The sequence below is a fragment of the Macaca mulatta genome, chromosome 8, assembly GCF_049350105.2.
Source record: "Macaca mulatta isolate MMU2019108-1 chromosome 8, T2T-MMU8v2.0, whole genome shotgun sequence".
Classification (NCBI taxonomy): domain Eukaryota; kingdom Metazoa; phylum Chordata; class Mammalia; order Primates; family Cercopithecidae; genus Macaca; species Macaca mulatta.
In genome coordinates, this window is record NC_133413.1 from 32,533,063 (window position 1) to 32,784,855 (window position 251,793).

The window sequence follows — 251,793 nt, forward strand, 5'->3', positions numbered from 1 at the left end:
GATAAGGAAGGTGCTACTGCCCACATCCATCCTCTACGGCCACAAGGTCAGGGGAGCCAGGCTGCCTCCTCACAGCATCAGCGTTTTCTTCGGCTTCACTTCCCTCTGGAAAGCGCTTTCTCACCGACGCTGCAGAGACCTTAGGGGCAGCCCCTGCCCTCCTACCCTCCAAGGAGCCACCACTCTAGAGCCCACGCTCCTCTGGATATCATGTGACTTGGGGGACTACTTGCCTTTCTTTTGAAACACGGCTACAGACTATGAGTTAAAAACACTGGGCTTAGCGCCCCCTCAATAACAACGCAGCTATAGGACGGTACCCTCTCCCAGCCTGCCCGCCGCAGGGAGAGTTCCACTTCCTTCCCAGAAAACGAGGCCGGAAGGGGCGGGCTTTCAGCCTGGACCAGGCGCTTCCGCCACCATGGCTGCACGTGGGGTTGTTGGTATTTTTTTCCTCTCTGCTGTCCCCCTTGTGTGTCTGGAGCTCCGGCGTGGGATCCCGGATATAGGTAAGTGTTGACTTTTTCCCTTCGACAGTTACAGCTGGGTAATTTTCACAGGAATGTTGCATAGAATGACCGCTTCTTCGGCTGCGTCGCTTCGGAGCGGCTTTGACTACAACTCCCAGACTGCATCGTGCTTGCCTCCCACTTCCGGAGCCGACTTCACTTCGGGGAATTTTTCCCTCCAGGGGTGATGGTTTTGCGTGTAAGAGAGTAGCGGCAAAGAGCACAGGGGCAATCATAGACAGTGCTTTCGTATCCTGGTGAACATTCAAAAGGAAATCAACAGGTTGATAAGATGAAGGCCTTCTGAGAATTTAGGCTGAGAGGTTTTTTGTTTTGTTTTGTTTTGTTTTTAAATTAGAGACAGGGTCTCACTATGTTGCCCAGGCTGGTCTCGAACTCCTGGGTTCAAGAGATCCTCCTGCCTCGGCCTCTCAAAGTGCTGGGATTACAGGCCTGCGCCACTGCGCCTGGCCCTGAGATTTAAATAAGGGGCCACACCCGTGAAAAGCCAGTGGGGGCAGGGAAGGGGTTGGGGAGGGGAGGAGTATTCTAGGCAAAAAGATTGTGACATGTTGGAGGAAAAGGTGAAGGCCATTGTGGCTGAATCAAGGAGAGCTGGGAAGAGGAGGAGGAATTGGCTCAGGATAATGACTTTTGTTGAACACCTATTATAAGCCAAATACCAGGTGCTAGTTATTATCTCATTTAATCTGCACTGCAGTCAGAGGAGGGTAGCACTATTATAATCCCCATTTTACAGCTGAGGGAACTGAAATTTAGGGAGATTAAGTGACTTCCCTAAGGCTTTAAAAAGGTCACTCGATTCTGTATGGAGAGTGCTTTGGACGGAAGCTATGGTGGAAGCAGTGAGGCACGTCAGGCTTTGGAAGTTGACAAGTGGTGATGATGGGCTGGACTAGGACAGTAAAAGAGGAGATGAAATGTAGACAGATTTGGGATATTGACGAAGCAGGATCAACCAACAGGCTTGTTTATGGGTTGATGTTAGGGGCAAGGGAAAGGAAGGATTCAAGGACGACTGCCTCATGGGGGATTGAACAAACCTAGGTATTTGGTAGTGCTACTGGTAAAGGGAAAATGGAAAGAAAAACAGTGGAGATGCTGAGAATCATGAGTTGATTTTTGGACATTTCAGTGATCAGTTTACATGTCTGTCTCCCTTTTTAAGGTCAATTCTAAAGTTAGGGACCATAATGAAACTTGGCTTTGTGTACCCCCTCTCTTACTCCACCTTTTCTCCTTGCTCACAAGGAGTCAGATGCCTAGAAATGTTGCCTGCAATAAGAAAATGAAAATAAAATGCTTTAAAAAAAAATGTACAAAGACTTTCCTAATGCTTCCCACTCACTCAAGCTGTGTTGGAATGTAACAAGACTTTTATCCAAAGGATCAGAAATGTTGATTTCACACTCACCATTTCCAAAATTCACCTGTTCCCTTGTCTTTTCAACATCCACCCCTACTCTGCTCATTTATTATTTATTTGAGACAAGGTCTTGCTTGGTCACCCAGGCTGCAGTGCAGTGGCACGGTCATGGCTTACTGCAGAGCCTGGACCTCCCGGCTCAAGTGATCCTCACACCTCAGCCTACTGAGTAGCTAGGACTACAGGTGCCACACCACCATGCCCAGCTAATTTTTTGTATTTTTTGCAGAGAAGTGGTTTTGCCATGTTGCCCAGACTGGTTTGGAACTCCTAGGCTCAAGCAATCTGCCCACCTCGGCCACCCAGAATGCTGGGATTATAGGTGTGAGCCACCATGCCCAGCCAGAAATATGTTTCTTGAAAGCAGAGACCAAATGGAATTTGTTTTTGTATTCCCAGCACTTACCAGTCTCTAGTTTAATAGAACTAGGGACAAGGGTTCTAGAAATTGCACCTGGGCTCCTGGCAGCATCTTTGTCTAGTTCTTGAAATTTTCATGGAATTAGCTTCTTTCTCAGAATTCTGAATGAATGATTGTTTCCTTTGGATTGTTTTCCCTTTTTAAGTTTTTTTTGTTAATATATTTTTTTTCCTTTTTTTTTGTTTTTGCTACCTTTGGATTCTTGATAGTGAGCTTCCAATAATTATTTGTTAACAGTATTTAAGTCTGTTTTACATATCATACTTTATACCAGCAACAGGGCTGGTTATGCCTATACTAATATTCAGACATATATTGAAAAACTAGCCTTGTCTTTTTTTTTTTTTGAGACGGAGTCTCGCTCTGTCACCCAGGCTGGAGTGCAGTGACACGATCTTGGCTCACTGCAAGCTCCGCCTCATGGGTTCATGCCATTCTCCTGCCTCAGCCTCCCAAGTAGCTGGGACTACAGACGCCCGCCACGATGCCCAGCTAATTTTTTGTATTTTTAGTAGAGACAGGGTTTCACTGTGTTAGCCAGGATAGTCTCGATCTCCTGACTTGGTGATCCACCCGCCTCGGCCTCCCAAAGTGCTGGGATTACAGGCGTGAGCCTCTGTGCCCGGCCTGCGTTGTCTTTTTCTACTGTGTAAAAAAACTTTTGTTGTCAATACATTTTACTTGTACTTAAGCTAAATTTTTTTTTTTTTTTTTTTTTTTTAAGATGGAGTCTTACCCTGTCACCCAGGCTGGAGTGCAGTGGTGCAATCTCGGCTCACTGCAACTTCCACCTTCAGGGTTCGAGCAATTCTCCTGCCTCAGCCTCCTGAGTAGCTGGGACTACAGGCATGTGCCACCATGACCGGCTAATTTTTTTTGTAGTTTTAGTAGAGACAAGGTTTCACTATGTTGTGCCAGGTTGGTCTCCAACTCCTGACCTTGTGATCCACCTGCCTCGACCTCCCAAAGTGCTGGGATTACAGGCGTGAGCCACCATGCCTGGCCTAAGCTAAATATTTTAAGGCCAGTTCCTCATGTTTGTTATCCATTGAAGTACACTGCTTATGGGGTCTGTAGTTTAAGTACACAGAAAAAATCCAGCACTCTGGGAGGCTGAAGTGGGCGAGTCATGAGGTCAAGAGATTGAGACCATGCTGGCCAACATGGTGGAACCCTGTCTCTACTAAAAATACAAAAATTAGCGGAGCATGGTAGCGCATGCCTGTAGTCCCAGCTACTCGGAAGGCTGAGGCAGGAGAATCGCTTGAATCTGGGAGGTGGAGGTTGCAGTGAGCTGAGATTGCAGCACCATGCTCCAGCCTGGCAACAGAGCGAGACTCTGTCTCAAAAAAAAAGCGAAAAAAAAAAAAAAACCTTAAAAATTTTTTTTTCTCAAAAGATATACACACAAGTAGAGTTCTTTCGTATTCCCATGTGGTGTTTGCAGATTGCTTGTTAGAACAAACAGCAGTAGTATGAAACATAAATCCCACGTCTCAATGGTTTTTCTTTTGAGACAGAGTCTTACTCTGTTGCCCAGGCAGGAGTGCAGTGGTGCAATCTCAGCTCACTGCAATCTCTGCCTCCCAGGTTCAAGCCATTCTCATGTCTCAGCCTCCCAAGTAGCTAGGATAACCAGTGTTCACCACTATGCCTGGCTAATGTTTGTATTTTTAGTAGAGATGGGGTTTCACCATGTTGCCCAGGCTGGCTACGAACTCCTGAGTTCAAGTGATCCACCCACCTCAGCCTCTCAAAGTGCTGGGATTATAGGTGTGAGCCACTGCGCCTTGCCTCAGTGGTTTCTTTTCTTTTTTTTCTTTTTTTTTTTTTTTTTTTTGAGACGGAGTCTCGCTCTATCGCCCAGGCTGGAGTGCAGTGGCCGGATCTCAGCTCACTGAAAGCTCCTCCGCCTCCCGGGTTCACGCCATTCTCCTGCCTCAGTCTCCCGAGTAGCTGGGACTACAGGGGCCCACCACCTTGCCGAGCTAGTTTTTTGTATTTTTTAGTAGAGAGGGGGTTTCACCATGTTAGCCAGGATGGTCTCGATTTCCTGACCTCGAGATCCACCCGTCTCGGCCTCCCAAAGTGCTGGGATTACAGGCTTGAGCCACCGCGCCCGGCCACTTTTCTTTTTTTTTTTTTTCTGAGACGGAGTCTAACTTTGTCGCCCAGGCTGGAGTACAGTGGCGAGATCTCGGCTCACTGCAAGCTCCGCCTCCCAGGTTCACGCTATTCTCCTGCCTCAGCCTCCGAGTAGCGAGGTCTACAGGCGCCCGCCACAATGCCCAGCTAATTTTTTGTATTTTTTAGTAGAGATGGGGTTCACCATGTTAGGCAGGATGGTCTCTATCTCCTGACCTCGTGATTCTCCTGCCTCGGCCTCCCAAAATGCTGGGATTACAGGTGTGAGCCACCGCGCCCGGCCTCAGTGGTTTGTTTACATACCAATACTCTAGACATTAAACTACTTTTGTATTGGCCAGAGATAAAATAAATTAAATTATATGTCATATTGAATAACACCTGAATCAATAGTTAATACTGTCAAGTTGGAAGAGCTGTGATTTTTTTTTTTTAAGTCATACTTCTTCTCTAAACAACTTTAAATTGGTAGGGTTTTAAAAAGAATAATATTAGGCCAAGCATGGTGGCTCATGCCTGTAATCCCAGCACTTTGGGAGGCCAAGAAGCGGGCATCATTTGGAAATATATATACATATATATATAATCTGATAGCCCACATCTGTGGTGCCAGCTACTTGGGAGGCTGACATGGGACCATTGCTTGAGCCCTGGAGGTCGTGGCTGCAGTGAGCTGTGATCAGCTGCTGCACTCCAGCCTGGGCAAGAGAGTGAGATTCCATCTAAAAAAAAAAAAAAAAAAAAAGGTAAGAAAAAGGTAAGAATATACATCTGTTTTCAGTTTAAAATAAAACATTTACGTCTGTAAACTCTGTCGCCCAGGCTGGAGTGCAATGGCCTGATCTCTGCTCACTGTATTCTCCACCTCCCGGGTTCAAGCCATTCTTCTGCCTCAGCCTCCCAAGTGGCTGGGATTACAGGTACCCACCATCATGCCTGGCTAATTTTTATATTTTGGTAGAGGTGGAGATTTCACCATGTTGGCCAGGTTGATCTTGAAGTCCTGACCTCAGGTGATATGCCTGCCTTGGCCTCCCAAAGTGCTGGGATTACAGGCATGAGCCATCTCTCCCAGCCTATATATATGTTTTTCTAATTCCTTCTTTAAGTTTTAGTTAATTGACTACCAGCCTTGATCACATTGGATTCCTCTGTATCTCTGCCATTTATCTTTTGAGAATTAAAAACACAAGAGTAAAAATTCCGAAAGGATGGAAATCATTTTTAACTCGGCTTTGTCTCCTGTCCTTCAACATTTGCCAAATTGTATTATGCAAAGTAGGTAGTAGATTTTTGCTCAAATAATTTTCACTTTGATTCTTAATATAAGACCAAATACTGGGCCGGGCGCGGTGGCTCACGCCTGTAATCCCAGCACTTTGGGAGGCCGAGGCGGGCGGATCACAAGGTCAGGAGATTGAGACCACGGTGAAACCCCGTCTCTACTAAAAATACAAAAAATTAGCCGGGCGCGGTGGCGGGCGCCTGTAGTCCCAGCTACTCAGGAGGCTGAGGCAGGAGAATGGCGTAAACCCAGGAGGCGGAGCTTGCAATGAGCCGAGATCGCGCCACTGCACTCCAGCCTGGGCGACAGAGCGAGACTCCGTCTCAAAAAACAAAAAACAAAAACAAACAAACAAAAAAAAAGACCAAATACTGGCTGGGTGCGGTGGCTTATGCTTGCAGTCCCAGCACTTTGGGAGGATGAGGTAGGCAGATCACCACCCGCTCCTGGTCAGGAGTTCGAGACCAGCCTGTCCAATGTAGTGAAACCTTGTCTCTACTGAAAATACAAAATTAGCGAGGCATGGTGGTGCATGCCTGTAGTCCGAGCTACCCAGGAGGCTGAGATAAGAGAATAGCTGGAACCCGGGAGGCAGAGGTTGCAGTAAGCCAAGATTGCACCACTGCACTCCAGCCTGGGCAACAGAGTGAGCCTCCATCTCAATAAATAAATAAATAAATAAATAAATAAATAAATAAAAAGACCAAATACTAAATTTTTACTTTTTCCTCGGCAAGCATGTAAATTGTAATTTTACTTACAAGTGACTAAATGTCAAGAAATACAGAAGCACACAGTTACACAATTGTGAGAAATAAGGATTTGGTGTTTCAGTGAGAATGTTTATCATAGAACTAGAATTTGAATTTGACAGGATGATTTCTTTTTTTCTTTTCTTTTTTTTTTTTTTGAGACGGAGTCTCTCTCTGTCGCCCAGGCTGGAGTGCAGTGGTGCGATCTCTGCTCACTGCAAGCTCCGCCTCCTGGGTTCATGCCATTTTCCTGCCTCAGCCTCCCAAGTAGCTGGGACTACAGGTACCCGCCACCACTCCCGGCTAATCTTTTGTATTTTTAGTCGAGACAGGGTTTCACCGTGTTAGCCAGGATGGTCTTGATCTCTTGACCTCGTGATCTGCCCACCTCAGCTTCCCAAAGTGCTGGGATTACAGGCGTGAGCCACCACACCCGACCAACACGATATTTTCACAATTTTATTTCTAGTTATGTAATTTTCTCTATATGGGAAACTACAACTTATACATTACTGATATTCATATTTTTAGTGTAGCTGATTGCTCTAATTATAACTGTATTCCCAAGATAGTGTTTATTCTAGAATTATGCTCTGTACATTTGTTCTGGAAATGACAACCATTATGAGTTTTTTAATGCCCAAAGGAGAACACAGTAAGCCCTCTGTATCCGTGAGTTCCACATCCGAGGATTTAAGCACCTGTGGATTGAGACTATTCAGAAAGGGCTGGGTGTGGTGTCTCACTCCTACAATCCCAGGACCTTGGGAGGCTGAGGCGAGCAGATTGCCTGAGTTCAGGAGTTCAAGACCAGACTGTACCACATGGCGAGACCCTACAAAAAATACAGAAATTAGCCGGGTGTGGTGGTGCGTGCCTGTAGTCCCAGCTACTTGGCGGGGCTAAGGCAGGAGGATCATTTGAGCCCCAGGAGGTTGAGGCTGCAGTGAGCCGTGTTCTCACCACTACACTCCAGCAGCCTGGGTGGCAGAGCAAGACCAAGAAGAGCAACACACTGTCTCTTAAAGAAGGAAAGAAAAGAAAATATTCAGAAAAAAAATGGGGTAAATGAATGTTTGTCTGTCTGTCCCGACCATGTACAGACTTTTTTCCCTGTCCATAAACAGTAAAGTATAGCAACTATTTATAGAGCCTTTACGCTGTATTGGGTAGTATATGAGTAATCTATAGATGATTTAAAGTATGTAGGAGCATAGACTATATGCGAACACTATGCCATTTTATATCAGGTACTTGAACATCCGTGGATTTTGGTATACTCAGGAGTCCTGGAACCAATACCCCATGCATACTAAGGGATGACTATATATGAACAAAATCATAAGACAGTTATATAACTTTACTTTCCCAGTACAGATAATCTTCTAATGTGTTATAATTTATTAGGAGTATCAAGAAAACTGTTTTGGGTTGGGCATGTTGGCTCACGCCTATTATCCTAGCTAGCACTTTGGGAGGCCAAGGCAGGAGGATCACTTGAGCTCAGGAGTTTGAGACCAGCCTAGTCAACATAGTGAGACCTCGTCTCTTAAAACAAAAAGTTTTGAATTTTAATTTTTTTTTTTCCTTCGTCAGGAATCAAGGATTTTCTTTTGCTTTGTGGCCGGATTTTCTTACTGCTTGCTCTTCTTACTTTAATTATTTCTGTGACTACCTCATGGCTTAACTCATTTAAATCTTCCCAAGTTTATCTGAAGGGTAAGTTTATTATTTATGCTACCCTTTTATGCCATTCTACTCAAATTTCTTTCCTTTATTTATTCTAGAACTTTGCACAGTAAGAACCATTTTACTATTAATTTGTGATGTGTAGTTTCAGGGAGAGTAATCATCACAACTTTAGTCATGATTTTGTGTGTGGTTTTTAAAAATTAGTGATGATGGCTTTGCATGGACTATATCCCAACATTTTTATGAGAAATTGTACATTTTTCTCATATATATGTGTTTTTAAGCTATATCATTTCTAAGTTGTTATATGGTAAATTCCCTAATTTTAAATTGTGTGTTTGTGTTGCTTAACTGCCGTTTGATACCTACAGTTTATGAGCTGTTCTACCGAGTGAAAGTATCTATCATTAACCTTTTTTTTTTTTTTGGAGATGGAGTCTCGCTCTGTCACCAGCTGGAGTGCAGTGGCGCAATCTTGGCTCACTGCAACCTCCGCCTCCTGGGTTCAAGCGATTCTCCTGTCTCAGCCTCCCGAGTAGCTGGGACTACAGGCATGCACCACCATGCCTAGCTAAATGTTGTATTTTTAGTAGAGATGGGGCTTCACCATGTTTGCCAGGATGGTCTTGATCTCTTGACCTCGTGATCCGCCCGCCTCAGCCTCCCGAAGTTGGGATCACAGGCATGAGACAGCACGCCCTGCCGATCTACCATTAATCTTGAAAGGCTTTTCATCCTAATTTTTTGTTCCATTCTAGCAGTTTTTACTTAGACACCTTTGTCTTTTATATGTAAATGTTTTTAATTTTAGGAAATCATGCTTGCTTTTGGTTTTTAAATTTGAGACAGAGTCTCGCTCTGTCACCCAGGCTGGAATGCAGTGGCATGATCTTGGCTCACTGCAGCCTCCTCCTCCCAGGCTCAAGTGATCCTCTTGCCTCAGCTTCCCAAGTAGTTGGGACTACAGGTGTGTACCACTGCATCTGGCTAATTTTTGTAGTTTTTGTAGAGGTGGGATTTCGCCATGTAGCCCAGGCTGGTCTCTAGCTCCTGAGCTCAAGTGATCCACCTGCCTCAGTCACCCAAAATGCTGAGATTGCAGGCTTGACCACTTCGCCTAGCCTGTTTCATTTTTGATAAGCAAAAGTTTGTGAGTCCTAGAAGCCTTTTAAAATAATATTGTACTTAGCCTCAGAATCTTAAAACCAAAAACTACATATTTTCTATGCTACTAGGAAGAAGCTTGTCATTAGTGAATTTGGTACATTGTGTTTTCACTGTTTATTTAAATGTAAGTAAATAAAAGGAAAGTGACCAGTGTTGAATGTATAGCCCTTTCAAATTAACTATGAATAAAACCATAATCCTAAAAGGTTATATTATTCAACCCAAACATAAATGACAGTGTGATATTTTAGGGTCTCCCAACCATAGACTTCAGATTTTTTTTCTTTCTTTTGATAAATTATTTGATTGGTTATACTTCAAATGAGATATTTGGGAAGTAAAAAGCACTTTCATGTTTTGATGTCTTAGAAGAAGAAGAAAAGAATGAGAAAAGACAAAAACTTGTGAGAAAAAAACAACAAGAGGCACAAGGAGAGAAGGTAAGCCAGAATTTTTAGAGACTTTATGCATAGAGAAATACAAAAATCTCTGAGGCAATTAAAAATAAGGTCTGTTGCTTCTGTGTTTGTGCTAAGATTTAAAAAATATATATTGAGGTCAAATTCATGTGACATAAACTTGACCATTTTATGTTACTTGTTTTTGAAATGGAGTCTCACTCTGTCACCTAGGCTGGAAAGCAGTGGTGAGATCTTGGCTCACTGCAATCTCCACCTCCCAGGTTCAAGCGATTCTCCCGCCGCAGCCTCCCAAGTAGCTAGGATTACAGGCATGCACCACCACACCCAGCTAATTTTTGTATTTTTAGTAGAGACGTGGTTTCGCCATATTGGCCAGGCTGGTCTTAAACTCCTGACCTCAGGTGATCCGCCTGCCTTGGCCTTCCAAAATGCTGGGATTACAGACATGAGTCACTGTGCCCAGCCACAATTGACCAGGCTGTTCAGTGACATTTAGTACATTCACAAGGTTGTACAACTACCACCTCTGTTCCATCTCCCATGAAGAAAACCGTATACTCTTTAAACAGTCACTCCCCACTTTCCCCTCCTCCCATCCTCTGGCAACTACCAGTCTGCTTTCTGTTGGTATGAATTTACCTATTGTGGATGAATAATATTGCATTGAATAGATATACTTTTTTTTTTTTTTTTTTTGAGACTGGGCCTCTCTCTGTTGCCCAGGCTGGGGTGGAGTGGTACAACCATAGCTCACTGTCACCTCAAATTCCTGGGTTCATGGGATCCTCCTGCCTCAGCTTCCTGGGTAGCTGGAACTATAGACACAAACACACCACCACGTTCAGCTAATTTTTTTAAAATTTTGGGTCAGGCATAGTGGTACATGCCTGTAATTCCAGCACTTTGGGAGGCTGAGACGGGTGGATCACGAGGTCAAGAGATCAGGACCATCCTGGCCAACATGGTGAAATCCCATCTCTGCTAAAAATATAAAAATTAGCTGGGTGTGGTGGCATGTGCCTGTAGTCCCAGCTACTAGGGATGCTGAGCCAGGAGAATGACTTGAACCCAGGAGGCAGGGGTTGCAGTGAGCCAAGATTGTGACAGTGCACTCCAGCCTGGCGACAGAGTGAGACGCCATTTAAAAAACAAAAAATTTGACCAGGCTTGGTGTTTTCCACCTGTAATCCCAGCACTTTGGCAGGCAGAGGCAGGTGGATCACTTGAGGTGAGGAGTTTGAGACCAGCCTGGCCAACATGATGAAACCCCATCTCTACTAAAAATACAATAATTAGCTGGGCATGGCGATGGGCACCTGTAGTCCCAGCTACTTGGGAGACTGAGGCTGGAGAATCACTTGACCCCAGGAGCCGGAGGTTGCAGTGAGTGGAGTCTGCACCACTGCACTCCATCCTGGGCGACAGAGTGAGACTCCGTCTCAAAACAAAAACAAAACAAAAATGAAGGATGTTGGCTTCCCTTTCCAGATTTAAGACCTGAAATTCTGAAGATGACACTTGGTTTCCCATTTGTGACAAATCCTTGGAGTTACCATTACTGGCATTCCATTTGAATCAGGATATGGGATTGTTCCCAGCATGAAAACCACAACCTGGTTGATAGTTTTATAATCAGGCAGGTAAAAAACCAATGTCTGTCCAGCTTGCTGTCTACCTGTTGGCACGAGCCTCCCCGCAGCCAAGCAGCCAAACAGGGTGGCAGTGGCTCTGTTCAGCCAGCAGGGCTCTTACTTGGTTCTTATTTACAACTTTATAGATAGCGTACATTTTAAGGAACATTAATGTATAGTAACAACGCCTAATTTGTTGTTTTGAACAGGCCAGCAGATACATAGAGAACATTTTAAAACCTCACCGGGAAATGAAATTGAGAAAACTGGAGGAGCGCTTTTATCAAATGACGGGTGAAGCCTGGAAATTAAGCAGTGGTCACAAACTTGGGGTTGGAAAATATTCTCATTTTATATTTTGAATCCTCTTACTGTGTTTCCTATTACATGATTGATTTGTAATTGAAACTGATGTTAGTCTGTTTTTAGGAGTTTTTATTGATAATGATTGTATATCAGTTTTTGTTCAGCATACTTGTTTATCGCATGGTTAAGGGGTTGGTCTTTGTTTTTAAAAGACAGGGTCTCTCTCTGTTGCCCAGGCTGGGGTGCAGTGGCACGATCGTAGCTCACTGCAGCCTCAAACTCCAGGGCTCAAAGGATCTTCCTACCTCAGCTTCTTAAGTTGCTAGGACTACAGGTGCACCCTACCATGGACTGCACCTGGCTGGTGAAGTGTTTTTTGGTGCCTAAAGAGCATATAACTTGGTTCCTTAAAAAGCTGTTGTGGTGGCTTATGCCTGTAATCCCAGCAATTTGGGAGGACGAGGCAGGCAGATTGCTTGAGACCAGGAGTTTGAGACCAGCCTGGGCAACATAGGAAGACCTTGTCTCTAAAAAAAAAAAAAAAAAAAAAAAAATTAAAAATTAGCCAGACGTGATAGTGTGTGGCTGTAGTTTCAGCTACTTGGGAGGTTGAGGCAGGAGGATCACTTGAGCCCAGGAGGTCAAAAGGCTGCAGTGAGCTGTGACCACCACTGCACTCCAGCCTGGGAGACAGAGCAAGACCCTTTCTCCAAAAAACAAACAAACAAAAACTGTGGCATAAGATAGTCTTTAAAACTGTTGAATAAATTGCTGTTGTCTTATACGAGGGCAAGAACATTCTGATCTTTCCTCAAGTCAAGATCTCCAAGGTATTAAGCTCATGTTATGTATGTTATTATATATTCTGATTTTTAAGTCAAATTAAACTTTGGTTATGTTTTCCTTCAGCATTGTATATGAATTTTATCAGTTTCTACAGAAGTTTACAATTTTAAGTTTTCTTTTTTTTTTTTTTTTTGAGGCGGAGTCTCGCTCTGTTGCCCAAGATGGAGTGCAGTGGCGCCATCTCAGCTGACTGCAACCTCTGCCTCTCAGGTTCAAGGGATTCTTCTGCCTCAGCTAATTTTTGTTTTTGAGACAGAGTCTCAACTCCATCACCCAGGCTAGAGTGCAGTGGCGTGATGTCGGCTCCCTGCAACCTCCGCCTCCTAGGCTCAAGCGATTTTCCTGCCTCAGTCTCCCGAGTAGCTGGGATTACAGGTGCCTGCCACCATGCCTGGCTAATTTTTGTATTTTTTTTAGTAGAGGTGGGGTTTCACCATGTTGACCAGGCTGGTCTCCAACTCCTGACCTCCAGTGATCTGCCCACCTCGGCGTCCTGAAATTCTGGGATTACAGGTATGAGCCACTGCACCCAGCCAATTTCTGTATTCTTTTAGTAGAGACAGCGTTTCACTGTGTTAGCCAGGCTGGTCTTGGACTCCTGACTTCAGGTGATCTGCCTTCCTCAGTCTCTTAAAGTGCTGGGATTACAGGTGTGAGCCACAGCACCCTGCTAAAGCCTCGTGTTTTCTTGTTGACGGAGATAATGCTTTAATTTTTTGGGTCTCATAATGGCTTGCTAATATTTTTCTGCTGACATGCCATCAGGGTAAAAAAAAAGAAAAAGGAAAAACAATTGTGAATATACTAAAGTTGATAGAAAACATCTCTTTAGAAACCGTCTGTTGTGTTTGACCAGGGTGATGAAGGTACAAGTCAGACATCTTTTGAAACATCAAATAGAGAAGCAGCAAAGAGCCAGAACTTGCCTAAACCTTTAACTGAATTTCCATCTCCTGCTGTACAGCCCACATGCAAGGAGGTAAAGTACTTCATGCCTGTCATTGAATTGTGTTTGTGTGCAGTAGGAGGATCAAACTCTGGGTGAGGTGGTGTACTGGGTGAAGATCAGGACTGGCCTTTTATCCAGATGGTGTCTTCCCACTACCTTACAAAGTGATCACCTTTATTAAGAATAGGCTGGGCGCCGTGGCTGATACCTGTAATCCCAACACTTTGGGAGGGTTGAGGCCAGGAGTTTAAGCCCAGCCTGGCCAACATGGTGAAACCCCATCTCTATTTAAAAAAAAAAAAAAAAGATTTTTCCTTGTTCAATATTAATATTAATGCTCTGAATCCAACTTGGAAGCAATAAAGACAAATGCTAATAGGTTTAGAAAATACTCAATTATTGACTGGACATGGTGGCTTTACGCCTGTAATCCCAGCACTTTGGGATGCCAAGGCAGGCAGATCAGCTGAGGTCAGGAGTTCAAGATCAGCCTGGCCAACATGGTAAAACCCCATCTCTACTAAAAATACAAAAATATTAGCTGGGCGTGGTAGCAGGCGCCTGTAATCCCAGCTACTGAGGAGGCCGAGACAGGAGAATTGCTTGAACCCAGGAGGTGGAGGTTGCAGTGAGCCAAGATTGCACCATTGCACTCCAGCCTGGATGACAATAGTGAAACTCTGTCTCAAAAAAAAAAAAAGGGCTGGGCGTGGTGGCTCATGCCTGTAATCCCAGCAGTTTGGGAGGCCGATGTGGGTGGATCACAAGGTCACGAGTTCAAGACCAGCCTGGCCAAGATGGTAAAACCCCGTCTCTACTAAAAATACAAAAATTAGTGGCAGGCACCTGTAATCCCAGCTACTTGGGAGGCTGAAGCAGGAGACTCTCTTGAACCCGGGGGAGGGGAGGTTGCAGTGAGCCTAGATCACACCACTGCACTCCAGCCTGGGCGATAGAGTGAGACTGTGTCTCAGAAAAAAAAAAATACTCAATTTTTTTTTTTTTTTTTTTTTTGAGACGGAGTCTCGTTCTGTCGCCCAGACTGGAGTGCAGTGGCGAGATCTCAGCTCACTGCAAGCTCCGCCTCCTGGGTTCACACCATTCTCCTGCCTCAGCCTCCTGAGTAGCTGGGACTACAGGCACCTGCCACTGCACCAGGCTAATTTTTTTGTATTTTTAGTAGAGACGGGGTTTCACCGTGTTAGCCAGGATGGTCTCCATCTCCTGACCTCATGATCCTCCCGCCTTGGCCTCCCAAAGTGCTGGGATTACAGGTGTGAGCCACTGTGCCCGGCCAAAAATACTCAATTCTTTTTAAGGAATTTGATTATGTAAAAATGAAAAATATAATGCTTACAAAGGGAAGCGTTCCTGTTGACTTAAGACATTATCAAGCCCTGTCTTGTGAGTGGCTAATAGCTGTCATTAACATGAGTGTATAATTTTCCTTATCGGCCCTTCTAGGGAATAGATTAGCAATCAGTCACTTTGGGTTAGTGCCCAGGTTTATTATACATGTTTTTCATTCAAATCTTCAATCCCTAACGTAATTCCGATTGGAGCTGGGAAAGATTGGAAATAAGAAATCTGTTTTTACCGGCCCTTAGGGAAAGCTGGGAGGCTGTCTATTCCCTGAAAATAGTTTCTAAGATACTGTTTCTCAATCTGAGATTTCCTGGTCCCATAGTGGAGATTAAGCAGAGGAATCAGATTATTGAACTATCACTGACATTTGAAAAAGGTCAATATGAACTAAACGGACTGACTAAAAACTCATGTTTGTGTTTTGTTAATAACACTATCTTATTGCTGATGGCAGATTTTACTTGGCAGTCACATATGCTTTTGATACCAAAGGAAAACAAATGAGTTATTTAGTAAATGCAAGTAAGGTTAGATTACATGTTATAAAATATATTCTGTGGTATTAATCAATAAAGAGAGTTCCTGGAGATGAAGTCATTGGTAACAAATGTTTTAATGAAAGAAAATGGTCTAAATATCTGGATTGTTTTATTTTTATTTTTTTGAGACAGGGCCTCACTCTGTCACCCAGGCTGGAGTGCAGTGGCGCAGTCATGGCTCACTGCAGTCTCTGCCTCCTGGGTTCAAGAGATTCTCGTGCCTCAACTTCCTAAGTAGCTAGGATTACAGGCATGCGCCAGCACTCCTGGCTAATTTTTGTATTTTTAGTAGAGATGGGTGTATCATCATGTTGACCAGGCTGGTCTTGAACTCCCGACCTCAGGTGATCTGCCTGCCTCAGCCCCCGAAAGTGCTGGGATTACAGGCGTGAGCCACCACACCCAACCCAATATCCGGATTCTTAATAGATTAATGGAAATAGGGAAACATGAGTAAATGACAGAAGCAACCAAAGTAAATGGTTTCTGTCAGTCACCTGGGAGTGTGAGTGACAATAAGTGCATATTCATGTTAAAATTTGTATATGGGCCAGGCGTGGTGGCTCACACCTGTAATCCCAGCACTTTGGGAGGCTGAGGCGGGTGGATCACAAAGTTAGGAGATCAAGACCATCCTGGCTAACTCGGTGAAACCCCGTCTCTACTAAAAAATACAAAGAATAAGCCTGGCATGGTGTGGGGCGCCTGTAGTCCCAGCTACTTGGGAGGCTGAGACAGGAGAATGGTGTGAACCCGGGAGGTGAAGCTTGCAGTGAGCTGAGTTTGCGCCACTGCACTCCAGCCTGGGCGACAGGGCGAGACTCCGTCTCAGAAAAAAAATAAGTAAATAAAATAAAATAAAATAAAATGTGTATATGTTTGAAGCAAAATAATTTTGGGGTCTAATTTTGTTTTTTTTTTTTTTAAAGACGGAGGCTTGCTCTGTCACCCAGGCTGGAATGCAGTGACACAACCTCAGCTCATTGCAACCTCTGCTTCCTGGGTTCCAAGTGATTTTCCTGCCTCAGCCTCCTGAGTAGCTGGGCACCTGCCATCATGCCTGGATAATTTCTGTATTTTTGTAGAGATGGGGTTTCACCATGTTCGCTACACTGATCATGAACTCTTGACCTCAAGTGATCCATCCGCCTTGGCCTCCCAATGTGTTGGGATCACAGGCGTGAGCCATTGTGCCTGGCTGATTCATGTTAATATTTATCCTGTTTTTATGTAAATGTATGTGTATATGCATACACATCATGTTTTTTGTTTTTTGTTTTTTTTAAGTGACAGTCTTGCTTTGTTGCAATGGTTAGCCTTGAACTTCTGAGCTCAAGTGATCCTCCTGCCTCAGCCTCCTGAGTTGCTGGGATTCCAGACATGAGCCACTGTATCTGGCTGTTTTTAAAAAAAATAGTACATTTTTATATATTAGTAATATTTTGGAACATAATAGAAGCAAAATCCTTTAAATATGTATAGCTTGGGAGCTATTATCTCAAATCCTATTTTTATGATTAATTTTAGCACACTTGCCCAAAAATGTTTATTAATTGAGCTATTTGCACTATAAACTTTTTATAGATGTATAAAGATTTAAGTAAGCTTAGATGTGTGTCTAAACCCTGTATTGAGAGGAACTCTTCTCGCTGACACTTTTGTTTGCTTCTTGAAAATGTTTACATTCCTCTTACCAATCCTTTTCTTTAGATTCCTGATTTACCTGAAGAACCTTCTCAAACAGCAGAAGAAGTAAGTCTGTTATTCTCCTTGAAAAGTAAACTTATTTTCTATTTTCTTTGCTTAACATCCATTAAATATGTCTTATCTAAGCTTGGGTTTAGAAAGATATGATAGCGTAAGTGTTCACGTGATTATACCGTAACTAGGTCTTTTTTAGAACATAGAGACAGGGTCTCACTATGTTGCCTAGGCTGGCCTTGAACTCCTGGGCTCAAGTGATCCACCTGCCTCTGCCTCCTAGTTAGTCAGTCTTATTTGGAATGCAGTGTAGTATCAAATTCCTCAGCGTGAGTCCTATTTTGCAAGCCTGCTGTGTGCTGAGTTTTTTTTTGAGATGAAGTCTCGCTCTTGTCACTCAGGCTGGAGTGCAATGACATGATCTCAATTCACTGCAACCTCCGCTTCCCGAGTTCAAGCGATTCCCCTGCCTCAGCCTCCCAAGTAACTGCCACCACACCGGGCTAGTTTTTGTATTTTTAGTAGAGACAGGGTTTTACCAATTTGGCCAGGCTGGCCTGGAACTCCTGACCTCAGGTGATCTGCCTGTCTTGACCTCCCAAAGTGGTGGGATTACACCCACCCACTGCCTCAGGCATAGGATACACGTGGGCTTTTCCAGAAGTTTAGGTCAGATAATGCATGGCTTACTAAAACAGAATCAAAATAGGCATATGTCCCAGCACTTTGGGAGGCCAAGAGGGGAGGATTACTTCAGCTTAGGAATTCAAGACCAGCCTGGGCAACATAGTGAGACCCTGTCACTACAAAAAGGAAAAAAACTAGGCAAATGACTTCAAATTGCAGTTCTCCTTTTCAAAGGAGAAAATGAAGAGGGCAACTACGTTGTAAGCTGTTTTAATTTAGGAGTGGTTTGCCGTTGGGGGCTGGGCTAGGACTGATCCCCAGCTGTGTCAAGCTGCCTTCTTCCCAGTTGCTGAGTCATAGTCCGTGGTGCCCTCCTGTCACTGGCCACCCTACTTATAGACACTTCCTCATGTATGGGGAGCACACACCTGTCTTGAAAGCCATTAAGTCATTTGGGCAGTAAATCCAGGAGAAGCCACTTCTTGGGGCTCGGCAACAGCTATACTCCTTGGAAACTTTTTTTTTTTTTTTTTTTTTTTTTGAGACAGGCTTTTGCTCTGTCTCATAGGCTGGAGTGCAGTGGCATGATCATAGCTCACTGCATTTTCAACCTCTCAGGCTCAAGTAATCCTCCTACCTTAGCGTCCCAAGTAACTAGGACTGCAGGCACATGCCACCAGGCCTGGCTAATTTTTAAATTAAAAAAATTTTTTTTGGGCCGGGCGCGGTGGCTCAAGCCTGTAATCCCAGCACTTTGGGAGGCCGAGACGGGCGGATCACGAGGTCAGGAGATCGAGACCATCCTGGCTAACCCGGTGAAACCCCGTCTCTACTAAAAAATACAAAAAACTAGCCGGGCGAGGTGGCGGGCGCCTGTAGTCCCAGCTACTCGGGAGGCTGAGGCAGGAGAATGGCGTAAACCCGGGAGGCGGAGCTTGCAGTGAGCCGAGATCCGGCCACTTGCACTCCAGCCTGGGTGTCAGAGCGAGACTCCGTCTCAAAAAAAAAAAAAAAAGAAAAAAGTTTTTTTTGGTAAAGATTGGGTCTCACTGTGTTGCTCAGGCTGGTCCAACTCCTGGTCTCACGTGATCCTCTCACCTTGGCCTCCCCAGGTGGTGGGATTATAGGTGTGAGTCACTGTGCCTGATGGGAAAGCTTTTTTTTTTTTTTGAGACCAAGTCTCACTGTGTTGCTCAAGCTGGAGTGCAATGGCACGATCTTGGCTCACTGAAACCTCTGCTTCTCGGGTTCAAGCCATTCTCCTGCCTCAGCCTCCTGAGTAGCTAGGACCACAGGTGTGTGCCACAATGCCTGGCTAATATTTGTATTTTTAGGAGAGATGGGGTTTCACCATGTTGGCCAGGCTGGTCTCGAACTCCTGACCTCAAGTGATCTGCCCACCTCGGCCTCCCAGAGTGCTGGGATTACAGCCTGAGCCACTGCACCTGGCCTGTTGGAAATATTTTCTAACATAGGTTTCCTGAGAGGGAGGGATGCTGCTCTAAAACCACCACTTATACATAATATGATACCCACATAACTCCCAGCACAGTTAATGATCATGTTAGTCATAAAGGGTTTCTTGACAGTTGAAAAATAAACACTAATTTGTCATCTTCTCATTTTATAATGTCTTTTTTTTTTTTTTTTAAAAAAAAAAACAGTCTTGCTCTGTCATCCAGGCTGGGGTGTAGTGGCATGATCACAGCTAACTGCTGTCTCAGATTCCCTGGGCTCAGGCAATTCTCCCACTTCAACCTCCCAAGTAGCTGGGACTAGAGGAGTGCACCACCACGTCTAGCTAATTTTTCTATTTTTTGTGGCAGGGGGGTGTCTCAAACTCCGGGCCTCAAGTGGTCTGCCTGTCTCAGCCTCCCAAAGTCCTGGGATTATAGGCGTGAGCCACCACCATGCCCTACCTATGTCTTTTAATAATTAGCAAAGCAGCATCTAAGTCCTTTTTAGCTGCTTAGCTGTTTTATAGAATGAAAGGGATTGCAAAGAGCAATGGATCGGAGTTCTTATGTGAGTCTTTCTTCCTCAGGTAGTTACTGTTGCTCTCCGATGTCCCAGTGGGAATGTCCTGAGGAGAAGGTTTTTGAAGTCCTGCAGCTCACAGGTAAGTGAAGGAATTCGCATTTTGAGAAATATCTTTGTTGAATTTGGCAGTAGTTTATTCACATGCCTTTGGGAAGGTGTGATCACATTGTCATCCTGCACCTCCCATCAGGTATGGATAAAGGACATTTCCAGGTACTCCACAATGCAGAAATTTGGCTAACTAGGCATGCATGCCGGATGTCTCTGAATTGTGATCTCTGCATTCACATTTTACTTATTCTTTCCCTTTGGTGTATTTTTCCTTTGTTGTTTGCTTTCATTACATTTTCATAATTTGATGGGCAAGATGCTTTTAAATCCTTAGGAAGTAGCCACTATTAACTTTAGACTTTTTTTTGTTTTAAAAACAGTACTGTGGGCTGGGTGCAGTGGCTCACGTCTATAATCCCAACACTTTGGGGAGGCCAAGGTGGGCAGATCACTTGAGGTCAGGAGTTCGAGACCAGCCTGGCCAACATGGTGAAACCCCATCTCTACTAAAAATATGAAAATTAACCGAGCATGGTGGCGGACTCCTGTAATCCCCACTACTTGGGAGGCTGAGGCAGGAGAATCACTCGAACCTGGGAGGCAGAGGTTTTAATGAGCCGAGATCGTGCCACCGCACTCCAGCCTGGGTGACAGAGCAAAATTCTGTCTCAAAAATAATAAATAATAAAAAAGAATACTGTGGTTGTTAGTGATAATTTGGAAAATATGGAAAAGTAGAGTGAAAAAAATTTGATCTGTAGTCTCATGCCAAAACCAGTTACTAACATTTTGGTATATTTCCATCTCTAATTACATTTAAACATAAAATTATGTGTGCATTAAAAATATATGTAAATAATTTTCTGTCCTGTTTGTTGTATTTAACCTTCAGTGACAAGAATGCTATAAACCGTAATGGAAAATACTGGATTTGACTACATAAAAAATCCAGCCAGGTGCGGTGGCTCACGCCTGTAATCCCAGCACTTTGGGAGGCCAAGGCGGGCGGATCATGAGGTCAGGAGATGAAGATCATCCTAACATGGTGAAACCTCGTCTCTACTAAAAATACAAAAAAATTAGCCAGGCGAGGTGGCGGGCACCTGTAGTCCCAGCTACTCGGGAGGCTGAGGCAGGAGAATGGCGTGAACCCAGGAGGCGGAGCTTGCAGTGAGCTGAGATCGCTCAAAAAAAAAAATTAAAAATTCCGTAAAGAAACTATTCATATAGTTTTTTTTTTTTTTTTTTTTTTTTTTTTTTTTTTTTTTTTTTGAGACAGAATCTTGCCCTGTCACCCAGGCTGGAATGGAGTGGTGCGATCACGGCTCACTGCAACCTCCATCTCCCGGCCTCAAGCAATTCTTGTGCCTCAGCCTCCTAAGTAGCTGGGACCAGAGGCACATACCACTGTTCCTGGCTAATTTTTGTATTTTTAGTAGAGACGGGGTTTTGCCATGTTGACCAGGCTGGTCTTAAACTCCTGGGCTCAAGTGATCCGCCCACCTTGGCCTCCCCAAGTGTTGGGATTATAGGCGTGAGCCACGACAACCAGCCTATTTTACTATTTATGTGTGACAGTCATTTTTTATAAGGAGCTTAAATCAAAGAAAAGATAAACACCTCAGTAGACTGACAGGGAAAGAAACATATGAATATCATGTTTCCTAAAGAAGACTCAGTGACAGATAAATATATGAAAAAAATGTTTGGCCTCACACAGAATCAATGAAGTACAAATAAAATGAAACTGTATTTTCTACCTAACTGGACTGTCAAAGATTAAAAAGAAATAGTACCCAGATTGGAAAACAGGGATTCTTAAAACTTTAATAGTTTTTTGGCTGGGTACTGTGGTTCACACCTGTAATCCCAACACTTTGGGAGGCTTAGGCAAGCAGATCACGAGGTCAAGAGATTGAGACCATCCTTGCCAACATGGTGAAACCTTGTTTCTACTAAAAATACAAAAATTAGCCAGGCATGGTGGTGGGCGCCTATAGTCCCAGCTACTCAGGAGGCTGAGGCAGGAAAATTGCTTGAACCCGGGAGGCGGAGGTTGTAGTGACCCGAGATTGTACCACTGCACTCCAGTCTGGGAGACAGAGCAAGACTGTCTCAAAAAACAACAAAACAGAAAACCTTTAATATTTTTTATATTTTAAAAATAGAACAGGGTCTCACTATGCTGACCAGGTCAATCTTGAACTCCTGGGCTCGAATGATTCTCCTGCCTCGTCCTTCCAAAGTGCTGGGATTACAGGTGTGAGCCACTGTGTCTGGCCATCATAACTTGTTAATGTGAATGTAAATAGGATCAGTGTTCCTGACAGATAATTTACAATTGTTTTTATTTATTTTTGTGAGATTGGTTCTCACTCTGTCACCAAAGCTGAAGCACAGTGGTACAATCACAGCTCACTGAAACCTTGACCTTCCCGGGCTCAGGTGGTCCTTGCACCTCAGCCTCCTGAGTAGCTGGGATTATAGGCACGCACCACCGGACCTGGCTAATTTTTGTATTTTTTGTAGAGACTGGGTTTCGCCATGTTACCCAGGCTGGTCTCAAACTTCTGTGCCATTATATGTTTGGAAAAAAATGTATACATACGTGTGTGTGTGTGTGTGTGTGTGTGTGTGTGTGTGTGTGTGTGTGTATATAGTTTTGAGACAGAGTCTTGCTCTGTCACCCAGGCTGGAGTGCAGTGGCGGGATCTCAGCTCACTGCAACCTTCGCCTCCTGAGTTCAAATTATTCTCCCTCCCCAGCCTCCTGAGGGCCTGGGATTACAGGTGCCCGCCACCACGCCTGGCTAATTTTTGGCTGGGCACAGTGGCTTATGGCCGTAATCTCAGCACTTCAGGAGGCGCAGGCAGGCAGATCACTTGAGGTCAGGAGTTCAAGACCAGCCTGGCCAACATGGTGGAACCCCATCTCTACCAAAAATACAAAAATTAGCCGGGCATGGTACCAGGCGCCTGTATAATCCAAGCTACTCTGGAGGCTGAGGCAGGAGAATCGCTTAAACCCAGGAGGTGGAGGTTTCAGTGAGCCGAGATTGTGCCATTGCACTCCAGCCTGGGTGACAGAGCAAGACTCCCATGTCAAAAAAAAAAAAAAAAGAATATTCCTATCTCAAAACTCATGGCAAGCTATTTTCCTTTAAGCTCTAGAAAGTTTCTTTGAAAGGTATGAAAATTCTGTCTCATGACTCCTAGGGATGTGATTTTACACTGACAAAATTATAAAATGTTATGGTGGTCTAAAGGGACACGGTGTGTAAAGTATTTGATAATGACTAAGCCAAGCTTTTTATCTTCTAGGTCTTACTTGACTGGATGATGAGAATTGGGTACCACACATCTCTATACAGCCTTTCTACTTCCTTTCCCAGACGGCCTCTGGCAGTGGAGGGGGGCCAGTCGCTGGAGGACGTAGGAATAACTGTGGACACTGTGCTCATCCTGGAAGAGAAGGAGCAGACCAACTAGGAAAGAAGTTTGAGACCAGCCTGGGTAACATGGCGAAACCCAGTCTCTACATGCTCCCTGTTCTGCTTGAAGTCAGCTATGCCATCACCTCCTGGCACAATAAAGGCTTCACATTAAAACCACACCATACCTTGATTGAGCTCATGGCAGTAAACATTGAACATTGATATCCATGGGAATAGGATTAGAAAAGGATTGCTTTCTGCATATAATAATCTGTGGACTGTGCCATTTTACAGTGTACCAAATGAGAACGAGGTAAAAATGTATGCAGTAAGGCACTCCGTAATTGCTATTTTTTCCCAGCTGACATGATTTCTCAGTGTTAGAAAACAAACCCATAGAACTTTGCTTTCTGCCTCTTCAATCCATCTTACCACACAGTATTTCATGATTCAGTCAAATTCTTCAAAGTCTTATAAGCAGGAGTGTTTATTCTGCTGTATTTCTGTGAAATTGAAAACTTGGAAGAAGCTTCAAAGCTCTTGGAGGCTTTAAAGTTCTTTCTGATGGGTATGCATTACAGTTAACTGATGTTTGCGATTTATATAATTTTGACTTGTATTAAATGTTATATTTACAAAGTTCCAAGTGAATCAGTATTTTTAAAAATAAAACTATGAAAGCATTAAAATATAGGTGAATTTTAAAAAATGTATCTGATCATTTCCCTCTCCTGCTTCTAAGGTTATAATGATAAAGTCATGCACTGTTCAGACTCCAAGTGTGGTTATAAAAGGCTTTTAACTTTGTTCTACTCACTCCTTTTTTCTTGTCTCATGCTCTGTTTTAAAAGTCTGCTCAGGCCTGGTGTGGTGGCTCATGCCTATAATCCCAGTACTTTGAGAGGCTGAGGCGGGCGGATCATGAAGTCAAGAGATCGAGACCAGGCTAGGCACAGTGGCTCACGCCCATTCTCCCAGCACTTTGGGAGGCCAAGGCAGGTGCATCATGAGGTCAGGAGTTCAACACCAGCCTGGCCAAGATGGTGAAACCCCATCTCTACTAAAAATACAAAATTTAGCCAGGTGCAGTGGCAGGTGCCTGTAATTCCCAGGTACTCGGGAGGCTGAGGCAGGAGAATTGCTTGAATCTGGCCAGCAGATGTTTCACTGAGCTTAGATCATGGCACTGCACTCCAGACTGGGTGACAGAGTGAGACTGTCTCAAAAAAAAAAAAAAAGAGTTGAAGACTAGCCTGACCAACATGGTAAAACCCCATCTCTACTAAAAGTACAAAAATTGGCCGGGCGCGGTGGCTCACGCCTGTAATCCCAGCACTTTGGGAGGCCGAGGCGGGCGGATCATGAGGTCAGGAGCTGGAGAGCATCCTGGCTGACACGGTGAAACCCCGTCTCTACTAAAAATACAAAAAATTAGCTGAGTGTGGTGGCGGGCGCCTGTAGTCCCAGCTACTCGGGAGGCTGAGGCAGGAGAATAGCATGAACCTGGGAGGTGGAGCTTGCAGTGAGCTGAGATCATGCCACTGTACTCCAGCCTGGGTGACAGAGCAAGACTCCGTCTCAAAAAAAAAAAAAAAAAAAATTAGCTGAGAGTGGTGTTGTGCACCTGTAATCCCAGCTACTCAGGACGCTGAGGCAGGAGAACAGCTTAAACCCAGGAGGCGGAGGTTGCATCGAGCCTAGATCGCACCACTATACTCCAGCGTGGCGACAAATCGAGACTCCATCTGAAAAAAAAAAAAAAAATCTGCTTATCTGGCTCTCTTGGGCATTCCCTTTATCCCCTTCTGTAGAATTTGTCACACTGTATTATAGCTGTGTTTTGTTTTCTCAAATAGGCACTTTCTCAAAGGCAAGGACTGTGTTTTTTTGCCCTCAGAAGTACCTACTGTATGTTAGATACTTAATACTTCTTTGAAAATAAATAGTAAGTTGTCTCAACCTTAAATTTGGGGTGGGAGGGCAGGTTGGTTCTAGAATACCTCACACTGAAAAAAATGAGGCCAGGCGCAGTGGCTCATGCCTATAATCCCAGCACTTTGGGAGGGCAAGATGGGCAGATTGCTTGAGCCCAGGAGTTCAAGACCAGCCTGGGCAACATGGTGAAGCCCTGTCTCTACAAAGAATACAAAATACAAAAATTAGCCAGGCATGGTGGCACGTGCCTGTAGTCCCACCTACTAGGGAGGCTGAGGTGGGAGGATCACTTGAGTCTCAAAAAAAGAAAAACTGGTAGCACATCACTTCTGAGATTAGATTATAATAGACCATGGCTGTCCTGGTGGTCTCTCTTGGGTCCCTCGCTCGGGGGGGAGGGGAAGAAGTCCTGTTGTGAGTGACCCCATGGAGAGGCCCACACAGCAAGGAACTGAAGCTTCCTGCCCACAGCAATGAGAGAAAGCTTAGAGGTGGCCCTCAGGTCCCAGCCAAGTCTTCAGAGCTGGTCACTCTGGCCAACAGCTTGAGTACAACTGCATGCAAGCCTCAAGCCGGAACCACCGGACTAGGATGCTCCCAGATTCTGAGATCTCAGGATTTGTGAGGCAGCTAAGTTTTGAGTTCATTTGTAATGTATGGAGCAATATATAACACAGATTTGTGTATCTGTTAGCAAGGTGCTACCATAACAAAACCCTTCAATGCAGGAGTGCCTTTGGAATCAGGCAGTGGACTTTGAGGAGAGTGCTGCTGAAAGCCCACAGTGCTTTGAAACTGGATAAATGCCTCACAGTTGGAGGCAGGCATGGTGGTGCATACCTGTAGTCCCCACTACTCAGGAGGGCTAACACAGGAGGATTGCTTGGGTCCAGGAATTTGAGGACAGACTGGGCAACATAGCAACACCCCTATCTCTAAAAAATATTTTTTTTGTTTAGGCATGGTGACTCATGCCTGTAATCCCAGCACTTTGGGAGGCCAAGGCAGACAAATCACCTGAGGCCAGGAGTTTGAGACCAGTCTGGCCAACATGGCAAAACCCCATCTCTACTAAAAATACAAAAATTAGCTGGGTGTGGTGGCAGTTTCCTGTAGTCCCAGCTACTTGGGAAGCTGAGGCAAGAGAATTGCTTGAACCTGGGAGTATTCCTGGGCACTGGAGAAAGGGAAATCCTGGTTAGAGGCAGTAAGTTCAGCAACGCTATCACCTGCAGTTGTGTGGAAAGTGGAAAATACAGCTAAGGAGTGAGTGATCTAGCCAAGTCTGTTTCCAACTAGAGTGAAAATGCCATTGGTTTCTTCCTGCCACTTGTCATAAAATAAGACAGGAATGAAATAAGCTAAAGAAAGAACTGTTGAAAAAGAAACCAGTGCTCACTGGTTTAGAAGATTCACAGCTTCTCCAGGTGGCAAATGATTACACTAATATTTAAAAGTGGCTTCAGAGCAAAGATTAAATTCAGAACACTCAAGAAAATATGGTTTAAAGATTAAAGTGAGGGTATAACTATAAAATCCTTTGTTAAAACCGGAGAAAAGACGAAGGTGGGCCAGGCACAGTGGCTCACGCCTGTAATCCTGACACTTTGTGAGGCCGAAGTGGGAGGATCGCTTGAGTGCAGGAGTTCGAGACCAGCATGGGCAGGATGGTAAGACCCCATTTCTGCAGAAAATTATTAGCCTGGCACAATGGCATGTGCCTGTAGTCCCAGCTGCTCGGGAAGCTAAGGTGGGAGTTTTGCTGGAGCTCAGAGATTGAGGCTGCAGTAAGCGAAGACCATGCCACCGCACTCCAGCCTGGGCAACAGAACCAGACCTTGTCTGTAAAATAAAAAAGAAAAATCAAAAGGTGATGCCTCAATATGATTCACAGGAGACAAAGTTTAAAAAAATAATTACATCAGCAGTAACTTGGTCAACTTGAACTGAAAGAGACAAAGTAAAAAAAAAACAAAAAAACAAAACAAAACAAAAAAACACCGGCCGTGAGATTTCCAAGATTCTACAGGCAGGAAACAAGGTGAGAAAAATGCTTTGCTGTAAATCCACACCCCCTTTCATGTAAAAGCCTGACTCCTAAGATGAAATTAAGTCTCCCAGGGCAGAGTCAACAGTCTGGAAAGTCATTTCCTGGCAGGAGTAGCACTGGGTTTCAGTGCTCGCCCAGCTGGATTTCAGAACTGCCTATGGACCAGCAGTGTGTGTGTCTTTCATTTGCAGCCTTTCTGAACAGGAGCGTCTGGGCATCATGTAACTGTCCCGCCACTGCATGCTGGGTGTTGGGAGTGTGATAACATATCTAGTTCTCAGCCTTGCAGATCAGGAAGAACTGTCTTAGAGCTGTACCTGAGAACAGCCTAGGGTCATCATCTGCCCCTGCACCTAACACAGATAAGATCAACTCTGAGCTGATGTTGTGAGCTGATGGGACTGTCTTGTTCCTTGGAAGGGGTGAATGTACTTACATATGGGAGGACTGTGGATTTACAGGGGCTAGAGAGCAGAGTGGGAGCCAGCCTCCAAGACAGACCCCAGCAATCTCTCTCTCCTGATATTCAGACCTTATGCCGTCATCCCTTCCCGCAGTGTGCCAAGATAAATATTTGAGATAAATCTTTAAGACCAATAGAATTGGCTAGGCACGGTGGCTCACGCCTGTAATTCCAGCACTTTGGGAGGCCAAGGTGAGTGGATCAAGAGGTCAAGAGATCAAGACGATTCTGGCCAACATGGTGAAACCCCATCTCTACTAAAAATACAAAAGTTAGCTAGGCATGGCGGCGCACGCCTGTAGTCTCAGCTACTTGGGAGGCTGAGGCAGGAGAACCAAGGAGTCAGAGGTTGCAGTGAGCCAAGATCGCACCGCTGCACTCCAGCCTGGTGACAGAGCAAGGCTCTGTCACAAAAACAAACAACAACAGAATTAACCAGAAGTCATGGTATGTCTCTTCCTAGGTGAGATGATCAAGGACTGCACTTCTTTTGGTTCTCTATTCCTGTCTTTGGTCTAATCACTTGCTCTGGCTGAAACCATGTTAGTGCACTGGGGAGGACCACATGCCAAGGAACTGGAGCCTCATTGCCAGTAGCTCCACGAGCTAGCTGGGAGTGAACCCTGCAGCCCCAGTTGTATCTTTAGAGACTGCAACCTCATGGCAGACCTTGAACCAGAACCATTCAGCTGAGCTGCTCCTGGAGCCCAGACTCACAGAAACTACAGGAGATAATGAACGATGTTTCGTAATTGCCCAATGGCTTTCTCCCACCCTCTGCACAAACAAAAATCAAATCACTGAGGCCACGGCATTGCAGCAAAGAGAGTGTAACTGATATGAGGCCAACCACGCAAAAGAGGGAGTTAGTACTCGAGTTAGTCTCCCTGAAGGCTCGTAGGTTAGAGTTTTTCAAGGATAGTTTGGTGGGCAGAGGGCTAGGAAACAGGGAATGTTGATTGGTTGGGGATGGAATCATAGGGGTGTGGAAAACGGTCCTGGGGGCTGAGTCCCCCTCTGGGTAGGGCCACAGGACCTGTTGAGTCACAAGTTGCAAGCCCAGATGTGGTCAGTCAGTTGCCCGAATGCAAAAGTCTGCAAAAACGTCCCAGAAGACCAATCTTAGGTTCTACAATAGTGATGTTACTTACAGGGGCAACTGTGGAGGTTGCAAATCTTGTGACCTCAGAATAATGGCTGGTTATCATTTAATAACTCCATATTATCAGAATTCAGGCCGCTTTCATAATCCTAACCTTGTGGCCTGTTCATTAGTTTTACGAAGGCTGTTTAGTTTTGGGAAGGGCTAGCATCATCCTTGCTTAAATAAACTAAACTCCTCCCAAGATTAACTTGGCCTATGCCAGGAATGACCAAGGACAGCTTGGAGGTTACAAGCAAGATGAAGTCAACTATGTCAGATTTCTCTTACTGTCTTAATTTTGCAAAGGCAGTTTCTCTTTAAGCTGTTATGTTTTGGGAAAATGTGTTATGTGGCAATAGATAACTATTATAGGAAGTATTCAGGGCATTTTCCCCAACAATATGAAAAGGCCCTTAGGAATGGAATGACATTTACTTGAGATGGAGTCTCACTCTGTCACCAGGCTAGAGTGCAGTGGCAGGATCTCAGCTCACTGCAACCTCCGCTTCCTGGGTTCAAGCAATTCTCCTGTCTTAGCCTCCCAAGTAGCTGGGATTACAGGCACTGGCCACCACACCCAGCTAATTTTTGTATTTTTAGTAGAGATGGGGTTTCACCATATTGGTCAGGCTGGTCTTGAACTCCTCACCTCAGGTGATCCACTTGCCTTAGCCTCCTAAAGCGCTGGAATTACAGCCACCATGCCCGGCCAAGTTCTTTAGTGGTGGTTTCTGAGATTTTGGTGTACCTACCACCTGAGCAGTGTACACTGTACCCAATGTGTAGTCTTTTGTGTCTCACCCCCCTGCCACCCTTTCCCTGGAGACCCCAAAATCCATTGTATCATTCGTACGATGGGCTCTATTTTCCATTGTCCCTCTATATCCATTTTCAAGGATTTTGAGTACAGAAAATGATTATCACTAAAAAATTGGTCTTTTATACAGCAAAAATTTCAGTAAATAATTCATGACTTTTGTGGAATAATGGTTCTCCTCTGCCCCTCCTCCCCAGTTCCTAACATAAAAATCATTAAAGCCATTTCTTGACATGGTAATGCAGATACTTTTCTTCAACAGAAAGGACAAACATCAGTTGCATGTATAACTAAAGGGCTAAAAATAGAGATGCTTGTTTCCTTAGTTAGAAAAGAAGCATTCTTCCTCTGCATTTAGGGAAAGGAACTACTGATCTTTAGGTTCTTGGTTAATTATACTTTTTTTTTGTACTGTAGCCCTCTTGCAATGAGATGGAAAAATTAGAAACATATGATTAAAACCAGGCAAGATGGCTCACACCTGTGATCCCAACACTTTGGGAGGCTGAGGCAGTAGGATCGCTTGAGCCCAGAAGATTGGGACCAGTCTGGGCTACTGTATTAGTCCATTTTCACACTGCTATAAAGATACTACCCAAGGCTGGGTAATTTACAAAAAGGTTTCATTGACTCACAGTTCCGCAGGGCTGGGGAGGCCTCAGGAAACTTACAATCATGGCGGAAGGGGCAGCAAACATGTCCTTCTTCACAGGTGGCAGGAGAGAGAAAAGTGAGGAGGGAAGGGGAAAGAGCCTCTTATAGAGCCATCAGATCTTGTAAGAATTCACTATCATGAGAACAGCATCGGGAAACTGCCCCCATAATCCAATCACCTACCTTCCTCCACATGTGGGGATTACAGTCCCTCCCTCCACACACAGGGATTACAATTCAAGATGAGATTTGGGTGGGGACACAGAGCCAAACAATATCAGCAACATAGTGAGACCCCATCTCTACAATTTTTTTTTTTTTTTTTAAATTAGCCAGGCGTAGTTGCCTGCACCTGTGGTCCCAGCTACTCTGGAGACTGAGGTAGGAGGATCACTGGAGTCCAACAAGTTGAGGTTGTAGTGAGCCGTGATCTCACCTCTCTGCTCCAGCCTGGGTGACAGAGTGAGATCCTGTCTCAGTAATAATCATCACCGTCTGGGGCAGCACGTGCAGATACAGATGAGTAAATATTAACGCTAAGGGATTGCCTGGGCATGGTAGCTAACATCTGTAGTCCCAACACTTTGGGAGGCCCAGGTGGGTGGATCACCTGAGGTCAGGAGTTCGAGACCAGCCTGGCCAACATGGTGAAACCACATCTCTACTAAAAATACAAAAATTAGCAGGGCATGGTGGCGGGCACCTGTAATCCCAGGTACTTGGGAGGCTGAGGCAGGAGAATCGGTTGAAATTGGGAGGTGGAGGTTGCAGTGAGACGAGATCGTGCCATTGCATTCCAGCCTGGGAGACAAAAGTTAAGACTCCATCTCAAAAAATCGAAGGGACAGGTACATGAGTATATTTTATACTTTTCTCTCTACTTCTGTGTAATATTTAATGATTAAATGTTGAAAAGTATCAGCAGGCTGAAGATTAGAAGGAGGCTGACTTGTAAATTTGTCGAGTGCTCTATGAGAAAGCTCTGACTTTAAAAAACTTTAGTTTTTGTTATTTTTTTGAGACAGTGCCTGTCACCTGGGCTGAAGTGCAGTGGCACAATCACAGCTCACTGCAGCTTCAACCTCCCCAGGCTCAAGCCATCCTCCCACCTCAGCCTCCTGAGTAGCTGAGACTTTTACCTGATGGGAGTTGTCAAGGTTCTCGGCGTCTGAACAAAGAATTGAACAAAACGCACAAAGTAACGAAAGAACGAAGCAAGGGAAGGCAAAGCAATAGAAGAACAGACTAGGGAACACAGACCTTTTGAAGACAATTCAGAGTGAGAGTGAACTCGAACAAGCGGCTCAAGAGCCTCCTTAATTAAGATTTTTATCAAGCCTGAGGAACCCGGCAACACCCCTCGGTGCCCTAGAGAGGCCTCCGATTGGCAGCACCCCATGAAGGATTGGCCTGCAACCCAGCAGACACTGAACTGGAGACAGCCACAGTCAATCAGAGGCTGAAACGGCTTGTTATCATGGGAGGGAGGATGTGGCCTATATGCTGCACCTGCCGCTCTCCTGTTTCTAGGAGCTGGCTGCACCTGCTGTTCATTTGCTTATCAGAACTGGCTGCACCTGCCAAACCGCCGTTATCCTAATTCTCTATTCTCCTGCCACAGGACCACAGGTGTGTGCCATCATGCCTGGCTATTTATTTATTTATTTTTATTTTTATTTTTTGGAGTCTCACCCTGTTGCCCAGGCTGGAGTGCAATGGCACGATCTCGGCTCACTGCACCCTCTGCCTCCCGGGTTCAAGTGATTCTCCTGCCTCAGCCTCCACAACATAAGTTGATTTCTCTCATGTAAAAGCTTACAGGAGCTGGGTGGTGACTCACGCCTGTAATCCCCACACTTTGGGAGGCCGAGGCGGGCAGATCACCTGAGGTCGGGAGTTTGAGACCAGGCTGGTTAACATGGGGAAACCCCATCTCTACTAAAAAAAAACACAAACACAAACAGTCAGGCATGGTGGCTGGCACCTGTAATCCCAGCTACTTGGGAGGCTGAGACACCGGAATCGCTTGAATTCGGGAGGTGGAGGTTGCAGTGAGCTGACGTTGCACCACTGCACTCCAGCCTGGGTGACAGAGTGAGACTCCATCTCAAAACAAAAAACCTAACAAAAAGTTTATAGGGACATTATCTCAGTTCATGGCTTTCATCTTCACTGTCACCTGGTATTCAAAACTGGATGCTAGGATTCCAGCTATCCTGTCCACACTCCAAGAATCAGAGAAGAGGAGGCCTCTTTAGAGAGCTTGGGGAGCTTCCACTCACATCTTATTGCCAAGCTTAGTCCTGTGGCCAGCGGTCATCTTTGAAGGGGGCATATTGCTGTTCCTTGCAAAACAGGCCTTGTACCTTGATCTTAGTTTGTACCTTGATCTTAGTTAACTGGCCTCAGTTCAGACCTTGTTTCCAACACGACAAAACCCAACGGCCCAGGAGAGGTGGAGGAGGCTGAGACCAGGAGGGGAAGGGCCTTGGGACTGTGCTCCCGATGATGTTACCAGCAACCCCAGCGCCCCCACGAGGTGTGGCCCTCGGGAGCAACCCCACAATGGTGCAGGCTGCACCACCCAGGACCCTCCACTGCTGCTGATCTGCCTCCCATGCCTGGCTAATTTTTATTTTACTTATTTTTCATTTTTTATCTTTAGCTTTTTTTTAAATTACAAAACCTCAGAGTACCAATGCCCAACTATTTTAAAATATTTTTGTAGAGATAGGGTCTCATTGTGTTGCCCAGGCTCACTGGAGCCTCGACCTCCTGGGCTAAATTGATCCTCCTGCTTCAGCCTCCTGAGTATCTGAGGACTGACCACAGGTGCGTGCTACCATGCCCAGCTAATTATTTTTTATTTTTGTAGAGATCGGGTCTCACTATGTTGCCCAGGCTGGTCTCTAACTCCTGTACTCAGGTGATCCTCCTGCCTCGGCCTCCCAAAGTGCCGAGATAACAGGCGTGGGCCACCACCCTACATGGTCTTAGAGAATTTCCCCTCATTTTATTACTCTTCATCTCTGTATTTCACTTTGTAAACTCTCTTCCTCACCATCATGGATTGATATGGGAGCTCTGCTCATTTGAGCTTAATTATACAGTAGCTATTATCACAAGACAATAATAAAGTCATTCTAGGTTGTTCTATTGTGACAGTGACACTAAGGGGTGTTTTGTTGTGGGGATAAAAGAAAATAAAGTGACCTTTTTCTGAAGGAAAGATTTAAATTAAAACATGTGAAATCTCCCTTTAAAGGGAGGGAACAGGCTTTAGTCAGGTAATTGCTCTGCTAGCTGAAATTGACATTCTAAAAATAACAAGCTCTAAATCACAGGGCTTATTTAGACTTCCACTTAGGACACAGATAATCTGTAAAGAATGCTGCTCTCACCCTAGCAACAAGAAACAGCTGGATCTAGCTGGGTGCATGGTGCATGCCTGTGGTCCCAGCTACTTGGGAGGTTGAGGTCGGGGGATCACTTGAGCCTAGGAGTTCAAGACTAGCCTCAGCAATATACTGAGACCTTGTCTCAAGAAAAAAAGGAGAAGAAAAAGAAACAGCTGGATGATACACAAAATCATAACATTTTTGAGCCCACAGTGAGCTGAGGCTGCAAAGCAATTATGTAAACTGAATTCCAAAAAGAGATAACCCTCTCCAAGGAGAGACGGGACACAGAAACTGTCTTCCCTTTGGCAAAACATGGGAGAAAAGGCAGCTGCTATACAAGCTAAGATTTTGATGTTTGTAAAGGTCACGCGTGGGCTACTGCATCAGTTTGGAACCAGACGGGCTATTTAATTTGTGGGCCTTAGTGCAAAATGAAAATGTGGGAACCCTTACTCAAAAGTGAAGAAGTTCAAGATGGCAACAGCAATGTAGTAAACCTAAACCTGAAGTCTTCTAAGTGCGGGGCCCTGCACAGGTCCCATGCCATGAAGCCAGTCCTGGCTGGGGGCTTCAGACACAAACGGAGTGCCCATTCTCTAGAAAGTTCTTCCTCATCACCCTTCAGTAGGTATTCAGGAGGAGTGAGACAGGGCAGGAGACCAGAGAAAGCCAATCTTAGAGCAAACAAGGAGGTGACTGGCGGCTGTAGGGGAACAAGCACAAAACTCCACTGGCTTCCGCAGACCCTTCTCTCCTACCAAGCCAAGGTCTTAACCTGCTGGGGAAAGTACAGCAAGTACTATGGCCTGCCAGGCACTGGCAGATCTATTGTCTCTGGAAAAGGAACAGAGGCAGACAAAACAAAACAAAACCAAAACAAAACGCATCTGCTTCTCCCAGGACTCAGGCAAAGATTATTGCTGCCGGCAGAAAGTCGAGGCAAAAATTCTCTACCTTGGAGGGAAGAGTGGATACAGATATCAAACAGAAGTCTACTCTTGTTAGGAATGGGGCCGAAAACTCCCAGCCTACACCAACCACGACACAAGGAGAAGTCTGGCGGCCACAGGTAGAAGGAGCAAGAGTGCTCAGAAAACCTCACCTTGAAAACCAAAGACACAGGCTGGGTGCGGTGGCTCATGCCTGTAATCCCAGCACTTCCGGGAGGTTGAGGCAGGCGGATCACCTAAGTTCAGGAGTTCGTGACCAGCCTGGCCAACATGGTGAAACCCTGTCTCTACTAAAAACACAAAAATTATCTAGGCATGGTGGTGTGTGCCTGTCATCCCAGCTACTCAGGAGGCTGAGGCAGGAGAATCCCTTGAACCCAGGAGGCAGAGGTTGCAGCAAGCCAAGATTGCGCCACTGCACTGCAGACTGGGCGACAGAGCAAGACTCCGTCTCAAAAGATTAAAAAACCCAAAAAACCAAAGAAACCAAAGCACAAACAGCCAGCTCAAGATTGAGGCTGAATTGGGACAACAGAGAACCTCACCTGCTCCTGCCATGAACCCAGCACTGAGTGATACACAGCAGCAGTCTCCAGCTGGGGAGGGGGTGAGAGCATGGAGACGGACCTCCCTCGGATGCAGGCATGCAAGGATTGCTGAATGGGGAGCAGGAGCGCCCGAGAAAAACCCAGCACCTAAGCACAAGGTGACAGCAGTCAAACTTAAATTAGTGGAATTGCAGACTAAGGGGCTGTGATTCCATGGGTAATGATAGAATTCGATACCTAGTAAAATAATCTTTAAAAACATTTCTTTTTTTTTTTTTTGAGACAAGAGTTTCCCAGGCTGGGGTGCGGTGGTGTGATCTCAGTCCACTGCAACCTCCACCTCCTGGGTTCAACTGATTCTTGTGCCTCAGCCTCCCAGTAGCTGGGATTACAGGCGCAGGCCAACATGCCCAGCTAATTTTTATATTTTTAGTAGAGACAGGTTTTCACCATGTTGGCCTGGCTGGTCTTGAACTCCTGGCCTCAAGTGATCTGCCTGCCTCTGCCTCCCAAGATGTTTGGATTACAGGTATGAGCCACTGTGCTCAGCCTATACCTAGTAAAATGATCTTTCCCAAATGAACATGAAAGAAATACTTTTAAAGACATACAAAAGCTGAAAAAACTCATCACTATCAAACTTGCACTACAAAAAATGTTAAAGTCTTAAGGCAGAAGAAAAATTATACCAGATGGAAATACAAAACACTACAAAGCAATGAAGAACACTAGAAATAACACAGATTTATAAGAGTAAATAAACATTTTTCTTATTACTAAATCCCTTTAAGTGATATTTTAGTGATGATAATGTAATAGAAATATTGCATGGGGCTTATAAAACCAAAATTTATGACAATAGCACAAAGTTAGGAATGTATATTACAAGGTTCTGATACTTTATGTGAAGTGGTGTAATGCCACTTGATGGTAGACGGAATGAAGTTAAAGATGTATACCACAAATCCTAAAGCAGCCACTATAGGAACAAAACAAAAAGGTACAGCTAATAAGCCACACAAAAGAGATACATAGAATAAAAAATATTCAGTTAATACAAAAGATTCAGAAAAAGAGGAAATAAATGGGACAAATAGAAAATGAATAGCAAGATGACAGACTTAAACCTAACAATATCAATAATTGTATTAAATATAAATAGTCTAAATATCCCCAAATGAAAAGTAGAAAGTATTAGCCGGATGTGGTGGCTCACGCCTGTAATCCCAGCACTTTGGGAGGCGGGCAGATCACTTGAGGTCAGGTGTTCAAGACCAGCCTGGCCAACATGGCAAAATCCCGTCTCTACAAAAAACAAAACAAAACAGAAAAACAAAAATAGCTGGGCTTGGTGGTGCACAACTGTAATCCCAGCTATGTGGGAGGCTGAGGCATGAGAGTCACTTGAGCCTGGGAAGCGGAGGTTGGTTGCAGTGAGCCGAGATCGCCCCCACTGCACTCCAGCCTGGGTGGCAGAGCAAGACTGTCTCAAAAACAAAAACAACAACAAAAAAGTAGAGAATATTAGATTAGAATTAAAACAACAACAACAAAAACTGCTGCCTATAAGAAACAGTGGTAAGGAATAAGTACCTCCAAAAACCCCTACCACTAACATGAAATACTAGTTGTCCTAATCAAAGCAATATGAAACATACAAAAAGTCATAGAGATTAGAAAAGAAGAAAAAAGCTTTGTATTCACAGACTATGTGACTTTGTAATTTTAAAAAATCCAAAGTAATTTTGCTGATAAATACAGGTTGAGTATCCCTAATCCAAAACTCTGAAATCCAAAACCTTTTGAGCAGGTACACTTGATGCTCAAAGGAAATGCGCATCGGAGCGTTTCAGATTTGTGGAATAGGGATGTTCAATCAGGTATCTATCTGCAAATATTCCAAAATCAGAACAAATTCTAAACCTGAAACACTTCTGGTCCCATGCATTTTGAATAAGGGATACTCAACTTATATAAGAACTAAGTGCATTTAGGATAGCTACTGGATAGAAAAAATATTTTGGCCAGGTGCGGTGGCTCAGGCCTGTAATCCCAGCACTTTGGGAGGTGGAGGTGGGTGGATAACCTTAGGTCAGGAATTAGAGACCAGCTTGACCAAGATGGTGAAACCCCATCTCTACTAAAAATACAAAAAACTAGCTGGGCGTGTGGTGGGTGCCTGTAATCCTGGCTATTCCAGAGGAGAATCGCTTGAACCTGGGAAGTGGAGGTTGCAGTGAGCAGAGATTGTGCCACTGCACTCCAGCATGGGCTACAGTGAGACTCTGTCTCAAAAAAAAAAAAAAAAAAAGGAGGTTGCAGTGAGCAGAGATCGCGCCATTGCACTCCAGCCTGGGTGACAGAGTGAGGCTCCATCTCAAAACAAACAAACAAAGTATTTTAAAAGATCACTTTTATTTCAATTTATCATAATTAAACAATCAGAAAATAGAAAGGTATTACCCATGACAGCATTTTAAAATCAAATGTTATGGTTAGATGGAAAGACATTTATACCAAATATTATAATACATCGTTGAAATTGAGCATTTGATCAAAGAGGTATTTTATACCATCTCCATGGACTAGAAGGCTCAATAATGTAAAATAACCTGTTCTTCCTAAACTGATAGAGGTTCAATACAATATAATACCCAAATCCCAGCAGAATTTCTTTTATCCGTGTGTGTAAATATAACAAGCCGATTCTAAATTGTGTGTTTTTTTTTTTTTTGGAGACAGACTCTCGTTCTGTCGCCCAGGCTGGAGTGCAATGGCATGATCTTGGCTCACTGCAACCTCTGCCTCCCACATTCAAGCTATTCTCCTGCCTCAGTCTCCCAAGTAGCTGGGATTACAGACGTGCACCACTACGTCCAGCTAATTTTTGTATTTTTGGTAGAGACGGGGTTTCACCATGTTGGCCGGGCTGGTCTCCAACTCCTGTCTTCAGGTGATCCACCTGCCTCGGAGTACAGTGGCGTGATCTCCGCTCATTGCAACCTCTGCCTCCTGGGTTCAAGCGTTTCTCCTGCCTCAGCCTCCTCAGTAGCTGGGATTACAGGCATGTTCCACCACACCTGGCTAATTTTTGTCTTTTTAGTATAGATGGGGTTTCGCCATGTTGACCAGGCTGGTCTCGAACTCCTGAACTCAAGTGATTCACCCATCGGTCTCCCAAAGTGCTGGAATTACAAGCATGAGCCACCGCATTTGTTTATCCATTAATCTGTTGATGGAATTTGGCTCGTTCCCACCTTTTTTGGCTATGGAATGCTGCTATAAACTTTGGTACCTAGTGTATTCTTTGTAAGATGTAAATGTGTGATTCAACTTATTTCATCTTAATAGTGACAGATTTAGACTATATTTGAGTCAGTTTGATAAATATTCTAGTAAATTACTTCTGTAACTTCTTGTTTTCAAACGTACTGGCAAATGCTATTCATAGTATCCTCAGTTTGTTTGTTTTTGAGACAGGGTCTCACTCTCACCTCGGCTGGAGTGCAGTGGCAAGATCATGACTCTCCACAGCAGCCTTGCCCTCCACAGGTTTAGGTGATTCTCCCCTTAACCTCCCGAGTAGCTGGGACTACAAGTGTGTGCCACCACGCCTGGCTAATTTTTTGGTATTTTTTGAGATGAGGTTTTGCCATGTTGCCCCAGGTTGGCCTTGAACTTTGGGGCTCAAGTCATCCTCTTGCCTCAGCCTCCCAAAGCGCTGGGATTACAGACATGACCCACTGTGCCCAGCCTGTCCTCAATTTTTGATTTTTGTTACATTTTATTTTGCAAAATCATGCTTTTATTTGTGCCTTCTGTATGTTTGGTTTTTTTTTGCAATTTTTGTTTTGTCTTTTCAAGGAACAGTTTGTGGTTTTGTCCTTTCGATTTTTGCTCTTAATGTGTTAACTTTCTACATAACAAACACCTAGCTCATTACTTTTCAGCTTTTGTTCTGTTACAAGCATTTAGTTATAAATTTCCCTCTAAAGACTGCTCTGGTGGTATTGCACACGTCTTTTTTTGAGCATCTTGCTCTGTTGCCCAGGCTGGAGTGCAGTGGCATGATCATAGCTCACCGTAGCCTCAAATCCCTAGTGCTGGGACCACAGGCATGTGCCACCACACCCAACTAACTTTATAATTATTTTTGAAATGGGGTCTCACTATGCGCCCATGCTGGCCTCAAACTCCTGGGGTCAAGTGATCCTCTTGCCTTGGCCTCCCGAAGCGCTGGCATTACGGGCATGAGCCAGCATGCCCAACCCGTCTCTTTTATTTTTTTGCGACGGTGTCTCTCTGTCGCCCAGGCTGGAGTGCAGTGGCACGATCTCAGCTCACTGCAAGCTCCACCTCCTGGGTTCATGCCATTCTCCTGCCTCAGCCTCCCGAGTAGGTGGGACTATAGGCGCCCACCACCACGCCCGGCTAATTATTTGTACTTTTAGTAGAGACAGGGTTTCACCGCGTTAGCCATGATGGTCTCAATCTCCTGACCTCGTGATCTGCCCGCCTCGGCCTCCCAAAGTGTTGGGATTACAGGCGTGAGCCACCGCGCCCGGCCAAGCCTGTCTCTTTCTTTTTAAAGACAGCTTCACTGAGATATATTTTACAAATCATAAAATTTTCCCATTTCAAGGGCACAATTTAAAGATTCTCGGTAAATTTACCAAATTGAGCAACCATGACAATACTTTAATAACTAAAAATTGGAAAGAGCCTAAATGTTTCAAATGGACACATTAGCTGATGAATGCATAGACAGAAATGTGTTATATTCACACCATGGCAAGCTGCTTAGGAATGAAAGAATGAACCGTTAAATACGACATGGAGGAACTTCAGGACATGCTAGTGAAAAACCTGCACAAAAACTATTTATGTGATTCCACTGATATGAGCTGGCCAGAAGTAAATCTGTAGACAGAAGCAGGTTAGTGGTTGCCTGGGGCTGGTTGGTGGCAACGGAAATTAACACAGGTCAAGAGAGAGACTGAAATCATGAAAATATTCTAAAACTGATTTATTGTCAAGGCTGCAGTGAGTTGTGATTGGGCCACTGCACTCCAGCCTGGGCAACCCAAAGTGAGACCCTGTCTCAAAAAAAAAAAAAAAAAAAATGTGTGTGTGTGTGTATATATATATACCCCATATATTTTAGTTTTTGAAAGTTTCTTCCCAGTTATATTCTAGTTTTAGTATATAATCCATAATTGTACTTAAAAATGTGACATTAATATAAATTACTTAATAAATTTTTTAGAATGGCTTTTTTTATGGTCTAAAAGTTATCAGCTATTTGAATTTCTTCCAAACAAAGAATATTACAATCCTGTACAAAGAATATTACAATCAAATTTCCTCAACACAACTGTTTATTTCAAGTTGAGAGATTTATTAAAAAAATATAGAGATGGAGTCTATGTTGCCCAGTATAAGGATCACTCAATCTCCCAAGCTCAAGCAATCCTCTTATCTCAGCCTTCCAAAGCAATGGGGTTACAGGCATAAGCCACCATGCCCAGCCTATTTTTTATTTTTTAGAGATCTTGCTATGTTGCCCAGGCTGCCCTCAAACTCCTGGGTTCAAGCTATCCTCCCACCTCAGCCTCCTGAGTAGCTGGGACTATAGCCACGTCCCACTGCCCTGCTTTGAAAGATTTTATGTTGTTTCAAGATAGCGGGCCAGGTGTGATGGCACATGTCTGTAATCTCAACACTCTGGGAGGGCCACTTGAGGCCAGGAGTTCAAGACCAAACTGGGTAACATTGCAAGACCCCATCTCTACAAAATATTTTAAAAATTAGCTGGGTGTGGTGGTATGTTGACTGTAGTCCCAGCTACTCAGGAGGCTGAGGGAGGAGGATGGGTTAGGCTCAGGAGTTCAAGGTTGAAGTGAGCTATGACTGTGCCAGTGCATTCCAGCCTGGATGACAGAGAAAGACCTGGTCTTAAAAAAAAAAAAAGTTTTCATTTAATGCACAACACAATAAAAGAATGTTTTTGTTTAAAATGAAAAGTTTATTTGCTGAGTACACCAAATAGGATGCAAGCACTGCCATGACAAATATACAGAAATATGCAGATCAACATAAAACAGTAATTTAGTTTAAATGAAAGGAAATCTCTTTAAATGTTATGACAACATACTCCCAAGAACCTTTTCTTCAGTTAAGTTAATTATACATTTCAATAAAATAAAGGGTAATGGATTAGTGGATGTTAGCTTGTGAATTTTTCTTAAAAATAAAACTCCAACTCTATTAATCCATGCCAGTTAAACACTATAACTAAAATTTCCAAGTAAGCGCAAAAGGAGATGAAGCAGTTAGTTACCTTTTTTGCTTGAACAGTCCAGAGGAAAATGGTTACTATAAATACAGCAGGCAAACTGTTAGACTGACCTATCTAGAACATAGTGTACTAAATTTCAGTCTCAAATTGTGCTAAATGCTCATCATTAGTATGGCACATTTGGTCCATGATGTGGTTTAATGCCAAGACAGATCCCAATTTGTTACAGAAACACATAGATTACTGTTGCTTTTTGTTTTTAAATACATATATTTTAAAAAGCCAGGTATACTTCCACATACAAAGGCAGGTTTCCCAGGAGAAATTTATAGGAAGTAGTCTGGGGTGCGCCGTGTAACATGAGGCTCGCCACGACGAGGCGCTGGGTCAAACTGAAGGCTGTAAACGGCAAAAAAGGAAGCAAATAAAGGATTTGACTTTGCAAAGCAAACAAATGAATAAAGAACAAGACACTGTAGTAGAAAGAGCAGTCCTGCTTTCCCACCATGACCACATCACTTATGGCTGGAATGGCCATGGGCAAATCACTGCAGATGCTCCCATTCCAACTAACTGCTTCATAGGGCTATGGTGAAAATTTTGAGAAGACAGAATGTCTGGTCTGGTGCCTGGCATAACAACTTCTAAATATTATTATTATTTAAAAGTTTAACCAATTAAAGATTAAGTAATATTAAGTTTAAACAATTGTTTAATATTATTTAATAATAATATTTTTTTTTGAGGAGTCTTACTCTGTCGCCCAGGTTGGAGTGCAGTGGCGCGATCTCAGTTCACTGCAAGCTCCGCCTCCCTGGTTCACGCCATTCTCCTGCCTCAGCCTCCCAAATAGCCGGGACTATAGGTGCCTGCTACCATGCCTGGCTAATTTTGTTTTTGTATTTATTTTAGTAGAGACGGGGTTTCACCGTGTAAGCCAGGATGGTCTCGATCTTCTGATCTCATGATCCACCTGCCTCAGCCTCCCAAAGTGCTGGGATTACAGGCATGAGCCTCTGCACCTGGCCTAACATCACTATTTTCTTGAGTGTTTCTGGTATGAAACGCTGGTGGGTTTTTCCAATTATTTTCGTGCCTCTATTGAGATGATCAGGTTTTTAAGCCCTTAATATTAATATGGTTTATTATATTGATTTTCATGTTTTGAACCAACCTAGCATTGCTGGGATAAATCCCACTTGCTCATGATGTATAATCTTTTTATATATTGCTAGATCCAGGTTGCTGGTATGTATGTTGAAAAATTTTATATCTGTATTCGTAACAATGCTGGTCTGTGTTTTATTTGCCTTTGTCTACTTTTGGTATCAAGGATAATAATGCAGGTATGACAGAATGAATGGAGTAGTCCTCCTCTTCTGTTTTTTGGAAGTGTTTGTGAAGGATTGGCATTAACTCCTTTTTATTTTTGAGACAGGGTCTCACTCTGTTGCCCAGGCTGGAGTACAGTGGTGTGATCATGGCTCACTGCAGCCTTAGCCTCCCTGGGCTCAGGTGATCCTCCCACCTCAGCTTCCTGAGTAGCTGAGACTATAGGCTGAGCCACCACACCAAGTTAATTTTTGTATTCTTTATAGATACAGGGTTTTACCCAGGCTGATCTTGAATCCTGGGCTCAATCTGCCTGCCTTGGCTTCCCAAAGTGCTGGGATTACTGGTTAGAGCCACCACATCTGGCCAATTCCTTTTTTAAACATTTGGTGGACTTCATCAGTGAAGCCAATTGGGCCTGGCCTTTTATTTGTAGGGAGCTTTAATTTTTTCACTCATTTATTTATATTCTTTTAAATTAAATAGGGACAAGGTCCTGCTATGTTGTCCAGGCTGTTCTCAAACTCCTTGTTTCAAGCAATCCTCTCAGCTTGGCCTCCCACAGCTGAGATTTACAGGTGTGAGTCACCATGCTGGCTCAATATTTTCACATTTGAAAGGTCATTCAGATTTCATATTCTTTGAGTCAGTTTCAGTAGTTTCTTTCTAGGAATCTGTCCATTTTATCGAAGTAACTGAATTTGCTGGCATATAGTTATTTATTATATTCCTTTATAATCCTTTTTATTTAAGTAAGGTCTCTAGTGATTTGGTAATTGAGTCTTTACTCCTTTTTTTCTTGCCAGTCTAGTTAAGGCCTTTCAAAGAATCAACTTTGGGTTTTGTTGATTTTTTCTCTAATGATTTTCTACTGTTTATTTCCACTCTAAACCTCGTTTCATAAGTTTAGATCAGGTTTAGTTTACTTTGCTTTTTCTAGGTCCTCAAGTATAAACACAGGTTACTGATTTTAAACCACCTTTTTCTCTTTCTGAGACAGGGGTCTTGCTCTGTTGCCCAGGCTGTAGTGCAGTGCCGTGATCACAGCTCACTGCAGCCTTGATCAACTGGGCTCAAGTGATCCTCCACCTCAGCCTCCCACACAGCTGAGACTACAGGTGCTTGGCACCATACCTGGCTAATTTTTAAATTTTTTTGTAGAGACGGGGTCTCCCTATGTTGCCCAGGCTGGCCTCAAGTGATTCTCCTACTTTGGCCTCCCAAAGTGTTGGGATTACTGGCGTGAGCCACAACATCGAGCCATGTTAATGATGTCTAATTTCATTTCCTTGTGTTTAGAGAATATACTTTGTAAGAATCCAATCTTCTTAAATTGCCTGAGGCATGTTTTATAGTCTAGCATATGACTATGTTTCATGTTTACTTGAGAAGAATGTATTCTGCTGTTGTTGGGTGTTGTTTTATAGACATGAGGTATACAGTCAGTTTACAGTGTTGCTCAAGTCTTCTACTGCCTTCATCTCCTGCCTACTTGTTCTATCCAAGAGAAACAGTTTCTGTTGCTTAGCTTTTTCTTGTGTAGAGGTCACACTCTCTTGTTCTTTCCATGTCTTATAATCTGTGGTTGAAAAATTGGACATTATAGATAATATATTGCAGTAACTCTGGAATTCATGTCCCTGGGGACTGATCTTGTGTTTTTGGTGGTTTATTATTTTTCTTTAGTGACTTAGCTGAACTAACTGTAAAGTCTACTTCCCCCATAGTGTGCAGCCCCTGTGGCTCTGCTCAGATGTTTTTACTTTTTTTTTTTTTGAGACGGAGTTTTGCTCTTGTTGCCCAGGCTGGAGTGCAGTGGCGTGATCTCAGCTCACCACAACCTCCAACCACCACCTCCCAGGTTCAGGCGATTCTCCTACCTCAGCCTCCCAAGTAGCTGGGATTACAGGCATGCGCCCCCATGCCCAGCTAATTTTTAGTAGAGACTGGGTTTCTCCATGTTGGTCAGGCTGGTCTCAAACTCCCAACCTCAGGTGATCTGCCCACCTCGGCCTCCCAAAGTGCTGGATACAGGCATGAGTCACCATGCCTGGCTGTTTTTACTTCTTTTAATCTTTCACAGCCTGGCTACTGAGAGGCTGTCTCTGGGTAGGCATAAGCCACTTACTGATCAAAGATTGGACTTAAGCCCCCTTGGCCAGTTAAGATCTTAAAGCCCACCCTAATGACCACCGGAAATGTTATGTGACTTGCAGATTGCTATCAAAGCTGAAGGAGTTTACATTTTAGCTTCCCATTCAGTCAGGGACTAATAGTTGGATCTTCATTCTCCACTTAGTCCAGAGAGGGCATGCACATATTCTGCCAGACTGTCAGGGATGAGTGTGATTTTATTTTAAAGCCTGACTTCCTAGGAGGTGCTCCTGGGTCAGAGTAACTGAATGTTCAGTCAATGATTAGAGGTTGTGTTTAAGCCTCATATACCAGTGACGGTTACACCATTTGTTGATCAATCCACTTATCCGTTTCCTGGGGCTGCCGTAACAAATTACCAAACTGTACAGCTTATACAACAGGGATTTATCCTCTCAGAGTTCTGGAGGTTCTGGAGGCTACACGTCTGAAACCAAGGTGCTGGCAGGACCACACTCTCTCTGAAGACTCTAGAAAAAATCCTTCCTAGCCTCTCCCTAGCTTCTGATGGCTCTGGCAATCCTTGGCTGGTAGATGAATCACTCAAATCTCTGGCTTCACACAGCATTCTCCCGTGTGTGTGTTTCTTTTCCTCTTACTAAAATCCCGTTTGAATTGGATTTAGGCCCACCCTAATCCAATACAATTTCATCTGTAATAATTATATCTGCAAAGATCCTATTTCCAAATAACATCACATTTTGAGGTTCTGGGTGGACATGCATTATTTGCGGGGGCGGGGGGGACACTATTCAACTCAGTACAATCTATGTGTGGCCTGAAAATATTATCTGAATACCCCACATCCTACTCTGACTGCTCCTGAGTGGGTATGGCTGGTGCATGTGCACAGCCTTGTCCCCCAGGGCTGACTGTGATCCCAGAAGGGCTCTTCTTGGCTTTTTCCCTGGTGCTATTTGTTGAACAACCTATTGCTCTGCTCTTTTGTATGTTGCTCCTAGTATCATGGGAGCTATTACAGCCCTCTTAATTGGTCTCCATCATGACATCCACTGTTTTCCACAAAGCACTCAGATTTGGAAATCTCCATCACCTAAGTAAGGTAAGTCCACTGAGGAAGAACTGAGGAATTTCTGTGACCTGCCTTTCCTCCTGCAGAACTTCTGTGCCAGTGCGGGCTCAGTGATACCACCTGGTTTACAAGCAGGTGCTGGGGTAAGAGCATTGGGAAACCCAGCATTCTCATCTGCTATGCATGCTTGGAGCAGAGCTTCTGCCCCAGGAGCTGGGACAGGGAAGGGGGCCTCAGCCTGCTTGACTGCGTCCACCAAGAGTAGAGCTTCTGTAACTCCAGACTAGGAGAGGTGAGATATGCTGGCATCTGACCTCTGCGAGTGAAACCACAGTCCCAACCCTGGGAGCTGGTAAAAAGGGGGAATCCCTTGGCCTCCTGACTGTACCAACCCAGACTACAGCGCCTGTAGTCGTTTCTGTGAGAGGGATCTGGAAGGAGTTGGAGGGAGCAAGTCATAGCTCAAATGCCACAGACAACGGCTATTATTGAGATTTAGTAGGTTTTCTTGAATTAACTGTTTATCCATCTGCTGTATGCCCTTAGGAGAATTTCCAAAAGCTTTGAAAAATTATTTTTTAAAAGTAATGTTCTCCAGCTAATGGTGGTTTTTGCTGGTTGGGGGCTTTGCTATACTCCTCATCCCACTATTTCAGAAACACAAATCTTCTATTTTTAACATTTAAAATTTTCCTTCTGAAAGTAAGTATATACAATTAAAATTTACAGTTACTCACAAGGAATATTTTAAAGTGTCATCTAATTCCATGATAGCAGCCTGGTTCCCACAACGGTAACAGTAATTGGGTGCACTGAAAATAGTAACCACATTCCGATCATGACACCAATTGTATCCCTGCAGGATAAAAACAAATTCAATATTTCATTATAATAATATGATTTTGACACAGATACATTAAAAAAAAACTAAACTCAAAAACTACAGGCACTCTCTGTGGAAATGTAGTCGTCTATATTACTTTATAAGGTTGCCATCTTTGATAGTTTGTGTACCTGTACAGAACCCTGTGCAATTCGTGGGCCTAGGATTCTGTTAAATGCAGCTCGCTAATTGTTGTTTTGCCTTAACTATGCTTGAAATCTTGGCAAGGATGTGTACTGAATTTCTCCCACAATCCTAATAAATCTCTCAATTTTCCCTCATGAATTATGCCAATTATTCTTTATATATTTTGAAGCTATTACTACGTAAATACAAATTTAGAATACTTTCTTCCTAGAGAACTGGGACAGATTTCATCAATAACCTCTTTATTTCTAACAACACCTTTTATTTGAGCCTATCTCATTCATATTATTGGCTATAATTAGTATTAGATATAGTGTGTATATATATACATGCTAATTAGTGTTACGTGTGTGTATACATATACATGTATGTGTATATGTATACACATACACACACACACACGTGTTGCTCAGGCTGGAGTGCAGTAACATGATCTAGGCTCACTGCAACCTCCGCCTCCTGGGTTCAAGCAATTCTCCTGCCTCAGCCCCCTGAGTAGCTGGGACAACAGGTGCACGCCACCACACCAGTCTATTTTTTTGTATTTTAGTAGAGACGGGATCTCACTATGTTGCCCAGGCTGGTCTTGAACTCCTGAGCTCCAGCAATCCGCCTGCCTCAGCCTCCCAAAGTGCTGGGAATACAGGCACGAGCCACCGCGCCAGCCTATTAGCTATATTTTTGATATTTTTATTACTTGATATACCAATATACCATTTCCCAACTCTTACCTCTAGTTTGTAGTGTCTTTTTTTTTTTTTTCCCCCCTCTTTTTTTTGAGAGAAGGTCTCACTCTTTTGCCCAGGCTGGAGTGCAGTGGTATGATCACAGCTCACTGCAGCCTCAACCTCCTGGCTTCAAGTTATCCTCTCACCTCAGCCTCCCGAGTAGCTGGGACAATAGACATATGCCACCATGCCCAGCTAATTTTTTGACTTTTTTTTTTTTTTATAGAGATGAGGTCTCACTATGTTGCCCAAGGTGGTCTGAAACTCCAGGACTCAAGAGATCCTCCCACCTCAGCCTCCCAAAGTGCTGGGATTACAGGCATGAGCCACTTTGTCCAGCCAGTCATTTATGTTTTAGGTACATCCCAAATAACAGCTACATTTTGACTATTTATCCAATCTAAGAGTCTCAGGCTAAAATTTTAGTCTGTTTCTTATAATCACTGATATAATTAAATTTATTTTTTCTATATAAATTTGTGTTTTTTTATCATGCTCCCTTGTCTCTACTGGGCTGGTGAAGTTTTCTCTAACATCTTGAAGCCACTCCCTACTGGTCTGGAGGGATTATGTTGTTTATATTCCCTTAGTAGTTGTAAAACAGTTAACATTATAGTGGAGAAATCTGGCAGACATCATCTTAACTAAGTGATTAAAGTTGCCACCACCAGCATTGAGACAAGCAGATTTTAGGACCACTTGATAAAATGCACGGAGGAGGACACACCATCTTTCTACGGCATGACTGCCAAAAATGCATACAGTGAATCCCTAACTGCAAGGAAAACATCAAACCCCAACTGAGGGATATTTCTGTAAGATAAAATGCTCCTACTCTTCCAAAATGTCAAGAATGTGGAAAACAAAGAAAATCGGAGGATTTCCACATCAAAGAAGAATGAACACAACCTAATCTTTGGATTAGATTATACACATACAGTATGCACAAAATTAAATTTTGCTATAAAAGACATTAGTGAGACAATTAGTAAAATTTGAATAAAGTGTTCATATTAAATAATAGTACTATATGAACACAAATTTCGCAACTGTGGTAACTATACGGTGGTTATGTGATAGCGTGTCCTTAATTTTACAAAATACACATAGAAAGTTGGTAGTAAAGGAGTATTTGTCTGCAATAGATTTCAAATGGTTCAGAAGAAAGTGTGGGGGGTGAAGAGGAAGGGAGACACAAAATGATAAAGCAAATATAGTAAAACATTTACAGTCAGGAATTTGAATGACTCATACAGGGAATTCTGGGGTATTATTTTTGTAACTTTTTTCTAAGTCTCAATTTCAAAAATGAGTTATAATTCTGCTCCGGTCTACTAGTGCTTTCCCTACTTGCTAAAACCAGCAAGTTTTTCCTCTTTTCACCTAGGTAATAAATGGTGAGGAGTGTTTCTTAGTTAAGTCAAAATGCCTTATTACAGAAGTATATGCTAATCTGAAATAAAGATCATTCTGTAAGGAAAGTACATACCTCCATTACAAGCTGGTGGGCACGAGAAACCAGTGTGAGACCATTGGCGTGGTTAAAGGTTTCAGAAATGTCTTGTCCAAATGTGTAGCCAGCACCACGTGGTGAAATACCCCATCCACCACGATCATCTGGATCTGACCATAACAGATCACACATTGGGCCCTGACCAAGAAAAATAAGTACATGTTACAAATTATTATCAGTCATACTTTATCGTCCTCAAAATGTGGTTATATTTTCTTTTCCTTTCTTCTTCTTTTTTAAACTAAGGTTACCTCATGTGGAACTTCCTGTAAGCGATCCAGGGCTCTTATATGATCCAGTGTGTCTATGGATGGAGAGAGGCCACCATGGAGGCAGAATATCTGTTTATGAATTAACAAAAGAGAATGTATTTGTTTTACTAACTGCTAACAGTTAACAAAGAGTAAATAATGGTTAAAAGTGTCAGTCCAAATAATGCCAACATTTAAACACATTTTGTTCATCTTTTTTTCTTTTTTACCCCTTCTCTGGTCAATGGTATCCCCAACCTTGGGGACCCACCATTAAATTTCTTTTTTTTTTTTTCCCTCCCTCCCACCGTTCCTCCCTTCCTTTTCTCTGGCCAATGGTATCTCCATCCTTGGGACCTACCATTAAATTTCTTTTTTTTTTTTCTCCCTTCCTCCTTCCCTCCTTTCTTCTCTTTCTGTAGAGATGGAGTCTTGCTGTGTTGCTGAGGATGGAGTGCGGTGGCTATTCACAGGCATGATCACTATGCAATGCAGCCATGAACTCCTGGGCCCAAGCAATCCTCCCGCCTCAACCTCCTGAGAAGCTGCGATTACAGGTGCATGCCACTGTACCCAGTTGTCATTACAGCTTCTGTTGGTTATTGCTGATATACACAATTTTTTGTTCCTCTTACAACAAATTCCTGTTACTGGCTACAATAAATTTTCAGTTCTTTCATATTTTCTAAGTACATGATCAAGTCATCTGCAAAAATATTTTTGGTTTTTCTTCTCAATGTTTACACCTTTTAATTCTTTTTATTGCTTAGTGCATTGGCCAGGACTTCTAAAATAAAATGGAGTAATACAAATGTTTCTGTTTTGTTTTTTGTAAACTACCTAGTTTCAAATCCATGCTCTAGGTATTCTGAATCAGAGAGAATAATATAAGTTTTAACAAGCATTTTCTTTCTGATTTTGATTTTTTTTTTTGAGACGGAGTTTTGCTCTTGTTGCCCAGTGCAATGGCATGATCTCGGCTCACTGCAACCTCCACCTTCTGGGTTCAAGTGATTCTCCTGCCTGACCCTCCCGAGTAGCTGGGTTTACAGGCATGTGCCACCATGCCTGGCTTTGTATTTTTAGTAGAGACGGAATTTCTCCATGTTGGTCAGGCTGGTCTTGAACTCCCGACCTCAGGTGATCCATCCGCCCTGGCGTCCCAAAGTGCTGGGATTACAGGCGTGAGCTACCTCACCTGGCCTGATGAGAAGGTTTCTAATGTTTAGCTGATAGTACAACCAGTATTTCTTTATCCACTTAATATTATTATTTTATAAAATAACTGAGTTTTGAATCACAAATATAGGAATTTTTTTTCCAAATGATTTTGGTCTATTTTTCTGTGCATGCCACGTCTGGTTTGGCACTGAGGTTATACTAGGCATATGGTGTCAGTTTTGAACTCTCCATCTTTTCCCAAGTTCTAGAACACAGAAATTATACGTTCCTTAAAGGTGTGGTAGAATTAGCCTATAAAACTATTTATACCTGGTTGCTATTGGTAGTTTACTTATATTGGACGAACTTCTGCAAGCCAATTTTAATAACTGGTATTTTAATATAGTAAGCTTCATTCAACTTTTTAAATTTAGTGCACTAAAGCTGCACCTGTTCTTGTGATACACAAGCTCCTGCACAGTTATAATTACGCCTTATTTCATTCCTAGTGTTTTATGTGCCTTCCCTCTTTTCTTCTAGATCAGTATTGTCCACTATTATTTCTTTTCTAGTAACTTTTCAGAAAGAGAGGAAGGAGGAAGGAAAAAAAAAATAAAAGCTCTACTAACGCACCCATTTAAAAAACCAGATACTTCATTAAAACTGATAAGACTGTCTTTTAAAAATCATTCTGTCCAGCAATTTTATTATTGAGGACTGTGTGCTTCAAAACAATTAAAAACAACTTTAATTAAAATTTAACATCTTTTAAATTCACATTTTCTTTTAACAAGTCCAGGCAAAGTATTGTCCTTTCAAATTAATCATGGCAGTGTCCAAAATCACAGCTGAGAAAAAAAGACTGTCAGGATTACACAGAGAAAGTTATAACCAAATTATATTCCCACAAGCAGTCTAAGAGAGAATTCATCACATTCTTGACAACTCTGGGCTTTTATAATTTAAGAATTATGGAGTTTTATTATATGTTTTATATTTATATTTATTTTATTTTTTGAGATGGAGTCTCACTTTGTCACCCAAGCTGGAGTGCTGTGATACGATCTCGGTTCACTGCCACCTCTGTCTTTCTCAGGTTCAAGTGATTCTCCTGCCTCAGCCTCTCAAGTAGCTGGGACTACAGGCATGCACTACCATCCCTGGCTAATTTTTGTATTTTTAGTAGAGACGGGTTTCACCATTTGGCCAGGCTGGTCTTGAACTCCCAACCTCAGGTGATCTACCCACCTCGGCCTCCCAAAGTGCTGGGATTATAGGTATGAGCCACCTTGCCCAGCCTTTGTTTTATATTTAAATTTAAATCAGTTCATGCTTTCAGTGATTATCTCTAGAAATTGAAATAGGAAATTTGCATAATTTCTTCTTATACTTTTGAATGTTTCATGATCTGTCTGCACTGCAGAAATAGCATTTGCTTCTATTTTCTTTTTTTGTTCTTTGAGATGGAGTTTTGCTGCTGCCCAGGCTGGAGCACAGTACTGTGATCACGGCTCACTGCAGCCTTAACTTCCTGGGCTCAAGAGATCCTCTCACCTCTAGCTTCTTGAGTAGCTAGAACCACAAGCATGCGCCACTATGCCTAGCTAATTTTAAATTTTTTTTTGTAGAGACAGGGTCTCACTACATTGCCCAGGCTGGTCTTGAACCCCTGAACTCAAGCGATCCTCTTGCCTTGGCATCCCAAAGTACTAGCCACTGTGCCCAGCCAAGCATTCACTTCTCAGGGAAGAAGGTGTAATACACAATATAACATTTGCAATTACCATGAAAATAGAAATGCGAAGTTATTCATGGTAACCAGCAAAAACTGTGTGTATACGCAGAGATAGTTTTAAATAACATCTTGCTTTACTAGTACTACACATCAGTGTCTTAAGCATTTATTTATAATGTTTATCGATATCTTAAAAAGCACAGCATATTCTTTGGTCAAAAGATTTACATACATATCTGAGAACAGGAAAATTTGCTGGTCCAAATGTACGTGAAACTTATCCACTTCCCTGCTTTGAAATTTTAAGTATAAGGGAAGGGGCCGGGCGCGGTGGCTCACGCCTGTAATCCCAGCACTTTGGGAGGCCAAGGCGGGCGGATCACAAGGTCAGGAGATCGAGACCACGGTGAAACCCCGTCTCTACTAAAAAAAAAAAAAACAAAAAATTAGCCGGGCGCGGTTGTGGGCGCCTGTAGTCCCAGCTACTCGGGAGGCTGAGGCAGGAGAATGGCGTGAACCCGGGAGGCGGAGCTTGCAGTGAGCCGAGATCGCGCCACTGCACTCCAGCCTGGGCGACAGAGCGAGACTCCGTCTCAAAAAAAAAAAAAAAAAAAAGTATAAGGGAAGGAGGAAAAGGCCAAGGAGATGCAGAAACACAGGTCATATGAATCTAGACCCTAGCTTACCAATAGTCAATCTTTGCCTTCATTTACCTCCCCTCCTCCCAAGATGTGAGCACACACATACATACCTGTCCATCTACTAAAGCTGTAAGTGGAAGATAATCAAAAAGATCTGTAAAATATTTCCAAACGTTGGCATTCCCATACTTTCGCAGACATTCATCATAAAAGCCATATACTTGGGTAATTTGTCGGCTTTCGTGATTTCCTCTCAATATTGTAATGCGTTCTGGATAACGCACCTGGAAGAAATGGAGTAAAACCCATAGTAAAATCCCATTTTTACTAGTGTCATGTGAAGTACATTAGTCTCCGACCCATTGTTAAACACGGCGCTTTTGGCCACCAGTATATTAAATGTTAATTTCATTTTCGAAATAAAAAATCTTGCTTATTCATAACCAGGTATTACTGGTTAACATTTGACATGTTTATTATAATCATCCTTTTTCATCATGTTTTGACCACCCTCATCAGAACCTTTGACTAATACTTATATTACTATAATAGACTTGTATCTGATACTTTGTTTCTATTATCTTTTTCATCATCAAATTATTATTACTTTCCTAAATCTTTCTAGAACACTATGACTTCTTACTGTGAGTAGTGCAAATCACAGGTTTGAAGCTGAGATCAACTACTCTACAGATTAACTTCTTCCCTTTTCCATTTTTATTTCCCACAGGAAGATCGGATTTGCCAATAATAACACAAAAACAGGCCCTTGACAAAACTGGGCAAGAATTCAAATGTATTAATAGTTTCCTTTCTATTACAAAACAAAAACATAAGCGACTATTTAGTTAGCAATGTGTCTGATAAGAAATATGAAAAAGCATTGGATTCTGCAAATTACGCAAAAAGCTGCAAGAATCTACTTCAGTTCATACAGATTTTACTAAGCATCCGTTATGTGTCTAACGTAAGTTTGGTGCTAGAAAGCCAGATGCCAGGTCTACACAAGTACAGTCATGTGCTGGGCAACGTTTTTGTTAACAACAGATTACATGTATGATGTTGGCTGGAGCAAGAGACTATACCACATAGCCTTTGTGTGCAGTAGGCTATACCACCTAGGTTTGTGTAAGTTCCAAAGATGACAAAATCACCTAATGGCACATTTCTCAGAATGTATGCCTGTAGTTAAGTGACCCATGACTGTGTAATATATGGCTTCTGCTGCTGAGGGACTAACCTCAGTAAGGAGATATGTAAAGTAAGTAATACAAGGCAGTAAGCCACTTTTGCAGCATAAATAAGGGCTGGGAGAATAAGTTTCCTCATAGTAATTTAGAGTAGAAGGAATAAGGCTAAAATGGTTGAAGGTTACATGAAAGAAGTGAGACCTGAGCTGAGTCTTGGCAGAAAGGTAAGAAATCAGGGACAGAGTAACCTCGTGGGGGAAATCGAATATGGAAATACACAGAGTCCAGAGCACTGATGAAGAAGAAACTTTGATTTGAGCCAGAGTTCATGCTACCAACTGCCGGCAGGCAAAAATTCAGACTAGACTATAAAAGGCCAGGCAAGGAGTTTGAGTTTGTTTCAATAGGCAACAGGCAATCAACAGGAAGTAACAATAAAAAATTGTTAAATAAAAGAGATTTCATCGGCCAGCATATGCCAGGTGGATTTGGGGGGGGATCAGATCTTGGAGGCAGAAATATTAGTTACCAAGCTATTGCAACAATCGAATTGTGAAGTGATAAACGGTGTGGTAAAAATAGAAAGAGACAGGAACAGACTTTTCAAAGCAAGGATTTAAAAAGACTTGTTTATTGAGTCAATATGACGGATAAGTGATAAAGTCAAATATGATTCCAAGACTTCAGCTATTCAAGAGAATGATACATTTACAAGGAATATACAGAAGTTATCCTTTTCATCTCTCCTTTAAAAAGATGTAAAACCAATTATTATTTTAAGGGGCTATAAACTGAAAGACCATAAAACAGATGATATGCAATACTGTCATTCTGAGCTTTTTGCCTGGTTTAAGTCTTGAAAAAAAAAATTGAATTTCAGTAATCATACCTTTAATGCTACAAGAAGAGTCACAGTCTCCACTGAATAATATCCTCTGTCTACATAGTCACCCATGAATAAGTAGTTTGTATCTGGTGATTTTCCACCAATTCTAAAGAGTTCCATAAGATCATGAAATTGACCATGCACATCTCCACAGACAGTAACAGGGCAACGAACCTCTTGCACATTTGATTCTTTTGTTAAAATTTCCTTTGCCTGTTAGAAAAGTGAAATCAACAATTACAAAGTTAAAAGTATCATTTCTTATCTATTAAAAGAAAATTTGGGGGAAAAAACACTTGAAATGTGCCTTATCAAAGCATATGTGAAAACCAAACCATGAGATAACACTTCACGAGAAAGGCTATAATAAAAAAGACAGTTAGTAAGTGTTGCAAACATGGGGATAAACTGGAACCCTCATACACCGCTGGTGGAAATGCAAAATGGTGCCGCTGCTACGGAAAACTGTACGGCAGTTTCTCCAAAGTTAAACCTAAAATTACCATATAATCCAGCAGTTCCACTCCTAGGTATATACTCAAGAGAAATGAAATCCAGTTATACATGCTCATGGCAGCATTATTAATAACAGCCAAAAGGTAGAAACTACCAGATACTGATCAACCAATGATGAATGCACATAATACATTCATATAATGGAACAGTTATTCAACCATGAAGAAATGAAGTACTGATACATGCTACAACTTTGAAGACATTATGGTAAGTGCAAGAAGTCAGTCACAAATGATCACATAATGTACAATTCCATTTAAATGAAATGTTCAGAACAGGCAAATCTCCAAGGCAGAAGGTCTGTGTTTTAAAAAGAATAATCTTATTATTCACAAGTTTAAAAAGGTCAACAAAAGAAAAAAGTCAAAATTATGCAAATTCTTGAGTAAACAAACATTCTTACACCAATTCATAGGCCAACCTTTGATTTCTTTATTCCAATTATTCTATATTTACAGAATTAAGTTAGAACATACCATTAGGTGGTCCTGAAGTACAGAATTTATGCTTAACCACTGGCAAATGAAATGTTCTGACTAAATCAAAGTGCACTAATGGCTCGTCTATCTGGCCTCTCTGCCTAATAGCAAAAGACCCCAGAATCAGGAAGAAACATTTAAAAGCCTCTGAAGTAACAAAACAGACATCATAAAAATGATGTACCTCCCCACTAACCCACCAAAAGAGTCTCTCACGCCTTATTCTGGGCCTACTGTTATCTACAAAATTCCAACAAGCTATTTACCGAGTTTCCAGGTCCACAACAAAATTAGAAATAGAAAACCAAGAAAGGTAAGAGATGAGCACTGGGACTAATACAGAACGCAAACCGAGAGGAAGAAACAACCGGATGGCTAGCAGAGCTAAAACACAGGGGAGCCGGGCGTGGTGGCTCATGCCTGTAATCCCAGCACTTTGGGAGGCCGAGGGGGGAGGATAGCATGAATCCAGGAGTTTGAGACCAGGCTGGGCAACACAGTGAGACCTCTGGTCTCTATAAAACCTTTAAAAAATAGCTAGGCGTGGTGGTGTGTGCCTATAGTCCCAGCTACTTAGGAGGGTGGGGTGGGGTGGGAAGACAGCTTGAGTTGGGGAGTTCAAGGCTGCAGTGAGCCATGGTCGCACCACTTTGCAGTTAACCCTGGGTGAGAGTGAGACAAAAGAAAAAGAAGGCAACAACACAGCACAATAAAAGTCAAACAGGGCTGGGTGCAGTGGCTCACACCTGTAATCCCAGCACTTTGGGATGCCGAGGTGGGTGGATCATGAGGTCAGGAGATCGAGACCATCATGGCTAATACAGTGAAACCCCATCTCTACTAAAATTACAAAAAATTAGCCGGGCATGGTGGTGGGCGCCTGTAGTCCCAGCTACTTGGGAGGCTGAGGCAGGAGAATGGCATGAGCCCGGGAGGCGGAGCTTGCAGTGAGCCGAGATTGCGCCACTGTACTCCAGCCTGGGTGACAGAGCGAAACTGTCACACACACACATACACACACACAAGTCAAACAGGATGAAGTTTAGAGTCCAGTAAGCAGATGACAGCTCAGACTGGTGGGAGAGAGCACAATTTTAGGGACAGACAATTCTCTGATAATCTGAAGAGTATTTAAAAACATGAATTTTGAGTTTCATTTTATGTTCCTGCTACTCTACATTTTTGTCAACAGACTTTAACACTGAGTTGAGGGATACTCAACCTGTAGCGATTTTCAACACACACAATAGTTTGTATACACACTGTAGGAAACATAAAGTTATTCTAGGCCCAGATTACTTATGCCAAATAGATGCACCCAGCCTAGACTCTTAATGTGAAGCAACTCTAAACAGCAGAGACAATGGGAAGTTCTATTCCAACAGAAGTGTTCTCTCCAGTGTTCTAAAACATTTCTAAGGTATGATTCTGACTGCACCTCCAACCTCCCTTAATTTCTGCAAAATGCTCATGCTTGGTTATCCAGCTCTTCTTTTGATTCTAGGCTACCACGTATTCTTCTACAAATGCCTCTTCTGCTTACAGCCTGGTAGGATTCCCAAAAGTTATGGACAATACAGCCCATACTTTCTTCTCCTTGCCTGTAATTAATCAGAATGAGATTATATGCACTGAAGTCTTCCAGAAAACATGGGTTCTCTTCACAGTTTTAAACTAATTGTGTAATCTTAAGGCCTTTATACCCTTCAGTTTCTTTTCCTGAGATCACAAATTAAACAATAATTTAACAGAAGCCAAGTTTTTTCCACAAGACAGCTCCCAATACACCACAAACATTCTGCACTCCACATGTTTTTTGCATATGAAGAACATGGCCAAGGAGATTATAAACAGAAACATAATGGTTGTCTGGGAGGTAGGAGGGCAGTGGATAGGGATGGTGGGTAGAGTGCATTTGCTTTTCTTCCTACCTTTCTGAGGTGCTTGCACCTTGCAAAAGAATTTTTTTGAGACAGGGTCTCACTCTGTTGCCCAGGCTGGAGTGCAGTGGTGTGAACATGGCTCACTGCAGCCTCAAACTCCGGGCTCAACCAGTCCTTCCACCTCAGCCTCCCGAAGTGCTGAGATTACAGGTCTGAGCCACCGTGACTGGGCAATGCTCGAAATTTAAAAAAACAAATTCTATATTACTTTTTCAAATGGAAAAAACCTGGCTTCTTAAACTTCAAAACAAATTCCAGATGGTAGTAATTATAAAAACCACTACAGTGTTATAGCCACACAATGGAATTTTATTCAGCAATAAAAAGGAACAAAGTCCAGATACATGCTACAATATGGAGGTATCTTGGAAATATTATGCTAAAAGAAAGAAGCCAAACACAAAAGACATAACCCTGGAAATGAAATTCAAATCAAAAGTACACAGAAGAACCGACTGTGGGAATGCTGACAATGCTGCTGTTGGAGGGACTCCAAATACGCAGCCAGGAACTTAGCAACATGCAGAAACTTAGTGACACAAAGAAGTGAAAATGCAAACTTATTGCATACATGAGGAAAATGGTTTTGATGAGAGGAGGAAGATATACCAGAAGAAGTGATGCTAGCAAAAATCTCCTTCTGTATTTGTCAGGAAAGATTCCTTCTACTTCAGCTCCTAAATAAACCAAACCGTTCCTAGGACTTTATAGGTATATTTAAGATTATCTCTTGTATCTTACTAGACTAGCTTTTTTTTTTCTTTTTAAAGACACGGTCTTAATCTTCTTGACAAATACAGGTATTTCATGACACTGAAAGAACAAAGGAGGCCGGGGGCAGTGGCTCACACCTGTAATCCCAGCACTTTGGGAGGCAAAGGCAGGAGGATCACTTGAGCTCACGAGTTCAAGATCACCTTGGACAACATGAGGAGACCCTCTCTCTACAAAAAAATGAAAGAAAAAAAAAAAAGCCAGGTGTGGTGGTGTATTCCTGTAGTTTCAGCTACTCAGGAGACTGAGGCGTGAAGATAGCTTGAGTCCGGGAGTACAAGGCTGCAGTGAGCTATGACCATGTTACTGTACTCCAGCCTAGGCGACAGGAAGATTCTGCCTTTAAAAAAAAAAAAAGCAGCTTCCTGGACCTGCCCAAGACATAGTCAACCAGTCTCTGGAATGGAGTCAAGGAACCTGAATTTCTTATTTCTTTCCCAAGTGATTCTTATGTACACTTAAAGTTTAAGGAAAAGATGGACAATCAGACTATATAAAAATGCTAAAACTTGCACAGTAAAAATTACACACACATATCACATACAACGTAGAAAATAATAAACATTTTTAAATGGCTAACTTTTAATTTCAAAGAATTTATACAACCAAGAAAAGACAAAATACAATTTCTTTTTTTTTTTTTTTTTGAGACGGAGTCTTGCTCTGTCACCCAGGTTGGAGTGCAGTGGTGTGATCTCCATCTCGGCTCACTGCAACCTCCGCCTCCTGGGTTCAAGTGATTCTCCTGCCTTAGCCTCCTGAGTAGCTGGGATTACAGGCGCGTGCCACCACGCCCGGCTAATTTCTGTATTTTTAGTAGAGATGGGGTTTCACCACGTTGGCCAGACTGGTCTCAAACCTCTGACCCCATGATCCACCTGCCTCAGCCTCCTAAAGTGCTGAGATTACAGGCATGAGCCACCGCGCCCAGCTGACAAAATATAAAATTAAAACAAAAAAAGAATATGCCAACTCAACTGGAAAAATTCCTCACATTGCACACAATCCTGATAAATCTAGCCTTGTTTTCTTCATGTATTTTGGTATTGCCATTTATTTTTATTGAGGTTCTCGTCCCTTAGAATTTGCTATGGAATAAAAGTCTGTGTAGTGAAGAATTAACCTCATCCAAGGAGAGGTCTGGCCTTTGTCCCTGGAATTTCCTGCTTGGTAAAGAGTATCTCTCTGCCGGGGGGGCTCTGACCTGCGGACTGTTAATAATGTGACTTATGATGCGGGCTTTGGGTGATGCCATTATCAGTTTGGTCTCTGAAGGACTGGAGACTACAGATGTCAGCCCCCCTTGTACTCTGCCCTTATGAGTCTTTTCCCTTGGCTTACTTTAAATTGTATTCATTCCCTGTAATAAACTGTAATCATGAGTATAACAGCTTTAAGTGAGTTCTGTGAGTCATTCCTGTGAATCACTGAACCCAAGAGTGGTTTGCGGAACCCACTGAACTTGTAATTGGTGCCAGAAGTGAGGCAGTTCTGGGGAGTGTTCCCTGTAATTTATAGTTCACTAAACTTTATTTTTTATTTGTCTGCTGTTCTGAAGGTATATCATGACTAAACTTTTGAAGATGGTGTCAGAGGTGAGAACAGTGTTAGGGACTGTGCCTTCTAACTCTTGCAAAATCCTTTTTTATTACAAAAGTAAACCACATTATAAATAGTTTGGAAGGTTTTCTACGACCACCCTATTAAAAAAAAGAGTCTTTTGAATTCAAGCCCATCACTGTCCCCATCTGCTTTTTCTTGCCAGCAAGAATCACTGTCTGGTGTTCATTAATCGTGTTCCCTCTTCACAGCTGAATCTCTAGCACGTTGAACAGTCTGGTACATAGAGGTTCAACTAAAATCTGTTGAATGTATGGGATAAATACACAGTGGCAGTATTCTGTCAACCAGTCTTCTCCTTTCTTCTTCACTGCCTAAAGGAACAAGCGCCTCTTTTGCTAATCAAGCCGAGAATACACTGAACCAATTGTGAGTCCTCATCATCCAGAACATAAATATCATGTGGAACTCTTTTAAAGGAAGATGAAACTTAATTATTTCCCTCTCTATAAAATGGGATTTTGAGCTGGGCGTGGTGGCTCATGCCTGCAATCCCAGCACTTTGGGAAGCCGAGGCGGGCGGGTCACGAGGTCAGGAGATCGAGACCATCCTGGCTCACACAGTGAAACCCTGTCTCTACTGAAAATACAAAAAATTAGTCGGGCGTGGTGGCGGGCACCTATAGTCCCAGCTACTCAGGAGGCTGGGGCAGGAGAATGGCGTGAACCTGGGAGGCGGAGCTTGCAGTGAGCCGAGACTGCTCTCCAGCCTGGGCAACAGAGAGAGAAAGACTGCATCTCAAAAAACAAAAACAAAAACAAACAAACAAACAAAAAAGGGATTTTGAGCAGAATTAAACTACAGCCTACACACTGTATCTTACACGTCAAAAAAAATCCAATTACGCTAAAAAGTTAATTCAAATAAGCTTTTTTTCTAAGATTGAATAGGTGAGAACACTTAAATTCACCACTGTATCCCAGTCTCAAAATAAAAACGATTGTCTTTGCATAAAATATTCACTTAATAGACCTCCAATGGAGTTTCGCACATTTTTGTTGTAACATGATGCTATTATAATGCAAGTCAGGAATCTTAGGTTGCACCTCAGGATTGTTTTAATTAATTTGATCGCAAAAGTATCTCGGTCAAAAAACAATTTACAAGGAATGATGATAAATATTTCTAAATTACAAAGGACACAACAGCAAACCAGTTCTAGGCTTGGGCGCTTGAGCTCTCCCATTCTCCAGAAAGGAAATGGAATCTGTAATACACAGAACTCCTTCCCAGGGTTAATATGATTTTTTTTTTTTTTTTTTTTTTTTGAAACGGAGTCTCCCTCTGTCGCCCAGGCTGGGATGCAGTGGCGTGATCTCGGCTCACTGCAAGCTCAGCCTCCCGGGTTCACGCCATCCTCCTGCCTCAGCCTCCTGAGTAGCTGGGACTACAGGCGCCCGCCACCGTACCATGCCCTGCTAATTTTTTTTTTTTTTGTATTTTTAGTGGAGACAGGGTTTCACCGTGTTAGCAGGATGGTCTGGATCTCCTGACCTCGTGATCCGCTTGCCTCGGCCTCCCAAAGTGCTGGGATTACAGGCGTGAACCACCGTGCCCAGCCGTTAATATGATTATTAATGAAATTTAGAGTTGAAAAGTAACATACAGGAACTATTAGATCATATTTGGTCATTAAGGAAGAAAAGATGTCTTCATACAAGTTTCTTTAAACAATCTGGATTAGGTTTACATTTCATTACATTTACTTGAAGGAAATCAGTTCAAAACAATAAAAAATTTCTATAACACAGACTCAGATTTCTCAAACAGATTATGTCTGTAATTTTAATATCATTCTTCTAGAAAAAACTACATTCAGAAAACAATCTAGGAAAATAAATTAAGCATTAATTCCATCTTCAATTTCTGGCATTTTTGTTTCCTTTTACCAAGGAAGGGCTTCATTCACCAAGTCTTTTATAACATTTGTACTGAAGAAAAAAGACTGTGAAGAAAAAATTTCTACAAGATCTTCAAATAATAAAAGGCACACACAGCAATTAAAGGTAGGCAATGAAAAGAAATTTTACATTGTAAATATCTTCACTTTATCTACTTAGATATACAATTTGACACGTCATATATAAAGCAGAGAAATGTAACAAAGTCCACTTTCCTGCCATTAGCAATAGTTCATGCTAGTCTAGTTTGGTTTAATTTCTTTACCTGTCCACTAAGAGGCTGGCTTAGCAAGGAAAACAATGATTTGTTCAGTCACTAGAATTGGGTCTTGACCCAACTCTATTTCACTGTAATCATGCCACTCTTCGTTATAGTAAGAAAGGAACTATTTTATCACTGCATTTTAGATTTTATCAATGGACCACCAAAGCTGGCACTAATTTTTGCTCAAGGGAAATTAAAAATGGAAGTACCAGTTAGGCATTTTGCCTGTCAAGACCACTATTTTTATTTTTTAAGCTGTAATCAGTCACAGAAAGTAATCTAAAAAATTTTTCTCAATTCACAAAAATCATTCATTTTTACCAGGATCTAATCTTCATTAAGATGGTTTTGGGCATTCAGGAACAAGCATATTATTTCACATTAGGAATGAAGTCATATCCTAAAGATATTTCTGCTTATTTCGAGGCTAACGCCAGGACTCAGAAACACTGCCATCAGTTCAATATAAAATCTACATATTTATACTTCTACACAAGCCTCAACATTTTTCTTAATAGGTACTTTATAATCATCAGAATAAAGATCTGCCAGCACACAAACTGGCTGAATTCCCCCCCTCCCCCTCCCACCTAAAGAATCATCACCAAGGTTCTTCAGTTATAAAATTTATCAGATCAAAGAGCTTAAAATTTTTACTCTTTCTGAGACAAGAGTTAAATATAATTCTAGTCACAGAGTGTCCTGAGCAGTGCCAGCCTGGCTCTCTAGGCACACAATCTTCTAAAATAACTGCATACTGCTGATGCAGGAATGAATCACAGAAGCAATTTCTCTGCACACACAAGAGGAGTCAAATTCACAATTAGCTTCAAAAGCTGGATTGCTAATTTAAGTTAGTGTTAAGAGCTAGTCTTCTCAGAAGACAGGCCTTACTATTTTATGCAAACAATTTTTCACTAGGCAGAAATTAACCTTGGAAGCCAGACACACCATACCATTCATACTCTTATTTTTTGTAGTCATTCACCCACTGGCACTAGGATAGATTTTATTTTTGCTACTACCTCAAAATAGGCCTTTACTAGTACTACTCTGGTCTTGATTTCAGTGGACTCCAGTCTTTTTTTTTTTGGAGATGGAGTCTCGCTCTGTCGCCCAGGCTGGAGTACAGTGGCGATCTCAGCTCACTGCAACTTCCACCTCCTGGGTTCAAGTGATTCTCCTGCCTCAGCCTCCCAAGTAGCTGGGACTATAGGCACACGCTGCCACGCCTGGCTAATTTTTTTGTATTTTAGTAGAGATAGGGTTTTACCATGTTGCCCAGGCTGTTCTCAAACTCCTGAGCTCAGGCAATCCACCCACCTCAGCCTCCCAAAGTGCTAGGATTACAGGGGTGAGCCACCGTGCCCAGTCGACTCCTTCAGTTTTTAGGCAATCTGAATTAGAATACAAATTTAAGGAAAAACCACCACCATACGATGTAACTTTCTATAGAATAGTATTTCCAATAGAATAAAAAAAATCATGGTATTTAAAAAAACCCAAAAATTGAATCACAAAGAATTAAATAAAGATAATTTATATAATTAGGTTTGACTTTTATTTTTCTCATATATTCTTTCTACATGCCTGCTACTCTTGCCCTGGAAAGGAAGCGCAAGTATTAAGCAGACCAAGTCAGGAGTAAAGATACTTCATACAACTGCTATTAATCCCAGTACTGTGTGGTTCACATAACAGGGACCACTCCTTTTCAGGGTTCTATAGCCACTATATTAAAAAAAATCTCCTTTGAAGTACATTTACCACAGAAAAGCCATATCGGCACAATCTATTTATTTTTCATTTCTTACAAAAGAAAATGGGGTGACATTTAAGATTAAAACTTTCAGCCTTCCTTTATTTAACATTCACTGAGTGCTTACTTCTCATTAGGACTTTACATGGACAATATATTTTTTTTTTTTTTGAGAAAACTGTACTCTGTCACCCAGACTGGAGTGCAGTGGTATGATCACTGCTCACTGTAACCTCTGTCTCCTAGGGATTCTTGTGTCTCAACCTCCCGAGTAGCTGGGAGTGCAACACTACGCCCAGCTAATTTTTGTTTGTTTTAGTAGAAGCAGGATTTTGCCATGTTGGCCAGGCTGGTCTTGAACTCCTGGCCTCAAGTTGATCTACCTGCATCAGCCTCCCAAAATGCTGGGATTACAGGCGTGAGCCACTGTGCCCGGCCAATGGATAGTATCTCAGCACTCACAACCAACCCAGGAGGATTGGGACATATCATCTCTGCCATAAGGAATCAGAGGCGCAGAAAGACTGACAGCTAGCAAGCTGTGAAGGAGGACTGGAACTCAGACAGGATGAACGCTACACTTGTTATGTATCAACAAGGAGGATAGGGGTAGAGATATAAAGCGGAACTAGAAACTAAGGTCAGAAAACATATATATGTATATATACACATGCACACACAAACCACAAAACTAGGTCATAGCTGCCAGAAGAGGGTTGCAAAACTAAGCACGGCTCAAAAGAGTAGAGATATGAGTATTATCACACTTCTCCATCCCACTGGCAACTCCATCAATGGGGGAAGAGAACAAAGATGAATGAATTTCACTAACAAATTCATGTTTTGTGGGTGAGTACAAATATTCAAAGAAAAAAAAAAAGGGCTGGGAGTGATGGCTCACTCCTGCAATCCCTGTACTTTGGAAGGCCAAGGCGGGAGGATCGCTTGAGCCTGGGAGTTCAAGGCCAGTTTGGGCAACATGGTGAGACCCCATACAAAAAAATATTATCCCGGTGTGGTGACACATGCCTGTGGTCCCAGCTACTTGAGAGGCTGAAGTGGGAAGGTCCCTTGGGCCCCAGAGGTCGAGGCTGCAGTGAGCAGTGACTGCCCCATTGCACTCCAGCCTGACTGATACACCAAGACTGCATCTTAAAAAGAAAAAAAAAAAGCTAGTAAGATACAAGAGATAATCTTAAATATACCTGTGAAGTCCTAGGAACTGTTAGTTTGATTTATTTAGGAGCCGAAGTAAAAATAATCTCTCTCGACAAATACAGAAAGCTTCCTCAAGTGATCGTTGACACTCCGGTGTGATTATTTCAAAGTACAGCAGTGGTACGATATTCTTCTCTAGGAGTTCACCTTAAAATTATTAGAAAGTCAATGGGGACTGTGCACGAGGCTCGTGCCTGTAATCCCAGCACTTTGGGAGGCTGAGGGATCACTTGAGGTCAGGAGTTCTAGACCAGCCTGGCCAACAAAGCGAAACCCCATCTCTACTAAAAATACAAAAATTAGCAGTGCATGGCAGCGTGTACCTGTAATCCCAGTTACTCGGGAAGCTGAGGCAGGAGGATCCCTTGAACCCAGGAGGTGGAGGTTGCAGTGAGCAGAGATGGCACTACTGCACTCCAGTCTGGGCTACAGAGTGAGACTCTGTCTCAAAACAAAAATAAAACAAAAAAAAGAGTCAATGGAAAAAACTGATTCAACTAACACTTTGCCCTTAACTTCAAGTCTGTATTCTGATGCTCATAGTCAGGTTAACTGACTCAGCTCATTTCAAACCTGTACATTTCACTTGGCATTAGAGCTTGAGAGAGATGTTTAAAGCATACATTTTAAGCCTCATGAAATTACAGGTTATCACAATAAAAATGAACGTCGACTGAAGTCACAAGTAAGCAGTTTGTTTCAGAAAGAGAAAAGTACCACCTGCTTGGCACTTCTATATACAAAAATAAATCCTCCTGTGTTAACAGTTACTTAATACACAAAGGCCCCAGCCAACATTACACCCGTTAAAAATACTATTTTAACTTAACACCATCTATTAGTGCTCCTTTCCTAAGTAAATTTCATGATTTTAAGAGTGTCCTAAAATTAGACTAACAAAATCTTTTCTTCACCTACTTCTGCGACGTCATGACTTCCAAACATTATGGTTAAGAAAATTGTATACATCTTAAAATAACATCGTTACTTCTTCATGGACTTCAAGTGAGAATTTTTAACATAAAAATACATGAAAATTATTTAGTCCACCTTGTAAAGGATGAATTTGGAAAACTCTAGACTTTAAAGATGGAGAGATCGAAATAATTCCAGGAGTTAAGAAAACAATGGATACAGAATTCAGAAAGTGAAGATCACACACGATGTACAAGAACGAAATTGATCACCTGCATGTTTTATTATTCTTTGGAAAAGAAAAAAACTTTATATATTAAAAACAAAAACTTTCTGCAAAGTGTTATCGTGCATGAAAACACACATCCCATTTATTTCCAGCAAACACTGTTCCCAAACTTAAGACCAGCTCTCGTTTCTGAATCAACGCTTTACTTCCAAGAGCCACTCAACGCAAAGACCAGTCACCATCTGTTTCCACCAAAGTCAACCTCTATTTTAAAAATCACAGTTGGCCATCACGCCTACCTCTCCACAAACAAACGCTTGACACATTCAAGAGTCAGTGATTTTTTTTTTTTTTTTTTTTTTTTTTTGAGACAAGGTCTCGCTCTGTCGCCCAGGCTGGAGTGCAGTGACGCGATCTCGGCTCACTGCAGCCAGCCTCCACCTCCTGGGCTCAAGCGATCCTCCCACCTCAGCCTCCTGAATAGTTGAGATTACAGGCACCCGCCCTCACGCCCTGCTAATTTAAAAAAAAAAAATTTTGTGGAGACGGGGCCTCACTGGTCTCTAACTTCTGCGCTCCAGGCTGGTCTTTAACTCCTGGGCTCAAGCAATCCTCCCGCTTCGGCCTCCCGAGTAGCTGTGACCACAGGCGTGAGCCACCGCGCCCGGCTTGAGTTAGTGATTTCTGAGGTGCCCCGTTCACCTGACAAAAATTCTACATTTATTAACAAGTTCATTAATAGGCACGACATTCTGGTTAATTTTAGGTGCATTTTCAGAAACTGGTCTGAAAATGGTCCTTTTCGGATGTCGCTTTCGTTATTCCACTCGGGAAATGCCAGAGTGGCAGGAACTCCAGTGGAGCGCAGGCGACCCCGACCAACCTCCGGCTTGGCTCCAGGGGCTATGGTTCCCCGCCCGCCCGCCCGCACTCGAGCCTCCCACCACCAGGATCTGGGCCGGGGGCGTGGGGCGTGTACCACGCGGAGGCAGAGGGGCCGGGCGAGGGCAGCCCAACGCCCCGGGGCCGGAACGGCTGGGCCGGCCGCCCGGGTAGACGCCGGAGCCGGACCCACAGCCCCGCGGGCCCCCGGTGGGCCGCGCCGGGCCAGGGGCCAGCGTGCGGACGGGCCGGGGCGGGCAGGAAAGCTGCGGCCCGTCCCAGTTCCGCGCTCCCGCACTCGCCCCCGCGGCGCCCTCACCTTCTCGCACAGCGTCCGCACTTGGTTCTCGTTCAGCTGCTTACACTCGTTCAGCTGCTCGACCCACTGGTCCAGCTCCTTGGTAAACGCCTTGTCGTCCATGGCGGCCCGATCCCGATGCGGATCCCGACCCCCGGCCCGGCCGCTGCCCTCCCCCCTCCCCACCCGCCCCCGGCCCCGGCCCGGGCGCCGCTCCCCTCTCCCTCAGCCGCCGTCGCCAGATCCCACAAGGGGAGGACCGAGCCGGGGAGGGCGGCCGCGGTCCCCGCGCCCCGCCCAAGCCCAGCAGGCGGCTCCGAGCGCGAGGCCTGTAGGAGACCCCCGCCCGCCCTTCCCCGCCCGGCCGCGCGCCGCAGGAGTCGGTGAAGGACGCGGGGAGGTGCTGGGAGGGCGGCGCGGGCCCTCGGACTAGCTCTCGCCGGACGAAGGCCGCCAGCTACCGCTTCAGGCCCGCCTCACGCCTGCCGGCCTCTCCCGGGTATCTTTCCCCTTCTCTCGCTCTTTCTCTTCCCTCCCTCCGGGTTTCCGTCATCGCTCGGGCATTTCCGCCGGGAAAAGGCGAGCAGGCGGCGGCGCCGCCGGGACACGGCGCGCTAGGGGCAGAACGGCGCCCTCGCGTGGCTTGGCGGAGAAACGGTCGGAGGAGGCCAGGATCCCTCCTGTCCCAACCCTGCCCCAGACCAAGCTCTGCTGGTTCTCCCTTTAGATATCCTGATCTCCGGGAACTTTGTCCTCACTTTAGCTTCCTGCAGTGCTTTTTCAGCGCTCGGAACAGGGAATTGGAAAACTTGGGCTTCCCTTAACATTGTCTCCCCAGAGTCTAGCACTCAATAGTAGGCATTCAATAATGGTGGAGTAAATTAATTATTTCCAGGCTTGCCTGTAGCCCTAACATCTTGAATCCTCCCTTTCAACATTAGAAAAGTGAAATGATTGCTCTGTAGGATAATCTGTGGCCCTTCTAGCTCCAGCGCTCTTGGCTGTGTTTTCTGCAATGTGTACTGAGTTGTAATGATTTGTTCATTCAACAAATATTTATTGAGTGAGACACAGCAGGGACCCCTCTTAGGGGCCTTCTAGGCACTCCCACCCCCACCCTCCCCAAGCATGGAAATAAAGGAAAACCTTGAGTTCCCCGAAGGGACATTCCAGGCACCTAACTTCCTCAATAAGTCAATGAGCAACCTGATAAGCAAGAAGGTAATAATAGCTTAAGACAGTAGCCAAGGACGTTAGATTCACAAAATGTTTGCTTCCCTATATAAACTGGAGACAACATATGTCCCTGAGTTGTTTTTCAGAAACCTGGACCTCACCAAATGGAAAATGGTGTCCACTATCATGGAGATCTCAAACTACCTATCTTTGTTCTAAATTTCTTCCTGAGGAGCCTGGAAGAATTCACAAAGCTTTGCCTCCTTAGCCAATTACAAATCAGAAAATCTTTGAATCCACTTATGACCTGTGGGTCCCTACTTCAGATATCCTGGCTTTTTAGATCAAACCCACGTATAGCCTCCATGTATTGATTTATGACTTTGCCTGTAACATCTGCCTCCCTGCCTTTAAAAACCCTTACCTGTGCTGGGTGCAAGGGCTCATGCCTGTAATCCCAGCACTTTGGGAGACCGAGGCCAGGAGTTGGAGACCAGCCTGCCAACATTGTGAAACCCCTTCTCTACTAAAAATACAAAAACTTCCTGGGCATGGTGGCAGGCGCCTGTACTCAGGAGGCTGAGGCAGATGAATTACTTGAAATCAGGAGATGGAGGTTGCAGTGAGCTGAGATCTCGCCATTGCACTCCAGCCTGCGTGACAAGAGCGAAACTCCATTTCAAAAAAAAAAAAAAAAAAGCACACAAAAAACCTCTTACCTGTAAACCATCAGGGAGTTGGGGTCTTAAGCATGAGCTGCCTGATTCTTCTTGGTTGGTGTGATGCAATAAATGCCTCCCTTTCACTGCAAACCCCAATGTCAGTGTTTGGCTTTGCTATGCTGGAGGACCTAAATTCAGTTACGTAACATGAGCAACTGCTAGCTACCAGATACCTTGAATAGCAAGTGCTAAATGATCATACTGTGTCTATTAAAGGTACATATTACTGCAGCTGACCCAAGCGGAAGGTAACATCCTGTATCAGAAAGCAAGGGTTCTTGTGTTTGCTAACCCCCTAGCTATGTCCTTGGGCAATCATCAAACCTCCTTAAGCCTCAAATTCTTCATCTGATAAAATCAGTAAAAGGCCTACCTTTGTGAAGATTAAGTTTTAAAAGTTCCTGCCCAATAGTACCATATGGGAGCGATATGTTAGTTACCTTATCCCTCCTAGGGAACAATTACAGAAAGCTTTAGAAAGGCGGTGTTTGAACTGAATTTTCAACTTTCTCCCAAGGCAAAACCTTGAAGTTGCCTGGAGAAGAGGAAAGAAGGTCTAAGGAATTTTTTTGTGTGTGCGCCAGAAGACAAACGAGTGAAAGACCATTCATTGTCTGTTTGGAAAGCTATAAATTCTCCTAGCAACAGAAATAGATCATATTGTTGGAAATAAGGCTGGAAGAGCTCCTGCTCTCAACAACTTGTAAATAGTAGCAAACCAGTTGAACAAAACACAAAAGGTGATGAAACAATACTGGTGAGATATCATTGCAATAGATATTACATTCTCTGAGGAGGTTAGGCTATAAGGCTTTAAAGGAGGCTGGGCCAGGTGCAGTGGTTCACACCTGTAATCCCAGCCCTTGGGAGGCTGAAGTGGGAGGATCACTTGAGCCCAGGAGTTCGAGACAAGCCTGGGCAATATGGCGAAACCCTGTCTCTACAAAAAATTAGCCGGGCAAGGCCAGGCGTGGTGGCTCATGTCTGTAATCCCAGCACTTTGGGAGGCTGAGGTGGGCGGACCACTAGGTCAGGAGATCAAGACCATCCTGGTTAACATGGTGAAACCCTGTCTCTACTAAAAATACAAAAAATTAGCCAGGCATGGTGGTGGGCACCTGCAGTCCCAGCTACTTGGGAGGCTGAGGCAGGACAATGGTGTGAACCCGGGAGGTGGAGGTTGCAGTGAGCCGAGATCATGCCACTGCACTCCAGCCTGGGCGACAGAGGGAGACTCCATCTCAAAAAAAAAAAAAAAAAAAATTAGCCAGGCATGGTGGCGCATGCCTGTAGTCCCAGCTACTCAGGAGGCTGAGGTGGGAGGATCATTTGAGCCCAGGAAGCAGAAGTTGCAGTGAGCCAAGATTGCACCACTGCACTCCAGACTGGGCAACAAGTGAGACCTTGTCTCAATACATACATACATACATAAAAAAGGAAGCTGATTTTTGGCTAAGCTTGGAAAGCTCAGAACAAAAGTGAGAATGAGAATATGTTCAGGGTTCCGAGAGAAGATGAACTGAAAACAAAATATACCCTGAGGGCAAGTGGGAACTGTGGATGGTAGTTAGGGTGGGACGACCTGGAAATAGAAGCAAATGTGTTTGAAATGAGTGTGAGCGAATGTTCTTAGAGTTAGAGGTGAGCAGGTGTTTGTGAAAATAGTACTTCTAAGAAGTTTAGTCAAGTAGTGATGCAGAACAAAGAAGAATACTTTCTTTGAGTGGTTCCTATATATTAATGTTTTTACATGTAGCTTCTCATTTAATGCTCCAGTAACCTCATGAGGCTGGCGTTATTATACTTTCCATTTTACAGATGAAAAAAAGACATGTAGAGGTTTAAATACACTTTCAACTCACACAGATAGTACTGGTGGAGTACAGGTTAACACCCACATATGAGTTCTACTCCATGCTTTATGTTCTATGGTCCCTGCAATGTGGATGGGAACATGGAAAGCCCAAGAATGGTAGATTGGCCAAGGGGCTTGGTGACAATAATATCAGTTTGTGCTATTTTGGTTGTGACGGTCTTTTAATTATAAATAAGAACAATAATTTCTTTTTTTTTTTTTTGAGATAGGGTCTCACTCTATCACCCAGATTGGAGTGCAGTGGCACGATCTTGGCTCACTGCAACCTCCGCCTCCCAGGCTCAAGCAATTCTCCTGCCTCAGCCTCCCAAGTAGCTGTGATTACAAGCACATGTCACTACCACCCGGCTAATTTTTGTATTTTTAGTAAAGACAGGGTTTCACCTTGTGGGACAGGCTGGAAGAACAATAATTCTTAAACTTATTTCTTTTTTGCTTTTTGCTTCTGTCAGATGTACGTGTGTGTGTGTGTGTGTGTGTGTGTATTCTCCTGGAGAACATAACCATCAACCTCCAATCCTTGCTAAATTACTTGTCATGCCAAACTGCATTTCATCTTAGGTTTATAGGCCAGATCTAATTTTCTTTGTTGACCCAGAAGTTTTCTTATTTTTGTTCTGTTTACCTCTCTCCTTTTGGTCAAATTATTAAAAAAAAAACTTCCACAGATCATTTGCCTTAAAAGTACCTGTGAGATTTTCTTTCTACCCAATTGACTAGGCTCTTTTAAAATATATAAACATTTATATTTTTCCTAATGTACTATATACCATTTAAAATATGAAATATGAATCATTTATATCTTGTAATGTATCCAGATAATTATATGCTACAATTATACGTTGTATGGGTCTAAAAATGATTCTTCTACATCACTGTAATCCTCAAATGATTAAAGAAATATTTTCACTTCCAGTTCAAATACCTTCTGATACTTAGAATGTGAATATGATATTATCAAAATTGTCACAGAGAATTCTGCATAAGAATATCTATTGATAATTATTACAAAAATTAAAATTAAAATAGAAAAAATCAAATTGGAAATGCTTTCTTTGCATTTAAAAGCAACAAATCACGATCAATAAAAAGATCATAGTTCTCATCCTCTCTTCTCACCCTTCTGCCCAAAAACGTAGTTCTGAAAAATACTTTGAGATTTATCAGACAAGAGATGGAATTATTCAAAGGCAAAGGAATTAGAGCAGATGCCATGTTGAACATTTTGTCATTTGTTGATCTCAGTAAAAGGGTTGGTTCAAATTTCTTACTACAACACTACAAAAGTGGATTCCTTTATATCTTTAAACACTTTTATACCCAGCTATTCTGTGTTATGTATCTGACAATTTTTAAGTGACTGAAGATGTTTTTCTTGTTTCCACTGACTCTTACTCATAGTGGTTTTCCTTCTAGTATGTGTGAGTTGACAGCTTGAACAGGTTTTGTGGGAGTCCTGTGGGCCTACCTTGGGAAGGTTTTCCTCTAGAAACTTTGCATCTCTCTCTCTGGCAGTTAAGACATAGTCTTATTCCAGTATACTTCAGCCAGTTTTGGCTCACACTGAGAGTGTCAGATGCCCTAACTCACTGAGTTTCAAGGCTCAGTGTCCCTACAGTAATGTTGCTTTAGGAATCCAATCTCAGAGCAATCTCACACCTTCTGGCAGCCAGATTGTTTAGGCAGGCTCTCTGTTGATTTAGCTCCCTCCTACTTTGCCTCCTGACCGTAGTTTCCAGTGATTCTGTCCCAAGCTTCCAGTTTCTTCTCAAATCTTCAGATGGCTTAAGCTCCAGATCCTTTCCATTTCAGTTCCAGTGTCTGCCTGGTCTGGGCTAAATTCATGTTTCTTTGTGTGTGTGTGTGTGTGTGTGTGTGTGTGTGTGTGTGTGTGTGTCTAATCTGTGGAGAGCTATCCTACCCTTGTGAGACCAATGAAACCTCAGAAAATGTGTCCTATCCCAGGTCTAGTTTTGAAGTAGGCAGCTCCCTCAGGGCTCCTGAACATTCATAACACTGGAAGTGAGACTCCTATGTTGGAAATATTTAAAAATTCAGCTGAGCATGGTGGCTCACGCCTGTAATTGCAGCACTTTGGGAGGCTGAGGCAGGTGGATCACCTGAGGTCAGGAGTTCGAGACCAGCCTGGCCAACATAGTGAAACCTCGTCTCTACTAAAAATACAAAAAAATTAGCTGGGCATGGTGGCACAGGCCTGTAATCCTAGCTACTCAGGAGGCTGAGGCAAGAGAATCACTTGAGCCCGGGAGGCGGAGGTTGCAGTGAGCCGAGATCACACCTCTGCACTTTAGTTTGGGTGACAGAGCAAGACTCCATCTCAAAAAATAAATTAAAATAAATAATAAAAATTTGATTTGTACATTCATGTTGATACTTTTTCTTCCACATAATATAATTTTTCATAATCTCCCACTATGGGCTATTAGAAAAATTTTTTTTAGGGGTCAGTTTTTTTTTTCTATTTTATTTTCTCTCTGTCTCTCTGTCTCTCTGTCTGTCTCTCTGTCTCTCTCTCTCTTTCTGTTTTTCTTTGAGATGGAGTTTTGCTCTTTTTGCCCAGGCTGGAGTGCAATGGCGTGATCTTGGCTCACTGCAACCTCCACCTCCCAGGTTCAAACGATTCTCCCACCTCAGCCTCCCAAGTAGCTGGTATTACAAGCATGCATCACCACACCCGGCTAAGTTTTTGTATTTTTAGTAGAGATGGGCTTTCACCATGTTGGTCAGCTCATCTCAAACTCCAGAACTCAGGTGATCCACCCACGTTGGCCTCCCAAAGTGCTGGGATTACAGGCATGAGCCACTGTACCTGGCCTATTTATTTTTAAAAATTTCAACTTTTCTTTTAGATTCCAGGGTAAGGTACACGTGCAGGTTTGTTACATAGTATATTATGTGATGCTGAGGTTTGGGATATGATTGAAAACTGTCACCTAGGAAGTGAGTTTGGTACCCAACAGTTTTTCAACCATTTCCCTCCTTTTTCCTTCCCACGTCTAGGAGCCCCTAGTGTCTATTATTGCCATCTTTATGTCCATAAGTACCCAATGGTTAGCTCCTATTTATAAGTGAGAACATGCAATATTTGGTTTTCTGTTCCTGTGTTAATTTGCTTAGGATGATGGCCTCCAGTGGCATCCATGTTGCTACAAAGGACATGATTTCATTCTTTTTTATGGCTGCATAGTAATCCATGGTGTACACATAACAAATTTTCTTTATCCAATCACTGTTGATGGACACCTAGGTTGATTCCATGTCTTAACTATTGTGAATAGTGCTGCAGTGAACATAAAAGTACATGTGTCTTTTTGGTAGAACAAATCATTTTCTTTGGGATATATACCCAGTAATGGAATTGCTGGGATGAATGGTAGTTCTGTTTTAGGTTCTTTGAGAATCTCCAAACATCTGCAGTGGTGGAACTAATTTATATTCCTGCGAACAGTGTATAAGTGCTCCCTTTTCTCTGCAGCCTTGCCAGCATCTGTTGCTTTTTTGACATTTTAATAATCACCATTCTGACTGGTATGAGATGGTGTATTTGTCCATTTTCACACTGCTGATAAAGACATACCCAAGACTGGGCAATTTACAAAAGAAAGAGGTTTATTGGACTTACAGTTCCACATGACTGGGGAGGCTTCACAATCATGGTGGAAGGCAAGGAGGAGCAAGTCACATCTTACATGGATGGCAGCAGGCAAAGAGAGAGAGCTTGTGCAGGAAAACTCTTTTTAAAACCACCAGATCTTGTGAGACTTATTCGCTATCAGGAGAACAGCACGGGAAAGACCTGCCCCCATGATTCAATTACTTCCCCACAACACATGGGAATTCAAGATGAGATTTGGGTGGGGACACAGCCAAATCATATCAGATGGTATCTTATTGTGGTTCTGATTTGCATCTCTCTGATGATTAGTGATGATGAGCATTTTTTCATGTTTGTTGGCTTCTTGTATGTCCCCTTTTTAGAAGTGTCTGTTCATGTCTTGTCCTTTGCCCACTTTGTTGTTGTTGATTTTATTTTTACTTATTTATTTATTTTTACTTGAGACAGGGTCTCATTCTGTCACCCAGGCTTGACTGCAGTGGTGCAATCTCAGCTCACTGCAACCTCTGACTTCTGGGCTCAAGTGATCCTCCCACCTCAGCCTCCTGAGTAGCTGGGTCTCTAGGCATGTGACACCATGGCCAGCTAATTTTTAGTTTTTTTATAGAGACAAGGTCTCCCTACATTGTCCTGGCTGGTCTCAAACTCCTGACCTCAAGCAATCCTCCCTCCTCAGCCTCCCAAAGTGCTGGGATTATAAGCATGAGCCATAGGCTGGGTGCAGTGGCTCACTCCTGTAATTCCAGCACTTTGGGAGGCCAAGGCAGGTGGAGCACCTAAGATCAGGAGTTCAAGACCAGCCTGGCCAACATGGTGAAACCCTGTCTCTATGAAAAATGCAAAAATTAGCTGGGTGTGGTGGTGGGTGCCTGTAATCCCCGCTACTTGGGAAGCTGAGGCAGGAGAATCACTTGAATCTGAGAGGCAGAGGTTGTAGTGAGCTGAGATCATGCCACTGCACTCCAGCCTGGATGATGGAGTGAGATTCTGACTCAAATAATAGTAATAATAATAATAATAATAAACAAGCATGAGCCATTATGCCTGGACTTTTACCCACTTTTTAATGGGGTTGTTTTTTGCTTGTTGATTAAGTTCCTTATAAATTCTGGATGTTAGACCTTTGTCAGATGCATAGTTTGTGAATATTTTCTCATTCTGTAAGTTGTCTATTTACTCTGTTGACAGTTTTTTGTTTTGTTTCGTTCTGCAGATGCCTTTAATTAGGTTCCACTTGTCAATTTTTTATTTTTATTGCAGTTGCTTTTGAGGACTTAATCATAACTTTTTTCCTAAGGCCAATGTCCACAATGGTGTTTCCTATGTTTTCTTCCAGTATTCTTAAAGTTTAAAATTTTACATTTAAATTTTTAATCTACCTTGAGTTAATTTTTGTATGTGGTGAAAGCTGGGGGTCCAGTCTCATTTTTGTGCATATGGCTAGCCAGTTATCCCAGCAAGATTTACTGAGCAAGGAGTCCTTTCCCCATTGCTTATTTTTGTTTACTTTGTTGAAAATCAGATGGCTGTTGGTATGCAGTTTTATTTCTGAGTTCTCTATTCTGTTCCATTTGTCTGTGTGTCTGTTTTTTGTACCAGTACCATGCTGTTTTGGTTACTATAGCCTTATAGTATAGTTTGAAGTTGTGTAGTGTAATGGCTCCAGCTTAATTCTTTTTGCTTAGGATTGCTTTGGCTATTTAGGTTCTTTTATGGTTCATATGAATTTTAGATAGTTTTTTTCTAATTCTGTGAAAAATGACATTGGTGATTTGATAGTAGTGTTAAATCTATAGATTGATTTGGGCAGTATGGCTATTTTAATGATATTGATTCTTCCGATCCATGAGCATGGAATGTTTTTCCATTTGTGTCATCTGTGATTTCTTTCACTAGTGTTTTGTAGTTCTTCTTACAGAGATTTTTCACCTCCTTGGTTATCTGTATTCCTAGGTATTTTACTTTTTTGGTGGCTATTGTAAATGGGATTGTGTTCTTGATTTGGTTCTCAGCTGGAATGTTATTGGTGTATGGAAATGGCACTGATTTTTGTACATTGATTTTGTGTCCTGAAACTTGACTGAAGTCGTTTATCAGTTCCAGGAGCCACTACAGGCCTTCAAAAAGCTGAGGCCATGGTTTTCTAAAGACTGACACACAGCTCAGGTACTGATTTCTCAGTCACAGCAAAGGCTCCAGTTTCTCCACCACAGAAGAAGCTTTAGTCACTTCACTCCTGATAGCCACTTTATTGCCGCATCACAATAACTTTTGGGAAATGCTTTAATCTATTTTATTCAATCAGTTACTATTTTCTCACTTGCCCCCCACTTTCTTGGCACCATCCTTTAATTCATGCTTTACTTCCATATGAAATGCTTCTCTTTCTCTTCTATATATATATGTATATAAATAAACCTGTCCAATTTTTTTTTTTTTTTTTTTTTTTTTAAATAAACAGGGTCTTGAGGCCAGGCGTGATGGCTCACGCCTGTAATCCCAGCACTTTGGGAGGCCGAGGTGGGTGGATCACAAGGTCAGGAGATAGTGACCATCCTGGCCAACACGGTGAAACCCCATCTTTACTAAAAATACAAAAATCAGCCGGGCATGCTGGTGGGCGCCTGTAGTCCCGGCTACTTGGGAGGCTGAGGCACGAGAATCACTTGAACTCAGCACACAGAGGTTGCAGTGAGCCTTGGTAGCGCTGCTGCACTCTAGTCTGGCAACAGAGCAAGACTTCATCTCAAAAACAGAAACAAAAAACAAAAAACAAAAAAACAAAAAAACAAGGTCTCAGTCTGTCACCTAGGCTGGGGAGCAGCAGCCTGATGAGAGCTCACTATACCCCCAAATTCCCAGGCTCAAGTTATCCTCCCTTCTTAGCCTCCAGAGTAGCTGGGACTACAGATATGCATCACCATGCTGGGTTTTTAATTTATTGTAGAGCTGGGGTCTGACTATCTTGCCCAGGCTGATCTTGAACTAGCCTCAAGCAATCTGCCCACCTCAGCCTCCTGAAGTGATGGGATTACAGATGTAAGCCACCATGTAGGGATATCTTTCCCAATCTTGAAGGACAAGTGTCAGGACTATTTTTTTTTTTTTCCAAGAAGCCCTTTATCCTTGCTTTTATACCAGAAGAAACTCATCTCTGCACACTTTAAAATTTCATACCTTTGGATCAGTCCCTTTTTTCTACCACATACTATCTCATGTTAGTTATTTGCATGCATTTCTCCTCTTTCCTATTAGACTATAAATCTCTTGACCACAAGATACATACGTATATTAGATTTGTAATATCAAAACACATCTATAGAGAGTAGGTGCTCAGTAAATATTTAAGTAAATTTGAGGAAAGTAGCAGGGGTCATAAGAATAAATGGTAACTAGCAGTATGACTGAAATGATTGTTTTCAGCGCTTAGGATTGGCCCCCCATTAAGGCAGGCCTCAATATTTGCTTCATCTACTCTTTCTTTTAAAAGGTATATTTATATTTTCATTATGATTTGGATACCATATATAGCTTTTTGGATACCATATTTTTCATTTGAGATAGTACTGGTATAGCACAGATTAGTAGTAGTTTAGCCAATATCCACTGCACATTTCTTCTTTATTAACAATTGTTTGTAGTGAAAAAATGCCTTGCTTGAAAAATTACCTAAGAGTGGCCAGGGGGTCCCATTCTGGCAAATAGATGGAGTGCAGTGGTGCGATCTTGGCTCACTGCAATTTCCGCCTCCCAGGGTCAAGCGATTCTCCTGCCTCAGCCTCCCAAGTAGCTGGGATTACAGGCATGCACCACCAAGCCTGGTTAATTTTGTATTTTTGGTAGAGACGGGGTTTCTCCATGTTGGTCACCCTGGGCTCAAACTCCTGATCTCAGGTGATCCACCTGCCTCAGCCTCCCAAAGTGCTGGGATTACAGGTATAAAACCACCACGCCTGGCCTATTTGCCTCTATGTTCTTGATATATGAAGTATATTTATAATTGCTGATTTTATATCCTCGTTTGGTAATTTCATCATTTCTATCATTTCACTGTTTATTTTCCTGGTAATGGGTCGTATTTTTGTGTCATTTGTCTGCCTAGTGATGTTTGATTAGATGACAGATACTATGAATTTTACACTGTTGATTGCTGAATTTTGTCGTGGTTATTTAAGTAGTGTTGAGCTTTGTTCTCGTGTGTGATTACTTGGAATTAGTTTGTTTTTTTCAAGGCAAGGCTTGCTTTTGAGCTTTTTAAAGGAGGAGGGTTCAGAACAGCTTTTAGTCAAGGGCTAATGTGGCCCCATACTAAGATGATATCCTTCTGAAGACCCTACTGTATGTTTTCTATATTACAAGGCCTTTCTACCCTTTGCACACTATTCCCAGCCCTAGATGAGCCCTGGGGATTGTTTCACCAAAGCTTCCTGATGGTTCTTTCCCCACACGGTCTGGGTAATTATCTTAATGCATAGATTAGTACTTAGTGAAATACTCAAGGGGGATTAATTTATACTGATATCTTTTTTTTTTTTTTTTTCTTGAGATGGAGTCTCACTTTGTTGCCCAGGCTGGAGTGCAGTGGCATGATCTTGGTTCACTGCAACCTCCACCTCCTGGGTTCAAGCGATTCTCATGCCTTAGCTCCCAAGTAGCTGGGATTACAGGCATGCACCACCATGCCCACTAATTTTTGCATTTTCAGTAGAGACGGGGTTTCACCATGTTGGCCAGGCTGGTCTCGAACTCCTGACCTCAAGTCATCCACCTGCCTCGGCCTCCCAAAGTGCTGGGGGATTACAGACATGATTCACTGTGCCCAGCACTGATATCTTACTTTTGAAATCTCCATCCCTTTGAAGATTCTTCCTTATCCTTCCTTCTTCCACAATGAGACCTCTGACTCCCCAAAACATCAAATGACATTTACTCCTTTGTTCAGTTCTATCATACACATAAAATGGTTTCAGAATTGCTATGCCTATTTATCACTGTGAAAAATAAACCTACTAAAAAGGTTCCAATATTTGTCATTCTTTTTTATTCCTCTTATAATAGAATAAAAGTTTTTAGCCCCTGCTCCCAGCTTTAATAAATCTTTTGACAGCTGAATTTATGACATTTACAGTCCTGGTTAGCACTACAGTTGAGTTTTATATAACACTTTTTAAAACAGTTGAATTTTGGCCAGGTATGGTGGCTTATACTTGTATTCCAAACATTTTGGGAGACCAAGGCAGGAGGATAACTTGAGGCCAGGAGTTCAAGACCAGCCTGGGCAACATGGTAAGACCCTGTCTCTAGAAAAAAATTTAAAAATTAACTGGATGCGGTAGCATGAGCCTGAAGTCCTAGCTACTTGGGAGTCTGAGGTGGGAGGATTGCTTGAGCCCTGGAGTTCAATGCTGCAGTGAGCCATGACTGCACCACTGCACTCCAGCCTGGGCAACAGATCCAGACCCTGTCTCAGGGTAAATAAATAACTAAATAAATACAACTGAATTTTAAGTTGCCATATTACATGATAATTTTTTAATGCATGCAATTTATATGCTTTCATAATTTGCTAAGGAAATTAACTCCTTACTTTCCTTTTTAAATTTTTTTGTTTTTACAATTTTTATTATCCTTCTAATATACAGAACAAAGTATATAAATTCAAACTATCAAGTTCTGGTGAAGAATAAGTTACGTTTTTAAAAATTATTCTTTCTTCATACACTAAAAACATAAACTATGGTGCCCTTTTGGGGTCATTTGGGCCGCTTTCCTCTCTGTTATGACTTATATTCAATCAGTCACAAAATCCTGCCAACTCTTTCCTTCTCAAATGCCTCTAGAATCCAATCCTCCACTCCTATGGCCACCCTCTAGGCAGGGCCCTTATCACACCAGGCTTGGTTTGGCACAACAGACTTGTACATACAGCATTTACTATCGTTTGCCAGGTGTTTCAAAAAGACTACTAATCAATCTTATGCAAGAACTCTCTTTCCATCTTTGTATCACTGCAAATCTGAACAATGTTTTTTTGTGGCCAACATCTACTTAAAATTTAATTTTAGGTTCGGGGGTACATGTGAGTTTGTTACATAGATGAACTTGTGTCATAGGGGTATGTTGTACAGATTATTTCATCACCCAGGTATTAAGCCCAGTACCCAATAGTTACCTTTTCTTCTCCTCTCCCTTTTCCCACCCTCAACCCCTAAGTAGACTCCAGTGTCTGTTGTTCCCGCCTTTGTGTTCATGAGTTCTCATTATGTAGCTCCCATTTATATGTGAGAACATGTGGTATCTGGTTTTCTGTTCCTGCCTTAATTTGCTAAGGATAATAGCCTCCAGCTCCATCCATGTTCCCACATAAGACATGATCTTGTTCTTTATGGCTCCATAGTATTCCATGCCATATATGTACCACATTTTCCTTATCCAGTCTGTCATTAATAGGCATTTAGGTTGATTCCATGTCTTTACTATTGTGAATTGTGCTGCAATAAACATTCACATGTGTCTTTAGGGTAGAATGATTTATATTTTCCTGGGTACATACCCAGTAATGGGATTGCTAGGTCAAATGGGAGTTCTGCCTTTAGCTCTTTGAGGAATCAGCATACTGTTTTCCACAATGGTTGAACTAATTTATCCTTCCACTGACAGTGTAGTAAGTGTTCCCTTTTCTCCACAACCTCGCCATTATGTGTTAATTTTTTTTTCACTTTTTAATTTAATAATAGCCATTCTGACTGGTGTGAGATGGTATCTCATTGCGGTTTTGATTTGTATTTCTCTAATGGTCAGTGACATTGAGCTTTTTTTCGTATGATTCTTGGCTGCATATATATATTTTTTTGAGATGGAGTTTTGCTCTTGTTGCCCAGGCTGGAGTGTACTGGCGTGATCTCAGCTCACCACAACCTCCGCCTCCTGGGTTCAAGCAATTCTCCTGCTTCAGCCTCCCGTGTAGCAGGGATTACATGCACGTGCCACCACACCCGGCTAACTTTTTATTTTTAGTAGAGACAGGGTTTTGCCATGTTGGCCAGGCTTATCTCAAACTCCTGACCTCAGGTGATCTGCCCGCCTTGGCCTCCCAAAGTGTTGGGATTACAGGTGTGAGCCACCGCGCCTAGCTGTAATCTTTAATTAAACAAATATATTCAGTTGGCTAGACCATCTTCTCAATTCGGACTCTCATTCACATTTGAAAAAAGAAACCTGTCAACGCCCTAAATTGTTACTTAATAAAGGTAAATAGTCTTTAAAAAAAATTATTGGCCAGGCAGAGTGACTCACATGTGTAATCCCAGCACTTTGGGAGGCTGAGATTGCAGTGGGCTGAGATCGCACCACTGCACTGTAGCCTGGGTCACAGAGAAAGACTGTCTCGAACATACAAAGTTACGAATCCGAAGATAAATGGTGTTTTCCATGACAATAAATTAGAATGTAGTTTTTTTCTTTTTTTTTTGGTAGAGACGGGGGTCTCGCCATGTTTCCCAGGCTGGTCTTGAACTCCTGGGCTCAAGCAATCCTCATGCCTTGGCCTCTCAAAGCATTGGGATTACAGCAGTGAGCCACAAAGTCTGGCCAGAATGCAGTATTTTGAGGTTAATGGCTCTACAGGATATCTTAAAGAAGTCTTCTGGCTGGGTTCAGTGGCTCACACCTGTAATCCCAATACTTTGGGAGGCTGAGGCAAGAGGATTGCTTGAAACAGGAGTTTGAAACCAGCCTGGGAAACAAAGTAAAACTCTATCTCTACAAAAAATTTAAAAATTATCCAGGCATGTTGGCAAGTGCCTGTAGTCCCAGCCACTTGGGAGGTTGAGGTGGGATTGCTTGAGCCCAGGAGGTTGTGGCTGTAGTGAGTTATGACTGCACAACTGCACTTCAGTCTGGGTGACAGAGTAAGACCCTGTCTCTAAAAAAAAATAAAATAAAAAAAAAACCCAAAGGAGATTTCTTATAAATAATTCTTGAAAGTAATAATAAAGCAGACAGCAGGGCTTACAGAACAAGAAAGGAGTAGGATTTATATTCTTACAAAATTTTACTGTCCACATTGCATCAGTAATCAATAACCCCTTAATTCCCCAGTTTTATTAGCAATTGCTAGGTAGGAATCTGTAGCTGCTGCTCTTAGAATCTTATTAATCAAAACTAATTTTAAAACGCTGATCTTAAAGGAATCAACAACTTACCTTTCTCCGCAATACTATTTTAAAGACTGCATGGATAATTGTGAGTTTACCATGTTATTCAAGCAATATAAATATTATATGAATTGAAAGCAAACTATGCCTGCAAAAACATTTAATAGCAGCCGGGCGCAGTGGCTCACGCCCGTAATCCCAGCACTTTGGGAGGCTGAGGTGGGCAGACCACCTGAGGTCAGTAGTTTGAGACCAGCCTGGCTAACATGGTGAAACCCAATCTCTACTAAAAATACAAAAATTAGCTGGACTTGGTGGCACACACCTATGATCCCAGCTACTCAGGGGGCTAAGCCAGGAGAATCACTTGAACCCGTGAGGTGGAGGTTGCAGTAAGCCAAGATCGCACCACTGCACTCCAGCCTGGGTGACAGAGTGAGACTCCTCAAAAACAGCATCAACAACAACAAATAGTTTAAAAATACCATATATGCCTGAATATAAGTTATATTCCCCTCTAAAACTACCCCATTGAAAAGGGTATGGAATCTTAATCTTATTTTGAAGCCTTAAGCCACCATTATTCTAGGTAATGTCTTTGGGGAAGATACTAGTTTGAAATGACCTCAATTAATAGCAGTTTTGCATATATCTACACACAGATTTTTAAAATACATTTTTAAAAAAGCACATTATTTCAAACTTTGATAACAGGATGACATGCTTTGGAAAACATGGTCAGAGAGCTAAAGAAGTCTCTAATGATGACCAAGAGATTGATGTCAAAGACGGAGAGGACAAAATTATCCTACAAAACATACCCAAAAAGATTCTACAATGTTCTTATATAACATACAATTGACATTTATAATACTTCATCTATATCTCTAATGATTTATATAATCTTACCAAAATATCGTTTTGGTGAAATCTTATTGGAAAAATGAGGCATAGCCTCCTACTTTGCTAGGTTCATGAATGCTTGTCAAAGATGCCATCATTGAATCTCAGCTTATGTGTCATCCATTCTCTAGTCTATTACTTATTTTTTTTTAACATATCACTTCTCATGATACGAAATTACTTAATTATATATGTATTACTTGTCTCCCTTGACTGGAATGAGAACTGTATAAGGGCAGGGACTTTGGCTTGTCATATGAAACTGCAAACTATAATGTAGTTTTTAAGAGTGACAGCAAATAGGGATAGAGGTGAAGGCAAACACAGCTGGGGTGGAAAAGATGCTCCAGCAGTTTATTTAGTTATCTAATTGCTATGGTTTTAATGTGTTCCCCAAGGTTCGTATGTTGGAAAGTTAATCCCCAATGCCAACATTGTCAACAGGTGGGACCTTTAAGAGGTGATTAGGCCATGACAGCTGTGCCCTCATGAATAGATTAATACCGTTATTGTGGGAATGGGCTAGTCTGTGGCAGTGCATCCTTATAAAGGATGAGCTCAATCTCTTGCTCTCTCTCACCATTTTATGCCCTCACAAGATGCAGCCCCCTAGATCTTGGACATCCCAGGCTCAAGAACTGTGAGTCAAATACATTTCTTGTCCTTATAAATTACCCAGCCTGTGATATTCTGTTATGGCAACAGAAAATGAACTAAGAACATCATGAGGTCAGTTCCTTGTGGATTGTTTTTAATGTAATGGGTATGTGTAAACCAAGGACCACTCACATTTTTTTTTTTTTTTTTCTTTTTGAGATAGTCTTGTTCTGTTGCCGAGGTTGGACTGTAATGGCACGATCTCAGCTCACGGCAACCTCTGCCTCCTGGGTTCAGGCGATTCTCCTGCCTCAGCCTCCCGAGTAGCTGGGATTACAGGAGCCCGTCCCCACTCCCAGCTGATTTTTGTATTTTTAGTAGAGATGGAGTTTTGTCATATTGCTCAGGCTGGTCTCGAACTCCTGACTTCAGGTGATCCACCTGCTGCGGCCTCCAAAAGTGCTGGGATTACAGGCGTGAGCCACCGCGCCTGGCCCATATTTATGCTTATTATTCAAGAAATACAAAAGAAAAAAACCCTGAAATTAGAAGGAATCCAGTTTATTCAAATAATTCTTCTTTAACAATATTTACAAACAGGTTTCGCTTATAAAATTTGCTCAATTTTAATTTGTTCTAACATTTCGAATCAAAACACACACTTGAGGGAAAAATATTCAATTTTAAAATATTCTGTCAAGTACAGATTTTTTTAAAAATGTAACTGAATATTTAGGTAAGTCTTTAAGAAAAATTAAAACCCAAGAAATAAAAATATCACAAAGACAATGTCAACGGAATCTGGAAGTTGTTTAAAGGAAGAGTCCTTAACTAGAATATTTAACTTTTGGTTTACATATTAGTAGTAGTATTAACAACAAATGCCATAACATTTTACCATAACCAAACATAAACCAAATGACTGAGGGAAACATAAATCAAATGGCTGTTATTCATTTTTGGCTGTTATTTATTTTTGAATACCAGTTAATATTACTGCTTTCAAAGTTGTTCAGGAGTTCTGATTTTCACAGACTATTTACAAATAAAACTGCATGGACAAAATATAAATGTTTTAAAAATATTGTTTTAACTCTATTGTCTTCTCAAATCTCTTATTTCTTTCAGTTACAGTTCTTTGCTTGACCTTCCCTTTTAAAAGGTCTGTATGTTAAGCAGCTTAGATATTCTGAATTCCATCCTAGTTGGTTTAAGTGAGTATAAAGAGGCTTATCCTGCAGAGTCTGTCTTTCTGAATTGAAAAATTAGTTATTCTACACTAAACAAAGTAGAATTATAGTCTTTTCAAAGGCCTGTGCCAGATAACACAAAAAGTTTGCTTACATAAAAAGTTTGCAAAAACACTGAAGCTTTGCTAGTTATTTGTTGAGATTTGGCCAAACCAATTCTCTTGTCACATTTTAGGGCTAACCCTCGAGAAAGGTCTATCCAGTTGTGAGGACTTTATCTGACTAGGATCTTACAGAAAACAGGAACAGCTGTTGAGCAGGAAAGGTAATACATGAAAAGAGACCGCTCAAGACTGCAGTTACATACTATATCCTGTTGCCCTATGATGATTATTACTAAGAGAGTTTTTACTTTTGCAGAAGGTTAAAAAGAAAAATCTATGACAAGAGTACGAAAAAACTATTTGTGCCACATTGCTTAAATTACTGTAAAAAAAACTAACTGCATAAGCATAAACATTATTCTCTATTATTTGCTAAAAAGTCATTAAAAAACTATTTAAATTGTGAAATCCCAAAACAAAATAATCTTCTGGAAATGGCTCTTGTAGAAAACAGCATCGAAATATAATTAACTATAATTGCTTCCAACATAAAAATTTTAAAAATCTCTCCTCAAGGAAACACTGAGAGTATGCAAACCAATTTTTCTTATTAAAAATATTTTACAAGTAGAAACTATAAAATATTGAAATTGAAGGAATTTGCCATATCTGGCATAGAATTGTAAATTATATAATAAAGTGTCAAGCATTATAAAATTCTTGGTTTGATGACTAATGAAAAAAAATCCTGCTTTCTGCTCAAATGGCATAATGCCATCAACAATGTATTGAAACATATCAGAAGCAAGAATCTAGTTTTAAAGATTTTACCACTATTGCTTAACCTTGATCATATTACCCTCCCCTTATAAATTGCATGGAAATAATTCTGGTATATCAGAAGTTAGAAATTGATGTCCTGTGTGATAGGTGTTAAGATTATTGTATATTTTACAAAGGACCATATGATTTATATTTCCTACCACATTTACACACATTAAAAATCGTTAAATGTTAAAAAATATATAAGTAAAAAATATTTGGAAAAACTTGTTATGTCTTCTTTATTTCAATAGACAGAAGACTATTTTCAGTGTTGTGGATGAAAGGATTCTTGGTGCCATGGAGCTGGAAGACAAAACACCACAAAGATTTAAATAAACAAATAATTTAGACTAATGGTACATGATAGTATAGTGGAAAGAACCTGAGTTTAAATTACAGCTAAAGAGATCAAAGTGCTTATCTGCCCTTAAGTAGCCATAGGATCATCAGATCCTATGAAAGTTATTTAAGGCTCTCTGAGGAGTGGTTTCCCCATCTGTAGAAGAATAGCATCTCTGCATCTCTCTAAGGTATGCTGTGAAATTAAATGTAATAAAGGACAAAATGTGACTGGGACACAGGGCTCGAGCACTGTCCTTTAGTTCCATTTTCTGGTGTTGAATACAAGCACCACAAACAATATAGCGACAAATGGGTCCAAGAGATTTTCACATTTTTAGGAATGCAGTTCCTGTAAGTGGGAGAGGTGATTTCTGTGGAATATTTACAATCATGATAACTCAAAGATGTGATTATAACATTGCAACTACCTCCTTAATTTTTTTTAGAGTGACTTTTGGATATAAGTAAATGACTATTTCTTACTAATAGAACCAAGGAGGTAACAAAACAGGATTGAGAGTCATAGCTGGACTTGATTCCAAAGCTATCTTTTTAAATATCACAAATAGCTGAACTATTAAGAACAAAAGAAAGCCCAAACTATGAGAACCTTTCTGAAACAATTACAATCAAGATTTTCTATTTCAGAAATTAAAGTGTCCACTTTAATTCATAGGTTTGTCCCAACTACTATGCTTGGTGTTTATCATTACAGCATCAGCAATGATATCAAATTAATAAAAAAGGAAAAAGCAGAGTCATAGACTTTGTTCCTCTTTACATTTTCCCCTTTTATTTATTTATTCTTTTTGAGACAGAGTTTCACTCTGTTGCCCAGTATGGAGTACAGTGGTGTGATCTCGGCTCACTGCAACCTCTGCCTCCCAGGTCCAAGCCATTCTGCTGCCTCAGCCTCCCAAGTAGCTGAGATTACAGGCATGTGCCACCACACCTGGCTAATTTTATATTTTTAGTAAAGACGGGGTTTCGCCATGTTGTCCAGGCTAGTCTCAAACTCCTGACCTCAAGTGATCTGCCTGCCTTGGCCTCCCAGAGTGCTGGGATTACAGGTGTGAGCTACCGTGTCCGGCCTTTTCCCCCGTCTTTTTATCGTTTTCCGTATGTTCTGTCTTGGGTGAAAAAGTTCTAGCCCTGTGTAAAGTCATTTACTGAGGCAGGGAAGAAAGGGAAAGATACAGAGATTATTACAATACCACCTAATACTCACATCCCTTATGTGAGAAAAGCACACAAAAAGTACTACAGAAGTATGACAGAGATTGTCCTATGGTCCTGTGGGAGAACGTTAAGTTGTTCAACGTGGCTTGAATGCAGAGGTGGAAGTGGTGGGAGATTAGGTTGGATATAGAGGATTGTGTAGCTCTGCATTCCAGGCTAAAGTATTTGAATTTTATCCGACAGGTTATAGTGAATCAGTGATATAACTCCAATGCAGAGGTGCTGATGTAATCAGATTTCTCAATTAGAAACAGAACTATGTCAACAGGCTGCTTCTTGCTCAATTCAGATCTATGGCCTACGGCCCCTCAATTTTTTCCTACATACCAATTTGTAACAATATCCAGGGCTTAGAAACTTTTTAAAAGAAATTCTCTGGGCCTGATGCCTCACACCTCTAATCCCACACTTTCGAAGCCATGGGCAGGAGGATCACTTGAGGCCAGGAGTCCGAGACCACCCTAGGCAACACAGTAAGACCTCATCTCTACTAATATATATATATATATTTTGAGACTGAGTCTCCCTCTGTCACACAGGCTGGAGTGCAGTGGCGTGATCTTGGCTCACTGCAACCTCTGCCTCCCGGGTTCAAGTGATTCTCATGCCTCAACTTCCCGAGTAGCTGGGATTACAGGTGTGTGCTACCCAGCTAATTTTTGTATTTTCAGTAGAGAACAGGGTTTTGCCATGTTTTGCCTCAAGTGACCTGCCCACCTCCACCTCCCAAAGTGCTGGGATTACAGGTGCTCAGCCTCTACTAAAAATTAAAAATGAAAATAAAAATTAAAAATTATTTTTCTGATTTTTTTTGTTTTGTTTTTTGAGACAGAGTCTCGCTCTGTCGCCCAGGCTGGAGTGCAGTGGCGCGATCTCGGCTCACTGCAAGCTCCGCCTCCTGGGTTTACGCCATTCTCCTGCCTCAGCCTCCTGAGTAGCTGGGACTACAGGCGCCCGCCACCGCGCCCGGCTAATTTTTTGTATTTTTAGTAGAGACGGGGTTTCACCGTGGTCTCGATCTCCTGACCTGTGATCCGCCCGCCTCGGCCTCCCAAAGTGCTGGGATTACAGGCGTGAGCCACCGCGCCCGGCCAAAAATTAAAAATTATTAAAAATAATTAGCTGGACATGGTGATGCATGCCTGTAGTTGCAGCTACTTGGGATGCTGAAATGGGAGGACAGCTTGAGCCCAGGAGTTTGAGGTTTCAGTAAGTTATGAATGTGCCGCTGGACTCCAGCCCAGGCAACAGAATGAGACCCTGCCTTAAAAAAATTATCTTGCATTTCTCTGTATAAGATATTAAAAGATGGTTATTTTTTATTTAAAGTACCTTTTATCTTCAATGGCAGAATATTTGGTTGTTAGGGTAATGTTTTCTGCAGGATAATTGTTTTTATATTTTGCTTTAACTCTGATAAATGCACATTTCAATTTCATTAAAACACCTTTATTCTAATCATGCTATTTTAGAAGTGGAATTGAGCATTTTAGAAAGAAAAATTTTTATGTTACAGAGCAAACTATCAAGTTCCTCTACCAATACATTTTAATTAACTCGATTCACTCACACCAAGATACCGTATTAGATAACTGAAAGAAAGAGAACGGTTGTTTTATCTAATTGAAATTTATTTTCCCGCTTTAGTTTACTCTGTTTTTCTTCTATCAAAATCATGTATGTTTCATAGTAGATAATCTAGAAAATGCAAGAAAAAATTCTCTACACACCCCAAATTTTTTTACCTGAAGATAGACAAATTAAAATGTTGGTATATTTTATTTCAGTATTTCTATCTATTTCCATATTTATGTAGGTAAGTTTACATGATATAGTTTAAAAAAATCACATCAATAAAAACCCTTTAATGGTTGCATCATATTTCACTGTATCGATTAACTATAAGTTACTTAACTATTCCCTACAGTTGGGTTTTATTGAAGAACACATGAAGGATATATTAGTGATATTGACAGTTTTTTTGCTTGAATTTTTGACAACTCGATTTCCACCCTCTTTGCCCAGCCTATGGGCAATTCTACAAATCTGTACAGAAAAATGACTGCTCTCTCTCCCTCTAACTCATCACTTACTGTGAATTCCACTCACATAAATGGACACAGTTAAAAGTAACAACTCAATAAAGTAGGCATTAAAATGTGAAACTCACCATAAACCCAAGGAACTTCTGGAGGCACATCTCGATTAGGAAGGTAAGGGTATGTAGTTTGTGGTAATGGCTGATGAGAAGCATATTGTGAAAAAACTGGCTGCTGAAAATTATAAGCAGGTATTTGAGATTGAAAATACCCATTCACTGGCACAAAGCCATTTGCTTGTGGCTCCCCAGCAAAATAAGTAAAATATTGAGAGTACAGAAGATTAGAATGTGCGCCCTGGGCACACTGTGCACCCTGACCACTTGCCACTGTGGTCAACAGCCCAGAAGGAGGTGACTGTAGTTCATATGATGTTATCCCTTGGTATGTCTGGGTAATGCCATTGCCATTGCTGCTGCTATAATGATAAACACACCAAGCAGAGTATGGATATGAAGTTCCAAATAAATGCTCAGAAGAATTATATGTTGGGGTACATGCAGACTGTGGAAGTTCATTCCAATATGTGGCAGCATTCTGCATTAAGACTTTTGAAGTTTTGTCATTCTGTTGTTCAGAAAGAGAGTACTCTGCTCCTTGATTCACATTAAGGGTTATATGTCCAGATGCTCCAAAAGTATGCACAGTATTGGGATTCAATGTATTCTTCATGTATTTGTCCTCTGACTCAGTTTCTGCAGGCTGTAGTTTGTTGATCTGCAGAGCAGGAATTTTGTTCTGGATACAAATGGGTTCTGGAGAAGTCACGCATGAGGAATTTTTAATAGATGAATTTACTGTATCATTATCTTGAAGTTCGAAGACTGTGTCATTCATTTCTAGATCAGTATTGATATCTTTCACAAGACAGAAAATTGGCTTTGAGAGCACCGATGCATCAGGCACAAGAGAAACATCAGTTTCTGGGTTTATATCAGAAAGGCAGGAGTTTTGGGAGGGATCTGGGGAATTTTTAAGACATTTCTGCAAAAGTATCTCATGGCCTGGGGAAAATGTGCCATGTGTACTTTTTTGGTCACAAATTGCAAAAGCAGCACAATCTTTCTCATCACTTTTTGTTTCCACAGCACTAAAGTTCATATTTCTTTTCCTCATGCTATTTAAATTTTCCTGTTTTCCAGTGAAGTGGTCTGGCGCATCAGATGAAACAGTTAAGTCTATTTTGCTTTCTAACTTTGATGTGCAAGTGTCTTTTGGGTTCTCTAAGGGTAAAAGTGAGCCAGGTAGTGATCTTTGCATTTCAACCTTTTTTGACGTTAAATGATTTCTTTTCAGATTGTTAGATGAACTTGACACTATTTTGTTTTCGCTTTGGGGATGAGATCCTGTAGTCCTATTAGGTGCAACACATACATAAAAATGACTTTAAATATATAGTGTCACAAAATTCTAATGGAAATATATATTTGAAATTGTTATCCAGGAGAAGAGTTCTTATTTATGTTTTCCCATTCTATTGGCACTATACAAGTAACATTTTCCTAGTTCGACTGTCGTGGTTTGGATTTAGATACTTTTCCTACTGAAGATGATATGCTCTACATTTTAAATGTATTTCCAATATTGTAATAAACTATTTTGTGCTTTAGACATTTTCTAATGGAGGCTTTTAAAAGTAGAAAACTATCACTAGTCAACTGTGCAGTGTAGTTTTTTAATTCATACGCCTCCAGCCTGCTGATGATCTTCATTACTTGTAAATAGCTATAAGTAACTGGTAAACTACCAGCTGTAACCCCTGCCTTCCCACCAAAGATTTCTTCCCTCTCTGTTAGAACAGACTAATATGTTTTTGTCTGTTCATCTTTGAGAATAGGAAAAGCAGACCTCCAAAATTTCTTGCCAACTTAATAGCCTTGAAATTATTAGCTAAATTCAGACAGTCTCAAGCAGCTGAGAGAAGCATCCATATGGGAATTGTCTAGAGCCAGACAGTTAATACAGGTCCCTGAGGTAATTTTATATATATATACACACACACACACACATGTACATACACACATACATATATATGTGTGTATAAATATATACATATATATACACATATATACATATACATACATACATAAATATACATATTTATATACTTTTTTTTTTGACACAGAGTCTCACTCTATCACCTAGGCTGGAGTGCAGTGGCACCATCTCAGCTCACTGCAACCTCCGCCTCCTGAGTTCAAGTGATTCTCCTGCCTCAGGCTCCCAAGTAGCTGGGATTACAGGCACCTGTCACTACGCCCAGCTAGCTTCTGTATTTTTTAGTAGAGATGGGGTTTCACCATGTTGGTCAGGCTGGTCTCAATCTCCTGACCTCAGGCGATCCACCTGCCTTGGCCTCCCAAAGTGCAGGGATTACAGGTGTGAGCCACCACACCCAGCCAGTAATTATATTTTTTGGTGCTTTATGAAATTCTTAAATTATATGAGGAAATACTATGTTGAGAAGGGAAAAGTAGTACTATTTTTCTGTAGTCAAGAAAAATTCATCTTTGGCCTGGAATTCACATATCCCACTCAACAAACTAAAAGCTCTATATTTCACTGAATTCAGCCCCACTGAAACATCACCAGAAATGCGATAAAATAAAAAGTATACTTTCTGAGAACTCAAAGTATATTATGGGAATTGATGACTATGTAGGTTCTCATTAAAATGCCAGTTTTGAAATTTGCTGTTCTTCAAAATGCACGAGTTAAAAAAAAAGTAATCTTATCACTTGTCCTATTTTTAAAAGTCCCTTTTTGGTTTTAAAAGTCCTTTTTTGGTAAACCACTTATAAGCCCCATCAATTCTTTAAGTATTGTATCGTATCTTATAAATATACAAATTTTTCTTTCTCATTCTCTGAAACAATCACCCTTTTCTAACCCTTGGCTGACTTCTAACTATTCTCAGAATATTCTTAACCTTTAAATCACTGAAAAAGCACATTTCACATGACTTTAGCCTTTAATATTTGCAGAATGAAGTTCAAATTCCTTAAGCTGAATTTAAGAATGTATAATTTCAAACAAATTTCTTTTTCCTTAGCTTATTCTCATCCCCTAAGTTACATGTATGATCCAATGACATTATATAAATAATTGTGTTTATTCTAATTGTGTTATTCTAATTGTTATTCTAATTGAACAAAATTGCCCAATTTTGTTCAATTTTTTTTTTTCCACATAGGGCTGATAGGAACTCCTACCTTGGATGCTTGAATGTTGCATTTTCTCTGTTGATTTTTGTGACACCTTTCATGTCTACCTGTGTTTAAAAGATACAAAGAAAATCTTCATTAGTGATGACAAACTGTAATAAAAGTAATTATTTCAATATTAGATATTTGTAATTGTTTGTTCGACCATCATCTAAAGTTAAACTCATTAATTATCACTTCCCTGCAGAAAGTAGTGACTCTCCTAGACTTCCCATATTTCACATATGTTTGGAGTAACTTTTAAAAAAAGAAATTTGCAACATTTTTCTTATCTTCACATTTTTTTTTTTTTGAGACAGTCTCACTCTGTCACCCAGGTTGAAGTGCAGTGGCATGACCTTGGCTCACTACAACCTCCAGGTGCAAGCGATACTCCTGCCTCAGACTCCTAAGTAGCTGGGACTAAAGGTGCCCACCACCACACCCAGATGATGTTTATATTTTTAGTAGAGATGGGGTTTCACCATGTTGGCCAGGCTAGTCTCGAACTCCTGACCTCAGGTGATCCACCTGCCTCAGCCTCCCAAAGTACTGGGATTACAGGCAAGAGCCACCACACCTGACCCTTAAAACTAATCTTGAAGTCCATTTATGACTGTTCCCTCTTTTATGTCCTTTCTTGTATACCAGTTGTGAAGCCCCATCAATTCTTTAAGTCATGTCTGTCAATAAAAATTTTCCTTTCTAACACCTTTTACTAAGCCATGGCTGACTTATTACTATAAGTAGTACTATATACAGTACTACTATGTACTACTATATATACTTCTATAGAAGATGTATATGACTTATATACTCAGAATCTATCTGTTAAATCATTGGAAAAACGAATTTCATATGACAGCACACTTCAATGTGTACAGAATGAAGGTCAAACTCCTTAGGTCTAATTTAAGATATTCCATAACCTGAAAAAACCTTCTCCATCCATAGATTATTCTTACCCACTAAGTTAAATTGTTCCAGACTTAATTTAAAACTATTATATATATAGATATAAAAAAATGTTTTTGAAACAGTCTTACTCTGTCCACCCTGGTTGGAGTGCAGTGGTATAATCCTGGCTCACTGCAACCTCTGCCCCTGTGCTCAAGCAATCCTACTTCAACCTCCCAAGTAGCTGGGACTACAAGTGTATGCCACCATGTCTGGCTAACTTTTTGTTATTTTTAGTAGAGATGAGGTCTCACCATGTTGCCCAGGCTGGTCTTGAACTCCTGGACTCAAGCAGTTCGCCCACTTTGGCCTCCCAAAGTGCTGGGATTACAGGCGTGAGCTATCGCACCCAGCTGCATATAAGTTTCTTTTTTAAACTTCTGAACTAAGCCGTATTGAACAGCTGTAAGAGAAACCTCTTAGAGCAGAGCTGAGACAACTGTCAGTAAGGGCTCTGGAGGCCAGACTGCCTGGTTTAGATCTGCGTGCTCCCATTTACTAAACTCTGTGACCCTGCAATAGTCATTTCCTCTATGTCCCAGTTTCCTTATCTTTAAGTAAGATAATAGGAAATACATCATAAGGGATTTTGTATAAAATAAATCAGTACCAAGTACATATTAAACGCTTTGGACAATTTGTTAAAATGTATTTAATATAGGACTTTTAACTCCTTGATAATTATCTTTTGAAAAAAATATCTGTCCTATTTCTCCATTCGGATGATAATGGTCAAGAAGACAGGCTTCGTTAGCCACTTTTGAATATTCACTACACCGGGCATAGGCTTGCTATACAGAAAAGCTACTCAATAAATATTGGTCACTCACTCAGTGTTCGCAATATTGAACTCTCCCTTAAGAAGCTTTTAAAATTCACATCCTTCCAAAAAATGTTTTCTAAGTTAAAACATTTAATTTTATGTTTAAGAAGTAAACATTTGCAAGGTATCACCTATACATATAATTTATGTATCATTTTATAGATAATATGAATTGTTTAAATCAGTATTATAGTTAGTAAATTCATTTTGCCAGACAATTTACCATTCTCAACATTTAGAATTCTGCAGACTACTTGTTTGCTTATGAGTAGACTTGTTTTCAAAAATAATACTTATAAAAGTTATGTTTTAAATCATTCATACCTTTAGTTTTTTACAACTGGAAATAGTAGTATTTTTCTGTTGTTCCTGAGAGTCTTCACATTTGTCTACAGTGCTCGGTCGTTTTTTAGAGGAATTTGAAATGTTTTTGTTTATGCACTCTGATATTGGGGGCACCATCATAGAAATACCAAATTTATTGTTATTTCCTCCAGGTTTTACAACATGAATATTCATTTTTTCTTTTGTCTTCAGCTGTAAAATCTTCCTTCCATTATACAGCATTTGGCATAGAAAAAAGGAAATAGTTAGTTCAGCATTTTTAGCACATATAATCTTCATATGTTCAATCGTTTTCATGACTTTCATAATATGGGCCATTTTTCCTAAATCTTTCCTAGGGGCAGACATTACATTCTTCAGCAGTGTAGAAAATTGATTGTAGTTGTATTCTAACTCCATCATGGTGCTTCCGTAATTTATGGATGTTATATATGGCACAAAGTCAATATATGTGGAAATAAAATACTTGGAGTTCTTCAGAAGCTTTTTTATTTCTGAAAGTTCTTGAAGTTCTCTTGAGAGCAAATGAATAGCATATGAGCGATTAACAGCTTCATCATATTTGTAGATAATATCCAGATCTTTCTTAAGTTCGGAAATAGCACTCTCTATCACTTTCCAAAGGCAAACATCTGTTGAGTTATCTTTAAGAAATGAAAAAGAAGTCATTTTTTCTTGGCACTGAACCAGCTCAGGAAGAAGTGACAAATCAAACCAAAGCATACCTCGAAACCTCTGTTTGTCTAGCTTCTTTGCTATTGAGTTTTTAAGAAAGTGAATTGTTTCTGAGACCATGACGATTTCAATATACATTTCAATAGCTTCAGGCTTTAAAAGTATAGCCTCATGGCTGTGGTTTTTCACCACGTCTAAAACATTTTCTTCTGTGATAAAAATATTATCCATGTTATCATCTTGTAGCATTTGAAAGTATTTTTTTAAAATTTCTAAGTGATCTGTACATCTCAAGGTGAGATCTTGTAATTTTTTAAGGTCTGCAAATTCAGCTTGATCCAATATCTCACTAATACAATAAATATCTGGGTGTGTAAGCAAACTACTGCTAAACTTAGAATTTTCTATGCCAATGGTTGCTTTGTTTATTGGATGATCTGATTTTCTGGAGGCAATTATAGTATCCTCCTCAAGCCCAACAGGGGAAATTGGCTCATTGTTTAAATCCTTAGACAAAGTATCATATATCTTCTGCAACTTAGAAAAAGCACATCTATTCACTCTGAGTAGCCTTTCTTTGTCCTCCTTTTGTGAGTATTTTTTGCTGAAGGATTGTGTTTTCTCTTTCCAAACAAGATTTTTTGCAGCATCAAAAAAGATATGTTCCAGACCATAAAGAGATATTTTAATACATACTGCCTCGTTGTTCTTAATAAAATTAACCTTTGAGGAGATCATTTCTATTATAATCCACAGATGGTCCTGTTTTCCTGGATACGAATGAACTTTAGGAGAGTCCTCACATGCACTGATCAACTTTAAAGTACTTTTTCTTAAGATTTCCAGGTCTTCTAAATTATCTCCAAAGTTAACTCCACAAGTAAATGGAACAGAAAGAGAAAAGTCAAAGCAATCAGAACAATGCTCCATTATGGCTTCACATTCATTAACCTGTCGTTTGTACTTTAAGAATACATAGTATGAATTCTTTTCCCTTTTTGTTTCTTCAAGTAATTCAACTAATTGATCATGGTAAGTCTGTAACTCACAGAATGCATTATATTTTAATCTTCCTTGGAAACCAGGATAGAAATTAGACTGCTGTTGAAATCCACGTGGTTTTCCAAGAAGCTCAGCGTACAGTGTTTCATCATACCAAAGCAAGCTTCGGAATGTTGGTTCACCTTCTAAGCGCCTTTTTTTGTTTTCAATGAATTGAATTGTTTCCATCATCATTTGAAGTTCTACCAAAGTGTCAACAGCAGATGGTTTTAATGTGTGCTTGCAATTATTCCATAGGTTTTGGTCTACCAACAGTTCTCTTGAAATCAGGATTTGTTCAACTGAACATTCTTGCTTTCTTTCAAAAGCTTCCACAAATAAAGGGAGAATATTTAGACAAACCTTAGTTTCTTCCTGTAGAATCTGCAAAGATGATGCTTCATCTGCCCTCTGCAAAATTTGAGACAGATTAGCTATAAAGGCCGTATGATTAGCTGAGCAATGTTTTTCTTTAAGTTCACTCATGTATGATGCAGGTTTCTTCAGAAGAGTAGTGACTTTACAGGTTTCAGAGTGGGCAAGTAAAATAGGTGTATGATTAACTCCTAGAATCCCTGGTTTGGAAATATAGGCTATTTCTGAATGTAATGTCAAGTCAGACTGCGAGTCATTAGTAACTTTAATTTCCGCCTTCTCTCTTTTGTTAAGCGGATTAGAAACTGTGTTCTTCAAAGAGACTGACTCAGTAGTATTATTTTTAGTGCTTAGATGGGAATCAATCAAATTAGTTTTAATAATTTTCTCATTTAAGCAGCATTCTTCTGAGATCTGATTATTTTGATTTTTGTACTCAGTATTAACAGCTGATCCTTCAGTCATGCTACTTTTGTAAACAGAATCTTTTGCTTTTTCCACTTGTTTAACTTTCCACATTATTCTGTCCTCAGTGTCTTTCTTCGCAATACATGTTTCTGAAGAGGAGCCTTTTACATTATCTTTTAAAAGCAGAGAACTATCACTGGAAGATAATTTCACTATATTTTCCCCATAACTTCTACTTTCTTCAGTTACTGATGCTATATCCAACTCATAATTCTCAGTGACATTTGTTTCATTCCCATCTGTATGGAGGCAATTACCTGAAGAGCACTGTTCCGTCTTAAGAAGCTCTTTTCCTCTACAGCTCTGCTCACGGCATGGTATAGTAGTGGATGCTGCAAAAGAATCTATAGTAGGAATTCTCTGTTTATCCAAGTAAGATTTTGAAGATTCTCCCTCACTATCTGTCACTGCAGAGGCTGATAACTGAGGAATACTGTACTTTTTACTTGCTATCAAAGTTAGGTTTAATGGGTCCATAAGGAAGTTTCCTGTAATAATGCTTTGCTTGCATCTCTCGATAGGAGCTGTCCACTTTACTTCCAGGTTTCTTTTATAATCAGATAAAGTAAGGTTTTCTTGTTGGTAGAGATCATTTAAAAAGTGCTTCACATTTGAATCTAACACTGAAATAAGTACATCAGTTTTCACCTTTGTGCAACCTATGCAAGTTGCATCATAATCGTTGCCTGTACTATAATTTATATTTTCTTTTATGCAACTTAAAGATATGGAATTACTTTCATTTATTACTTGATTAGCCTCACAACTGTTTTCTTTAGTTGTATCTTTAACATTATGATTTGCTGAATGTTTTTCAAGCTTTTCATGTTTACTAGTGCTAGATAAAAACTTTGTATCAATTTGATTTTCTTTTTCAATTAGTTTCTCATCTGAGTGATCTGGGGAAAACAGACATCCAGTTTTTCCAGAAAAGGGCTGATGTTCTTCTGATAAACTTGGATTGCTTACACTGCTATTATAATAAACTGACTGACTTGTACTTTGGGATGTGGAAGATATAGGCAACTGTGATTCAGGATGTTCCTGATTATGAAATTCTCCCACGTGAATAGTGGGGTGACTTTTTGAGACACCGCTAGCCATACTTTTCCTAGAAAGGCATTGTTTCTCTCCACTTGTATTGTAAGACTTGTGCTTTGACACATAGGTTAACGATTTAGAAATATCAGCTTTTGGAGCTCTTTTCTTTCTCCGTTTGTCATATTTTCTTTTTGACAAAAAATGCTTAGTAGAATAATATTTTCTTCGAGATACAGAACTATAATCTTGAAGGTCACAACTTTCCCAGAAATTATTGCATATTATTGCATATGATTTTGGTAATGGGCCCTTTCTTTTTTCTCCTACTTTAGTTATAAGCTGCAAAGATGTGTGAACTCTTCTATGAGCTTTTTTTAAGTGAGTAACTGCTTTGTCTAGTTTTTTGGAAAGACATTTGCTTTTGCATAAAGATGCTTCACCACTTAGGATATTTAGGACACTCTTAATGTGCTTTTCTGACTGTGAAAATGTTTTAATTCGTCCTTGGGATAATGAAGAAAAACACTCAGATGAGTCTTGACTGGTTAGCCTCCTCTTTCTCCCATAAATTTTATGTTGTCTTAAATCTTTATGTATGTTCTGATCCCTGGAAGATGTATGTAGCTTCCTTTTGCTAATTCTTGATTCTACCTCCTTTTTATTTTTGGTATCATTATAGTCAGTTTTTGATTTTGTAAAGAAACATGTGCTTCCATTATCTACTGTTGTGACATTAGAAGGTTCACTAGACAAAGATTCACTGTTTTGATTTTTAGACCTATGATTCACATCTGTATTATGACTCAAGTCAAAAGAAAGGGAGATTTCAGATTTACTCATTGGTCCTGATTCTTGCCTTATATTATCAACTTTATCTTCACATGGATAATCCGAATTTTCACCAGAAGGCTGGGAATAAACGTCAAATCCTAGAATTTCTCCATCTTCCTTATTTATTTCTGGTTTTGTGGCTTCAGTTACATGTGTGTAGAAATTATCTTTCAATGCAAGGGAGTCAACTGTCGGGCTGAATCCTGGCCTAAATATATTAGTAATTCTAATTTGTAGATCTGGAAGTAAAATTGGGCTGGGAAGCTCCGTTTCACTGCTTTGTGTAGAGGAATAAAAATAGTTACTTTCCTTAGAATAATGCTGATCACTATTTTCCCTTCCTGCGGTGCTTTCCAAAACTTCCATCTCCCCATTATCGAGTGCTAATATACCTTCCCAACTGATACGAGACTTCAGAGCCTTGTATGAGGTCACAAATTCCTCACAAAGCATGTTTTCATGGCTGTGTGTATCTTGTTGAAATATAAAAGCATCATCACAATCTTCTAATTCTATTTCAATTTCACTTTCCAATTCAATGCTTTGAAGAACTAAGTTCTCATTTATTGATTGATGAAAAGATTCTTGTGATTTATTTTTATCCTTATCAATTTCACAATCGGAAACCCTATGTTTTACTAACAAACCAAAATCTGGACTTTCAGAAGAACAAGTTTCTTTAAACTGGTATATTTGGTGTTCGTCATCACTTATGCTTAATACAGGCATAGTAGCACTAGCTATCTGTACTGCAGCATTTGAGGCTACACACACTGAAGAACTTGCAATTTCAGGAAACGCTGTGGAAGCCAAATGCTCTACACTTCTTCCAGTATTTTCAGTATCTTTTTGTTTCATGGCACTAATGGTATCTTCTTCACTCTCTAATAATGCAGTTGCTGCTGACACATATTTTTTTCTGCAAATCAAGTTAAATGTAGCAGAAAATTCTTCAGAACTCAAAATTTCTATATTGTTGTAATTTTTCTCCTCCTTTTCATCTATATAGCTGAAATTTTCATTTGTATGAGAATCCTGCTTTTTGTCTCCATATATATTCTCTATGTTGTTTTCTACAGATGAAGCATTATTCTCTTTAGCCTCATTTTGGCTTTCTTTATAATTATCTCTTTGTTCTTTGAAATTAACATTCAGGCATATATCGTTTAACTGTGAGTTACAGAACAGACTGTGATCCTGACCCCTATCTTCAACATAAGCAGTTTCTTTATAGTCTCTCTGAATGTCCTCTAATGACACTGGTTCATTTTCATTTTTCCTGTGGACACATATATGTTTTCTAGTTATGCTGCAATTTGAATTGTCATGAGCTGTTTCTATGTTATAAGAGGAAATAACTGTATCAATGAGCATTTCTTTGGCCTCGGGTATGTCTTTTGGTTTCGGGAAAGCTTTAGTTATAATGCTAGCACAATTTGCATTTATTTTCCCCAATTTCAGTTCCATTAGCTTTTGAGAAATGGCTAAACTTGTGTGAATGTTATCCTCATACTCCACAGAGTGCTGAGGATGCTTTTGTGACAGGCTCTCTAAACTTGGAGTAATTTGCCATTCCAATGCTAGATGATCTAGTTCATCCTTATCCTTTATGGTAGATGTAGAAGATTTTGGTATTTCTAACTCTTGAGTAATTAATATTTTACCACAGCTTTTCTCGAAAGAATTATGACTCTCACTCTCTTTGTATTCTTGGTGCAAAACAATGTAATTATCCATTGGACTGATTTTTGTTTCATTAGTGAAATCATTATCAATTTCTTTCCACGAAGTTTGCTTTTCTTCATGTTTGGAATTGTCCTTCAGGTCAGTGAAGTTTTTCATCTTTCCAGTATTTTGAAGGTATTCATCAATGCTTACTTTCTTTTTGAGTGGAAAAATTGTAGACATTTGGTGACCAGTCTGATAAATGGTTTTTAAATCAGAAGACTGCGATTCCTGAGAAATACGACTATTATACTCTTTTTTATAAGCATTACCCAACTCCTGTTGGGCTCTCTGAACCTTCTCCTCACTGTGGTTTTGGTTCTCAACCTCTGACACTACATTTGACACAGAAATTGGGAAGGAAAAATTGCCTTGGTCCTTACATTGCCCGGCCATGGTAACTTTATTGGGAGGTACGCAGTCATAGTCCTCAGAGCCTGTGTTGTGAGCCCAAGATTGTGAATCATTAACACAAGTTTTAAAGCAAGGGGCATCCAAACAATTAGTAAGAACAGCACAATCACCAGGGACAACTTCTGAGGAGGAGGCAGAATTAGATGGTGTTGATTTTATTTCTGAATTAACATTATCTAAACTCTTCTCAAACTGCAAAATCTCATTTAAGCCTGCAGTATTACTCTGTTCTCCCATACTTTCTTCTCTCCTCATCAGTCTTGGGTCTTTGATGAATTTTGAAGTAGTAACTGTGCTTGAGCCAGTATTGTTGGGAAGAGGAAAAGCAGCATTAAGACTACTTAAAATATTTTTAAGACTTGTCCAATTTAACAAAAGGTCACCATTAACACTTTCTTTGGCATCACTGGGCATAAGTGGAAGGTCTGAATCATGTGCAAGTACTTGAGAAGTGTCTCTAATTTCTGCTAAATTGTGCTCTGCCTGTCCATTGTATGTTTCAGGTATAGAAATGTTTCCATTTTGTACATTTCCATAGGAGTCAGAAATATGTGAGTTGGAAGGATTTATCTCTGAATTTAGTATATTGCATAAACAGTTTTCTTGAATAAATGGATCTACAGGTTTCTTGAAATGCTCAAAGATGACAGTAGCATCTTTTCCTTTTCCAATTCTTTTGGCCACTGTACAGTTATTCAGAGAGCATGTTCTTTCTGTGGAAATAAGAAGACAAATTTGAAAAAAGTGTGTTTCTATAGACAACTTTTATACAGGTACACTGTGTCAAGTAATTTTAATTGAAAGTTCAGCTAATAACCTAATGATGATTAAAATGTGTTTTCAACAGAAAAAGCAGAGAAGGGGATGATTAACAAATAAAATATAAATGATGTAGCATGAAATTCTCCTAGTCTAGAAACCTTAATAAAGAATATTTGCCATGAAAATTTAATTCTGACAAACAATAGAAAAAAACTGAATAGGGGCCGGGCACGGTGGCTCACACTTGTAATCCCATTACTTTGGGAGGCCGAGGTGGACATATCATGAGGTCAGGAGTTCGAGACCAGCCTGGCCAACATGGTGAAACCCCGTCTCCGCTAAAAATAATAAAAAAAAATTAGCCAGGTGTGGTGGTGGGTGCCTGTAATCCCAGCTACTCAGGAGGCTGAGGCAGGAGAATTGCTTGAACCTAGGAGGCGGAGGTTGCAGTGAGCAGAGATCGTGCCACTGAACTCCAGCCTGGGCAACAGAACAAGACTCCATCTCGGGGGCTGGGGGCAGAGGTGGAGAAGAACAAAACTAAATAGGAATAAAAATATTTTCCCAATAGATAACAGCTCTCTTATATTAATTTTCTATATTCAGATGTTTAATATTAGTATCTACATGTAAGAAGGCAAAATAATCTCCCTCTATCTACTACCATTACCTTGCTTCTCCCTCTACCATGGGAGAAAAAAAAGGAAAGGAACGGGGAGTGAGGTGGAAAAACAGGGAAAGGAAAACCCAAAAAGTTCCATAAAATCTTTCCCAAGAGCCAAAGCAAACTACTATTCCTCTTTTGCAGTAAAATAAATGTTCCTGCAAATAATTTATGTAAACAAAAACCTGGAAAATAAAAGCAAACTTTAAAAATAATTTATAAAAATTATTTCTAAAATTTCCTAAGAAACCTCATGTAATCATGAATTTACAAAATGCATATTTAACAAGTAAATAATAATTTCTCATAAATGTTCACCAAACATTCACAGCTAAGTAACAGACTAAAAATACCTTTACTAAAACAGGAATTAATGATGAGAAATTGCTTGTGACATCTACAAAATATATGAAGTTATCATGTCACTGACGAGTACCACAAGGTTTTTTTTTCACAGTAAGAGAGCTATGTTGAAGATTTCTAAATTCTACTACCATTTGTGATTTTATTACTTACAGTAAGCTATCATGGAAATACGACCACATATGAAGAGATGTAGTTCTTAAAAGAGTAGGGAGTATAATGGAGAAGAAAATGGAAATGTAGACTCCTACACCACCTTATCCCAAAATAAAATTTGCTATTTAAAAAACTCCATAAAACTACTAGAAAAAAACCATGAATGGATGTTTTTATAATCTTGGCATAGGAAAATACTTTTAAAGCATGACTGAAAATCAGAAAACATAAAAGTAAAACATGATGTCAATTACACATAAATTAATTATTTTAATAGGTCAAAATGCATGACAAATAATACTCAAAGGAAAAAATAGGTAAAATTATCAACAAACACAAAAAGATGCCCCAACTCCACTAAATAAACAATAAGATCCATTAAAAAAAACTTTTTAAAGTGGCAAAAATTTGAAAGGATGATTAATGCTATACAAATATAAGCACTATTTAATATGGTTCGTGGAAGTATAAATTGGGACAAATTTCCCGGAAAACCAGCTGACAGTATTCACTGATACGTTATATGTAATCATTCAAAGCAACCATTCTTGCTCGTTTACTATTCTGATAAACTTGTACAAATACCCAAAGTTCTATGGACAAGGATTTTCAGTAAAATAACCCAAGACAGTTGAAAGCTAGAAACCTAACTATACATCAATATGAGACTGGCTAAATGAATGACATATCAAAAATGATAAAATTACTATGAACATACATTATAACAAATGTCCTAGAAGACAGAATGTTATGCAGCTACTACAAAGATTAAGGTGGATTAATATGGCTGGGCAAGGTGGCTCACGCCTGTAATCTCAGCACTTTGGGAGGCCGAGGCAGGCGGATCACTTGAGGTCAGGAGTTTGAAACCAGCCTGGCCAACATGGTGAAACACTGGTCTCTACTGAAAATACAAAAAACTAGCTGGATGTGGTGGTGTGTGCCTGTAGTCACAGGTACTCAGGAGGCTGAGGCAGAAGAATTGCTTGAACCTGCGAGGCGGAGGTTGCAGTGAGCTGAGATCACGCCACTGCACTCCAGCCTGGGTGACAGAGTGAGACTCTGTTTCAAGGAAAAGGGAGAAAAAATGGGTTAATATATACCAATGTGGGAAAAGAAACCTAATTACTTAAGTTTACGCCGGGTGAATCTCCTGAGGTCAGGAATTCGAGACCAGTCTGGCCAACATGGTGAAACCCTGTGTCTACTAAAAATACAAAAATTAGGCATGGTGGCATGTTGCCTGTAGTCCCAGCTACTTGGAAGGCTAAGGCGGGAGGATTGTTTAAACCCAGGAGGCGGAAGTTTCAGTGAGCCGAGATGGTGCCACTGCACTCCAGCCTGGGTGACAGAGCAAGACCCCATCTCAAAACAGGCAAACAAGCAAAAAAACCCTAATTGCTTAAGTTTAATAATTTCACTTTTACAAATGAGTGATGAATGCATATTAACATACATGTAATGTTAACAAAAACTTATAAAATACATGGATGCCAGGTCCTGTTTTAAGTCTCTGATGTACATTAATTTAATCTTCATAACATTTCCATTTTATTGATGAGGAAGTGAAATTAAGAGCAATTTGCCCAGAATCACACAGCTTATAAACAGTAGAATCTTAATATATATTATGCTATCTCTTTAAACTTGATAATGGCATTTTTACTTTATTCCCTTTTTGTTGGCATTCTCATCAAATGACAATTAATTGCAGAACAAATCCAACATCCTGGGTGCACCAAAATCTCACAAATCACCACTAAAGAACTTACTCATGCAACCAAATACCACCTGTTTCCCCAAAAACCTATGGAAATAAAAAAAATTTTAAAAAGTAGTAAGAAAAAACCCCCAACAAATCCAACATCTTCAATACAATATGGAAACTAACAAAACCAGATTACAATCAATAAAGTACACTACCAAATAGTTATTAGGACCATATATTTGGTGATGACAGAAACGTTATCTATGGTAGCCACTAGCCACATATGGTTACTGAGCATTGAAATGTGCCTGGTGTGACTGATAAATTGAATTTATAATTTTATTTAATTTTAATTAATTTAAATTTAAAGAGCCACATGTGACTAGTGGCTACTATATTAGATAGTGTAGGTCTGGTGTACTCTAGAGGGAGATGAGTATGCTGATAGCCAACACATGTGGCTATGACTGTTGGCATAATATAGGTATTCTCTAAAGTTAATCACCCTGAACGGCATCATCCTTTGATTAAAGTAATAAGCTATAATACATTGCGGATGGGCTGCAGTAGAAGTGGGTAAAGGTCCCTATCTGTTATCTCTAATATAAGCCTTCTGGTTGAGGGGAAATGCGGACAGAACAACTAGGTAGAAAATCATCAAGGAAACAGAAGACTTGAACAAACTATAAAACAAGTAGACCTAACAGCCTATGGAACACCCTGCCTGGCAAAAGCAGAATATAGTACAGTTGGCCCTATGTATCGGTTAGTCCCAAATCCATGGATTCAACCAATCATGGGTGAAAAATTAAAATATAAACACAAAGTAACAATAACAATATAACAATAAAAATAATACAAATAAAAAACACAGCCTAACAACTATTTACATAGAACAAATATGTTATTGGTATTAAAAGTAATATAGAGATAATTTAAAGTATATGGGAGGATGTGTGTACGTTATATGCAAATAGTGAGCCAGTCTGTAAAGGAATTTGAGCATCCACAAATTTTGGTATCCATGGAACATCCTGGAACCAATCCTCCCCCACAGATACTAGAGGACTACTGTATATTCTTTTCAGTTGCACATGGATCATTCTCCAGGAAAGACTATATGCTAGGTTATACAACAAACCTCAATAAACTTAAAGGAAAAAGATAATACAAATGGTTTTCCAACTACAATGGAATGAAATAGATATCAACAACAAAAAAATTTTGGAAATTTGCAAATACATAAAAAACACGGTCCGAAAAAAAAACCAATGAATTAAAGAATAACAGATCAAAAGGAAATTAGAAAATAAATTTGAGATACATGAAAATTACAACGTAACATATGTTATGGGACACAGCTAAAGTAGTTGCTTCTAGAAATTTACAGCTATAAAGACCTATATTAGCAAAGAAGAAATATCTGAAATCAAAACCTAACCATCCACCTTAAGACACACATACACATGAAATAGCAAACTAAATCTAAAGCAAACAGAAGAAAATAAAGAGAGGAAATTAATGAAATAGAATTATAGCAAAAAGAATAAAATCAAAATTGGTTCTTTGAAAAAAAAAAAAAGATAAACCTTTAGCCTGACCAAAAAAAAAAAAAAAAAAAAAAAAAAAAGAAGACTTTAACTAGTAGACTCAGAAATGAAAGAGGGGACATTACCACTAACAGAAATAAAAAGACTATTAGACTATTAAAGGAATACTATAAACAAATGTATGCCAATAAATTAGATAACTGAAATGAAATGGACAACTTCCAATAAAAACAGCAACTACTGAACGTGATGCAAGAAACAGAAAATCAGAACAGACCTACAACAAGTGAAGAAACTGAATTAGTAATTGAATACTACCCACAAGGAAAAACCCACTCCCAGATGGTTTCCTTAGTGAAGTCTACCAAATGTTTAAAGAAGAAATAATACCAATTCTTCATACATTATTCCAAAAAATAAAAGAGGAGAGAATAGAATACTTCCCAACTCATCCTATGGAACATATTACCCTACCACCAAAACCAGACAAAAACATCAAAAAAAATCAATAGACCAGTATCTCTTATAAATGTGGACACAAAAATCCCCAATAAAATTGCAGCAAACTGATTCCAGGAACATATACAATGAATTATACACCATGACCAAACCAAGGAACTGCAATGTTAACACCTAAAATCAATTAATGTAATACATTAGATCAATAAAAACAACAAAAAAAACCACACAACCATCTCAACAAAGAAAAATCGATTGAGAAAATCCAATAATCTAAAAACTCTCAATAAATCAGAAACAGAAGCAAATTTCCTCAACATGATAAAGAGCTTCTATAAAACCCCTACAACTGACATCATACTTCCTGGTAAAAGACTGGATACTTTCCCCCTAAATTCAGGAATACAGACAAAGATGTCTGCTCTTGCCACTTCTCTTACTGGAGGTACTTACCCAGGGCAATTATGCAAAATAAGACTGGAAACAAAAAAGTAAAATTATCTCTATTCACAGATGACATGATCTTATATATAGAAAATCCCAAAGACCACTAAAAAAACTATTAGAATAATGAGTTCAGCAAGGCTGCAGGATACACTATCATTACACAAAAGTCAATTATATTTCTGTACATTTGGAATGAACAATACACTAATAAAATAAAGAATTCTATTTATGATAGCACCAAAAGAATAAAATACTTAAAAATAAGCTTAACAAAAGAAGTGCAAAACTCATATTCTGAAAACTATACTTCACACCCACTAGGATGGCTATAATCAGAAAGTCAAATAAGCTATGACAAGGATATGAAGAAATTCTAACTCTCAGACACTGCTGGTGTGAATGTAAATGGTGCAGCCACTTTGGAAAATAGTTTGGCAGTTCCTCGATCAGTTACTACAGAGTCTTCATATAAACCAGCAATTCCACTCTTAGCTTTATTGTACTCAAGAGCAATGAAAACACATATCCATGTAACAACTTGTATGCAAACATTCATAGCAGAATTTGTAATGGTCAAACAATGGAAACAACCCAAATGTTGACCAACTGATAAATACAATATGGTGCAACTATACAACGAAATGGTTTCCATAAAAAAAAAAAAAGTACTGATACATGCTACAACATGGATGAACCAGGAAAACAATGTTAAATGAAAGAAATCAGGCACAAAAAAAGTCCAAAAATTATGATTTTACTTAAATGAAATGCCCTGATTAGGCATAAAAGTACATTAGTAGTTGCTTAGGGCTGGGGATCAGGGATATAATACCTTTTAAAGGGCACAAAGTTTCTTTTTCTTTTCTTTTTTTTTTTTTTTTTTTTGAGACAGAGCTTTGCTCTTTCGCCCAGGCTGGAGTGAAGTGGTGCCATCTGGGCTCACTGCATCCTCCGACCCCCAGGTTCGAGCAATTCTCCTGCCTCAGCCTCTCGAGTAGCTGGGATTATAGGCGCCTGGCACCACGCCCAGCTAATTTTTGTATTTTTAGTAGAGATGGGGTTTCACCATGTTGGCCAGGCTTGTCTCAAACTCTTGACCTCAGGTGATCCACCTGCCTCGGCCTTCCAAAGTGCTGGGATTACAGGCATGAGCCATGGTGCCCCGCACAAAGTTTCTTTAAAATGTGAGCTTAGGCTGGGTGCGGTGGCGTGTACCTGTAGTCCTGGCAACTGAAGGTGGAGATGGGAGGATTGCTTGAGCTTGGGAGGCGGAGACTGCAGTGGGCCAAGCTGTGCCACAGCACTCCAGCCTGGGTGACAGGGTGAGATCCTGTCTCAAAAACAAAACAAAAAACAAAACAAAGTACCTTAATTTTAAAACTGTGGTGATGATTGCACATATTTGTGAATATACTAAAAGCTACTGAATCTTACACTTTTAAATCAACTGAACTGACATACACCAACAATAGAAAATAAAATGAAATAGCTATTATTTAAAATAACATAAAATATCAAATGTTTAAAAATAAAAGGCATGCAAGATGTTACAGAGAAAATTATAAAATTGAAATACGTTAGAGATAACTGACATGGGAGAAATACAATGTTAATATATTAGAAAACTCAATAAAGAAGACAATTTTCCACAAATTAATACATAGATTCAATCAATCTCAATCAAAATTCTGATAAATTTGTTGGCAGACCTTGATAAGTTGATTCTAAAATTTCTATGAACACCAAAGGACCAAAAGCAAAGATGAAGGATCAGTTATATAGGTATTAGTATTTTTTCTCTCATACAAAGTCCGGTATTAGTATTTTTAATGAAGTTACAATAATTAAGGCAAGATGCTTATGGCAAAACGATAGGCAAGGAGATGAACAGAAAGCCCAGTTAAGAGATCTCTGCAGCACTGCAGCCAACTGATATATTACAGAGGTGGTACTGCAGTTATCGATCAGTGGGGAAAATGGATTCTCCAATAAACTGTACTGAGACAACAATCAGGTTAGCATATGTAAACTAAAATAAATTGGGACTTTAAAAGAATCCTATCACACACCAAAGTCATTTTCAGGTAGGTAAAACAAAAATGGGAAAACATACCTATAAAGTTAAAAAAAAAAAACATAGAAAAATATCTTCATGTCCTAGGAAAAGCACTCTTATGAAAGACACATGTAGTAGTACTTATAATAAAAAGACATATCTGACATCAAGAACTGCTGTTCATCAAAAAACACTTGACAAAAATGAGAATACAAAGACACTCGCAACACATACAACTGACCCAAGAGCCAATATCCAATATGTAAAAGAATTCCTACAAATCAATAATGAAATAAAAATTAGCTCAATTAGAAAAAGTAGATAAAAGATGGACCAGGAATTTCAGAAAAGTGGAAAATGAATGGCCAATACACCTATCAGAAACGAACCTAACTTATTTAGCATTTGAGGAAAAGCAAAATACAAAAGCAAATAAATGCTGTATCTACTAGTGTAGCAAAAACACTGAAAAAGTCTGACGGCACTAAGTTTGGTGAGGATACAAAAATCCTCAACTTCATTAATTAGGGAAAAACAAGTTAAAAACCACAATGAAAATAACATATCACACTCATTAGACTGGCAGAAACAAAACTTAAAAAAAAAAGCATAGTATGTGTTGGCAAGAATATAGAGTGATTATGTAATCTAATGCAAACCATTTTGGAAAATCATTTGATGCTGTCTTTCAGTTGAACATTTCTGCTGTAAATACATATTCTATGGAAAAATTCTTGGCACATATGCAATGAGACGCTTTTATGAATATTTAAAATAGCAATGTTTGGAATAAGAAGACTGGAAAGTGCCCAAATATCCTCAGTAGTATAGTGTACAGTGTGTCTACACAATGGAATACTCTCCATCCATTCATCCACGAAAATGAACAAACTACAGTTACACATATCAATAGGGAAGAATCACACAAACCTAATACTGAGCAAAATACCTGCAGTATGATTCTAGATCTATGAAACAGGTAAAACACAACTATTTTACTTGGAGATTCACTTTTTTTTTTTTTTGAGACAAGGTCTCCCTCTGTCACCTAGGCTGGAGTGCAGTGGTGTGATCCTGGCTCACTGCAACCTCCACCTCCTGGGTTCAAGCGATTCTCCTTCCTCAGCCACCCGTGTAGCTGGGATTATAGGCACACGCCACCACACCTGGCTAATTTTTGTATTTTTAATAGAGTCGGGGTTTTGCCGTGTTGGCCAGGCTGGCCTCAAGTAATCTGCCCGCTTCCGCCTCCCAAAGTGCTGGGATTACAGGTATGAACCATTGTGCACAGCCAGAAAATAATACTGAGAAATTTTAAGACCAGCACAAATGCTAATCAAGTACAATCATATGTGTATCTTACCAGCTCTCTTAGGAAATCCTGTTGAGAGGAATCTCAAAGATGTCATAAGATATCCATTATCTACTTTTGAACCAAGAAATTTTACTGTTACTACAGCATATGGAAGACATTGCCTAGGTTTATCTACAGGCTTTGAAAGGACACTATATTCATAGAAGTACACCTAAAAGATAAAGAAGAAAACAGGTTCATGCTGATTAATTTTGGCAATCAGACTTGAATAAGCTCATATTTTAAAAAAATCAATATAATTGCATATTATTTATCTACTTCTATATAAACTTCTCCAGCTGCCTTGTTTAACCCTAATGTTTTTGAAGATGTACAGAATTCCTTTTTTTCCCCCCACAATTTTTTTTCTTGATAGGCTACCAACGTCTGCATAAAAAGGCATAATTTGTTTTTAAATAAAAAATATTTTTTCATTAAAAGTTAAATGTTTTCCATACAGTCTCAACTATTATATTTTATTTCGTAGAAAAAATTAGGAAAATAACAATAGGTAGTATGTTTTACATGTGGGTACATGGATATACTTTCATAGAGAAGATTTATCTTCACTTAATCATGATTATATATAATCCATATATAATTTAATATTCTGTATAAAATTAAAGGTCCACAGAATAAGTGAAACACGATAGATTACTGTTTCATCTAATGACTAATACATAAGACTTTTCTTTTTTCCTACTTTTGCAAAGTATAGAAGATCAAAATCTTATTTTGAAATAGCCTTGTTTTTTAAAATTAATATTATTTATGATTGATAAATCTTAACTATATATTTACGGGGCACAATGTGGTGTTTTGATATATGTATGCAATGAGGAGTAATTAAATCAAGGTAATTAACATGTCCATCACCTCACCCATCACTTTTTATGGTGAAACACTGGAAATTTACTCTCAGCAATTCTGAAATAATGCATTATTATTAAGTATGGTCACCCTGCTGTGCAGCCTTGTTTAAAAGAGAAGTTGGTATATTTTGAAAGTTAGTAAATAATCTATATAATATCTAAATAAAAGTAGCCACTGTACTTTGAACAGAGTTAAATGTAAATTTTCAAACTTCTTCACTAATATTCTCATACAACAAATATTAAAATGGCTTTCGCTGTTTGCTTAAGTTTTATATTGAACGAATTAACAGGTTTTCATTTAACATTTTGGGAATGTAAATCTTGAAACATACAATGTGAAACAAGTACTTTTCAAGAAATCAAATGAACCATCAACATACTGCTGAACTGTAGGCTTGCAGTTCAATGGTATCTTTCAAAGAAGGTGCATTTCTTGACATATGGCAATCAAAGTTAGGAGAAGGATCCAAAGAAACTTTATTTTTATCCACAGAAGGCTGAATTTTCTTCACTTTTCCAAAGAGAACCTAAAAAAAAAAAAAAGCCAAAAAAAGTACGTAAAAATATACCAAGACATTTCTAAACTGTCACATTTCAAACATAAAAGGCCAACATTGTTTTGTTTTTCTGAGACAGGGTCTAACTCTGTTCACTCCAGGCTGGAGTTGCAGCCTTGACTTCTCAGGCTCAAGCGATTCTCCCACCTTAGCCCCACTGAGTAGCTGGGACCATAGGTGCACATCACCATACCCAGCTAATTTTTGTAGGGACCAGGTTTCACCATGTTGCCCAGGCTGGTCTTGAACTGCTGGGTCAAGTAATTCTCCTACCTTGGCCTCCCAAAGCACTGGGATTACAGGCAGGAGCCACGGTGTCAGGGCGTGATTTTTTTAAGAAGTAGAAATATGAATGGAAAGATAATCCATTTTCTAGATGAATGGGATGACTCAACATGGCAATTATGCCAATTCTCCCCCAAACTAAACTCTAAGATCAGAGTAATTCCAATAAAAATTTCAGAGAATCTCTTTTTTTTTTTTTTTTCAGACAGAGTCTCACTCTGTCCCCGAGGCTGGAGTGCAGTGGTGTGATCTTGGTTCACTGCAGCCTCCGTCTCTTGGGTTCCAGCAATCCTCCTGCCTCAGTCTCCTGAGTGGCTGGGATTACAGGCATGTGCCACCATGCCCGGCTAATTCTTGCATTTTTAGTAGAGATGGGGTTTTGCCATGTTGGCCAGGCAGGGCTCAAACTCCTGACCTCAGGTGATCTGCCCACCTCAGCCTCCGGAAACACTGGGATTACAGGCGTGAGCCACCACACCTGGCCGAGAATCTACTTTTAAAAATGGGGTATAATTTTAAAATGTACTTGGAAGACAAACAAGAATAGCTCAGAAATTTTTTTAAAGTCTGGGTTAGCAATTGACAATAATGGAACAGGACAAGTGACTTGCAATTCTGGATATAGAAACATTTTTAAAAAGGATAGTACTACCACAAGAAAAAGCAGAGAAAAGACCAAAATGAATAAAAAACAGAATGAAAGAAAAAACCTGGAGTAAGCCCACACATGTATTAAAAATACTAAAAATACAGTATATTATATTAAAAACACTATTTGAAATAAGAAGTGATTATTCAATTAATGACGTGGGACAACAGAAAAAATTAAATTCTTTTCTTATCATGTTAAATATTTAAGTATTAAAAATACAATGAAAATACTGTAGAAAGAAACATAGGCCAATATTTATTTAATCTCAAAGTGATAAGTATTTTCTAAGAATATGTGCCAATAAAATGAAACGAAAACATATAAACTTCACAACACAGTATTCTAAAATTTCTGCCCATAAACAACAAATGATTTAAAAACTAAAACCATGAACATAAATGACAGTATTTTATTACTGTTATTTTAAATAGATTAATACGTTCATTCAACAATCAAAACAATACTAAGAATAAAGTGTTATCCTGAATTGGATCCTGGAACGCAAACAAACATAAGTAGAAAAATTAGCAAAAGCCAAATAAAGTCTGTAATTTAGTTAACGGTATGACAATGTCAGTTTCTTAGTTTTGACAATCATGCTGTATTTGTGTAAAATTTAACATCAGAAGAAGTTGGGTGCATTATATACAAGGGCTCTCTTTACTATCTTTGTAACTTTTCCATAAATCTAACATTATTCTAAGTATACTAAAAAATTAAAAACGTGAAATGATAAAACATTATAGAGAGAGAAGCCTAGCTCTAAAAATATGCTTTAGGTAATAGATAATGCTCACACACCTATGCAAAAAAGGGAAAAAAAAAACCCCAAAACTGTCAAGGAATATAAATAAGCAGTTCACTAAATACAGTCAGCAAATATATTCAACAGAAACTTTAAACTCAGGAATAATCATAATGAAGAAATAATTAAACCAATAAAGAGAAACTACCACACATTAGACTGGCAAAAGTTTTTTTAAAAGTTCAGTATAGGCTGGGTGCGGTGGCTCAAGCCTGTAATCCCAGCACTTTGGGAGGCCGAGACGGGAGGATCACGAGGTCAGGAGATCGAGACCATTCTGGCTAACATGGTGAAATCCTGTCTCTACTAAAAAATACAAAAAACTAGCCAGGCGAGGTGGTGGGAGCCTGTAGTCCCAGCTACTCGGGATGCTGAGGCAGGAGAATGGTGTAAACCTGGGAGGCAGAGCTTGCAGTGAGCTGAGATCCGGCCACTGCACTCCAGCCTGGGTGACACAGCGAGGCTCTGTCTCAAAAAAAAAAAAAAAGTTCAGTATAATATGTAGGTTTACTGAGGTTGTAAGATAACAGGCATTCTTTTTTAAAAAATGTTTTATTTTCTTTTTTTTTTTTTTTTGAGACGGAGTCTCACGCTGTTGCCAAAAATGTTTTATTTTCTTTTTAATTGCTATGTAACAATTGTCCATATTTGTAGGGTACAGTGTGATGTTTTGATACATGTATACATTGTGTAATGATCAAATCAGGGTATTTAGTATATCCATCACCTCAAACCTTTATTTCCTCATGGTGAGAACATTCAAAATCCTCTTCTAATTATTTTGAAATATGCAATAGAATACTGATAACTATAGTCATTCTGTTGTGCAACATAGCACCAGAACTTATTTTTTTTTTTTTACAAGAAAAAAAAAACCCATCAAAAAGTGGGCAAAGGATATGAACAGACACTTCTCAAAAGAAGACATTCATACAGCCAACAGACATATGAAAAAATGCTCATCATCACTGGCCATCAGAGAAATGCAAATCAAAACCACAATGAGATACCATCTCACACCAGTTAGAATGGCAATCATTAAAAAGTCAGGAAACAACAGGTGCTGGAGAGGATATGGAGAAATAGGAACACTTTTACACTGCTGGTGGGACTGTAAACTAGCTCAACCATTGTGGAAAACAGTGTGGCGATTCCTCAAGGATCCAGAACTAGAAATACCATTTCACCCAGCCATCCCATTGCTGGGTATATACCCAAAAGATTATAAGTCATGCTGCTATAAAGACACACGCACACGTATGTTTACTGAGGCACTAGTCACGATAGCAAAGACTTGGAATCAACCCCAATGTCCATCAGTGACAGACTGGATTAAGAAAATGTGGCACATATACCATGGAATACTATGCAGCCATAAAAAAGGATGAGTTCATGTCCCTTGCAGGGACATGGATGCAGCTGGAAACTATCATTCTCAGCAAACTATCCCAAGAACAGAAAACCAAACACTACATGTTCTCACTCATAGGTCGGAACTGAACAATGAGATCACTTGGACACAGGAAGGGGAACATCACACACCGGGGCCTATTGTGGGGAAGGGAGAGGAGGAGGGGGAGGGATAGCATTAGGAGATATACCTAATGTAAATGACGAGTTAATGGGTGCAGCGCACCAACATGGTACAGGTATATATAGGTAATAAACCTGCATGTTGTACACATGTACCCTAGAACTTAAAGTACAAAAAAAATTAAAAAAAATTAAAACAAACAAAAAACAGGCATTCTTACACACTGTGGATGGAAATGTCCATTAGTGCAACTTTTCTCAGGACAGTTGAGCATTACACAATCAAAAGATGTAAAAATGTACATACTTTTGATTTCTAATTTGACACCTAGGAATAAACCAATTAATTCTTAGCAAAGAATCATTTGTGTGTGTAAAATGTACCAACAAGGACAATCTATGTAGTATTTAAGAGTATAAAAACAAAACAAACTAAACACCAAATAACTTACATCCTAACATTACAGAACTTGTTGGGCAAATATGGCAGGTCTACAATGTAATACTATGCAGCTGTTCAAAAGGATATTACAAAAGAATACTCAAGGGCTTAGAAAATGTTTATTGTATAATATAATCACTGAGAAAAGCAAGTAAAATACAAAGCAACAACTAACTTTAATTACAATTATACCTGCATGTCTATATACATGAATAGATGACTAATACACATACACAAAAAACCCTGTGGTTACTGCTGGGCTTTTTGGACCCTTTACAACGTTTCAAATTTTCTAAAATCCTTATCTATTACTTTTTAACATAAAAGTAAATTATGCTTAATTTGATATTTGAGATCAAAAAAATTGTAAGGAATTACATCACAGGAACCATTGATTTTCTGTAGCTATACACACAATTCCAAGCTGTTTTCATGCAAATCAGGATACCTACTGAGATTTTAATAGTCCTGGCAAAGCTTAACCAGAGTAAATTTTTTTTCTTTTCTTCACCCTCAGATTTCTCTTTACGCTTATTTCTCCAAGAAAAACGACCAGAGTAAATCTTAACCAATTTATCTGTGGATGCCTGTGATTCTGCTATGAGACTTATTTTTAAGATTTTGAATAGCTTTTACAATTTCAGAAAAGTTGTAAAAATAGTTCAGAGGTCAATTGGGAAGACGGTAGAGTAGGAGGTATCAGAAATCTGTCTCCCCACATAGACAATAACTGCACTGGTAAAATCTGTCTGGTGTAACTATTTTGGAACTCTGGAGCCTATTGAAGGCTTGCAACTTTCAGGGGAACGCTTGGATAGCATACAGGTTGGGCATCCCTTATCCAAAATGCTTAAAACCAGAAGTGTTTCAGATTTTGAATTTCAGAATATTTGTATTATACTTACCAGTTGAGCATCCCTAATAAGGAAATCTGAAACTCTAAATGCTCCAATTAGTATTTCCTTTGAGTGTAATGTTGGCACTCAGAAAATTTCAAATTTTGGAGCATTTCAGATTTCAAATATTTGGATTAGGGATGCTCAACCTGTATTATGGTTAATTTCAGTCAATTTCAGTTCTCAGCATAGTGGCAGCCACTCTTGGTGCCCCATGGCAGGCAGCTGTACAGTGTTCCTGGAGCAGCTTGTACATGTGTTCCTGGCCATAATTTTTGTAGGCCAGAGTGGGCAATAATAAACATAGGGGATATGTGTTCTCATCACTGAGTGCTGCTTCTATTAATAACAGAGGAGTAGCCAGAAGTGGCAGGCATTGCTGCATCTATACCATTGTTGCAAGCCCCTCCTGGCCTGGCTGAAATGACACCCACGGGATTAAAGAGCCAGTGCCTTTTTTCCCTTCTTCATTTTTTTCTTTTCCCTATTTTGGAATCAGACATAAAAAAATACTACACTCAAAAGCAACGACAGATACAGGAGAAATTAGAAAATCAGCACACAGAGGGAAAGGTGCAGGCTCAGAAAAGTCTGAGAAGTTTGTACCTCAGATTAATCCTTTGCACAGAGATAGCCTACAACAATCAAAAAACAGAAACACAAAACCACAACCAAACCCTGGGAGGAGATGATTTCCAGAGTTACCACATTACTAGATGAAATGTCCAGTTTTCCACAAAAAAAAAATCACCAGGCATGTAAAGAAACAGAAAAGTATAGCCCATTCAAAGGAAAAAAATAAACAGAAATTATCCCTGAAAATGACTTGATGGCTGATCTATTAGACAAAGACTTTAAAACAACTGTCTTAAAGATGCTCAAAGAGCTAAGTATGTGCAGATAGTAAAAAACAATGTATGAACAAAATGGAAATATCAATAAAGAGAAAACTTAAAAACCAAAAAGAAATCCTATAGCTGAAAAGTACAGTAACTAAAACGAAAAGCTCTCTAGAGGGGTTTAAAGGCAGATTTGAGCAGGCAAAATAAAGAATAAGTGATCTTAAAGACTGGAAAATGAAAATTATTGAGTCTGAGGAACAAAGAGAAAAAAGACTAAAAAAAAAAAAAAAAGCGAACAGAGCCTAAGGGACCTGTGGGGCACCATCAAGCGTAAGAACATATATGCTGTGGGAGTCTGAGAAGGAGAGAGAGAAAAAGGGCAGAGGGACTATTTGAAGAAACGAAGGCTGAAAACTTCCCAAATCTGATGAAAGACATATATATAAACATCTAAAAAATAGGTAGGAGGATCACTAGAGCCCGGGAGTCTGAAGCTATGTCCTCAGGGAAAAAAAGAAAAAGTTTTTACCGTAGCCAGCAAACTATCCTTCAGAAATGAAGGAGAAATAGAAGGGATACTTTCCCAGACCAAAAAAAAAAAAAAAAAAAGGCTGAAGGAATTTATTGTTATCAGACTAGTCCTACAAGAGATACTAAAGGGAGCTGTTCAAAACCAAAAGGATGCTAATATGATTGCTATACTGATACTGTAATCATGATGTATAAACCACTTGTATCTTTTTTTAAGACAAAATGAAAAAAACTTAACCACAATTTTTAAGAGACAAGCAATATACATAATACAAATTGTGATTATCAAAAATTCAAAATGTGGGAAGAAAAGGAAATTGGTGTGTATAGGTTTTTTTCTTTGCAATTACAGTTAAGCTGTATCAGTTTAAAATAACTTGCTATAACTACAAAATGTGTTATGTAAGCCTTAGGGTAACCAAAAAGCAGAAACACTAAAAATAAAAAGCAATGAATTAAAACATACTACCAGAGAAAATAAAACACAGAGGAAGACAGGAAGAAAGAGTTATGAAACAACTAGAAAACAAGCAACAAAATGGCAGTAGTAAGTTCTTACCTATCAACAACAACATTGTAAGCGGACAGAATTCTATTAGCACCTCAAAGAACTAGAAAGTGAGAGCAAACCAAACCCAGAATTAGTAGGGGGAAAGACATAATAAAGATCAGAGAAGAAATAAAATTAAAACTAAAAATAAAAAGATCACTGAAACAAAAAAGTTATTTTTTAAAAAAAGGTAAACAGAACATACAAACTATTACTTAGATTAAGAAAATAAGATAGAATACCCAAATAAATAAAATCAGAAACTAAAAGAAAACATTATAACTGAAACGACAGAAATAAAAAGGATCGTTAGAGACTAGTATGGTAACTATACAGCAATAAATTGGAAAACCCCAAAGAAACAGATACATTCCTGGACATCCAACCTATTGAGACTGGACCATGAAGAAACAGAAAACTTGAACAAGTAAATAATGAATGACAAGATCAAAACAGTAATAAAGTCTTCCGACAAAAAAAAAAGCCCAGGTCCTGATGGCTTCACCACTAAATTCTAAACAACATTAAAGAATAATACCAATTCTAATCAACCTATTCCAAAAAATTGAAGGGGAGGAGATACTTCCAAACTCATTCCACAAGGCCAGTATTGCCTTGATGCCAAAACCAAAGACAACAAAAGAAGCTATGGGCCAACACCCCTGATGAACAGAGATGTAAAAATCCTCAACAAAATATTAGCAACTGAATTCAACAACATATTAAAAATATCATTCATCATGACCAAGTGGGATTCATACCAGGGATGCAAGGATGGTTCATCATATGCAAATCAATAAATGTGATAAATCACATCAAGAGAATCAAGGACAAAAACCTATTATTTCATTAGATGCTGAAAAAAGCAGTAAAACTGAACATTCCTTCACAAAAAGTCCCAACAAATTGGGTATAGAAGGAATATATCTCAAAACAATAAAACTCATATATGACAAACCCACAGCTAATATACTGAATGGGGAAAAATTGAAAGCCTTTTTACAAGGATCTGGAAGAAGACAAGGATGCTCACTTTTACCATTTCTATTCAATATAGCTCTAAAAGTACTAGCCAGAGCAATCAGGCAAGTGAAAAAAATAAAGTGCATCAAAATGGGAAAGGAAGAAGTCAAATTGTCCTTGTTTGTAGACATGATCTTATATTTAGGAAAACCTAGTGTCATTTAAAAAAACCCTCTTAGAACTGATAAACTTAGTAAAGTTGCAGGATACAAAATCAACAAACACTCATCATTAGTATTTCTATATGATAATAGTTATTCGTCTAAAAAGGAAATCAGGAAAGCAATCTCATTTACTACAGTTAGAAATGCTGCACTCTGAGCTTGCACCACTGAACTCCAGTCTGGGTGACGGAGTGATACTTTCTCTCAAAAAAAATGAAAGCAAATGGAAGGGAGAAAGGGAGAAAAAAGAAGAAAACAGGAGAAAGGGGAAAGGGGAAAGGAAAAAGGGGAAAGGGGAAAGGAAAAAGGGGAAAGGGGAAAGGGGAAGCGGAAGCGGAAGGGAACGGAAGGAACACTTACCACTGGATGTTTGGAAAATGCTAATTTGGAAAACTAGAAAGTACAGAAAACTATACTGTCATGATCCCAAGATCATCACTCATAACAACTAAGCACATTTTATATCATCTTGATATCTCATTTTTAAAAAATTTAAAAAGTTAAACATGATTGCATAAGCATTTTCCCACATCTTTAAGAATTCTCCATAAATCTAACTGCAACAGATACTTCTTATTTCAGAGACATAATATGTGATACATTCATAATACACTATTGCTGGACATTTATGTGGTGGCTAATTTTCTTCAATAAGGCTTTGAGACACACACACACGCACGCGTGCACGCACACATGCACAAAATAGTTCAAAGGTCCCATATACCCTGTGCCCAGCTTTTCTTAACGTTAACATCTTACATAACCATAGCAAAATCATCAAAATTAAGAATTTAACATTGATACAATACTATTAACTAAAATAAACTACAGGAGTTTAAAAAGAACTAGCTTAAACCAAAATTATTATAATATAATGCTTTAGAGGAGGGTATGTAAAACACTATAGTACTTATTATGATAGAAACGAGAGTAAAAGGTGGGCCTATTAGAACAGAAAAATATATATATTGGGAAGACAAAGATGGAGGCTGCCTTTGCTTTTTTTTTTTTTTGCTTTGTGTTGCACACCCAAGTAAAGAGGAAAGGAGAAAATTTTGAATAATGATGACAAAAATAATAAAAATAATTATTACTTATTTAATAGACTGGAATTTAAAAACATTAACACTTTATATGGAAAGGATAATATGTTCAGGTCAATTTAAAGCAAACTGTCCACATACTTAATATTTGTTTTATGATACCTACCTTAAAAATTAAAATACTTTCTACAGTAATGCTTCGACTATGAGAATAATTCAAGGCAATATCAACATGTCTAAACATATAAATTCCAAGAAGAGGATTTCCTAGTATCTTCAATGTAGATGCTCTGGTACTTATTCCATTCTGATATATCTGGGCTACATCACTCTGCGGAAGTGCTAAAAAGCAGAAATGTTCTTCAAGTTCTCTGCAATGTCTTCCACTTTCACGCATCTCTGACCTAATGTAAAACAAACAATGTATACAGTTAAAGATAAGTATCAACAAAATTTTCAAGAAGATACGTATTTCCACTGACCATAGTTAGAAAGTAAGAGAAGTTTTGATATTCAGAGGTATTACTATACTGTGATGATAAATTAGGTTGAAAAATCATCTTAGAAACAAATTCAGGATTACTTATCCAAGATTTATGAACATTATCATCATCCCTGGTCTAAAATAACAGCGGCTAACATTTCTTAAATGCTGCTAGTGTAACCAGTACAAAGTCTTAAACTTTACATGCATCTTCTCATTTCATTCTCAACCTCCCAAGTTTTTATAGTTTATTTTGTTGCTATCGACATTTTTAAGACGAGGAAAATAGGTTCAGAAAGTTAAATCTTGCCAAAGTAGGAAAATGACAAAGGAGTTGGAATTATATATGCCAATTCTTGTCTGTCAGGTTCCAGAGCTCACATTTTTGTTAATTGTGTTATGGAGGGAAGAACATACATTTTCTAAACAAAATACCTTGTCTACATCTATGTATCTCTACACATCTATAGACACAAACACACACACATATGCACACACATAGTCAATTATTAGGGACATTCTCCATTCTTCAGGGATTTAGGTAACAGCTGGGAGAAACAAGCTAATATTTGATTACAGGATCTTATCTTAGGTAAAGAAAATTACGAATCAACCTCAGAAAAGACTATAATCTGAAGTATAGAAAGCCCCAATTCTACTACTTCCACTACAAGACCCATTTAAACATATAAAATATATATCCCTTCCCTAAAATTGGCAGATTAGATATTCTATATGGCTTGCTCAGGAGTAGTGGCAGCAGAAATTGCCACACCAGGTGGGACAATAGAGTGGTTCAGACACTAGGGTCCAAATGATTATCTGCAATGGAGAATCTACAGAACCTAGCAAAGGAATGTATATACCACAAAAGGCAAATTGTTCTTGAGAACCACAAGGTTCCAAGATTTATTTCCTGGAATACCAGTTACAGAATTTGTTTAAAGTATACCATGCACATAAGTATTAATAAGTATATTAATACTTACTTTCAAGAATGACTCATCATTAACAGTAGGCAGGACCACAAAAGCAAGACTGATTGATTAGATAATGATCATTTCTATTTCTTGGAAATGTCAGCCTTAACTCTTGGCTCCACAAATTGGCATTTCCTGCTCTTGATTTCAACTTGACATCAGTCAATTCTGTGAACCACTAAGATTACTGTCTAAGATTCTTACACTACACATAAAAGTAACATTTGAAGGTACACCAGAATAAATTAAAGATGTATAATGTAAACCCTACAGCAGGGTTTTTCCACAGTGGCACCAGGGTATTTTGGGCCAAATTCTTTTTTTTTTTTTAACCTGGTCATCTCCCTGACTACCATTATATCATCATAAGGGTTTCAGTGGAATGAAACAAATGTAACAATAAAAATCTGATCCAGGGCCACAAAATCCTCTGTAAATTGAAGTAGAAAATATTCCCTGGAGTTTTGTATTGGTAATTATACTACTAATACTTTTTATTTTTCAGTGTGTCTTCAGAATTATATTTGGAAAAAAAAGGGCCTGAATATGTTAGTAAAAAAAATGACCCATAGAAAAGTTAGTTTTTGATCTATTTCTGCCTCTAAAAATTTCATAAAAGGTTGGCTTTCCAAATTTATTCAGAAATGATCTAAATCACGACTTTAAATGACAGAAACTCTGAGTCTCAAGACTTCCATTTCAGAAACAATAGGTAAAATGAGCCTAAAGACTCTTTTCTGTGCACAGTAACATGTAATTGAAACTGTGTCCCCAAGAAATAAAGAAACCATTGACTAGTAGAAATTCTTGGCCGGGCGCGGTGGCTCAAGCCTGTAATCCCAGCACTTTGGGAGGCCGAGGCGGGCGGATCACAAGGTCAGGAGATCGAGACCACAGTGAAACCCCATCTCTACTAAAAATACAAAAAATTAGCCGGGCGCGGTGGCGGGCGCCTGTAGTCCTAGCTACTCAGGAGGCTGAGGCAGGAGAATGGCGTGAACCCAGGAGGCGGAGCTTGCAGTGAGCCGAGATCGCGCCACTGCACTCCAGCCTGGGCAACAGCGTGAGACTCCGTCTCAGAAAAAAAAAAAAAAAAAAAAAAAAAAAGAAATTCTTAAGCTTGCAGGATGGCATATAAGAAACCTTACTGAAATACTCAAATTCCCTCCGCTTGTAACAATACTGGCTGAAATCATTTGGAACCAATATGGCCAAACGAAGTTTATACAGAATGAGCTTGCTGACATCACAGCCTGAATTTCCACTGTGTGTTTTATACTAACTCTCCCCAAATTTGCACATGGTACCCATAAGGAGGCATAAAGAGACAACTGTGCATGCCCAAGGACTTTCTACACCTCCCTTTCCTTCCACCAATCACCTAAAGATCCTAGAATCTACCCCCAAACCATTTCTAATAAAATTACTGCTTTGAAGCTAGCATGGGGAGACAGATTTGGGCTTGACCTCCTGTCTCCTTGTGAGTCTACCTGCAATAATAGCTTTTCTTTTCTCAAAAACCCAGTATGCCAGTACTGACTTCTAGTGCATCAGGCAGGGAGCTTCACCTGCTTGATAAATAACTGGGTAAGAATCTGAAGAACTAGCAAATACAAAGTTCTCTTTTACCAAAAGACATTAATAAGCATCAGAATCTGTGCTAATATTCATATTATCTTAAATTTTAAAAATATATAAAATAATTTTCTAGAAATGTTTCCTCATGTTTTTCTGCAGCAATACTAATGAGGGATAGATGTCAAAGTCTGTCACCTCTGAACCCTGCATGTACTTTAAGCTCTGGGGTGGAAAGCTCAAAATCAACACAACACTCAAGTCTTAGAATTTGTAGTTACACTCTTGCTTGTGGGTTTTTAATTTTGGTCATTACTTTTTAACTGATATTTTATTAAATATTAAGTAAATAAACATAAAAGACAGATGAGAAAACTCATATGATAGAGAAGCTGAGTGGATGAAATAGAATTGGAATCTTGTATATCTTTCTGTAGACCAGGAACTCTTAATTTACTCTGTGCTAACATGCTGTCTCATTTAAGCCAACTACAAAAAAGTATAAGTGCTTTGGATGGAATGCCTATGTCATAGTTAATTACATCATTTAGAATAGGTTCCAAGACAACCTACATATAGTAGGTAATTTTTTGTTCAGTAAATGAAACTCTGGGAAGTATTTTATCTCTAAGTTTAAGTGGAAACACAAGTTCATACGAGGTATTTAGCTATGGGGTGGCGGTTGCCTAAAGTAGAGATTAAAAGTATTCAAGTAAGTTTTTTTTTTTTTTATAATAAAGAAAATAAAATTATTTCTTTGGAGATCTTTAAAGAGAACTTAATAATTTTCAAATCCATCAGATTGCTAGTGATAAGAACTCAGTATCCAGCTGGCCCAAAGTACAATATAAGAACCAAAACGCTGACAGCTAAGAGAAATTGGGATTCCACAATATTTAAGAATGTGCTAATGCCACCCAACTCCAGATATAAGACTTTGTTTCCTTTGCTGTTATGACAAATTCTCACAAACTTAATAGATTAAAAAGCATAAATTTATTATTTTAGTTACATAGAGAAGTCAGACATGACTCTCACTGGGCTAAAATCAAGGTGTCATCTGTCTGGATTGTGTTCCTTTCTGAGGTTCTAGGGGAGGATCTCTTTCCAAGCTGGCAGAATTGAATTACCAGCAGTTGTAGGATTGAGGTCTCCATTTCCTTGCTGGCTGTTAGCTAAGGACATTTCCCAGCTTCTAGAAGTTATCCACAATCCTTGGCTCATAATCTCCTTTTTTCATCTTCAAAGCCAGAAAAGGCAAGCTGAGTCTCCCTCATATCTCTTTTTTCTTTCATTTCTGCTCTCTGATCCATTCTTCTGCCTCCCTCTTCTGTTATTAAAAGCTCCTGTGATTAAACTGGGCCCACTAAGATCACCTCGGATACTCACCCATCTCCAGGTCTGTAACCTCAATCACACCTGCAAAGTCCTTTCTGCCATGTAAGGATGTAAGGTGATATATTCACAGTTTCTGGGGATTAGGATGTGGACATCTTTGGGGGAGTATTATGCTGCTCACCACAGGCAGATTCTGAACTTGGCCCCTCAGTGATATGAGGAACTTGTTTTTCCCCATAACTCTCCCTCTGCTGTGCAGAGCTTTATCTTTATCCATATCCAGCTCCCATCATGGTCGCAAGAAGGAAGCTGGTAGCAACTAGGCTTCCTTGCTCACAGCCACCAGAAGAGGATTTCCAAGCAAGTCTTATCCTATGTTTATTTAAATATAATGACTATTGCCGGGCGCAGGGGCTCACGCCTGTAATCCCAGCACTTTGGAAGGCTGAGGTGGGGGGATCACGAGGTCAGGAGATCAAGATCATCTTGATCTTGATCTTCATCAAGACGGTGAAACCCTGTTTCCACTAAAAATACCAAAAGTTAGCCGGGCGTAGTGGCAGGCACCTGTAGTCCCAGCTACTTGAGAGGCTGAGGCAGGAGAATGGCCTGAACCAGGTAGGCAGAGCTCGCAGTGAGCCGAGATAGCGCCACGACACTCCAGCCTGGGCTCCAGCCTGGGCGACAGAGCGAGACTCTGTGTCAAAAAAAAAAAAAAAAGAAAAAAAAAGAAAAAAAAAATGACTAGGCTTGTACATCAATAAACTCACAAAGCAAGGGGAACTGGACAAAAAATGGTTAGGCTAATTATAAAAGATGAACTAGAATTGTTAGGAAAACTGCAGTCTACTCATTTGGCTACCCTTTTTCCTACATACCCTACTTCTAACACATATACTTTCAAAAGTGCTCATTTACACAAAGTACTTTCAATCTACCTCACAAGGAGGGAACAACCCAAAGTCTCATTGAATTACTACATCCAACTCCAGATCCATGATGATCACATGGATGAAATGCCTTCGTTTCCAACAGATCTGGATATAGACCTAAATAATCAAAATTCATTTAGGTGACATATGGCTAAGTTTAAATTATCTAAACCCAAAATATAATGGTGGAGGAAAAAAAACAACTGAATTCTAAAAAGTAAAGAATGCTAACAATTGTCAGTATTAACTTGTCCTTGGCATATATATCCTTCTGTAAAGAAGCAGCTGGGATTCCTTGCTCTCAAAATTCCAAAGGCTAGTAACCATAGCAGGAGATCTTGTTCAGACAATGGTTGAGACTAAGAATGTCTGTCTCTTGGCAACAAGTCTCTGGGACCTCTCCATCATCCAAGGCCCACAATCTATAATGAACTTCATGTACTGAATTTCAATTTGAAACCATCAATTTCCACCCCCAGATTGCATTTAAAATACAGTCATGTGCCATAATAGACATTTTTGTTAATGGCAAACCAAAAATACAATGGTGGTCCCATAAGATTATAATGGAGCTGAAAAATTCCTATTGCCTAGTGATATCTTAGTCTCATAATGTCATAGCGTAACGCATTACTTTCATGTCTGTGGTGATGGTTGTGCACTGCCAGTCCTATAAAAGTATAGCATGTATGATTATGTACAATACACAATACTTGATAATAATAAGTGACTATGTTGTTGGTTTATGTATTTAGTATACTATACTTTTTATTATTATTTTAGAGTATATTATCTCTTCTTATTAAAACAAATTAATCGTAAGACAGCCTCAGGCTGGTCCTTCAGGAAGTATTCCTGAAGAAGGCATTGTTATCACAGAAGATGACAGCTCCATGCATGTTACTGCATCTGAAGACCTTCCAGTGGGACAGATGCGGAGGTGGAAGTCAATGATATTGATGATCCTGATCCTGTGTAGGTTTAAGCTCATGTGTGTGTTTGTGTCTTAAGTTTTTTAATAAAGAGTTCTAAAAGTTAAAAAAAATAAAAAAATAGAAAAACGTGTATAGAATAAGGATAAAAATATTTTGTACAGTTGCACAATGTATCTGTGTTTTAAGCTAAATGTTATTTAAAAAAGGGTAAAAAAGGGTCAAAAAATTAAACTTTTAAAGTTTATAAAGTAAAAATATTACAGTAAGCTAAGGTTTATTATTGAGAAAATCAAAAAAATACATTTAGTGTAGCCTAAGTGCACAGTATTTATAACGTCTACAGCAGTAACAGGCTATACCATACAGCTCAGGTGTATAAGTAGGCTACACCATCTAGGTTTGTGTAAGTCCACTCTATGATGTTCACACAATGACAAAATTGCCCAATGATGCATTTCTCACAACATATTCCTGTCATTAAGCAACGTGTATCTTTACTGTATAAACTTGAGGTAGTTCCACTTACTAGGCAGAAAATACTCAAAAGGAGGTATTTTCTCCAAATAGGAGAAAGGAGGTATTTGGGAAAGAGTTCAGGCAACAGATTTGTGCTTTACCACATCCTTATCCCCTGTTAAATCTCATTTCTTTTAAACCCATATTCACCCTAACTTTGGAAAGGATTAATTCTCTACTTCAAGCTAATCTTGCAAAGCTGAACTGTGAAACTAGGCCACAAACAGAGTGACTCTTTTTTATTGAATCTGAATTTTCTATGATTGAACAAATGATCTTTCTTGGGTCTAAACGGGAAATGGTGAAGGCACTCTAATATGCTGAGCTTTCGGTAGAATTTTTCTCAAAAACTACAGCCTCATGAAACACAGGTTCTGTGCCCCAAGGTACAGATTATCACCAACTTCCCATTTGGGAATTCTGCAGTGGGGCGGAGAGGGGGATCTTCATTGCCCTCTTCCCTTGAACTAAATCCATATTTTAGAATGTCTTTCCTACAAGTACCCCTTTCCCAGTACCAAATTCAGCTCCAGTTGGGTTATTGTTGACTTCAAGTACAGAAACCCGTTCAAATTGGCTTGTGTTGCCAGACTCAGTTTTGCACTTTGAACACAAAACAAGATAAAACTCAAAATATACTAGGAGAATGAGACACAAATCAATATATTGTAGTAAGTACCATAAAATGAGTGTAAATAACTATGGGAAACAAACGAGTTTTTGTCTAACTGGGCAAACAGCCAGGAAAACAATAAATCCTATACACGTTGGTCATTTACAATGTTCTAACATGCCCTGTCTATCACTGGGTACTTGTTCTAACTTTTCCGTAACACTAACAGGGAGAAATAACTGGTTTGAAAGGACAAAAATTTTAATGTCCAAAATAAGCAAAACCAAAGAACAGTGTCAGGAATTCATTTTGGATCAAACTGTTTTTCAACTTGGAAGTCACTGGATATACCTAGCCCTTTTTACCCACAAAGCTGTGTTTTTTAGAGGAAAGGCAACATGCCACAACAACTTTTTTTTTTTTTTTTGAGATGGAGTTTCATTCTTGTTGCCCAGGCTGGAGTGCAATAGCGCGATCTCGGCTCACCACAACCTCCGCCTCCCAAGTTCAAGCGATTCTCCTGCCTCGGCCTCCCTAGTAGCTGGGATTACAGATGCCCGCCACCACGCCCGGCTAATTTTTTGTACTTTTAGTAGAGATGGGGTTTCTCCATGTTGGTCAGGCTGGTCTCGAACTCCCGACCTCAGGTGATCCGGCCGCCTCAGCCTCCCAAAGTGCTGGGATTATAGGCATGAGCCACCATGCCCGGCTAACAAATTCTATCATTCCCATTAATTGCAAATCTCCAAACTGACACCAAGTGTGGCAGCATGTTTGAGTCAAGAGGAATCAATTCTAAAATAAACAAGTTGAAACATTCCAAAACGAGTTCCACATGTAGGTCTATCAAGCTCTAGTTAGGTTTTAAGTTAAACAGTGAGAAATGGCAACGGAGACAAGTTAGAAGAAAATAAAGAAACGCTAAATTGTGCTCAAACAAAATCTATACCTATAAATAAAAAATGCTTACAATGAAAACTTTGCATATGATTTTATTCTTATGAAAATGACAATAATATGCTTTCCAAAGAAGCTGGAGAAGTACTTTAAAAAACTGTGGGAGAAATAGCACCAACATAGAAAGGACAGTTCTAGTGGAATAGCTGGAAACAGTCGGCTACAATCCTCCTAAATTAAAACAAAACATCAACCCAGTCTCTTAAGGGCTGGGTTCAAGAGTAAAAAGGAGTTACTTTTTGATTACTTCGACTGCTGTTTTACATTATCTAGGAGGTGTGAGGGATCTACAAACTGGCTGCTTAACAAAGGTGCTGATGCATGTTTCTGAAAAATTTATCAAGGTTAGAAAATTGGAAGGGGGTGTCTGAAATCTCACTACATTAATACTAATCAAATCTCACACTTAGCTTTCAATGTTACAAAAGACTATGAAAATGTAACAAAAAATAATCTGTTTTCTTAGTAACAACTTACTAAATCTCAAATGGTAGAAATAAATTAGCATAAAACTCCACAGTAAGAAACACAACAAAATCTCAAACACGTTTAGATCATAGTAACTTACCTCTTAGTAGTAAAATTTTTTTCCAGCTCCTCATTGTGAACCAGTTTTGTATCCCCAAACTGCCATAATGACTGCAGATCACAGCTTACATCAAGCCTGCACTGGTTAAGAGTATCATGTATAAAACTATACTCTCTACTATTGGTGTAACAAGGTGACAAGTAAACTAAAGGTAGAAAAAGAGAAAGCAGTTGTTTGCATTTAAAATGACATTACTGGACATCTGTACAATGACAACTGTATCTCTAAGACACAAAATAACCAAGTACTGAATTTTCATTAACAACGTAAGGCAACAATTGATATTTAAGGTTCTACAACAGTAATATACACCTCCTATACTTTATATAAATGAAAATATGAACCATGATTTTCTCCACATACTTATTAAGAGTTCTTAAAAGTTGACACATAAAAATATGACAGCTCCAGAATATTCAACTTAGGATGTTGCAACTCTGACTCTACAATGCACATCATTATACAAACCTGGCAGCTACTGTTAGTGCATGAATGTTTGACAAGTAATGATAAGGCAAACTACACATTAGAAAACGATTGGGTATTTTGATTTGCAAAAGTACAAGAACATGTGTGTAAGATGTTGCCTGATATAGTGGCATGTGAAAGAGGAAACAGACTTTCTTAGGACAATGAGCGTCTCCAGCATTGTTGTAAATAGATGCATAAAAGGATAAAATCCTAATCCTACGGAAGTGAACTCAGAGGAAAGCAGGGAGCAAATACAATTGACTCTTGTCATTTGTGGTAGTTATATTCTATAAAGTTCCCATCAACACTGAGTCACAAACATTGTGTCACAAACTACTGTTCTTGGGGGAAAGGAAAGGGTTAACTTACTGTGGGCATCTGGTCAACTTTTTTCCCCCCTCTTAGAGACAGGATCTTGCTCTTAGCCCAGGCTGGAGTGTAGTAGTATGATCATTTCTCACTGTAACCTCTAACTCCTGGGCTCCAGCAACCCTCCTGCCTTGGCTTCCTGCGTAGCTGGGACTACAGCAGGCACAGGCCCAACATGCCCAGCTAGTTTTTCTTTTATTTTTTGTAGAGATGGGGTCGCTATGTTGTCCAAGCTGGTCTCAAATTCCTGGGCTCAAGCGATCCTCTTCAACCTTGGCCTCCCAAAGTGCTGGGATTACAGGCAAGAGTCACTGTGCTGATCCTGGTCAAATTTTTGACCACCAAAATGCCATTTGCATTATGTAGATTCTGCCAACATCTTTATAAAACAAACCAATCTAATCAGTTTTGAAAACTTGTTCTTCCATTTTCCGATGTGACATTTAGCTGGTTATTTTAAAACATTCTTCCTTAACATCCTGATCTGCAGAACCCATCTGCCTGCAAGCTCAACATTTTTCATGTTGCATCTATCACCTTTTGAAATGTTTGAGTCAAATAGCACTAGCTAAGAAGAGTTTAACTTTTCCCTGACTCTGGGTAATGTGACCTAAGTTCCTCTGGCTTTTAAGTTCGCAACAATGCTGCCCACTATGCTTTTTTTTATTAGCCATAATGAAATCTCATTAATCTATAAATTTAGCTGCTTTTCTATCTTTCCCAGAGTTTCATCAGGCACTATAGATGTTACCTTAGCACTTTTTGGTGAGGCCTGATGTACAGATTGGCAAGTTTCTTCCTCCTCTCCCTGGAAGTACATTAACATTGAACTCAGGCCTGAGTGAAGCTTACCTAAAATGCGTTTCTCTGTAAGGCATATCATAACCTTCTTGACCTTAGGAACACTAGACCACACTTCAGCATTACACTTGGAGATCATTTAAAGTAGTGAAATCACCAACAAAGATGTTAACAATTGATATGGTTTGGCTGTGTCCCTACCCAGATCTCATTTTATAGTTCCCAAAGCCCAGTGGGAGGTAACTGAATCATGGGGGTAGTTACCTCCATGCTGTTCTTGAGATAGTGAGTTCTCATGAGATCTGCTGGTTTTATAAGGGGCCTTGCCCTTCTTGCTCAGCTCTTCTTTCTCCTGACTCCATGTGAAGAAGGACATGCTTGCTTCCCCTTCTGCCATGATTGTAAGTTTCCTAAGGCCTCCCCAGCCATGGGCAACTGTGAGTCAATTAAATCTCTCTCTTTTATTTCAAAAAAAAAAAAAAAAAAAAAAAATAGGACTAATACAACAATGTAGCACCATCACTAGGAAAAGAACACTTATTGCAGTATGAGAGCTGAAACAACAAGGCAAAGCATGGCCTCATTTGACCTTAGATGAGAATGCATGCATTGGGTGACTCAAATTCTTGACCCCAACGTGCATGTCTGTGAAAACATTGCTGAGTATCAAGTTCGGACAAAAAAGCACTGCTGAGTATCACGTTCGGACAAAAAAGCACTGCTGACTGTTGATTGTGAATTTCAACAAGTAGGAAATTCACAAACATGGAATCCTCAAATAATGAAGACTCACTATATAGAAGGTTTAAGGCAATTTCCGTATAAATGAACCTAATTAACAATTCGCCCCTTAAATTTACCTTATCAATCAACAGAAGTTAACATAATGACAAAACCAATATAAAATACTATAACCAGCTGATTTCAGTAACAACTCATTCCTCATTCCCATTTTTAATTCTATTGACCCCCAAAATGATTTTCATTTTAATATTTGTAATAATCACTACAAATTTTAATAGTTTTGTAATATATGATGTACAAATTTTGATAGTTTCATCACATATGATGATTTTGTGGATGTGTAACTTTTTATTTTGAAATGAATATAGATTCACAGGAAGTTGCAGAAACAGTATACAGAGGTCTTGTGTACCCTTAACCCAGTTTCCTCCAGTGGAAACATGCAACTATAATCCAATATCAAAACAAGGAAAATGACACTGGTACAAGCCACAGACCTTATTAAGACTGTACCAACCAGTTTTACATCCACTTGTGTGTGTAGTTCTATGCAATTTTATCACATGTAGATTTGTGTAACAATCACTCTAAGATACAGAACTGCTCTACCACCAGAGACATCCCTGTCACTCCTTTATATATTTTTTCATGCTGAAACTCTCGCACACCCCCATTCTCCTACCCTGTCCCTAAATCCTGAAAATTATTAATCTCTTCTCCGTATGCATACTTTTGTCATTTCTAGAATGTTTGTAAATGAAATTTTGTAGTATGAGACCTGTAGAGATTGCATTTTTTTTTCTTAGCATACTGCCTCTGAGATTCAGCCAAGTTGTTGTATGAATAGATTGTTTCTTTTTATTGCTAAGTAGTATACCATCATATGAATGTGCCATCATTTGTTTAACCACTTACTCATTAGAAATTTGGGTGGTTGTCAGTTTCTGGTTATCACAAATTAAGCTGCTATGTACATTCATGTATAGGTTTTTGTGTGAACATCATTTTTTGTTTGCCAGGGAAAAATGCCCAAGAGAAGGATGGCTGGATCATATGGAAGCTGCATGCTTATTTATTTTTGAGACGGAGTTTCATTCTTGTTGCCCAGGCTGGAGTGCAAGGGCGCGATCTCGGCTCACCACAACCTCCGCCTCCAGGGTTCAAGCGATTCTCCTGCCTCAGCCCATGAGTAGGTAGGATTACAGGCATGCGCCACTGTGCCTGGCTAATTTTTGTATTTTTTTAGTCGAGATGGGGTTTCTCCATGTTGGTCAGGCTGGTCTTGAACTCTTGACCTCAGTTGATCCACCTGCCTCGGCCTCCCAAAGTGCTGGGAATACAGGCGTGAGCTACTGTGCCTGGCCTGCATGCTTACTTATTTTTTTAAAGATTGGGTCTTGCTATATTGCTCAGGATGGCCTTGAACTCCTGGGCTCAAGCAATCCTCCTGCCTTGGCTTCCTGAGTAGCTGGAACTACAAGCACATGCCACTGTGCATGGCTGCATGTTCAGTTTTTAAAGATGATGCCAAATTGTTTTCCGGAGCGGCTGTGCTATCTTACATTCCCTAATGGCAATACATGAGTGAGTTGGTGTCTCCCATCCTCACCAGCATTTGGCACTGTTATTGTTTTCTTTTTCAGCTGTTCTAACAAGTGTATAGTTACATCTCATTGTGGTTTTCATATGCATTTCTTTAATGGCTATGATTAGCCATTAAACATCTTTTGATAAGCCCATTCATGATGTCATTATGTTGAGTCTTTTAATCCATGAACACACTACATCTTTCCATTTATTTAGATTTCTTTTAAAAACATCACTGTTTTATAGTTTGCAGCATAGAAACCTTACACATTTTGTTATATTTGTACCTAAGTATTTCATTTTAAAGTTATTATATTTTATTTTGAGATAGAGTCTTGCTCTGTCACCCAGGCTGGAATGCAGTGGTGTGAGCTCAGCTCATTGCAACCTCCGCCTCCTGGGTTCAAAGGATTCTCATGCCTCAGCCTCCCAAGTAGCTGGGATTATCGGCACCCGCCACCACGCCTGGCTAATTTTTTTCTATTTTTAGTAGAGACGGGGTTTTGCCATGTTGGCCAGGCTGGTCTCAAACTCCTGACCTCAGGTGATTCACCTCCCTCGGCCTCCCAAAGTGCTGGGATTACAGGTGCAAGCCACCATGCCCGGCTGCCTAAAGTTATTTTAAATGGTATTTTAAAAATTGTTTATTTCCATGTGTTCTTTGCTAGTATTTAAAAATACAGTTGACTTATGAACAATATGGGTTTGAACAGTGTGGGACAACTTATACTTGGATTTTCTTCCACCTCTGCTACTCCTTAAGACTGCATGACCAACCCCTCCTCTTCCTTAGCCTACTCAATGAGAAGATGATGAAGAAGACCTTTATGGTGATCCACTTACATTTAAGCAATAGTAAACATATTTTCTCTTCCTTATGATTTTCTTAGTAACATTTTCTCTACTGTACTTATTGTAAAAATACAGTAGTATATAATACAGATATAAAATTATGTGTTAACCGACTTCATGTTATCAGTAAGGCTTTCAGTCAACAGTAGGCTATTTGTATTAAAAGTTAAGTTCTGGGGGAGTGACTTATATGCAGATTTTTCTGCTATGTGTTTTGGGGAGGGCTCGGGGGCCGGATCAGTGCCCCACTGGGTTGTTTAAGAGTCAAATGAACAATTGTTTTTTTCTGTTTTCATCGTATCCAGTGACCTTGCTGAACTTACTAGTTTCAAGTTTTCCTTTTTTTTTTAAGATTCCTTGGGATTTTCTATGCAGACCATCATGTTCTCTTCAAATAGGGACAATTTTATTTCTTCTTTTCCAATCTAAATACCTACTAATTCCTCTCCTTGGCTTTTGTGCTGGGTACAACTTCCAGTATTATGCTGAATAAGAGTGGCAGAAGAGAACATTCACCTCTCAGTTGTGTGCAATAATTCATTTTAAATATCGGACTTCATTTACTTATATTTTGTTTAGGATATCTGCATCAATTATCATGGACATTGGTCCATGGGGTATTTTCCATATTATACTGGTCTCATCTTGGAACCATCTTCATATTAATCTCATATTATTATTCTCTCAATTTCTATTTTCTAGAAGAGATTGTATAGAGTTTCTGTTCTTCAAATCTTTAGAATTCTCCAGTGAAACCATCTGGGCCTTAAAATTTCTTTTCTAACCATGAATTACATTTAATTGTTGTAAGACTATTTAAATGATCTATTTAGAACTACATGTGTTCAACAATTTGTACTTCTGATGCAACCTGTGGGCCATAACTCATTTCATTCTTGATAGTGGTAATTTTTTTTTTTTTTTTTTTTTGACAGACTCTTGCTCTGTCACCCAGGTTGGAGTGAAATGGCGTGATCTCGGCCCACTGCAACCTCCACCTCCCGGGTTCAAGCAATTCTCCTGTCTCAGCCTTCCAAGTAGCTGGGATTACAGGTGCATGCCACCACGACTGGCTAATTTTTTGTATTTTAGTAGAGACGGGGGTTTCACTGTGTTGCCCAGGCTGGTCTTGAACTCCTGAACTCAGGCAATCCACCTGCCTCAGCCTCCCAAAGTGCTAGGATTACAGGTGTGAGCCACCACACCCAGCCTTTCTTTTTCTGGTTTCTTAAAGGTTGGTAGGTTAAGATTATTTATCTGAAACACTCCCTCTTTTCTAAAGTAAACATTTAGTGCTATAAACGTCCTTGTTAGCAATGCTTTAACCATGTCCCTCAAATTTTGGTATGTTGCATTTTCATTTTAGTTATGTATTTATTTCCTCTCCATGACTATTTCAAAATGTATTCTTTTACTTTTTGCAGAGATAAGGTCTCACTATGTTTCCTAGGCTGGTCTCAAATTCCTAGACTCAAGGAAGCCCCGTGCCTCCGACTTACTTTCCAAGTGTGTTTGGAGATTTACTTTTCTGTTTGCATGTTGTCAGAGCACATATTCTGTATGATTTCAATTTATTTATTTATTTATGAGACAGAGTCTCCCTCTGTTGCCAAGGCTGGAGTGCAGTGGCACAATCTCAGCTCACTGCAAGCTCCGCCTCCCGGGTTCATGCCATTCTCCTGCTTCAGCCTCCCGAGTAGCTGGGATTACAGGCGGCCGCCACCATGCCCGGCTAATTTTTTGTATTTTTAGTAGAGATGGGGTTTCACCGTGTTAGCGAGGATTGTCTCAATCTCCTGACCTCATAATCTGCCTGCCTCGGCCTCCCAAAGTGCTGGGATTACAGGCGTGAGCCACTGTGCCCGGCCTCAATTCCTTTAAATATGTTGATATGTATCTCATGGCCCAAGATATTTTGATGCATGTTCTACAGGTGCTTGAAAGGTCTATTCTGCTACTGTTAGGTACAATAATCTATAAATGTCAATTAGATCCTGTTGATTGACACTGTTAAAGATTATTCAATATTCTTCCTGATTTTCTGCTTAGTTTTATCAATTGAGAGTCCAAAGTCTCCAACTATAATTCTAAATTTGTCCATTTCTCCTTTCAGTTTTATCAGTTTTGCTTCATATATTCTGAAGGTCTGATGTCTGAAATATACATATTTAAGACTGCTGTACCTAGTTGGTGGACTGACCTTTTCATCATTAAGTAACATCCCTCTTTGTTCTTGACAATTTTCTTTCCTCTGAAGTCTACTTATCCACCATTAATATAGTCACTCTTATTATTTGTATGTCCTTTCTTCGTATGTCTACATTCCAACAACTTATATCACTACATTTGGAATGAGTTTGCCAAGAGTAGTTGGGTTGTGTTTTTTTAATCCATTCTGTCAACGTGTCTTTTAATTGGTATATTTAGATCATGCATGTTCGATATAAGTAATGATATGTTAGGGCTTAAGCCTATGATTTAATTATTTATTTTCTGTTTTTCCTTCTGTTTGATTTTCTATTTCATTTTTCCTGCCTTCCTGTGGGTTGCCTGAACAGTTTTAAAATTTCATTTTGATCTGCCTATATTGTTTAAAACAATTTAATTCTGAGATACTTAGATTCACTTGTAAAAGATAATGCAGAGAGATCTCATACACCATTCATTTAGTTCCTTCTAATAGTAACATCTCACGTTATAATTACCTGAAATACCTCCTCTATATACACCGAGAACCACATCAAAGAATGTTGTAATTTGTGCTACAACTGTCAAACATAACTAGGAAAACTCAAGAGAAGGATGATCTATTATATTTACCCACATGTTTAAGCTTTTTTTCTTCCTTCATTCCTAACGTTCCCAGTTTCCTTCTTTTACTAGCTTCTGTTTGGAGAAATTCTTTCAGCTATTCTTTAAGGGTATGTGTGCTGATGAAAAATTCTTAGCTTTGCTTTATCTGAGAATATGTGTTTTACCTCCATATTTGAAAGATATTTTTGATGGGTACAGAACTCTGGGTTCAAAGTTATTTCTTGCATTTGAAAAATGCGGTGTTACTTCCCCCAGACTCCATGGTTTCTAATAAGACATATTTTGTCAAATAATTTTTCCCCTATAAATAATGTGGTTTCTTTCTAGTTGCTTTCAAGATTTTTTCTCTGTTCTTAGCTTTTACAGTTTTATTACGATGTGCATTGGCATGAATTTTTGGGGGGTTGTATGTTTGGGGTTTTTCAGCTTCTTGAATGTATAGGTTTATGCCTTTTGCCAAGTTTGGGAAATTTCTAGCCAATATTTCCTAGAATAATTTTTCAGCCCCACACTCTTTCTCCTCTCCTTCTGGCACTAGGACAAAGATGTTAGATCTTTTGTTATTGTTCCACAAGTCTCTTGGGTTCTGTTCATTTTTCTATTTTCTCTGTGTTGTTCAGGCTAAGTAATTTCTATTCTTAGAAGAAGAGAAACAGAAGAGTATCTCTATTCTTCTCTTGAACACACTGAGTATTTTTTTTCTCACAGACTTTTTTTTTTTTTTTTTTTTTTTTTGAGACAGAGTCTTGCTGTCACCCAGGCTGAAGTGCAGTCAGCGGCGCAATCTTGGCTCACTGCAACCTCCACCTCCCTGGTTCAAGCAATTCCCCCGCCTCAGCCTCCTGAATAGTCATCACGCCCGGTTATTATTATTATTATTATTTTGTATTTTTAGTAGAGACGGAGTTTCACCATGTTGGCCAGACTGGTCTCGACCTCAAGCAATCCGCCCTCCTCGGTCTCCCAAAGTGCTGGGATTACAGGCATGAGCCCCCACACCCAGACTTCACAGACTTTTTAGAATAGTTTTAGGTTCACAGCAAAATCTGAGAGGAAGGTACAAAGATTTCTCATATACTCTTTGCCCTCTGACATGCACAGCCTCTTCCATTATCAATCAACGTCTTCCCCCAAAGTGGTACATTTTTTTCTTTACAACTGATGAACCTACATTGATACATCATTATCACTCAGAGTCAACAGTTTACATTAGAGTTCACTTTTGGTGTTGTACATTCTATGGGTTTAAAAAATGTCAAAGCAAATATCCACAGTATCATACAGAATATGGTAGTATCATACAGAGTAGTTTCCTTTGTTTTGTTTTTTGAGACGGTCTCATTCTGTCGCCCAGGCTGGAGTGCAGTGGTGCAATCTCAGCTGACTGCAGCCTCGACCTCCTGGACTCAAGTGATCCTCCCATCTCAGTCTCCCAAGTAGCTAGGATTATGCCACCAGGTGTGTGCACCACCATGCCTGGCTAATTTTTGTAGAGATGGGGTTTCACTACACTGCCCAGGCTCATAGTTTCAATGCCCTAAAAGTCCTCTGTGCTCAGCCTTTTCATCCCTCTTCCCTGTCCCAAACCCTAACAACCACTGATCTTTTTACTGTCTGCATTTTCCAGAATGGAAAACATATGGTATGTAAATATTTTAGACAAACTGCATTCACTCAGCCAATCTAAAAAGGCGACATGTGCTTTTAAGGTTCTTCCATTTCTTTTCATGACTTGATAGCTCATTTCTTTTTTAGTGCTAAATAATATTCTATTGTCTGGATGTACCACTTTATCTGTTCATCTACAGAAGGACATCTTGGTTGCTTCCAAGTGTTAACTATTATGAGTAAAGCTGCTATAAACACCTGTGTGCAGGTTTCTATGTGAACACAGGCTTTTAACCTATCTGTGTAAATGCCAAGAAGTGTAATTGCTGGAGCATATGGTAACAGTATGTTCAATTTTGTAATAAACCACTGCACTGTCTTCCAAAGTGGTTATTTTGCATTCTCACCAGCAATGGATCAGAGTTTCTGCTGCCCCATACTGTCACCAGTATTTAACATCATCAGCGTTCTGGATTTGGGCCATTCTAATAGGTGTGTACAGGTATTTCTACTCTAATTTGAATTTTCCTGATGACATATGATGTGAAACATCTCATCATATGCTTACTTGCCAACTGTGTATCTTCCTTGGTGAAGTGTATGCTAAAGTCTTTGGCTTGTGAATTTTTTGATTTTTTTTTTTTGAGACAGGGTTTCGCTCTTGTGGTGAGGCTGGAGTGCAGTGGCGTGATCTTGGCTCACTGCAACCTCCGCCTCCTGGGTTCAAGTGATTCTCCTGCCTCAGTCTCCTGAGCAGCTGGAATTACAGGTGCCCACCACATCGCCTGGCTAATTTTTGTATTTTTAGTAGAGACAGGGTTTCTCCATGTCGGCCTGGCTGGTCTCAAACTCCTGACCTCAGGTGATCCACTTGCCTCAGCCTCTCAAAATGCTGGGATGAGGCATGAGCTAACGTGCCCGGCAGGCTAATTTTTTTTTTTTTGGAGACAGAGTCTTGCTCTTTCGCCCAGGCTGGAATGCAGTGGTATGATTTCAGCTCACTGCAAGCTCCACCTCCTGGATTCATGCCATTCTCCTGCCTCAGCTGGCAGGCTCATTTTTAAATTGACTTCTTTGCTTTTTTAAATTGACTTGTTTGCCTTTTTATTGTCAAGAATTTTTTTATATATTTTGGATAGCAATTCCTTATCTGAAATGTGTTTTGCAAATATTTTCTCTTTATTACAGTTAAAAATTTCTGTTCTGCAAAAGACACTGTCAAGAGAATAAAGTCTAGCTATTCAGTCCTTTCTTTCACAAACTACATCTTTGGTATTGCAGCTAAAGTCATTGCCAACCCCAACATCATCTAGATACTCTCATATGTTATCTTCTGTAATTTGTATAGTTTTGTGTTTTACATTTAGGTCTGTGGAATATTTTGAATTAATTTTTGTGCAGGATGTTAATGTCTGTGTCTAGATTCCCTTTTCTGCATGTGGGTGTCCAGTTGCTTCAGCAATATTTGTTGAAAAGACTTTGTTCTATTTTCCTGCCTCTTCTTTGTCAAAGATCAGTTTATATTCATGTGGCTCTATTTCTGGGCTCTCTATTCTGTTCCATTGCTTGATTTGTCTGGTTTTTTTTTTTTTTTACCACCACCACCCTGCCTTAATTACTGTAGCTTTATAGTATGTCTTGAAGTAATGTCAGTCCTCTGTTGTTTTTCAGTGTTGAGTTGTGTATTCTTAGTCTTTTGCCTCTCCATATAAACTTAATTTTAATGTTTATTTTATTGCAAATTGAAAAGTTGTAATTGTATACATTCAGGAGGTACAATGTGATATTATATGCATATAACACAGGATGATTAAATCAAGCTAACACATCCATTGCCTTGAATATTTATTTTCTGTATTGCCTTGAATACTTAATTTTGAAATACACAATTATTAATCACAGTCAACCCGTTCTGCAAGAGACCTTAAAATTTGTTCCTTCCATATCAGAAACTGTGTGCCATATAAACTTTAGAATCAGTTTGTTGGTATGCACAAAATAACTTGCTGAGATTTTGATTTGGGTGACAATGAATCTGTAAATCAAGTTGGGAAAAACTGGTATATTGATAATACCAACTTTTCCTATTCATAAACGTGAAACCTCTCTATTGGGTTGACTTTTTTCACCAGTTTTGTAGTTTTCCTCATATAGACTTTGTACGTATTTGGTTAGATTTAAACCTAGGTATTTCATTTTTTTGGTGCTAATATAAATGGTATGTTTTAAATTTCAAATTCTACTTGTTCATTGCTGGTATATAAAAAAGCAATATCATATATTAACCTTTATCTTACAACTTCCCCCATAATCGCTTATGAGTTCCAGGAGGGTTTTGATTTTTCAATAGATATGATCATGTCATCTGTAAGAAAGTACAGTTTTCTTTTTTCTTTCCCAATATGTATACCTTTTATTTCTTTATTTCCTTTTCTTGTCCTACTGCATTAGCTAGTACTTCCAGTACAATGTTGAGAAGCAGTGGTGACAGACATCCTTGCCTTGATCTTAGTGTGAAAGCTTTAAATTTTTCACTGTTAAGTTAGCTGAAGGCTTTTTGTAGATTTAAAAAAAATCAAGTTGAGGAAATTCCTCTTTATTCCTAGTTTACTGAGAGCTTTTTAACATGAATGGGTGTTAGATTTTGTCAAATGCTTTTTTTTTTTTTTTTTTTGCACCTATTGATATGATCATATGATTTTTCCTCTTTAGATGATGGATTACATTAATTGACTTTCAAATGGTGGACCAGCCTTACATACCTGGGATATATTCCAGTTGGTACTGGTGTGAAATTCTTTCTTAAAGACAGTCTTGCCCAGGCTGCAGTGCAGAAGTGTGATTACGGTTTACTGCAGCCTCAACCTTCAGGGATCAAGCGATCCTCCCACCTCAGTTTCTCAAGTAGCTAGGACTACAGGTGTGCACACCAGGCTGATTTAAAATTTTTTTTTGAGAGACAGGGCCTTGCTGTGTTGCACAGGCTGGTCTCAAACTCCTAACCTCAAGTGATCCTCCCACTTTAGCCTCCCAAAGTGCAGATTACAGGCATATGCCCAGCTATAAAATTCTTTACATTATTGAATTTGATTTGCTGATACTTGGCTGAAAAATTCTGCATCTATCTCCATGAGTGATATTTGTCTGTGGTTTTTATTTTTTTTCCAGACAGGGTCTCGCTCTGTTGCCCACGTTGGAGTGCAGTGGCACAGTGGCACAATTATGGCTCACTGCAGACTTGACCTCCCAGGCTCAAGTAATCTTCCCACCTCAGCCTCCTGAGTAGCTGGCACCACAGGCACATGTCACCATGCCTGGATAATTCTTGTATTTTTTGTAGAGATGGGATTTTTCCATGTTGCCAAGCTGATGTCAAACTCCTGGGCTCAAACAATTCTCCCACCTTGGCCTTCCAAAGTGCTGGGATTACAGGTATGAGCCACCATGACTGGCAGTGTAGTTTTTTTTTTTTTTAATGTCAATTTTATTATTATTTTTTTAATGTCAATTTTATTTCTCTCTCTCTCTCTTTTTTTTTTTTTTTTTTTTTTTTTTTGAAGAGATAGGGTCTCACTCTGTCATCCAGAGTGGAGTACAGTGCTGTGATCATAGCTCACTGCAGCCTTGAACTCCTGGGCTTAAGCCATCCTCCTGCTTCAGCTTCCTAAATAATGCTGAACTTAGATGGTAAGTGTAGGCAGCTCTTTAAATTTAACCAACTCTCACCCTATGGATTCAGAGACCATAGCTGAATATCCAGGAGGTAACAATTCCTGGCTATTCCTTCTCAGTATTTTCTTTATTAAAAAATGTTTTATTTTACTTTAAGTTCTGGGATATACGTGCAGAATATGCAGGTTTGTTACATAGATATATGTGTGCCATGGTGGTTTGCTGCACCTATTGACCTCTGTCATCTAGGTTTCCTCCCCTTGACTCCCACCCGCCAACAGATCCCGGTGTGTGTTATTTCCCTCCCTGTGTCCATGTGTTCTCATTGTTCAACGTCCACGTATGAGTGAGAACATGTGGTGTTTGGTTTTCTGTTCCTGTACTTGCAGAGGATGATGGCTTCCAGCTTCACCCATGTCTCTGCAAAGGACATGATCTCATTCCTTTTTATGGCCGCACAGTATTCCATGATGTACATATACCACATTTTCTTTATCCAGTCTATATCACTGATGAGCATTTGGGTTGGTTCCATGTCTCTGTTTCTGAAAATACTGCTGCAATAAACATATGTGTGCATGTGTCTTTACAGTAGAATGATTCAGGCTTTGGGTATATACCCAGTAATGGGATTGCTGGGTCAAATGGTATTTCTGGTACTAGATTCTTGAGGAATTGCCACACTGTCTTCCACAATGGTTGAACTAATTTACATTTACATTTCTGCTTGATTCTTGGGATCAAGCGTTCCTCCCACCTCAGCTTCCCAAGTAGCTAGGACTACAGGCATGCACCACACAGGGTGATTTTTATTTTTATTTTTCTAGAGGCAGGGCCTTGCTATGTTGCACAGGCTAGTCTCAAACTCCTAGCCTCAGGGCATGAGCCACAGTGCCCAACGGTGTAAAAACATTCCTATTTATACACAGCCTCACCAGCACCTATCATTTCTTGACTTTTCAGTAACTTCCATTCTGACTGGCATGAGATGGTATCTCATTGTGGTTTTGATTTGCATTTTCTAATGATCAATGATGTTGAGCTTTTCTTGGCTCTGTAGTTTTCTTCTAAGTTCTTTATCTTGTTTTGGTATTAAAATAATGCTCCTCTAAAAGCATGAGTCAGAAAGTATTCCTTCTACTTGTATCTTCTGAAAGAGATTGTAGAGAATTGGTATAACTTCTTCCTTAAATATCTAGTAGCACTCACCAGTGAACCTATCTGGTCCTAGTGTTGTTTTGGAAGGTTATTAGTTATTGATTCAATTTGTTTAATACATAGATTTAGGCCTATTCAGATCATATATTTCTTCTTGTGTAACTTTTTGCAGATACTGTCTTTCAAGGAATTGGTACATTTCATCTAGGTTACCAAATTTATGGGCCTAGAATTGTTCATAGTATCCCTTACCCTTTTAATGTCCATAGGATCTGTAGTGATGTTTTGATTTCTGATATCAGTAATTTGTGCCCCTTTTTTTCTTAGTTATCCTGGCTAGAGGCTTATCAACTTTACTGATCTTTTCAAAGATGCAGATTTTCATTTTGTTGATTTTTTTCTATTAATTTCCTGTTTTTAATTTCATTCATTTCTGCTCTAATTTTTATTATTTCTTTTCTTCTGCTTATTTTGGATTTAATTTGTCCTCTTTTTTCTAGTTTCCTAAGGTGTAAACTTAAATTACTGATTTTAGGTATTTCTTGTTTTCTAATATATGCATTCAATGCTATAAATTTCTTCCTAAGTACTGCTTTTGCTTCATCCTACAAATTTTGTTTTCCTTTTCATTTAGTTCAAAGTATTTTAACATTTCTCTTGAGATTTTTCCTTTGATGCATTTATTATTTAGAAGTGTGCTGTTTAATCTCAAAAAATTTGGGTATTTTCCAGCTATCTTTGGGTTATTTATATCTAGTGCCCCCTACTTGATCATCTTAATTCCACTGTGGTCTGATATGGTTTGGCTCTGTGTCCCCAATCAAATCTCATCTTGTAGCTCCCATAATTCCCATGTGTTGTGGGAGGGATCCAGTGGGAGACAACTGGATTATGGGGGCAGGTCTTTCCTGTGCTATTCTCGTGATAGTGAACTGGTCTCATGAGATCTAATGGTTTTAAAAACAGGAGTTTCCCTGCACAAGCTCTCTCTTTGCCTGCTGCCATTCATGTAAGATGTGACTTGCTTCTCCTTGTCTTCTGCCATGATTATGAGGCTTCCCCAGCCATGTGGAACTATAAGTCCATTATAAACCTCTTTCTTTTGTAAATTGCCCAGTCACTAGTATATCTTTATCAGTAGTGTGAAAATGGATTAATACATGGTCTGAGAGGTGACTATGATTTCTACTATTTCAAATCTCTTAACATGTGTATTATGGCCAAGGTACAGTCTATCTTGGTGAGTCTTGGGTGTGCTTGAGAAGAATGTCTAACATACTACTGTTGAATGGAATAGTCTACAGATGTCTATTGTATCAAGTTGACTGATGGTGTTGCTGAGCTATGTCCTTAGTGATTTTCTGTCTGTTGGCAATATGCCCATTTCTGACAATGGGGTATTTCCAACTATAATAGTAGATTTCTCTGTTTCTCCTTGTAGTTCTATTAGTTTTTGCCTGAGTTTTTATTTTAATTAAATTATCAGTTCCAAGTCTTCTATTCGATTATTACATATTTCATTTATTTGATGAGATTTTCTAGCTGTTCGTTTGTTTCAAAAGTGTCTGTAACTGCTTGTCCAAATATCTTTATGGTAGCTGCTTTAAAAGTCTCTCAGTTAATTATAGTTCCAACACCTGTGTCAATCTTGATGTTGGCATTTGTTATCTTTTCTCATTCAAGTTGAGATTTTCTTGGTGTGTGTTAAGATGAGCGATTTTTATTATATCCTGGTCAACTGGGGCATTTTTATGAGACTCTGGATTATATATAATCTTGCACTTCAGCAAGACTTTACTAAAACTATGCTGGCAGGAACAATGGCTGGCAGGGAAAGGGGAGCACTGACTCTACTACTATGCAGAGGTGAAGTTCTGGCTTTCCACAGGGCTTCCATTTACACGCTGGGGAGTATCCTGTTACCACTGGAAAGGGCTGGAAGTCCATGGTCCCCACTTATCCTCCACCAACACTGTGGAAGGAGGCCTTGTTACTGCTGGATGTGGTGGAGGTCTAGGCTCTCCACTTTGTTCACTGACTCTAACCCTTGTGGAAAGGGCAACTCATCACCACAAAGCAGGGGTAGATATCAACTGACATTGCAGGAGCAGGATGATGGCAGGGAAGAGAATGCGTTATGGCTGTGTGATCCTACTTGGATCACCACTGGCATCATAGGGAAGGAAAGGGGTACCTTGTTCCTGCTGGGTAGGGGGTCAGAGTCCAGGATCCCCACTCAACTTCCTTTGACATCACCCCAGTGGGAAACGGGAGGGGTATATTTAATGTCAAACAGGTTTCCAACTTTCTAGGCTGCCCCTTTATTAGTCCACTGGCAAGAAAGAAGAGGTTTTACTTGGGACTTCTGGGGGAGGTCTGCACCAGGCGGCATTTCTCTTGTTGGGGGCATCCAGTCTGAGATATGGAGGAAACAAAAAGAAAATCCAGGGAACTTACTGCTATGTCATTCCCTGAGTTCCAGATTCTCTAGTTGGTGTGTGTTCTCCAGTTTTGAAAGTCTTCTCATATTTGTTTTATAAAAATGTCCAGGGATTTTAGGTGTACTTTGTGGGAAGGATGCAGAACATGCATCTATTCTATTTTGTGTGGAAACATAAGTACATGTATGTTTAAGGAATTAGAGACCTGAATTAATCTAATTTTATATAGAGTCAAAATAAAAGATGAACATAAAATAAGAATCAGAGAAATACAGTAATAGTTACTAAAAAAGTTCCCAGCTTCCACAGAAATACTACCTTTCTCAGCTGTCCTCCTGATCTTAGGAATGGTGAATTTCTTCAAAGGATTGACTTCACGAGTATTTAACATGGGTTCGCTAGTTGAGCTCATTTGCCACAGTGTATTCTGTTTAGCAGTTTCTTTCATTTCCATTTTGTTGGTGGCCTAAAATCAACCCAAGGTTATTAAGCAAACGGTCAATAAATACATAAAAGGCAATGGCAGTACAATCATTTAAAAGTTCAACAAAAGTAAATAGTAAAATGTTCTTAGTCAACTATCAGAAAGTTTCCATCTCAATTTGCCAGTTACCCAAAAAAGAAAATGAGTTTACAACTTTGGTTTTTGTATATCAAAAATATCAGCTGGGCACAGTGACTCACACCTGTAATTCCAGCACTTTGAGAGGCTGAGGTGGGCAGATCACTTGACATTAGGAGTTTGAGACCAGCCTGGCCAACATGGTGAAACCCCGTCTCTACTAAAAACACAAAAAAATCAGCTGGGCGTGGTGGCACATGCCTGTAATTCCAGCTACTTGGGAGACTGAGGCATGAGAACAGCTTGAACCCAGGAGGTGGAGGATGCATCGAGCTGAGATCACTCCACTGCACTCCAGCCTGGGCAAAAGAGCAAGACTCTATCTCAATATATATATTCATATATATATATTTCACATATATATTTCATATGTATATATATGAATTTTTGTTTCTAACACATTTTTCCTTGTAATTCATGTAACTGCAATTAGGTAACCAAAAGTCTCCCTGCTCCTGAAAAGCTCAAAAACTTACAGCCATAACAATTTTTATACACATTTGGTAAAATTCTTACCAAATACTACATTTTTTCTTTCTTTGTTTCTTTTGAGACAGGGTCTTCTCTGTGTTGCCCAGGCTGGTTTTGAACTCCTGGGCTCAAGTGATCCTCCTGCCTCAGAATCCCAAAGTGTTGGAATTACAGGCGTGAGCCACCATGCCCAGCTCAAATATTCCATTTTCAGAAAGCATTTTTTTCCTATACATTTCTGTGACAAAAATGATTCTCTCTTTAAATCAAAATCTCTGGTTTCAGAAGAAACTTCAAAAAGCTGTAAACCAACGATTGCTGACTATTCCTACAGTTGATGGCCAACAACAGCCAATTGCTTATTGACTACTGCTGCATAGTATCATTCTATAAATGCTTAAGACAACATCATATATTGCTATACCAGAAATATCAAAAATATTCCTCCCTTCCTTTTTCCCTCTCCTTTCTCTCTCTCCCCAAACTTCCCTGCAACCTCCATCCCCTGCCAAATATTGATTCTTAACCTCTTTAAGTAGAACTCAAACTGGATTTCAAAAGACAGCTATGGAGTATACACACAAGGAAATATATATAAGCAGGTATTTTTCATGCCATTTCATAAGATGGTTGATGGCCCTCCTGACACCTATCAACGGCTTAGTTCAAACATTAGATCACAATCCAAATTAAAAGATGCCAAAATTCTACAGAAGGATCACAAAGGATAAGGTTCTAAGAAGGTTCACAAGGATGTCCCTCTTAATGCCCTCCTGTTCTTTATGAAAGGTGATCTTGCAATCTCCCAATCAAACATGGATCAGGGAATGAAAAAGACCTCTAGAAAAAAAGAGAAGCCAGGCAGCCCTTCTTTCATTCAGCCACAAAGACACTAGTGGAGTACTGTTTTCTAACAAGAATACTCCTAAGATGCACCAGCTCTAGAGATACTTGTCAAGGCTGCCACGTTCACCTCACAGTTTAGTAAGGGGAAGAATGGAAAATAGTTTAGAATACCTTATGCAATAAAAATCTCTTCAATTAGTCATGATCTGTAACAACAGCACATAAAGGTAAAGAACAATCAGTTGAATATACTTTACTTGAACAGCCAAGTGCTGGGACAATCCTCAAAGCACAATCTTCAAAACTGCCCTTAACTACAGTTAAATTACATATTCGGTTTGGGAGGTTGAGGTGGGTGGATTACGAGGTCAGGAGTTTGAGACCAGTCTGGCCAACATAGTGAAACCCCGTCTCTACTAAAAGTACAAAAAATTAGCCGGGTGTGGTGGTGTGCACCTGTAATCCCAGCTACTCTGGAGGCTGAGGCAGGAGAATCACTTGAACCCAGGAGGCAGAGGCTGCGGCAAGCCGAGATCGCACCATTGTACTCCAGCCTGGACAACAGTGTGAGACTCTGGCTCAAAGAAAAAAAAAATTACATATTCAAGAAAGCTCGATGATTTCAGCTATAGGGTTTCTCTAGCATAATTTACTAATAAAGGAAAGATTTATGAAGTTCACTTCTGTTCCTCAGGGCTTACTTAGGATAATACTTTGCCACAAAAAGCTAAGTTTACAACTAATGAAAGATGAATAATCAGGACACAACGGTGTTCAACATCCTTCATTAAATAAGTTGTGCTCAGCAATTTTTCATTTATTATCTTTTAAGCAGGAATAACGTCTCTTTAACTTCAACCATGTTAAAGTGATAACTTCATGTATTTTTGTTTGTTTGTTTGGGTTTTTTATGGGTGGGATATTAGACCTTTGATATATATTTCTTTATGCTCATGTATCACAGACCTATAACCTTTATATTTATATGTTACATATTACAAATTATATCATATGAAATAGTCCTACGATTATATATATATGTATTATTTATATACATATATATATAAGTAAAATAAGGAAGTTTGAATTCTGAGGATTCATGCTGAGACTGTTTTCTGGAGTCCTGGGCTATTCTAGATAGAAAAAGAAATCAATTATAAATCATTCATGAATAGTTAATGTACATGGCAATATACATAAAGTATATATATAAAATATATAATATATATAAAGTATATACCATATACTTTAACAGATATTCAAAATAACTAAAGAACAAAGGAACCAAAGACAAGTGTTTGCTAATAATTTAAACACCTATTTATATAGGTTTTAAGAGAATGTATGTTATGAACAACTTTAGGCCAATACATTTAGATATTACAGAAAATAATTCTTAGGAAAAAAGCTGCCAAAATTGATTCAAGAAGAAACAAAAACAATGAATAATCCTGTTATTATTAGGAGGAAATTAAATCAGTAGAAATTCAAACAAAAGTTAAATAAAAATGATAATACATCATAAATCAGCTGAGTTCATCTCAGAAATGCAAAAATTTGCCATTTTCTAGCTCACTTCCCACTCCCTCCTCAATCTACTTTGATTTCTACTTCCATTACTCCACCTAAACAGTGATCTTCAAAGTCATCAATGATTATCCACATCAGTCATTTGTGGCTCATGACTTACTTGGCCTCTCTCTGTTTGATACTCTTGACCACTCTGTTCTCGAAATAACACAGCTTGCCAGACTTCTATGACTTCATAATCCTGATTTTCTTGGTTTCTTAGTAACTCACCTTTCTGTATCTAGCCTTTATTATTTACTAATTTTTGCTTTAAAGAAAATATTCTTTCCATTTTTATTTTTTAGTATTTCATCAAACTTAATCTTTGAAAACATGGCAAATAAAAATAGAAACTTGTGGTTTTAGTTAGCATTTAATTCATTATCAGTGACATTGAGCTATTTTGTTTTTTCTGTGAATCACTCGTTCTTATCTTTTTGTCCATTTTTTTCCCACAGAGAAGATAGTATTCTAGTTAATGATTTATAAGGACTCCATATACAAATAAATTAGTTTTGTCTGTCATATGTATTTTAATATTTTTGCCTTTTAATTTTGTTTGTTTCTATATGAGGAAGATTCCTCACATAGAAAAACTAATTTTTGTATAGTCTCATTTCTGAACCTTTTTTTTTTCCCTTTGAGACTAGGTCTCACTAGTGTTGCCCAGGCTGGTCTCAAATTCCTGAGCTCAAGCGATCAATTATGACATGGGGAATTCTGGTTTGTCCTCATTGCACTGTGTGGGGTGAGTGAGAGCGCCGTCATGGGAAGATGCCAGCTAACTGCACACAGATTTTTGATCCTCATGCCTCAGCCTCCCAAATGGCTAAGTAGCTAGGATTACAGGCAAATGCCAACTGTGCTTGGCTAATTTCTCAATCTTTTATTACACATCATCACCAGGAATATCTAAGAGTTCCAGTTTCTCCATATTCTCATCAACGCTTCATGTTGGTAGTCTTTACTTTCTGCCAACCTGACAGGAGCAAATGATAACTAATTGTGGTTAGTTTGCATTTTCTCTCCCCTCACCCCTTTTTTTTTGGACAGTGTCTTGCTCTGTCACCTAGGCTGGAGTAAAGTGGCGTGATCTCAGTGCACTACAAACTCTGCCTCCTGGGTTCAAGCGATTCTCCTGGCTCAGCCTCCCTAGTAGCTGGGACTATGGGCACGTGCCACCACGCGTTGCTAATTTTTGTAGAGACAAGGTTTCACTATGTTGGCCAGGCTGGTCTCAGCTTCCTGACCTCAAGTGATCTGCCCGCCTCATTCTCCCAAAGTGCCTGTGGGCGTGAGCCACTGAATCCAGCCCCCAATTTTTGAGAATGATCATGTACTGAGTATATATATTGGTCATGTTTCCACATCTGGGAAATACTCATTCAAGCTTTTTACCCACTTTTCTATCAGTTTAGTCTATGTATTTGCAAGAAATCTTTATATGAGATATTATCTTTTTGCTAATTATATTTATTGCAAATAATTCCCCCCACTTTTAAAAGTTGTATTTTCATTTTCTAAAAGAGGTATGTTTAATTTTAGTCCCAAATATGAATATTTTTATTTATATTTTGTGCTTTCATTTTTGCTTTTGATCAACTTTAAGAAATACTTCTCCCCAAGCTGGGCACAGTGGTTCACGCCTGTAATCCCAGCACTTTGGGAGGCTGAGGTGGGTGGATGACGAGGTCAGGAGATTGAGACCATCCTGGGTAACACGGTGAAACCCCATCTCTACTAAAACTACAAAAAATTAGCCGGGCGTGGTGGCAGGGGCCTGTAGCCCCAGCTACTCAGGAGACTGAGGCAGGAGAATGGCACGAACCCGGGTGGCGGAGCTTGCAGTAAGCGGAGATTGCGTCACTGCACTCCAGCCTGGGCGACAGAGCAAGACTCTGTTTCCAAAAAAAGAAAAAAGATATACCTCTTCCCAAGATCATAAAGATATCCCATATATTTTCTTCTAAAACTTTCATAGTTGTGTCTTTTACTTTTAAGTATTTACTATGCCTCAAATTCATTTTTTATCTATGGTAAAAAAATAAAAGTTCAAGTTTTCCATGTGACTATCAAACTGCTAGCATTTTTTTTAAACAACCTTTCCTATTCCTACTTATCTGTAATGCCATCTCTGACATAAACCCATTTTCTACATATGTATGAATTCTGGGCTCTGTGCTCTGTTTCATCAGTGTCTTTCTGTATTCATGCATCAACACCATATTGTAACAAATCTTGATACATGCTTTAGCAAAACTGAAAGAAAAAAAAAAACAAAACAAATCTTGTTCTTCCACAGCCTCTTTGCACTTACATACACATTTTAAATTAGGCCTATCTAAGAATAAATTTTGTTTAGGTTTTAACTGGAACTTCACTGAACCTCGTGATCAATCTTAAGATAAGTCATGTTGTTATATTAGCTTTCCTATCTGTGAACATGGTATTCAGGTCATTAATGTCTTTCAAAAAGTTTTATAACTTTTTTCCCTGAGAGTTTTTACACTTCTTTTAAAGTATTTAATCTAAAGTACTTTATAATTTTTACGTTACTATATACAGTATCTTTAAAAGTTATTTTATTCACTACTATGTTTAAAATGATGTTGATAATGATAATAAAAATGGCTAACACATATATAACACTTACCAGGTACCAGACACTTTTCTAAGTGCTTTAGATATATACTGATCCATTTAATCTTCACAATATCCCTATCAGATACCCTTATTTTAAATTAGAAAACAAAAGTGCAGGGAAGTTAAATAGTATGTCCAAGGACACAAAGCTAGGAAGGGTGGAATCTGGAATTCAAAGCTAGGCAGTGTGGCACCAGAGTGAATGCACTCAATCACTAGGCAAATGACTCTCCAAAACCAATTTCTGTATATTGGCTACCCAGCAACTTTCTTAAGCTCTTATTAATTCTAATAATTTATCTTCATTAACAGCCATATCCTCTATGAATAATGGACTGTATAATGACTTATGGTTTTGTGTCTTCCCATCTGATTCTTATGCTATTTATTTCTTGTACCTAGTGCAATGTTGAATATAAGTGATAATGGCAGGTATCTTGATCTTGCCCTTGATTTTAAAGGGAATGTTTTAAATCTTTTACAGTTTAATATGATAAATTCTATTTTTTAGTAGACATGCTGCCATCAGGCTTAATTTTCCTGGGTACAAATTCTAGAATGACTGATACTTTCTCTCAGCACTCTGAAGATGTTATTACCTCCAATATAATTGTCATTCATTTATGAGTAATCTTTTCCTCTGGCAGCATTTAGTATCTTTGTCTCTTATGTCCTGCATTTTCATCATGATGTTCTAGGCTAAGTATTTGATGAACTTCTTATATCTAACTTTTGGTATCTTTCAACAATTATGTGAAATTCTCAGAAACTTTATTGTTAAATATTGCTGTGACATCATTCTGTTTCCTCAGTATAGAACATCTATTTACCTATGTTCAAATTTCTACCTTTATTCTTCATGTTTCTTAACCCTCCTTCATATCTAAAAATAATATCATGTTTCTTCATATCTAACATCTGGTTCACTGACTCTCTTCAGCTAGGTCTAATCTGCTTCTAGTCCATTGAGTTTTTAATTATTACTATTTCCATTAATAAGGGTTATATTTGGTTATTTAAAAAAATCTGCTTCTCACATTTTAAAGCCTTTCTCATTTCTTTAAAAATATATTGTCTTTAAACTGAGTGTGATGGTTTACACCTGTACTCCCTGCTATGTGGCAGGTTGTGGTGGTAGAATTGCTTGAGCCTATGAGTTCAAAGCTCTAGTGAGCTATGACTGCACTCCAGCCTGGGCAACGTAGCAACGTAGCAAGAAAAAAAAAAACTCTGTCTCTAAAAAAATGCTGTATTTGATAATTCCAAAGTCTTAAGTCTCAACTCTGATTCTCCTGTTTTTTTTTTGTGTGTGTGTTATCGTTTACTTATAATACCTGGCTTCCTGTATGATTTATATATATCATTAATTCGTTCACTATTTCCGTAACTCATATTTCTTAAAGCTTGGAACAGGCATAAAGACAGACATCTAAGAACAATAAAATAGGAAAAAGAGTTCCAAGATAAACCTTCACATATATGTGAAATGATGTTCCACAAGGTGCCAAGACCATTCAGTGGGAGAAAGGACAGTCTGCAACAAATAGTGCCGGAAAACTGGATATCCATGTGCAAAAGAATGAAGTTGGATTCTTACTTTAAACCATGTACAAAAATTAACTGCAAATGGATCAAAGACTAAAGATAAGAGTTAAAACTATCAAACTGTTAGAAAAAAAAAAAAAAGCACATAAAGAAAAAGCCTAATGTGAAGGTATTGGGAGGTGGGGCCTTTAGAAGCTGATTAGGTATTAAAGGTGGTGCCTTCATGAAGGTACCCTTACAAAACAGACTGTAAAGACCTCCCTCACTGCTTCTACCATGTGAAGAAGCAGGGAAAAGACAGCTGTCTGTGGACCAGCAAGCAGTCCCTCACCAGCTACCAAATCTGGCAGCACCTTGATCTTGGACTCCCCAGTCTCCAGAACTGTGACAAAGAAATTTCTGTTGTCTATAAGTTACCCAGTTTATGGTATTGTGTTACAGCAGCCTAAATGCACCAAGACAGAGGATTTTTAGAAGATCTCCTATAGGTTAGTTTGAACTGATCTTTAGTCAGCAAGAGCATAATCAAAAGAGCATAATCTGTATGGTAAGCTGGAAAAGGCCCATATCAAAAAATATATGTAGTATAATGACTTAGATGTCAACCTTGCACAAAATGGCTGCCAACAGTGAGCCAAGATTGCGCCACTGCACTCTAGCCTGGGCGACAGAGTGAGACTCCGTCGCAAAAAAACAGAAACAAACAAACAAAAATGACCATCAACAAATGTCTGTTGAATTGGTGATAGTGGTACCAAAGGGGTAAAGTTAAACAACACATTGCTTTTCATGGACTCGAAGTTTGAAACCAAGCTTTGTTGAAGGGTCAGAGGATGCCCCTAAGAGGTTACCAGTAAAATCCATCTATTAATAATCCTCTTATTGGACTTAAAGAATGTTGCTGACCTTTCTCTACCAATTAAGGCAGGAGCATATGGGTAAGCATTAGTTATTTTTTTGTTGTTGTTGTTTTTTTAAATGGAGCTCAGACTCAACACCTATGAAGCCATTATGTGACATTCCATTAGGTAAATGTATAGATTATTCAAGGGTTTACATGTCAACACTTTTTGAACACATACTTTTTTTTTTTTTTTAAATTTCAGACAGAGTCTCACTGTGTCCCCATGCTGGAGTGCAGTGGTACGATCTCGGCTCACTGCAACCTCTGCCTCCCGGGTTCAAGCGATTCCCCTGCCTCAGCCTCCCAAGTAGCTGGGACTACAGACATCCGCCACCACACCTGGCTAATTTTTTGTATTTTCATAGAGACAGGGTTTCACCATGTTGGCCAGGATGATCTAAATCTCCTGACCTCATGATCTACTCACTTCGGCCTCCCAAAGTGCTGGGATTATAGGTGTGAGCCACCATGCCCAGCCACACACACACATTTAAAGAAAGTTCAATTTCATCACAGTGACTTGTGAAGTTCTATCTTTCATTTTTTCTCAAATCCTTTAATGTGAAGTTTGACTATTGGTACCTTGGAACTTGGGAGAAGAGTGGAACATCTGGAATGCCTAAATGCAAGACAATAATGACCCATAAAGTTTTTTTAAATTTCCCCTCAATCTTATACATAGGAGGTAGAAGTTATTTTAAAAGAGTGTTTCTGGGTTATCTCCATCCTCTTTATATTAAATGAATAGAAAACTAGAAGCAAAAGAGCAAAGAATGCATGGCAGTTTTATCATGCTTTTAATTTTATTTAAAATGGCTATTAGGACTTAGGCCATTTTTCACTTCTTTTCACTCATCTTGTTTACTTTGCCACTGTCAAATCTGAGTCTTTTAGAAAGACATTAACAAATTCTGCTGGAGAAGATGAACTATCTATTCAGTCTACTTCCTTAGAGGGCATTAGTGTGATCCAGAGACAAAGGCTCATAGCAACTACATAATAATTCCAGTAGTTACCTGGGCTCACTATCAGAACCACACAATTAAAAAAAAAGTCAACATAACTCCCAAAAAGAATGCCCCCATTCTGCTGACATTTGTTTTACTTAAGTTTAAAAGATTTAGACAAGCAGAACCTGTGTGCTTCTTAGAATCAGTGCCCATATTGACCACTGCCTCAGAAAGATATGCAGTATCAAAAGAAAGCCTCACAATTAGACTGCACTACACATCTCTAAATCCTTAAAAATTTATAGTAAAACTGTAGTAATTTAAACTATTTGGGGAGAATAAAAATCTTAGTATCTGGATAAAAGCAACAAATATATTATCAAGTGCTAACAAATAAAGCCTCTTCCAGATTTGTTTTGAAGACTCTAAGACTGAAAGCAATTTTCCCCCCAATGCAAAAAAGTCTAGAACTGATCACAGAGACCAGTTAAAGTAAGGGGGGTGGTGGGAGGGTATCTAAATTATCAGGGTCAACCAGTGACAAGTAGCTAAAGATAACCTGGCTAGGAAATTCACACCCTTTTGATTTAACAAACCAACCTTTCACTTCCCTTCCAAATTGTCTTTACAAAATCGGGTTGAAAAAAAAATTGTGAAAGGATTTATGAAATAACAGAAAGTATTCTGTACAAGAAGTCAGCAGACATAGGTTTCTTGTCCTGATTCTGCCACTCACTAGATGTCTGCTCCTAAGCTTTACTTTGCTCATTTGTGTTTCGGTAAGGCTTAAAGCTGTATTGTAAACTGTAAAATGTTTTGCCTCCTCCTAACACTTACCCCTCTTCCTACCACTTTCAGGCTCTATCTACATTTTCTCTGTGGTTCCACATATAGGCGTATGCAAGAAATTGTACACTGTATGCAAGTCGATGCCTTAAAAGTTAGATGCCCTCAGTACGTTGAACAGTCCCAATTCCTCCTCTACCTTTCCAATTACTTAGAATATTTCTTTGCCTAGAGTATTTCCTTCCATGACTATAGTATTTTTGCTTTTTAAATGCCAATAGTGGGTCCAATTCCCATCCTCTGAGAGTGAATTTCATCTTTAGAATCAACCAAAAATCATTTAAAACCCATAAGATTAATATGTGGGTAACTAAATGCGACAATACCACTATTGACTAAAAGTATAAAAATTTTAAGAATCTAAAAAGCAATTAACTCTCTTTTAAGAGTCAAGATCTCACTCTGATATCTCACCCAGGCTGGAGTGCAGTGGTACAATTACAGTTCATTGTAACCTTGAATTCCTGGGCTCGAGCGATCCTTCTGCCTCAGCCTCCTAAGGAGCTAGGATTGCAAGCACATGCCTCCTCACCAGGCTAATTTTTATTTCATTTTTTGAAAGATAAGGTCTCGCTATGTTGCACGGGCTGGTCTCAAACTCCTCACCTCAAGCAATCCTCCTGCCTCTGCCTCTCAAAGTGCTGGGATTACTGGCATGAGCCACTAAGCTGGGCCTCATTTTCTTGCCCTGCTTATGCATTGGTTCAAAAAGTAATTTCAAACCTTGAATACCACAAATGTTCTAAGCAATATTTGCATATTGGCTTGACTTTCAAATTATTATTGAAAATTTACTATTATTCAAATAAAATTATTCATTTTTATTATTCAAATTATTATTGAAAGTTTCAATACTTACCCTAAATTAAGGTCAATTATGTACGGGATCATATTCTGTACTGTACTACAATTTACCCATTTTTCTATCTCCAGCACAAAGTATACTTCCTTACAAAATAAATACCTGCTATGGTCTGAATGCTCGTGCCCCCCGACACTCACACGTTGAAGCCTAAACATCAGAGTGATGGTATTAAGAGGTGAGGCCTCTGGAGATGATTAAGTCTTGAGAACAGACCCCTCATGAATGGGGTTAGCATACTTATTAAAGACCCTCAAGGGTCTTTAATTTCACCATGCAAAAACACAATGAAAATGCACCAGGTATGAGAAAGCACCCATCATCCCAGACACTGAATCTGCCAGCACCTTCATCTTGGACTTCTCTGCTTCCAGAACTGTGAAAAATATATTTATGTTGTTTATGAGTTACCCAGTTTATATTATGTTGTAGTGGCCCGAGTAGATTAAGACAGTACCCAATAAGTATTATCATCAAGAATAAATATTTACATACTTTAAAGTATTCCAAAGTGTGATAAAAGACACTCTTCATCTATCTTCTTTATTGCCAAATTATTTATAAGTCAATTGTAAAGTAGTTAAAAGAAATCAACAAGTTATAAATAAAGCAGTAACAAAGCCATTATTTGATATACTTACCGCTCTTCAATGGTATCTAGCATCATACAGTTATGATCATTACTCAGTCCATACATGAAAACTGATAAGGGAATATCTACAAAATAAAAATAAAAACAGAAACTTGTAGAGAATTATGATCAGAAGCTCCCCCTGCCCAATAATTAGCTCTTCATTGTCCTCTCTATTCATTTTTTTCTTCCTGGTTTCTGCCTCCCTTTCACTCCTGTTTCATTCTAGGGGAGGGAGCTGTCTGTTTTCTGCATATCTCAGTTCCTTCTCTCATGTCTTTCCCTTCCTCCCTCTTCTTTCCCTCCTCTTTTCTCAATAAGCTTTTCTCTTTTTCTTCCCTTCAGTACATTCTCATCTGCTATCCAGAGTCCCAGTGTCAGCTCACCAATTTTACGCAGTTCTAGTTGGGAAAACCACCTGTAATGCAGCAGATGAGCTTGCTCTAGTGTTTTTACACACAGCACAAAACATTGATTTTTAGTCAATCACTGCAGTTATGATACATACTACACACAGTATAGGTAGCTTATATATAATATCTCATTTTATCTTTACAGATTGATGGTATTACTCTCATTTTCAGATGAGAACAACAGACTCAGAAAGTTTAAGAAACTTATCTGAGGTAACCAAACTGGTAAGTTGGTTTTCAAGTTCAGGCTTGATGCTTACCTATGGATCTAAATCACTGCACTATTCAAACTCCGTTCTTTGTGTGTGTGTGTGTGTGTGTGTGTGTGTGTGTGTGTGTGTGTGACAGTCTCTCTCGCTCTGTCACCCAGGCTGGAGTGCAGTGGCATGATCTCGGCTCACTGCAACCTCCGCCTCCTGGGTTCAAGCTATTCTCCAGCTTCAGTCTCCTGAGTAGCTGGGAAAACAGGCATGTGCCACCATGCCCAGCTAATTTTTATATTTTTAGTAGAGATAGGGTTTCACCATGTCTTGAACTCCTGACCTCCAGTGATCTGTTAGCCTCAGCCTCCCAAAGTGCTGGGATTACAGGCATAAGCCGTCGCACCTGGCCCCAACTCAGTTCTTAAGTTTCTTTCTAGAGGCATTTAAACCTTAACTCTGACTATCTGCACCATGGAGACAACAAAAAACTAATTAGTCCAAATCCTAATGACCTATTATAATTAGCTTTCATGTTCCTGTGAAGCTAGACAACTTTTAACTTATTTCTTGATTTCAAGATAATACTACTGATTATAAGGTATATCTCTATATGGTACTAATTAATATATTTAAAATGCTATGTTATGCATTTTCAAGAAAAGATAACTGTTATTGGTGAAACATTTAGCAAAACTTGAGATTTACTCCGAATTCTAGATCTTTTTTCTTTTCTCCAAGTTAAGCATCCAAAAAAAGGTCAAAGGGTATTTAAAGTAGACACTGTAGATTGCTCTTTGAAAATATTTTAGAACTCATCATATAAATAAAAGAACATCTTATCCTTTATTGACTTACTAGTTGGTGCATATTTTACTCAAGTGCTTTAATTAAGTGTCACTGTCTAAGAGACCCAAAGAAGTAAACGTAGAGAATAAAAAGAAACAATCAAGGACAAATATAACCATGCAATATCAGGGTAATTAAAATGAGAGACTGGCATATAAAAATAAAATGCCAAATAATTTGGGAACCAGAAATTCTGAGTACTGTGATAGTGATGGTCCATCTCTCTCACCAGCATTCACATAAGGATATCAGTAATAACATGAAATATTTAGCAACAATTATATGGGTAATATGTATATTTGAAAACTGATGACTAACGACATTGCTATGTCTATTGTAATTATAGTAAGTGGAAAGATAGTTTTTAAGTTAGTACATTAATAAGAATCTGAAGCAAACTTGTAAGTTAACACAACTGTCACGTATAAGAAAGGAAATGTGCTTGAGGATGTTACCAACTGTCTTTTAATTTGATCACAAGGGAGGATGTCAACACAAAGACACTTGCATGGAGCTGTTCCAGACTTTCTGGAATGGCAAAAGAGTGGCAAACAAAATCTCTGCAATAGGAAAAAGAAAAGTTGGCTACAGGACACAAATTACAGAGCCACACCCCAACCACAGGTTTTAACAAAAAGGTACTCATTTGGTAAATCTTTCTACAATTCATGTGTGATATTCCATAAAAAGAAAAACTAGGGCTGGGCATGGTGGCTCATATCTGTAATCCCAGCACTTTGGGAGGCCAAGGCAGGAGGCTTGCTTGAGGTCAGGAGTTCGAGACCAGCTTGGGCAATATAGTGGGACCAAAAAATTAAAAAATTAGCCAGGCGTGCCTGTAGTCCCAGCTACTCAGGAGGCTGAGGTGTGAGGATAACTTGAGCCTGGGAAGTCAAGGCTGCAATCAGCTGTGTCTGCGCCACTGCACTCCAGCCTGGTTGACAGAACAAAAGACTATCTCAAAACAAACAAACAAACAAAAAAAGGAAAAGAAAAACCAAAATGGTCTTCAATAGTTTTTTTCTCTACCAGAAGCTATCCAGTAGAGTAACTATAAATTTAATCTGCAGGAGATTAATCTGCACAGGAATATAGTGTTTGCATAGGTATGGTTGAAAATATTTAACTAAAGTTCCTATTAAATACAAGAAATCTGTATTGATTAATATTTCAATTTTTCCTCAAAACCACTTGTTTAGCAAGAAAAAAAAGGCTTACAAAAGAGTTTGGAAAAAAGCCTCAGTTTCATCTCTTTTTATTCTCTGTTTCAGGAGATGCTAAAGATGTGTTTCACAATAAGAATTCAAGTAACAAGGAGTCAAGTCTGTAACAACTGTGTTTAGCTGTGAGAAAAAAATCCAGAAGAAATGCCCATTTCCCATTCTTCAGAAAATTGTATGAGAGGACAGAAAACAGATAAACAATATCAACTTAAGCAACGTATGTTTGAGTATATAATAATATTGGAAAAATTAAGCTTGAAATAAAAAGAAACAGAAGCAGAGAAATGAAGTAATCAGTGTGGCAACAGTTGGGTAAAAATCTATTCCACTCAAACTCAATTATTTAGACAAGCAAGTTTGAGTAAGTTTTCAAAGTCTGAAAAAAGTCTTATGTTCAAAGAGAAGATCTTAACTTCTGGAATATGGAAAGGCACAGAGCTAGAAAAAACTACTACTGACAAAGTTTGTCACCTGGGCATGTCCCATACTTCCTAATTATAAATCACTGGCTAAGCAAGCTGGGGGACACCTAACAAACACATCATGAAATTACCTGTATTTCTGGTCTAGTCAACTAGGGGAAGTGGTTCTCAAACTGGTCCCTAGACCAGCAGCATCAGCACAACCTGGGAACCTGCTGGCAATGCAAATCCTCTGGCTTCATCCTAGATCTATTGATTCTGGAGTCTGGGCCCAGAAATCTGTGGTTCGACAAATTCTCCAGGTGATTCTGATGTAAGATAAGTTTGAGATCCATTGGTCTAAGATAATTCTGAGGAAGGCATACTAATCAGGTACATAATAAGTATTTTTTCTTCCTTTTTCCTCCTTTTCTTTTTTTTCTTTTTCCTTAATGTATCAGGAATCTCTTTTAGCCAGAGTCACTATTAGGAAAAAGACATATTTGTAACTGGGAACTTCACTTTCAGGCTTAAAGCTCCCACAGAGGAAGAAACCAAAAGATAAACAAAAATGTGATTTTGCTTTTTGCAGGGGGACGGCAGGAAGGGGGGAAGGTAGACATTCAATTAACAAATTATCCAGTGGCTACCTTGCTTCAGGCGCTCTGCAAGAAGGAAGACAAGGAAGTAGAAAAGAACTGTGAAGGTCACTAACCATTTTAACTTGGGTATCATTCGATGTAGTACTAACAACACAGGTTGCCAATTCCTGGTATATACATGCAGTAATATCCACATGGGCAATAAAATATTTATAGTGAAGTAACAGACCAGCAACGCAAAAGACTATGGTTCACCCTTGATGATCAAAGGCGTTAGTGATTCTCCTATTTCAGTGTGTATTAGAATCACCTAGAGGGCTTATTAAAATACAGATTACTGGGTCCCACCTCCAGAGTTTCTAATTCTGTATGTTTAAGGCCCAAGAATTTTTATTTCTCATAAATTCCCAGGTGACGCTGATAGTGAAGACAAACCACAGTTTGAGAACCACCAATCTAGATGATGAGGCACAGCAGAATTTAAGTATTCCAGGAAGGAAATGTCTGAGGATTACCAGTACATTTCTCATGGTGTTCATATTTATCGCATAGACTTTGTCTGTTGCCTCTCAGGGCAAAGGCAAGAGAGCAATTACGCTTTTAAACTATGTGGTTCAACTACTTTATTTTGATAATGTATATTATATAGTCTATGTTGAATCAACCAACCTCCAATATGAAGGGTTTCCCAAATGAGAAGCCAAACTGGCACTTAAAGATTTCCATGATTTTATGATGACTCAAATTATAATCTTGTTTTATGACCTATGCTGTATGGATGTATTTCTCTAAAAATTTGGGGCAGGCTCTCCTCTAAGCCCAAGAAGGATCCTGTATCTATCTAATTACATAGTCAAATGAGAGTAGACTTAAAAATAATTTACAAGTTTAAAAGACTGTCCCAAGAGCCCAGGCTATGGGGAGGAGTACTTCCAGTCCAGCTGCTTTTCATCATGGGGAAAAAATCAAAGTTAAGGGGCCCCCAGGGGTTAGGACTCGCTTGGTTTCTTTCCCTTTGGAGTCTAGGAGCTGCGGTACAAACAGATTGAGTTCCACAAAAAGGCCAAGGTCATCCTGGCTGCAGAGAAAGGTGAGAAACAGCTCAACTTCTCACTGAAATCAATCCTTCAGTCCTAGTCCTTCCTTCAGCCTTCTCGTAAGTTCTGACTGGCTTGACTGAAACAGATCCACTCTACCATATAAAGTAAGCTAGCACAGGATACCTTGCAACTTATTCCACAAGGAAGATTACCTGGATTACCTACCCTTCTACAAATCAGCATTCTTTTTTCACCCCAAGTATTAAATATAACAAATGCCATCCTCTATGTTACTGATAGCGAAAAGCAACTGAGAATGGCAAAAAAGTCACCACTTTGCCTGCTTAAAGCCACTTGTCTTTCCTATGCAGATATAAACAGAGAGATAATTACCTTGCCAAGGTCCTTGAAATCAGACATGGTGTTAGAAGGGTATGAAACATGGAAGATGACTGTGCTAATAGGTTGTGAAAGATAAGGATAGATCAATCATGTACAACCCCAAACTGAGTGCATTCTCTGCTCAAACAGATGGAAATTAAATGCAAAAGAAGTTGGGAATTGTCATAAAAGCACAGGAATTAGTTGCTAATCTATTATGGTTATGAGGCTTTTTAAAAGACATTAGGGAAATACAAAGAAATAATCAGATGATTAAAGATAATGACACAATTTTCAAGGGAATTAATAACATACAAGTCTTGGGAAGGAAAGAATAATAAAAGGACCTTATTTAGGTCAGGAGCAATGGCTCACGCCTGTAATCCCAGCACTTTGGGAGGCTCAGGTGGGTGGATCAACTGAGGTCAGGAGTTCAAGACCAGCCTGGGTAACATGGGGAAACCCCGTCTCTACTAAAAATACAAAAACTAGCTGGGTGTGGTGGTGGGCGCCTGTAATCCCAGCTACTTGGGAGGATGAGGCAGGTGAACGGCTTAAACCCAGGAGACGGAGGTTGCAGTGAGCCGACATGGTGCCACTTCACTCTAGCCTTGGTGACAAGAGTGAAACTCTATCTCAAAAAAAAAAAGAACCTTATTTAATCCTTGTAGAAAACATCAGTTTCTTTCCCCAACAACAAAGTAATTTTTGAAATTGGTCATATCTAAATATTCACACGATTCATTTTGATTAATGTAGGAAAATAGCTATATAGGTAATACATTTTTAACTAGAAATTTATAAATTTCTAACTAGGACTGACTAACACTGAATCAACTTTTCCTCCCCCTGTGAGTTGTTTTCCAGTTAAAAACCACAAGTATTCCTCAGCTTCTCTTTTAATGTCAATGAGGTGTGCTTGAAGTCATCTTGCCATATAAAATATTCCTCCCATTTTAAAACATTAAACTATCTTTTGGTGTTAATTCAAAGAAGTCAACAGCTTTATTTTCCACATTTTAGTATGAGAAACATAGCTGCTGACCATTATTCACCTTTCATGATCTGCTGAACCTAAAATTTTAAAAAAGTGTTGCTAGATAAGGTTAAAACAAGTCGCCTAATTAATACTGTAATGGAGTTATGCCCAGAAAAACACTTAATACACAATTATAAATTTCTAAATGTATCTAATTACACATCTTTCTCATGAAAGAATGTTCACTTAAACATTTTCTTTAGGTACTTATATTAAATGTGGGGGTATCAAAGGTAACAACTAGCAATTCAGGTGCCTTCTTACTAATCTCCCTATCAAGAATGAATTTTAATATAACTTGTCTACTTCTAACATTCATTTTAAGATTCTACCTGACTTTAGTAACAAACAGGCTTCTCAAAAATTCTTCAGAAACTGATCGTGTCAAAGTACTGCAACAAATCTGGTGGGGATTATACTAAATAGACCAATTGGAGACTTCAAAACAACAACAACAACAACAACAACAACAACAAAAAAAAACCATGTAGGCAAAATTGAATACTACTGAGTCCCCAGGAGAAATAAACTGGAGTACTGGTCATCAGCATTTTAGGCAGAGAATGAACTCTTGGGATGCTGCTATTCTTTTGTCAGACTAAAAATTTTAGTCCTGCTTTTGAATTGTCATATTAAATACAAGATCACCAAAACAGAGTAATTTTCAGATCTGCAAATTTGTAGCAAGCAAACAATTTTCCTCTAAAAATTTTAGCATAATTCAGATAGATTTTAAGAGAAAATTATTTCACTTATTCATGCCATGGATAAGAGATATTTTTGGTGGCAGTTTGGTGAAGCCAGACCACCTAGTCTGTGGCTCACGCCTATAATCCCAGCACTTTGGGAGACTGAGGCAAGTGGATCACTTGAGCTTAGGAGTTCAAGACCAGCCTGGGCAACTTGGCGAAAACCTGTCTTTACAAAAAATAAAAAAAAAAAAAAAAAAGCTGGGCATGGTGGCACACCTGTAGTCCCAGCTGCTCAGGAGGCTGAGGTGGGAGGATTGCTTGAGCTCAGAAGGTGGAGGTTGCAATGAGCCTTGTGATCCTGCCACTGCACTCCAGCCTGGGTGAGAGTGACACCCTGTCTCAAAAAACAAAACAAACAAGAAACCCCCCAAAACCCAAATTCTATCTGCCCGTTACTGACTGTGCAACGTTAGAGCCATTACCTATTCTTTTGTGTCTTAGTTTCTTCATGTGTAAAATGGGGAAAAAGTAACAGTATTTAGTAGGTTAATTCAGTTAATCAATACTCTTCTGCTATATTGATTAATACAACACACAGAACAGTGACTCATTTATGGTAAAGTGCTATATAAGTATTGGCTATTATTATTAATATGTGTTTAATAAAATAAAGAGGCATAATATTTTAATCCACACAATTTAATCTTAATCATCTAACATTCCTCCATTCATCTTCAAATAGTTATGTTATGTACTGACCTGGGAAGTTTGTTTCTGTTTTAGCCTTAAAATTTTGAGAACAAGCGGCTGTGCGCAGTGGCTCATGCCTTTAATCCCAGCACTTTGGGAGGCTGAGGTGGGCGGATCAGAAGGTCAGGAGATCAAGAACACCCTGGCTAACACAGTGAAACCCCATCTCTACTAAAAATACAAAAAAAAAAAAAAAAAAAAAATTAGCGGGCGTGGTAGCGGGCACCTGTAATCCCAGCTACTGGGGAGGCTGAGGCAGAAGAATGGTGTGAACCCGGGAGGCGGAGCTTGTGGTGAGCTGAGATTGTGCCACTGCACTTCAGCCTGGGCGACTCCATCTCAAAAGAAAAAAAAAAAAAAAGAGAGAACAAGCATATATTAAAGTGCCTGTATCTGTACCTTGGATAAGCAAGCATGTAGTACATTAGGAAAAACTAAAACACTAGGTTTAACTGCTGGGAATAGGCTTGAAAGACCCATGAAAAAGACAATACTACAGAAGACAGTCAACCGAAATAAATTATAATCAGATATTCTCATTTTACGTATGAAAATTTTCCATTTTACACATGAAAAAACCGAGACACAGAAAGACACTAGGTTTAATTGATTGGCATGGGCTTGAAAAACACACAAAAATTGCATTTTCTAGAGAGAAAAACGGATTTGAGGAACTTAAAAAAATTTTTTTTCCTTTGATCTTCACTTAAGCTGATTCTTATTCCTTGGCCAAATGTGACTTTATACAAAACATACCACATAGATGTAAAGGTTGTATAAATCTTCACAAGAATACCATTCTAAACTCAAAGAGTTTATAGACTTTCCTGATCAACATTACCTTAAGCAATTATACCACCGAAGATTTGTTGTTGATTTAATAAAAGCTTTCTCCTTATTTAGAGACAAGATCTTGCTGTGTTGCCAAGGCTGGAGGGTGGAGTGCAGTGGTGCAATCATGGCTCATTGTGTGCCTGACAGCATCACAAGAGTCAAGTTCATTTTTCTGCCTAGAATGCTGTGATCAGTAGTACTCCAGTTTATTTCTCCTGGGGACTGGATAATATTCAAATTTTGCCTACAGTTCTCTGCAGGCTTCAACTCTTGGGCTCAAGCGATCTTTCTACCTCAGCCTCTTGAGTACTTAGGACGATAGGTGCATGCCAGGATGCCTAGCTAATTTTTATATACATATATATATATTTTTTTATTTTTTGAGACAGGCGTCTCCGTTTGTCACCCAGGCTGCTGTGAAGTGGCACGATGATGGCTCACTGCAGCCTTGACCTCCCAGGCTCAAGTGATCCTCCCACCTCAGCAACCTTCCCCCTCTACCCAGGAGCTGGGACTACATGCATGTGCCACCACGTCATGCTAATACTTAAATTTTCTGCAGAGATGGGGTCTCACTACATTGCCCAGGCTGGTCTTGAATTCCTGAGTCCAAGTGATCCTCCCACCTTGGCCTTCTAAAGCGCTGGGATTGCAGGCATGAGCCACTGTGCCTGACCTTATTTTTAAAGTTTTTGTAGAGGCAGGGCATTGCTATATTGCCAAGGGTGGTCTCCAACTTCTGGACTCAAGCGATCCTCCTGCCTCGGCATCCCAAAATACTAGGATTACAGGTGTGAGCCACTGTGCTGGCCTGCTTTCTCTCTTTTGACTTGCTCTATTATATTAATGGCACAAAATTTATAGGAATGTTTTCATCTATATATATCAAGAAAATATTTGCCTATATGTCTCCTTTACATATAATTCATTTTTTTCTCATAGTTCTTGCTATGATCCTACATTAAATGCTTACATGAGCTTGAAGTCTCTCTCTAAACAAGGCTTTACTGTAAGCCACAGAGTGAACATGGCCCCATCCAGAAAAGAGGTTACAAGGTCCAGTAAATGTGAACTAACGAAAGAAGTGAAGGATTGGCAGTTAAAAACATGTTTGAATCCTAGCTCTTTCACTATTTAGCTACTTCAGTTCATAAAACTGAAATGTGATCCTCTATCGATATTACTGCTAACTTTTTGATAAGAGGGGTGTCTCACATGCTTTAAAGAATCTGATGAAGTCATACATCTTTTCTTCAACAAAAATTAACACAATCCACATATTTTTGCATACAGTTAGGGGCTTCAAGTAATCACTGAAGTCCATGTATCCTAAGAACCCTCTAGAAAACTGGATTACCATGGTTCCTGTTGTTTTAATATAAAAATGCCATTTCTGCATTCATATTCTCTCTCTCACACACCCTTAAAGTCTTGCTGTGCAAACTGTAAATGTACCAGAGCTCACAAGCTTGCACTTTTAAACACATAAAAGAAATGAAATTTTATTTTCATTGGCAAAGTTTCCCCCCTTGAGGCACGTTAAGAGTGATTGTGTGTAGTTTTAGATTTATATCAGGATGAGCTACTCAAATCAGTGATTTTATTAATCATTATCCTCAAAAATCTTCAAGTTTAAATACAGCAGCTTAATTAAACCTCAGATAAACCTTAAAAATCAAAATATGTTTTGTATACCTAGGGTCTAATAGGCACGAACAAAGCTATGCAAAACTAGGTTTGGATAAGGATTTAATTGTCCACATATATTCACAGTCACACTGGTGAAAGCAGTAACTGCATCTGTGCCAAAGTCTCAGCTGCTGTAATTAAAGACAGACCCCCCCCAACCCCTCCCCCGACCCCCATCAGGAGCAGCTAGCTATCATTACTTTCAAAGGGCAGTAATTACAAAGGCTTTGCATTATGTGGATTACACATTCCAAGGATATAGGATTGCTACCAGACGTCGGGGACTATCCTAATAAGCAAAGTTGTTCATTAAAGCAATCATCAAATTTATGTATAAGTTTTAAATTTTCTGAACTTTGCTCAGTTTGTCATGCAAGTTTACCTCCCTTTGTGAAATAGAGCTATTTCTGAAAAGTTAATTTCTGATCATCTCGCCCTACTATTTGACTAACTTTATAAAGCTAGAAGTATTATTACAAAGCGAGAGTAAATCACCACAGAACATCAATTTTAAACATGCTTAATTGAACCAAAAAATTACTTCCTCTTTGATAAAGACAGGTAACAAAATACAAACGAAAGAAGATTAGGTTATTTTTCACCTTTGGTATCACATTTAATAGATTTAGAGGAAAACTAATCCCAACTTCGCAACACATTCAGGGGCTGGAGATTTAATGAGATTCCATGAGACCTAACAGGATAACACGTAGGCACTTCAAATCCCCTATATCATCCTTCATAAAGCCAAGGTATTTTGAAATAAATGAGAAAGAAGAACATAGCAAAAGCAGACCAAAGCAGTACATTTACCAAAAATTATAACTGCCAATTTTCCAAAATTTTTGGGTATTGTGAAAATCATGATTGTTTTCTCCAACTTAAAAAAATTTTGCAATCCAGTATAGTATATCATCCTTCAGTACAATTAAAAACAAACAAGCAAAGAAAAAAACCGTTAAAGTGCCCAGGTACACTAGTAGGTGTGCTGGGAGAAAAAGTGACCTTCGGATCTCCTGAAATTGAGTAAAAGCACTATAATTATACTTTACTGATTGTGTAAAACATTTTTTAACATACTAAAGCCATATACTAAAGCGGAAATTATCACTAGCTGCTAGGATTAAAATTTCAAAAAGTATCAATGGAAGTTCTTACGCTTTCTTCCTACTGGCCGATAAGACTCCTACAGGTAATCTCTTACGTGTGCCTAGTTCCATGAATTCTTTTATAGAATTCATCGGGTCTCACTCTGTCGCACAGGAGTGCAAGTGATGGGATCACAGTTTCCTGCAGCCTTGACCACCCGGGCTGAAGCAATCTTCCCACTTCAGCCTCCCAAATAGCCGGGGACCACAGGCTTGCACCATCACGTCTGGCTGTTTTTTCTTTTTTCTTTTTTCTTTTTTTTTTTTTTTGGTGGAGACGGGGACTATGTTGCCCAGGCTGGTCTTGAACTCCTGGCCTCAAGCAATCTCCCACTTTGGCCTCCCAAAGTGCTAGGATTACAAGGCATTATTTGGCACCCACCCAAAAAATTTATTTAAAAAAGAAAACATACATGGGTTTTGATGCTTAACACTCTCCCTCAAATTCTGACATCTTTATGATTAGGAAGGGTTCAGATTTTTAAATATCTACAATAAGGTAAAGAAAGATTTACGTTTTGTTTTTTAATTAAAGGCTTTTTAAAAAGTAAGCAATAACAAAGCATTATACGTATCTCAAAATACTGATTTCACTCCTCCAGTTCCCTTAACTTCAAACGTTAAAACGAACTCTTCCTTTCAAGCAGCGATGATGTATTTTGGATGAACCCTTAAACCTTTAAAACATATCCAATAAATTTAACTATTTTCTCAATGTGAACTCAATGACATTTTAATTAAAACTTGTATCACTTTATTTTTATTTTTTTTTGAGTCAGACTCTCTCTGTCGCACAGGCTGGAGTGCAGTGGCGCAATCTCAGCTCACTGCAACCTAAAACTCCCAGACTCAGGCGATTCTCGTGCCTCAGCCTCCGGAGTAGTTGAGATTACAGGCGCGTGGCAATACGCCGGCTATTTTTTTTTTTTTTTTTTTTTGATAGAGAAGGGGTTTCCCCATGTTGCCCAGGCTGGTTTCGAACTCCTGGGCTCACGCGACCCGCCCGCCTCGGCCTCCCAAAATGCTAGGACTACAGGCGCTGAGCCACCGCGCTCGCCAAAGCTTGTATCACTTCTCTTCCTTCTCCACCAACACACAGAGTCGTCAAAAAGGAAATTCAAAAATTAAAACAAGCGAATAATGGTACCACTTCTACTTCATACTTTGAAACAGTCCCATATTCACCCATCACCCCCAAAAGCAATCAGTGCACTTAGGGCGTTGGGGTGCTTCACACTGCCCTTGGAGCTCACCATTTTTGAACTTGAAGGGCACCGTAGTATCTTCAAAGCCTCCCAGTTGCCAACGACCTCAGCTTCTCCACTTTCTCGATCATCATCCCTGGGCACTGTCTCCCGACACAGCCAGCGCGGTGGCCGTGCGCCTCAAACCCAGCATTCCAAACGCGGAAACTCAACCCCGAGCGCAATAGGAGACGATGGAAACTGCCTGAAAGGATCTGCGCAGGGCTGGGCTTGGGACGCGGCTCACACGAAGCTGAGGCAGGACTCTCTTCCTGCACCCGCACTACGCCGGGACCCGAGGGGTTTCACTCCCTTCCCAGAGCCGAGCCAGGAAGCCAAGAGCCACCAGGGCGAAGCAGCCCCGCAAAACCTCCACTCAGCCTTACAACCGCCACAGCGCCGGGACACGCGGCACCGCATCCCGGGCGCGCCAGTCCTCATGCAGTCGGGGGACGCTCCCCTCAGGCGCCCGCGTCGGAGCCCAGCGACCCCCACGCCCCCGCGCCGCCCTCACCTACCGAGGCTCCCCCGCGTCCACCGGCTCCTGCAGCGAGACAGCCGGCGGCCGGCGGGCATCGTCCGAGCGCGGGCTCTGCAGGGGAGGACGAGGCGCGCGGACCGCCAGTCACCGGGTCGGCGTTCCCTGCCTCAGCGCTCTGGGGTCGCGAGTCCCGCACGAGTCCCGAATTGCGGTCCCGGGCGGGGCGGGGCTTCATGGAGGCCTCCATGAAGCCCCGCCCCCCGTCCCGCCCCCGCAGATATCCCCGCGCGCCACGGGGACTCCCACGCGCGCCATGGAGACTTCCACGCGCGCCATGGACATCCCCACGCGCCCCGCGCAACCCGGTTGCCCAGCGCTGCCTTCTGCTGACTACAAACTGTGCCTCCAGGGATCCAGGGGCGAGGCTGAGGCCACCACCAAGTTGTGTGGCTTTCTCTTCTCGCTGCCTCAGAGCAGCAAGTTTCTCCTCAGCTGCAAACAAGGACGCAGGGCCAGCTCCGTGGGGCTCAGCGGCGGCAGAGGGAGAGCGAAAGCGCGGGAATCCGCGCATCTGAGGAAAGCTCAGCATTTCACCTGTAGAGTTGGCTGCCCTGGCCCCAGAGTCCCTGAATCAATGATAATTAACATTTTTAAAATTTATTATTAAAAAAAAATTTAATCGGGAAGCCCCCGAGCCAGAAGAGTAGCGTCTGAGACTCCCCATAATTAACATTCTTCACTCCTTAATTTTATCTCACACCCAACGAGCTGCTCAACCTCCTCTCCTCACCCGCCACATTCCCCACAAACCTTGAGCTGTCTTCTTTGCTCAGTCAGTTCCTCAGACTCAATCTTAGCACGGTACAGAACTTCGCCCACTGTCTTCCCTGGAAGCCTCAGGAACACAGCACCACCCCCGAGCGGGGTGCGCACACTGAGCGGGGAGCCAGGCAAGCAGTCGCGCTTGCGTACTGCGCCGGGGGCGGAGCCAGAGGCCCTGCACGTGGAGGCTCGAAGCCGGTAGGTGAGGCCTGCGCAGGAACTGACTCCTGAGAGCTTTTCCATGTCCTGAAGCGAACTGTGTGTTCCGTGCATACTCCGTATACACGTAGTATGCCTTCAACAAAACGATCATTTCGTCATGGCTTTCTAATTTAATTCAAAAGGAGTTAGAAGATCAGGGAGGACTTTATATGTTGCTCAGCTAATGGCCAAATCCCTTAGCTAAGGCTTCAGCTTGGAGCTAACGAGTACATCCAAGTTTCAGGGATCTAAAGCATGAAGATTTTAACCAGACTCATTCGGTCGGGCGCAGTGGCTCACGCCGGTGATCTCCGCATTTTGGGAGGCCAAGGTGCGTTCAGGAGTTTGAGACCAGCCTGGGCAACATAGTGAGACCTCCTCTGCAATAAAGAAAGAAAGAAAAAAAAAATTCTTGCACTCAGAAAATTAATTCTACTTCATAGCACGGCTTATGAAAGCCTAATTCAGGGGCTATATAGATTATAGAATCAAAGTCTTCCAGTCCAGTCACTCAGATTTAATTTTACAATTGCAGGCCTGAGAGTCACTGCATCCTTCGATGGGTGAATCCTTTAGGGGTGAAGATGTTGGAGACACGCAGCTTAAAAGATGCAGTATTCAGCCGGGCACAGTGGCTCACGCCTGTAATCCCAGCACTTTGAAAGGCTGAGACAGGCGGATCACCTGAGGTCAAGAGTTCCAGACCATCCTGACCAACATGGCGAATCCCAGTCTCTACTAAAAAATGCAAAAATTAGCCAGGCATGGTGGCATGCACCGGTAGTCCCAGCTACTCGGGAGGCTGAGGCGGGAGAATTGCTTGAATCATGGAGGCGGCGGTTGCAGTGAGCGGAGCTCATGCCACTGCACTCCAGCCTGGGCAACAGAGTGAGACTCTCTCTCTCTCTCACACACACACACATACACACACACACACACGATGCATTATCCCATTTTCCAATAATCACTTACTATAGGGCAAGTTTTAAGGTATTTTACAACTGGATTGAAAGAGGAGCTTCAGGGATCTGTGAATACCCTAAATCTGTATGAGAATTAAAATGTTCCTTTCCTTTTCTTTTTGACTGAGTCTAGCTCTGTTGCCAGGCTGGAGTGCAGTGATGCGATCTCGGCTCACTGCAACCTCCGCCTCCCAGCTTCAAGTGATTCTCTTGCCTCAGCCTCCCGAGTAGCTAGGATTACAGGTATGCACCTCCACGCCCAGATAATTTTTGTATTTTTAGTAGAGACGGGGTTTCACCATGTTGGCCAGGATGGTCTCGATCTCCTGACCTCGTGATCCGCCCGCCTCGGCCTGCTAAAGTGCTGGGATTACAGGCGTGAGCCACTGCCCCCGGACTAAAATGTTTCTTTTATTATAAGTTCAATTTAGTGGAAAGACATTCTGTAACTATCATCAAATTCTAATATCAATGATACTACCCCACCAAAACACAGTCAGAATTTCTGTTTTATGTTTATGCTCCTATAAACCAATGGTATTTTAAAAACTTATTTTAAGTTCCAATTTTATTGTGTGTGAAATAAAATTTTATTTTCCCTCTTAATAACCTATTTTGGCCAGGCAAGGTGGCTCAAGCTCTGTAATCGCAGCACTTTGGGAGGCCGAAGCAGGTGGACCACTTGAGGTCAGGAGTTAGAGACCAGCCTAGCCAACATGGCGAAACCCCGTCTCTACTAAAAATACAAAAATCAGCTGGGTGTGGTGGCATGCGTCTGTAATCCCAGCTACTTGGGAGGCTGAGGCAGGAGAATCACTTGAATCCGGGAGGCGGAGGTTGTAGTGAAACCACTGCACTCCAGCCTGAGACTTCATCTAAAAATAAAAAATTTAAAAAATCTATTTTTGACAATAAATTGAATGTTCAAAATTTATCTATTTTTCATTTTCTTCTTCATGACCATTATCTGTCTTTTTCAACTTAAGAATTAGGGTACCGAGCAATTGTACTCCTAGGAATTTACACCCAAGGGACATGTATAAAAATTTCATAGCAATACTATTCATAATAGCAAAATACTAGGAACAATCGGATTATCCTGAATAAAAATTGTGGCATATTCATTCATTGGAATATTTAACAGCAATGAAAACCAGAGTAAATTACAGTTACATGCAACAACATGCATAGATTGCCTAAGCAATATTGTGGGAAAGAAGTCAAACAGAAGAGAATGTATATTGTGAGTTGCCAATTGTATAGTTTAAAAATAGACAAAACCAAACTGGTGTGTAAGTATGCATACTTATGTGTCCAAAGGATAGAGAAAAGCAAGGAAGCGATTTTCATGAAAATCAGGATAGTGGTTATCTTTTACAGGAAATTGTCATCAGTGTATTACAGGATTTTAGGTCATTTTTATTTTTTCTTAATGCTTTTCTGTAATTTCCAAATTATCTACAATGAACATGTGTTACTTTATAACCAGCAGGGGAAAACTAGATGTTACTCTCAAAAATAAATAAAAAAGGATCAAGGTCGGCTGCCACAAGAAAGTTGAAAAAAAGAGGTATCTTGTGAACAACACTATAAAACTATACCAAATCTACAACTTCAGTTTACTCCTATTTCCTTTATCCCCATCCTTTTCTTTTCAACATTCCAAAAGAAATAAAAACTATAATAATCTGCAATTTATTTTCTAAAACATTAATTTGTATGCCTTATCATTTTCTTAGATTTACTTTATTCTTATATTACTGTCTTGAATTGATTGGCTAATGTTCATCTCTTTTGCATTCTTTACTTTTTTCTTTTTCTTTTCTTTCTTTTTTTTTTTTTTTTTTTTTTTTTTTTTTTTGAGACGGAGTTTCGCTCTGTTGCCCAGGTTGGAGTGCAATGGTGCGATCTCAGCTCACTGCAACCTCCGCCTCCTGGTTCAAGCGATTCTCCTGCCTCAGCCTCCCGAGTACCTGGGATTACAGGCATGTGCCACCACACCTAGCTAATTTTTGTATTTTTTTTTAGTAGAGACGGGTTTCATTGCATTCTTTTCTTGAATTGATTGGCTGGTTAATGTTTTATTTTCTTTTTCATTTCATTTCTTAGAAAACAAAACATTTTTAAGACTATAGCTCTACCTCTGAGGTCATACATTGGCTTCATCCTATGAGTTTTCATAAATAGTATTATTTTCATGATTTTTTTTAGAAATAATTTGTATTTGCATTTTTAATTTTTTCTTTAGGTTTACAGTTATTCTGGAAAAAGCTTTTTAATTTCCATGTGATTTAGGTTTTTTTTTTTCCTGTTCTTATCGCCCAGTTTAATTATAACATGGTCACAAAGTGTGATCTGTGCAATTTTCATTGCAGGAATTTATTGGGGTTTTTAGTGTGGCCTAAATTGTGTTAATATTTCTAAAGTTCCCATTGCTGCCTTCTGTAGCATATAAAGTTTAACATATGCACATTATATCTATCTTATTGATTGTATTATTCAGACCATTCAAATCTTATTTTTTGGCATACTTTGTATTTTTGTCTTTTTATCTTTCTAAGTCTTAGACAAATGTCCATTTATCCTCAAATTTGTGGTCACTTTTTTCATATATGTATAGCTATATTATTTAGTACATACAGCTTTATGTATGTACTAAACGTTTTGTGCATATTGGATCTTGTATTAAAATAAAGTGAATCCCTTTATCAGATTTTAAATGTTTTTTCCCTCTGTTGAATTCTACTTTAACTGGAATTATTATTGTTACCCCCTTCTGTCTTTGCATTTGCTTCTTGTTTCTTTGTCCAACCTTTTGCTTTTGACTTTTCTGTGCCATTTGGTTTACATGTATTTCTAATGAACAGCGTTCAATTAAATGTTATTCCATTTTAATCTCTTTTTCTTCCTTCCTTCCTTTTTTCCTTCCTTCCATTCTTCTTCCTTTCCTTTCCTTTCCTTTCCTTTCCTTTTTGTTTCTTTTTTCTTTTTCTTTTTTTGAGAGAGAGTCTTCTCTGTCACCCAGGCTGGAGGGCAGTGGTGTGATCATAGCTCACTGCAGCCTAGAACTCCTTGGCTCAAGCTATCCTCCTGCCTCAGCCTCCGAGGAGCTGGGAATACAGTCATGCACCACCACACTCGGCTAGTATTTTTTTTATAGAGATGAGGTCTCCCTGTGTTGCCCAGGCTGGTCTCGAAGTCCTAGGCTCAAGCTATCCTCACACCTCAGCCTCCCAAGGTGCTGGGATAATTGACACAAGCCACCACGCCTGGCTTAATTTCTTTTTTAACAGGAGTGCAAAAGCTTTTATAGGTATATCTGACATTAGTCATCTTGGTTTAGCTATTTTTAATGCATCTTTGCTGTTTCTTTTCTATCTTTTGTCATGTGGGCTATATTTACTTTTGCTTTCCTCTAGTGTTTTGGCAGGTATGGATACTTTTGTTAACCAAATAATACTAAAACCAATACTCTCTGATTATCAATACAAATGAAAACAGTATCTATTGACTCCTCAATTGATTAAAGAAATTAGCATAATTTTCATATCAATTGTTTATGTCATCTGGAATGTTAGACCCAAACATTAAGAAATTAATATCTCATTTAATCCTCAGAACAGTTCTGAGCAATGCCATTAATCTCACATTGCAGTTGAACAATCTGAAGCACAGACACATCATTTCTGAAGTACATACAGGTAACAAATGGTAGAATGAGAACTCAAATCCAAGGGTTTTGACTCTAAACCTCACTTTTTTCCCACTGTACTAAGCTAAGTGAAAAGAATAAACAATTTTCTTATCAAACTCTAAGAGCACAGATAATTTATTTGTCAAATTTTAAGCTCCTAGCAATTTGTAACCTTCACAAGCTCATGTCTTCAACATTTTTTTTGAGCGAATTGCGGTAGTTCCAGGCAGTGCTGGGCACATTAAAAAGTGCTGCTCAGCAAGTACTGTTGACTTAAATCCAAATAAAAGGTATCTTCAGTTGAGAGGTTAATTGTTAATTTATTGATGAGAAAGCTACCATTTAATCCTTTCCAGCGTCATCTCTGTATAGTAAGTGATGTAGGAAGAATCACTTGAATAGTTACATAATTGAAAGGCACATATGCACCCAATTTCCTAGGGAAAGGATGTAGTGGTAACTTTTCTGTAACTTGAAAATGGCTTCATCTCCCAGTCGTCTCTTGGTGTGAAAATCTTGAGACTGGGGAGAAAATATGCAAATTTACTCCAGAACCAATGAGCTTATGAGAGCAAAGAGAGGGAAACATTGACCGACTTTAGGGTCAATATAATGAAAACTTCTCTGATGAACTAAGATGATCCCCACTGGGAAAAGCTGGCAGTATGTCTCCCCGAAGGACCCCCATGAATGAGCACACTGTGAAGTCAGGGAGAGTGTGGCAATGGTGGCCAGAATCGGTACTCAGCCCAGGCTGCATCCAGAAGCTCTTCCTAAACCAGCCACTCCAGCATGGGTAATCAATGGTGCTATAACTTTACAAACTCAGGCTTGAAGAAAGAGACTCTTCTCCCTAGAAGAATCTCTATGGCCTCTGCAGGAAGCTGGATGATCCGTAGCTCTGTCATAAACATAAGCAAGGGTGCAGAGATAATGCAGGGACTGCTGTTTCAATGGTAAGATGAAGTGACAGGAGTGAGAATGGCAGTAACAAGTGCGCCAGCTGCAGAAAATAACAGCATGGTAATAGATGGATCACTCCTGCTCTTACTTCACATAGCCTTTGGAAAGCCAAGTTGGTCCCTTGGTACTTATTAAGCCCACCTGGGGTTCTTAATTCAGGGTTGAGGAGACAGGCTTCGTGTGGGACTACCAGATCCATAAATAAGTAAATAAAACTACTACAGTTTTTACACTTTAAGTATATTCCATGCAGTATTTGTCTGAAATTCAAATTTAACTGGATGCCTAGTTTTTTTAATCTGTCAACCTCATCTCCAAGGTAAAATTAATGAATATTTCAATCATTTTGTTAGATGAGGTCTCACATAGGGGTCACACCAGTTAATAAGTCAAAGACAATAAGTCGTATTTTCTTCGTAATCCAATAGTAACTGTGCCTACCACTCTTTATTAAAGCATTTAACACTCTCCATTGCAATCAGTGATTTTCTTATGAGCCTTCCTCGATTCCCTGTGAGATATTTGAGGGCAGGCAATGTGTTTTCCCCACCTCTGTATCCCTGAAGCTCAACACAGTGCCTGAGATAGTCATAAATATTTGTTGAAAGCTAAATGAATGCTTGAGTAAATTAATTCCAGTGCCGATGAACTTGGGTAAATTGTCATTTCATCCAGTAGAGGGCAGCTGTGTACCCAGTACTGCAGAGAGCAAGCCCCACATCAGTGCTGAGTGAAGCAGCCTTTTGAACTTGAAAAAATCTATTACCTCCAGCTCCCCGCTCAACAGCAGTGCGGTCCCCAACCCCATGTCCGTGCCAAGGATTCTTATTCTTATTGTTCTGTTGAAAAGCTTAATCCAATCTCAACCCATCCTTTCTTCTCTTTAGAAATGCAGAAACTCTCTTACCTGAAAATACTAGAAAAAACAGATCCAACCAGGTGATCTCTTTTTTTTTTTTTTTGAATAACAAATGTAGATTGATAAATCTATGTATAATTTTTTTTTTTTTTTTTTTTTTTTTTTTTTTTTTTGAGACGGAGTCTCGCTCTGTCACCCAGGCTGGAGTGCAGTGGCGCGATCTCGGCTCACTGCAAGCTCCACTTCCCGGGTTCACACCATTCTCCTGCCTCAGCCTCCCGAGTAGCTGGGACTACAGGCGCCCACTACCAGGCCTGGCTAATTTTTTGTATTTTTAGTAGAGACGGGATTTCACCATGTTAGCCAAGATGGTCTCGATATCCTGACGTCGTGATCTGCCTGCCTCGGCCTCCCAAAGTGCTGGGATTACAGGTGTGAGCCACCATACCCGACCTAAATCTATGTAGAATTCTAAATATTCTAGGCGTTGCCATTACCCTTTAATATATTCCACTAATATAATCTTTAAAAAAAAATTCCATATGATTTTTTGGTTCATATCAGATATTAAGCTGCCTACCAGAGACAAATACAACTAAAAAAAGAAGTAATCATGTTAATATACACTGTATGAAAGGGAAAAAAGCATGATTACTTCTTTATGGGTGTTATACTTTTTGTAGTTTTCTTTTTTTGTTTTGTTTTGGTTTTTTTGAGACAGAGTCCCATTCCATCGTCCAGGCTGGAGTGCAATGGTGTGATCATGGCTTACTGCAGCCTCAACTTCCTGGGCTCAGTTGATTCTCCCACCTCAGCCTCCCAAGTAGCTGGGACTACAGGCATGCACCACCATACCTGGCTAATTTTTGTAATTAGTGCCCTTAAAAGAAGAGTGCCCTTATAAGAAAGAGATCCTAAAGTGCTCTCTTTCTCTGCCGTTTGAGGACACAGTGAGAAGACAGCTGTCTGTAAGCCAGGAGGAGGGCCCTCACCAGAACCTGACTATGCTGACAACCTGATCTTGTGCTTCCAAACTCCAGAACTATGAGAAAATAAATGTCTGTTGTTTAAACCACCCGGTTTAAGATGTATTGTGATAGCAGCCTGAGCTGGCTAAGACATAACGTATACCTAATTTTGTATTCATGATTTTCTATTCTTTTCCTTAAATATGGGTCCTCAAATTGTATGAGATTCAGTACCCCAAATCCTGGCTCCAATTCTGGAAATAGGAATTATTATTGTCATCATATTAGGGAAGTAAAATGGAGGTTCAGGCAGTTACCTCAAGTCACAGAGCTTGCAGAGTTCAAACTCAGATCTGTAATTCCAAAGTCAGTTTAAAGATCAGTTTGACTGTCTCCTTCAAGGGGTTTGGGTTCCTTATTTCTAAATCCTGTCTTTATGAGGAATGTAGTTTGTACCTGAAGAGCATTTCCGTGATCACAGTTTGAAATTTCAACTTAAATTTATATATAACAAGTGTAATTTCCTTAATAAAAAACATTAAGTAACAGGTATTGGTGAGAAAGGAATATAAATTATTCTGTCACAAAGACACATGCATGCATATGTGTTAATTGCACCACTATTCACAATAGCAAAGACATGGAATCAACTTAAATGCCCATCAATGGCAGGTTGGATAAAGAAAATGTACATATATGCTATGGAATACTATGCAGCCATAAAAAAGAAGGTCATGTCCTTTGCAGGAACATGGATGGAGCTGGAGGCTATTATCCCCAGCAAACTAATGCAGGAACAGAAAACCAAATACAGCATGTTCTCACTTATAAGTGGGAGCTAAGTAACAAGAACACATGAATACAAAGAGGGGAACAACAGACACTGGTGTCTACTTGAGGGTGCAGGCTGGGAGGAGGGAGAGAATCAGAAAAAATAAGTATTGGGTACTAGGGTTAGTACCTGGGTGATGAAATAATCTGTACAGAAAACCCCTGTGGATGGCTTTACCTGTATAAAAAACCTGCACATGTAACCCTGAACCTAAAATAAAAGTTTAAAAAAAAAAAACAAAAAAACCTCCAGGTATTGGTGAGGGTGTGGAGAAATTTGAACTCTCATATACTGCTGGTTAGAAATATACGGTGCAGGTGCCAAAGCCCTCATTGACTATGAGAACTCACACAAAGCTCTGGATAAGGCCCAGTTAAAGAGCAAAGATGTCAAGTTGGCTGAGGCACACTGGCAGGAGTGCTGCCGGAAATTTGAACAACTTTCTGAATCTGCAAAAGAACTGATAAATTTCAAACGGAAGAGAGTGGCAGCATTTAGAAAGAATCTAATTGAAATGTCTGAACTGGAAATAAAACATGCCAGGAACAATGTCTCCCTTTTGCAGAGCTGTATTGACTTGTTCAAGAATAACTGATATGCCTCCACTCAGGAGAAAAGAAATGAATGTGAAAGAAAGCCAAGTATTACTTGCACTTAAATCATTACCTTGGAAGATTTATTAGTTTCAACTTTAGTTTAAAATTATGTGAATAAATATTTTGATTTCTACAAAAAAAGAGAGAAAGAAATATATGGTGCAGGTGTTTTGGAAACAGTCTGGCAGTTCCTCAAAAAGCTAAATGTAGAATTACCATATGACCCCACAATATATACCCACTGTACATCTGAGATAATTGGAATCATACATCCACACAAAACTTGTACATGAATTTTCATAGCAGCATTATTTATAATAGCCAAAAAGTGGAAACAACCCAAATGTCCATCAACCGATCAAAAAAAAAAATGTGGCATATCTACATAATGGGATATTATTCAGGCATAAAAAGGAATGAAGTTCTGATACATTGCTACAATATGAATGAACCTGGGAAACATTACACAAAGTGATAGAAGCCAGGCACAAAAGATCATATATTGTATGATTTCATTTGTATGAAATGTCCAGAATAGGCAAATCCAGGGAGACAGAAAGTAGATTACTGGTTGTGGCGAGGAGAGGATGGTGAATGACTGCTAATGGATATGTTTCTCTTTGAGATGATAAAAATGTGCTGGAATTAGTGTTGTTAGTTGCACAACATACTGAATATACTGAAAGCCACTGAAATACACAGTTTCAGAGGCTGAATTTTATGGTGTGTAAATGTTATCTAAAAAATAGGTTTAAAGGATTACATTTCTTAGTCTTATAGGCATGTTATTCTTTTACCTACAAAATCATGATAAAATAGTACAAAAGACTTACACACTGAAAATAACCATGTAAAAGAAAAAAATTTCTGAAATACTTTTAAAAAAAGGCTTACTTTTAGCAGAAGATTTCTTCTTCCATAGGGTTCATAGGGGTTTTTTTGCACCTCTTCGGAAAGAGATGTACTTGTATTAATGCTGCTAGCTGAATACGATTTTTGTTATACAGAGTTCTAAGCATATATATGGCACTGAATAAATATTTTGATTTAGGGATTGATTTTCCAATCCTAGTCCAACCCATAAATTACTGACCTTATGCCTAAGAAGCAAGAGATTTGAGAAATAAATGTAAATCTAAGAAGAAGGCAATGGACATATTTGATGTATCCTCTGGTTCTTCAGCAAATATTATCTAGCTCTACTATGCTACAAATTCTTCAAGTGAAAAGTAAAACTCTGGGGGGTAGATTTCACACTGAAACCCTTCAGAAAACAAGTTTCTTAAAAATGTCATAGGATACAAAAATTAGCCCCGCGTGATAGCATGTGCCTGTAGTCCCAGCTACTTAGGACACTGAGGTGGGAGGATCACTTGAGCCTGGGAGGTCGAGGCTGCAATGAACTGTGACGGTGTCCCTGCACTCTAGCCTGGGTGACAGCGCAGGACCCCCTCTCGAAAAATAAAATAAAATAAAAATAAATGCCTTAGGTATGCTTCCTTGGGAGTTATTTTCGTTCCTTTCCCGAAAAGCAATTCTGTTTGCCCCGGCTACAGTTTCTCTCACTCAGAGTTCAGATCCTTTCCTTTAAATTTGTAATAACTTGTTCTGATTTCATTTTATTTATTTATTTATTTTTATTATTATTATTTTTTGAGACGGAGTCTCTCTCTGTCGCCCAGGCTGGAGTGCAGTGGTGCGACCTCAGCTCACTGCAAGCTCCGCCTCCCGGGTTCACGCCATTCTCCTGCCTCAGGCTCCCAAGTAGCTGGGACTACAGGCACCCACCACCACGCCCGGCTAATTCTTTTGTATTTTTAGTAGAGACGGGGTTTCACCGCGTTAGCCAGGATGGTCTCGATCTCCTGACCTCGTGATCCACCCGCCTCGGCCTCCCAAAGTGCTGGGATTACAGGCGTGAACCACCGCGCCTGGCCATGTGTTCTGATTTTATTTACACCCAGTTCTTATTAAATGGGTACATGTGTATGACCCATCTTTTTATCCTTTATTTATTTATTTATTTTTAATAGCAGCTTGTATCTTTTGCAGTTTCTTTGAGTTTTCAAATTTCCCTGAGGACAGTAACTAGAAGTTTTTAGGTCTCTTCTCTTCCTGAAATACTTCTTTCTTCTAGAGGGGGTTCCTCTGCTTGTTTATCATAAATGTTTTATGTATGCTCTTGTTTTGTTTTGAACGTCTGGGGACTCTAGGTTGTTCGTGCATACATTTCAATGACAGATGAGATTGTGCAGTACACAAGCTGGCCTGGAGCGCCTCCAATCCTGGAGGTCTGTTCTATGATAGCTTTTCTCATGATGAGGAGGGGAGACAGGGTTCTAGAGGAGAGTGGGCAGGAATGTGCGGACAGACAGGATTCCTTTCAGAGCGGGTGCAGATTGCACAGGTGTATAAAGACCAGCTAAGCTCAGGCCCTTCATTTGCCGTAGTAAGACATTAACTTGGAGACAGAGTGTATAGTATATTTCACCCAGCACATTGCCTCACTTCCTTTTTTTCCTTTGTGTCTGTTGCGGAGTTGCAAAGTCTCACTGTCTCCGTTGGTCTTCCAATTCATTTTGAAATTTATTCTCATCATACCTAACTTAGAAGCAAATGCCTCAACCAGGTATTCTGTACGCAAACAGTATAATTAATTATCTTATTTCATGACTCACTCCGGCTCCAACTCACTGTGAACTTGGAGTTTCTCCTAGAAACCCTTGTGGGGAGTGGTGCTCAGCTGTGCATCAGGCCTTTATTTTGGGCTGCAGGTTTCTAGTTACAGTTTCTATATTGGGCAAGGAACTTCCTTTTACGTATTTTCTATCACTTGAATGAGATTTTGACAGGTATGAGATAAACACATTTGCTTAGACCACTATCTTCAATGAGTTAATATGCAAGTTTTAAATGTTAAGGCATATTGTCAAAATCAACCTTCCAAAATAAAATTTGCATCAGTTTACACTTCTATCAACAGCAGAGGAGAGTGCCAGTTTTCTCATTCTCATGCCAGTTCTGGGTGGAATCCCTCCTCTGAATTTTTCTTAGCCTCATACATTTAGAAAATGTTATTTATATTTGTATTTCTTTGATTGCTAGTGAAGTTAAGTATCTTTTCATCTGCGTGATTGCTTCTTAGCATCTCTTCTTGGAAATTTTCTGTTTAATCCCCATTTATTTTCTATTGATGTGTTTGTTCATTTTTATTGATTTAAAATATATTTGTACGTATTCAGTGTATTGTTGTATTTTTGGCATATGTTGCAAGTTTTTATCCCAGTTTGTCATTTGTATTTTGTTTTTATGTATGGCATATTTTGCTTTAGAGTTTAAAAATAAGTTTTGTAGTCAAACCTGTCAATATTTTCCTTTATGGTTTCTGATTTTAGTGTAATACTTAGAACATTCATTGGCTCTACTTTTGTTAGGATTTTTTGTTTGTTTGTTTCTTGAGATAATTGATCAATTTTCACATTTTCCTGTTTTATACAGCTTTGAATTTTTCTCTGAATATGGCTTTAGCTGTATCCCAAAAGTTTTGATAAGGAGAGCTATAATTGTTGCTTTTCTAAATAATCTGTAAATTCAGTTTTAATTTATCTTTTATCCAGGAGCTAGAGATGTTATTTAATCTCTCCAGGCAATTACTTTTTAAAAAAGCTATCTTTTTGTTGATAGCTTCTATTTTAAATTTTATTTTGGTCAAGGATCTCTACTTTGTAGAATTGATTATTTACTAACAACATGATGCAAGTGCAATTATTCTGGAAAACTCATCATTAACCTTCCTCATGAGATCACTCATGACTGTCATTATCTCTGTTTACAGATGAAGTCTTTCCCAGCCTCACCTGAACTGCTGTAATTTGATATTTACTGACTTCTCTTTCTGCAGAACAACTTTTCCTTTATACTTTCTTTACATTTCCAGAAACATGTATGAAATGTTTTGATAAATGTGGAGAATGGTCTTTTGAGTCTTTTAGAGTCTTTTTGTGGATCCAGACCCCAGCTAGATGAGAAGCTGTACAGACCTAGAACTAGATCTGAAAGGTGGCATAGGCCCTGCTGGAACAGGAATTAAAAGAAATTAAAGAATGTGTAAGCAAAAACTCAGTTGTATGTTAAAAAAACCCAATTCCCCCTGAGAAAAAGAAAAAGCTGGAGTTCTTTAAAAATTAACTGCCTGTTTTTCTGTGGCTCGTAAACCTTATCTCTCCTCCTTTCCCAGGCATTGTGAAGACCCTGTTTCTCTAGCTGTGCAGCTGCAAGGTCACTAGACAGATAAACTCAAGTCATAAAATATTATTTCTCCTTGAAAAGTAAGAAATGATGTAATGCATGTCTCAATTAATTGAATAGCTGTCTTTGTTTCTTGCGTCTGTAATATGCTTCCCCCTGCAGAGCTCTCCCCCTAGAAGTTCAAGACCAGGCTGGGAACATGGCAAAACCCCATCTCTACCAAAAATACAAAAATTAGGTAGGCATGGTTGCATGCCCCTGTAGTACCAGCTACTGGGGAGGCTGAGATGGGAAGATAGTTGGAGCCCGGGAGGTGGAGGTTGCGTTGAGCCAATATTGTACCGCCCCACGAAATGCTTGAAAGGTAACTTAACTCTTTGTTCAGGGTTCAGTCCTTTGGATGTTAATCTGACTGGGCCAGTGCACCTAAATAATAAATATCCTCGTCAACCCTGTCAGTCTCTCTAATTGCTTATCAATCCTGCTACACTGCAATAACAGATGCAACAGCATGGCTGGGAGGATGGGAAGAAGGCCAGACCAGTAGGCAGAACAACGTTTTTAAGACAGCTGGAAAATCCAACAGGATTGATCTCAGGATAGTCCAAATGCAGAGTAACCTGTGCTTTAAGAGGCTTGTGGAGTAAATATGGGAGAATTCTGGAGGCAATGGAAAACAGATTCGAGTAGGTACGTCAACCACTGGAACCAACAATGGAGAACAATTCAGGTCTCCAGTCCTAAAAAAGACTGCCAGCCTGGAAAGGTGACCAAGATAAGAATCAGGAATGTGGAACAAGAGAGAAGAATGCTAGTCATTACAACTTAGGTAAAATATTAGAGGTGCAAAATAGTAGATGTAATGATATCAAATTCAGTATTTTTGGCTTAGAATCCCTTGAATATCTTCTTCCTAAATTAGAATTAACCCTACTGATGCAGTGTCTCCTGATTTAGGGTAGAAGGTTGGTAGCAGGAAGGAGGGATACCAGGCATAATCTGACATAATATATGGAAAACCCAATTATCCTATTGTAAGCCTCCCTTTGTAAATGGTGCTATACATGGAACATTATTTCTATTAAAAATAACTAAATGTTTAATTCATACATTGAAATACATTGATAATAGAACTAATAAATTTATCTATTATACCAAAATATAAATAGTAATATAGTTCCTACTTTGCTGAGTAAAGACTAGAATATTTTTATGTATATATAGAAAAATATGATGAAAATCTGAGCCTAACAGACTGTAAGCCCTCCATAAATATTTTTGAATTAATGAAGGAATATATGAATAAGAATCATGGTATAATTTATAAAAACAAAAAAAAGGAGGGGGGAGAAAAAGTTAACACTCACTAGAAGGAGAATAAAAATTCTAACACAGGCTGGGTGCAGTGGCTCACACCTGTAATCTCAGCACTTTGGGATGCTGAGGCAGGAGGATCATGAGATCATGAGTTCGAGACCAACCTGGCCAACATAGTGAAACCACGTCTCTACTAAAAATACAAAAAAGAAAAAAAAAAAGAAAATTAGCCAGGTCTGGTGGCAGGCACCTATAATCCCAGCTACTCAGGAGGTTGAGGCAGGAGAATCTGTTGAACCTGGGAGGTGGAGTTTGCAGTGAGCTGAGATCATACCATTGCACTCCAGCCTGGGCAACAGTGCAAGACTCTGTCTCAAAATAAATAAAGAACACATTCATACTATGTAACGCTATATAATCATGAAAAAAATTCATAGATATTTTTGTATTCATGCACACTGAAGGATGTTTATAATATTTTTAAATCCATAAAGAGAATAATGGGCCTCCATGTATCCATTATCCAGCTTCAACAATTATCAACATTCTAAACTGTCTCTCTCTCTCTGTCTCTGTGTGTGTGTGTGTGTTGTGTGTGTGTGTGTGTGTGCCCTTAGTAGGCAATCTAGAAGAACATACAATAATTAACAATAATTTTCCATAGTGCATGAGAGTGAAGTAGTTAAGGGTAGAGAATGTAGGTAAGATCTATTTTTTTTAACAAAGCTGCACATGCACCCCTGAACTTAAAAGTTTATAAAAAAGATTTAATTTTTTACTTTATATTCCTGGGTTGTTGGATTTTTTAAATTATAGGCTTTTGTTTTGTAGTTACCCTGAAAATTACATGCAACACTTTATAACTAGTATGTTAAGCTGATAACAATTTAACTTGGATCACATACACAAACTCTACACTTTCATCTCCCTTTGCCCCACATTTTGTGTTTTTGTTTCTTTGTGTTTGGAGATGGAGTCTTGTTTAGTCACTCAGGCTGGAATGCAGTAGCATGATTGTAGCTCACTGCAGTATTGAACTCCTGGGCTCAAGCAAGCCTCCTGCCTCAGCCTCCTGAGAAGCTGGGACTACAGGTGCACACCACCACACCCAGCTAATATTTAAGTTTTTTTGTAGAGACAAGGTCTTGCTATGTTGACCAGGCTGATCTAGAACTCCTGGCCTCAAGTGACTTTCCCGCTTCAGTTTCGCAAAATGCAGGGATTACAGACATGAGCCACCGTTCCTGACTCTCTTTCTCGCTCTCTCTCTCTTTGAGTCAGGGTCTTGCTCTGTTGCCCAGGTTGGAGTGCAGTGGTGCAGTCATGGCTTGCTGTAGCCTCAACCACCTGAACTCAAGCAATCCTCCCACCTCAGCCTCCTGAGTATCTGGGACTACAGACATACACCACCATACCTGGCTAAATTTTTGATTTTCTTTGTAGAGACAAAGTCTCACTGTGTTGCCCAGGATGGTCTTGAATTCCTGGGCTCAAATGATCCTCCTGTCTTGGCCTTCCAAATTGCTGACATTACAGGCATGAGCCACTGTGCCTAGCCTGGCCCACATTTTGTGTTTTTGATGTTACAATTTGCAGTTGTAATAGTTTATATCCTTAACAAAGTTTCGCAGCTTTAGTTGTTTTTTTTAACAGTTTTACCTTTTAACCTTTATATTAGAGAGATAATTGATTTACCCAGTGCCATTACAGTGTTAGAGTGTTATGAATTTGACAATGTACTTACTTTTACTTTCAAATGTTTTCATGTTGCTAGTTAGCATCCTCTTTCTTTTGTTTGAAAACTCCTTTAGCATTTCTTGTAAGTCAGTGCTAGTGGTGATAAACTCTCAGTTTTTGGTTGTCTGAGAAAGTCTTTATCACCTCTTCAGTTTTGAAATACAGGATTGTCAGGCATAATATTATTGGTTGACTTTTTTCTTTCTTCCAGGATTTTCAATATATCACCCCACACTCCCTCTGGCCCATAAGGCTTCTGCTGAAAAATCCACTGATAATCTTATGTTGGTTCCCTTGTATGTAACAATTTGTTATTCCCTTGCTGCTTTCAAAACTCTCTTTGTGTTTAATTTGATAATTTGATTATGATGTGTCTCAGTGTGGGTCTTTTTGGAATTATCTTATTTTGTGTCCTTTGTTCTTCCTGAATCTGGATTTCTATTTCCTCCCCAAGTGTGGGGAGTTTTCTATCACTGTTTCTTTGGATATATTTTCTGTCTCATTCTCTCTCTCTTTTCTTTCTGGTACATTGATAATGCGTATATTGTTATGATTGATGGTGCCCCATAAGTCTCTTAAACTATCCTCACTTAAAAAAAATTTTTTTTTCTTTTTGGTCCTCTGATTGTACAATTTCCAGTGACCTGTCTTCAAGTTTATCAATTCTTCCATTGCTTGCTCTTGTCTGCTGTTGAATGCCTCTATTGAATGTTTTAGTTCGGTTATAGTATTCTTTGACTCTATGATTTCTGTTTGGTACTTTTTAATATTTTCTATTTCTTTGTTAAAATTCTCAGTTTGGGCTGGGCACAGTGTCCCACATCTGCAATCCTAGCACTTTGGGAGGCCGAGGCAGGAGGATTGCTTGAGCCCAGAAGTTCAAGACCAGGCTGGGCAACATGGCAAAACCCCATCTCAACCAAAAATATAAAAATTAGCTAGCTATGGTGGCATGCTCCTGTAGTACCAGCTACAGGGGAGGCTGAGATGGGAAGATAGTTGGACGCTGGGAGGTGGAGGTTGCATTGAGCCAATATTGTACCATTTCACTCCAGCCTGGGTGACAGAGCCAGACCCTATCTCAAATAAAAAACAAAACAAAAAACAAAGGAAATTCTCACAAGTTTGTTCTTGTGTGGCTTTCCTGACATTGGTGAGCATCTTTACAACCATTATTTTTAATTCCTTGTCAGATAAATAACATATCTCCACTTCACTCTGGTCAGATTTATCTTCTTCATTTATTTGAAATATATTGCCCTATTTCTTCATTTTCCTTTACTCTCTGTGTTGGTTACTACATATTACATAAGACAATTACGTCTCCCAGTCTTGTCAAATTGGCCTCATGCAGGATATTTTAAGGTGCCAGATATTTTATTGATTGATTGATTGATTGATTGATTGAGACAGGGTCTCACTCTGTTGCCCAGGATGGAGTGTAGTGGCACAATCCTAGCTCATGGCAGCAGCCTTGACCTCCTGGGCTCAAGGGATCCTCCCACCTCAGCCTTTCAAATAACTGGGACTGCAAGCATGTACCACCACCCCCGGCTAATTTTTTATTCTTTTGTAGAGATTGGGTCTCAGCGCCCGTCAAATCTTTGTGTTTGTCCAGATTGCTATCTCTGTTTTTGGTGGCCCCCCTGGAACTTAGGATGTGTTACTTTCTGTCAGTACCTCAAGACTGGTGAGGTAAGAAGGTAAGAGCTAGACTCTCTAGAGGTAGCTGGGGGTGTTGAATATGTGTTCCAGTTCCTTTTGTCTTCATCGTGAAACTGAGTGTAGGCATTTTTCTCTTACTCTCTCTGCACTAAGATGGGGAGAGAATTTGTGTCAAATGCCTGTACTCATGTTCAGGTTGCACCCTCTGATCCTGGGAACATAGCTGCTGCAAGTGGGTCCATTGTATATCCACCTCTAGGTAGTGTGTGGTCTAGGGTCACTCAGAAATGCAAAGCCCATTGACTCCCAGATCCAGGTCATTAAAGAGAAGCTATAGGTTGAGCACAGTGGCTCATGCCTATAATCCTAGCACTTTGGGAGGCCGAGGCAGGTAGATCACCTGAGGTCAGGAGTTCGGCAACATGGTGAAACCCTGTCGCTACTAAAAATACAAAAATTAGCCGGGTGTGATGGTGTGCACCTGTAGTCCCAGTTACTTGGGAGGCTGAGGCAGGAGAATTACTTGAACCCAGGAGATGGAGGTTGGAGTGAACTGAGATTGCAGCACTGCACTCCAGCCTGGGCAACACAGTGAGACTCCATCTCAAAAAATAAAATAAAATAAATAAATTAATTAATTCAAATAAGGAGAAGTTATAGAAGTTGTGGCACTTGGTGTGGGGCCAAACTCCTTCCAGGAAGAATTGATAGGCCTGGATTTATCACTAGGGTGGGCCAGAAGGAAGGCTTAGGAAATGCCAAGATCTGGCTCTGGCTGATAAGGGCTATTGTTTGTCCTATTAGTTTCCTGATGCAAATTCATTAGAAGCCTGGCCATCAAGTAGCCAGCCACGGGAGGTGTATACTGTAAGCCCCTTCCAAAGAGAAAATGGGAGCTGCACATCTCCACCTCTCTTCTGCACTACTCCAACAGGATGCAGCCCCTGGAAGTGTTTGCATGCCTGTTTAAAATCCCGTCTTTGTTCTATGATCTAGGAAGACTCATATATGCCTAATCCCTTCTGCTCCCAGAACTAAGAGGCTCAGGATAGAGTCCTCTGGGAGGTAGCTGTAACAGTTTGGATACTTGAGGCATAGCATAAACCTCTTCCTGGGAGAAACAAGGAGCTGCTTTTTTGTTTTTGTTTGTTTTTGTTTTTTGAGATGGAGTCCTGCTCTGTCACCCAGGCTGGAGTGCAATGGTGCCGTCTCGGCTCACTGCAATCTCCGACTCCCAGGTTCAAACAATTCTCTTGCCTCAGCCTCCCGAGTAGCTGTGATTACAGACGACTGCCACCATACCCGGCTAATTTTTTTTTTTTTTTAAACTATGTTGGCTAGGCTTGTCTCGAACTCCTGACCTCAGGTGATACGCCTGCCTCAGCCTCCCAAAGTGCTGGGATTATAGGTGTAAGCCACCGCACCCAACCAGGAGCAGCATTTTAAAGCCCTTTTTCTGCACTGCTCCTGGGGGTAAAGACCCTGGAAGTTCTTATATGCCTGTATAAAACTGTCACTTTTTTCTGTGATCTAAAGAGACATGTGTATGCCAGTCCCCTCTGCCCCCCAGAACTGGAAAGTTTACGATGCCATGTTTTGGGTGGAAGCTATAAAAGTTGGGATGCTCGATGTGTGCACCAACTCCTTCCAAGAGGAATTAATAGACGTGGAGTTATTCCTGGGTAAACTGGGCGAGAAAGCTCAGGAAGTACCAACCTGCTTCTCAGGCAGGCAGGGATGCTTTAATACTAGTGTATCCCTTTAACTCCCTGATGCAAGTTAGTTAGAAGCCAAGCTGCCAAGTAGCCACTGAGAGAGTGTGTTATGAACCCCTTCCAGGGAGAAACAAAGGTATTTTTAAAGATCCTTCTCTGCACTGCTCCCAGGGTAGGAAGCCTTTGGAAGTCCTTGAGAATCCATGTAAAACTGCTGCTTCTTCCCTGCAGTCTTGCATCTAATCCCCTTTGCTCCCAGAATCGATGAATTAAGAACCAAACCATGGGACCTCAGAGTTAGGGTGCTGTATGTGAGGTGCAAATCCTCCTCTCCACAGGGAAGAGCTGGGTATTCCTTTCCCAATTTGATGACGCAGTGCCCATGGTGGGGCCCATTCCCAAGTGTGCCTCAGCTCTTCCTACTGGTACGATGTAGATATTTTCTCAGTTGCCCAGTGGGTAGGAGTCTCTCAACTGGTCTCCAACTTTCTCCCAGAAGGAGTTAACCCATCAATAGATGTTTATTTGGTGTGTCTGTGGGTGGAGGGAGAATCAGGAGCTTCCTATTCTGCCACATTGCTGATGTCACCCAGAAAGATTTTTTCAACATCATGTATTATCTTTCCAACTGCAGGGAGGCAAAACTTTACTTCTGCCCTCTTAGAGTCTCAGGTTAGGCCTGAAAATTCAGTTGTCATAAGACAGATTAACAAAAGAAAAGCATACAGATTTTATTTTACATGTACATGGAAGTTCCCACAAGAAAATTAGCAACCAAAGAAGAGGCAGATCCCAAATACTTGTATCGTAGGTTGAACAAAGAGTGGCAATTGTGAGTAAGTAACTAAAATGTATGGAAAGGCAAAATAAAACAAGAGTTATTTATTTATTTATTATTTATTTATTTATTTATTTATTTTGAGTCAGAGTCTTGCTCTGTCGCCCAGACTGGAGTGCAGTGGCGCCATCTCGGCTCACTGCAAGCTCTGCCTTCTGGGTTCACGCTGTTCTCCTGCCTCAACTTCCCAAGTAGCTGGGCTACAGGTGCCCGCCACCATGCCTGGCTAATTTTTTTTGTATTTCTAGTAGAGACAGGGTTTCACCGTGTTAGCCAGGATGGTCTCAATCTCCTGATCTCATGATCCACCCGCCTCGGCCTCCCAAAGTGCTGGGATTACAGGCGTGAGCCACCGCACCCGGCCAGACAAGAGTTATTTTAACAAGATCTGTTTATACAGAGTTTTGTCAGCCTTGACTCTCTGCCCCTGGTGATAAGAAATTTTTTTTTTCTCCTGTACAGAAAAAAAAGAGTGACCTCAGAGTGCCCCTTTTATATCTGCTACTTTTCATGTGCCTTCAGCTCAAAATAATTCTTATGCCAAAGTGGCTTTTTTTTTTTTTTTTTTTTTTTTTTTTTTTTTTTAAGACACAGTCTCATTTTGTTGCCCAGGCTGGAGTACAGTGGCACGATCTTGGCTCATTGTAACCTCTGCCTCCCGGGTTCAAGCGAATCTCCTGCCTCAGCCTCCCAAGTACCTGGGACTACAGGCTCACGTCACCATGACTGGCTAATTTTTGTATTTTTAGTAGAGACGGGGTTTCACCCTGTTGGCCAGGCTGGCCTTGAACTCCTAACCTCAGGTGATCCACCTGCCTCCCTCCCAAAGTGCTGGGATTACAGGTGTGAGCCACCACACCTGGCCAAAAGTGGCATATTTTGGAGTGGCATGTTCTGCCACCCTTCACCACTAAACTTTTTAATAAAAAAGAAGAATATTCTATATAAATAGCTTGATAAAATTAACGAACATAATTATTGCTATAAACTTTAGTGTCCAAAGGAGAAATTTAATCCGGCATTTACAAGTGGCCTTCATAATATTATCATTTTTCTTTTGTATCAGATATCAACAATCTGTCGGTCTGGTTTTAATATATATGCTGTCAATGTAACTCTATGTAGCAAAACTGCAGTATTGCCAAAAAAGAAAATAAAACCAATTTATCCAGTGACAGCAAAGCCTGATCAAAATTATGAGGAAGGTTGGGAGTTTGTTAATAATTGATTTGGTCAAATGCAGAGCAAGTTGTCACAAGAAGATGAAGAGTGGCCAAGACCTCTATATTGCATTTTAAATGGAATAGGAGGTGAATTCAGGCACTGCATGCTCCCTGGAGGCTGCTAAGCCCAGTACTCGTACAATGTATGCTGTATCATAGTGGCACAGTTCTTGCCCTGGCAAACACTAATTCTTTTTTGCCTCTCTCCTATGAGCGCAGAAGACAACTTTCAAGAAAAGAAGTGAGGCTAGTGCATAATGTTGACAAAAGCAGAAAGAGTGCCTGCTGTGGACTGAATCGCCCCTGCTAATTCATATGTTGAAGCCCTAACCCCAAATGCCACTGTATTTGGAGATAGGGCCTTAAACGAGATAAAGAAGGTTAAATAAGATCATAAGAGCGGGACCCTAATCTGATAGCACTGGTGTCCTTATAAGAAGAGGAAAATACCAGGCATAGTGGCTCACACCTGTAATCCCAGTACTTTGGGAGGCTGAGGCTAGAGGATTGCTTGAGTCCAGGAGTTCAAGACCAGCATAAGTAACACAGTGATACCTTATCTCTACAAAACACAAAAAAATTAGCCGGATGTGGTGGCATGCTCCTGTAGTCTCAGCCACTCGGGAGACTGAGGCAGCAGGATCACTTGAGCCCAGGAATTTGAGGCTGCAGTGAGTGAACCACGATCATGCCACTGCACTCTACACACTGGAGCTCTCTCCTTGCAAGCACAGAGGAAAGGCCATGTGAGGACACAGGAAGAAGGTGGTCATCTGGGAGCCAGAAAGAGGCCTCAGTGGAAACCAGCCCTGCAGGCACCTTGATCCTGGGCTTCCAGATCCCAGAATTGCGAGAAAATAAATTTCTGTTGTTGAAGCCGCCCAGTCTGTGATATTTTGTTACGGCAGCCCTTGCAGGCTAATCGGTGCTCTTGCATTTTCCTTAAGACCCTCTTTGCATTCAACCGAGATCTCCTGCTATCTTCTTTCAAGGAATTCTGCTCAACTTTCCAGTCTCACCTCTATCTTTCAGTCTCAGTCCTGCTCTCTCTCAGTCATTTCTGGTCATTCTGTATCTCTAGCTTTAATTAAAATAGAATCTTATGCTCTTTAGATAAGAACATGAGGAAAATGTAGTACAATGTGATTTTGTTCTTCGAAAAAGACTGATTAAGAAAAATACAGTTCAGTCCTGGTGCAGTGTCTCACACCTGTAATCCCAACACTTTGGGAGGCCAAGGCGGGTGGTGGATCACCTGATGTCAGGAGTTTGAGACCAGCCTGGCTACCATGGTAAAACCCCGTCTCTACTAGAAATACCAAAAATTGACCAAGTGTAGTGGTGTGTGGCTGTAATCCCAGCTACTCGGGAGGCTGAGGCAGGAGAAATTGCTTGAACCCAGGAGGCAGGGGTTGCAGTGAGCCGAGATTATGCCACTGCACTCCAGCCTAGGTGACAGAGCAAGGCTCCATCTAAACAAACAAACAAAAAAACCAGCTTATAACACTGGTTTAAAACCAAATTGCCAAAATGCCCTAGTGTCTGTATATATTTGCATTGTTTTCCTTGTATAAGTTGATAGAAAAAAGATCCAAATGAATGTTACTAGTAATGACACCCAAAATGCTACTGTGTGTCTTGTAATTAGTTTTTAATCAAAACTTGCCGTAAGACTTTTGGCAGGGCACTTAGCCTCTGGGTTTGTTTCCTTGTCTATGAAAAGAAGACATTGCTACTGAGCAAAAGCACTTGCTGCCAGATGTGCTAGAAGCCAGTACTATGACGCCAGGGTTTTGAGAAAATAAAAGCTTTTTATTGCAGGGTGACCAGCAAAGAAACAGGAGTCTAGCTTGGATCTATCTCCCTGTGATAACTTGAAGATAGTAATATTATTAGAAAAGGTTTAGGCTGGGTGCCGTGGCTCAAGCCTGTAATCCCAGCACTTTGGGAGGCCGAGGTGGGTGGATCATGAGGTCAGGAGATTGAGACCATCCTGGCCAACATGTTGAAACCCCATTTCTACTAGAAATACAAAAATTAGCTGGGTGTGGTGGTGCATGGATGTAATCCCAGTTACTCAGGAGGCTGAGGCAGGAGAATCACTTGAACCCAGGAGGAGGAGGTTGCAGTGAGCTGAGATTGTGCCACTGCACTCCATCCTGGCGACAGAGGGAGACTCTGTCTCAAAAAAACAAAACAACAACAACAACAACAACAACAGAAAAAAACAAGAAAAGAAAAGAAAAGGTTTAGGGGTGCATTTGGGGATTCATAGGCGATTGGTGGAAGGAAAGGGAAGAGGTCAGGAGTCTTCAGGCATGCAGTTATCTCTTCATGCTACCTCATGGATCATATATGCAAATTTGGGAGGAGTTAGCATGAAATATGTGATGGAAATTTGGGCTGTGACATCAGCAAGCTCATTCTGTACAGACTCTAGTTGGCCATATTGGTTCCAACCAATTTCAGCCAGTTTTTAAAATCTCACAAGCAGAGTGGGTTTTGGCGTTTTAGTAAATGGTTTTGTTTTTGCCATCCTCTGCACTCAACAATTTCTACTGTCCTGTAAACTCAAGAATTTCTGTTTGTCAATAGTTTCTTTAACTCACTGGTTTCAGTATGCCCCACTATTGTTTGTATTTTTCCTTGAGGTATGTGATTCAGAGAATGAGTTGAAAACCCTGGATAAGATGATCTTTAAGATTCCTTCAAGTTCTAACTTCCTCTCACTCCTAGGTCATAACTCACAGTCGGAGCTGCATGGCACGCTGGAACATTTCAACTAGTGGGATCCATGACCCAGGGGCTGACAGCGCAGTGCTGTGGAGGACCCAGCAGGCGCATTAACTCCCCTTGGGGAAAAGGTGTGCAGACACAGCAGCAAGTCCACAGGGATGTGGTACCTCCAGGTGAATCTACATTCGCAGTACACCCTAAGGGGAAAATTTGATTCTGAGAGCAATGGGCATGGCGTCATGGCAGGATGTCTGGGCAGCAGTGACTCTCAGCTCAGGGAGGTTTCCAGGATTGTCAGTCAAGGAGGACTGTCAAATAGAACCATTGCAAAGAATACAAACAGTCCTAAAGGGAAGAGGGTGGAATAGACTTGGTGAAGGAAATTTGGATTGTAGTCTACCAAGCTGGGAACAGCATCAAGCTTCGTTTCCAGTGGGGAAGCTGCATGGAGACAGAGAACCTCGGTAGACCAATCAGATAGACTGGCTATCCAGGGAGCAGTCAATGTGTGAGTGTGTCTGCTGTCTGTTTGCTGGGACATGGCAAGGGACATGGGCAGGCTGCTGCTCAGTGCTCACATAGACATCCAGGGCTCTCTTCACCTCTGGTTTATCATTTCCAAAGTCCGCTCATGAGTGGGGAGAGCATCCCATTTCTTGCCAGACTGCGTTTTCATGGGTTTCAGAAATGGGCAAGGCTGAGTCAGCAGAGGGTAGGACCTGAGTAAGCAATGACTGCCACTTGGCAAGTGGAAGAGGGAATGGACTTCTCTGCAACCATTTCAAAGACTGGAATGAGGACTAAATGGCAGTCATAGGAGGCTGACTTGGCTCACTATGGAGAATAGGGTTCTGCTAATCAGAGGTGTCCCAAAATGAATATTTCATTACTTCAATATTGAATTAGTTGTTTGAAGATCTGTGAGGGATGCTATTGAAGGAACTCCAATGTTGAGCTGGAAACTGGACTAGAAAAAGAAGTCAGAAAAAGTCAGGTCAACTGTGTTTTTCTTTTTATCCTATTCTGGCTCCTTTTAATGAATCAAACTAACCCACACAGGATGTGCCAGGAGTGGGTAAAAACCAACTTCAGAAAATTGGCTTCTACTACAAATGTAATTTACTCAGACTACTTCCTGTTTGTTGTTGTTATTGCTGAGACAGAGTGCAGCGACGAGAACACAGGTCACTATAGCCTCAAGCTCCCAGCCTTAAGTGATCCTCCCACCTCAGCCTCCTGAGTAGCTGAGAGTATAGGCACATGCCACTAAGCCCAGTTAATTTTTGTGTTTTTTGTAGAGGCGGGTTTTGGCCATGTTGCCCAGGCTGGTCTTGAACTCAAGTGATCCTCCAGCCTTGGACTCCCAAAATGCTGGGATTACAGGCATGAGTCATCATGCCTGACTCATATTACTTCCTTTTGCTTGGCCAATTCTGATGGGGTGTTCCTTAAGCTCCCTTTCATTGGTGTCTGCCTTCTCCTTTGCTCAGTTACTTGAATTCTGATTTTTGCCACAAGTATCACTGATGTGATGTCCCATTTCAGATATAAAACGCAGCCCAAATTAAAAATTTCCCTGGACACAATTCTGATGTCTACCTCCTATACCTCATATTGTTATCAAATGGAACTCTGCCTTTGCCCTTGGGACAGACTAGATTGGTTTGTTTTCTTTTTCTTTTTCTTTTCTTTTTTTTTTTTAGAGATGGGGTCTCACTATGTTGCCCAGACTGGTCTGCAACTCCTAGTCTTAAGCAATCCTCCCACCTCAGCCTCCCAAGCAGCTGGGACTACAGGTAGACACCACTGTGCCTGGTTTAGATGGGCCTGTTTTCAATTCAACCTTAGAACTCTTTGCCAAGAGAGGGAACTTGGACAGAGTTCTCCACTGTCATGTCCTTCTTTTGTACAGATTCTAAATGAGGCAGCAAGTGACCTTAGCTAACTGTACTTCCAAAGCTACACTTTTCAAGAAGAGAGCATTTGAGGACAAAAACTAAATTAAAGGAATGGAGAGAGGAAAATGAGATGAGGCTATTTTTGAGCAGTGGCTGAAGATATACTTGAGAAGGGAGGTGACTGTTATAGGTTTGAGCTCCTAGCAGCACATCCTGTGTCAGGGATTCATGTGTAAGTGATTTATTAAAGAAATGCTTCCAGGAGAAACTGGTGAGGGAGTGGTGGATACAGGACAGGGAAAGGAAAGCCGAGAAAAGGCAAGAATTCAGGTACTATGTTAATTTCTTATTGCTGTGCACTACAAACTTAGTGGTTGACATAATGGTGTATTAAGTCACAGTTTCTGAAGGTCAGAAGTCCAGGCACAGTGTAACTGAGTTCTCCACATGGGGTCTCACAAGGCTGTAATCAAGGTGTCATCAAGAGGCTAGAGGTCCTCTTCTAAGCTCACATGACTGTTGGTAGAATTCATTTCCTTGCAGCTGTAGAACTCACAGTGACTTGTTTCTTCAAGGCAGGCAAAAGATTATCTCCTTAATCTCAGGAAAGGCCTGAGCCTTCTTTGAAAGACTCATTTGAGCAGGTCAGGCCTGCTCAAGATGGTTTCCTTTTTTATGAACTGAAAGTCAACTGATTAGGGACCTTAATTACATCTGCAAAATCTTTTCCCTCTTTCCATATACTGCAACATAATCACAGGAGTGGTATTTCATCCTATTCACAGGTCCTGCATACACTCAAGGGAAGGGGATCATACAAGGGTGTGGGTCATTCATTGGCTGCCATCTTAGAATTCTGCCTACCACAAATATATTGCTAGCCTCAGCATGATCCCATAGGGAGCTCTAAGAATTTGTGGAAACTTGAGGCAAGGTTGACTTTCACGTTCTTTCACCAGTCTGTCACTGGTTAAGGGCTTCTCCTGGGATGTAAACTCCCAGGCACATTGGGCTTTCCAATGGGCAGTGGCTCCAGTAGCTGTCAGGCAGTTGTATTAAGAAAGTTGCAGGCATAAGCCATTAAGAACAAAAGAATACAGAAAATGAGAGAGGAGCACACAGAATTAAGGAATCATAGGGTGCCAGGCGAGGTGGCTCATGCCTGTAATCCCACCACTTTGGGAGGCTGAGGCAGGCAGATTGCTTCAGCCCAGGAGTTCAAGACCAGCCGGGCAGCAACAAAACCCCATCTCTATGAAAAAATACAAAAGTTGGCCAGGTGTAAATGTGTGAACCTGCAGTCCCAGCTACTTGAGAGGCTGAGGCAGGAGGGTTTTTTGAGCCCAGGAGGTTGAGGCTGTGGTGAGCCCTGATCATACCACTGCACTCCAGCGAGATCATGTCTAAAAAAAAAAAAAAAAAAAAAAAAAAAAAAAAGAAAAAAGAAAAAAAAAGAAAAAGAAAAGAAAAAGGAATTGTAAGGGATTTGGGTAAATCACCACCAGCAATAATCACTACCAGTCACTCATTCTAATGGACCTACTTGAGTTTCACTTAAGTTCATTCCATCCTGTTAGAAGCCCTTCATGATGGTGGCTGCTCATCACATTTCTACAAGGGGCGGGAAACTTACCAGAGGGATGTTGGTGAGATCAGCTGAAGCTCCCAATGTTGAAGCTGGTTTTAGGTCATAACTGTTATTCATCATCGCTCTTCTTCCACTCATTCTAGATTCTTTCATACTATGAGTATTTCTGCTGGTCTTGGTGCCTTATCTGATGAGGTGAACCACAGGGTCTGAGCACATGATTACCAGAACTTTACCAGGCCATTTTTGCTGCAACTGCCCACTTACAGTTAAGATTTCGCATAGGAGCACCAGGAAATGCCCCAATGGGTCCTTTGAGTCCCAGAGATATTCCTCTTGCCTCACTCTAGCAGCAGCTTGATCTCCTTAAGATGAATAGCGTTGATTGCTAGATTATTCACTGCTAGGTTAGTAATTACAAGAGGAACTCAGTCTCACTATGTTTTGCGTTGCTATAACAGAATACCTGAGACTATACTTTATAATAAATAGAAATTTATTTTCTCACAGTTCTGGATTCTGGGAAGTCCAAGATCAAGGTACCAGCATCTGACAAAAGCTTTCTTGTTGTGTCATCACATGGCAGAAGGTTGAAGGGCTGAGAGGCAAAAAGGGGACTGAATTTGTCCTTTTATGACAGCATTAATCCCACCATAAGCATGGAACTCTTATGACCCAATCACTTCCCAAAGGTTCCACCTCCAACACCATCACAAGGGCAACCAAATTCAGCATGAGTTTTAGAGAGAACAAACGCTCAAACCATAGCAAACCCTATATGACCATGTGGCAGCCACAGCTTTAAGTTTATTAGGACTCTTATGGTGTCCTCTGGTGGAAACATTCCCACTCTTGGCAACTAGGATATCTAGACTCACAGAATCTAAACTTGTAGAGACAAGAAAGATAAATTCCCCAGGGGGTTCACTGAAAACTGATAGCAGTACTACTTCTATGTTCACTCTTTAGTTTCTGGGCCCCTCTGCTCTACCTATGGGGCATAATATCATATACTGGCCACTAGTTTAAGGTATATACCATTTTCTGAAAAATAGAACCCTGATCTTGCCAATCATCTCCTAGCTAGTGCCATAGTTGCATCTTTTGTTTTTGCTTGTTTGTTTGTTTGTTTTTGAGAGAGGGTCTTGCTCTCTCCCAGGCTGGAGTGAGGTGGTACAATCACAGCTGACTGCAGCCTCAATCTCCTGGGCTCAAGTGATCCTCTCACCTCAGTCTCCCTGGTAGTTGGGACTACAGGCCCGTGCATCACCATGCCTGGCTATTTTTTTTCATTCTTTTGTAGAGATGGGGTCCCGCTATCTTGCCCAGGCTGGTCTTAAAGTCCTGGGCTCAAGCGATCTTCCTGCCTTGGCCTCCCAAAATGCTGGAATTATGGGTGTGAGCCACAGCACCCAGTCCCATAGTTGCATCTTTAAGAGCATTCCAGTGCTCTAAGCCAGCCATACTTGGATGATGTAGTCTGTGGTATGATCAATGGATCTTGTGGTCATGGGCCCATGCTGTGACTCCTTCACTGTTAGGTGAGTTCCTTGGTCTGTAGCTCTGTTAGGTGGGATCCTGTGGTATTACGGGCAAGGAAGTCAGATCCAGAGAACTGTCAATCTTAGTTAAGATCAATCACTGCCCTTTTCAGGGTAGAAGGAATCTGGGGTGATCTACTTGCCACAATGGGGCTGGCTAGTCTCCTTAAGGGAAAGCATCATATTATATTAAGAGATGTGTCAGTGTCTGCCACGGATAGACAAGACATTTAGCAGCAACAATAGCTAAATCAGCATTGAAGAGGGGAGTCTATCTTTGTTCAGGCACAGGTGGTCAGGAATACAGGTTGTCTGGGGAAGCCCTGAGTTGTTTAATGCCTCTTATGTAACTGATCCACACTGGTGGGCGTTCATCGGGCATGCAAATATCCTCACACTTTGAGCCTACTCTGATAGGCCTCCAAACTTTCATGTTCCCAGTCTTGCTTCTTCCAGCCCTCTCACTAACCAAGTTAATTATTCACCAGAGCTTATGAGCAAGCGGCGAGCCAGGGGGATGGTGATGGAAGTGGTCCACTCTTGTGCAGGCAAGAAAGGTGTGTATTGTCTGCAGAGAATTTACAAATAATAAAAATGCATACAAGTCAGCTAGGGTGTTATTATTACTGAGCAGTGGCAATTCTAAACAATGTCAATATGAAACTATTCCTCCATGCTGGAGTAGACTCTTTCTACTGCCCTTTTCTGCAACACGGTATCTCTCTGCCCAAGAGACTTTGATATCCTTTTTCCAGAACACTTAATCTTCCTCCACGCGGAGTGCATAATAGGATGAACTGCATGAAACTCAGCCCACTGGGAGGATTTTCCTTCATCACTGTCGTTCAGAACCACTCCTGCATGAAACTATAGTGCAGCCCAGTCCATTTGTGGTTCATGCCAATGAACTGGCCCATCCATGAACGATTCCAGTCTTGTCCACCAATATGATAACTAAGTTCACCTTGTCTCTGGTGGTTAAGAGCTACCAGTTGGCATCTATTATTCCACAGTCTTATCCCCATTAGGGAGAAGAGTTTCATAACTATCAGCTCTAGGCAATGGAGGGCCCCACAACTGAGTGTCTCAAGAGTGTGGTGCCCCTCTCATTAGCACATTCCTTATGGTATAAGTGACTGGAGAGTGCTCTGGGCCCTTGCAAGGAACAAAGACAGCTGGTGGGTCCATGCATCTTAAATAAACTCATTCTGATAGGTTCTCTTCTCTGGACCTTTTTATTTATTTATGTAATTTTTAGAGACAGGGTCTTGCTCGGACATCCAGGCTTGAGTGCAGTGGTACACTCACCGTTCACTGCAGCCTCAACCTCCTGGGCTCAAGCGATCCTCCCATCTCAGCCTCCCGAGTAGCTGGGACTACAGACATGTGCTACCATGCCAGACTAATTTCAAAACTTTTTTTTTTTTTTTTTTGGAGAGATGAGTTCTCACTTTGTTTCCTAGGCTGGTCTTGAACTGCTGGCCTCAAGTGATCCTCCTACCTCGGCCTCCCAAAGCACTGGGATTACAGGCACGAGCCACTGTGCCTAGTCTCCAAGCTTTTAAAATTCCACTCTTATCACTTTGCTGAGAGATTGGACATGAATCCCAAGTGACAGGATAATGTCCTCATATTAAAAATCTCCTTTATCCAGCTTAGCAGACTGGCCCCAACTTGTTCTAGCACCCTCAAGACCCACTCCCGGACATATCTGCCAAGCCTTGAGGCTCCTTTGGGTACCACTCCCTTTCTTTTCCTGGCAGGGCCAGCACTGCCCCAAACAGGCCAGAGTGAGAATCATGCCGCCTTATTGGTCTAGTGGCCAGGAGGGGAGGGGGCTGCTGAACTTGAGGAGGGTAAGTATTGTCTTAAGGAGCACAAGTCATCTGCCTCATTTGAGGCCTCTAGATAGTCTCCAGGCAAGCAATGGGAAGGGTGGGGGTGGGGGGCAGTGTCTCTATCCTCTAGCAAGGGGAAGTGGTCCCTTCTGCAGACCCAGATGGTTCCAAGGTTCTCAAGTGCATTCACCTGGATATTGTCATCCCAAATCTCAAGTTCACACTCCTTCCCTGACAAGGCCTTGCTTATGGCTTGATGAGGCTGCAAATTCAGCCTTATCTGAAGTTCTGTTGCTCCTACGATTCAGGGTCTGGTCTTCAGCACACTGTGTCTTCTGGTTTCTGGAAATGAATGTGTCTTTACGTGGTGTTTCAGAGCCTTTCTGACTTTCAAAGCTGAGGCTATCATTTTCTCCTCAATGCCTCAGCAATACTGTATTTGTCCATTCTCACACTGCTAAAAAAGACGTACCTGAGACTGGGTAATTTATAAAGGAAAGAGATTTAATTAACTCACAGTTCAACATGGCTGGGGAGGTCTCAGGAAACCTACAACCATGGTGGAAGGGGAAGCAAACAAGTCCTTCTTCACATGGCGGCATGAGAGAGAAGTGTCAGCAGGGGGAAATGCCAGAAGCTTATAAAACCATAGATCTTGTGAGACTCACTCATTATCATGAGAACAGCATGGTTTGGGGGGACTGCCCCCATGATCTAATCACCTCCCACAGGTCCCTTCCCCAATACGTAGGAATTACAATTCAGATTGCATTTCAAGATGAGATTTGGGTGGGGATACAAAACCAGATCAGATGCCCAGAAACAATCAACTAATTTCACAGTTCTTTCAGTCACCATTTCCCTCATACTCCTCAAACAACAGAGACATTATAGGCACCAGTGCCTCTTGTCCTTCTGTGTCACATTCCATTTCACCACAGTGAAAGTGTTTGCAGTTCTACGATGTGGCAGGGGCTATCAACCCTCCACTTAGCCCACCAAGGAGGGAGTCCCAGTTGCCATATAGCAGGCAAGTGGCCCAGCTCCAGAAGTCCATGCCAGAATCAGCTTCCTAGGGCCCCTGTTAGAATCAATTGCCTGAGGCTCAGTTCCCCAAAAGCAGACACTGAGATAAGGATTTGTGAGTAGATGATTTAATTTTGAGGTGCTCCCAGGAGAAACCCATAAGAAAATGGGGAAGCAGGACATGCAAGTGGAAGAAATGAAGCAAATGTGTAATCAGGGGCAAAGCCTCAGCGTCAGCATGTCCCTGTTGGAACCACTGGTGTGAAAATTACCTTTGAAGGTCAACCATCTCAAGACTAGGAAGATGGGCTTACACACACACACACACACACACACACACACACACACACACACACTCTCATACCACACCAGTCATTGGCTATAGGCCCCTCCAGGGAGTGGTAACCTCCCAGGCACTACTGTCTCTCTGTAAATGTGGACAAATCAGCTTTTGCAGTCCTTGGGCAGTGCTCTAAAGAGAATCACAGGAGTGGGCCGTCAAAAGCAAAAGGACACAGAAGCTGGGGGGAGTGTCCTTAGAAATGGTAAAAAGAATCCAAAGGGATCTGAGAGGAGAACCCCAAAATTTCCACTACCATGACAAAAGAGGGTGATTATCATAGTGGTGCATCTGTCAGCTCTTCCAAGAGACTTCCCTAATTAATTGAGCAGTTGGTCCTCTGGATGAAGGGGGAGAACAAATGAGAGACATATGGACAACAGCAGCATCAAGCCAGTAGATCTTTGCCTCGCACTTTTGGAATTGGAGGTGATAAGGAGTCTTTCGTGTGTGTGTGTGTGTGTGCGTGTGTGTGTGTGTGTGTGTGTGTGTGTGTGTATGTGTGTGTGTGTGTATGTGTGTGTGTGTGTATATATGTGTGTGTGTGTGTGTGTGTGTGTATGTGTGTGTGTGTGTGTGTATGTTTTGTGACTCCTCAGCGCTGGCAGCCTTCTTCTGGGCCCATGCTTGTATTCCCTGGTATTTATTGCCATCATGATTAATGTGTCCACCTGTCAATATCAGTGGTATAAAGGAAGGGTGTAGCAATTCTGTCCTTTGCTTCACAGTGGATGAATTGTCACATCATGCTTATTTACAGAAACACAAAGCAAATATTAACAGAACAGTGGATACAGATCTGAGAATTTATGAGCACCCATCTAGCTTAAGGCCTGATTTATAGATACCCCAGATGACCATACATATAACCAAAGTTTTGTAAAAAAAACAACAAAACCAAAGGTCAACTCTTAGAAATTATCCAGAATAAGAAATAACTTTTGTATTAAGACACAGTTGGATAAGTGATCTGCACTTACTCAGCAAACGTACGCTGCACACCTATGATCTGCCAGGCATTTCATTAGAGAGAGACATATCATGGTGAATAGTACATGGTCCTTTCCCTGGAGCTTATGAATTAATAACACATACACTGTATTTTTGTATGCATGCAAAAATAGAGGTACATACAGGTTCAGAAAAGGTACAGAGTAAGCTGCTTAGAGGATGCCTTGCTGCAGCCTCAGGAATGCTTTATAAAACAGTAGTTAAAAAATACAGACAAAAATTAGCTGGGCATGGTGGCATGCACCTGTAGTTCCAGCTACTCCAGAGGCTGAGGTGGGAAAATCGCATGAACCTTGGAGGGGGAGGTTGCACTGAGCCAAGACCGTGCCACTGCCCTCCAGCTTGGGTAAGAGAGTGAGACTGCCAAAAAAAAAAAAAAAGTCCGGGCGCGGTGGCTCACTCTTGTAATTCCAGCACTTTGGGAGTCCAAGGCGGGCAGATCACGAGGTCAGCAGTTCGAGACCAGCCTGGCCAATATGGTGAAACTCCGTCTGTACTAAAAAAATACAAAAATTTAGCCATGCATGGTGACGCGTGCCTGTGGTCCCAGCTACTCGGGAGGATGAAGCAGGAGAATTACTTGAACCCAGGAGGTGGAGGTTGCAGTGAGCCAAGATTGCACCATTGCACTCCAGCCTGGGTGACAGAGTGAGACTCCATCTCAAAAAAAAAAAGAAAGAAAGAAAGAAGGAAGGAAGGAAGGAAGGAGAGAAAGAAGGAAAAGAAAGAAAAGAAGAGAAGAGAAGAGAAAAAAAAGAAAAGAAAAGACGTTACAGACACAAGACCAGGTGTGGTGGCTCATGCCTGTGATCTCAGCACTTTGGGATGCCAAGGTGGGCGGATTGCTTGAGCCCAGGAGTTTGAGACCAGCCGTGGCAACATGGTGGAATCTCATCTGTACCAAAATTACAAAATGCAAAAATAAGATGGGGCTTTGTGGTGCATGCCTGTAGTCCCAGATACTCAGGAGGCTGAGATGGGAAGGATCACCTGAGCCTGGGGGGTTGACGCTGCAGTGAGCCGTGATCATGCCACTGTACTCCAGCCTGGGTGACAGAGTGAGACCCTGTCTCAAAAAAAAAAAAAAATACACAGAAGACCCCAGAGTCACTGATCTTTCCCCAAGTAGAGATGAGGTGGGAGAATTATGTTGCCTCTGCTCTGACTGCCTCCCAAGGCTTATGACAGAGAAGACAACTTAACCACAGTGCCGATAAATTATTGCTAACCCTTGAAGGAGCTATTACCATCACCACCAACAAACATTTGTTCCCCCATGATAGATGCTATGGCGGAATAGAAGTTTAAAGTCTACCTCCTTTACAAAGGCTTTCCTGGTCTCTCCAGCTAAATTTTCTTTCTTGCACATTCTACCTCTTCCACAGCATTTATCACATTATATATTATACTACAATTTGTGCTATCTCTTTAACTCAAGTGGCAGAGTTTGGGATATAGAGACATGTATCATGTATCCTTGTCTCTCTAACAGTAGCTGGTATTACAGTTTACATAGGTGGTTTTTACCAAATATTTGTGGACGAGTGAATGAGTGAATGAAATCCCAAGAGTGGAGTTGGAGTGACAAATTATGTACTCATAAAAAGTAATTATAATATTACATGTCCAGGTCATCAGTAACATAGTTAGAATAATTAGGAAATGCTTTGTAGTTATACCATCAAGGATGGGTAGAATTAAAGAAAATGAAGGAAGACATTTCAAAATAATAAATGAATGAATGAATGAATGGAGGATTTACTATATGCAAGGCCCTGTGTGAGTGCCTGAAGATATACAAGTGAATGACTGTATTTCTGCCTTCATGAAAGGTATATACAAAAGAAATACACAAGTAACTATACAATGAAAAATCTTGTAATACTACCCTGACATTGTGAAATATACATTTGGTCTTTGTCCTTGTTTTCTGATATACAGTTCCTAAAACCCTTGTAGATAGGGATGCTAGGAGAATATTTGGTTTTAATATTTGGTCTTTGATCCCCAGTTCCTGACACAGAGCTTCTAACATCTTTGTCATTCCCTGAGTGATAGGAGGTGACAGGAGTGTCTGACACAGAGCTCCTATATTTCTTGGAATTTCCTAGATGACGGGAGCATATTTTGGTCTAAAATGTGACCCTTGGCAGACTCCTGCATACTCTCAGGATGGCGGCTGGTTGCTAGGGGAACCAACCATGTGATTAGAAGGTTGGAACTTGCAGTCTCACCCCCGACCTCCAGAGAAGGGAGAGATGCTTAATAGTCGATGTTGTAATTAGTCCTGCCAACATAATGACGCCTCCTAAAACACCCAAAAGGCCTGGGTTTAGTGACCTTCTGGATAGCTAAAGACATGGGGTTTTTGGAGGATGATGCACCCAGAGAGGGCATGGAAGCTCCTCAGTCCTTCCTGCACACCTTGCCCTGTGCATCTCTTCCATCTAGCTGTTTCTCTGTATCCTTTGAAATACCCTTTATAATAAACTGACAAATGGGCGGGGCGCAGTAGCTCACACCTGTAATCCCAGCACTTTGGGAGGCTAGGTTGTGTGGATTACCTGAGGTCAGGAGTTCGAGACCAGGCTGGTCAACATGGTGAAACACCATCTCTACTAAAAATTCAAAAAAAAAAAAAAATTAGCTGGGCATGGTGGTGGGTGCCTGTAGACCCAGCTTCTTGGTAGGCTGAAGCAGAAGAATCGCTTGAACCCAGGAGGCAGAGGTTGCAGTGAGCCGAGATTGCGCCATTGCACTCCAGCCTGGGCAACACAGTGGGACTCCGTCTCAAAAAATAAAATAAATTAAATAAAATAAACTGATAAATGCAAGTAAAGTGTTTTCCTTAGTTCTATGATCTGCTCTAGCAAACTAATTGAGCCTGAGGAGGGAGTCATAGGAACCCTGATTCACAGCCAATGAGTCAGAAGCCCAGGCCACAACCTGAGGCTTGCCCTTGGCATCCCAACAGTAATGTTGGGACTGACATTTAGGAGTTTCAGAAGGAGAACAACAACAACAACAAAAGGGCAAGTTTCAAATGAATAATACAAAAATGTTCTGAACTACTGAGTTTCAAGATTGAAACCATCCTCTAAGTTTCTAGGATAATGAATGAGGAGTCCTACTTGAAGTGTAACACCAGGATGTTTGAGTCCTCACAGTCCTCTCTGTCTTTCTAGTTATGTTGGGTGTTTGAAGCTTGTTCTTTAGTAGATTCTACAGGAAGGGCCCATGAGAATAACATGCAAGAAACTCCAAATCTTTATGTGTTAATAATAGTTTGCCTATATTCCTTTATACTTAAAAAATCAGCTTTATTGTAAAAAAAATTTATTTGACTCACATTTTCTTTCCTTGAGTATTTTAAACATGTTATTCCATTTTCTTTCGGTATAAACCATTGCTGACAGAAGTTAGATGGTCATTTAATTTTCTTTCCTTTCTGTCCCTTGTTGTTTTTTGCCTCGATGTCCAAATAATTTTTTCTTAAAGTCTGTTAATTTTTAAAGAATGTGTCTTGGTGTTGGTGAGTCTCAGGTTGATAGAGTTAGGAACATGGTGTGCTCTTTCAACACGTAGTTTTAAATTGTTTTAAAATTTAGCTTAATTAAAATTATTTTTGGAGATGGATCTGGCTTTGTCGCCCAGGCTAGAGTACAGTGGCATGATTACAGCTCACTGTCACCTTCACCTCCTAGGCTCAAGCAATCTTCCTGCCTCAGCCTTCCAAGTAGCTGGTACCACAGGTGTGTGCCATTGCACTCTGCTATTTTTTTTTTATTTTTGTAGAGATAGGGTCTCACTATGTTGCTCAGGCTGGTTATAAACTCCTAGGCTCAGGCAATCCTCCTGCCTTGGTCTCCCAAAATGGTGGGATTATAGGCGTGAATGACTGCACCTGACCGTGTTTTTTTAATTTTAGGCAAGATTTCCTGAATGACAGATTTTATTTTATTTATTTATTTATTTGAGACAGAGTCTCACTCTCGCCCAGGCTGGAGTGCAGCAGTGTGATCTCGGCTCACTGCAACCTCTGCCCCCTGGGTTCAATCGATTCGCCTGCCTCAGCCTCCTGAGTAGCTGGGATTACCGGTGCCCACCACCAGGTCCAGCTAATTTTTGTATTTTTAGGAGAGACAGAGTTTCACCACGTTGGCCAGGCTGGTCTCGAACTCCTGACCTCGGGTGATCCGCCTGCCTCGGCCTCCCAAAGTGCTGGGATTACGGGCGTGAGCCACTGCGCCCGGCTCTAAATGAAAGATTTTAATATTTGTTCTGTCCAGTTTGCTTTACAGGGGCAGGCCCTGTAAACCTTTTCCCAGTTTCAGAAGCTGCTGTAAATTGGGTCCCCTGTGCTTTCCAGGGAGTACCTGTCGGTTGCCGAGGTTCTCTTGTTTCGAGGCCTGTTAGACGCCTGCCGCTTCCCTCTGCGCTCCAGCATAAACGCAGACACCATGCAGGCCTATAGCTGCTGGGAGTTTATCCTCACCTGGTGCACTCAGATTTATGGAGATATCTTGTTACCTACTTTTGCTTTTGACTTTACTGTATAATTATTCTGACTGTTTATATGTGGGGATATGGGGAGATTCAGAAACCATGTTTCTGCTACTGTCTTCCCAGAACCCCTCTCACTGGAACAAAGATAAAACCCTAAAATGTTTAGAAAGAATCAAGAAGCAGAAATGTGTCAGATTTAGAAGCAGTAACATTGCAAGCAAGAAAGCAGGGGAGAAATGTCTTGAAATCTTCAGGGAAAAATGTTTTTAACCTAAAATTCTTTACATAGGTAAACTACCAGAAAAGTGGAATAGGACTGTAGAGTGAATTGGAAACTGCTGTTTTGAGTTTGGGAAACTTGCAATGCTACCTGACTTTAAAAAAAAAACAAAAAAACAACAAGCTATAAAGTCTTATTTTTATTATATTAAAATAAAAATTAAACAATAAAATGCCAAAGTGGCTGGAGAAGAGTGAGTAAGGATGAGGGACTCCTGAGATAAAGCTGGGACATTAGGGGGCAGTAGGGAAGAACGTGTGACATTGTAGAAATGAAACACACCAACGCAAGGTATATTCAGGCCACAATATTCCTTTCCTTCCTTCCTTCCTTCCTCCCTTCCTTCCTTCCTTCCTTCCTTCCTTCCTTCCTTCCTTCCTTCCTTCCTTCCTTCCTTCCTTCCTTCCTCTCTTTCTCTCTCTCTTTCTTTCTTTTTCTTTCTTCTTTTTCTTTCTCTCTCTTTCTTTCTTTCTTTCTCTTTCTTTCTTTCTTTTTCTTTCTTTCTTTCTTTCCTTCCTTCTTTTTCTTTCTTTCCTTCTTTCTCTCTCCTTCCTTCCTTCCTTCCTTCCTTCCTTCCTTCCTTCCTTCCTTCCTTCCTTCCTTCCTTCCTTCCTTCCTTCTGTCTGTCTTTGTCTCCTTCATTTTTTCTTCAAGGGTAGAAGGGAGAAAGGGTCTCGTTCTGCTGCCCAGGCTGGAGTGCAGTTGTGCGATCACAGCTCATTTAAGCTTCACGCCAACTCAGCCTCCTGAGTAGCTGGGACTATAGGTGTGCACCACCATGCCTGGTTAATTTTTGTATTTTTTTGTAGACACAGAGTTTTGCCATGTTGCCCAGGCTGGTCCTGAACACCTGTGCTTAAATGGTTCACTTGCCTAGGCTTCCCAAAATGCTGTGATTACAGGCATCAGCCACTACGCCTGGCCTGCTACCTTTCTTTTCTTTCTTTTTGAGACACGGTCTCACTCTGTCACCCAGACTGGAGTGCAGTGTCACGATCTCGGCTCACTGCAACCTCTGCCACCCAGGCTCAAGTGATTCTCCTGCCTCAGCCTCCTGAATAGCTGGGATTACAGGTGCGGACCACCACCGCCTGGTTAATTTTTATATTTTTAGTAGACATGGGGTTTCACCATGTTGGCCAGGCTGCTTTTGAACTCCTGACCTCAAATGATCCACCCGCCTTGGCCTCCCAAAGTGCTGGGATTACAGGCGTGAGCCACCACACCTGGCCAGCCTGCTATCTTTCATTTGCATAATATGTCATCAAACATAGTCACATAACAGAATTCAGAAGGTAGAGAACAATAAGAATTCAATAGCTATAGAACTTGATAAAATAACTAGGTCAATCATAATTAGCTTAACTTTATAGATTTATTTATCACATAATTGCCAAGTTATTGTGATGGCTGAAACAGACATGATCCCTGACTCATGCTGTTTATGCTATAGAGGGCAAGAAAGACATTAAATAAAAAATCCTAAAAGCATAACCACAACTATGATCAATAGCGTGCATGCATAGTATATAGCAGAGAGGCCATGATCTGGTCTGTGTGACACAGAAGCCCTTCTTTCAGAGGAAGCAGAAGCAGGTCAGGATGCTCAGTATGTTCGTTTGTTTCCTGTTACCTACAACTGGATAATTTACTTTAAAAAAGGAATTTATGTCTCACAATTGCAAAGGCTGAGGCATCCAAGGTCGAGGTGGTGCATCTGGGCCTTCTTGCTGGTGGGGACTCTCTGCAGAGTCCCAAAGTAGCACAGGGCATCACATGGTGGGCAGCTAAGTGTGCTAATGGGCTAGCTCAGGTCTTTCTTCCTTTTATAAAGACAACAGTTCATCTCTCATGATAACCCATTAATCTACAAATTGATTAATCCATTCATGAAGGCAGAGTCCTCATGATCCAATCACCTCTTAAAATGTACATCATTCAATACCGCCACATTAGGGATGAGGTTTCGAACATAAATTTTAGGGGACACATTCAAACCATAGGTTTCCAAGTGGAAAGGGAAGGGGAAAGTTGAACAAGATGAGACTGGAGAGTTAAGGAAAGGCCAGAGCATGCAGGGCCATGAAGGATGTAATTAGGATGCCATGCTTTTTCTAACAGAAATGAGAAATACTGAAGAGTTTTATACAAGGGAGTGATTAGAGCAGATTTCTGTTTTTCATGGGTTTTTAAATTTAGAGATAGGGTCTTGCTCTGTTGCCCAGGCGGGAGTGCAGTGGTGTGATCATAGCTCACTGCAGTCTCAAACTTCCGGCCTCAAGTGATCTTTCTGCCTCAGCCTCTCAAGTAGCTGGGACTACAGGCACATGCCACCACACCCTGCTAATTTTTAAATCTTTTCTAGGAATAGGGTCTTGCCATGTTGCCCAGGCTGGTCTTAAACTCCTGAGCTCAAGTGACTCTCCCATTTTAACCACCCAGAGTGCTGGATTACAGACATAAGCCACTGCACTGGCCCAGATTTCCATTTTTAAAAGAGCATGTAATCGGCTGGGCGCTGTGGCTCACGCCTGTAATCTCATCCCTTTGGGAGGCTGAGGCAGGCGGAGATCGTGCCATTGCACTTCAGCCTGGGCAAGAAGAGCGAAAGTCCGTCTCAAACAAACAAACAAAAAATCATGTGATGATGCCATTTATGTTATTTTTAACAATATGTATATATATACTCTCAGGAAACTAGGAATAGAGGAGAATTTCCTCAACTTGATGAAGAACATTTACAAAGAAACTAACATCATACTTAATGATGAGTGTTATAGATTGAACTGAGTCTCCTCTAAATTCACATGCCAAGTCCTAATCCCTAGCACTTCTGAATGTGACTGTATTTGGGGATAGAGTTGTTAAAGAAATAATTATGTTAAATTGAGGTCATTAAGATGGGCCCCAGTCTAATACAACTAGTGTCATAAAAAGAGGAAATTAGGACACAGAGAAGTACTGAGAGAAGGTCATGAGAAGACATAGGGAGAAGGCAGCCATCTACAAGCCAAGGAGAGAGACCTCAGAAGAAACCAACCCTTCTGACACCTTGATTTCAAATTTCTAGCCTTCAGTATTGGGAGAAAATAAATTTCTGTTGTTTAAGTCACCCAGTCTGTGGTACTTTCTTACAGCAGCCCTAGCAAATGAATACAGTGAGAAACTAGAGGCTTTCTCACTAAGATCAGGATTAAGGCAAGGATGTCCCCTCTCACTACTCCCATTCAACATCTCACTGAATGTCCTACCTAATGCAATAAGACAAGAAAAGGAAATAAAGTGTATACACATTTAGAAGGACGACATGAAATTGTCTTTCTTTGCAGGTGAGAAGATTTTCTACGTAGAAGATGCAAATAATTAACAACAAAAAACTCCTGTAAAGAATAAGTGGTTATGGCAGCGTTTCTGCATACAAGGTTAATATATAAAAGTGAACTGATTTCTTACATACCAGCAGAGAACAACTGGGATTTGAAATGTAAAATACAATGCATTTACATCAGCACCAAAAAAATGAAGCTAACAAAATATGTATAAAATCTACGAGAAAAACTATAAAAATCTGATGAAAGAGATCAAAGATATAAATAAATGGGAAAATATCCCAAATACATAGATAGAAAGATTGCCTCAATATTATCAAGATGTCAGTTCTTCCCCAACTGATTCAATTTCCAACTGATCAATTTCCCAATGATCTATAGATTCAATGCAATCCCAACAAGACATTTTATGTGTGTGTGTGTGTATATATATATGCATTTGCATATGCATAGACTGTAGCTAGAGAGATTGATTAGAAACTTCTCACAATATGTTGCTTCTGGGTAGAGGAATGGGCATTGTGGGGGGGATGCTTGCTTTTACACATTTTGTATTTTGTATTTTTGAATTTTGTACCAGATGCATGCACGTAAACAAAAACAATTTAGCTTAGAAAATAATTTATACTAGGTCACACTGCTAGTAAGGGATTACAAAAGGGGACTAAATCCAGGTCTTCTGGAGTGTAAGCCCAGTGCTTTTTTTCACTAGCCCAGTATGTGAAGATGAATAAGAGAAGGGGGTTTCTTTTCGTATGGGATGGTAGTGAGAAGCAAGGATGGAAAGAGCCTCGTGGTTGGATTGGGAATGGGTTAGGCAGAGTGTTGGGCAAAGGGGTGGGAATGTCAGTCTGCAGATCATAAAGAGTGGCCCAAGTTTTATCCAGGGGGAATTTGATTAGAGTAATATTAGCGGCTTGTCTCCTTTCCTCTTTTGACCATTGCCCAGAAATCTACCCAGTCAGGATTCCAAAGAGTGAATTAGGAAGAAGAGGGACTGTTAGTCCCTTTGGGCTGCTGTAACAGAATACCAGAGACTGGGTAATTTGTAAGCAACAGAAATGTATTTCTCACAGTTCTGGAGGCTGGGAAGTCTAAGATCAAGGCAGCAGCCGACCGGCCAGCAGATTCCGTGTCTGGTGAGTGCATTCTGCTTAAAAGCTGACCCCTTATTGCTGCTTGGTGGAAGGGGGCGAGGTAGCTGCTTAAGGGCACTAACCCCATCATTAGCATGTAGCCCTCGTGATTTGATCACTTCCCAGAGGCCCCACCTCTTAATATTGTTACATTGGGTTTTAGGTTCCAATGTATTTCAAACATCTAGCCTTCAGAATTGGGAGACAATACATTTCTCTTGTTTAAGCCACCCAGTCTGTGATACTTTGTTCTAGCAGCCCTACAAACTAGTATAGGGAGAAACTAATGCATTTTGGGGGGACATCAACTTTTACGCTATAAAAGAAGGATTCTTTAAGAATTGAAAAAGTAGTATATATACAGTCTTTTATTATTTTTAATTATTAAATTTTTTTTATAGACAGGGTCTCAGTCTGTCACCCAGGCTGGAGTGCAGTGGCATGATCATAGCTCACCATAACCTTGAACTCCTGGGCTCAAGTGATTCTTCTGCCCCAGTCTCTCCAGTAGCTAGGACTACAGGGGCACACCACCACACCTGGCTAATTTTTAATTTTTTGTAGGGACGGGGGTCTCACTATGTCACTCAAGCTGGTCTTGAACTCCTGACCTCAACTGATCCTCCCACCATGGCCTCCCAAAGTGCTCGGATTACAGGCTCAAGCCCCTGTGCCTGGCCTTAGAATATTTTTGTTTTAATAGAAGCTCATTTGCATAAGCCTCAAAGGGTTTTAGGAATGACAAGAGCACCTAGTAGCAAAAAGGTAATGGAAGGACGACTTGATCAGTGGCCGAAGAAAGAACATATGCATAACTAACCAGCACTTAAGAGACAGGAAGAATGTGGGGGAAGGCATGAGAAGCAATTCTAATATTCCTGGCTACCCTTCACACGGATTGCTTTTCCTCTTAACGAAGCTGTGTTCACATTAGAATTACCTCTCCACGTTATGAAAGCATCTAGGATCTAAAAGTCATTGCATTTTTACATGTAAGCCCAGCTGTAATGCAATAATTTGCATTTATATAGCAACATTCATCTAAGGCAGAAACATGCTTCTCTAGCATTAACTCATTAATCCTCACAATGTCCTTGTGAAGGAGCTGGTGAGCATGATTATCTCCCTTTCACAAATAAGAAAAATGGAGCCACAGAGATGAGAAGTGATTTGGGTGAGAATAAGTTGAGTCTATATAGTGAATTCATAACTAGTATTAATACAAATCTCTTGGAAATGAGTTATAAATGATTGGTTCAACACAGTTTGGTGTTCAGATGTCTCAAAAAATTTTAATAAATGAATATCTTACTTTGGCTTTATAACCAACAGAATCTGATTATTATTCAGGTTTTATTCACCCTGAATGATGAATGACAAAATTTGTCTCATGGGAATTAAATCCACATTCCTCTCCGACTAATAACTTTAGAGCCCAGGACTCTATGAAAGGAATTACAAGATTGGGGTAATAATAAGAGGAAGTCACTTGGTTTAAATGGGTTATGAGCAATTTTTTTTTTTTTTGAGACAGGGTCTTACTCTGTTGCCCAGGTTGGAGTGCAGTGGTGCAATTGTGGCTTGCTGCAACTTTGAACACCTGGACTCAAGCAATCCTCCCACCTCAGCCTCCCCAGTAGCTGGGATTACAGGCGTATGCATTACCATGCCCAGCTAAGTTTTTCATTCTTTTGTAGAAATGAAGTCTCATTATTTTGTGCAGGCTGGTCTTAAGGTCCTGGCCTGAAGCAATCCTCCCACCTTGGCCTCCTAAAGTGCTGGGATTATAGGCATGAGCCACCACTCCCAGCCTCCGACTTCTGAGATAAAGATTTGGGTGCAAGTAATTTATTCAGAGGTTATCCCAGGAAGCATGTTGAAGGCATGGAGAAATAAGAGAGGAAAGTTCATAACCATTTCCTTACATGGGGAACAGCTGTGAGCCTCAGCAGATGGAGCCCATTACCCACAGCTGTTATCCATGTGAGGCGCTGGACCTCAGAACTGGCAAGGAAGTTTTTTGTTTTGTTTTGTTTTTTGTTTCGTTTTGTTTTTTGTTTCTTTAGAGACAGGGTCTGCCTCTGTCACCCAGGCTGGAGTGCAGTGATGCAACCATAGCTCACTGTGGCCTCCACCTCCTGAGCTCAAGGGATCCTCCCACTTCAGCCTCAGCCTCTCCAGTAGGTGGGACTGCAGGTTTGCACCACCACACCTGGCTATTTTTTTTTTTAAATTATTTTCTGTTGGCCAGGCATGGTGGCGCACGCCTGTAATCCCAGCACTTTGGGAGGCCAAAGCAGGCAGATCACTTGAGGTCAGGAGTTCGAGACCAGCCTGGCCAACATGGTGAAACCCCCATCTCTATTAAAAATACAAAAATTAGCCAGGCTTGGTGGCAGGCATGTGTGGTCCCAGCTATTAGGGAGGCTCAGGCAAGAGAATCACTTGAACCCGGGAGGCGGAAGTTGCAGTGAGCCGAGATTGTGCCACTGCACTCCAGTCCGGGTGATATACTATATATATATACACACACATAAATATAGTATAGACAGGCTATATTGCCCATAGCCTGTTACCATATTGGCTTCCATTTTCTTCATCTCTTCTAAACTGATTTACAAATATATGTGCTTCTTTCTTGTTAACTACTTTGCCTGCTTTTTCTCTTTCCAACCTGATTCTCCTTTGTAAAAATCTTTCCAATGATTGCGAGCTCATTTGGGGCTTTCCTTCTGTATTCTCTGATGATTTCTGGTCTCGATTAAAATTTACTGATATTATTATATAATCCCAAAATTCTGTGCTCTTTTCTGGCTTCCAAGGTGATGCTAGGTAAATTTTTCCATGGGTTAGCAGGTTGTTGATGAGAAAAGACAAGCCCCTGTCTGTTCTGCCAGACAAATGCATGCCAGGGAGCATTTATATACCTTAAACACGATTCTCCAGAGTCAGCCTTCAATTTCTGAGCACTGCTTGGCCGAATGGAATAATAATGTCAAGATCCTCAGTTTAACATGGAGGCAAGGGTGATAGGCTATCTACGCATGGGGCTATTTTCTGCTCTGTACTTAAATCACTTGGATTACATTTCCAGATAGTTTTGTGAAGAAGGGAAAGAAAGCAATTTGGGATGCTGAGAAGGATTCAAGTCCTATCTCTATTAACAGTCAGGTAGTGTCTGCTGGCTGTCGTACAACTCTCCTCTTGGGCACCTGTGTGCTTTCATTGAGAACTATTAAAGGTTGGGTGCAGTGACTTACACCTGTAATTTCAACACTTTGAGAGGCTGAGTCAGAAGGATGACTTGAGGCCAGGAGTTCACTATGGGCAACATAGTGAGACCCCCCTCTCTACAAATATATATATATTTGGTTTTCACAAAAAAAACTACACACACACACACACACACATATGGTCTCTACTATATATATATATATATAAAATTAGCCAGGTATGGTGTCATGTGCCTGTAGTCCTAGCTACTTGGGAGGTAGAGGCAGGATGGTCACTTGAGCCCAGGAGTTTGAGGCTGCAGTGTGATTGAGCCACTGCACTCCAGCCTGGGCAACAGAGCAAGATCCTATCTCTTGAAGAAGCAGAAGGAGAAGGAGGAGGAGGAGAAAGAGGAGGAGGAGGAGAAGGAAAAGGAGAAGGAGAAGAAGGAGAAGGAGAGGAAGAGGAAGAGGAAGAGGAAGAGGAAAAATGTGTTCGTGTGTGTGTGTGTGTGTGGTGATAACACAAAAACAAAGTCAATGAGTCTGGAGTGCATTAGCCATCTTGCATTATCAACACTACGTTTAGGAACTCCAAAAGCTGAGAGTTAATGCCACATCTGTTTGGTTTGGTAGTTTTTTCTAAGGTAACCAGTAGGTAGAAGGTATGAAGAAAAGACACAGAAGGTATAATTACACAGTTGTAATCAATGAAAGTCAATTTCTCCCTTCACTCATTGAAACAATCTGGAGAGGTTATGAAGTATGGAGCCAAAGACATAAATTCAACCTATAGCTCCCATGCTAAATGGTGGTCCATTTATTATTAGGGGTAGGGGAAAGGAGAAAGGGAATGGAATTGTATTCTTGTATCACTTTAGAAAACAATTCTAAATGGAAATCACAAGGGCACGTTAGTTTCTCAAAAATATTGGCCAAAAAGGAAAGGAGAGAGGTAGAATGGTAGCTATGAAGGAATGCAGCATCACGCCAGGTGTGGTGGCTTATGCCTGTAATCCCAGCACTTTGGGAGGCCGAGGCAGGTGGACCACTTGAGGTTAGGAGTTCAAGACCAGCTTGACAAACATGGTGAAACCCCCATCTCTGCTAAAAATACAAAAAATTAGCCAAGGGTAGTGGTGGGTGCCTGTAATCCCAGCTACTCGGCAGGCTGAGACAGGAGGATTGCTTGAACCCGAGAGGCAGAGGGTGCAGTAAGCTGAGATTGTGCCACTGCACTCTAGCCTGGATGACAGAGTGAGACTCCGTCACCAAAATAAAAATAAAAATAAAAATAATAAAAGGAATGCAGCATTAAAAAACCAGCAAGCAAGCAAGCACTCATTCCATCTTACTGGGATATTATCAAATAAAGTTAGGATATTTTGTTCATGTCTTTACTCTTCAAATGTTTCCCTTGGTTTTCATTTTCTTTGGCAAAAATGTCCCAGTCTCTACTGTACTCTATGCTCACTCTATGTGGGTTAGGTGGGGTTTACTCTGCCTGGGTAATCAGAACAGTTTATCCTCCTAGTCATCAGAATTGGCTCACGAATTGGCCAATTTCGAGCCAATGAAAGTCAGGCCAATGAAATTTTGGAGCAACTGGGAGACAGTCACTCTCTTTCTGAAGTGGTTGCTAAGGGGATAGGAGGTAAGCTTGGAGCTGCAGGTAGCCATTTTTATTTCATCTGGGGATGAACCCATATAAGAATGAAATTATCATAGAGGAAAGCATGACTAATAGGTAGAGACAGAAGAAGTTATGATTACATTGAATGTTTGAATCCAACCATGCCTGAAATATAACATTTATTACTTGACTTTTCAGTTACATGATCCCGTACATTTTCTTTCTTTTATCTTTTCTACAAACAAATTTGAGTTGCCTTTCTTGTGCTTGAGAACCAGAGTTCTAATATAATCTTTTATTAATCAATGGCTTCTCCTTTCCATTGCTCTATTTGGCTTGTATGAATATTTTTAATATAAACTGAGCTTTTTTATTGTAATAAAATATACGTAACAAAATTTACCATTTTAACTATTTTAAGTGTACAATTTCGTGGCATTGAGTGCATTCACAATGTTGTACAACCATCATAATTATCCATTTAGCTCAGCCTTTTTAAAGAAGCAATATTTCAGTTAATTTTTCTTCTTTATAATCTATTTCCAAAGAGGCTTAGTCAATTACAGTAATGCTGGATCAAAACCATTATGTGAAATTAACTTACAAAAACAATGCTTGTGGGAGCAAAGAAATTACCCATCCACAGGTCACAGAGGAGCTATTTCTCCCAGATACATATTGAGTGGACACAATCTTGTTACACCCTGAATACCTCTTAGTCTAATGTTAGTATTGTAGAAGGACCCAATACAAAGAAAGCATTATTAAGTTATGAAACTACATTAAGACTCAAAGTCAGAGACACAAATGGATGTATAAACACCATTGACTTTGCATTGGCAAGTCAAACGACTGTAAGTACTTAATTCTTTGATCTTACCCTTTGGAGTCTTTAAACAGTGACTTTGAAAGCACATAAAAACTTGGAGCAATGGGGAATACAGGACACTGAAGTGAACTGTTGCTGGGAAATACATACTAGAATGTAGTAAGATGGCCTTGTGTGTGTGTGTACATGTGTGTGTGCTGGACAGGTAGGGGAGCGGTATTTAGAGAAAGCTGATAAGGGAACCAGCTCAGATTTTATCTGGGCAGACAGATCAATGTGGCCTTCATTTAGAATCTTCAGGGAATTATTGGAGGTGATTTTTCACTTCCCAACCTTCAAATACGTCTCTTTCCTTTTCTCTTTTTATTGTCCCTCTCCTCCTATCTTCTGACCAATTTTTGCTTCCACATGTGTCCTTTTTTCTTTCTTCCTTTCCTTTGCCTCAATTCCATACTCACTACCAGAGGCAGTGATAGGCACCACGTACAAATGTTCTGAAAGCTCCTTAGAATCCAAAGTTGGCCCATTTAGGCCAGGAATCACCTTAATTTCTCAAAGAAACTCAAGGTTTACTAACTGCATAGGAGGTCAGAAATCATGTTCTCTATCATATGTACATGAAATTGTCTTGTAGATATTGGATTGTTGTGATTTTAGGAGTTCTGGTATTTCAAGCCCTCAACCATCCCTCAGTGGAAGATGCAGGAGAAATGATAATGGTTCTAGCTAAGAGTTCTTATTAACAGTGAGTATAATGTAAGCATAATTTTTTTCAAAGTCTTTATGGATAACAGCAGGAACTGGGATCAAAGGCATTTAAGAGTAACTCACGATGATTTAAAATATCTGTCCTGCTTGCTACTCTACAATTTTTTTTTCTTTTTTTCTTTTTTTTTTTTGAGACAGGGTCTTGCTGTTGCCCAGGTGGTAATGCAGTGGCACAATCTTGGCTCACTGCAACCTCCATGGTCTCAAGTGATCCTCCTGTCTCAGCCTTCCAAGTAGCTGGGACCAGAGATACAATTCACCACACCAGGCACCTTTTTTTTTTTTGTTTTTTGGTAGACATGGGGTTTCCCCCTGTTGCCCAGGCTGGTCTCAAACTCCTGAGTTCAAGTGATCCTCCCGCCTGAGCCTCCCGAAGTGCTGGGATTACAGGTGTGCACCACTGTGCCTGGCCTACTCTACAGTTCTGTGATGTTGGTGTCAGTGTGTGGAATTCTGATTTGGTTGATGCATTGCAGATATTGGGGAATAGTAGAACACACTCCTGTGATGAGTGAGGGTTTTCTCTAAAGAGTGTCCCATTTGGTGTTTGCTTTTTTAACAGATAGATTTTAAACAGAATTTTCAGGTAGTCAAGTGCCTGGGTGTGGACTACTGGGTTAGAAATGCAAAGATAGTATCTACAGGAAATTTGGCATTTATCACTTTCCTATTTAAGGTGTATTTTTTTTTTTTTTGAGACACTGTTCTGCCACAGCTGTAGCATGAATGTGGGTAACTAACTCGTGGATGGGTCAGTTAGATTTTTGCTTTAGAGAAGTTGGAATTGTAACAATGAGAGTGTGAGTCAACTAGATGATTATGTGTACTTGAACAAAAAGGTCATATCCACTCAGGGCTGGAATTGCTTTCAGGGTGGGGCAAATCCCTGTTGCAGCCAAAATCGTAGAGAGCCTTAAAGGTAGTATTCAAAGAGAAGCAGGAGAATGGCATAGCAATGCAGGCAAAAAGAGACCAGGGATTAAACAGCATCCCAATTGCTTAGGGGAAGCAACGCTAGCTGCTGTAATAAAAACCCAGGCCAGGTGCAATGACTCATGCCTGTAATCCCAGCACTTTGGGAGGCCGAGGTGGGTGGATCACTTGAGGCCAGGAGTTTGACGCCAGCCTGGCCGACATGGTGAAAACCCATTTTCACTAAAAATACAAAAATTAGCCAGGCGCAGTGGCAGGCACCTGTAATCCCAGCTATTGGGGAGGCTGAGGTACCAGAATTACTTGAATCCAGGAGGGAGAGGTTGCAGTGAGCCCAGATCACACCACTACACTCCAGCCTGGGTGACAGAGTGAGACTCCATCTCAAAAAAACAAAGAAACAAAAAACTCAGAGTTTAATGATGCATTTCCGTAGTTTAACATAGTAGAAGTTTGTTTCCAGCTATACAAGGTCCAACTGGGTGATCTAGGTTGGTGGGTGGCCTTCCACTTAATCATTCAGGGACCTAAGGTCCTTTTGTCTTGAAGCTCTATTCTCCTCTAGTGGCTCATAATTATATTTTTGATATCAGTTCCTATACTGGGTAGAGTGAATAATACTCTGTAACAGATAAATTCTGACCACAGTGGCTTGACAAAATAGTAATTTACTTCTTGCTCATATAAACTCCAATTTGGGATTTCTGGGTGGAGAACAGCCATCTCTGTGGTCATTCTGAGACACAGAATCTTTCTATCTTATAGCTCCACCTCCTTCTAAGGCCTTGGAGTATAGCTACCCTACAGGTTCTTCTTGCTAGCTGCACAGAAAAACTGATACACTGAGACGACAGTGTTGCAGTAGAGAAAGTTTAATAATTGCAAGGCTAGACAAGCAGAAAGATGAGAGATAATCCTCAAATCCACCTCCCTGATTGCTGAGAGGCTAACGTGTTTAAGGATAATTTGGTGGGCAGGGGGCTAGGGAATGGGTGGTGCTAATTGGTTGGGGATGAAATCTTAGGCATGTCCAAACTGTCTTTGTGTGCTGAGTCAGTTTCCAGGTGGGAGTTTCTGGGTGAGATCAGTTCCTTGGTATGAGTTACAGATCTGGGCAGAGTCAGCCAGTCACCAGAATGGAAAAGGCTGAAAAATATCTCAAAGATCAAACTTAGGTTTTGTTTTGTTTTGTTTTGAGACGGAGTCTCGCCCTGTCACCCAGGCTGGAGTGCAGTGGTATGATCTCGGCTCACTGCAAGCTCTGCCTCCCAGGTTCACGCCATTCTCTTGCCTCAGCCTCCCGAGTAGCTGGGACTACAGGTGCCCACCACCACGCCTGGCTAATTTTTTGTATTTTTAGTAGAGATGGGGTTTCACCATGTTAGCCAGGATGGTCTTGATCTCCTGACCTCGTAATCTGCCCGCCTCAGCCTCCCAAAGTGCTGGGATTACAGGCATGAGCCACTGCACCCGGCCCCACGTTTGTTTTTTAATATTTGTTTTTTTGTTTATGATAGAGATAGAGTTTCATCATATTGCCCAGGCTGGTCTTGAATTTCTGGCCTCACGCAATCCTCCTAAAGTGCTGGGATTACAGGCATGAACCACTACTCCCAGCCCTTAGGTTCTGACAATAAGAAAACTCTACAGGAACAATTGGGGAAGTTACAAATCTTGTGACCTCTGGCTACATGACTCTTGAGCAGTAAGCGATTACAGAAAGGCAACCTAGGGAGCAATGGCTGGTTATCATTTAACTATGCCTACATTCTAGCAGAATTCTGGCCCCTCCTATAATCCTAACCTTGTGACTTTTCATTAGTCTTACAAAAGTGATTTCCATCCCCAAGCAGGAAGGAAGTTAGTATCAGGAAGGGACTGTTATTATCTTTGTTTTAAAGTTAACAAAGACAGTGAGCTTGTGAGGTTAGAAGCAACACGGAGTCAGCAATGTCAGATTTCTTTCACTGTCATAATTTTTGCAAAGACAGTTTCAAGAGTGCTCTTCATTAAGTGATCACATGGGATAAGAGAAGCTGATTGTGTATAGGTGGTTTTTGTGGGTTAGGCCTTCAAAACGGGGATGACATATTTACCATTCCTTGAGCAGAAGTTAGTCACTTGGCTACAGCTACCTACAAAGGGAGGTTGGGGAGGTTAATCTAGCTATGTGGCCAGAAGTAAAGGAAGGTGAGTTTGGGGAGCATTTTTTTTTTATGACAAACACTCTGATATTTTCTACTTCTAATTCTTTTCTTTTTCTTCCATGACATTTAAGACCATGTCATATGATATATATTTTATTTATTTATTTTGATTTTTGTCTGATTCCACCACATAATATAAACGCTCTGATAAAGGTTTGCTCATGGACATTTTTTTACTGCTGTATCTGCCTCATTTAGAACAGTTGCCAGCAGCTTGGGATAGATGCTCAATAAGTCTTTATTGAATGAATGAGTATAATTCAGATCTTTCTTTTTCCAATTCCTATGTAGTTCATTCAGCTCAGCTTTGCTTCCTGCCTGTGAATGCATTCTTGAGCACCTGTGTGTTCTTTCCAAAAAAAAAAGTCTTTTGACTAGAGGTAATTTGACTGTGGTTCTTTTTTCCTCTGACAATTGTAAAAAGCCTGGATTGAGATAATACCTACCTCATGAAATAGACTATGGGGTGGAAAAAGATGGGGCCTGAGGGCTTCAGCAAGCAAACCATATCTTGCAGATATGTTATTTTGTGGTATATTGAGCATTTATTTTTTCTCTTTTATTGTTCCCCCAAGTTAGTCTTACTAATATTCCAGCCAGCCACATGTTAGGTGTTTAGGAAAATTAAAAATTATGTATGTATGTGTGTGTGTGTGTGTGTGTGTGTGTGTGTGTGTGTAGGTATAGTTGGTGCAAAAGTAATTGCAGTTTTTGCTATTATTATTATTATTATTTTTTTGAGATAGGGTCTCACTCTGTCACCCAGGCTGGAGTGCAGTGGTATGATCTCAGCTCACTGTAACCTCTGCCTCCTGGGTTCAAGCAATTCTCATGTGTCAGCCTCCCAAGTAGCTGGGATTACAGGGGGCCTGCCACCATGCCTGGCTAATTTTTGTTTTTTTTTTGGTAGAGATAGGTTTTCACCATGTTGGCCAGGCTGGTCTTGAACTCCTGATCTCAAGTGATCTGCCTGCCTTGGCCTCCAAAAGTGCTGGAATTACAGGCATGAGCCACTGCATCAGGCCTCCTTTGCCATTACTTTTAATGGCAAAAACCACAATTACTTTTGTGCCAACCTAATACAGATAGGGTAATATGGCAGAGACTACTAACTGTCCAACAAAATCCATTCTTTTCTTCTTCCATAATAATAATAAAAAAAAAGATGTGCTATTCCATAGTTACACAAGGGAAGTTAGTGACCACATTTCCCAGCTTCCCTTGCAGCTAGGTATGACCATGTGACTCAAATGTTCCCAGTGGAATGAGCAAAAGTGGTCTGTGCAACTTCTTCCTCACTTGTTTATGATGGAATTCCCAGCCTTGGTGAATCATTCTTTCCTCCTGCCAGTTGCCTGATATGGTGAAGACCAGAGTGCCCTCGGAAGTCACACATTGAGGCTGCAGGGCAGCTATTAGCCTGACTCCCTAAAGGATCCTGTGGATAGATTTGCACGTCAACCTAGACCACCATTCTGGACTGTTGTGAGGGATAGAAATAAACTTAAAAAAATGTCATGTTATTTTTTGGTGTCTTGTAACAACAGACTAATGAGAGATCCTAAAGAAATGAGCCTTTGGGGTCAATATCAGGGCTGCAATGTCTAATTGGCCCATTCTTCAATATGATGTGATGATTAAAATCATAGGCTTTGTGGTCAAACAACCTGGGCTTGAACAATAGCTTTTCTGCTTACTAGTTTCAATTTACTAATAAACTGAATAGTTTACTTAATCTCCCTGGGCCTTGGCTCTCTCTCTCTCTCTCTTTTTTTTTAATTGAAGAACAATATTGCCTTAGAGGGTTACTGAGGGGATTAAATGAGATTAAAGTATATCAAGGACATGGTAAACATTTAAGAACAGTAGTAATCACGATTTTAAGTCTAGGAATTCCTCCTCTGGCTGGGTGCAATGGCTCACACCTGTAATCCCAGCACTTTGGGAGGCCGAGGCAGGAGGATCCCTTGAACCCAGAAGTTCAAGACCAGCCTGGGCAACATGGCGAGACCCCAGTTTCTATTAAAAAAAATTTTCTTCTCCATTGCCAACTTTGAGGTACAAAAGCTTGGTTTATTAGAGAGATGGTTGGTTTCCTTATAAGGCACAGAAAGAGCTTTGGGTTATCTAAGTTGATTGTGGTTAGACACCAAATGCCATAATCTCTGACTCTTCCAAACCAGAGGTGTTCTCACTTTTCAAAATTGAGGTACAATTCACATACCATAAAATGCGTAAATCTTAAGCTTTGAAAAACATATGTACTGCACTGAAGTAAGTACCATACCAGCCAATCTATAGAACATTTCCATCATCCCAGAAAGGGTCCTCGTCACCTTTCCAGTCAATTCCATTCCCAGTGGCAACCACTATTCTGATTTCCATCATCAAAGCTTAGTTTTTCTTGTTCTAGAATTTTATATCAATGGAATTATATAGGAAATGGTTTATTTTGCTCAACTTAATGTTTCTGGGATTCATCCATGTTGTTGGTATCATGTCAAAGACAAAACTAAGTCTGAGACAAAATTAGCCAAGGCTCATTATTCATAAACTTGTGGCAAGGGAACCCATCTGCCATCACTTTTGTGTCAGCAAGGGTTCAAAGGTGTTAGAAAGAGAAGTGAGTTTTTATAGAGGAAAAAGAGGAAATCTTCACACAGTCTCTGATTGGCAAATATTCTGTTAGGGTGGGATTTTTGGAAGCAAGGGAGACTTTCTAATTTGTTTTCAGGTACATTTGGCTGTTCTCAGTTGGCTGAAAGGGAGCCAATTGGAGCAGTTTAGGAACATTTCAAAAGAGGAAGGCCGGGCATGGTGGCTCACGCCTGTAGTCCCAGCACTTTGGAAATCTGAGGATGGAACATTGTTTGAAGGTAGGAGTTCAAGACCAGCCTGGATAACACAATGAGATCCTGTCTCTACATAAAATTTTAAAATTAGCCAGGCATGGTGATGCACCTATAGTCCTAGGCACTTGGGAGGCTGAGGCAAGAGGTTTGTTTGAGCTCAGGAATTTCAGGCTGCAGTGAGCTCTGATCACACCTCTGCACTCCAGACTGAGTGACAGAGTGAGACCCTGTGTCAGAAAAAAAGAGGAAAGAGTTTTCAGTGTTGGGAGTGGAGGGCTTTCTGTGGCTAGCCATTGCCTGGAACAACGTCTTTTTGTGGTCAAACTGTCATAACAGTCCTTTGTGGGGCATATTGCCAGAGCAAGTAATTTCTCAATCAGTAATTTGGTCTTTTTCATTCCTGAGTAGCATTCCATTGAACGTATTATACCATTCCATAGTAAACCACAATTTGTCTATCCATTGAAAAATTCTCTTGGGGAAAAAACTCAATATACAGCCAATAAATTTGTTAAACTAGGCCAGCTGCAGTGGCTCACACCTGTAATCCCAGCACTTTGGGAGGCTGAGGCGGGGTGGATGACTTGAGGCCAGGAGTTTGATACCAGCCTGGCCAACACGGTGAAACCTGTGTCTACTAAAAATACAAAACAGTGAGCTGAGATCCGGCCACTGCACTCCAGCCTGGGCGACAGAGCGAGACTCTGTCTCCAAAAAAAAAAAACAAAAAACAAACAAGAAAGAAAACAAAACAATTAGCCAGGCGTGGTTACAGGCGCCTGTAGTCTCAGCTACTCAGGAGGCTGAGGCAGGAGAATCGCTTGAACCCAGGAGGCGGAGATTGCAGTGAGCCCAGATTGCACCACTGCACTCCAGCCTGGGTGACAGAGCAAGACTCCATCTAAAACAAAACAAAACAAAACAAAACTGTGTTTGTCTTCTTGATGGAGTGTAGAGAGACCTACATCTAACGGAACATATGAAAAAAGTAAAGATTCCCTTAGGCAGAAGGCTAAAATAATGTGATAATACCTAAATGTTGGTTACTTTATTTTTTTCGGTTAGAGAATAAATAGGTACAAAAATTCTTTACTGGTCTCTGAGTCTTTCAGCATTTTAAAAATTTTTCTATAATTTATTTTAAAGAATCCAAATTAGGCCCAGTCCAAAAAAAGGGAGTCATCGCCTATTTTAGCAAGTGCTTAGCATAGCTACTAATTGATCCTCTTACATTTGTCTTTAATAAATCATCACTTCACCTGAGCAAGTAGAAGAGTGGTAATTTGCAGGATTGTGTTACTTACAAGTACTCAACTGATTTCTCTCTCAGAATTCTCCTTGATCAAATGCCTACATTTTACGTATCTTTCTTTAAAACATAATAAATCATTCAGCATTATTATTTTCATGTAACAAACACTTCTGTGGTAGGTGTCAGGAATACAGTAGTGAAAAATCAGCAAGCTTATCCTAAAAACAAGTTGCACATATTGTAAATGAACAGTTTCCAAGTGAGAAATTCATCAAGCTGAGATTTTGCTTTTGGGGAAAAGATGCAGAGAAGCGAGGAATAAAGACTTAAGGTGAGATTTCCCAAGGAAGGGCATTCACTCTTACTTTCACAAGCTTGAAAATGCAGGAAGTTCTGTGGTCAAGAACCTCATGTCTGGGATTAAAAGCATCATTCTTTAGAATGGTTGCTATTCCCTCACCCTAACATGGAACATTGTTTATAACATACAACACACAAAGAATGGCATTCCTTAAATTTAAAAACAAGATGAGGCCAGGTATGGTGGCTTATGTCTGTAATCCCAACACTTTGGGAGGCCAAGGCGGGCGGCTCACCTGAGGCCAGGAGCTCGAGACCACTCTGGCCAACATGGCGAAACCCCATCTCTACTAAAAGTACAAAAATTGGCCAGGCATGGTAGTGTGCACCTGTAATCCCAGCTACTAGGGAGGCTGAGGCAGGAGAATTGCTTGAACCAGGGAGGTGGAGGTTGCAGTGAGCCGAGATTGTGCCACTGCACTCCAGCCTGGGCAACAACAGTGAGACTCTGTCTCAACAACAACAACAACAACGACAACAACAAGATGGACGATGTAGCCTGGATTTTGTGCAAGGAGGACATACAGGTCATACAGGTCAAATATGACATACAGGTCAAAGAGCATAACAAATTTGCTCCATCTTCACAGAAAAAGCGAAGTTTGTTTGAAATTAACCTATCAAGGTACAAATGGGCAGAAATGAAAGATGGAAGTATTTTTTTAATGAATAAATTTGCTTCACTCCAACAACTTTCTGCCATATAGTGATAAGAATGAGAAAGGAAACTCAAATGGAAATGCTAAACTCTTAGGCTGACCTGTTTCTACCGCCATCTAATCAGTGGGCCAATAATGTCCAGAACAGGCAGGCATTGCCTGAAATACAAGAACCATCCCTTGCTGTTTAAGTGACTATTCATGCTGGCAGCAATTTTCACAAACAGAGAAAACACTGGGGGGAAGGAAAGAAAAGTTCATTTTCATTGCGATTCCTCTGTAAAGCCAAAAATAGTCTGCTAAACAGTAGTAAGGGAAAAAAAACCTAACAGACAACTGGTGTTTGTCTGTTTCTAAAAATCATTTGTTAATGAATTGACTACAACGAATAATTGTTTTTGCATCAGCTGGAACAACTTAAGATTTGCCAGTGAACAGACTGCTAGCCCAGTGATGGACAGTGGTGCTGCCGTTGGTAACAGAAACTATTATTCTTTAAATGTTTGCTATGTGCCTGGCATTATTCCACATCTAATCCCACAATAAGCTAATGAAGTGAGCATTATTATTGTGTTCAATGTATTAGGTTGATGCAAAAGTAATTGTGGTTTTGCCATTAAAAGTAATGCAGGCCGGCCGTGGTTGCTCATGCCTGTAAATCCCAGTACTTTGGGAGGCCAAGGCAGGTGAATTACCTGAGGTCAGGGGTTCAAGACCAGCCTGGCCAACATGGTGAGAAACCCTGTCTCTACTAAAATTACAAAAAGTAACCGGGTGTAGTGGCGGGCGCCTGTAATCCCAGCTACTCGGGAGGCTGAGCTACTCAGGAGAATCACTTGAACGCAGCAGGTGGAGGTTACAGTGAACCGAGATGGCGCCATTGCACTCCAGCCTGGGTGACAAAAGTGAAACTCCATCTCGGAAAAAAAAAAAAAAAGAGTAATGCAAAACCGTGATTACTTTTGCACCAACCCAATACAATGAGGAAATGAGACTAGGGTAAGTTCTTTGTCCAAGATCACACAGCTAATATGCATGCAGAGCTGGAATTTGAACCCAGGTTGGTGGACCTCAAAGCCATGTATAAGACATGCTGTGGAAGAGCTCATCCTTGCTAAAACTTGAGTTCCCAAAACGCCTAGGAAAACATGTGACTTGATATTAACAACCTAATAATGACATAGACCCCACATGCCTTAGATTTAAATAACTCATTTTTTTCCTGAATACTGTACTTCATTAGAGCAGTCGAATTCACTCAGTTACCTGTTGTACAGTCCAGCAAAGCCAACGATTATGTGGTTATCTCCGTAGGTTTCTGAAGAAAAAGTTGCTTAGGTGTTCGGTGCCTGGTTACTTGTATTATCTTTCTCTATGTAAGATGTGTCTGATGCTGAGAGAGCAGTTCATGGATAGAGAGAGAAGGCAACTGAAAGTCAAAGGAGGGTAAAAACCAGGAAACTTGAAGCGACCTATGAAAAACTGAGAAGAGTTAGGAGCAAATTGTTGAAAGATACCGCTGCGTGGTGCCCCAAGAGCAGCTGACAATTGGCGTGATATTTTCCATGTTCCTTTTACACAATGGAAAACCCATGACTCTGCTCTATGTATGAGGCAACTGAATATTTTTATTTCTAAAATGAGTTTCCAGACCTCTGGTGTTTGATTAAAGAAAAACAATCTCTTCAGTTTTCAAGCACCCAATTTTTCAGTCCTTCCAAATTTTTTTTTTCTTTGGGAATACATTAAAACTATTGTTAAATAGAAATTATAGGAGGTTATTGCTTTGGACTAAGCTCCTGCACTAAGCCCCAACAGATCAAACTAAAAATCAAAATGGTGTCACTCACGCCCGAGGTTCCACATCACCAAACCAAATTAAATTGTTATCTCACCTTTTGAGAAATCAGGAAGGAGACGTAACAGTGCAATTTTCCAGACAGGTCAGTTTTAATCAGCATGATGATAAAGTTCCCTCTGCTTTAATTCTCACAACAAAAGGTAAACTGAGGTAACTGGATGTTAACCAACAGTTATTTCTCTAATGTTCTGTTTTCTTGTTCCTGCCTTACAAGGAAAGTAACTTTGAAATGACCAATCTGCTTTTTGTTCTTTCTTTCTGTTTTCTTCAGCCCTGTCTATAAAACCAAACTTGTCTGCTTGGATCATTAGAACATTTATTCTATTTAATGGAATGAAGTGTTGTTTGATTCTAGAATTGCAAATAAACCAATTAAGATCTTTTTTTTTTTTTTTTTGACAGGATCTTGCTCTGTCTCCCAGGCTGGAGTACAGTAGCACAATCATGGCTCACTGCAGCCTTGCCCTCCTGGCTCAAGTGATCCTCCCATCTCAGCCTCCTGAGTAGATGGGACTACAGGCACACACTAACACACCTGGCTAATTTTTGTATATTTTGTAGAGATGGGGTTTGCCATGTTGCCCAGACTGGTTTTGAACTCCTGGGCTCAAGCAATCTGCCTGCCTCAGCCTCCCAAAGTGCTGGGATTTCAGGAGCAGCTGACAAGATATTCAAGTGAGGCCGGGTGCGGTGGCTCCTGCCTGTAATCCCATCACTTTGGGAGGCTGAGGCAGGCAGATCAAAAGGTCAGGAGATCGAGACCATCTTGGCTAACACAGTGAAACCCCATCTGTACTAAAAATACAAAAAATTAGCCAAGCGTGGTGGCGGGCGCCTGCAGTCCCAGCTACTTGGGAGGCTGAGGCAGGAGAATGGCATGAACCCGGGAGGTGGAGCTTGTAGTGAGCAGAGATCGTGCCACTGCACTCCAGCCTGGGTAACAGAGCAAGCCTCTGTCTCAAAAAAAAAAAAACAAAAAAAACCAAAAAAAAAACGATATTCAAGTTAAATTATTGTAGTTTTGTCTTTTGACACATGATATCTATGAATTTGCCAAAATGGAGAAATATATCACCAAATTTAAAGTATAAAATATGTCCTACTTATATACATAAAGTGTAAAACATGTTCTACTTAATTTAGCCTTTCTCTTAATTATCATTTTCTGAACGTAAATTATATGACTATCTATCAAAATGTGCAAATAAAAAATTCCTACTTTGACACAATCAAAATGAGATATTTAAGTACATAACTAAATTACATGTTTATCTTCAATATACCTTATTCATTACCTCACACAGAATTTATTTGATGTTTGGATGTTTAAAAAGCCTTCTTTACAAACTAAGTATTGATTCATGCTACATGGATGAGCTTTAATTCCATTTATATGAAATGTCCACAACAGGCAAATCTATAGAGACAGAAAGTAGATTAGCGGTTGCTTAAGGCTGATAAGTGGGGACCCAGGGACTGACAACTAATGGGGATGGGGTTTCTTTTATGAGGAATGAAAATGTTCTAAAATTAGATTGTAGGGATGTTTGTGAACTATCCTCTTTTATCTCCACTTAAACCCCAACAAATTTGCACGTGGGAGTACATGCCACTTTAAGTATTGACATAGCAAAATCACATAGTTGCATTCAGAGTTATTCAGCGGTGAGACATGCTACTGTTTATATCTCATCTTTCACAGAGTTGGAGGGTGGCCAGTGATTTCAAATCCATACACAGAGTGCGATGTTTTCTGGTGTAATTAACAAGTGAGAATGTAAATGACTGATGCTGTGTGTCTAGTTTTAGCTCAACCACAAAACCATCTTTTAAAACCAGGAACTACAACATAAAGAAAGAAATTCTATTTAAATAACAATGCTCCATCTGTAGAAAATCAAAGCCAATTACTCTAACCCTTCATTTTCTCTATGCCCTCGTTGTTGAGGACCCAGGCAAGTCAGGAAGATAATTCGTCTGTTGGAATCTTTTTTCTCCTGCTACCAGTTGAGCAATGAATGAATAAATGCACACAAAAAGATACATGAAAGGAGATCACATATGTGAAAGAAAATAACATAGTGTCTAGCATATGGTGGGTATGTGATAAATAAATGATACAGTAGTTTCTTAATAAATAGGAGGGGGTTGTTTCCTGCTAAATAGAGAGCAGGCTTCAGCTTGAAGCTCTTCACTAATGCATAATTACTACTTCACTATGTGAGAGATTCAGAATATAATTAGTTATTTTCAGTATTTAGGCTTTTGCTTATTGGGGCAGGGGCAAGAGGATAGAATGCAGAAAGGAGATGCTCTTTTTTTTTTTGTTAGTGCTTACACTTTGTGAGTATGGGGAAAAGAACATTCAATCTGGTGGTTCTTGGTGTTTTTAACCTTTTACTCTCTGGCCTCCTTGGAGAACTGTCAGGAAAGTTTTTAATTTTCACTCTCCTGCTTTGAGATCCATGAATCAAGAAGAGGTAGAAGTATGTCCTGAGAGACAAAGACACTTTTCAACTTAGTAGCCTCAGCCTTCGAGCTGATTTGAGAGAGGTGTTGAGTGCCCAGACACCATGCCAAATTGCTTTGACCTGCAACAGTAATGAGAGACAGAGGGATTAGAGAATTCAAGGAAAACATGAAGCACAGCAAGCCATCTCTACAATTTCATTAAATATCCCCATAGTGGGAAAGCAACTAACAACACGTTCCTCCAGCCAGGAGTGGGGAATCTCTAACTCACTTTTAGGGGAGTTCTGAGGACAGACACAAGGTCTATAGCCTTCCAAAATCTGAGAGTAGCAGCATTTGTTTTAAGGTTGCATAGAAAAAAAATGAGCTGACCTCTTCTGGGCAGGGTGTATCATTCATTCATTTATTCACTCACTAATTTCATTCAGCTCAATGAATAACGAGCGTCTATTATGTGCCAGACTCTGTCTTAGGTCGTGGAGATACTCTATTAAATGAAGATATTTAAAGTTGACAGTGATGCTGAGAGGGAGGTGTAAAAAGAAGGAAAGAAAATGAGGAAGACTAGATTGTTATTGACCCGGGTTAATAGGGATAATGGTCAAATTAGAAACAAACAAAGAGGCCGAGACAGGCAGATCACGAGGTCAGGAGATTGAGACCATCCTGGCAAACACGGTGAAACCCTGTCTCTGCTAAAAACGGGCGTGGTGGCGGGCACCTGTAGTCCCGGCTACTTGGGAGGCCGAGGCAGGAGAATGGCGTGAATCCAGGAGGCGGGGCTTGCAGTGAGCCAAGATCACGCCATTGCACTCCAACCAGGGCGACAGAGCAAGACTCCGTCTCAAAAAAAAAAAAAAAAAAAAAAAAGAAAAAAAGAAACAAACAAAGAAGTATATAAACAAACTAGAGAACATGGAGAGATTAGTAGGCTTGCATCAGAAAAAAAAGAAAGCTTTACCGGAGGATGAAAAAGAATAGGTATGTAAAAGGGAAGTAGTAAGAGAGAGAGAAGAGCTTGCAAAAGCTGCCTTTGCCTAAAACTAATTGTGAAGATCTTGAAGATGGACAGCTGAGAGCTTTCATGCCAACTTCTGTGAGTGTTGAATTAGAAAAAGAAGGCATAAGAAGGGAAGAAAGGATAAACATATTACGTTTGAATAAGTGACTCACTCTTTTGGAATTTTCTTTTTGGTCAAATTTATTTTTGAATTGATAATACTTGGTTTCAGAAAAAAGTAAGTATGTATACAGTAAAAAATGTCTCTTTCCTAATCTAACACACAGTTACTCTTTCCTAAGGCACCAATTGTGTTTGTTTCTTGTATGTCCTTCCATGGATATTGTAGTAGTCCATTTTGCACTGCTGTAAAAAATACCTGAGAGGCACTTTATAAAGAAAAGAGGCCTAATTGGCTCACAGTTCTGCAGGCTGTAGAGGAAGCATGGCAGCATCTGCTTCTGGGGAGTCCTCAGGAAACTTACAATCATGGTGGAACGTGAAGGGGAAGCAAGCATGTCTTAGGTGGCTAGAACAGGAGAAAGAGAGAAGGTGGGGGGAGGTGCTACACACTTTTAAACAACCAGATCTCGTGAGAACTCTATCATGAGAACAGCACCAAGGGGATGGTGCTAAACCATTCATGCAGGACCCACCCCCACGATCCAATCATCTCCCACCAGGACCTATCTCCAACACTGGGGATTACAATTCAACATGAGATTTGGGTGAGGACACAGATCCAAATCATATCAGATATTATGCAAATACAAGTACATGCAGTAGTATTTTTAAAATACAAGTTCTAAAGCAAATACAAGTATATGCAGTAGTATTTTTTCTCTTTTTATGTAAATGGTACCATAGTAAATATGGAGGGGAAAGTATTGAAGTTTTTCTGTGATCAGAATTGCAGTTTGGGAGAAAATGCACTGTTTGGTACTGAATACAATCAGATAAAGGACCAAAGTGTGTGTATCTGTCATAGATAAGCTCCTTGGGGAAAAGGTTCGGGGTCTCTGAGACATGTGTGTGGATTGTTCTAGCCACTTGGTCTTGTAGTGCCTCTTCCTTGGTTGATGTTCTCTGGTGGATAACATGTCCTGACTACTCCAGTCTTTCCATCTACAAACCTCTTCCCCAGACTGTCTTTTTCCCAGTGTTCCAGTCCTTCTCCTTTCAAGGTCTTGACCAAGCAACCAAACCATTTGCCACTGTCCATGAGTCTGCATAGTTTTAGCTTGGGGCATTTTTCTTTTGCACAAAGTGGATGACCCCAGGTGCACCAACAGAAGCTCTCTCCATTGGGAGGATCTCCCTTCTCCGTTGATCTTCAGAGTCACCTCTGAGTGGGGTTATAGTGCAGCAGCAGTCCAGTTTTCACTTGTACCCACATATTGAGCTGAATCATCCATGAACCAAGCCCTGTCTCTTTTCTTCTCTATGAACTGTTCACAAGGGCCTTGTTATGTAAACACAGGTGTGAGCTGAAGGAGAGGTGCTGGTGCAATAGTGGTGAATGACATGGGGGCTGGGGCACCTGCTCGTAGAGCTTATTTTTGCCCTTTTTCCCTTTGCATGTACTCGATCCTGAATGTGTAACTTCCATCTTAGAATGAAATGCTGCTGAATGCACCTGACCTTATAACTTTGTGGGTGTGACAGATCCAGTTCATGATGGGTAGTTCTGGACACGTGGTCAATTCCTGTCCCACAGCCAAGCATTCCCTCTCTACCAGAACCTAATAGCATACCAGGAGCTGCTTTTCAGATGGTTTATAATTACCTGCTGCAGACGGCATGATTTGACCCCAGAACCCTAGGGATCTGCATTGTGATTTTTATGTTGGAATAAAATCCATATGGCATCTTTGCCTATTAGAGAAATTAGCAGATTTCTCTAATAGCATAGGATTAGCTGGGTCAAATGGCAAAGTGACAGATTTGTACTGCAGGCTGGATCTGCTGCAGAACCCTTTACTACTCTGGGCCTACTCAAAGCAGGAAGCTTCCTTGTTATTTGGTAAAAACATAGGCCAGAGCTGTATTTCTGAGTGTAGAATATGATAGCTCCAGAACCCAAAGATCCCTTCTAGGTGTTTTGGTTCCCTGCTACTAAATTGTGACATACATTAGTGTGTCCTTCAATTTTGTGGGGATATCCCATCATGCCTTAGACCATTGACCTTGAATATCTTTGCTGATGTAGTAGGCCCTTGAAACTTTGCTGTTTTATTTTCTCTATTGTCTAGAATGTGTGTCTTACTGAAGCTTCCAACACACTTGCCACTGTTTGTTTATCTGGGCCAACCAACATAGTGTCAACAATCCAATAGGCCAAGGTGATATTCTGCAGAATGGCCAGAGAATTCAGTTCCCTCTGGGCCGTAGTTTGACATAGCCCTGTGTCAATACAGTAAACATATAGTCTATCTCAAGTGAATGTAAACTTTCTAATCTGTCTTTCTGAGACAGAAAAGAAGGCATTTGATAGTTTAATGGCCACATACTATGTACCAGAAGCACGGTTAATCTGCTCCAACAAAGATACCACATCTGACACAGCAGGTACAATTTGGGCTACTATTTAGTAGAGTTTGAGGTAGTCCACTGTTATGTTCCAAGATCCAATTTTTTGTAGGACCTAGATTGAAGAAGTGGATGTTTGATGTGACCCACTAATCCCTGCATCCTTTAGGTCTCTAAGAATAGAATGAATCTCTGCCATTCCTCTCTGGATATGATATTGTTTTTTAACTTACTATCATTCGAAGGTGGTAGGGGAGACTTCTAGTTCCCATTTTGTTAAATTTCACCCCAAACCAAGTAACAAATATAGAGTATTCTGCCAACTATTAAGTATGTCTAGTTCAATAATACATGCATACATACACACATACTCACGTTTGCAAGATACAAAAATAAATCAATTGTATACATAAATATCAATTATATTTTATAGGATAGGAATGAACAATAAGAAAAATTATAAAAACACATGAGTGATAGTAAAATCAAAATTGTGAATATTTAGGAATATATCTGGAAAAAGATGTGCAAGATGTGTAAATTTAAAACTACAGCTCATGAGATAAAAATAAGAGCTAAATAAATGGAGAGGTATATAACTTTCGTGGGTCAAAAGACTCAATATTGTTAAAATCTCAATTCTCCCCAAATTGATATATAGATTGAATGCAGTCCCTTCAAAAATTCCATCAGGTTTTATTTTAGACACTAGGAAACTGACTCTCAAATTCATTTGGAAATGCAAAGGACCTAGAATAGCCAAAATGATGTTATAAAGGGTAAGAAAGTTGAGAGACTAATGCTTCTGATTTCAAGACATATTAATCAGGACAGTGGAGTGTTGGCACCTAGATATATAAATATATCAATGGAGTAGAATAGAAAGTCCAGAAATAGAGCCATGCATATATGGACAACAGATTTTCAACAAAGATGCAAGGGTAAGTCAATGGAAATGAAAAGTCTTTGCAACAAATTGTGTTAGAATTATTTGATATTCTTTTGCAAAAAAATGAACTTTGACCTATATCCTAAACCATGTGCTAAAACTGTGTACAAAATGTGTCATAGACCTAAACATGATATATACAATTATAAAATTTATGGAAGGAAACATTGGAGAAAATCTTTGTGACCTCAGGTTAGGCATAGAGATTTTAGCTGTGGAACCAAAAGCACAGTTTGCAAAAGAAACAATTGATAAGGTGAGCTTTACCAAAATTAAATCCAATTCAAATGTTCTTTGAAAGCCATTGCTAAAAAAAAAAAAAAAAAAAAAAAAAATGAAAAGGCAAGCCATAGAGTGGGAGAAAACATTTGCAAATCCTATATAAGAACTTGTTTAAAAAACTCTTAAAATGCAAACAAGGCGATCAAAAAATGGGCAAACCAAAAATGGGCAAAGATTTGACACTCGGCCAAAGAAGATATATGGATAGTAAATAAGCATGTGAAAAGATTCACAACATCCCTAGTCATTAGGGAAACGTCAATTAAAACCACAACAGATGCCCCAACATCCTATTTGAATGGTGAACATTTAAAAAGCCGACCATACCAAGTATTGGTGGGGATATTGAAGGACTGCTGCTGGGAATGTAAAGCGGAACAAGCACTTTGGAAAATAGTTCGACAGTTTTGTAAAAAGTTAACATATACTTACCATGTGATCCAGTCATTCTATTCCTAGGTGTTTACCAAAGAGAAGTGAAAGCAAATGTACGTTAACAGTACTTGAATACAACTTTTTATAGGAGCTTTACTTTTAATAGCCAAAGACCGAATTAAACCAAATGTTCATCAATAAATGAATAAATGAACACATTCAGCATCCATATACATTCAGCATATCCATATCCTGGGATAATATAAAGAAATGAACTATTGATACACACAACAATATGTCTGAACCTTGGGCCGGGCGCGGTGGCTCAAGCCTGTAATCCCAGCACTTTGGGAGGCCGAGACGGGTGGATCACGAGGTCAGGAGATCGAGACCATCCTGGCTAACACGGTGAAACCCCGTCTGTACTAAAAAAATACAAAAAAATAGCCGGGCGAGGTGGTGGGCGCCTGTAGTCCCAGCTACTCGGGAGGCTGAGGCAGGAGAATGGCGTGAACCCGGGAGGCGGAGCTTGCAGTGAGCTGAGATCCGGCCACTGCACTCCAGCCTGGGCGACAGAGCGAGACTCCGTCTCAAAAAAAAAAAAAAAAAAAAAAAAAAAAAATGTCTGAACCTCAAAATAAATATGCTGAGTAAAAGAAGCCAGATACAAAAGAGTACATATTGTATGAGTCAATTTAAAACTCTAGAAAATGCAAACTTATCTATGTTGATGAAAAGTAGGTCAGTGGTTGCCTGGTGATAGGATCATAATGGGTGTCAAAGAGGGAAGGAAACTTTTTTTTTTTTTTTTTGAAACAGAGTCTCACTCTGTTGCCCAGGCTGGAGTGCAGTGGCGTGATCTCAACTTACTGCAATCTCTGCTTCCTGGGTTCAAGCGATTCTGCTGCCTCAGCCTCCCGAGTAGCTGGGACAGGGTTTCACCATGTTGGTTGGCCAAGATGGTCTCCATCTCTTGACCTCATGATCTGCCTGCCTTGGCTTCCCAAAGTGCTGGGATTACAGGCGTGAGCCACCGTGCCTGGCCAGGGAAGGGAACTTTTTTTGGTAATGAATATATTTATTATTATTATTATTTTTAAAATTCTCCTAGATCCTGAGGATATGCTTATTCTTTTGATTGTAGTGAAGGTTTCATGGTTGTATACATACTCAACACTTATCCAGTAGTACATTTGAAATATGCACAGTGGTTTGTATGTCATTTATGCTAAAATAAAATAATTAAAATGTGCATCTTTTATGACCAAGATACTTCATTTAAGGTATGTGTAAAATGTGTTTAATAGAGCCTTGGTTGACACTGTAAAAATCTGTGAACAATGCAATGCCCACTATTAGGGGATTAGTTACATAAATTTTGATGCCTTCACACAATGGAATTATAAAGTACTAAAAAGAATTTTATTCATGTCTACACACAGAAAGATACTCAAGATATTTGAAATGTAAGAAATAGACTGGGCGTGGTGGTTTATGCCTATAATCCCAGCACTTTGGGAGGTCAAGGTGGATGGATTGCTTGAGCCCAGGAGTTCAAGATCAGGCTGGGCAATATGGTGAAACCCTGTTTCTACAAGAGAAAAAAAAATATATTAGCTGGGCATGGTGGCACATGCCTGTAGTTCCAGCTACTCAGGAGGCTGAAGTGGGAGGATTGTTTGAGCCCCAGAGGTCAAGGTTGCAGTGATCTGTGATCATGCCACTGCACCTCAGCCAATGTGAAAGAGCCAGACCCTGTCTCAAAATAAATAAATAAATAAATAAATAAATAAATAAATAAATAAATAAATTGCTGCTGGAGATATACAATGGTACAGCCACTGCAGACAACAGTTTGACAGTTATTCCAAAAACTAAACGTAGAGTTACCATATGACCCAGAAATTCCACTTCCCAGTATCATATATAGCCAAGAGAATTGAAAATACGTGTTCATGTAAAAACTTGTACATGAATGCTCATAGCAGCATTATTCATAATAGCCAAAAAGTGGAAACAACCCAAATGTCCATCTGATAAATGGATAAACAAAAAGTGCTCTATCCATATGATGGAATATTATTCATAAAAAGGAATAAAAAGGAATGAAGTACTGGCGTATCCTACAGCTTGGGTTAACCTGAAGGAAGCCAGACATAGAAAGCCACATATTGTATGATTCTGTTGATATGTAATGTCCAGAATGGGGAACCCGTAGAGACAGTAGATTAATGGCTAACAGAGGCTGAGTGAGAGGAAGAATTGGGACTGATTGCTAACAGATACGGCATTTGTTTTTGCAAGGATGAAAATATTCTAGGTGATGTGGTGATGGTTACATAACACAGTAAATATAATAAAACAACCAAATATACCCTTTCGAATAGTGAATTTTATGTTATATGAAGTACATATCAATTTGTTTTTATTACGAATCCTCATTTCAGTAGAGTTTTAAAATATTCCAAAGGGGAATAAATATTAATCCATCTACAGAATTTCTCTTGCTGTTTTAAGTATATTCTGATTTGCACGTGTAAATAATGCATGCTTATGAAAGAGTCTGAACTTCCGTGGTGACCTTCACAAGTCCAAGTCAATTCCTAAAACAGGCAATGGTCAAAATACTGAATGATGTTGTACCACATACAGCCTGACAAAAATGCTAAAGACTGTGTAAGGAATATCCACATGTTTCTGAGGGTCATTTCCCTGGAAACAGCTTCCTTATGGCCCTTGGAAGGTGGAAAAGCTCCTGTTTCATAAAAATGTGATAAGAGGTCCTCTTTTTCAATAAACTGTTGATAGATCCCATTGGTAAGGTCATCAGTCTCCAGGGGTACATCTTTAACTGGAAAGATCCTGTAATGTTCATGTGTGACTGTTGGTTTCCGGTACCCAAGGATCCAGGTTTGAATACTGATAGGTTCAGCTTTAGGATAAGCTATCATTGTATCCATTATCCACTGGAGGCCTTTTGATTTGCTAATTCTTTAGCACGTCCTCCTGCTGGACTTCCATTTCCCTCTTGTGCTAAAAGTGCATTCAAAATAATTTTTGTTGCCCCAAACCTTGGCAGAGTAACATGTGTATGAAATGGCAAGTTATTTTTCTCTGCAAATGCCCGACTTGTTTCTCGCCTCTTCCTGAGGAAGCCCCTTTCTGGAAACAAAATAATCCATTTTCAATATCTGCTCCTGTAATTACTTTCTAAGTGCTCCTTGAGAAGCAGCAGCTGTTGGTCACAATAAGATCTTCCCTGTCTTATAAAAAAGTCTCCGTGAACTGGAGAAACAATTCCAAAGTTGATGTACTTAAAAATATGATCCATCAACCACATCATCTGAGCAGCAACCAGTCCTTTGTCCTGGAGGCGCATCATCAGTGTGCACACATCTGCTGTAGCCTGATGATTCACCAACATCACTGCTTCATCTTTTGAAATTGCTTTAACATCTTCTCCACATTCTATCTTTTTTTTTCTTTTTCTTTTTTTTTTTTTTGGAGACAGAGTCTAGCTCTGTCACCCAGGCTGGAGTGTAGTGGTGGTGTGATCTCGGCTCACTGCAACTTCCACCTCCCAGGATCAAGCAATTCTCCTGTCTCAGTCTCCCAAGCAGCTGGGATTACAGGTGCCCACCACCATGCCCAGCTAATTTTTGTGTATATATATCTATTATCTAAGATGGAGTTTCACTATTTTTGCCCAGGCTGGAGTGCAATGGCGTGATCTTGGCTCACTGCAACCTCTGCTCCCCCGGTTCAAGCGATTCTCCTGCCTCAGCCTCCTGAGTAGCCAGGATTACAGGCACCCGCCACCACACCTGGCTAATCAATTTTTTAAAGTATTATTTTTGAAAAGTTGTGAAGAGCAAAGTTGCAATGTTAAGAAAAGAAATTTGGATATAGTATAATTGGGTATAGTAAACATAATTTTATTTAAAAATTAAGGCCCTGTGTGGTGGCTCATGCCTGTAATCCCAGCACTTTGGGAGGCCAAGGTGGGCAGATCACTTGAGGCCATAAGTTTGAGACAAGCCTGGCCAACATGGCAAAACCCCATCTCCACTAAAAAAAAAAAAGAAAAAAAAGAAAAATTAGCTGGGAGTGGTGACACTTGCCTGTAATCCCAGCTACTCGGGAAGCTGAGGCAGGAGAATCACTTGAACCTGTGGGGTGGAGGTTGCAGTGAGCCAAAGTTGCACCATTGCACTCCAGTCCAGGTGACAGAGCAAGACTCTGTCTCAAAATGTATATATATATTCCAAATTAATTGATATACATACATATATATGCTTAGACATACAAAAAGATTTTTAAAATTATATACACATGTTAATACATGTATATAATTAATTTGGAGGACTATTCACTGAACTGCGGACAATGAATAGTAGAGTTTTGCTATTAAATATGCCATATCAAAATCATTTTAAAATCACCTTTTAAGTGAAAATCATTTTATACTTACTATTTGTACAAACGTAGCTTTTTGTTTATTGAAAGAAATGGTTTTCATTCAATAGATAAGATATATATGTGAGATATTTGTATGTTAAAATAGTTTTTTTTTTTTTTTTGGTTCTTTTTGAAATAGAGTCTTGCTCTGTTGCCCAGGTTGGAGTGCAGTGGTGCACTCACAGCTCACAGCAGCCTTGACCTCTGGGAGGCTCAAGCAGTCCTCTAACCTCAGCCTCCTGAGTAGCGGGGACCACAGGCATGTGCCATCACTCCCAGATAGTATATTTATTTAATTTTTTGTAGAGACAGGGTTTTGCTATGTTGCCCAGGTTGGTCTTGAACAGCTGGGCTCAAGGGATCCTCCCACCTCAGCCTCCCAAAACAGTCTCTAAAGTTTTAAAGTATTTTATTTTTTGCAATAGAAAACTAACAATTGAGCTTAAGAGTATTCACTAATACTTTAATATTACTTTTATGTTTATTACTTATGGACAGCTCAGATTCTAATTAGGGTGATTCTTTTCCCTCAATTGTGAGTATAGGAATACAAATTATCTCCCTCTCAAACTGAGCAAAATAAGCATGACCATTTCATTAATGGCTGAGATTCGCCTTGTGATCTCAAATGCCTCCATGCAACAGCATGGCAGCCCTGGGAATGTGCCTCTCCGACCTCCTGCTTCAGGGAGGGTAAGTAACTAAAGGCACAAACTGTTGTGTACTGACTTCCATTACTGTGTTCAGGCCAGGGCTCTGCTTCCCCTGCACTGTTCCCGTTGACTGCTCATGGCAGGATACTAAGGCAGGCCCATTTCTGAAGACAGAGGACTCCTCTAAAAAGCACCTTTGGCTTGAGCATTCCCTGTTAGCCTTGCTGAATCTTCCTTATTGCAATGCTGCAAGCTAAGCTGTTTGTTCTCTCCTTCATAGGGGTGGGATCATAATGGAATCTGACGTCTCACCAGCCTCCTCCAGCCCCCCCGTTTTCCCTCACCAACATTTGAACCAGTACATCTCTTATGTGTCTAATCCTATCTTGGCTTTGGCTTCTCAGATGTCCTGTGCTAGCAAAAGTAGTACCAAGAATGATCCAAGAAAACAGGTGGTAAGATTGTGATTTGGAATTGACCTACTAACACTCCAGTGGGCAAAAAGGATATTAACTTGGTTGATAGGTGGGGTATGGATGGTCGATAGCATAAGGTAGTAAGTCAAAGGTGAAAGTTTCATCGATGGTGACCTGGGAAGATGTCCTGGTGGGGAGGAAAGATGTTGCAGGTGTGATGATTGAAGCATTTGAAACTTATGGAGAGAAAAATGTCCTCAAAGACAGCAGAATTGTTGGCTGTTTACTGCTAAGTTGTATTGCTGCTAGCTAAGGGATAATGAGAGCAGTTAAGCAAGGAGTAAATGGCTAAGTGTGGGAGGCAAGAGGCTTTTTGGCATCTTACAAGAAGGCCCTTACCTCCTGCAGTGTGGGAGAGCAGATGTGATTGAACGGGTGAAAATCAGATAGTTAGAATTGCAGAGATCCCTAGATGTTTGAATATTCAGTTAAGAATAGGTTGCCAGTGGTGGGGGCTGGGGGAGTTTGGGGAACACCTGGGACCCTGGGAAAACTTGGGACCCTGAAAACTGGGATGAGGGTATGTAGGCAGAGGCCCTTGAATATATTGTCTAGGCAGACTGCCGCTTTCTTTCCCAATCCTTTGGGCTTGCAAAAGTGCCCCATCCTTTCTGGTAAGAGCTAGTGCTTCTATTGTGTAAGAAGATGCTGCAGAGGCCTCTCCTTCACAAGGCAACACATGTTCCCTCAGTAGGTGTCCTCATCTCTCCTGCCTGAAAACTAAGGTTCAGTCCCAGCATAACGCGGGTGGGTACATGCTGGGGACGATTAAGTAAAAAGGAGACTATACACCAGATGAGTCGCAAGAATGAGCCAGTGGGAACCAGAGGAGGGCACCTTGGCCTGTACTTTGAGAGTGCTTGATCAAAGGACTTGGAATGGAAGTTTCTCAGAAACTGAGATCTAACACGTTGGCCAGGACCCCAGGGAATAGGACAAACTCACTGCGAGGGTGGTTCTTAGAAGTCTGGGAAGAGTGATGACCAATGCACAGTGAAGTGGAAAATTCCGAGTTGCCTTTAGCAGGAAGGACTTCTGCAACAGGTCCAGGCTGCAGTGCAAGCAACACTGCTCATTGGTCCATAGGATCAGAGGAAGGGATAAAGAGGCTGAGGGAAGTGGGGGCTTGAGAATGTACCCTAGGAACATTCAGGCTCCTGCCACTTCAGTGACATTTTTTAGGAGGTTTATTAGGGCATGCCAGGACCTCTTCTCAAAAGTGAAAAAAAAAAAAAAAAAAAAAAGAAGCAGGCACCACTTATATCCCTACTCCATACAGGAAGCTGAGCATCTGGCAAACCTCTTTGGGTTCAGGAGATGACACATTCCACAGATCAGAACACTGCTCTGCTGCATATACTGCCAGCTTTGAGCAGGTCTCAGAGCAGGAAAGGGCACTGCGGCAGGTGAACTGGCCCTAATTCTTAGTCTGCATGACTGGGCAGATCCGAGCCTTTGGAATGTCACTGTAGGGAAAAGAAGCAGTGGGAAAAGACAGAGTTTGTATCAAGCCCCAGGGAGAGAATCACCTTGCAGCCCCTGGGATTCTGGAGGAAGATCATGCAAACCACTGCAGAGAATTACACACCTTTTGAGAAGTCGCTATTGCATGCCTGTAATCCCCGCACGTTGGGAAGTCGAGGTAGGAGTTTGACCAGCCTGGGTGATACAGAGAGACCCCGTCTCTATTAAAGAAAAAAATTAGCTAGGCACGGTGGTGTGTGCCTGTCGTCCCAGCTACTTGGGAGGCTGAGGTGGGAGGATTCCTCAAGCCCGGGAGGTTGAGGCTGCCGTGAGCTATGATCGCATAGGCAGTCCAAACTGCCTTATTCCTTTCAGCTTCAATAGATACATCAGTGCCCTCTCCCATCTCACATGTATGGCCATGTGGAAGTTCCCATAGGACAACTGAAGGAGAAGGGAAAAGCCTGAACTTAGTTGATAGATGAGGTGGGTCTGTATGTAGATGCAAACTGAAAACTGGTGAGGTGGCTTTGAAAGACAGTGGAGAGGGAGAATCTTCCCAATGAGCAGAGGTGCAAGCAGTGCACCTGGTCATCTACTTGGCAAGGAGGAAGTGGCCTGGGTAAGCATATTTATAGTTCCTGGGCAGTGATCAATGGCCTGGCTATCTGGCCAGGAGCCTGGAAGGAAAAGGACGGGAAGATTGGGTCTAAGAGGCCTGGGGTAGAGGCTTGTGGGTGCACATATGGGAGCAGGCACACACTATGAAAACTTTTTTTTTTTTTTGAGATAGAGTCTTACTCTGTAACCCAGACTGCTGTGCAGTCGTGCAATCTTGATTCACTGCAACCTCCACCTCCCAGATTCAAGTGATTCTCCTGCTTCAGCCTCCCGAGTAGCTGGGATTACAGACATGCACCACCACGCCTGGATAATTTTTTGTTGTGGTATTTTTAGTAGAGATGGGGTTTTACTATGTTGCCCAGGCTGGTCTCCAACACCCGGCCTCAAGTGATCCGCCCACCTCGGCCTCCCAAAGTGCTAGGATTACAGATGTAAGCCACCACACCTGGCCCAGACTGTGAAGAGTTTTGTATCACATGTTAATGTCCACCAGAAGCCATCCATCATGGGAGAGGTATTGAACAACCAAGTTGACAAAGTGACTCAGACAGTTGACCTGACTCAGACTGCCATTGTCCACCTTGGAATTGGCAGGATGGGCACATCAACAGAGTGGCCATGGCAGCAGAGACAGAGGCATCCAACTAAGGGACCACTTCCCAGCAGAGGAGGTGGATGGTGTAGGTAGAACATGAAAACCACACCATCCAAAAACTAGCATCACAGAATGGAGAAAGAGCCTGTGAGTCAGTTATGCTCCCTGCAGAAGGAAATCTGAGAGATGCATTTTCATGGCCACCACAGACTCCTATTGGCACTGAACGGCTCTACGTCTCCACCTAAATGGCCCACAGGTCCAGCTGTGGTGCTCTGAAATCTATCATCACGTTTGCTCCCAGCCAATAACTGAGTGTGACAGGGATACTAAGCAGGTTGAATGCGCAAGATGCTGGCCTCTTCTGAAGAGTGACTTTGGCTCAAGGACTCCCCTAGGCCTGGCTGAAACTTGCTTATAATTGCACTGCAGTCTAAGAAATAACTTACTTCCTACCTCCTTCCCCTTTCCTCCTCTCTTCTCCTTTACAGGGGGCGGACTTGCATCTGAGTCTGATGTCTCCTCCACTGGCTCCTTCTCCATTTTCCCTCACTGGCATTTCCTCTAATAAATCTCTTGCACATCTAATTCCATCTTGGCATCTGCTTCTTGGAGGACCCAGACTAACACAGATGGCATGTATACGTGCTGATGGGTGTCTAAGGCAGAAAGGCAACTATGTCAATCTTGCATGCTAAGTGTAGTCAACTGGGAGCAGCTGCCAGGAGAGTGCTGAGTTGAGAAAGACTCTAGAGCTGTATCTGGCCATTTGAAATAAATACTATGGCCTACCTTTTCTTTTTTTTTTTTTTTTGAGACAGGGTCTTGCTCTGTCACCCAGGCTGGAGTGCAGTAGCATGATCACAGCCCACTGAAGCCTCAACCTCCTGGGCTCAAGCGATCCTCCAGCCTCAGCCTCCTGAGTAGCTGGGACTACAGGTACATGCCACCTAGCCCGGCTAATTTTTAAATTTTTTCTAGAGATGGAGTTTCACCATGTTGCCTAGGCTGGTCTTGAACTCCTGGGCTCAAGCAATCTGCCCGCCTCGGCCTCCTAAAATGCTGGGATTACAGGTGTGAGCTGCTCCCAGCTGCTATGGTTTATTGACGAGGTCTACCATTGAGGGTTAAGGGAGGAACATCTTGATCTTTCACCAGTCACCTCTGCTGAATTTGGATGTTCCCTAAATCTCTGTCAAGAAGGGTCATGGTCAGAGAGCTATTGTATGTAAAACTTTTGTTAATGATGAATGATATTTATAATGAGAGTGAATGATTAATGGTACTTAATGACTAATAATAATGATTATTAAAAAAAAGGCCAGGCACAGTGGCTTATGCCTATAATCCTAGCACTTTGGGAGACCAAGGCAGGAGGACTGGTTGAGGTCAGGAGTTTGAGGCTGCAGGGAGCTATGATCACGCCACTGCACTCCAGCCTGGGAGGTACAGTGAGACTCTATTTCTCAAAAACAAACAAACAAAATAATAACAATGATTATACAATAGTGTAATGATATGATTATGTAATATGATTAAAGATAATGCTTAATGATGAATGATATTTATAAAACAGTAGTCTATCATTGAAAATCCTAAGGTGATACTAAATGCAAGATAATATGTGGCTTAATCATATAAGCAATAATTTTCACACTGAATGATGGTGGGTCACATGCAATCTAGAAAAAAAAAGATTTAAAGCATAAGGATTGGTTAGTGGTTTCCGTCTCTGACTTGGGGTGACTGTGCTCTGAGCCGATACGCTGATGGGGTTATTCCTGTTTTCTTGGCAGGTCTGTATCATGAAGCCCATCATAACATGATGCCATTCATGAATATTAGTCATTTTCCTTTATCTGATTTTATACTTGCCAATCAATGTGCTGACATTCAGCAGGTTTTAGAAGTAGATTTTCCAGCTGGGTGCAGTGGCTCATACCTGTAATCCCAGCACTTTGCAAGGATTGCTCAAGCCTAGGACTTTAAGACCAGGCTGGGCAATATAGGGAGATGCTGTCTCTACAAAAAGTAAACAATTAGCCAGGCATAGCGTCATGTGCCTGTGGTCCCAGCTATTTGGGAGGTTGAGGTAGGAGGATTGCTTGAGTCTGGGAGGTTGAAGCTGCAGTGAGCTGTGATCCTGCCATTGCACTGCAGCCTGAGTGACGAAGTCAGACCCTGTCTAAAAAAAAAAAAAAAAAAAAAAACAAGCAGATTTTCCTACTGGAAAGAGAATGTGCTGACCAGTTGACATAGGTATTCTAGTCTGTCTAGCATTTGATTTCTTTCCTTTAAAAAAAAAGTCTTTTATAAATTATAAAACAATACAAGCTTATCATGAAATAACATTCAAAAAGTATAAAAGCAAACTTCAAAGTTCACTTCTTATGCACATCTTCTTTCCAATCCACTCCCTGGGTGTACCACTTTATTTTTTGTTGTAAGTTAATTGGTTTCTCCATTGAATATCTGATATTCAAGATGTTTTCTTTATGACCTTGTTTAAAAGGAATCTCTTGTGAATTCACTCAGAATGAACTAACAAAACTGAGTTTCATTTTTTTCTTTTTCTTTTTTACTTCTTCCTTCATCAAAGTCTTCTTAGCTACAAAAAACCCCTGAACTTCCAAATACACAAAACTGA

General features: G+C 40.3%; 3 protein-coding genes and 1 pseudogene across 7 annotated transcripts; 1 reads left to right on the forward strand and 3 right to left on the reverse strand.

Annotated features, from left to right (window-relative positions):
• The first annotated feature begins 395 nt into the window (after nt 1–395).
• On the forward strand, nt 396–24,144 carry UBXN8 (UBX domain protein 8). Of its 4 annotated transcripts, XM_015145113.3 has the most exons (8): nt 396–509; nt 8,156–8,278; nt 9,788–9,858; nt 11,681–11,803; nt 13,480–13,602; nt 17,187–17,228; nt 19,849–19,923; nt 23,216–24,144. In XM_015145113.3, the coding sequence occupies exons 1-8, from the start codon at nt 422–424 to the stop codon at nt 23,381–23,383; spliced, it is 813 nt and encodes a 270-aa protein (XP_015000599.3). In that variant the 5' UTR covers nt 396–421; the 3' UTR covers nt 23,384–24,144. The 4 variants fall into 4 exon arrangements, with proteins under 4 accessions (XP_015000599.3, XP_028708370.2, XP_077799517.1 ...); XM_028852537.2 differs by lacking the exon at nt 13,480–13,602; XM_077943391.1 differs by lacking the exon at nt 11,681–11,803.
• A 17,150-nt stretch (nt 24,145–41,294) lies between these two features.
• PPP2CB (protein phosphatase 2 catalytic subunit beta) lies at nt 41,295–70,037 on the reverse strand. Of its 2 annotated transcripts, none has more exons than XM_028852120.2 (7): nt 69,938–70,037; nt 55,246–55,455; nt 53,277–53,450; nt 49,630–49,719; nt 49,355–49,516; nt 46,845–46,963; nt 41,295–41,987 (listed from the first exon to the last, which is right to left on the reverse strand). In XM_028852120.2, the coding sequence occupies exons 2-7, from the start codon at nt 55,360–55,362 to the stop codon at nt 41,915–41,917; spliced, it is 735 nt and encodes a 244-aa protein (XP_028707953.1). In that variant the 5' UTR covers nt 55,363–55,455; nt 69,938–70,037; the 3' UTR covers nt 41,295–41,914. The 2 variants fall into 2 exon arrangements, with proteins under 2 accessions (XP_028707953.1, NP_001247677.1); NM_001260748.1 differs by lacking the exon at nt 69,938–70,037 and adding an exon at nt 68,064–68,169 and having other exon boundaries at nt 41,619–41,987.
• Nucleotides 70,038–85,660: 15,623 nt separating this feature from the next.
• On the reverse strand, nt 85,661–160,668 carry TEX15 (testis expressed 15, meiosis and synapsis associated). Its single transcript, XM_015145116.3, has 10 exons — nt 159,859–160,668; nt 148,278–148,425; nt 131,422–131,587; nt 122,690–122,927; nt 113,581–113,727; nt 112,335–112,497; nt 96,216–103,519; nt 94,121–94,179; nt 90,980–92,262; nt 85,661–87,531 (listed from the first exon to the last, which is right to left on the reverse strand). The coding sequence occupies exons 2-10, from the start codon at nt 148,411–148,413 to the stop codon at nt 87,494–87,496; spliced, it is 9,534 nt and encodes a 3,177-aa protein (XP_015000602.3). The 5' UTR covers nt 148,414–148,425; nt 159,859–160,668; the 3' UTR covers nt 85,661–87,493.
• An 82,750-nt stretch (nt 160,669–243,418) lies between these two features.
• LOC696188 (acyl-CoA:lysophosphatidylglycerol acyltransferase 1 pseudogene) lies at nt 243,419–249,689 on the reverse strand (annotated as a pseudogene).
• Between the last annotated feature and the right edge of the window lie 2,104 nt (nt 249,690–251,793).

What these genes read in the sequence shown, in the direction of transcription:
- UBXN8 (XM_015145113.3), top strand. Translation starts at nt 422, where the DNA reads ATGGCTGCACGTGGGGTTGTTGGTATTTTTTTCCTCTCTGCTGTCCCC. An exon ending in AAGAGGCACAAGGAGAGAAG is followed by an intron (nt 9,859 to 11,680) that starts GTAAGCCAGAAT and finishes TGTTTTGAACAG; the next exon opens with GCCAGCAGATACATAGAGAA. An exon ending in TGAAGTCCTGCAGCTCACAG is followed by an intron (nt 19,924 to 23,215) that starts GTAAGTGAAGGA and finishes TTTATCTTCTAG; the next exon opens with GTCTTACTTGACTGGATGAT.
- PPP2CB (NM_001260748.1), bottom strand. Translation starts at nt 68,165, where the DNA reads ATGGACGACAAGGCGTTTACCAAGGAGCTGGACCAGTGGGTCGAGCAG. An exon ending in CTCTTCTTGTAGCATTAAAG is followed by an intron (nt 53,451 to 55,245) that starts GTATGATTACTG and finishes CATTTCTTCCAG; the next exon opens with GTGCGTTATCCAGAACGCAT. An exon ending in TACAGGAAGTTCCACATGAG is followed by an intron (nt 49,517 to 49,629) that starts GTAACCTTAGTT and finishes TTTCTTGGTCAG; the next exon opens with GGCCCAATGTGTGATCTGTT.
- TEX15 (XM_015145116.3), bottom strand. Translation starts at nt 148,413, where the DNA reads ATGGAAATGAAAGAAACTGCTAAACAGAATACACTGTGGCAAATGAGC. An exon ending in AAAAATTTTACTACTAAGAG is followed by an intron (nt 122,928 to 131,421) that starts GTAAGTTACTAT and finishes GTTTTACATTAG; the next exon opens with GTCAGAGATGCGTGAAAGTG. An exon ending in AAAGTATTTTAATTTTTAAG is followed by an intron (nt 113,728 to 122,689) that starts GTAGGTATCATA and finishes TTTTTTTTTTAG; the next exon opens with GTTCTCTTTGGAAAAGTGAA.